The sequence below is a fragment of the Eurosta solidaginis genome, chromosome 4 (assembly GCF_040869045.1).
Source record: "Eurosta solidaginis isolate ZX-2024a chromosome 4, ASM4086904v1, whole genome shotgun sequence".
In the NCBI taxonomy this organism is placed as follows: domain Eukaryota; kingdom Metazoa; phylum Arthropoda; class Insecta; order Diptera; family Tephritidae; genus Eurosta; species Eurosta solidaginis.
The window spans coordinates 88710496-88924142 of NC_090322.1; the positions used below are offsets into that span (position 1 = coordinate 88710496).

The 213647-nt window shown below is 38.6% G+C and overlaps 1 protein-coding gene, 1 long non-coding RNA gene and 2 pseudogenes across 9 annotated transcripts; 3 read left to right on the top strand and 1 right to left on the bottom strand.

Moving 5' to 3' along the window:
* The first annotated feature begins 38044 nt into the window (after positions 1-38044).
* On the top strand, positions 38045-40525 carry LOC137248601 (T-complex protein 1 subunit eta-like; annotated as a pseudogene).
* An 8404-nt stretch (positions 40526-48929) lies between these two features.
* On the top strand, positions 48930-203102 carry LOC137248602 (cysteine desulfurase, mitochondrial-like; annotated as a pseudogene).
* Positions 52082-52618, top strand: LOC137248053 (uncharacterized). Its single transcript, XR_010952031.1, has 3 exons — positions 52082-52223; positions 52298-52426; positions 52491-52618. It is a non-coding gene; the product is annotated as an uncharacterized lncRNA (long non-coding RNA).
* Positions 156557-174764, bottom strand: LOC137248054 (succinate--CoA ligase [ADP/GDP-forming] subunit alpha, mitochondrial-like). 8 transcript variants are annotated; one of them, XR_010952034.1, is made up of 6 exons: positions 174089-174375; positions 173620-173809; positions 173317-173543; positions 164427-164695; positions 164124-164354; positions 156557-156949 (listed from the first exon to the last, which is right to left on the bottom strand). XR_010952034.1 is itself a non-coding variant. In XM_067778932.1 (6 exons), exons 1-3 carry the CDS (start codon positions 174727-174729, stop codon positions 173404-173406), a joined length of 372 nt encoding a protein of 123 aa, XP_067635033.1. In that variant the 5' UTR covers positions 174730-174764; the 3' UTR covers positions 156557-156949; positions 164124-164354; positions 164427-164695; positions 173317-173403. The 8 variants fall into 8 exon arrangements, 2 of the variants coding, with proteins under 2 accessions (XP_067635033.1, XP_067635034.1); XR_010952032.1 differs by having other exon boundaries at positions 173317-173547; XR_010952037.1 differs by having other exon boundaries at positions 173317-173547; positions 173620-173821.
* Positions 203103-213647: the final 10545 nt, after the last annotated feature.

Sequence of the window (213647 nt, forward strand, 5' to 3'; positions counted from 1 at the left end):
AATTTATTAGGGTAGGCATTTTTGCATAAAATATTTTTAATTTTTCGGTTATTTTCAGTTATGAACTCCTGATCACTTAAGTCGCGTACTTTCTTTATAAAGTTGATTGCCGTGTTTCTTTTTTGTATACATGGTTGATTAGAATGATAGTTAATCATTCGTGACGATGCTACAACTTTTGCATACCAATTCGTTTTCAACTTTTAATCCGATTTTATTATTTCCATATCTAGGAAGGCCAATTTATTTTCTTTCTCTTTTTCTACCGTGAATTGGATTTTTGGGTGTTGGGCGTTAAAAGTTTTTAAAATTTCTTCCACGTCCTTTGTTTTAATTATTGCAAATATATCGTCTACATACTTATTTATGTATTTGATATATATGTCCCTGGATTTGAGCTCGGTGATGCTGTCGTCAAGTATTTTGTCTAGCACTATATCTGCTACTGTAGGTGATAGGGGTTTCCCATGAGCATTCCGTATACTTGTTGGTAGAATTTGCCATCGTATGTAAAATAATTGTTGTCCCTCAAGCAGAATTCGAGGCAAGTTTGAAACTGTTTATTTGATAAAGTAGTGTGTTCTTTTAGTTTTTCCCATTTTCTAATTATTGTTCGAATGGCTTTTTCAAACATATGAAATTTAAGTACGATGAGAGCACGAACTTATCATCAAGCAATACAATAATAACAACAAAAAACTTACGAAGCAACAACAAAGACTAAAATTTTTACTCCGATGTAAAAATTTCGGAATTATGCCTGCACACTTAAAGGGTAAAACAAGCAAAATTGTTAATGGGTTTAAATTGGACAAGACAAGGAAAGAAATGGAGAAAATACAAAAACAATTTATATGGAAAATTTTAAATCTAGAAATAAAGGAAGCAAACATCCAAATAAAGATTGTAAGTACAGACATTTGGCACATTAGGGAGGACCTCAAAAAGAGATTAGAAAAAGAAGATTTTAGTTCGGTATTGGCGAACCAAAAACAGCTCACAGAAAAAATAGCCATCAGCACAGAGGAACAGCTCAGTTCAAAATTACTAAATCATGTTAAGAAAAATTTTGAAATGTTCGGCTTACGAACCAATGAGGACTAACTGGTAAACAAAACCAACATAATAGTACCCCCAGAGAGCCGTTGGTTATTGTCAAGGGGAAAAAATTCGCACTGCCAGTTTCTAGGAAAACGTTTTCACCCATACACCTGATCGCTGATATTGAACAAGGCATTCAAAGGATTGAAGATGAGAGACAAAAAGACGCACTGCGATGCACTGTGACTACAAAAATAAATACCTACAAGAACAAACTCCATAACACACCGAAAGATAAACTTATATTGAAGGTTTTTGAGGACACTAAGAACTTCGTGAAACAACATAAAGACAATATAATAATTACAACCGCAGACAAAGGACACAAAACCGTATTAACGTACAAGGTAGACTATAAACAAAAAATGGAATAACTACTAAGCGACAAAAACACATACAAAACAATAAGAACTGATCTTACACAACAATTAGTACGAAAAAACAACAACATCATAAATGACATTTACAAGCAGAGAAACATATCTTTTGAATTTAAGAAGCAACTTACTTGCACTGCGGCTACAGCGCCAAGATTGTATGGACTACCCAAGATCCATAAAGAACAAACTCCACTTAGACCGATTTCATCTTAAAAAACATAATATGTGGTACCCTCAATATCAAAAATTCCCTCCAACTAAAACACAACCTCCAAGAAGTTAACATAGCGGAAGATGAAATTCTAATATCGTTTGATGTAGTTTCCCTCTTCACAAATATTCCCATACTATTAGCCATTCGAACAATAATGAGAAAATGGGAAAAACTAAAAGAACACACTACTTTATCAAATAAACAGTTTCAAACTTGCCTCGAATTCTGCTTGAGGGACAACAATTATTTTACATACGATGGCAAATTCTACCAGCAAGTATACGGAATGCCTATGGGAAACCCCCTATCACCTACAGTAGCAGATATAGTGCTAGACAAAATACTTGACGACAGCATCACCGAGCTCAAATCCAGGGACATATATATCAAATACATAAATAAGTATGCAGACGATATATTTGCAATAATTAAAACAAAGGACGTGGAAGAAACTTTAAAAACTTTTAACGCACAACACCCAAAAATCCAATTCACGGTAGAAAAAGAGAAAGAATATAAATTGGTCTTCCTAGATATGGAAATAATAAAATCGGATAAAAAGTTGAAAACGAATTGGTATGCAAAACCTGTAGCATCGTCGCGAATGATTAACTACCATTCTAATCAACCATGGATACAAAAAAGAAACACGGCAATCAACTTTATAAAGAAAGTACGCGACTTAAGTGATCAGGAGTTCATAACTGAAAATAACCGAAAAATTAAAAATATTTTATACAAAAATGCCTACCCTAATAAATTAATAGACACATGGCTGGCAACAACAAAAACAATCAGCACTAACAATGTAACCAACATTGCAAATTTGAATAATGAAAACAATAAGAGACTATATACAGGTGTAACATACATACAAGGACTAACGGACAACAAATCAATGGAAAATTTTATGCGAAACAACAACATAACATTAGCACATAAACCAAACCAAACACTAAATATTTACACAAACAAAAGACAAAATTAACAAGGAACAACAACACGATGTACTCTACGAAATAAAATGCAACGGAAAGGAAGGAGAAGTGTGCGAAAAAGTTTATATTGGTACAACGAAGAGATCATTGGGCATCCGAATTAGTGAGCACAAATCAGATGCGAAAAATATGAAAACGACTGCTGCTATTGCTGAGCACCTAACCAGCAAATGCCATACAGCGGACTTCGATAATATTAAGATTTTAGATATAGAGAGGAGAGAGAGGACGCGACTAACACTCGAAGGGTTACGCATACAACAAAAAATAGAGAAGACGGTAAACTTCAATGCAATGGACGAGGCAATGGACGCAGTCGAAAATTTTAGTTGTGCTAGTTTGTATATGTAGGTATGTTGTTGAATGAACGTTTTTGTTAATAAATGTTACATGTAAAAAGCAAACATTTTATGTTAAAAGTAAACGTTTTATGTTAAATGTTACGTCTAAGGACAAAATTGCAGTTCAAATGTTATTGTAATATGTTAAATTTAAGTGAACTGTTTGAAAATATGTTGTTGCTTGATGTTAGTTATTAATAACTTTTTAATGTTTGTTTTTTCGTTTTATGTTTTATTAGAATAAACCAGACTCCCTGACGAAGATGTTATAAAAAACATTGAAACGCGTAGGAAAATAAGAAAAACTAAAGTTTTTGTCTTTTTATTTATCGGCCGAAAAAACTCCTTTTGGAAAAATTAATAAAAATGTATTTTTATTTATAAATGTTTAGTTCAACACTCAGTTTTCGTTTTTGTTCTTAGTACAACTGTGTTTTTTTGCAATTTTATAAAACTATTAGTTTCTAGTTAGGTTTACACACTTTTTAGTTAACTTTACAAACTCTTTTTAATTTCTAGTTAACTGTACACAAAATATTTTAGTTTATCGGTTTTGCGTGCGCACTTTTTATTTTTAGCGTGATTTCAAGTTGCCGGTTTTCTTCAAACTTACTCGAATGAAAAATTGACGCTTCGAAAGCAGCCCTTCCGCTATGCAAAAGCGCATAGCGGTTAAATCGCATGATGAAGTCGAAAAACGGGAGATTCAGCCAATCAGAAATTCTCCGCGTTATTCGACTTCAACATTTTTAGTGATGCATGGTTGCATCTTGCATTTGGATGTGAGGGGGAGTTGCCAGTTTTAATTTAATTTAATGCAGTGATTTACTATGGCACTACTTCACCCCCCTTTAGAAAAGAAGAATTTGGTAAGATTCGAAATTAATCTTGCCACATTCTTCTTTAGGCTCTAGTAATTTGTTGTAATGTTATGAACGATTGAGTTGCCTAGCATTAGGGTATTCTAACTCGGGACTCATTCGTTCATCTCAGTGCAACTTCTAAAAAGAGGATTAAATATGAAAAGAAAATTTTAAATAAAATGAAATATATAAAAGTTCGTTTGAAATATTTGATTTACAGTTTGAAGTAAACCGTTTTTTTTCTTATTGTAGAATCTACTTAATTAAATGTATATTTATTTGTTACATTCTTTTTAGCCTTCATTGGCGGATTTTTAAAATATATTTATGTCTAAAGATTATTAGTAATAGACTATTAATTTAATTAATTTTTTGTACTCGATTTTTATGTACAATTTTTTCAATATTATCAATTTCATCATCCATCAATATTTTTTACAATGTAGGGACCTTGATATATATTTTTATGTTTATTTCTGTTTCTACTAACACTCTATCATTAACTTTAATGTTTAAAGGCTTAGCCGTTTTATCGTATAAATCTTTATTTCTAATCTTATGTTTATCAATCAAGTTTTTTGCCACTTTATGCGATGTTTGCATTCTAAACTTAAGCTCTTTTGTGTAATTTTCTACATTATAGATCGGATCAATTTCTTCTTCTTGCAATTCATGTGGCATTGTAGTTTTCCTGCCAAATATTAATTCAAACGGAGCAAATTTATTATCAAAACCCGAACTACTTGTAGTATTGTGTAAATATGTAAAGTATTTTAAATATGTATCCCAATCTGAATACCTTTCATTTAGATATGCATGCAAGTATTCGTTAAAGACTCTATGATTTCTTTCAACAGTACCAATAGTTTCGTGGTGGTAAGCTGTTGAGAAATCATGATCAATCTTTAAAAGTTTTGTCAATTCAGATAATAATTCGTTTTTATATTCCGTTCCTAAATCGGATCTAATAGCTTTCATTGTACCATATGTTAATATAAAGGTTTCAAAAATAGCACAAGCAATAGGTTGCGGCGGCCACCGTGGTGTGATGGTAGCGTGCTCCGCCTATCACACCGTATGCCCTGGGTTCAACTCCCGGGCAAAGCAACATCAACAATTTTAGAAATAAGATTTTTCAATTAGAAGAAAATTTTTCTAAGCGGGGTCGCCCCTCGGCAGTGTCTGGCAAGCGCTCCGATTGTATTTCTGCCATGAAAAGCTCTCAGTGAAAACTCATCTGCCTTGCAGATGCCGTTCGGAGTCGGCATAAAACATGTAGGTCCCGTCCGGCCAATTTGTAGGGAAAAATCAAGAGGAGCACGACGCAAATTGGAAGAGAAGTTCGGCCTTAGATCTCTTCGGAGGTTATCGCGCCTTACATTTATTTTTTTAATAGGTTTTGCTGATTTATCTGGTACAGCTACTGTTACCAGGTATTTAGAAAAGTCACAAATCATAGTAACAGCGAACTTGTTACCATATTTGGATTCCGGAAGTGGACCTGTTGTATCGACAATTACTATGTCAAAGGGTTTGCAGGGTGTTTGAGTCAACACAAGATTTTCCTTTGTTTTTGGTTTTACTTTATTCAAAAGGCATTTATTGCAATTTTTGACAAATTTAGCTATGTCACGAGTCATATTTTTCTAATAGTATTTTGTTCTTAATTTGGAATATAATCGTTTTGTATCGCAATGACCGCCTAACAAAGTGTCCTCATGATAAATTGTCATAAGTTTTTGTTTTTGCTCTGTTTCTGTTACAGTTCCTACAGGGTCTGTTAGTATTATTTGTAATGATTTTAAAATTTTATTACCGCTAATTTTAAAATTCGTAATTGAAAAATTATTGAAAAATGTATCATTTTTTGGCCATTCTAACTGCTTAATATTGCCGGGTGCTTTTTCAAGCCCCCAAAATAACTCATATAAATTTGTTTTTCCGTTAACATTCACAAAATTAAGTAGGTTTAGTTTTTTATATTTTATCTCATTATTTTTATTAAATTGTATAGTCGACTTTATTCGCGGTATCTTTTTTGAAAAATCGTATGAAAATATGTCATAAACTTGTACTTTAGGCGTTTCGCAAAAAGTTTCAATAAAATTATCGTCTTTATTTTGTAATTCCTTTTGTTTGATTTGTGATCGCGTTTGGACTGCTAAAACATGCTTTTTAGATTCTGTTATTTCGTCTATACTAATGCGTGAAAGAGCATCAGCCACAACCTTAGATTTTCCTTTTATATATTCAATCGTAAATTTATATATTTATATTCTGACAGTTAATCGAATTCTAGAAAGTTTAGACGAAGGGTCTTTCATATTAAAAAGATAAACTAGTGGTCTATGATCGGAACTTACTAGGAAAGTTGTAACGTAAACATATGAACGAAAATGCTTTATAGCGAAATGTATTGCTAGGAGTTCTAATTCGATAATTGCTTTGTTCTGTTCTGCTTTATTAAAAGATTTTTACGCGAAACCAATTGGTAAATCGTTATCACCATGCTTTTGGCTTAATATAGCACCACAGCCATTCTTAGAAGCATATACTCTAATTATGAATTCTTTTGTGAAGTCAGGGTATTGTAGAAGTTGAGGAGATATTAATGCAAGTTTTAGTTTTTCGAAAGCGTTTTCGCACGCTTCCTCCCAAACAAATTCAACTTTTTTCCAATTTAAACGATTTAAAGGCGCTGCCAGAGACGCAAAATTCGGTATAAATCGCCTGTAGTAATTTGCAAACGCGACAAATCGCCTAACCGCATCTTTGTCTTTTGGCTTAGCATACCTTTTAATAGCGTCTATTTTCGAATCATCTGGCAGCAAACCTTTTGACGTGCATTTATAGCCTAGAAAAGTTACTTCGGAACGAAGGAAATTGCAATTGTTTGGATTCAGCTTTAAATTAAACTTTCTACAGGTTTCGAAAACTTTTTCTAAATTTTTAAGGTGGTGTGTCCCACTACAACCAATGACGATAACGTCGTCAATATACATAAAAGCCTGATTTGGCGAAATGACTGAAAATGCTATTGACATCATACGAGAAAACGAGTTTGGTGCTATATTTAACCCGAAAGGTAAAACTTTCCAACGAAAAGCTCCTCGATCTGTACTGAAAAAACAAAAGGTCTCTAGATTCAGGGCGAAGGGGTGTTTGGTGAGAACCAGAAAAAAGATCTAAAGTTGAAAAGTATTTGGCTCTGCCAAGATTGTCGAGTATGTCATCAACGCGTGCTAGTGGAAATTTGTCGGCTACAAGCTTTTTATTGACTGCACATACGATACGACTTTTTGCCTGTTGGATCTTTTTTCGGTACCAAAATTAAAGGCCTGTTATAATTTGAAAAACTAGGTTCGATTAAATCATTATGTAATAGGTTTTCGATTTGTTTATTTATTTCTTTGCGTTGTGTGTATGGCAAACGGTAATTTTTAATATAGACAGGCTTTTGGTCTGTTAATCTAAGTTTTTGTTCGTAGAAATTATTAAGCGTCATTAAGTTTGTGTATAATGCAAAAATATCAGAATATTTCAAACATAAATCAAGTAATTTTTTTTTTGCATAAGAAGGCATTTGTTTTGCTAAAATTGATTTAAGCTTTCTATGCGTTTTGAATCGATAGGTGTATCATTTATGCGATATACATTGAAGTTTTTAATGTCTTCAGTATGAATATTGAAATCTTTTACGTACTTGACCTCGTCGGTGGTGTTGATAACTTTTATTATTGGGTTTTTTTGTATCAACGATACATTTTGCTGTGAAAACACCGTTACAGAGTTCATGAGAATCTATAAAAACTGGAATTGTCGAATTTTTCAACTAAAAACATGAAAAACTTCGCATCTTGGTGGAATTACAAGAGTATTTGTCGAAGTGCTATGCAAAATTGAAATATTTACCTTTTCTGTCCCTTGTCCGAATGTAATTGCGTCATTAGCATAATTGATTATGCATTTGTTCGTTTTTAAAAAGTCTCCCTATTATACCGTCCGAAGGAATATTAAAGTTGTCATTGACAACGTGAAGAGTCAGAGGAAAAAATGTATTTGATGCAATTATACTTGTATTAACTGTTCCTAGTGTTGTTACCGTGTCTGTTGTTACGCCTGTTATATTTATTACGTTGCTGTCGTCTACTATTACATCGTTTGCCAAACTGGAAATTTTTATTAATAAAATCTCTGCCTGTGAATCTACTAGAAAAGAACATATTTCATGGGAATCGCTACAAGCGACTTCGATGAAATCGGAAAAATTTAAATTTAGACAATAATTGACTGAGAAGTATTTAGTCGAATTTGCTCCTGCTCCCTTAGTGTTCGCGCCTGAGGGGTTTCGGCATTTAGAGAACGAACATTGGCTGAATTCTAGAATTTGAACCCTGATTATTGGAATTTCTGTTATTTACGGACCGATTATTATTATTGTTGGAATTGCTATTCCCTCTATTGTAATTGCGATTATTGCCTCTGTTATAATTGTTATTTCGGAAATCTATATATTAATACGCTAACAAAATTTCCATACAATCAATTGACAGGCTGTTTCGCATACTTAGCGTACGTAAAATCATATAAAGGTTATATGAATCGATTCGTATTGATCAGCCGCAGTGCATAGGCGTATTTTTGTTAAAAAATATTACTCTATTTGTTTATAATTAATAGAACAAGTTTTTTGTAAATTCGAACAATTCATACAAATATCGTAATTCATTATCGTGCACAAGCGCGCCATCTTTGGAAAGAATTATCTAAGTTTTCTAATGCGAATTTCAAAGACCTAAACCTTTATGCACAAGCGCGCCGTCTTTGGGAACAATTATCTAAGTGTTTAATGTGAATTTCAAATTTTATGTATCCCCGCTAAATTCGAAGGCACAAATGTTTCACCTACATACAAATATGGTTTCCCATTGTTGCCACTTACCTATAATAGCCTCTACCAAAATCCTAAAAAATTGTTCCAAAATAATTTATAGCGTACCAAAAACCTTAAATAGAATTAATTTTTGACCGGCCCATTTTTTGTGGCAAATTTTACGTACACGTAAATACATAAGTCTTTATTTAACAGATTCTTTGTTTTTTATTTTAGTTGTTTTCAAAAAAAACATGAAATCACAAATAATGAGTTAACTTTTGTTGAAACTAACTATTTTATTTATAACAATTAATGGCAAATTTGCTCGAAAATGTTGTTGCATTTGCAGATTTAATCCTCATTTTAGATAAAGTACGTCTTATACTGAACAAAGAAGAAAAATTTACAAAAATATAACATTACATTTTTTATATTGCCTTTTATGCCAATTACGAAACAAAAAAACGTCCCAAAAACTTTTTTGATTTTAGGTCAGAGCGGCAACCGGCATCATAGCGGCCGTCTTGCATAGGCAGTATATTACCCACTATCTATATATTAATACGCTAACAAAATTTCCATACAATCAATTGTAAGCTGTTTCGCATACTTAGCATACGTAAAATCATATAAAAGTTATATGAATCGATTCGTATTGATCAGCCGCAGTGCATAGGCCTATTTTTGTTAAAAAATATTACTCTATTTGTTTATAATTAATAGAAAAAGTTTTATGTAAATTCGAACAATTCATACAAATATCGAAATTCATTATCGTGCACAAGCCCGCCATCTTTGGGAACAATTATCTAAGTTGTCTAATGCGAATTTCAAAGACCTAAACCTTTATGCACAAGCGCGCCGTCTTTGGGAACAATTATCTAAGTGTTTAATGTGAATTTAAAATTTTATGTATCCCCGCTAAATTCGAAGGCACAAATGTTTCACCTGCATACAAATATGGTTTCCCATTGTTGCCTCTTACCTATAATAGCCTCTACCAAAATCCTAAAAAATTGTTCCAAAATAATTTATAGCGTACCAAAAATCGTAAATAGAGTTAATTTATGACCGGCCCATTTTTTGTGGCAAATTTTACCTACACGTAAATACATAAGTCTTTATTTAACAGATTCTTTGTTTTTTATTTTAGTTCTTTTCAAAAAAACATGAAATCACAAATAATGAGTTAACTTTTGTTGAAACTAACTAATTTATTTATAACAATTAATGGCAAATTTGCTCGAAAATGTTGTTGCATTTGCAGATTTAATCCTCTTTTTAGAGAAAGTACGTCTTATACTGAACAAAAAAAAAAAAAGTTACAAAAATATAACATTACATTTTTTATATTGCCTTTTATGCTAATCACCAAACAAAAAAACGACCCAAAAACTTTTTTGATTTTAGGTCAGAGCGGAAACCGGCATCATAGCGGCCGTCTTGCATAGGCAGTATATTACCCACTATCTATATATTAATACGCTAACAAAATGTCCATACAATAAAAAATTGTTCCAAAATAATTTATAGCGTACCAAAAATCTTAAAAAGAATTAATTTTTGACCGGCCCATTTTTTGTGGCAAATTTTACCTACACTTAAATACATAAGTCTTTATTTAACAGATTCTTTGTTTTTTATTTTAGTTGTTTTCAAAAAAACATGAAATCACATATAATGAGTTAAGTTTTGTTGAAACTAACTAATTTATTTATAACAATTAATGGCAAATTTGCTCGAAAATGTTGTTGCATTTGCAGATTTAATCCTCATTTTAGATAAAGTACGTCTTTACTGAACAAAAAAGAAAAAGTTACAAAAATATAACATTACATTTTTTATATTGCCTTTTATGCTAATTACGAAACAAAAAAACGTCCCAAAAACTGTTTTGATTATAGGTCAGAGCGGCAACCGGCATCATAGCGGCCGTCTTGCATAGGCAGTATATTACCCACTATCTATATATTAATAACAAAATTTCCATACAATCAATTGACAGGCTGTTTCGCATACTTAGCATACATAAAATCATATAAAAGTTATATGAATCGATTCGTATTGATCAGCCGCAGTGCATAGGCCTATTTTTGTTAACAAATATTACTCTATTTGTTTATAATTAATAGAAAAAGTTTTTTGTAAATTCGAACAATTCATATGAATATCGTTATTCATTATCGTGCACAAGCGTGCCATCTTTGGGAACAATTATCTAAGTGTTTAATGTGAATTTCAAATTTTATGTATCCCCGCTAAATTCGAAGGCACAAATGTTTCACCTGCATACAAATATGGTTTCCCATTGTTGCCGCTTACCTATAATAGCCTCTACCAAAATCCTAAAAAAATGTTCCAAAATAATTTATAGCGTACCAAAAATCTTAAATAGAATTAATTTTTGACCGGCCCATTTTTTGTGGGAAATTTTACCTACACGTAAATACATAAGTCTTTATTTAACAGATTCTTTGTTTTTTATTTTAGTTGTTTTCAAAAAAACATGAAATCACAAATAATGAGTTAACTTTTGTTGAAACTAACTAATTTATTTATAACAATTAATGGCAAATTTATTCGAAAATGTTGTTGAATTTGCAGATTTAATCCTCATTTTAGATAAAATACGTCTTATACTGATCAAAAAAAAAGAAGTTACAAAAATATAACATTACATTTTTTATATTGCCTTTTATGCTAATTACGAAACAAAAAAACGTCCCAAAAACTTTTTTGATTTTAGGTCAGAGCGGCAACCGGCATCATAGCGGCCGTCTTGCATAGGCAGTATATTACCCACTATATTTATTATTAGGATAACTTTGTTGGATTATATATCCATTAATCGGATGCTTAGATCCCAAAACCCTAATTGATTTATGTCGCTTAAAGTTATGAAATCAATTTTTTTTTAGTAAATATGATTGCGTGAATAATTTCAATGTTTTTTTTGTTTTTCCTTTCTTCCTAATTTATTCTGCTCTGTTATATCTTAGTATTATATTGTTCACAGACGATATTTTATGGCAGATATGGTCATATATATTCATGAAATGGAGTGTTTACAAATTTAACACAAATTAATTACGTACATAGATCTCAATGGGATCCCAACATTAAATATCCGACTATTAGAATCTTCATATTTCCACAATGATCACATTAAAACCCGGAAAAAAGTATAAGTGCACTTATTGCGTTTTTTGTTCACTTCACTTAATTTTTCGCAATTTAAGTACTTTATTTTTTTTCTTTAATTAAACATTTTTTAGTAAACTCTGCCTTCTTTCTCATTACATAATTTTTTTATATTTCTATTTTATTTTTTATGAAGGTATCCTCTATTTTACTCGAAATTTTTGTTTTGTGTCACACTTACATATTAGATATGTATTTATACGAACTTAAACGGGTGGCGTGAAATAGGCTAAATTCCTTTAGCAAATTTCTTAATTTTTAACTAAAAGTTCGTGTTTTTTGAATTATGACACTATTGACGTAAATGGGCGATATGTGTATATGGGTGATATAGTGAAAAGTGTTTAATTAAAAAAAAAAAACATTAATCTTCTTTATTAAATAATTGCTTTCTCTTTTATAGTAATTTACTTAACCTATACATTCATAATAATCTTAATACTAATAAACTAAAAATATGTACATTGGTAATAGGGTATGCATATATGTAAGTTTGCATACAGTCTTTGTATACATGTAGAATTGTATGCATGACTCCATACATGTAAGTTTGTATACATTGTTAGCAACGTCAGCAGATCAATGCAAGTACTTTGGTTAATGTTAGGCATACATGTAAGTTTGTATGCCTGTCTCACAACGTCTGGTGAATGCTATGCATATATGTAAGTTTGTCTCGCAACCTAAACAGATCAATGCGGGAATTTGGTTAGTTCCCATAATTGGTTGCATGTAAATAATAAGCAAAATTTATTAGCTGTGAACGGACACGGGTTTCATATTCGGCATTCCATTGATGTTAGTTAACCGTCTGGGTTAGTTCAATAATTTATGTTGTATAATATTGTAATATGATTGCTATTAAAATATATTTGGCATGGAGGTTCATGATGCGTAATGCCGCAAGTGTATTACATAGATGGGTATGACGCATAATGCTACACCATCCGCATTAGAAAAAGAGTGTTATATAATTGTTTTGTGAACAATTGTATAAGACTCTTTGTCGTATTTTTAATGATTTTGGTATTTTACTGTTACTTGATATTGTAGTGATAGAGTTTGTTTGATTTGCTTCTGATTTGCTGACCTTGATATTTTCACATTTTATGCATATCCCCTTTTTTTTCAAAAATGTTTACATTTTACATATACTTTGTTTGGTTTTTTTTTTTTGTGTATAATTTCTTTTTCAAAAAAAATTCTAAATTTTCACATATAGAAAATTTTTTATTTTTTTATTTTACTTATTCTACTTATTTTATTTATTTTATTTTTTTATTTTTTTTTTATTTTTATTTATTTTATTTCCGGATTTTAAATGTGTCGACCCATCTAAAATCCGCTTGTTTTTAGAAGTTTTTATAAATTAATGGGGTAAATTGGAATGATTATTTGGTAAGTTAACAAAAGATATTTTAAATGGGTTTAAGTCTATTTTTATGGACTATTATTTCCTGTGTTTTGTTTGTACTATCTCTATTTCTTATACTATTTGTTATTAACTTATAATTATTATTTTTGTCTATACTTTTTACTTTATAACTTCCTTTGTATTTATTATCTAGCTTATGGCTAGCTTCTTCTCTTACTAATACTAAATCTCCTAATTTTATTTCCTTACTGGTGCTACTTTTGTCGTAAGTGACTTTTTGTTTTTCTTTAGCTTCTTGCACTAATTTTCTAGCTCTTTGTTGTGCTATTTGAAGTCTATATTTAATTTCTTTATCATATGCCTCGTGATTATATACTGGGCTTATTTTATTCTCGTTTAAGAATTCGTACATCGGGGGATTTTTCGCAAATATAAGCTCGTTAGGGCAATAGTTGTGTACGGTCGATGGGGTCGTGTTGTAGCAGTACGCGAAATATTTTAGGTATTCATCCCAATCATCTTTGTCACTGGATATGTATGAACGTACATATTCATTAAACGTTCTATGACTACGCTCTACAGTGCCCAAAGTTTGATGATGGTATGGTGTTGAGTTTTTGTGCTCAACTTTTAGTAATTTGCACAGCTCTTCGAATAAATTATTTTTGTATTCGGATCCCATATCTGTTAGGATTGTTTTCATGGGACCATAAATCAAAATGAATTGCTCGAATATTGCTTTAGCAACTATTAGCGCATGTTTGCTCGGGACTGGGATTGCTACCAAGTATTTTGTGAGATCGCATATAATGGTAACTGCGTATTCGTTTCCGTTTATTGACCTTGGAAATGGTCCGACCGTATCGATCTGTACTATATCGAATGTTCTCGGAGGTGTCTCCGTTATTGTCATTGGCTCTTTTATATGCTTATTTGTTTTATTCTTCTTGCAGTGGATGCAGTTATTTACGTATTTCTTTATGTAACCTCGCATATTTTTCCAGCAATAGCTTTGTTTGATTTTCTTTATCATGCGATTTATTCCTGGGTGGCCACCACTAATAGGATCGTCATGATATTTCTGCAGAATTTCTCTAATTTTCCCGGGACTAGTCACGTACACAACCTCTGGGGTTAGTGCAATTGTTAATTTTTTGAGAACCCTATTTCCTAATTCAATAAATTTGTCTACTCGAGTATAATTACTTTTAAACAATTTGTCCCCTAAGGACAACTGTATCTTTTCAAGTCCTAAATTGGCGGCTTCTTTTTCGAGCCTGATAAAGAATTGTCCTAAGTCAATTTTATCATCTACAATTAGGTTGCTTGTATTTATAGTGATACAAATTTTCTTTCCCTTTTTGAAATATAATTTCGGGGGATTGAAAACGAGCTTGACATGTCTTTTTACTTCAAATTTATTTAGCGCTACGTATATTTTGGGGTTCTCTGTGTGACTTTCTTCAATTTTAATGTTATTTTTTATATTTTTAGCTGTTGATCTAGTTGTGACTTTAATTATTTTGCATGCTTCCACTGACATTTCTTTTAAATTTTTATGTTAATGCGAGACAATGCGTCCGCGATGTGATTTTCTTTTCCAGCAATGTACTCCACTTCGAAATCGTACTCTTCTAAATCGAGTCTTACTCGTGTTAACTTAGATGAAGTATTCTTCATTGAAAAAAGGTATGTTAAAGGCGATGGTCGGTTTTAATTTTGAATTTTCTACCATAAACGTATGGTCTGAAGAAGGTTATGGCCCAATGGATTGCTGCTAGTTCTTTTTCTATTGTAGCTTTGTTTGTTTCACCTTTTGTGAAAGATCTAGAAGCGTAAGCAATGGGTAACTGTTTGCCATCGTGTTCTTGGCTAAGGACTGCTCCGAAAGCAATCCCATTGGCGTCTGTTTTTATGCAGAATTCTTTATTGAAGTCGGGGTATTGCAAAGGTTTTGGGCTGATTAATGCTTCCTTTAAATAGACAAAAGCTTTTTGACATTCTTCTGTCCAGTCGAAGGAAACATTCTTTTTGCAAAGCCTAGTTAATTTTCTTGAGTATTCTGCGAAATTCGGTACAAATCTTCTGTAATAATTGCAGAGCGCTACGAATCTTCTAACTTCATCTGCTGTTTTTGGTGTTGGGTAATTTTGAACTGTCTCAAATTTGCTTGGATTGGGTAGTATTCCCTCGCTTGTGCATTTATGTCCTAAATAAGTTACCTCTTCGCTGAAGAATAGGCATTTGTCTGGATGTAATTTTAAGTTGTATTTCCTACAAGTAGCAAAAACATCTCTTAAGTTTTTCAGCATGTGTTTTTCTGAACACCCTAGTACAACCAAATCATCCATATATAGAAACGCTTGGGATGGTTTGAGGCCTGCAAATGCCAGTGTCATCATTCTTTGGAATGAGTTTGGTGCTACTTTTAATCCATAGGCTAGTCTTTTAAATCTATATGTACCATTTTCTGCTGTGAAAGAGGTTATATCTCTAGAATCTTGGTGTAATTCTATTTGGTGAAAACCTGACATAAGGTCAAGGCATGAAAAATATTTTGCTCTTCCAAGTTGGTCTAAAATATCATCAATTCTTGGAAGTGGAAATTTATCCGCTGCTAGTTTTTTGTTTACTTGTCTGTAGTCAACTACCAGTCTCCATCTTTTTTCAGTATTACCTGGTAGTGATTTTTTAGGTACCAGTAAAATTGGGCTGTTGTACTCTGATATTGAGGGTTCTATAATGTCATCTTCGATCAATTTATTAACCTGTTTGCTTATTGCCCCTTTTTGTTTCTCGGGCAATCTATAGTTTTTTATGTATACTGGTGTGTCATCTTTCATGTGTAATTTTTGCTTATAAAAATTATTAGAGGAAATTGGTTCTGTTTCCAGTGCAAATATGTCTATGAATTCTGTGGTTCTGAGGTTAGTTGTGAATTGACAAATTTCGGGAAATTGTTTGTTAATCTTTTTAATTTTTCTGTGTTATTATTCTGTTTAGTGTGTGTGTTTGTTTTAATTAAATTGTAGTCATCTAAATTTTCAGTATGTATTTTGTAATTTTGAATAGTTGTGTTTTTATGTGTGGTGTTTATAATTCTGACAAAATTTTCTTCTTTATTTGTGATTGTGTTTGCTATGAAAATGCCTTCAGATAATTGTTGATGGGGTATGAAGATGGTTCTATTATCAGTGTTTACTGTTATTTGTCTAATGACTTCAGATCTAGCAGAGATCGTAATTGTGTTAGCAGAAAGGTAATTTGTTAGGTACATTGTGATTGTTTGGGGAAAATCATATGGTCTTAGGATTAGCTTATCCTCTGTTTTGCCATAATCTAGAATACAATTATATTTCTTTATAAAGTCCAAACCTATTATTCCATCGCACGGTATCGGAAAGTTGTCTTCTACGACGTGAAATTTATGATAAATCAGCTTTAATTGTGCCTAATGTACTGGTTATACCCTGACCAATGCCCTTTAGGTCTGTTATTTGTTCTGTATTAATTTTTGTATGATTAAGTATTTGATTCTTTTTAATTATGGAGATATCTGCTCCTGTGTCTACTAAAAAATTTGAAATCGAGTTATTTAATGATGTTTTTGTAGATATATAACTATTTAAGTGTAGATTTAGTACACATATTTTCCTATCTACTGATTTTCAAGTGGAGATTCTTGGTTTTCCTGCTGGGTACAATTTCGAACGTTACGGGTCTGATTGTACTGTCTGTTGTCATTTTGGGTTTGTGCTCCTCTTTGGGCATTATAATTTGTTCTTGAGTTATTACTGTATCTCGGCTGTGGTCTAAATCTTCTGCCTCGGTAATTCCCATAGTTGTTACTTCGGTAACCTCCACGGAAATTACTTCGATATTGATTCTGTTGCCGTACATTTAGAATTGTGTTGGAGCTGCCTGTGACTTCCGTGCAGCTGTTTGTGAATTTTGAAATTGCGTCGTTCATTGTTGCGAACGGTCCCGCTTGCATAATCATTTTCACTTTATCATTGGAGCAGTTCTTGCAAATAGCTTTGACTGCTGCTTGAGTAGCATATCTTGTTGCCAGCTCTGGGTTTAATCCGTCCGAGATATAGGCTCCCTCCAATGATTTATTTATCTTTTCTATCTCTTCAGTGTATTGATTTGCAGTTTTGCTACGCTGTTGGATATTCAGGAGTTTTGCTGTCAAAACTTCTACTGATTCGCCTTTGATTGCAGTTTTTAATCTTAGTTTTATTTGTGTGATTGTATTCTCATTACTTATGAAGTTTCTGGCCGTGCCTTTTAGCTTAGTCTTTATCATTGTTATAGCTATGGCTTCATGATTTTCTTTGATTTGGTCGAGGATATCGAGGGCATCTAAGAAACTATGCAAATTTTCAGGTTTGCCGTCAAACTCTGGCAGTACTGATGAGGCGGTTTTGATGAATTCTACTACGGTTTGTGGCATTGTGATATTTATGGGTGGGAATTCTAGTGGTTTGTTTTCTTCTACTGACGAAGTGTGACTCAATGCTGGTGATGGAGTGCGAATTTGGGACAATTCAGTTAGAACTGAATTAAAGTCAATTTGGATTTTTTCTTCTACTGTAGTGGGTATAGTTATTTCTATGTTGTATCTAGCTAAAGAACATACTATGTGTCGTACGTGGGAGAAGAATTGGTATGCTTCTGCTTGGTGTTCTTTGGTGAGTATATTACTTACCCTATTTATTACCTGCCCTATATTGTTTATGGCTTCTACGATTGTGTTTAGATGTTTCACTATAGTTTCCGGTTTTATCGTGGTGTTTTTATTTATGCACTTGTAGGCTTTTTCTGCCTTAAGTTTTTCTTCAGATAGTGCTTCAAAGATTTGTTCCCATTTGTTCATTTCTATCTTGGCGGAGCATGAGTGGGGAAAAAAATTCTAAATTTGGGTTTTTATAAGGGTGACCTAATCATTCCAATTTACTGAGAAAATGTTTACGTTCATTTGATTATTTATTTTTTATTTCCTAATTCTTTAATTTTTTCTTTTAATTTTATTCTATCTTCCTTATTGGTTGTAATGTTTAATAATTTAAAAGTTTCAGCTATTTCCTTCTTTTTTTAAAATTCTTTACCTCCCCGTTTTCTTTTTCTTATTATTGTCGGGGAAGGTATTCTAGGAATTTCTTCCTTCTGGTTAAGTTTGTTCCGTCGCCGATATTCCTCTATTGTAATCGGTGTTGGACCTTGCTTAGTGGTTTTATTTAATATAACTTCTTCTGCGATTTTTATAAATTCTCTAATAGTGTCTTCGCACTTTTTAAAGATTTTATGAAAATCTTCCTCAGTTTTTATTTCTTGCATACTAAAGGAGATAGCTGAGCTTTTTCTTTTTTTTCGTTTCTTCGACTTTTAACAAATTAATTTAATATATATCTATTTTATTAAAAAAATTTTCAACTAATTTTCTTTAATTATTTTAATTCCAATTTTAAAGAAGAGAGAAAAAAAAATTCCTAAGCAAAAACTTTCGTTTTTGCTAATGGTTTAGCGTCCATAAAGGCCGCTCAATTGATTCTAGAATTTTGTATACTTATATTAGTTGCTTCTGGGGTTACGCCTTCGATCTTGTTTTTTTTATCCTTTGGATGCTCCTTCAGAATATTGCTGTTTGTAACTTGTCACTTGAGTCCGCATATTCCACTTCGCCTTATGCTCGTAGTAAATTTGTACGACTTCACGATTTTGTTTTGATATCTAAATTTTTAGTAGAATGTGCTCATCTAATCTTCTCTAGCCTTCAATTCGTTTTCCAAGATCATTGATGTGTTTGTTTTAATCCCTTTTTATCCTTTGATCCATTTATAAAATGTACCACCTTTTTCTCAGGACTGTTTTCTGTTGGTTATTTATACTTTTTACTATTTCAGGATCTGCCAGATCTTTAGCAGGCTCTGGCGAGATTTAGTTAATTTTAATTTCAGCAAAAATTAAAACTTGGCAGGATATCTGTCCAGCAATATCTTAGCGAATTTTGCTTAATGAGCAAATTTTCAGCTAATTTGAGATCAGGCTGGCAGGATCGCCATGAAAAGTGTTTAAGTTACAGGCGAATCCTGCTTTGTTTATTATTTCAAATTTATTTCAAATTTATTAAACAGGCTCTTCTGACCAGCTAGATCTTTTAGCAGGTGGGCTAATTTTCGACCTCCTGGTAGGATCGCCATGAAAAGTGTTTGATTTTAAAAATGAAAGAAGCTAAGACGTTCGTAGTCAAAACATGAATCTTCTTTATTAAATAATTGCTTTCTCTTTTATAGTAATTTACTTAACCTATACATTCATAATAATCTTAATACTAATAAACTAAAAATATGTACATTGGTAATAGGGTATGCATATATGTAAGTTTGTATGCCTGTCTCGCAACCTAAACAGATCAATGCGGGAATTTGGTTAGTTCCCATAATTGGTTGTATGTAAATAATAAGCAAAATTTATTAGCTGTGAACGGACACGGGTTTCATATTCGGCATTCCATTGATGTTAGTTAACCGTCTGGGTTAGTTCAATAATTTATGTTGTATAATATTGTAATTTGATTGCTATTAAAATATATTTGGCATGGAGGTTCATGATGCGTAATGCCGCAAGTGTATTACAGATGGGTATGACGCGTAATGCTACAATAGGCCTACTGGGGAGCCGAGCTCCCAAAACTAACTTCGGTAGCGCGCCAACGGAGACCTTCCGGGTGGTGTGGAAAAACCTATTTTTCAATTCAATTTCAAGTAATTTCACCATAATTCTATGTCAATTTCATATGATTTTACATAATTTTTATATTTTTGTTTAAGGAGCTCCATACCAAAACGTTATAATTACATGTGAAAAGTTTGTAGAAAATTTAAGAAAATACAATCAAAAATTACAAATCTTAGATCAAATTCAAAATTTTAAAGAAAAAGTTAAGTAAGTTAGACCAGTTTGCTATATTTCCAACACTTGATGCATAGACTGAGTTGAAAAATATACACGTTGGTTGAATTTCGACCACAGGCGATACTAGTTTGTATTATTGTGTTGCCTATTTGCGTTATTGTTAAATCGAAAATCTGAAATTACTGTTGCCTCTGGAATTTCCACGGAAATTACTATAGCCGTGTTTTTTAACACGCGTATATCCGTTTACGCTTAAACTTTATATTGACTGCTAAGAGACAAACTATAAATACACCTCTGAAATTGCTGCGCATAAATTTTGTCCTACTAAATTTCAATACGCATTATACTCAGATGTAACTGAAATATGTGTCTTTGTTTCACCCTGTACACTAATTCTATGTATTATATGTGTGTCCCCAATTCATCGCAACTGATTCAGCTATATGTTATACCCTATGGCCATCAGAGCGTTGCGTCTCCGCTTTTCGGTACACCCTGTTGCTGTAGCTAGTTGTTTTACCACAGCCGCTAGATGGGTCTCCTAAGCATTATCTAAGCGAAGATAGGCGTTTTTTAACACGCGCAAACGAAACGTATACGCGCGTGTTAAAAAACACGGCTTATATCTTATCGGACGTGACCGAAAAGCTAGAACTTGCCGCTCTTTAACTTCCTGTTCTCGCTCTATAATCATTTTCGCTACAACGTCCTTTGAATATTTGAAGGTTGTTGACGCAAGGATTGATTTCACCATATCTGACCTACTATTTAATCTACAAACGCTAATGGTTTGTTCAACCACCATCTCATGGGCTTTTGCCTGCGTCATACCTTCAATGATTAGACAGCGTTCTAACAAATTAGAAAGCTCTTCTACCTGCTTGGAAAATTCTGAAAAATTGTTATTTGTTACTCTTAAGGCTGCAATTTTTCCCCCGCGACAACTTTCGAGTTGTCTGGCCTAATTTTACTACATAGCGTTTCTTTAATTTGGCTGACTGATTTGATATGCGTTGGTAGGGCTTCGCGCGCTTTGCCTTCGAGCTTGAATTTTAAAAATGCAATGAAAGTAGGAGTTAAAGTTCCATTAGAGAATACTTCCATTAGTTCAACTTTATTTATAAATGAGCCAAGGGCTAACGGGTCTCCACTGTAGTTTTCTCGCATAATCGAGGCACACGTACTAATCAACGGTTTTTTCTCCTCGATTCTGGCCATGGTTGTACGTTAAGAATCGGAGTTAGAATAGAGAAACCAGAATTTGGAATTACAGGTTGATCAGCAAATCCTAAAAAGTCTGCACTCAGGGATAATTTATAATGTTCACTTGTTAAAGTATCAGTTGAAGATGCAATTGAAGCTGAATCGGAATCTGAATTATTGGAATCTAAATCATGCTCTGAATTTTTGGAATCTAAGTCTTGCTCTGAATTTGAACCTGGATGTGAATTTTTAGAAACTACCTTCCCGTTTCTTAGGTCCATACGTGTTGAAAGGAACAGACGAAATATTAAAATGTTATTGGAGCAGGATATGTAGAATTTGTTTATTAAGATTGAATAGAAATTGAATTTAAAGGAAATTAAATTTGACGAGAGAATTATTCGAAAATGGATTGTGCTGGATTAGAAAAGTTATGCAGAATTGAAAGAAAAGTGGGATTTGAGAGAGTAAAACTGAAAGAATTATCCGGTAATTTAACGAAAATCTGAATTTTGATTATAGAACTGATTTAAGTTGAGCTCAAAAGAACATTACGAAAGTACTTTTAAAGGAAATTTATGAAAATATTTTAAAAAGAAATTTATGAAAGTATGTATTTTTGAAAGCTTTTAGATTTTATAAATATACGATTGGTTAGCGAATACTTATTGCAAAAAAAACTTTAGTTAGTGAATTTTATTGAAATACTAAAGTTACTGATTAGTTAATGAAAAGAAAGATTCAAAAATATTTACTTTACGCTTCTGTTGTCCGCAAATCCAAACTCAATGATTGGAATTAGCTGAACATTTTTCAGGCAAATCGGGTAGTGGGAATTGGAATTCACATGCAATTTAAAAGATGTTGAATATTGTTTACGAATATATTTATTGAAATGTAAGAATTTTTAATTGTGCAGAATTTGAGAAGGAAAAAAGTTTGAATTTGAAATTTATGGCAATATGGAATATATAATTTTTAATTGAATTTTTATTATCTAAATGCAAAAATTAAAGATTGGCAAATAATTTTATATAAGGCCTGAAATGGACGCACCGCTTTTATCAAAATTTTATGGTTTAATTTTTATAGATACGGGCGCATCGCATCTTTTCAAACTTGTAATATAAATGTCCTCGGACGCACCGGGATTAAAAAAATGTATGTCATGTTTATACACGGACGCACCGCTTTAAAGGAAATTTGTAATCATAATTTTACGCGGACGCACCGCTTAAGAAAAGTAAAAAATTTGTATTCTAATTTTTTTGATGGAGCCCACTGTAGGGCAGAGTGGGACTGAAACTAATGAAAACTTTTATTGAAAATTTGCTGAATCACAATTATTTTAATAACGAAAAGAACGAATGAGGTTTTAATGCAGTTTTTGTCCGACTCTCTCCCACAGTGCCTACCTGTTAGGTTACCCATATACTTATATGTATGTGCAGTTTGAATATAATGTAATGCAAAAATATAAATTTTTGAAAAGTAACTTTTGAGAATTGCAGAAAAATGAATATAATATAAAATATATTTACATTATTTTAATAAGTATGTAACGTGAATGTCGCAAAGTTAAAAAGTTTATATTTATTTATTTATTGTATTTTCATTTTAATAAGCATGAAAGATAAATGTTGAAAAGTGAAAAAAAAGTTAATATAGTATGAAATGTATGTATTATAAATTATATATTTGCACACAGTGTGCCATACCGACTGCCGCTACTGTACCACCGTTTAACTGTTTGCTGCTCTGCTGCTAATGCGCAATTTCCGCTATCTTCTCTTCTGTTTGTGGTCCCGTTATGGAAACGGCGTGACTAGTGCCGTTTTTTTTTATGAACAATTTTGTTGTAGTTTTCTGTATCGTCTAATGGTGCCGTTATGGAAGTGGCGTTTCCACCAAAATTTATAATTTTTGATGATTTTTCGTAAATTTTAATGTATAGAATTTTGTAATTTTTGCATAGTTATTTTGGATGTAATTTTTCTTAAATAAATTTTGTATGTTTCAGTAATTCAAGTTTTTTTAAAATGTTTTGCACTGGTGGTTCCACCATGATTATAAACTTTTAAACGTTAAGTGTCTTTTTGTTTTTTTTTTTTTTTTGATATTTTTCAGTTTTTGGATTTTTTTGTAATTTTATTTTTGAGTAAAAATTTTTTGAATTGTTTTTGATTTTATACTTTTTTTGTAGGAATTTTTAAACTTTTTGAATTTTTTTTGTAGATTTTTAAATTTTTTTTTGTAGGGTTTTTGTAAAGTTTGCATTTTTTTGTAGATTTTTTCAAATTTTTATATTTTTTTGTAATGGTTTTTAATGTTTTATACTTTTTTGTAATTTTCTCATTTTAAACTTTTTTTGTAATATTTTTTTTTTTTGATTTTATAAATTTTGTAAAAAATATATATTTTTTTTAATTTTTGTTAAAAGTTCATTTTAGGAACTGCACTCCAGTTTCCACGCCTGTTGGGAGGCTCTCGTCACTCTCCGATTTTACAGGGCTTCGGCCCACGGTCGCCATTTAATATATCCATTTACGGATCTATAAAAAAGTTCTGCACGCACCCAACTATGCGAAAACCCGCACTCACTCACTTGGTTATTTAAAGTTTTCCAAATAAATAAACTGATTTTCTTTTTTGTACTATCAATACGAATTTTTGTTTATAAATGTTTAGTTCAATACTCAGTTTTCGTTTTTGTTCATAGTACAACTGTGTTTTTTTGCAATTTTATAAAACTATTTAGTTTCTAGTTAGGTTTACACACTTTTTAGTTAACTTTACAAACTCTTTTTAATTCCTAGTTAATGTACAAAAAATATTTTAGTTTATCGGTTTTGCGTGCACACTTTTATTTTTAGCGTGATTTCAAGTTTCCGGTTTTCTTCAAACTAACTCGAATGAAAAATTGAAGCTTCGAAAGCAGCCCTGCCGCTATGCAAAAGCGCATAATGGTTAAATCGCATGATGAAGTCGAATAACGGGAGATTCAGTTAATTAGAAATTCTCCGCGTTATTCGACTTCAACATTTTTAGTGATACCAAGTGCATCTGATGCATGGTTGTGAGGGGGAGTTGCCAGTTTTAATTTAATTTAATGCAGTGATTTACTATTGCACTTCATTGACGTGAACGTTCCAGCTTGCATTACGATCTTTACCTTTTCGTTTGAGGAGTTTTTACACGTAGCCTTGATTGCCGCTTGTGTTGAATATCTGGTGGCTAAGTCTGGGTTTAGTCCATCCGAGATATCTGGTAATTACCTCTAGTGATCTGGTAATTTTTTCTATTTCCGCTGTGTACTGACTGGCGGTTTTACTACGCTGCTGTATATTCAGGAGCTTTGCCGTCAAAAGTTCTACTGATTCGCCTTTTATTGCCGTCCTTAACTTTAATTTTATTTGTGCGATTGTAGTTTGGTTGCTAATGTGGTTTCTAGCTGTACCTTTCAAATTAGTTTTTATCATGGCTATTGCCACAGCTTTATGACTATCTTTCATTTGTTCTAAGATGTCAAGGGTGTCTAAAAAGCTGTGCAAATTCTCTGGCTTACCATCAAACTCTGGTAGTACTGATGAAGTTTTCTTGATAAATTCTACTACTGTTTGTACCATTTTTACATCTGTTTTTACCGATTCTGTTGGTATTGTACCTGGGGTTTGGGTCTGTGAGGTCTCTGTTAACTCAACTGGTTTATTTTCCTCAGTCAAAGAGGGCTCAGTTAAAATAGTGTTAAAATCAATCTGAAGATTGCCTTCAATCGTAGTGGGTACTGAAATGTTTCTAAAGAAACTAAGAACGCCAATGGTTAGCGTGTAAAACAGAATTCACTTTATTGAAGAAATTCATTTCTATTTATACAAAAGTTCTTAACCTACACATACATACTTACATTAATGCTTACATATGAAAGTACATGATTTCATAATGGATCATAATGAATAATGGTTTGTCAGCATATTATTGTATTGCCCTACATCCGCACATAAGTTGGTTGGTGTAGCTGACCGATAAATTGGACAGTTTGGCAAATGTAAATGAACTCTGGGTCAGTAAAATATGAACGTTTGTTTGTATGTATATTAGTGTTATTAAAAGCATTTGAAGTGAGGTGCATTCCAAGCAATGCTGAAATGCTACACCATCCACCTTAGAAAAAGAGTCGTATATAATTGCGGACAATTGTATATGACTCTTAAAGAGACTTAATTGCCCACTTAAGGTTAAGGTGATTTTGTGCTGTCTTTTTTAAATATAACATGCTTTTTTTTCTTTTGCTCATGTGCACACTTTTTATATGCTTTTAAGGGAGGAACGTATATACTTTGGCGCCTAACTACATACGGTCATCCCATTGTCATAAAAGTGTGCCATGCTGTTTCATTTTACTGTTGATGATTTGAAATACTGACTATGTTTGTCTATGTGTTCCTTGTTTTTTATTTATTTACATTTGCTTTAAATTTAAATTGTTATGCTGACTTTGGTTTCTTTTTTTTGTGTTTGTATATATTGTGTGTATACTTATAATTATGAGTAAATTGGAATGCTTATAGTAAATCTTAATGATCTTTTGTGGCTCCTTGCTGTTCCCGCCGAAGGGCGCCCGTAGTCTGCACCTTAGCGCCCATCACTACCCTCTGGCAGCCACTGCTACAACAACAACAACCCTCTAGCAGCCCCGCTGCTCAGCAAGCCACAACAAGTACCCGTTTCTGCTCGCACCCCACGGCAGCTTGTAACAGCCACCTAATACACAATAATAATGTCACCCTGTTTCCAGATTGATGAAACACTGTTGCCTATTGTGAATGGACAACAGGTGTTGAAACAATCTGGAAACAGAGCAATTCGGCTCGGCAAAAAGGACCGGCCATTATTGTAATTTGGGAAATTGAAAAAACGTGAACTAAATGCGCAGACTAAAACTAAAATATTTAATTGTATAACCTAAAATAACTAAGTCTAGTGTAAAGTGTTTAAAAACATTTAATACATAAAGAATAAATAATTAAAGAAACGAAAACTAAACTAAAAATACTTTGTTTGGGGTTGAGTATACGTGCGCGTAGTAGAGTGTGTGCGTGCAGAACATTTTTCAGAAACCCGAAAATGGAACTTCACATGGCGACCGTGAGACAGCTTGCAAAATCGGATACAGGATGCAGCACCAGGTCACCTAAAAAATGCCACTAATTGGGCATGTCACCAATATATGGAAAAATTTAAATTTTTACTAAAACAAAATGCAAAAAACTACAAAAATAGAAAATAAAATAAAAATATAAAACAAAAAATCTACAAAAGTATATAAAATACAAAAACCGACAAAAACATATAAAACGCAAAAATCAAAAAAAAAATTTTTTCAACACTACAAAAATATTAACTTATAACATCAAAAATAAACGGTACCACGTCATAACGGGATAAAGCACATCAAAAAATAGCAACAGCACAAGGAAGCTGAACTAAGGAAAATTAGCAGCAGCGAAGTGATGACGGCAGCAGCAGAACAGTAGCAGCGGCGACAGCGTATGGTGAGGCGTAGCTTGCAGTATTTATGTATGTATGAAATGTAATATGTAATTGCTTTCGCAATGTGTACATATAATTTTTTCTTATTCGTTCTTTCTTATTAAATATTCGTTGTTTCATCAATTTTGCCAATTTTCATGGTATTTTCATCCACAATAGATTTAAATTTTCATACTTAAAGGAATTTAGATTTGCAACAATACAGTGTATACCTTGAAATATAATCAGCCTAAATCAAATTTTTATATGTATAACTCGCAAATTTATTTGTCAACTAATTTAGTTACTAACATTCTAGCAAATTATACTTATAAACATTGTTCAGGAAAATTGAACTGATATTCTCGAATTTATTTGTTAATTAAAGTAATGTCTGATATTCTCATAAACATAATAGACGTGCATGACATGAAATTGATAAACATGCATTTTGGTTTTTTTTCATCAATTTAAATTATGTACTAATATTTTCAAAAATTTTGATACAAATAGAAAAAGTGAAATTGGTGATACATATATATTTTCTATTAGTAAGGATCGTAGGCTAGTTAGACCTAATTATGTTTGGTGCAAATAAACGCTTTATTTCACCTTCTTGCCTAACGTTTCGCTGATTATTCCAGCATCATCAAGGGCTACACTATTTATTTTTCATAAAAGATAACAAACATTATTGTATATGTATAAACATTCATGACATTTAACATGTAGAACAACCAATTTGACTTACAATAACAATAAACAATATGAACACTTAAAGATTAATCATCCGTACCACCTTGCGTGGTAGTTTTGTCATTACTAAAATTATTACTTAAACATAACATGTATGCAGCGCCTACGCAGTCGTAGTCTTCTTTTTTGTTGATCGTTTTTTCTCTATTTCTCAATATGTGCAAGCTTTCCAATCTGTATCTGGTCAATTCTCTTTTTTTCCTTATCAATAATTTTGGTGTTGTTAAAATCAGCTGTATGGCCACTGCTTATTATGTGTTGGGAGAGCGCAGTGCTTGGCTTTTGTTTTTTCAAGTCTGCTTTGTGTTCGGCTATTCGTATACCAAGCTCTCGTTTTGTAGTTCCGATATAATGTGAAAATTCAATACTATCAATAAGGCAAAAGTTGAGTTCAGCAATTAAAGGTGAATCTGTAGAGGTTTTGACAGCAAAACTCTTAAACGTCCAACAGCGCAGTAAAACAGCTAACCAGTACACTGCAGAAATCGAAAAATTAACAAAATCGTTGGAGGGTGCTTAAATATCTGATGGTATTCCACTTGATTTGGCAACCAAATATGCCACACAATCAGCTGTAAAGGCTATGTTTAAGAACTCGGCTACCGAAAGATTTAAATTGATAATGCATGGAAGAACGTTCACATCTATGAACGAGGCTATTTCAAAATTTACGAATAGCTGTACTGAAGTCACTGGTAACTCAAATACAGTGTTACGTTAGACGCGCTCACAAGGTAATTATCGGGGTAACTTCCGAAGAACAATTTTGAACAATTTTAAATTTATTTGGGTCTGGTAAAATTCCAGTACTTGTGCATTTATGTCCAAGGTAAGTAACTTCTTGACTGAAGAATAAACATTTATCGGGATGTAATTTTAAATTATATTTTCTACAAGTTGAAAAGACATTTCTTAAATTTTGTATCATATGTTTTTCGGAGCAGCCCAATACGACTAAATCGCCCATGTATAAAAATGCTTGTGATGGTTATAGACCTGCGAATGCTAATATCATCATCCTATGGAATGAGTTTGGAGGTACTCCCTTTTATGACGATAAGTACCGTTATTTGGTATTTTGACGTCTATGCAGAAGATATCACGCTTAGTTACATTCACAATACTTCTATCTGCTTGTTGCATTTATATGAAAAATTATTTATCTGGCAGAGGATCTTTGCTACGGGATGATGACTTATGTAACGTATACAAATATGAGTATACTTTTTCGGTTTTTTGTTAATATCTTGGAAATACTCAATTTTTTCCGCCTTCGAATTATTAATACTGAGGTTAGGACGAGTCGTTTTACACCTATGCCGCTATTTTTGGATACGTATTAGCTGTTGTTGTTGTAGCAGTGCTTCGCCCCATCCAGTAGGTGCGACCAATCACAAATTGTCATCAATGTCCTCTAACGGGAGTCCAAGGAATCTTGCTGTTTCAACAGGTGTGGACCAAATTGAGAGGGATGTTAGAGGCGTTGATTCCACATTACAATTAAAGAGATGGTTGATGTCATGTGGGGACACATTGCAAGCGGGGCATATATTTTGTATATCGGGGTTGATTCTGGATAGGTAAGAGTTTAACCTGTTACAGTATCCAGATAGAAATTGAGCTACAGTGACTCGCGTTTCCTTGGGGAGTATGCGTCCCTCTTCCGAAAGTTTTGGGTACTGTTCTTTGAGTACTGGATTCACTGGGCAATTCCTGGAATAAAGGTCCGACGCCTGTTTGTGGAGTTCGCTGCTTGTGTTTTTCGCTTCATACGGCTGAGTTCTCAATTGCCGTATTTCCTAATAATGCTTAAGGAGATGACCCCTTAAGCCCCTGGGCGGTGTTTGCTCATCTTTCAGATGTCTGTTCGGATGCCCAGGTTTCTGGGCATTCAACAGGAAATGTATGGTTAGCATCTCGTTTTCTCCCTGATGGGGAGTATTCTCGCCTCATTATGTAGATGGTGTTCTGGGGACGTAAGAAGACAACCCATGGCGGTTCTGAGGGCAGTAGATATTTTGGCAGGCCTGTAGCTTCTTCCAATGCGTGCTCTTTAGGCTTGGCGACCATATCGGGGACGCGTAGCATGCAATCGGCTGGCCAATTGCTTTGTAAGTGGTAATGAGCGTTCCTTTATCTTTTCCCCAAGTACTGAAAGCAAGAGATTTGAGGATTTTATTACGGCTCTGGATTCTTGGTACAATTGCGGCTGCATGCTCACCAAAATGTAGATCCTGATCAAACGTCACACCCCATATTTTGGGCTGTAGGACAGTCGGCAGCGTAGTCCCATCGACGTGGATGCTCAAAATGGTCGATATTTGGGACGTCCATGTTTTAAGTAAGGTCGAGACGGATTTAGTCGGTGACAATTCCAGGTTTCGCGAGGCGAAAAAACTAGGGAGATCAGGGAGGGAGCCGTTTATTCTGTTGCAAAGCCCATCGATCTGTAGGTCTGGGCCTGTAGCAATTATAGTGCAGTCATCGGCGTCGGAAACGATAGTAACTCCTTCTGGTGGCAAAGGTAGCTTTGATATGTAAAATTTAACAAAAGTGGGGATAGGACACCACCCTGTGACACCCCTTGTTTAATTCTTCTTGGTTTGTATGACTCATTTCTAAATTGCACCGATGCCTGCCGACCACCCAGATAATTTGCGGTCCACCTTTTAAGACAGGGGGGAAGGGTAGACCCTTCCAGGTCTTGCAGTAACGTGCCATGGTTGACCGTATCAAAAGCTTTTGATAGGTCTAGGGCAACGAGTACTGTTCTATGGTGGGGGTTTTGATTTAAACCGCAATTTATCTGGGTGCTAATGGCATTTAGCGCGGTGGTGGTGCTATGGAGTTTTCTAAAGCCATGCTGATGACAGGCTAGCTGCAAATTTGCTTTGAAGTAGGGGAGCAAAATGGCTTCAAGCGTTTTGGCTACTGGCGATATGACTCTCCTATGTTAGCTGGTTTCCCAGGCTTTAGTAGCGGGACCACCTTGGCCATTCTCCATTTTTCGGGAATGACAAAGGTCGAAAGAGACAGGTTGAAGACATGTGCTAAATATTTGAAACCGTCTTTCCCTAGGCTTTTAAGCATCTGCATGGTTATGCCGTCTGGGCCAATGCTATGGATGGTTTAGCATGTCACCGGTGGCGTCCTCAATCTCTTTGGCGGTGATGGTAATTGGAGACGCGCTGAATTTATGTTTATGTGCATTTCTGTTGGCCCTCCGCCTATCTTTTTCGACCGTAGAATGCGTTATATATTGTCGGCAGAAAGCGCTCGCGCATTTTTCGCATCCGACAGCACTTTATCGCCAAAGGCGATGGAAATTTTGTGATTGTGCTTAGGCGGATTCGATAGGAACTTTACTGTGGACCAAAGCTTACCTACACCGGCAGAGAGGTTACGACCGCTCAGGTGCTCCTCCCATTTCGCCCGCTTGTGTTCATCCACAAGCAATCTGATGCGTTGGTTTATATCCCTTATTTGGGGGTCGTCGGGATAGAGCTGTCTTACAAAGTAACATTCTCTCGCTAAATTTGCGGCCTCCGCCGGAAATTGAGGCCGAATTTCGGGAATTCTACTGGCGGGAATGGAGCGAGCCGAGGCGGATTCAATGACTTTGCGGAAAGCACGCTCCTCTTGCCGAGCATCATTCGGAATAAAAAGGGCAGCAAAGCGGTTGTCTGTAAAGGATTTGTAATCGTCCCTCTTTCCTTTTTTGAAGTTTATGAAAGAGCAATTTTCTGTGGCGATGAAGTTGGCGGTACGCTCGAATGAAATTAGTTTAGGCAAGTGGTCGAATGCCAAAGAACGCACACTCCGCAGGGAAACGCGAGTCACTCTAGCTCAACTTCGATCTGGATACTGTAAAAGATAAAACTCTTACCTATCCAGAATCAACCCCGACATACAATTGTATGCCCTGCTTGCAATGTGTCCCCACATGACACCAACCATCTCTTTAGTTGTAATGTGGAACCAACGCCTCTAACGCCCCTCACATTATGGTCCACCCCTGTTGAAACAGCAAGTTTCCTTGGACTTCTGTTAGAGGATATTGATGATTATTTGTGATCGGTCGCACCTATTGGGTGGGGCGAAGCACTGCTACAACAACAACAAGAGCTAAACGCTCGAATCCATCAAAGTCGGCATGTTCAATCGCCATTACCCCTGCATCGGTGAAGAATTGTTCGGAATAGTTTATAAATACATTCCAGTTATGATTCAGGATTTTTTTGACTTTGTCTTTCATTTTTTCCTTTTCAAAGAGTTCAAGGTCGGCTATCTTGGCAAGTGAGTCAACGTTGAATATGCTCCAAATACTTTAACCTTTTCTGTGTTCATGGGTGTATTTGCAATAAGAACTTTCGCCTTTTCAATCTTAGTGTTAAAGTCATTAAATAGTTACACCAAATCGATGAAAGGCTCCTCCAAACTTGTATCCTTTTTATGGTGCTAAATTTTTGAAAAGAAACCTATATGTAAACACTTAGTTCAAGCGTTTTATTTGTATTGTACTTGCTGTTAATATTAAGCTCTATGGATTTTATTAGTATTTCTACACTTTCTTGTGACTATTATTATTTATTAGATTGCAAATTTAATAAAATCGTGAAAAAATTCTCGCAACCACCGAAAATGTAAGAACTGTCACAATTTGGTTTTGTGCCTATGTGAAGTTTCACATGCAATGCACATGTACGCAATGCACATGTATGCAATGCACTGCTATGTAACTATAATTAGACCTTTATGTTCATTCATAAGGTTATAATCAGAATGATTGACCCCCTTGACCTAATAAAAAAATAAAAAAAAATAAATGTAAGGCGCGATAACCTCCGAAGAGATCTAAGGCCGAGCTTCTCTTCCAATTTGCGTCGTGCTCCTCTTGATTTTCCCTTCAAATTGTCCAGATGGGACCTACATGTTTTATGCCGAGAAACTTTACAAAAACACATCTGCATACACACAAATTAATAGAGGCAGAATGTCTCAGTTGTGTTGTTATTGTAGAAATAAGATAAACTGAATTAAGCAAGGAGACAAACACAAGCAGGATATCCTAGTGGTTAAGGCAACTGCAGTTTCACCGTGTGATTCGCGGTTCAAATCTAGGTGAAACCTTTGATAACATTACGAAATTGCCTGACGATGAATTTTTGGCGATTTTCGAAATGGTACCATCGCAATATGCCAGTAAATATTTCTTCCTTTCTTTTCAGTTTCCCTTAAAAAAACATAATAATTGAATATTCAATTATTATAAGCCGGTGTTAAGCTCATGAATTCTTAATAATAAGTATAAATTGAACACACCATTAAAACAAACAAACATAAACATGTAAAACTGAGCCCGAGTTTACAAAGCTTCTCATTCGCAACGAAAAAGAAACTTTACAAAAACAAATCTGCATACACATAAATTAATAGAGGCAGAATGCACAGTTGTGTTGTTAGTGTAGAAATAAGATAAACTGAAATAAGCCAGGAGATAAATACAAGCAGGATAGCCTAGTGGTTAAGGCAGCAGCAGTTTCACCGTGTGATTCGTGGTTCGAACCTCAGTGAAACCTTTGATAACATTACGAAATTGCCTGACGAAGAATTTGTGGCGATTTTCGAAATGGTACCATCGCAATATGCCAGTAAATGTTTCTTCCTTTCTTTTCAGTTTTACTTAGAAAAACATAATAATTGAATATTCAATTATTAATTGAATATTCAATTATTATAAGCCGGTGTTAAGCTCATGAATTCTTAATAATAAGATTTTAATAGTAATTTGCCAGTGGATGCCAGTTTGAAACTTAGTATGGAATCTCTGGGACCCTTTCCCACCAACTGTACTCTACCAACGCATTTCACAAGCTCTAGATTTATTCTTCGTGAATGATCTTCAGAGAGGGCTTCACCTCACCAAGCTATCCGCCTCTAGCTTCTCTAAACACGACTTAATATTCTTAATATACGACTTTCAAACATCAAGAAAACCATGTTAGTTTATTTATCGGGATTTTAGAAACATTGATTATTGTTCCCTTGTCGAATCAGTTCAGTCGGTCCAGTGGGACACTATTCGTACCTTGACATCGGTTGATGATCAGACAGAGTTCTTCCAAGACAACATAAATAGGCTATTTTATGATCATGTTCCAGTAATACTGAAAGTATGTAAACATAAAAATAGACTCTGGTTTAATGCCACCTTAAAACCTCTAATAAACTAACGGAACCATGCCTACTCTCGCTGGAAAAGGTACAGAACTGCAGAAACGCTTACCTTCTTCAAAAAACTCGCCTTACTGTCAATAAAGCTATAAGGTCGGCCAAGGCAAATTATTATATTCAGAATTATTATAGGCTTGTATGGTCAGATATTTGAACAGTGCAAGATTAAACTTCACTTATAAACCCGACGTTTCGCCCAGCTTATGATTTGAACTTAGTTTTGACAAATATACCAAACATGCATGGTATTATATACTCCTATGAGTTTTGTGATACTTTATTTTAATTATTATTTCATGTGAGTTTCTTTTTTTCCGCATTTAATGTTTGTGTCATGATTTTACAATGTTTATGTTCCAACTTGTTTTTACAAATTTGTCTTTGTTATTGTTATTGTTTTCAAATAAAGATGCCCAGCCCCTGAGGATGCCAAGGAGCTTGGCGAAACGTCGGGTTTATAAGTGAAGTTTAATCTTGCACTGTTCAAATATCTGACCATAAAAGCCTATAATAATTCTGAATTTAATAAAATCAAATTGGTCAGCAAAAATCGATCGGAAATTATTATAAGTATAAACTCATTGCTGCCTTGAGTACCAGAGAAACATGGAGCCACATCAAGAAAATCGGGATCGTTAAGTCCATAGGAGAACTGTCAGATCTTTCTGACGTTAACATTAACGAACTAAATGCTAGCTTCGTAAGACTACCAATTCCAGCCGCTAATATCTGTACAGATAGCTACCCTGAGTGTGTTAATATTGATTCCAGTCCCTTTGCGTTTATGTGTGTCGATGACTGTGATGTACTGCAAGCTCTACTTTCTGTGAAGTCGAATGCCATGAGGTTTGATGGTATAAATGCAAAATTCTTAAAGATAATTCTACCCATATTCCTTCCCCATTTAACGTATTTCGTTAACTCTATCCTGACCACTGCTATTTTTCCTAAATGCCGGAAAGCTGCTAAGGTTATGCCGATTCGCAAGCAAAATAAAGAGTATCGGCCCATAGCCATACTTCCTTTTCTTTCAAAGTTCGTTGAACTAATTTTGCATGGGCAGATTACGAGGTATGTTAATGACAATAAGCTCATTACTGTCTGTCAGTCCGGTTTCCGGTCAAAGAGAAACTGTACATCGGCACTTCTATCTGTGATAGAAGACATTCGAGAGCGAGTTGATGATAATCATATTATTTTTCTGACTCTTCTTGACCACTCTAAAGGCTTTGACTCTGTCGACCACGCCCTACTCTGTAAGAAGCTGAAAAGTTTATTTAATTTCTCGAGTCATTCAACTTCACTTTTTAGATCGTATCTTGGCGACAGGACTCAGGCGATTTGTTTAGACAGTAGAAAGTCTGACTTCCTACATGTTTTCAGAGGCGTTCCACAAGGCTCTATTCTGGGCCCTCTGCTATTTGTTCTGTACATCAATGACTTGCCAAATGTGCTTAAGTTTTGTAACGTCCATATTTATGCTAATGATGTGCAATTGTACACATGTTGTCCCCGTGATGGTACCGCTTTGTGTGTAAATAACTTGAATTATGATTTGAGTCAAATTGGTATGTGGGCTTCTAAGAACGGCCTATGTATTAAACCCAAAAATTCGAAATGCATCGTTATTAATAGAAAGTCGGTCTCTACTCATGCTTTGGAAAACATAGTATTGACAATTCTGTCATCGAATACCTTGACGCTGAAAAAACCTAGGAGTAGTTTTTAATAAGACCTTAACATGGAAAGACCACATTTTTATCACGGTATGGAGTGCTTCGTACACTGTGTCTAACTCAGTACTTCACTCCCCTACATATTAGACTACTTCTAGCGAAAACGTACCTAATACCTACACTCGTTTATGGATGTGAGATTTACTCAAATTGTGACTATGTGTGCATGAATAAACTTAATGTTGCTTACAATAACATTGCTAGATATGTATTTGGATTGAAAAGACTTGATCACGTTTCACATCACGTTGAAAGGTTGCTAAACATTTCTTTTCACAATCTTTTAAAAGTTAAAACACTGACTATCCTTCACAGAATTATATATACAAAGGAAACTGATTATTTATATCGGAGGCTTACGTTTCTCAATTCATCGATATCTGTAGTTCTTCTCACGCACATAAGATACCGTTTTCTAACCTCTGGACGGCGGTTCTTCATTACTTCCATATGCCTTTTGAACGCTCTTCCCGCAAGAATTAGACAAATAGGAAATGCTCGGCACTTCAAAAATGACCTATTTACTTTTTACAATGATTTGTAAGCCGAAACTATTTTTTTATTCTTGCTAATGAAATTGTATTTTCTGGTCATCTTGTTTCCTTTTTTCTTTTTTCCTATTGTCTAATAATAATATTCGTATAAATATTATTTTTATCTTTACTAATATTATTGTTTTATTGTTTATTACTTGTTAATTCTATTGTCATTAATTAATTTTAAATTTAACCAAGCGTGGAACTAATTTATTATATATGATTTATTTAATCGGGGATTGCCCGTGACAACGTGACATCAGGACGGACAAGGCGACAGCTGTTTCGATTATACCTTGTAAATCTCTTAAAAGCCTTTTCTCCCGGGAGTGGGAGTCGATCCCGCACTCCTAATATAGTTGAAAAGGTTACAAACGCATTCAACAACTAAGGCATGACGTAACTGAATGCGTTTGTAACCATTTCAACTATCGTAGGAGTGCGGGTTCGATTCCCACTCCCGGGAGAAAAGGCTTTGAAGAGATTTACAAAGTATAATCGAAACAGCTGTCGCATTGTCGTCCTGATGTCAGGTTGTTTAAATTTTTCCCAAATTATTAAACTAATTTATTATAATTATTAAATTAAGTACAATTATAAAACTGAACAAGAAATACCAAAGAAGTGTTAATAATACTTGCAAAATAAGGATCTTAATACCTTGGTAAGTGCGTGGAAAACTAAACAAAAAAATTAATGAATGGATGTGTAGCGATATGGGAAAATCCATTTTCTGTCACTAGATATTTGCTGGGATGGTCCTCCAGGTATGCCGCCTGCATCTACTGGACCAGGTGGGGCAATGACACCACATCCAGTTATGCCAAGGTATATACCACAACAGCAACCGGGTTGTGCAATGCCACGAGAGCAGCAGCTACAACCTATCTGCCAATGCCAAAACAGTCGGGCTATCCACCAGAACCTGTTCCACCTGGTTGTCCTCCATAACCTCAACAGCCAGGTTATCCTCTACAACAACCAGGTGCACCAGGTGGTTACATGGATCAGATGATGCCACCAACACAACCTGGACAGACGCCAATGCCCAGTCAGCCACCCAAGCCGGGTCAACCCCCAATATCCGCACGTCCTGGTTATATAATAATAATAATTATTTATTTATTTACGGTCTTTAAGAACTAGTTCAAGATATGCTAATACTACTGATATATTTCAAATATTGATGATGATTATTTTTGTATTATTTTCTTTAGCAACCACCTGCACCTGGTACTGGTATATATCAACAGCCGCAACAGTAGCCCAACGCCGTTTAGATCCCGATTATATGCCAAAGCCGATAAGCGTTATCATTGAAAATCAGCGCTGGTGGCGCTTTTATTACTAATAAACAAGGTTTATTGCCACCATTGGTGACCACAAAATATGTTGTACAAGATCAGGGTAACTCCTCGCCACGTTACGTTAGGTATTGATATTTGAAATTAATGTTTTGTTTGGCAATTACATTGATCTTTCTCGTTTGCAGGTCCGCTTTGTATTGCATACCTGCAACAGCTGATTTATTAAAAACAACAACTTTGTCCATTACACCACTTACCGTCTCACCAATGGCACGCACGGTTGAAGGTGATTATTAGCCCCCATTGTAAATGTTGGCGAAATGGGTCCAATTAGATGTAATCGTTGCAAGGCTAATATGCAATTTGTAGCTGCTGGTCGTCGTTTCCAATGACTAATGAATAAAGTAACAACAGATGGTAAAACAAAATCTTTCACTTTTACTTGTGTTCATTGATCCATATTTTTCTCAACAATGCGAACTGAATATTTCCAACATTTGGGCCACACCGGACAGCGTGTCGATAAATATGAACGTCCTGAACTTGTATTGGGTACTTGGGTTTTTGTGTAAAAAATGTATGGGTACCGATAGCTCTCAAGGTAAACCACAGCTCATATCCAACATCAATGCCTCACATTCAATTGTGGACGCTGTACGCAGTACATTGGGTTCACGCAGCATGGACAAGCATATTGTTGATGCCAGTGGTAGGGCCACAATTGGAAATGATGGTGAAACCATTATGAAACTGTTGGATATTATGCATCCAGCCCTAAAACTCTAGGTGACCACGCCAAATCTCAAGATGCTGAGGTAAGTTTTTTGTTATATTAGAATGTGTAGAATAAAAATATTTCTCTTATCAGGTCGGCGATGCCACCACTTCAGTAGTACTTTAAGCATGTGAAATCTTAAAACAAGTTTAGCCATATGTTGATGAAGGCGTGCATGTGCTATATGTAAAGCATTACAATTATGCATGACCAAAAATGACATGGCTGTACATGTCGAAGCGCCAATTAAAGGAACAACAACGTGCTTTATTGGATAAATGCGCTGCCACAGCAATGACCTCCAAACTTATTCATCTACAAAAAGATTTCTTTTCTAGAATGGTTGTGGACGCTGTACTTTTCTTTGATGGACTCAACGTCATACAAAAAATATAAAATTACATTATTAAATATAGAATTAGCATTCAAGGCTGAGCGTGATAGTGCTGAAGTACGTGTTGATAATGTTCAAAAGTATCAGAAAATTGTTGATGCTGAATGGCGCATTCTGTACAATAAACTAGCTAAGTAAGGCGACAATTTTGTGTTATCTAAACTACCAATTGGTGATGTTGGTACACAGTATTTTGCAGATCGTGATATGTTCTGTGCTGTTCATGTACCAGAAGAAGATTGGAAACGTACAATGAAAGCTTGTGGTGGTGCTGTTATGACTACAGCTAATGATATTAATTCAAGTGTTTGGGTCAATGTGATTACTTTGAAGAAAGTCAAGTTGGTGGTGAACGTTTCAGCATTTTCCAAGGTTTGATAGTGGGTTTGACATTAATTTTATTTTTATAGTTAATAATTATTTAAAGGTTGCGTTAATGCTAGAACATGTACATTGATTTTACGTGGCAGTGCCGAACAATTTTTGGAAGAAACTGAGCTTCGTTTCATGCTGCTAAAATGATTGTGCGGCGTACAATTAAACATGATTCTGTTGTTGCTGGTAAGTTAAAATACAACTTGAAAAAAATGTCTAATCTTTAACTGTTAAGTAATATTATGAAAATATTGTGCCCAACTACGGAAGAAAAAACTATAAAATTTGTGTCAGTGAAATGATAATTATTGCTTTTGGTTGTTACTTTTGAGGCATCGTCTTCGAGTGCCTTCTGATGTTGTTGTAGCAGTGCTTCGCCCCATCTAATAGGCCTGACCAATCACAAATTGTCATCAATGTCCTCTAACGGAAGTCCGAGGAAACTTTCTGTTTCAACAGGGGTGGACCATAAAAAGAGGGGTGTTAGAGGAGTTGGTTCCACATTACAATTGAAGAGATGGTTGGTGTCATGTGGGAACACATTGCAAGCAGGGGCATTTTGTATGTCGGGGTAGATTCTGGATAGGTTAGAGTTTATTTAACCTGTTACAATGACTCTCGTTTCCCTAGGGAGCGTGCGTTCCTGTTCTGCAAGTTTAGGGTATTGTTATTTGAGTAATGAATTCACCGGGCAATTCCTGACATAGAGGTCCGACGCCTGTTTATGGAGTTCACCAAGGACCTGCTTGTGTTTTCTTGCTTCATATGGCTGAGTTCTCAGGTGCCGTATTTCCTCATAGTGCTTATGGAGGTGACTCCTTAAGACCCTGGGCGGTGTTGGCTCATCAATCAAATGTCTGTTAGGATGCCCAGGTTCCTGGGTATTCACAGAAACTGTTCGGTTAGCATTTCATTTCTTTCACTTATTGGGAGTATTCTCTCCTAATTATGTAGATGGGGTTCTGGGGACATAAGGAGACAACCCCTGGCGGTGAGGGCAATATTTTGGGAGGCCTGTAGCTTCTTCCAGTGGGTAATCTTTAGGCTTGGCGACCATATGGTGTAGAAAACAATAGTGACTCCTTCTGATGGTGAAGTTAGCTATTGATATGTAGAAGTTAAACAGAAGTAGGAATAGGAAAAAAAGCGTTGAGGATTTTTAATATCTTACGCGGTTCCTTCGTACATGTTTGTGAGAATGAAGAATAAGACCTATTCAAACTCAATTTTCACCAAGACAAGGCCGCTGAGACTTTGCTATACTTTAACATACAATACTTTACCCCTTTTTAGCACAACTATCATTTTTGATTTTATTAAATTTTAAAAAATGTTTCTTCCTCTACAGTTCAGCATATCTTTTGCAAACACAGTCAATTCCCACCAATGGATATTGCGGCGCGCGATTGACCAACAAGACGATTCCACGACACCTTTGAGTATTCTTGATCTGAAAATTAATATGCAACGAATTTGTACAACAAACGAACAACACACACTGAAATAATCTTGATTAAAAAGTATCTAATAATTCTAAGCTTTTTTCTACGTTCCTATTCTAAGCTTTTTATGCTCTATTTAAAAAATATTCAACCATCGCTTAAAGTTCGCAAAGATTTTTGTCAAACATTTTTAAGAAAACCTTATAAACTAGATGCATAACAAAAAAATATTTTGAATATAAATATTTGCTGATGAATTTAACTGACAGTACCAATACCATCAACTTAATGTTCCTTACAAATATTGTAATCACATAATTTAAAACAAAATATTACTATGAGTACCTACGTTTATTATTGCAAAATCACGAAAAAAAGAAAATTGCATGAAGTACCCTCAATGTAAAATTATTCCACTGAATGTCTATATCGCATTCTAAACAAAAAAATGATAAACTGAAAAAATTGTAAATCGGTATTTAAATGTAAATCGATCCATGAAAGCATCGTAAAATAACTTATGTTTTTTTGGTAGTCAACATTATCGTTTAGCTTGGTTTTGTTAAGAATTTTGTTATTTTTGGGGTTAAGATACTTGGCTTGGATATCATACGTGGTTCCAGGCTCTGGATCAGGGACTGGTATCAGTCTTAGACCGGCCATAGTGACGAATTGTCACACGTGATTGGTTGTCACGTCCTGCACGAGGTGCCCCTGCTTCTACTGATAATGGCGGATCTAGAGAGGACAACTCGATAAAACCCGCACCCCTGAGTCATTGTGCCGAGCTCAGGGGAGGGAGGACCCTGTTAAGGGTCAAGATCGGTACTCAACGGTGACGAACCGGATTGTTAGGGACTTGATTTTGACTATGGATAGGAATTGATGACTTTGGGCTGGTAGGTGCAGTATTCTGCCACCTTAGTAGGTCGGGGTGAAACCCTATCGAAATGGCTGGTAGGCTAATGCTGCACCTGCCCACGTCCCGTTAAAACCGTGGCGGGCCTCAAGGTACGTTCCGGCTCCGTCGCCGTTAAGTTGGTGGTGTAGGTGCGGTTGAAGATTTTCCCGCTTTGCGTCCGGTCTGGCTCTGAACGCATTACTCATAAGGTAATGCGTCAACCCTCGCGTGGCCTCCCTGCGCAGCATAGATAACCACGGGACCGTTGAAGGGCGACTACACAATCGGCTCCGGATAGCGGCATTGAGGGGGGACTTCTTAGAATGGACACGAAGACGAATAAAAAGGAGGGTAGGAGTGACGGCGAAAGTCGTCATGGTGCGGGGGACGCGACAGGTGCGGAGAGTGCTCCGAAGCAGGTCGCCGCCAGCCGGGAAAGCTCCCGGCGGGTCAAAAGGGCTGATCAGACGGATCAGCGCAGGGGTTTGGTTTCAAACCCCGTAGGTACGGGTAGTTCGGGTAGTGGAGGGGTGTCGAAACCGACACCCAATGTAGGCCCATATGGGGCTGTGACAGGGAAAGGCAGAGGTCCGACGAATGCGACGGAGCAGCCCAGTACTAGTAAGGAAGCCCTGTCGCGAGGAGCCGGGAAAGGTAGGCGATCGACGCCGCGTAGGAAAGCTCTGGGTGATCGGCGCTTAGCTGAGAAGATCTTGGAGCGCTACGGCGGAAGGGATGCAGCTCAGATGTCTGAGAAGCATTCCCGGACGCTGGAGTGGGCCAGGAGCGTCGTAGCTTGCGACGACCACACACCGGTGTCGAACGACGCGGGTGAGCAGCAGGGTTTGGGGGCTATGAAGCGGCAAAGGTCGGATGAGCGGAATGCCTCAACGACAAAAAGGGCCCGAGGAGGTGGGGACGCAATTTCGTTTAGCGAAATCGCTAAACGTGCAGGCTCCATCACCCTCGGGGTCCTGGATAGGAGTAGGGAGGATGGTGCCATCTCCCGAGAGGAGTGGCCGTGGGTCGCCAGCGCCATATCAGCGGCCTATATGACCGCTGTTATGGAGAGCCCAGGTACGCGGCCATGCTTCGAATACTCGGGGTGGTATCATGGTTTTAGACTGATTACTTGTGCTGACGAGCGGTCGGCCTGTATTTTTAAGAAAATAATTTCTTTGGTAGGGGAGGTCTGGAGGGGGGCCAGACTCGAGGCCGTGGAACGGAGGGATCTCCCCCTTCGACCGAGGGCTCGGGTGTGGTTGCCTGCCGGGCCATCTCAGCCGGAGAAAATACTCGAACTAATGCGTTACTGCAACCCGAACCTTCCGACGCATAACTGGAGGGTCCTCAGAGTAGAGGAGGCTGTTGGGCCACGTCGGCAAGTGCTGATTCTGCTAAACGCAGAGTCCACCGGTCCTCTCTCTGACACGAGGGGGGTTATCTCCTATGGCCTCGAGCGTATGGTTCTTAAAATCTACCACGCCGATTCCAGGGGGGATGGTTCCTCTCCCACAGAGACTGTTCGGGAGGTGGAGGCGTCCGCAGGGGAGCCAGTACCCATGGTTGTGGATGCTGACTCCGCTAATTTGGACAGCGAAAGCACTGTTGACGTCCCGTCAATAGCGGGATCTGTCATCAGTGCTAGTCGTCTCGCTGATAGGGCCGAGGAGGAGCTCCTGGCCTCCGAGGGCGAATCATCGATGGCGGGATCCGTCATCAGTGTAAGTCGTCTGTTGGGGGAGGAGGAGGATCTCCTAGTCTCCGAGGGCGAAGCCGCCAAGGATGGGGTGCAGAAGAAGAAGAGTGGTGTTGATGGAAATCCGTCAAATCAATCTTCAGCATTCTAAGGCGGCTTCCGCAAACTTGTTGCTCTGTCTTGAGAAAGGCGGAGTGGATATTGTCCTTGTCCAGGAGCCGTGGCTGAGTAGTAACGGCGGAAAAATTTCTGGATTAAGGACGGGAAAATTCAACACCTTGGTGCATGGGGAGGCAGGTAGGCCTAGATCCTGTGTGCTTATTAAAAAGGAATTTAAAGCTTTTATTCTCTCTAATTTCAGCAATGCTGACGTAACCACGGTCTACCTCGAGCGAGGCAGTAGCGAATTGTGGGTGGTCTCAGCGTATATGCCCCATGGGGACGTAACGGGACCACCGCCTGTGATACTGGGCGAAATCACCGCTGAAGCAAGGCGGAGAGGTGTTGGCGTAATCATAGGTGCCGATGCTAATGCACACCATAGCATATGGGGGAGCTCGGATACGAACACCAGAGGTGAGTCTTTATTTACTTTTATTGTAGATGAGGGACTTTGTATATGTAATAGGGGGAATGACCCGACTTTTATTACTGCGGTAAGGGAGGAGGTCTTGGACCTCACCCTGGTTAGCAGAGAACTGGAAGATCGGATATCTGGATGGAGGGTTCTCAACGAGCACTCTTTCTCTGATCACCGATATATTCAGTTCTCGGTGAATGAAGAACGTCCCGGTAAAATATCTTTTAGGAACCCTAAAAGTACCAACTGGGACTTGTATTGTAGGAAGTTGGGAGAGCTATTGCCTGAGGCGCCTATCGCTGGTTCGGACCTGTCCGAATCTGAAATAGACGATCTGGTGGAAAACTTCACCTTGGCAAGATATAGCGCCTTTCAACAGTCCTGCCCACTGAAAACTTACAGGGGGAAGGGCAAGCCGCCCTGGTGGTCTGATTCCCTTGACGACCTAAGAGCGTCCAGTAGGCGGCTCTTTAATAGAGCCAGGAGGAGTAAACTACCCTCGAACTGGGAGCTCTATAAGGTGAGTCTGGGTATTTATAAATATGAAATAAGGTTAGCCAAGCGGGATTCATGGCGAAGCTTCTGCGAAAACGTAGAGGGCTGCAATGAATCCGCGAGGCTTAGAAAAATACTCTCTAGGAATCCCGCCCCTCGGGGGTATCTGAGAGATGATGGTGGGGACTGGTCGATGAGTAGCGAGGAGTCCCTGAGACTTTTACTGGACAATCATTTTCCCGATGTCCCAGTTGCGCAGGGATCTTCGCTTGCGTGGTCGGCGGTTGCTGGCCATGCAGAAATGCCTGCCATCCCACTACGGGAAAGTCAAATATCCTGGGCTATAAATTCGTTCAAGCCCTATAAGTCACCCGGTCCGGATGGCATCATTCCTGCGCAACTTCAAAGGTCTTTAGGGATTTCCTGCCGCTGGTTGGCCATCATCTACACTAACTGCCTCAGGCTTAACTATATCCCTAGGTCGTGGCACACGGTTAGGGTCATCTTCATTCCGAAGGCCGGCAGGGGCTCTCATGTGTCACCTAAGGATTTCAGGCCAATCAGTCTCTCGTCGTTTCTTCTTAAGACGCTTGAGCGGCTGATTGACCTGTACCTACGAGAAAGGATACCTGGGGGGTTACTGTCGGCTTCACAGCATGCGTACTGCGAAGGCAGATCGACGGAAACGGCTCTCCATTCGATTGTAAAGCAAATAGAGGGGTCTATAGAACATAAAGAGTATGCTCTGGGTGCCTTTCTAGACATCGAGGGGGCTTTTAACAATGTTCTACCGGGGGCAATCGAAAGAGCTCTGGTGGGTTTAGGAGTCGAAGCGGCTCTGGTTGAATTTATTAGCAAACTTCTATGCGGCAGAATTGTCGCAGCGGAGTAGGGAGGAGCCATAATAAGGAGGAAGGTGTGCAGGGGCACGCCACAGGGAGGTGTCCTATCTCCTCTGCTCTGGGTTGTGGTAGTCAACGAGCTTCTTGTGGAGCTGGAAGCCAATGGCTGTCGGGTGGTTGCCTATGCAGATGACCTCGCTATCCTAGTCAGGGGCAAATTTCTGGGCACCCTGCGCGATGTTTTGCAGGGATACCTGGATACTGTGGCTAGGTGGGCTGAATCATGTGGAGTGGCGGTCAACCCGGGAAAAACAGAATTGGTTCTTTTTACAAGGAGATATAAGATATCCGACTTCAGAACTCCTTCGATTGGAGGGGTACCGTTGGTACTTACTGACAGGGTTAAATATTTGGGAATTGTTCTGGACAAGAAGCTGTCCTGGAGGCCCAATGTGGAAGATAGGGCCAGGAAGGCCGCGGTTGCCTTGTACTGCTGCAGGGGGGCTATCGGAAAGAGATGGGGGCTCTCGCCAGGAGTAGTACACTGGCTTTATGAGATGGTGGTTAAACCGATTCTGCTATATAGGGTGCTGGTCTGGTGGAAAGCACTGGACACGGCGAGCACCTCCAAAATGCTAGTGTCAGTGCAACGGACGGCGCTTATCGGCATCAGTGGCGCTATGAGAACAACACCTACCTTGGCACTGAATGTCATGCTGAATATACATCCAGTAGATATTGCGGGAAAGGCAGCCGCGGCCCGGTCGTTGGTCAGGCTTCGTGATATGGGTTATATGCTTTCTGATTTCGGACACTCTAGCCTTCTTACTAGTTTCGACTTTATCCCGGACAGGACGGACTATTGCATGCCGGTGGCCGCTCCCTATACAACCTTCACCCCAGTCATTCCCCCGAGGGAGGAGTGGAGAAGAGGAATTATCTGGGGCATGGGACCGGTTAACTTGTTCACGGATGGGTCGAAGTTGGACGGAAAGGTTGGCGGGGGGGTCTTTTGTCAAGAGCTAAATGTAAGCCGCAAGTTTAAGTTGGCTGATCACTGCAGTGTATTCCAAGCCGAAGTTGCTGCGATTAAGGATGCGGTGGATGAAATGCTATCCAGCGCTACTACGGTTAGGGAATTTAACATCTACTCTGATAGCCAAGCGGCTATAAAGGCCTTGAGCTCAACTACAGTGCGATCGAGGGTGGTCTGGGAGTGCCTGACCACACTTGCGATTGCATCGAATTATTTTACAATTAAGATTATCTGGGTCCCGGGCCATAGTGATATTCCGGGTAACTGTCAAGCGGATCTCTTAGCCCGAATCGGTACAACTGAACCGGATGAAGATGGCTGTAGGGATTTCGGGATTCCGCTAGCCACCTGTGGATTGCTCTTCCATAGCTGGGCCTCGAGTCAGCTCAGCAAACGTTGGGCGGACACTACGTCTTGTAGGATATCAAGATCTTTCTGGCCGAAAGTGGATGGCAGGAGGTCTGCTGAAATAATTGGGTTCACTAAGGCTCACCTATCAATGGTCATTGGGGTTTTGACAGGGCACTGTCCCATGGGTATCCATGCGGTACGTCTCAATATATTGGAAACTCCATCCTGCTGCAGCTGTATGGAGGATGATGAGGTGGAATCACCAAATCACTTTATGCTTGACTGCCCAGCTTTTGCCAGAACTAGGCGAAAGTATTTTGGTCGTGACTCACTTGGATCTCCCGAGGAGCTATCCAAGGTTGAGATCGGGATCATTCGGAACTTTATCGTTGCTACCCAACGATTCTCTAAGTAGTTATATCTACGTCACCGTTAGTTTAGTTTATTATATGTGGTATCACAACGGACCGTCATGTTGTCCAAGTGAGCTTCCTCTCATCAGGGAAGCTACCACCCAACCTACCTGTTATTTTTGTGGTATAAATCAATATTCAACACAAAGTTACTCTGATTATGAGTTGAAATACTTTTTGGTTTAGGTTGCGATATGTAAAATTACATATTTTTGTACACAGTTCTAAAATGTAAAGGGAAAAAATTTATATTTGTCTATTAATGAAATTATTAAAAAATATTGTTATATTAATGATATACAGAAGCGCCAACACGAATGCAAGTGGTTTCAAACCTCTGGTAGGCAATTCACCACTTTGGCTGTCAGAAAAAATTTAGAATTGTCCATTTTATGTAAAAAAATTTTGAAAGTTGCAATTGAAGTTAAAAAAAAAACAATTGAAGTTCACAATTTTCAATAGAAGTTCAGTAAATTATAATTGAAGCTCAGGAATTTCAACTGCAGTTCAGCAAATTACAACTGAAGTTCAGAAAATTACAATTTAAGTTCAATTATAAATTTTTGAACTTCAATTGTAACTTTCGAACCTCAATTGCAGCTTTCTGAACTAAAGTAAAAAAGGTATAGCATTAAAATTGGCGAATTACAAGTCAACTTACTCAAATTGTGAATTGTCTACTCGCGATTTGATGGTTTACTGCAACCAATATTTCTGTTAGTTCTTCTCTTTTGTTTCTATATCATTAATTTATTTATTTAAGTTTCTCTTAACTTTGTATGCATACAATCGCATACAATAAAATTTGTATTTATGGCTCATCAACAAGACTGAAAAACTATTCCTTCCTTATGACTTATAGTTAAGAATTTACAACTATTATAAATAATCTAATATGTTATAAAAATGTTGAATAAAAGAAATGTTAATGGATTTGTATTAAAGAAATGTTTTATTTATATATCAATTTCAGATATAATCCAAGTAAAAAAACGGTCGTAATACTAGTCAAAAGGCGGTCATATTAACGTAAAAATACTCGTAAAGTTACAGGTATATAACTTAAAAAATGACTGCCATTTGACAGTTAACGTGAATGTAAGAACAGTACAGCATTATAGTTTGTTTACATTTCGATAACCTAATACCGTATATGTGTGAGCAGTGTGGACAATCACATAAACAGGTACGACGGAATGGATTGGACACAAAACTTAACGCCGCCCAGTCAAAGAGGATAAATACAATAAGAGCCGTCACTCGTTATTTTTTTGGCATTTACTCGATGTATACTGAGAGGTAGTCGCTACTTTTTTTTTGGGCGAGATGTTTATAAATGTCTTCTATACATTTTCGTGGGGTATTTGTGTTTATTTTTCGACTGTATTTAATTAATTTATTTAATTCTCTTTCCAAAAATCACAGTTGCACAAGGGGCCTACACGGCATGGATAAATGAGAGACAATTAAAAATGTCCCTCTCATAAAACATTCGGCATCAATTTTTTCAATTTCCAGCGAGATACTCGCCACAAAATAACGAGTGACGGCTCTTATTGTATTTATCCTCTTTGGCCCAGTACAAATGCTACTTAAAAATTTACGTGTTCCATAGACACAGATTTTAGTTATTTTACTAACCAATTTACGGGTACATTTTTGCTGGGTTATTACAGATGAACGATATGCCCCTGCGACTAGCTGATGATAACTAATAAGAACAGAGCGAAATGGCGGATTGCACTTGTATATATAGAAGATCACATCATTGGAAGGCAACTGCAATGAGTGTTCATTGGAAGTAATAGATAGCAACTCCTGTCAACTTCACCTGCAGGGTTGTATGAGCGCAAGTCATACAACTGGTTATGTGACCGAAAGTCACTTACGGAACGCATAGTGACCTACGGAACGGATTATTATTTAAGTGAGCACAACTTACTTACACATGGCAGCCCTTGCACTTGTGCAAGGCTAAACCATGGTACAATTACCAGGTAGAAGCATTAGCAAAAATGCAACCCTCCCGTGTATTTTGTTGTTGCCGCTGGAACATAAACTGTCAATCGGTCTTTCAATTTTTGCTGTCAAAAGTGATGGAAGAAGAAATGTCATTTGTAATTTTTGTCAACAAACCGAAAACTAAAACAGAAAATTAACTGGTAAAAGTTGGTTTTCTGCCCATAGATGAATCTTTGCCGCTCACGAAATATATTCTTTCACACCGACGCAGCACACGCAGTTGGCAAAATTCCAATTAATACAATTAACATTGATTTAATGTCAATATTTGGCCATAAATTATATGGTCCAAAGGGTATTTGGGCACTTTATATACAGAGTGGATCTGGACAAGAGCGTGGTATACGTAGTGGTAATGTACCTGTACTGATTTGGTGCTGCATGTAAGCTATTTGCCTTAACAATTTGTAGTTATCTTTCTGATATTTGTTTTGGTTTTTAAGGAAAACGTGACCTACAGGCCGAATTGTATTCGGATTTAAGCCCAAAATATATTGGATTTACAACACCGCCAACAGGAACTGGTGCTGCATATAACGGTAGCGAGTGATGGGCGACTTCAAAAAAGAAGTACACGGCGCCGCGAATTGCTTATACATACTACAAGTCCAGATATAGGCGGTAGCGATAGTGAGCTTTTGACTGATGCAACGACTACGAGACGTACACGTTGTTGTTGTTGTTGTAGCAATGCTCGCCCCACCTAAATAGCCGCGACCGATCACAAATTGTCATCAATATCCTCTAACGGGAGTCCAAGGAAACTTGCCGTTTCAACAGGGGTGGACCATAACGAAAGGGGTGTTAGAGGCGTTGGTTCCACATTACAATTAAAGAGATGGTTGGTGTCATGTGGGGACACATTGCAAGCAGGGCATACATTTTGTATGTCGGGGTTGATTCTGGATAGGTAAGAGTTTAACCTGTTACAGTATCCAGAACGAAGTTGAGCAAGAGTGACACGCGTTTCCCTGGGGAGTATGCGTTCCTCTTCTGCGAGTTCTGGATATTTTTCTTCAAGTACTGGATTCACCGGGCAATTCCCGACATAAAGGTCCGACGCCTGTCTATGGAGTTCACCAAGGACCTGCTTGTGTTTTTCCGCTTCATACGGCTGGGTTCTCAGGTGCCGTATTTCCTCAAAATGCTTACGGAGATGACTCCTTAGGCCCCTAGGCGGTGCTGGTTTGTCAATCAGATGTCTGTTGGGATGCCCAGGTTTCTGGGTATTCAACAGAAACTGTTTGGTCAGCATCTCATTTCTCTCCCTGATGGGGAGTATTCTCGCCTCATTATGCAGATGGTGTTCTGGGGACATAAGAAGACAGCCCATGGCGATTCTGAGAGCAGTATTTTGGCAGGCCTGTAGTTTCTTCCAGTGGGTGGTTTTTAGGCTTGGCGACCATATGGGTGACGCGTAGCACGTAATCGGCTGGCTAATTGCTTTGTATGTGGTCAAGAGCGTTTCTTTATCTTTTCCCCAGGTACTGCCAGCAAGGGATTTGAGGATTTTATTACGGCTCTGAATTCTTGGAACAATTGCGGTTGCGTGCGCACCAAAATGTAGATCCTGATCAAACGTCACACCCAAGATTTTGGGGTGTAGGACAGTCGGTAGCGTAGTGCCATCGACGTGGATGTTCAATATGGTCGACATTTGGGGCGTCCATGTTGTAAATAAGGTCGCGGAAGATTTAGTCGGTGACAATGCCAGGTTTCGCGAGGCGAAAAAACTGGAGAGATCAGGGAGATAGCCGTTTATTTTATTGCATAGCTCATCGATCTTTGGGCCTGGGCCTGTGGCCATTATTGTGCAGTCATCGGCGTAGGAAACGATTGTGACTCCTTCCGGTGGTGAAGGTAGCTTAGATATGTAGAAATTAAACAAAAGCGGGGATAGGACACCACCCTGTGGCACCCCTTGTTTAATTCTCCTTTGTTTTGATGTTTCGTTTCTGAATTGCACCGATGCCTGCCGACCACCCAGATAATTTGCGGTCCACTTTTTAAGACATGGGGGAAGGGTGGACCCTTCCAGGTCTTGCAGTAACGAGCCATGGTTGACCGTATCAAAAGCTTTTGATAGGTCTAACGCTACGAGTACTGTTCTATGGTGGGGATATTGATTCAAACCGCAATTTATCTGGGTGCTAATGACATTTAGCGCGGAGGTAGTGCTATGGAGTTTTCTGAAGCCATGCTGATGAGGGGCTAGCTGCAAATGTGCTTGGAAATAAGGGAGCAAAATGGCTTCAAGCGTCTTTGCCACTGGCGATAGGAGAGATATCGGACGATATGACTCACCTACGTTAGCTGGTTTCCCAGGCTTTAGTAGCGGGACCACCTTGGCCATTTTCCATTTCTCGGGTATGACAAAGGTGGAAAGAGACAGGTTGAAGACATGCGCTAAATATTTGAAACCCTCTTTCCCTAGGTTTTTAAGCATCTGCATGGCTATGCCGTCTGGGCCCACTGCTTTGGATGGTTTAGCGCGACCAATGGCGTCCTCAACCTCTCTAGCGGTGATGGTAATTGGTGACGCGCTGAGTTTGTGTTTATGTGCGTGTCTATTGGCTCTCCGTCTATCTTTGTCGACCGTAGGATGCATTATATATTGTCGGCAGAAAGCGCTCGCGCATTTTTTCGCATCCGACAGCACCTTATCGCCAAAGGCGATGGAAACTTTGTCTTTGTGCTTAGTCGGATTCGATAGGGACTTTACGGTGGACCAAAGTTTACCCACACCGGTAGAGAGGTTACAACCTCTTAGGTGCTCTTCCCATTTCGCCCGCTTGTGTTCGTCCACAAGCAATCTGATGCGTTGGTTTATATCCCTTATTTGGGGGTCGCCTGGATCAAGCTGTCTTATGAGGTCGCGTTCCCTCGCTAAGCTCGCGGCCTCCGCCGGGAAGTGGGGCCGGATTTCGGGAATTCTCCCGGCGGGAATGAAATGTGCCGAGGCGGATTCAATGACCTTACGGAAGGCACGCTCCCCTTGGCGGGCATCAGTCGGGATAGGGAGGGCAGCAAAGCTGCTGTCTGTTGCAGAATTATATTCTTCCCACTTTCCTTTTTTGAAGTTTATGAAAGTGCGTTTTTCGGTGACGATGAAGTCGGCGGTACGCTCGAACGAAATAAGTATGGGCAGGTGGTCGGATGCCAATGTTACCATCGGTAACATCGCCTTCACCGACTACATTAGCTGTAGCAAGTAAAAAGTTTATAAGTCCTATTGAGAAATTACTTGTGCGAAATTGTGAGACACAAAAGTAGTCCGTAAATGGATTAAATCGCATTGGACTTTTTGCTATAAAAGATATACCAGCGGTAAGAGCGCTTATCTCTAGCTTCAAATATATATTAAGAGTGTTAAAAGTTATTGTTTAAAATTTATTTTGTAGGACACAGAGCTTAACTTCAATTATCATTGGGATGATCTGTTGGGTAATGAGATAAAAGTTTGTTTATGTGGTGCTGTTAAATGCGCTGGTGAAATTGGTGGCAAAACAAAAGAAGAAAGACCTTTTAAAGTGAGTTGTAACACAAAATTGCATAAATAATAAAAAAAAGATAATATTCATTTTGGTTTTACAGGAGCATTCCACTATAACGGACGTCAGTAAGACAAAATCAGTTCATGAACGTAAAAGAAAACCCCTAAAAAGGCTGCGAAATCGCGTTGGGGAAGATAGGGAAAAAGATAATAAAAAACGTTCGGTAATTGTGCAGTTTAGGGGCCCCACCCTAAAATTTGTCCTTTTTTTTTAGTGAGGTATCAAAAGACGCGTATTCACGTCTAGATCAATAATCCGAAAGCGGACTTTAACTTTTTTTACCGGTTCAAAAGATAATAACGAAAAACCGCCACGGTGATGCACAATTTTTTTTGTGGGTACAACAGAACAACAACCATATGCAAATCGCCAACTTCAACTGCAAATATCTCCGGACAGAGATACAATTTTTCTTTGGCGCCCAATCTTGGCCCAACTTTAGGGTTGGGCCCCCAAACTGAACTACTACCAAACGTTGTTTGGTTAACGTGAAGATGGCTGAAGAAGTTCCAAATGCAACTAATACAAGCAGTGAAACGACAAATTTGGAAAAGCAAATTGAGGACAACACTACTGAAACCCCTACCGCTCATGACGAAAGGAATTATAATGCTGGTGTAAAGCCATAAAGTTGCTGATGCGATGGAAAACATGAAATTGTACCTAGTATGAAGATTAATGAAAATGCAAGCTTACTATGTAGTAGGGCATGTTTTTCTTTCATTTATTTTTTGTTTGTGTAATTAATTCGAAGCTTCCTCACAAAATGTTTTTCTGAGACTAAAACTCATTTCCGTGTAAACATTAAATTGATATTTGTTATTAATATGTTTACATACTTTTTGATTTCACAATAAATTTAAAATATCACAATTTCATTTCACAGAAAGAATTTTTAATGTATTAATTCGTAAAATATTTGAAAAAACTGCGAAATATGAAATTTTCACAACAAATTAAATTCGTCTTTGCTCTAACAACCAGGAGGCTTTTGTATCAATTTCGGTTTTAGGCCGGATCTGGTATCGTTACCTGCTATGGCAAAAGTTCGGTTTGGAGTGTTTGCGTATCGGTTATACTCCGGTTTTGGTTTCTTGTCATTCCCTTTTTTCTATGTATTTCCTTGAAAATAACCATAATTTTAATAATATAATAATAAGGATATAAATAATCCAAAAGTAAATTTATCTAATATATAAAATTCTTCTGTCACGGTTTTAGAGGCTTAACTCCTCCGAAACGGCTGAACCGATTCTCATGAAATTTTGTGATCGTATTGGGTAGGTCTGAGAATCGGCCAACGTCTACCTTTTTTTCGCTACGTGCCTAGGGTCTTGAGAACAAAACGTGGACCCGGGTACCCCTAGAATGTGTTTATACAATAGGGATATCAAATGAAAGCTGTTGATGAGTGCTATAGTACAGGATAATTTTCATACCCCTGGGTGACTAGGCTTTCGAGATATAGGCCAAAACGTGGACCCGGGTACCCCTAAAATGTGTATGTATTATGGATATCAAATGAAAGCTGTTGCTGAGAGCTCTAAAGTTCATTGTTATATTCGGAGTCGCATCAACCTGGCAGAACTGATAAATATGCATGAGAAGCCGAAATAAAGACAAGAATTAATAATACCCACATACCTATTTACATACGTTCTATTCTATTTGCCTGAAATTTCGTATATACATTTGCCTATATTAGTATTTACGATGCTTTTTTCCGGGAAGTATACCAGGGACTGGGATTAGGACTAGGACTGGGACTGAGACTGAGACTCGGAGTGGGACTGGGACTGAGACTCGGAATGGAACTGGAACAAAATACATACCACCCTCTGGGACTGGCAATAAGAGATGAAGGAGAAGGAGAAAAACTTGAGAAAAGAGAAAAGATAGGAGACTGAGAAAGAGATAGAATGAGTCGAAGATGGAGATAAAGCGAAAAAGACGGAGGGAGGAGTGAATAAAAAGATTAGGAAAAAGTGTAGAGGGGTAGGGCAGAGTTAGGCGGAAAAAGCTTATTAAAATGTATGCAGATAGGCCAAATTTAGGGCAGAAAAACGTCTGCCGGGTCCGCTAGTAATATGTAAAACATAATTGTCTATCAAATTTTTCTCTTGATGGCCCTGATAAGGGCCGTTTTGCGTAGGTATAATTGATTCGCAATTTTTTCTCTTTGGTGGTTAATGGTAGCCCTGATAAGGGCCGTTTTTCGTATCGTCAGGGTTGTGCTGAAATAAAGATATAATTTTTATTTGAGTAAAATAATTTTAAATCTTTCTTTTACCAGATTATAGGGTTACTTTACTCATCTTTTTGTTTCGCATTACTCGCGACTTTGCTTTCTCTACCTTTAAGCGGTTATTCAAATGCCGTATTCGGAAAAAAATGCGGCACTTGAAAAAAAATCTTTTTACATTTTCTGGAAGGTCCATATGTGCTCTGGTCAACCAAGTACTGTTTCAAATTTTTGAAACATGCGATTTCAGTTGAGTTCACGTTGTCAAATACAGCCTCTAAACTCTTTATGCCATTCATGAAGTGAAACGAAGGGTTCTTCAAAAGACCCTTTGATACAAGATCGGTATAAGGATATACCGTGGCATTTGTATCTTCATATTCGTTGAGATTCTGCCTTAGGATTATATAACCCGCAAAGTACGCTAATGCGTCTTCTTGCAGAACGCCAATATCGCAGTGTATATTAATACCGCTTAGCGCGTCATCAACTTCATGGTCTTCACCTTCCGCTTCATTAGGCTCGTTAGGGTTTGGCTCAATCGGGAGAAAATCGTCAGGGTTCGAAGTATTGAGCCATTCTGTTGAGCCTTGCTGTACATTTCCAGTGTTATCTAAATTTTTAGTATTTCTTGCTGTAAGAATATTTAAGTAGTGAAAATTAAATATGGATCAACACGAACTATTACCCAGTATATATTTACGAAGCCTATATCGGAAATCTTTCGGTGTAGGATGATCATTAAGACCCCCATTACTACGAATGGTCCCGAAAAAGTGTTCAAGTAAATCTTGATTTAGACGGCGAGTCGGAATATATTTAAAATTATACTTTGACTGTAGATATTCGTACGACATTGGCAGAGCTCTAGTCGTCATCAACACACCCTTCTGAAATATTTCTATGTCCGTTTTTTCAGTTTGTGCCTTTCCTTCTTTGGGAATTACCGGTATTACCACTTCTGACATAAATTTATCCATCCTTTGTAGGATTTCTTTCTGCTGCTGGAGGTTGAGGCCAAATGGCTCCTTTAAGAAAAACTTTTTGTATACGGTTGTAATATATTTATTAAATACTTTACTTTTCCCGGATAGTGGTGGTTCTCTACATATGAGTTAAGCACATCGAACCAATCATTTACTAGCTGGCTTAAATCCGCTGTATCAACCGCATTGCAAACGTCCATACCTAGCTGGTGGCAGCGCCGTATGGCGTTTGCGGTAGTGCTGGAGAATAACTCTGCCGCTAGCTTTACTTTTTGTTTGCCTAATTTATATAAAGGAAAAATTTAAATACTAAATGCCTTCCCAATAAACTTGCTCTGGCCCCTTCGTCCGGAAAACTCAGTACAAAAATTTAAGGTATTTTTAATAATTTAAGAAATTTCTGTACGTGTTTTTTTCTTCATATGCCAATTTTTTTCATTATAATTCATTCTGGAACCCAAAAAAAAAATTCCGGACGAATAACCACTTCGACTACAGCACACTTACTTATGCCTTTCACTGCTAGGTGGTCCTCTTTCAATTTGTATGCTATAGACACATCATTTTGAGAGGTATGCTTCATCACATCTACTATGGTACGAGTGTTAATAATTTTTCCGTTCCATTTCAGGCCGGTTTGGATATAATGATTCCTTATTAGTTTTAATAAATGTGGAGCGTCAGCAAAGGTGAAAATTTTTTCTTCTGCGTACTCTGGATTAGGAAACCATGGTCGATCTATAAATGTTATGATGTAGCAGGAAGGAACTTTAAATTTTTGGCACGCGACTTTTACCTATAGTAGGACCAAGGTTCCTCCACAAACTTTGGTTTGACGTTCCCATATCACAAACTGTTGCAACGACGGGAAAGCCAGCGCCATGTACCGATAATATTATATTTTTGAGCACTTTAGCATCGATCTTGCAATCGAAATCATAAAAGACTGGTTGTTTCCAGCTCTTATACAACCCCCTTGCCATTACCACTTGGACAAGCTTCGCTGGTTGCCGCACGAAGTCTCCATTGGATTCGTACTCACACACTTCAGCCACTTTCATCTCATCGAATGCCAATACTCACACTTTTTCTTGTGCCGAAAGTTCACTTATGTTGCGCATAAGGTCTAATGAGATATGCAATATACCTTCACATACAGGCACTTTTCGACACCATCTTTGCAGAGTGCTAACATGTGGAAGTGGAAACCCATTTTGGTATAAATGCCTATAAGCTCTGGGTCCAGATGCGTGAAGACATATTGCCTTCGATATGTCATTCCACTTCCATCTTACGGTTTTGTCTAACAAACAAAAAAGCGCATATTGAGATAAAAGAGTTGAACAAAGGTAGTAATAAAAAAATATTCCCAATCTATTTTCCCCACATTTTCTCCTCTTTTGGAAACTTAACCTGTGGTGGCTTATTCTAACCTTTGAACCGAGGGAGGGGACTTCGAAAACCTACAGCTGAGTATATAATGTTCGTTTGCAACCGAACATTCACTCTTTTATTTATATGCAAATGAATAACAATACTTCACATAAAATAAGCAAAAATTTTTGGAAGTTCTGCATTCGGTCAGGAATTAGATCCCAAATAGAATTCGTGAGTAGCTCAAACGATTAATCTATGTAAGCTTATCCCTCGAGTCTACAAACCTATTTTTTTCTTTTTATAGAGATATACATACGCAAAGTAAAACACGGCTATGTGAGCGAGCTAACAGATTACTGTCTTAGGACTCGTGAAGCTACTACAACTAAATAATTACACTATTCAAGTTAAAGAAGAGGTGTTTGCCGTGAGCATATGCACCGAAAACTATATGTTGTTTGGGCACCGGTAACCCACTCAGCATTTAGGTGATTCAATTTTGAATTTCTCTAGATATCAATACAATTTGATTACTCTTTCTGACTAAATAATGAGTTATCATACAATTGAACAAAAGAAATAATCAAATATGAATACCTTTGATGATCAAAAACTGAATATAGTTTTTCAATCACATTTTGGAATCATATTTGAATCAAATGTGTCTACTTTAGGTGATCAAAAATTTATGATAATTTTTCATTCTGCTTTCTGAATCTTGTATGAATATGTATGTTGACTGAATAATGAATTTTATACTTGTTGAAATTTTACTTTTCATTAAAAATCTTTTTTTTTTTTCGCATACACATATTTTTTCATGAAGCTAAAAAAAAATATATAAAATTTTTATTATTTATGAAGAAGATATTCATATGGCAGTGTTAGCAATATTTCCTTTCAATTTTTCATTCTCCTCACGTAGCTTAAGATTTTCCACCCTCAAGCGGGTAATTTCTGATTCCATTGCACACTGGAGTAATATTTCACTAAATAAATTAAATTTATATGAGGTATTAGAAAGACTAAAATGTAAAGTGAATAAACTACGGGAACTTACTGCGTCTGGGTTTCACAGCTTATTTGTTGAACATCATGTATATCCGTTTGTGTGCTGCAGTTTTTCCATGCCAAGTATTGGCTTTTCGCTCCAAACGTGTCACTTAAACAAAAAAAACCAAACATGTAGAAGGGACTTTATCAAATAACTTGCATATATTATCTTACTTTTCTTTCATATTAGAGATGAAAGGTTCACTTTGTAGCGGCGAAAGTATTGTCCGAAATTTTGGTAGATCACCGTAGGAATTACGGTTGGGGACGACGAGACAACTTTCGTTTTTAACAAACTCTTGATTAGTACTCCTAAGTCATAAATAAAATTATATTTCATTTTTTATCTTGCACCAATCGGGAAACTGAATACTTACATAAAAGCCGGTAAATATAGCGACGGAGTGGAGTTGGGCATCAAATTTACTCTTTGCGCTCCCACAATTAGGTCAGAGGCTTGAAAATGGAGCGAGCAAATGAAGCCGTTTTGCGGAAACTTAACGCCACAAGCCTTTTCCCAATTTTTTCTCTTCCTTGGATCTTGCGGGACTGTGAAAAGCTTCACACCCGCTTTCTCCCTTCTAATATTGCACAAACAACACTTTCCCATATTTAAATATGCACAAAACACAAGTAAATTCTATTTTCTTTCTTTACAAAAATTTGCAAAACATTTAAAAACTACTGCGTATTAAGAAATTTTCACATCAAAAGTAAATAAACGAAAAATGTAAACATAAACAAAGTTTGACATTTTAAGACCACCTTCGAATGAAAAAACATGTAAAATGCAACTCTGATGCTTTTACCAGGTAATTGTACCATGGGCTAAACCTTTGAAAACTGTATTCTAATCGAGGGTTGGGTTGAAGGTAGTTTTCGGTATGTGGTGATATGATAGTTTGTAGGAATTATTTCATGTCACCATGAAGGATTCGTCCGTTTTATTTATTTATTAATTATTTATTCAGTCTAAAAAGTACAGAAAAGAGTTCAAGCTTAAACTTATATAAGCTATTATTAAAATTAAGAACACTGCTATATCGATTTGATAGATGTATAGTCTTGGATATAGGCTCATTCATATCATAGTTCGTTCCATGGTTCAATTATGTACAGGTTGGCTCATCTCATCAGCTGATTTTATTTATGTCATTGCATGGTCGAAGGGATTGTCAAAAGGAGATGGCAAACTCAAAATGAAACCAACACATTGGCAACATTTTACCTACAAATACAAAAACTGCTAAGTTTTATGTTTCCATTCCATACCATTCGCACCAACACCAATACACAGATTTTGACAATTTGAACAGTAATATTTTGTTGCTTTACAGATGAACCAACCTGTATATAGTTGAACCATGGTTCGTTCTATGAGTTGCTTCGATAAATAGTCTATTATTCCATAGATAACGCAGAGGAACATACGGAATGAATAAGTTGGATACGTCGGAACAACTGATGTGACTTGAAAAGGAAAGTTTAGGATCAAAAATCACACCCAGATCTTTAATCTCATGACAGCGGTTCAGAGATCTGTCATTTAGTTTATAATTAAAATATGTCGTGGTTGTCTTTTTAGAATATGAAATCACACAACATTTATTTGTTTTTAGGAGCAAGTTATTGTTTGAGCACCATTCGGCAAAAAAATTGAGGTCGGATTGTAAGTTAAAGTGGTCGGAAGTATAACGGACTCTTAGAAAAAGCTTTACGTCGTCTGCAAACATTAGACATTTAGCAAACTTGAATTGCTGAGGCAGATCATTGATAAAAATTAGGAATAGTAAAGGACAGCAATGGGTACCCTGAGGGATTCCTAACCAGGCGTTGATAAGCAAGGATGACCTATCGGCTCCAATTGACACATATAGCATCCTGTTTTCCAAAAAAATTGAGGAGAATTTAACAGGTTACCATTGATACCATACATCGCAAGCTTGTGTAGCAGTATAGAATGATCGACCTTGTCAAACGCTTTAGAGAAATCCGTATAAATAACATCAAGTTGCTCTTGGCTCTCAAAAGCACCGACAATTTGATTGGTGACTAAAGCTAAATTAGTGGAAGTGGACCTTCCAGGGAGGGTGGAGCCGTGTGTAGAAGTCCACGAAATTTGGGAAAGCTTCTGACCGCCATACACCTCGGAATTGAGCGATTCTTTTGCATGCGGTTCAAGCAGCTCACTACTGCCGGTCGCTTGCGGCCAAGTATCCTCTGGGTAGCCGCTAAAATCCGTTTAGCGGTGAGCTAATGTGAGAAGGCGACAATCTGGCTAGGCCACTCTGACATAATCGGCTTAAGGCATAGCCGTGGGAGATCTCATTGGCAGCGTCTGTACACCTCTAGGTGCGGCTGCAAGCGGGCGTCTGTCTTGGAGCAAGCGGCTCGCTGTATAAACATGCAAGTAATATTTTCACCCCCGCTGAGCGGGTTGTGCGCTGGGCTTGGGATCCGCCAGGTAAAATCATACTCCAATGAAATATAACAACAAGCCCCGGATAAATACACTCTCTATTGATGACGACCATGGCAAACGTTTGAAGGACAATGAATTGAGTCAAAAGCTAAATCTGACATCACCGCCATCCAAGAAATGCGTTGGACGAAGCAAGGAAGAAAGAAGATCAAAAATTGTGACATCTATTGGAGTGGCCATACGAATAAGCGCAGTTTCGGCGTCGGATTCGTGGTGGGAGAGAGACTTTGTCGCCAAGTGCTGGCGTTCACGCCTGTGGACAAGCGTCTTGCCGCTATCCAAATAAAAGCAAACTTTTTTAGCATATCATTCATCTGCGCCCATGCGCCGACAGAGGTGAAAGACAGCGCTGCCCCCGTCATGATATAAAAGTCGTGCTTGGCGAATTTAACGCCAGGGTGGGCAAAGAAGTTGTTTTTGGCCCTACAGTCGGAAAGTTCAGCCTACACAATGAAACTTCTCCTAACGGACTGAGGCTGATTGACTTTGCCGGTGCTCGAAACATGGTCATATCCAGCACGAGGTTCATGCATAAAAAGATACATCAAGCTACATTGCTGTCTCCTGATCGAAATACTCGCAATCAGATCGATCACGTTGTGATAGATGGACGGCATTATGTAAAAGGTTTGAAATAAAATAGACTGCGTTGTGAGTGATCAAAGCTTAATGCTTAATTGCTCTTTTATCCAAATGTTGTCAGCTTATTTATACAAAATTATTCTAAAATATTCTTACATACATATTTACATTTAAGCATACATACTTACATACATATTTACATTAAGCATACATACTTACATACCTACATACAACTTGATACAAAATATGTACCTACACACCTGAGTTGAGTTGTGACTTCTGTGGGAAATGCAACGTTCGCAAATTTGCTGGAACGAAAATTTGTTTGGTTGTGTGTTGTACATACACCTGTATTAAATCGTGTGAATGGCTATGTCAGTAAGAATTGAAAATGCTTTTTATGTGTTCATGAACATTTAGACTATTTTTGTTACAGGGTAGCTGATTTAAATATTTGGCCTTAAATTGTTGGCTGTTTACACTACATCTCCCTTTTTTTTTAGAATGGTTATGCAATGGGAGAATGCATGAGCATTCTAGTATAAATTAATTCTGTATTTTGTATTTTATGTTTGTAGGTTGAAAATTTACTTATTCTATTAATTTAAGTCTATTTTTGTGAATTATTATTTTCTTATTATTTATGATATTGCTATTCTACTGTTATGGGAAATTTTTGCTTATCCTCATTTCCTATTCTAGATGGGATTAAAGTGTCATTATTTTTACTATCGATATTTTCTACTTTATATGGAATTAGAGTAAAATTATTGTTTCTGTAGATCTTTTCTACTCTAAAGGGCCCTTTATATCTATTATCTAACTTATGTCCTGATTCATTTTTTACTTACACACTACATCTCCTATATTTAGTTCCTTATAGTGAATATTTTTATCATAACTAATCTTTTGTTTTTCTTTAGCCTGTTTTACTAATTTATATGCTCTATCTTGCGCTATTTGTAACCTATACTTAAATTCTTTGTCGTAAGCCTTATAATTGTATAATGGGCTTACTGTGTTTTCTCTTAAAAATTCGTAAGTCTGGGGGTTTTAGGCAAATACTAATTGGTATGGACAATAATTATGAACCGTAGATGGGGTAGTATTGTAACAATACGCAAAATATTTAAGATATTCATCCCAATCATTTTTGTCAATGGATATGTAGGAACGTACGTATTCATTGAATGTTCTATGACTACGTTCAACTGTGCCTAAAGTTTGATGGTGGTAAGGTGTTGACGTTTTATGGTTTATTTTTAGAAGTTTGCATAATTCTTCAAATAAGCTATTTTTATATTCGCTTCCCATATCTGTTATAATTGTCTTCATGCAACCATAAACTAGGATACAATTTTCAAATATCGCTTTGGCTATTGTTTTTGCGTGTTTGCTGGGTATTGGTATTGCAACTAAATACTTAGTTAAGTCACATACTATAGTAACTGCATATTCATTTTCATTTTCCGACCTGGGAAGAGGGCCTCCCTTCAAAAAACGCGAGTACTCTATAAATAATGTAAGGAATACTCCTTTGGGAGTATAGGACTGCTCCAAATCTAATCTGTATTCATACAAAAAATGTGCTCCAATTAACATTGCGATGCCCTAGGAGAGGAGTAGGTGATCCCACTCTCGCTTTGTTTGTGAGTATTCCATAGAGTACATACGTGAGAGTACTTTCCAAAGTACTTTCACTGTAGTACTCCATGGAGCACCCACAGAGGATCATATGCCAAAGTACTAAAGGAAGAGGAATTGTGTCAGAAAGAATTATTGAAGTGAATTTAATTTAAAATGAAAGTAAATGAAGATGGGCAATACAACTTTTATATTTTATACTACGAATATTCTTATGTTATTTAGCATTTGCGTGAATAAAGGAACTAATATTTCTCGTAATCCAACAATTTTTGCAGGGCTATCGTATCTACTAGTACTGTGTTGTTGTTGTTGTTGTTGTAGCAATGCTCGCCCCACCTAATAGCCGCGACCGATCACAAATTGTCATCAATATCCTCTAACGGGAGTCCAAGGAAACTTGCCGTTTCAACAGGGGTGGACCATAAGGAAAGGGGTGTTAGAGGCGTTGGTTCCACATTACAATTAAAGAGATGGTTGGTGTCATGTGGGGACACATTGCAAGCGGGTCATACATTTTGTATGTCGGGGTTGATTCTGGATAGGTAAGAGTTTAACCTGTTACAGTATCCAGAACGAAGTTGAGCAAGAGTGACACGCGTTTCCCTGGGGAGTATGCGTTCCTCTTCTGTGAGTTCTGGATATTTTTCTGCAAGTACTGGATTCACCGGGCAATTCCCGACATAAAGGTCCGACGCCTGTCTATGGAGTTCACCAAGGACCTGCTTGTGTTTTTTCGCTTCATACGGCTGGGTTCTCAGGTGCCGTATTTCCTCAAAATGCTTACGGAGATGACTCCTTAGGCCCCTAGGCGGTGCTGGTTCGTCAATCAGATGTCTGTTGGGATGCCCAGGTTTCTGGGTATTCAACAGAAACTGTTTGGTCAGCATCTCATTTCTCTCCCTGATGGGGAGTATTCTCGCCTCATTATGCAGATGGTGTTCTGGGGACATAAGAAGACAGCCCGTGGCGATTCTGAGAGCAATATTTTGGCAGGCCTGTAGTTTCTTCCAGTGGGTGGTTTTTAGGCTTGGCGACCATATGGGTGACGCGTAGCACGTAATCGGCTGGCTAATTACTTTGTATGTGGTCAAGAGCGTTTCTTTATCTTTTCCCCAGGTACTGCCAGCAAGGGATTTGAGGATTTTATTACGGCTCTGAATTCTTGGAACAATTGCGGTTGCGTGCGCACCAAAATGTAGATCCTGATCAAACGTCACACCCAAGATTTTGGGGTGTAGGACAGTCGGTAGCGTAGTGCCATCGACGTGGATGTTCAATATGGTCGACATCTGGGGCGTCCATGTTGTAAATAAGGTCGCGGAAGATTTAGTCGGTGACAATGCCAGGTTTCTCGAGGCGAAAAAACTGGAGAGATCAGGGAGATAGCCGTTTATTTTATTGCATAGCTCATCGATCTCTGGGCCTGGGCCTGTGGCCATTATTGTGCAGTCATCGGCGTATGAAACGATTGTAACTCCTTCCGGTGGTGAAGGTAGCTTAGATATGTAGAAATTAAACAAAAGCGGGGATAGAACACCACCCTGTGGCACCCCTTGTTTAATTCTCCTTTGTTTTGATGTTTCGTTTCTGAATTGCACCGATGCCTGCCAACCACCCAGATAATTTGCGGTCCACCTTTTAAGACATGGGGGAAGGGTAGACCCTTCCAGGTCTTGCAGTAACGAGCCATGGTTAACCGTATCAAAAGCTTTTGATAGGTCTAACGCTACGAGTACTGTTCTATGGTGGGGATATTGATTCAAACCGCAATTTATCTGGGTGCTAATGACATTTAGCGCGGAGGTAGTGCTATGGAGTTTTCTGAAGCCATGCTGATGAGGGGCTAGCTGCAAATGTGCTTGGAAATAAGGGAGCAAAATGGCTTCAAGCGTCTTTGCCACTGGCGATAGGAGAGATATCGGACGATATGACTCACCTACGTTAGCTGGTTTCCCAGGCTTTAGTAGCGGGACCACCTTGGCCATTTTCCATTTCTCGGGTATGACAAAGGTGGAAAGAGACAGGTTGAAGACATGCGCCAAATATTTGAAACCCTCTTTCCCTAGGTTTTTAAGCATCGGCATGGCTATGCCGTCTGGGCCCACTGCTTTGGATGGTTTAACGCGACCAATGGCGTCCTCAACCTCTCTAGCGGTGATGGTAATTGGTGACGCGCTGAGTTTGTGTTTATGTGCGTGTCTATTGGCTCTCCGTCTATCTTTGTCGACCGTAGGATGCATTATATATTGTCGGCAGAAAGCGCTCGCGCATTTTTTCGCATCCGACAGCACCTTATCGCCAAAGGCGATGGAAACTTTGTCTTTGTGCTTAGTCGGATTCGATAGGGACTTTACGGTGGACCAAAGTTTACCTACACCGGTAGAGAGGTTACAACCTCTTAGGTGCTCTTCCCATTTCGCCCGCTTGTGTTCGTCCACAAGCAATCTGATGCGTTGGTTTATATCCCTTATTTGGGGGTCGCCTGGATCAAGCTGTCTTATAAGGTCACGTTCCCTCGCTAAGCTCGCGGCCTCCGCCGGGAAGTGGGCCGGATTTCGGGAATTCTCCCGGCGGGAATGAAATGTGCCGAGGCGGATTCAATGACCTTACGGAAGGCACGCTCCCCTTGGCGGGCATCAGTCGGGATAGGGAGGGCAGCAAAGCTGCTGTCTGTTGCAGATTTATATTCTTCCCACTTTCCTTTTTTGAAGTTTATGAAAGTGCGTTTTTCGGTGACGATGAAGTCGGCGGTACGCTCGAACGAAATAAGTATGGGCAGGTGGTCGGATGCCAATGTTACCATCGGCTGCCAGTTGACGCAGTTTACGAGTTCTGCGCTCACGATTGAGATATCTGGCGAGCTATGACAGCTTCCTACCATACGTGTGGGGGCGTCTCCGTTTATTGTGCAGAACGTCGTTTCGTCTATTTGATCCGCCAACATCTCACACCTACTGTCCGCCCGCAAGTTTGAATGCCATAGGTCGTGATGGGCATTGAAATCGCCTAAGATAATGCGATTGTTGCCAGTGAGTTAGGCCTCGATATTAGGGCGGTATCCACTGGGGCAACAGGTGACAGGAGGGATGTAGATGTTGATGATTTCTAGATTTGCATCGCCTGACCGGACAGATAGGCCTTGACGTTCTAAGACATTGTCCCTGCGGTCGATGCCAGGATCAAATATATAATATTGCACAGAGTGGTGTATAATAAACGCGAGGCCGCCTCCATTTCCGCTCTCGCGGTCTTTCCTGTGGACATTATAACCAGAGCAGGTCTGCAATGCAGATCTTGCTGTGAGTTTAGTCTCTTGAATCGCAGCAATGCGGATGTTGTGCCGCTTCATGAAATCGACTATCTCCGTAATCTTCCCAGTTAGTCCATTACAGTTGAACTGCAGAATTCTGAAGTGCATGAGGGGTGACGCCGCCACTCTAGGGGTAAGTGGCGGGTGACTGCGCCTAGGTAGTGGAAGGCCAGGATGCAATTGCTGTTGTGGCCTTGGGACTGGTCGCCCTTGGGCAAGCATTGGGGTACCCGGATGATTTGGGTTTGCGACCTGGCAACATGGCGCGATGAAACCCGTCGAGGGGTTGCCGTCGCGGAGACCAGAACATCTAGGAAAGTGGCACCACCCAAGGCAGGAGCTGCATAGAGCGGATGTCGCAAACCTATATATTCTGTGCTGGCAGACGGTGCAAACGGAGGCAGGGACTAAGAGTCTGTTTCCCTGACCTGCACGATTGCTGCCAGAAAAGAGGGGGGGGAGAAGAAGACGGGGGCAGGGGCTGATGCTCAGCATTGCTACCAGCTCTACTACGAAGGTAGTAGTTATGAGTGGTATCAGCTGTTTGAGTTGTTGGCGCCGTGGGGCGCGAGCAGCAGCGGGTACTTGTTGTGGCTTGCTGAGCAGCGAAGCTGCTGGAAGGTAGTGGGGATACGTTTAGGCGTAGACTACGGGACGCCCTTGGGCGTGAGCAGCAAGGAGCCACAAAAGATTTATAAAAGTTACGTGGACGTCGGGTTTTGGGATCAAGCCCAGAACAACCTGTCCGATGCAACCATCCCTTGCACGAGACACACTGAACAGAGTATGACCGTCCTAAAAAGATTCTTCTCTGGCATATGCAGCAAAACCATTTCTCAGGACCGGGGTCAGGAGACGGACCCGGATTGGGTTCGATACCTTCCCGGAGTAAGAGAATATGTAGCAGTCCTGCTACAAGGAGCTGCTGGGAGGATGACAATTTGTGGGAGGGACGAAACAAATTAAATGGGGTCACACTGAAATGACAGTCCTTGGTCGGGAAAAATCCCGAGTCGCTCCAGTACATAGAACCGACTGCCTTGGGAAGCGGTAGTACTGTGTCGAACGCTTTTGTGGGCGTTTCGGTTATAATCATAGGTTCGTTCAAGATTTTTATTATTTTATTTTTATTGCAAGGAGTGCATTTTTTGATATATTTTCTGATGTCGTTTTTCATTCCTTTCCAATAGTATTTTTGTTTTATTTTATTTGTCATGCGATTTATTCCTGGGTGGCCACCAAAAACAGGATCGTCATGAAATTTGTGAAGAATTTCTTTAATTTTTTCATTATTAGTCACGCGCATAACGTCTGGAGTTAATGCTATAATTAGATTTTTGAGAACTTTGGTACCAATTTCTTTAAATGTGTCTACCCGGGCATAATTATCTTTAAACAATTTGTCTCCTAAGGACAACTGTATTTTTCTAATTCCTAAATTGCCGGCTTCTTTTATAAGCCTGGCAAAGAATTGACCTAAGTCAATCTTCGCCTCAATAATTAGATTTTTTATATTAATTTCGCTACAAATTTTTTTCCTTTTTTGAAACGTAATTTCGGAGGATCGAAAACGAGCTGGACTAGTCTCTTTACTTCACATTTATTTAGCGCTTCAAATATTACTGGGTTCTCTTTGTGACTTTTTATTTCTTCATTTTTACTACTGGAATCTTTATTGTTATAATTTTTCTTAGTTTCCGATCTAGTCGTAACTTTTAATATTTTACACGCTTCTACCGATATTTGTTTTAGCTCTTTAATATCTATGCGTGATAATGCGTCGGCTACATAATTTTCTTTACCTGCGATATACTCCACCTCGAAATCATATTCTTCCAGATCTTATCTGATTCGAGTTAAATTTGATGACGGATTTTTCATCGAAAATAGGAATGTTAGGGGTCTGTGGTCTGTTTTGACCAACAATTTTCTACCGTAAACGTATGGTCTAAAATATGTTATGACCCAATGAATGGATGCTAATTCTTTCTCAATTGTTGCTTTATTAATTTCTCCTTTAGTAAATGATATTGATGCATAGGCAATTGGTAATTGTTTTCCTTCATACTCTTGGCTTAATACTGCTCCGCAAGCATATCCACTTGCGTCAGTTGTTATACAAAATTATTTATTGAAATCGGGATATTGTAGGATATTAGGGCTTATTAACGCAGCTTTCAAATAGTCAAAGGATATTTTGCAATCCTCTGTCCAGTCGAAAACTACATTTTTCTTGCAAAGTCTTGTTATTATTCTAGAATATTCTGGAAAATTTGGGATAAATCTTCTGTAATAATTGCAAAATGCGACGAATCTTTTCGCCTCATCCGCATTTTTAGGTGTTGGGAAATTTTTAACCATTTCGAATTTATTGGGGTGTGCCAAAATTCCTTTGCTTGGGCATTTATGACCAAGGTAAGTTACTTCTTGGTTGAAAAATAAGCATTTATCCGGATGTAATTTTAAATAATATTTTCTACAAGTTGCGAAAACATCTAGTAAATTTTTAATCATATGATGTTCGGAGCATCCTAATACGACTAAATCGTCCATGTATAGCAATGCTTGTGAAGGTTTTAAGCCTGCAAATGCCAATGTCATCATTCTTTGGAATGAGTTCGGTGCTACTTTAAGGCCATACGGTAGTCTTTTTTAACGATATGTACCATTATCCGCTGTAAAGGATGTGATATCTCTTGACTCTTCGCTGAGTTTAATCTGGTGAAATCCAGACATTAAATCTAAGCATGAAAAATATTTATGTCATCAATACTTGGTAAAGGGAATTTATCTGCGGTTAATTTTTTATTTACCTGTCTGTAATCTACAAACCTTCTCCATCTTTTTCCTTGGTTATTCCGTAGTGATTTTTTCGGTACTAATAAAATTGGACTATTGAATTCTGAAATTGAAGGTTCTATTATGTCATCTTTAACTAATTTGTTTACTTGTTTATTAATTTCACTCTTATGAGCTTCTGTTATTCTATAATTTTTTATGTAGACTGGGTTGTTGTCTTTCATATGAAGTTTTTGTTTGTAAAAATTATTAGTAGTAATTGGTTCTGTTTCCAATGAAAAAATGTCAATGAATTCTGCACATAACGCATTAAGTGATTTATTTGCAAATTTTGGAAAATTTTTATTTAATCTTTCTAATTTTTCCTTATTGTCGGCCTCATTTTCGAGTTTTTTATTTTCAATTATGGTATAATCATTCAAGTTTTCTGTACGTATATTAAAATCTTGCAGTGTTGCATTTTTATATGTTGTATTTATAATTCTAACAAATGTTTGTTGTGAATTTGCTTGTGTGTTTGCAATAAAAATACCTTCAGACAATTCTTGTTGTGGGATTAATAAATCTGAATTTTTATTTTCTATGTGAATTTGTCGAACTACTTCTGATCGTGCGGGAATTAAAATACTGTTGATTGTTGGTTTGTTAGTCATCTGAATTATTATGTTTTCTGAGTAGTCATATGGTCTCAGTATTAGAGTGTCACCTTCTGTTTGATAATCCAAAATGCAATTATATTTTTAATGAAATCTAATCCTAATATTCCATCAATTGGGATTGGGAAAGTGTCTTGTACTACGTGAAATTTGTGTCTGATTAATTGGTAATCATCTTTTAAATCTGTTTTAACCGTGCCAACAGTGCTTGTTATTCCTTGACTAATTCCTCTTAGATCTGTTTTTTTGAGAATTATTTATCGTGACATTACTGTCAATCTGCCCCTTTTTTATTATTGATATATCCGCTCCCGTATCGATTAGGAGGGCTGATATGGAATCATTCAGAGTTTTTCTGGAAGATATGTAGTTATTAAGATCTAAATTGAAAATATATAATTTGTTATTTATTGAGGTGGAGTCTGTTGGTTTTCCTGTTGTGTAACATTTCGGCCATTTCTGGTGTTATTGTGGGTATTTCTTCTATAATTATTGTTTTGGTAACTCCTGCGGAAGTTTCCTCGGAAATTGGAATTTTGTTGGCGAATATGTATTAGTGAATTTGCATTTCCAGTTACTTCTGTTCACCTGTTAGTAAATTTTGATATGGCTTCGTGCATTGTTGTGAACGTTCCAGCTTGCATAATTGTTTTTACTTTATCGTTGGAGCAGTTTTTACACATAGCTTTCACAGCTGAATGTGTGGCATACTTGGTTGCTATCTCTGGTGTTAGTCCATCGGATATGTATGCTCCAACGATTTTGTGAGCTTTTCAATTTCAGCAGTGTATTGATTTGCAGTTTTACTGGGCTGTTGGATATTAAGGAGTTTTGCTGTCAAAACTTCAACTGATTCACCTTTAATTAAATAAATAAAAAAAATAAATGTAAAGCGCGCGGTAAACTCCGAAGTGATCTAAGGCCGAGCTTCTCTTCCAATTTGCGTCGTGCTCCTCTTGATTTTCCCTACAAATTGGCCGGACGGGACCTACATGATTTTATGCCGACTCCGAACGGCATCTGCAAGGCCGATGAGTTTTCACTGAGAGTTTTTCATGGCAGAAATACGCCCGGAGCGCTTGCCAAACACTGCCGAGGGGCGACCACGCTTAGAAAAATTTTCTTCTAATTGAAAAACCTTATTTCTAAAATTTTTTTTGATGTTGCTTTGCCCGGGGTTTGAACCCAGGGCATTCGTTGTAGTAGGCAGAACACGCTACCATCACACCACGGTAGCCGTCACCTTTAATTGCGGTTTTTAATCTTTGTCTTATTTCTTCGATTGTGCTTTCAGTGTTTATTAGGTTTCTGGCTGTTCCTTTCAGCTTGGTTTTTATCATTGAAACCGCTATAGCTTCATGGGTATTCTTAATTTGTTCTAAGATATCTAAAGCATCCACAAAGCTATTCAAGTTTTCAGCTTTACCATCGAATTCTGGCAAAACTGATGAAGCAGTCTTTAAAAATCCGACTATTGTTTGTGACATTTTGTTGATTTCAGTTTGTGAGTTTGATGTCTCTCTTAAAATTTCCTGTTTTTCTTCTTCTACGTTTTGTTCTATTTCTGGTTCCTCTTCTAAATCGGAGGCTGACTTCAGAAGGAATGTGCTAAAGTCTATTTCTATTTCCTTCTTGAAACTCGTTGGTACTTTGAATTCTATATAATATCTTGCCAGTGAGGACACCAATTTGTCTCTAACGCTGGAAAAAATGTGATATGCTTGGTCCTTTCGATTGCCGTCTAGTTTACCATTCAACTGTTGAAGTGTTTTTCCTATTTTGTTAAATACTTCAACTATTATTTTAAGACGCTTTACTACTGTTTCTGCCTTTGCTTTTGTATTTTTATTAATACATTTGTAAGATTCTTCTCCTATCGTTTTTTCTTCTATAAGTAGTTTAACGATATCTTCCCATTTGCCCATTGGGGATGGTAGTTAAAATTTAGTTAAACCTTATCTAAACCGTCTGCGCGGCTGGTATATCGCTTTTTAGGAATTTATTATGGGTTGAGTAGAGTTTCAGAAACAAACTGATGCAACTGACTACGCAGATTATTAGAAGCATGGTTTTGATATTATCTAGTGCCTCAGTATGATCTACTACTTGGACTGAGTTTACAACGTTTGCCGTTGGTTTTTCTATTTTGATTCTTGGCTTCCCATCGTAAAGTATATGAAGACAAAAAACATTTTTTTTTTCTTTTACTAAAAAATGTATCTTTATTTTCAATATATTAATCTGTTCTTCCCATAAGTTTGACTTCGTACCTATATAATTCTTCTTGTGTTGTTGCTGGTGGGTTTCTCACATTCCATATTGTTGGTTCCCCCGGGCATATCAATAAGTTTCCACCATTTTTCAACCATACTAGAGTTTTTTCCTCATCTACAATTTTAATTTCATTTTTAAGGGCCTCAAGTGGGCCTTTTACATAACTTTTAATTTTTCTTAATCTTTCTTTTAATTAATCTTAATCTTTCCATAATCTTAAAATCAATAGTTTTACAAAATTGTATTTTATTTTTATTTTTTTTTTCAACACCCTAATGTTTACATTGCTGGGTTTGGTTTTTATTTTGATAATTATTTTTCCTTAATTCCTTTATTTCTTGTTTTAGTTTAATTTTTTCTGCCTGATTCGTGCTTAAATTAATTTTTTCATAAATCTTGGCTATTGTTTTTCGAATGGCAAATTGATTTCCTTTTCCCTTTCCTTTTCCCTTTCCTTTTTCTTTTCAATTTTATCGGTTTTGCAACTTTAGGTTCCTCAATTTTTTGAATCTTATTTCTCTGTCTACATTCCTCGATTGTTATTGGCTTAGGGCCTTTCTTGGGTATTTCAGGTGCTTTGTTTTCACCTTCTTGGAACTTCAGATTTAGTTTAACTAATCTTTCAAAAATTTGATCAAATTGGCTTTGATTTTGTATGTCCTCTTCTTGGAACATATCTCAAAATTTAGCGAAAAAAAAGGTTTTTACAGCAGAAATTTGAATTTGTGCTTGTCAATAGGCAGCCGTTAGGTTGCCCGAATATTTTTCCTGCTTAGAAATTATGTCTAAAATGTTAAAGCTATTTCAAAATTAAGGTAATTATATTTATTATATTTATACTTATTATGCTGCCAATCTTGTAGCTTATTCCGAATGTGGTTCTTTTGTTCCTTCCAAGGTAATATCAATATTTTTACTGGTCATATCCACTGCTTCCGCATCATTTTGATTATAAAGCCCGTAAATTATCATAAAAATTGCTAAATGGCGTCATTTTTGAGTGCTCCAAATTGGCCATATCCATTACTCCTGCATCATTTCGATTATAAAGCCCCTAAATTATCATAAAAATTGCTAAATGGCGTCATTTTTGAGTGCTCCAAATTTATTCAAATTAGTTTTCAGTATATTTCGTTTGATCAGCTCCTTTTTGCTCTTCTTCTTCCAGGATAAAATTTAGAGTAAAAAACTAGTTTTATAGCTTCACTCTTTGTTCCTTTTATAAAGCTTAGGCTGTAATCAGCCAGTAAAGTCCTTGCCAGCTATGAAATTAGGCTGAAAACCCAGCCAGAAGAATCATAGGCAGGATAGCCATACAAAAGGTTTGAAATAAAATAGACTGCGTTGTGAGTGATCAAAGCTCAATGCTTAATTACTCTTTTATTCAAATGTTGTCAGCTTATTTATAAAAAATTATTCTAACATATTCTTACATACATATTTACATTTAAGCATCCATACTTACATACATATTTACCTTAACCATACATTCTTACATACCTACATACAACTTGATACAAAATATGTACCTACACACCTGTGTTGAGTTGTGACTTCTGTGGGAAATGCAACGTTCGCAAATTTGCTTGAATGCAAATTTGTTTGGTTGTGTGTTGTACACACACCTGTATTAAATCTTGTGAATGGCTATGTCAGCAATAATTGAAAATGCTTTTTTATGTGTTGATGAACATTTAGACTATTTTTGTTACAGGGTACCTGATTTAAATATTTGGCCTTAAATTGTTGGCTGTTTACACTACAATGCCTCCAGTGTTTTGGATGTGCGCACGGACCGAGGACCTAACATCGACTCGGACCATTATCTCGTTGCAGCCAAAATACGCACCCGCCTTAACGCGGCTAAAACCAAGGAACAAAAAACACAAGGAAAGTTAGAGGGCGAAAAGCTTCAATCACAACAAACTGCCAACGATTTCGCAACTCGACTCTCACACCTGCTATCTGAGAGCACAACTCATCCTGAAGGAATACAGAAGCAGTGGTAGCATATCTCCAAAGCACTTCGTACTGCCGCCGAGGAAAAAATTGGTTACCGGCGGCCACGAAAAAACAACAGGTACTATGAAGAATGCGTCGTTGCAACCGAAAGAAAAGACGCTGCCTACGGGGCTACGTTAAAAGCGAGCGCGACAAGAGGAGTGTGTGAACGCTACCGTGAGTTGAAAAAGGAAGCGAGACGCCTTTTCAGGAAGAAAAAAGCAGAAGCAGTAAGGCGTGAGTGCGAGGAGCTTGAGCTGGTAGCCACCAGGAATAACGCCCAAAAATTTTACCAAAAAATACCGCGACAGACGAAAGGTTTTAAGACCGGGGCAAACTCCTGTAGGAACGAAAACGGCGACTTTGTAACTGATGTCCGGAGAGTGCTTAGATTATGGAAGGACCACTTCTCTTCTCTCCTAAATGGAGGCACCAACTCACGGCGCAGAGATGAAGGATCCGATCCCGCAATCGATGATGATGGACCTTATCAGTGCGGCTTCAGACCTGGTAAATCTACCATCGACCAGATTTTCACAATGCGCCAAATCTTGGAAAAAATTCGTGAAAATAGAATCGACACACATCACCTCTTCGTCGACTTTAAAGCCGCCTTCAACAGCACGAAAAGGAGCTGCCTATATGCCGCTATGTCTGAATTTGGTTTCCCCGAAAAACTTATACGGCTGTGCAAAATGACGTTGAGCAACACCATCAGCTCAGTCAGAATTGGGAAGGACCTCTCCGAGCCGTTCGAAACTAAACGAGGTTTTAGACATGGTGACCCCTATCGTGCGATTTCTTTAATTTGATGCTGGAGAAAATTATACTAGCTGCAGAACTTAACCGCCCTGGAACAATATACTATAAAAGCGTGCAATTAGTGGCATATGCTGATGACATTGATATTATCGGCCTAAACACCCGCGTGTTAGTTCTGCTTACTCAAAACTGGAAAAAGAAGCGGTAAAGATGGGTTTGATGGTGAATGAGGACAAAACGAAGTACCTGCTTTCATCGAGCAAAGAGTCAGCGCATACGCGCCTTGGCAACCACGCTACTGTTGGCAGCCATAATTTCGAAATAGCAAAAGACTTCGTTTATTGGGGACCCAGCATCAACATCAGCACTGAAATCCAGCGAAGAATCAATCTTGCCAATAAATGCTACTTTGGACTAGGTAGGCAATTGAAAAGTAACTTATCGTACCCGTCCTGCTATAAGGGGCAGAAGCATGGACCATGAGAACAGCAGATGAAGCGGCTTTGGGAGTGTTCGAGAGAAGTTTTTCGAAAGATTTATGGACCTCTACGCGTTGGCGATGGCGAGTACCGAAGAAGATTTAATGATGAGCTGTACGAGCTATACGCAGACATCAACATAGTCCAGCGAATTAAAATGCAGCGGCTGCGCTGGCTAGGCCATGTTATGCGAATGAAAGATGATGCTCCGGCGAAGAAAGTGTTTCTATCGGAACCCGCCTATGGAAGCAGAGGTAGAGCGCGGCCCCCACTCCGTTGGAAGGACCAGGTGGAAAACGATTTAAACTCCCTTGGTGTGACCAATTGGCGCCGTTTGGCGGAGCGAAGGAGCGACTGGCGCGCCCTGTTGGACATCCATAACCGTTTAGACGGTTAAGCGCCAATTAAGTAAGTAAGTAAGTAAGGATCTTCCAGGAAAGAATCCATGCTATCACTCAACTATAGCATTACCGATTTAATCGAATAGTTTACCATGCAATATATGATCGAATACTTTTTCCAAAGTACTCTGATTAACAATCGGTCTGTAGTTGCATATATCATTGCGGCTTCCAGATTTATATACGGCATTTATGGAGCATAATTTCCATGGGTCTAAAAAACTTCCATTGCTCAGGCATTCTTGAAAGGAAGCGCCAGATGCTCTGCAATGTTGTTCGAACATATTTTAAAGAATAACGGAGAAAATCCCTCAATATCTGATTTTGTGCTACGTGGCAGCTTAGAGATCGACAGAAGAACATCATCTGCAGTAATGTCAAAAGAAGAAATTTGAGATTGGTATCCAGAATGAAATACCGGAATCGGTGAATAGGTAAACTTTGAATATACCTTCTGAAATAATTTGGCAAACAAGTTACACGTATCTTGCGTATTGCTGGAGACTTCGTCATCATACTCCATGGTCATGGGGAAGCCATTAGTCTGTCTCTCGGAATTTATAACCGACCAAAAACAAATCCGTCTATTGTTTTCAATTTCGATTCAAGTTTAATCATATATTGCTTGAATAAAAACTTATTAAGACAATCAAATTGCCTTTTAAGTTTAATGTAATTAAGTCGATAAGTTTCATTAGAGCTATTTCTATACCTTTTGAAGGCGCTATTTTTTTCTCTTACTATGACGTTTTAAAGGTACGAAACTCGAAATTGCTGATAAAAGTATTTCCTTGAAAATTCCATAAGAAGACTGTGGTTCATTGGAGGAGTTCAAGAAAGTCCAATCTGTGGCTAAGAAAAACTGATGTATAGCCACGCGGTCGGCCTTAAAATAGTTATACTCCAACGTAGATTTAGCCTGTTTTTTATCAAAATTATAAAGCTCGAAATGTATAGCCAAGGCACTGTGGTGTATGCTATTTTCCAAAATTGGAAATAGATATTCTCCATATGATATTTTTAGGTCTGCAGATCCAAATATTAGATCAAGAAATTTGCCATTCCTACTAAGATTAGAATTGTATTGTTTTAGCCCATATGAGAACAAGGTGCTTACAACTAGCATATCGATATCGGATCTAATATTTGTGGGTAAAGTATTGCAATCACTTGATTAAGAAATATTACTTAAATTAAGTATATAATTTCATCAGATGAATTACAGTTATTGATAACACAATTTAAATTATTTATATGCTTCTGATAGATAGCTAAGTCACTACTTGGTGGAATATAGGACAACAAAAAAATGGTATTTTTATTACCAGTGTACTTAACACTTATACAAATTTGTTCCACGTCACCATTATTATAATCAATAACAATTTGCTTACTACATAAGTCAGCCCTGACAACAATGAAAACACCGCCTGTCCTTTCGAGACCAATGGCGTTTGGACAACGATCCTTGCGAAATATATAGCAATAATTATCGAAAAATTCGCTGGATGAAAAATTTTCGGCTTGCCAGGTCTCTGGTAATTCAATTATATCGTATTCATGTCATATTATATTACGATATAATTGTGATGATTTCGTACGCATACCACTGACATTATGATAATAGAGCACATAATTTGCTCTTGAATCATTAATAGAATTAATATTAACGTTAGGTTCTAGACCTAAGACTTCAGGGAAACTACTTTCCGGCGGAGCCGAAAAGGGCAAACAGTCACCCCAGCAGGCCAAAGTTCAGGTTTGAGCATTTTACTACACCAAGATACTGGAACACCAAGTTTGAATGTAATTCGCCTTAGTGATTCAATGGCAGTACCTTTTTAACAAGCCCGTTGGCAAAAATGATGCAATATTTAGCCACTTAATCTTGGCAACACTTGGCTCAGAATTTTCATTTGAGCCAACAATACGCAAGTGTTTGTTGTTACCATTTTTCCTTGAAGCAGTGTCTCTCTGACGATTGGGTATATCAATGTTATTGTTGTTGTTAGTATTAACACCAGCATCAGTACAAGACTCAGCTGATTCTTCAGATGCAGAAGGTAGCCATGTGTTGTTATTGCTCGCTCCCTGCTCAATATTTCCATCACATATGGTGCTTTGTTGATGTTTAAGGGGGTGTGGTTAATGAAAAATTTACTTGCTTTTCCTGGCGGGATGTAGCTGTGGTGGATGCGGCGACGATGGCGATGATGTGGTGGTGAAATGGCGAGGGTGATGGTGCTTTGATGATGGCAATTGCGTTAGTCACGGTGGCGGTAGCGACGTATGACCCTTAATTGGACAACAATTGTGGCACACAAGGGTGAAGCGAACGCGCGAGATGGTGAAACTCGCAACCAAATAGCGCTGCCGAACGGGGAAACGTATGATATTCCGAACCGAAACTTTCTATATAGAAAAATACACTCTCAAATTGCTTACGTCCTTCGATACAAAGGGTTTATTTAAAATTTATATTCACAAACTTTTTTGAGTCATACACTCGGGATGGTTAAAAAATTCGAATGATAATACAAAAGCAAATTTCAAAACCAATCATATGTCTGTATGTATGTACACACCAACCCGTTCTGTCAACTTACGGATGGGGTTGCCAGAGCGGCGAAGTGTGAACTGTTATACTATAATAGATATAAGTATAGATATAATTCATGGATTTGACAATTCACGAGTCTTAAATATAATAGCTATACATCAAATGGTAATGTATAAAAAGGTTCAATGTACATATTTATATATATGCAACTTAGTTACAGTAGTTATAAATAAGGTACATGTTCAAATTCAATATAAAATTCCGTTAAAATTCAGGTTTAGGTTTTTAATTAGCTATAAAATATGTTGATGCAGTTGGCTGTTGATAAATGTGTAATAGTCGCTCAGCCATCGTCCCCGCCCTAGATGCGTTCAGCGGCTAGAGCCTCTTGAAGTTCCTTAAGGGTCCGCAACGCATCTCGCACGAGGATTTCGGACACTTTTCCTCTAGCGTTGGCGGTCTGCAGCCCTTGCGCGGTGCATCGAATGGTGCGTCGGGCGATGCTAGGTGCTGCTGAGGGAATGTTGTTTCCCGGGCGAGAACGGTGGCGGCAGGGGGTGCCGGAACGGCTGATCGACCAGGCTGGGATACCTGGTCGGCGCGTGCGGGTGCCGGAATTGGTACGGCGGATCTGCCAGGCCGGGGTGCCTGGATGGCGCGTTGGGCGCTTGGGTAAGCGTCTCGCCGATGGAGTATGGAGTGATGTCGCGCTAAACAGATCCGGCATCTGTCGTACGACTTGCACTCGCTGGTGACGTGGGATAATGCGAAGCAATTTAGGCAGAACTTAGAGGCTCGTGCAAAAATCCACATCTGGGGTGACTTCATTTTTTTGAAGATGATACAATTTCGAAGAGCGTGCTGACGTGCGCAGATCCGGCACTGTCGGTAATCAATTAAAAGCGTCGAGCTGCGTGATTAATTGGCGCGATTGGGAGCAACGATCTCCGACCGCACTCGTCTTCGTGATGACGACTGAGTTGCACGATCCATAGCGATCTGTAATTACAGTTGTAAAGGTATTTTAGTGGAAATAAATACTGATACAGGGGGTTTCAGCTGACATTATGTTGCGAAATACGACATTGTAGTGACGGTAATGTGGTAGGAGTGGGCAGGAACAGAGCTTGACAAGTGGTCGCGTAAGGGTGCCGGTTTGCGTACGAACGTCGACAACACACATATGGCCGTCAGGGCCTGGATATATGTTTTCAATGCGTCAAAGGCGCCATTCAGTCGGGGGAAGTGAGTCGTTGCGAATGCAGACACATTCACCGACCTTGGGTTCGGGTTGTGGATTTTTCCACTTCTGCCTTTCCTTCCACCTTTTGCTGAATTGATGATGTAAGCTTTTTACCCTGTCCCATCGGTTTATAAGAGATAAATCCGCGTGATCTACTTCAGAGATAGCGAGGAGGTGACCACCTCTGAGAAAGTGGCCGGGGGTCAGCGCGGTAAATTCGTTGGGATCTTGGGATAAAGGTGAGATAGGACGAGAGTTCAACACGACTTCTATTCTTACCAAGAGGGTGGTAAATTCTTCAAATGTGAACTTGTGTGCTCCTGCAATCTTCTTGAAGTGCAGTTTGAAACTCTTCACTGCAGACTCCCACAAGCCGCCCATGTGGGGAGCTCCGGGCGGAATGAATTTCCAATTGATGCCCTGGGGAGAGTATTTGCGATTACTTCTTGAGAGGCAGTTTTCATGAAGTCAACGAACTCCTTTTCGGTCGCTCTTTTAGCTCCAATAAACGTCTTGCCGTTGTCACTCATCATTGTGGCAGGATATCCACGACGTCCGACGAAGCGAGCTGCGAGAAAGACATTGGTTGTTAAGTGGTGGATAGCTTTTGTCACGAAACAGATAAAAACGGCCACGTAGCCTTTCAGTAAGGTGTGAGACCTTGGCAAGGAGGATTTTATTTGAAAAGGCACCGCAAAGTCGACACCGGTAGTGGTAAAAGGCGGAGCGTATGTGCATCATTCCGGGGGCAATGCCGCCATGATTTGCGATCGCATTTGCTGCTTGTAGAGGGTACAAGTTTTGCACTGATATATGCATCTCTTTATGAGGGACTTGAGTCGTCGAATATAGAGATCCTGTCTGAGGCATTGCTGCATGAGACGTATTTCGTCGTGAAGAAGAAGTTCATGGAGGTGCTGTATATAGAGGACAGCGAATCTAGATTTTTCTGGGATAATAACGGAATGTTTTTCGTTGTACGTCAACGTCGAATGAACTAATCTACCATGAACCCTGGGGAACCCGTTTTCATCGAGGTATATGGGTTAAAGGTTAGTAGAGAGCTTCTTTTATCAATTGGTTTTGCATTTTCCAAGTATGCTCATGCGTTAACGTCACAAGTTTATTTCGTTTTGCGGAGATCTTCATGAGACAGAGCGGGAGTTTAAGCGGGTTTAATACCTCGAATTCGGTCCTTGAGATTATTAAGGAACCTAAAGGCATATGCCATGACCCTGAGGGCGCGAGGAAAAGAGGAAAATCGATCAAATACATCGGGGTCATATTCAGCTGAGTGTAGCGCTTCGACTTTGCGCAATTTCGGCGGGTTGGTGCTGCGGGTAGATGGTTTTGGCCAGGCTTCGGGGCTGGGTCAGCCACGCAGGACCATTCCACCACAGCGAAGAATTTGCCAAGTCCATGGATTTGCATCCTCTTGTGCCCATATCGGCTGGATTGTCGCGACTGCCTACATGCTTCCAGGAGGCGCTTCCGACAAGATCCATAATTTCAGCTGTTCGATTGGATACGAAGGTTTTCCAAGCGTGGGGAGGCTTTTCGAGCCACGCTAAAACAATCTCCGAGTCAGACCACATGTAAAGGTTTTTAATAGAGAGTTCGAGATGATACTGTACGACGGCGATTAGTCGGGCAAGGAGTAGAGCTGCACATAGTTCCAGTCTTGGAAGACTGGTAGTGCGAAGGGGGGCAAATTTGCCTCTAGCGACAAGAAGGTGGGACAACGTGGTGGCATCGTGGCTTTTGCGCAGATATATAATGGCGCAGTATGCCTTTTCTGATGCATCGCAGAAACCATGCAGTTCAACCTGCTGGTTCGGGATGTAGTCAACCCATCGAGGTATCTTTATATTTGTAATGTTGGGTAAATTTTTTGCGAACTGCGTATAGCGAGGTAGAGGGACAGTTTACGCCAAAGGTGACTGTTTTAAGCCGGTATTCCTTTACGGGATCGCGTGGAGAGGACCGAAAGATGATCGGCTGATAGTCTCTGTCGTCCTCATGCATGAGAATTTGACGGTACATTTTCTCTATGTCTCCGTTGAAAACAAATTGGTATGTACACCACTTGAGAATCAGAAGCATCAGATCGGGTTGGAGGGGTATAAAGAACGTCGTTGAGCGCATGTCCCGATGCCGACTTCTTTGAGGCGTTAAACACGACCCGCACCTTTGATGTATTTTTCTCGGGCTTAATAACTGCATGATGGGGAAGATAAAATGAGACGCATTTACCTCCGTCACATTTTTCATAGCAGCCGGTTTCCTCCATATGATCGAGGGTGAGGTATTCTTCTAGGACACTGTCATATTGAGCCAAGAAACTGGCTTAGAGCTGAAGACCGAGAGTTGGATAGTGAGATTGGATCTGGGAAGCTGGGTTTAAACGGCAGCCTGACGATGTAACGACCGTTATCATCGCGTGAGGTTGTGGCTGCGTAGAAATTCTCGCAAAACTCGTCTTCTGGGGTTATTTGGGGTTTGGTGGGAACTTCCTCCAATTCCCAGAATTTTCACAATAGAGAGTTAAGATCTTCGTTCGTCACTTCTGACACTTGCATGCAGAAAGAGTTGACCATTACAGGGGCTCTACCGCTCAGAATCCAGGACAGATTTATTTGCGAGGGGGAGTGACAGTTCGAGTCTGCGAGGTTGAGGTGTGCCCATTTTGCTTGGAGCTCGCTAGTGAGATTAAGTGAGGGGAGCATTTTAGTTAGCCGGCGTAATACTATTGCCTCTGCACTTATTCTGGTTCTGGTCGGGGGATACCAAAGTCAGAGAGCACAATTTGTTTGAGGTCTGAACTACCTTGTCGCCCATCCCTGATATTTCAAATCTAGAGGGTTTGAATGGGAGTTTGAGTCTATCTTGGGCTCTGGTAGAGATAAAGCTTCGTTCAGATCCCTGATCTTATTCGAAGAATTCATCCCCTCGGTATGCCAGCAAAAAATGTGTGAATTTTACCTTTTACAAAGTAATAAATCTCTCGTATAAAAGTAAATAGTTTCTTTACCACTCCAAAGTGCCCCGCTTTATTTATTTTGAGGACTTCTAATTTCGGTTCGGAGTTATATATTTGGAATCTCGTTTCCTCGGTCAACAGTGCCACATTAAGTACTTTTGTCAGCGTAAAAACCTGAACGCCACTATACCACCACCACATCATCACCACATCAACACCGCAGCAGCCGTGTCCATCAGTTACATCCCACAGCAGAAAAAGGTTAAAAAATTGTATCCTGCCAACCCCGAGAACATGTGCTTGCGTTTTTTATTAATTCAATTGAGGATAAATAAGAAAACTGCGAGGTTTATGCTATGATAATCAGCAAGGGAAGACACTGTATCGATTTAAAAGAGATTAAATATTTTTAGAGCGGTATACACATGTAATGCCGAAAAAATATTTGAGATGTAAAATCGATATACGTGCCCACTGTATCTAGCTTAGTTTTTCTTATTATATATTTAATTGAGGACAAGAGATATTTTATAATTTATTTAATAATTTGGGAAAAATTTAAACAACGTGACATCAGGACGGACAAGGGACAGCTGTTTGGAATATACCTTGTAAATATCTTCAAAGCTTTTCTCCCGGGAGTGGGAGTCGAACCCGCACTCCTACTATAGTTGAAATGGTTGAAAACGCATTCAGCTACGTCATGCCTTAGTTGTTGTAAAGTTTTTCCCAATTGCCTTTTTTCGCATATATTATCTTCTACACATCACATACTTCGTATGTAATTATGTGTTGAAGTTATGCATGTTTGTAAGGCGGTTTTCAGAGAAACTTGGCATTGTTACTGTTTTTGTTCTATTTGTAGAACTACAACGAATTAATGCAATGTTGTCTACTTATATGAGTTAACCGGGAATTGCCGTGTCGCTTTAAATCTATGAAACCATTTATTTCAAGCAATTTTTAATTTTATAATTTATTTAATAATTTGGGAAAAATTTAAACAACGTGACATCAGGACGGACAAGGCGACAGCTGTTTCGATTAAACCTTGTAAATCTCTTCAAAGCGTTTTCTCCGGAGAGTTTGAGTCGAACCCGCACTCCTACGATAGTTGAAATGGTTACGAACGCATTCAGCTACGTCATGCCTTAGTTGTTGTTAAGTTTTTCCCAATTGCCTTCTTTCGCATGTGTCATCTTCTACACATCAATATTTCGTATGTAGTTATGTGTTGAAGTTATGCATGTTTGTAAGGCGGTTTTCAGAGAAACTTGGCATTGTTGCTGTTTTTGTTCTATTTATAGAACTACAACGAATTAACCAAATGTTGTCTGCTTATATGAGTTAACCGGAGATTGCCCGTATCGCTTTAAATGTATGAAAACATTTATTTCAAGCAATTTTTAATTTTATATTTTATTTAATAATTTGGGAAAAATTTAAACAACGTAACATCAGGATGGACAAGGCGACAGCTGTTTCGATTATACCTTGTAAATCTCTTCAAAGCCTTTTCTCCCGGGAGTGGGAGTCGAACGCGCACTCCTACGATAGTTGAAATGGTTACAAACGCATTCAGCTACGTCATGCCTTAGTTGTTGGAAAGATTTTCCCTATTGCCTTCTTTCGCATATATTATCTTCTACACATCACATACTTCGTATGTAATTATGTGTTGAAGTTATGCATGTTTGTAAGGCGGTTTTCAGAGAAACTTGGCATTGTTGCTGTTTTTGTTCTATTTATAGAACTACAACGAATTAACCAAATGTTGTCTGCTTATATGAGTTAACCGGAGATTGCCCGTATCGCTTTAAATGTATGAAAACATTTATTTCAAGCAATTTTTAATTCTATAATTTATTTAATAATTTGGGAAAAATTTAAACAACGTGACATCAGGACGGACAAGGCGACAGCTGTTTCGATTATACCTTGTAAATCTCTTCAAAGCCTTTTCTCCCGGGAGTGGGAGTCGAACCCGCACTCCTACGATAGTTGAAATGGTTACAAACGCATTCAGCTACGTCATGCTTTAGTTGTTGTAAAGTTCATTTTAGTTGAGAACATTTTAAAATATGTGGAGACTTGTCGCAATAAAATTTGGGGGTTAGTTTTATCAAGCGTGCCCACTGTAGCTCTAATCGAGTTTTTCTTCTTATGCTTTGCACATATACCGTACCGAGTTTTGCAATATGGGGTTATTGCTATATATGTATATATATATATATATATATATATATATATATATGTATATATACGAAATGGTATGGGCAAGTTTTGGCGGGAAATTGAGAAAATTTGGCGGGAAATTCTAATCCTCGAAAATGAAAATTGCCTTGATTTTTCGTTTCTATGTACGTATTTTCCGTGATGGGGATGTACTAGCTTTCATTTAATACTCACGGTTTACAAAAAATGGCTAGCTACTTGCGTTTTTCTTGCGCTGGTTTTCTTAGTGGCGTCGAAGGACCACTGTTTAAGGGGTGTGGCACAATTTATCTGCTTTTCCTGGCGGGATAGAGCTGTGGTGGGTGCGGCGACGATGGCGATGATGTGGTGGTGATATGGCGAGGGTGGTGGTGCTTTGATGATGGCAATCGGGTTAGTCGACGTGGCGGTAGCAATGTATGATCCTTAATTGGACAACAATTGTGGCACACAAGGGTGAAGCGAATGCGCGATATGGTGAAACTCGCAACTAAATAGCGCTGCCGAACGGGAAACGTATGATATTCCGCACCGAAACTTTCTACATAGAAAAAGACACTTTCAAATTGCTTACGTGCTTCGATACAAAGGGTTTATTTAAAATTTATATTCACAAACTTTTTGGAGTCACACACTCGGGATGGTTAAAAAATTCGAATGATAATACAAAAGCAAATGTCAAAACAAATCATATGTCTATATGTATGTACACACCAACACGATCTGTGAACTTGTGACGAACTAATTCCTGCTGAGGTATGCCCAGTCCGTCCAGGGTTCCTATATTTGGTGGGGGAACCTATTCCGATGAAAATAAATAGACAAAGGAGTTCTGAAAAACGTTATAAAGTTTATTTAAAAAGGGATCGATATCCTTAAGAGATACTCCTATTCTTTGTCCCTGTCTAAATAAGAGTAGCTGAGGTAGAACCCCTCTGCTAGCTCTCCGTCAGTTGGAGTAGAAACCTCCTACTGAATATAAAATAATTCACGAAATGAAGTAGAAACCTTCAGGTCGTGTTGGTCAGTGGTAGAAGCCCACTGACTCGTATGCCTATCTCCTAGCTTCTGATCTTACAAGCTAATTTGCCGCCCTTATATACGATTTTGTACGCCGGTGGACAGTTATTTCCTAAAAACAATTCATTGTAATAATTCCTCAGTTATAAAATTATGTAGGACTGCACGCATGCAGTCAGTAATTTTACAATAACAATTATAAAAGTTGGAAATGCAAGAATCGATTTCTAGTTTAACGCTACTTTCGCTGTATTCTATTGGTACATACATACGCTTACATGCTAACATGCGTTTTCCCTCTTTCCATTATCATACATATGGTGGTACATCGGTGTATATACATATATGCATATTTTCGATCATGTATGACGATCCGCTATCCCGGCATTTCATATCCCAATTTTAGGGAGCCCTAATATACATAGCGAACAATGTGCCAAATCTCGTACGTACGCTTGTTGTATGCCTGCCGTGTTTTCCTGTCTTTGCTTTACCTATCGAATTCAATCATTTGTGTTTATGCGTATGTTCGCTGTCACTTGGTTTTGATGGTGCGTTGGCCTCGTTTGATGCTTTCGGCTTCTGCTTAGCGCGTGCGTTGGTGTGTCGTAAGTATGTAGAGAAAAGTCCCAATTAGTAGCAGCGCTTAGTTTGGCGACTTTTACTGCTGATCTTTGTTTATCCAAATTATTATGTATGTTGTATTTGTGGCTGAGTGCATTGGATGCGCAAAGGGTTGGTTGACCGGCATAATTTTATGTTTTTGTGCATTTCCATTTTCCTTCCAAATGTTTTAGTGTATGTTAGGGTGACCTATATTTGAAACTTATGTGGGCGAAAAATGTAAATATTGTGCTTGCGTGCAAAAGTGCGCAAGTCTGGTTTATCCTTCAATTTAGTAAATAATAATTCAATATGCAACCGCATGTATGTGTTTTGACGTGTAATTCATAAAGATATAATTCATGTTATAAAAATGTACAAATGTTAAATTCGGAGTTAAGTTCAATCATTGTATAACATGTAAAAAATGAGAAAATAGATATATGTTGTGAGAGTACGAAACCCTCGGTTTTGGGGTCCTCACACTCCCCCCTCACCTGCCGCAGCGAAGCTTACGGTCACCGTGCCGGTGCGTGTGATCCGTACTCGGAAGAAGTGTTCGCTCATACTGCCTTCGTCGTCGCTGTCGTTATGGTTGTTGTTGTCGTTGAGGCTGCCGTTGACCTTACTGTCCATACGGCTTAATATTTCGCTGTCGTCGTTGTGTTTGTTGAGGCTGCGGTTGACCTCGCTGGCCATACGGCTTAATACTTCGCTGTCGTTGCTCGTTGTTGGCGTTTTGCTTCCCTTCCCATCGGCGGTGTGTGACTCCAGTCTATACTGTAAATAAGAAACTGGTGGATTTTCCTTAGGGTGCTCTCACCGTATATGGTGGATTTAAAAAAAATGTGGTATATCATGAGCCTAGTTACAGGGTATATTTATGTGACTATGTAATTGTGGTTAGAGTTTACCGCGCTTCAGTGGTTGATCCGAAGTTCGGGTACTTCTTGAAATGAAATTTCTTCGTGTATGATTTGATACTGTTGCGGTTGGGCGTGTACGTTACTACCGATTTGATTCGAGTTGCAGTAGAATCTCACGTAATAATCCGTTATTCCGGAGATGTCTCTGGGTGTGTCTTCATTTAGGGCTGCTATAGCAAACTGTCTTCCTATGTGTAATCTTGCTCCAGGTATCGGTCCTCTGGCGATCTGTACTTGGGTTCCTCGAGCGACCCTTACCTGATTCTCCGTATTGTTTTGCACTTGAGTGTCTCTGTATACTATCAGTTGTTGGTTTGTACTTTGGTTCTCTCCTCGTTGCCTCCCGGTCTCTTCGCTGACTCGTGTGATCGTACCACAGATGGCTACCTCGCTGTTCTCTCTCTGTTGTTGTACCTCGGGGATATTGTTTGTTGTTCGATTGGACGATGTTGACGGGATTTGATCTTCACTAGCGTTCTTCTTGTTACCCTGTTCATTCCTTTGCTTTATGGATTCATTATTGTCGGCGGCGTCTGTTGCGTGGTATGCTTTCAGCTCACTTAAGTGGGCTGTCCTCCTCGTTCCTCTGAAAACTTTGTCTAGCTCTACGATCAGTGGTGATACAAAGTCCGTTATCCGATGGGGTCCACTGTACCTGGGCGCTAGTTTGGCTGCAAAGTTATCCACCGCTTTTGACAGCTGATGCTCCTTTACCAGCACTAGGTCGCCTACAGCCGGTCGCCATTGCCTTTTTCTTAAATTATAATGCTTTGCTTGCTCCGCTGATGCTCGCTCTTGCTTCCGTCGTACCATCTCGAATATCTCCTTCATCTTCATTGATTTCTCGGCTGGATTAGCTACTCTCTCACCTGTACCGAATGTATGCTCGTCGTAAAGGCTATTGGGAATCCTTGGTTCTCTGCCTTGTACTACATACGCTGGACTGTACCCTGTCGATTCGCATACGCTTGTGTTTAATGCGAGTGTTATCTCTGGTATCAGCTCGTCCCATGTTCTCTGCTCATTCCCTGAAAACTGTGCTATCATCCTCTTGATGTTGCGGTTCGCTCTTTCTGTCGGATTCTCCTGCGGTGTGTATGGTGCTGTCAGCTGGTGTTTTACGCCAAGCTCCTCCAAATACTTCTTAAAACGTTTGCTCACGAACTGCGCTCCGTTGTCTGTGATTAATACCTTTGGAATGCCAAATCGTGCCAAAATTCTCTCTCTAAATCCTCGTACTACGCTTTCTGTTGTTGCCTTTCTAATTGCCATTATCTCCACCCATTTTGAAAATCTGTCAACGAAAACTAATGCCATTGTATTACCATGTTTTGAGCGTGGCATTGGACCAACAAAGTCTGCACACACTGTTGCCCACGGTTCTTCTGGAATTTTAGTTAACATCTTACCCGCGGCCTGTTGTTGACTAGGTTTGTATACCTGACATCCATGACATTGTTGTACGTACTTCCTTACGTCTCTGAACATTCCGGGCCAGTAATATCGTGTCGTCGCTCGTGCAATAGATTTTCGAACGCCCATGTGTCCTGCGCTTGGTGTGTCATGAATTTCCGCCAGCACTCTGCGTCTCTGTGGGGTCGGTACACATAGCTTCCACGGTACTGCGTCTTCACCATCAACTTGACTTTCTATTCTCCTGTAGAGCTTTCCGTCCTCGATCACATAGTCTGGGAATTTCTCCGGAGCCTTTCTTACATCTGCAATCTTCGCTTTTAGCCACTTGCACTCGTCTTTGCCTTGCTCTACTGTCAACGTTGTTAGTTGCTCGTCCATCGGCTGTCTCGAAAGTGCATCTGCCACAACGTTTAGCTTTCCTTTCCGGTACTGTACGTCGAATGAGTATTGTTGTAGTTCTAGTGCCCATCTAGCAATCCGTCCCGTCGGACTGTCTATTGCGTTTAACCATTTTAGAGCTAGGTGGTCTGTGATTACCGTGAACGTGTATCCCTCTAGGTAGGGTCTCATCTTCCTTATCGCCCACACTATTGCCAAACATTCTTTCTCTGTCGGGGAATAATTTGTTTCTGCCATGTTAAGTCGGCGACTCGCATAAGCAATCACTCGTTCTTCGCTGCCTGATCCTTGGGTGAGCACTGCTCCGAGGCCAAAATCGCTTGCATCCGTCTGTAGGCAAAACTTCTTCGAAAAATCTGGACAAGCTAGTACAGGTGCTTGGGTGAGTGCGGCTTTTAATGCTTCGAATGCCGACTGCTGCTCTTCCGACCACTTCCACTTCCTTCCTTTCTTTAGCATTGACGTCAACGGGTGTGAAACTTGTGAAAAGTCTGAGACGAATCTCCTGTACCACGATACCACTCCTAGGAATCTTCGTAGTTCGCGTAAATTGTTTGGCGGTGTCAACTCTTTGATGGCTGCTATCTTGTCTGGGTCCGTGTGAATGCCTTCCTCGCTAACGACATGACCTAGATACTTTAAACGTTTCTTAAAAAACTCGCATTTTTCCGGGTTTATCTTAAGGTTTGCTCTTCGCAGCCGTTGAAATACTTCCGCCAGGTGTATTATGTGTTCTTCCAATGTTTTGCTCGTAATGATGATGTCATCTAGATATGCGAATGCGTAAGGTTCCAACTCTGGTCCTATAATGTGATCGAGTGCCCTCTGGAAAGTTGCTGGGGCTGAGTGCAGACCGAACGGCATTACTTTCCATTGATATAGCCCACGTCCGGGTACAGTGAATGCGGTGTATTGTTTGCTGTTTTCTTCCATGGGGATTTGCCAATATCCGTTTTTTAAATCGAGGCTGCTGATAAACCGAGCACTTCTCAATCTATCCAGGATGTGTTGGATACGAGGTAACGGGTATGCGTCTGGTACTGACCTTGCGTTTAGGTAATCTACGCACAGTCTCCATTTACCATTTTTCTTCCTTGCCAAAACTATTGGTGCGCTGTGCGGGCTTCTAGAAGGTTCGATGCAACCTTTCTCGATAAGCTCATCGATTTCCTTATTAATAATCTCTTGCATCTTGGGATTCTTCGGGTAATATCTTTGTTTTATGGGGCGGTCGTCTTTCATCACTATCTTGTGCGTGGCCACGTTGGATACACCTGACATTTCCTGGATTATCTGTAATTCTTTGTTGAGAAATTTACTCACCGACTCGTCTGTGTTCGCAACTTTTAGGCTGTTATCTTTGTGACTACTTTCATTTCTACTTTCGACCATTGTTGTACAAGTGACCGCATCCTCCTCCTGATTGTTTGTGTTCAAGGTTAGCGTTTGTTCTCCGCATCTCATCTCCATGTTCACCTTCGCTAGGTAATCCGTTCCAAGCACCACTTCGTCGACTAGTCCTGGTAGGATTAGCATTTCATTTCGCAGCACTTGGTTACTCATTCTCACTTCTACATCTACCGCTTCTATGATCGTCTTAGGTTTGCCATCTCCCAGTATCACTCGTGTTTCTATTGCCTTGAATATACCTGCCTTCAGCCTTCTTGCCAATGTTCCACTCACAAAGCTTCGCGTCGCCCCTGTGTCGATTGCTGCTACTACCTCTTCGCCATTCACCGTAATATTCGCCAAGATCCGGCCCTTTGTATGTCTTAACGTGTTTAGTTTTCCCGAGGTTGCGTTTTGGGGAGACCCCACTCCTCGGTGCCAATGAGGTCTCTAGCCGTTTCCCTGCGTTCGTCTACAACAATTTCGTGTGAGTGTGCCTACTTTTCCGCATGACCAGCATAATTCGATGCGAGCGCTACGGCAACCGTATGCGACATGGCCGCCTCCTCCGCATCGTCTGCACGCCGTGTTTGTATCGATGTATCTTGGTGCCGGGTCTGATTTCTGGGATGGTTGTTTCTCTGTCTGCTCTTCCCGCTCCTCTGCCTGTATATATTGGTAACGTTCTTCTGGGCGCCTTGGTACAAATGGTCTTGCCGTTGGTCGCATCGGATCTCTGTCAGGGGTAATATTTTCATAATCTTCTACCAAACTTACCAATTCTTCCAGGCTGCTGACCTCGCCTCTTTTAACATACAGCTGGATTTCTCTGCGGGAGTTCCTGTATATGCGGTTTAGCTTTTGGTCTTCGGTGTAGGCGGCATGTCGCATCAGCCCTTGTAGTGCTAGCACATAATCCTTAAACTTCTCTCCTGGTCTTTGCATGCGTGCCCGTATCTCGTCGTCCAACTGTTCAAAATATCTGGAGCTGAGGAAAAATTTTAGGAAATCTTTCTTGAATGAGTCCCACTCGTTCCAACTCCGGTTGTTATTTCGGTACCAAACCAACGCTTTGTCTTTGAGTAGCTCCGGCAATGCTCGTGGTATCGAGTTGACGTTTATTTCGTATCATTCTGCCAGTTCTTCCACGCGTTCTATGAACCCTAGAGGATCCTTGCCCCCGTCGTATTTTAAACCCCATTTTCTTACCCGGTCCATAGTGGTTGCGTATGTGCCTGGCTGTTGCATCGCATATAGTGGTGGTTGTGGGACCTCGTGTTGGATGGGTGCGCTGGTTGTATTCTCGTCATCCGTTCTCGTAGCGCTTGGAGATGTCGAACGACTACTTGCCTGTGGTTTGTTTAGATTAGATGTCGTCTTTGCATGTTGTAGAGCTAGTTCTGTAAGCCGATCACGCCATTTCTCGTTGTCCTTTTCTGCCTGTACGAACGCCGCCAATCGCTTCCTTAGTTCGTCTACCGTTCCCGTATCATCCAGCTCGAACTCCGAGTGGTAACTTACCAGCTCCTCTCGGGTCAGATAATATACCCATGATACCTTTACCATTTTCTTATTTGCGTATCCTTTCCTTGTTAGTTTGTGTGCTTAGCCTTCGTTGTTTTGACTTGATTTCCGCATATCCTTATTACCTTCCTTTATGTAAAGCCTTGATGATTTCCTTGATTTTATTTAAGTCTGCTTGGGTGCCAAATGTGTTTTTATTTATAAGCCTGCTCGGGCGCCATATGTGACGGACTAATTCCTGCTGAGGTATGCCCAGTCCGTCCAGGCTTCCTATATTTGGTGGGGGAACCTATTCCGATGAAAATAAATAGACAAAGGAGTTCTGAAAAACGTTATAAAGTTTATTTAAAAAGGGATCGATATCCTTAAGAGCTACTCCTATTCTTTGTCCCCGTCTAAATAAGAGTAGCTGAGGTAGAACCCCTCTGCTAGCTCTCCGTCAGTTGGAGTAGAAACCTCCTACTGAATATAAAATAATTCACGAAATGAAGTAAAAACCTTCAGGTCGTGTTGGTCAGTGGTAGAAGCCCACTGACTCGTATGCCTATCTCCTAGCTTCTGATCTTACAAGCTAATTTGCCGCCCTTATATACGATTTTGTACGCCGGTGGACAGTTATTTCCTAAAAACAATTCATTGTAATAATTCCTCAGTTATAAAATTATGTAGGACTGCACGCAGGCAGTCAGTAATTTTACAATAACAATTATAAAAGTTGGAAATGCAAGAATCGATAGTTTAACGCTACTTTCGCTGTATTCTATTGGTACATACATACGCTTACATGCTAACATGCGTTTTCCCTCTTTCCATTATCATACATATGGTGGTACATCGGTGTATATACATATATGCATATTTTCGATCATGTATGACGATCCGCTATCCCGGCATTTCATATCCCAATTTTAGGGAGCCCTAATATACATAGCGAACAATGTGCCAAATCTCGTACGTACGCTTGTTGTATGCCTGCCGTGTTTTCCAGTCTTTGCTTTACCTATCGAATTCGATCATTTGTGTTTATGCGTATGTTCGCTGTCACTTGGTTTTGATGGTGCGTTGGCCTCGTTTGATGCTTTCGGCTTCTGCTTAGCGCGTGCGTTGGTGTGTCGTAAGTATGTAGAGAAAAGTCCCAATTAGTAGCAGCGCTTAGTTTGGCGACTTTTACTGCTGATCTTTGTTTATCCAAATTATTATGTATGTTGTATTTGTGGCTGAGTGCATTGGATGCGCAAAGGGTTGGTTGACCGGCATAATTTTATGTTTTTGTGCATTTCCATTTTCCTTCCAAATGTTTTAGTGTATGTTAGGGTGACCTATATTTGAAACTTATGTGGGCGAAAAATGTAAATATTGTGCTTGCGTGCAAAAGTGCGCAAGTCTGGTTTATCCTTCAATTTAGTAAATAATAATTCAATATGCAACCGCATGTATGTGTTTTGACGTGTAATTCATAAAGATATAATTCATGTTATAAAAATGTACAAATGTTAAATTCGAGTTAAGTTCAATCATTGTATAACATGTAAAAAATGAGAAAATAGATATATGTTGTGAGAGTACGAAACCCTCGGTTTTGGGGTCCTCACAAACTCACGAATGGGGTTTCCAGAGCGGCGAAGTGTGAACTGTTATACTATAATAGATATAAATATAGATATAATTCATGGGTTTAACGTAATTCATGAGTCTTAAAATTAATAGCTATACATCAAATGGTAATGTATAAAAAGGTTCAATGTATATATTTATATATATATGTAACTTAGTTACAGTAGTTATAAATAAGGTACATGTTCAAATTCAATATAAAATTCCGTTAAAATTCAGGTTTAGGTTTTTAATTAGCTATAAAATATGTTGATGCAGTTGGTTGTTGATGACTGTGTAATAGTCGCTCAGCCAGTTGATTTTTAGCAATTTTCTTTCTCTTCACAACCTCTCCCCCTCATTATTATTTTCAATGTCAGTAACATTATAATTGTTACCGAAATGGACAATAGTGACACCAGCATCACATACATTAGCTGGTTCATAAATGGGGAGGGGGGAGATGTTGTTGTTGTCAGTGAGAGTGGGAATTGGTAAAGTGCGATCAATTGCAATATTAGAATTGCGAGTTTTGGATTCCACATAAGAAGGCAAACGTTTAGCTGGAGTACCAGGCGAGAGCTCAGCTTCAGTGACAGAACGTTTAGCAGTTACTTCATCATACGAAGCAGTAGATGACGAATTTGATGATAACGCAGCAGCAGCCTCACTAGACTCAGTAGAAGTAGCGACGCCAGCAGCAGCACCTTGTGTTTGTTGAGTAGACTTCGTACTTTTGTTTGTATCTTGCATATTAGGCGAATTATCAGGCGAGTCCAATGAACTTCCCACGAGATCGAGTTATGATTTTATTGCATTTGTTTTCACTAGTTTGCCTTTTTATCGAAGACGTATGATTATTGTTGACACTAACAAGTATTTGTTGCATTTCTGCTAACGATGTACATAATTTATTAAAATCTGACCAACGTATAGATATAGTGCAGCTTATGCAATTGTCACATCTGAACATAATGTTCGAGTTCGATTTAAGTAGATTGAGAGCCACATTATTTAGTTTAGCACATTTTATATGGATTTTATGTCCATTTTATGAGATGGAATCTTCTCTCACAAATTCAGTAAAACAGCTTATGCATTTAGGCATCGCGAAATAAGTCTTTTTTGTGATGCGTATAATTCGATGATATCATATATATTGGCTTGATTTCCTTGCCAGCTGATTTGGTTTGGTATGCTTTCTCTGAATGATGAAAACTGATGCTTTTGACGCAAGATTGTAATCCTGTAAATAAGATTAGCTTTAGAAGATGATTTTTAAAGCCATAGTTTTCGGATAATAAATTATGTTGGAATGAAAAATGGAGTCAGAACCGTCTTATGGTATGACCATATGATGGAATTCCTTATAGATGTTTTTTTACTTGTTTTTGATGCGATGTTGTTTAAAGATTTATGATCTTCAATTTGAATGAGTTTCGTTAACCATATATAGGTCGATGTTTTTCTTTCGAGCATGTACCACAGCTATGTAAAATGATGTGTTATGGAAACGCATTTACAAGTGGAAGCAATAAGGAAGGCGGTCGGCATGATGTTGTGGTGCACAGTGGCTAGTCATTGTCGGCTGGGGCGGGTCCTTGCCAACCTTACTGTTCCTGCGCCATAATCAGAGAAAATGGTCATATCATGCCTATCAAAACTAGCAGCTGTCAAATTCAAAAACAAACTGACAGAAGCGCAGAGACCGACTCAAAACGCTTAAAATTCAATTTAAAACAACATCCGGTCGAACCGGATGCCACGGACAGACCGTTAAACATTCAACAATTTAAAATTCAAAAAAAAGAAACTTCAAAAACTAAACACAAAAAACAACTTACCGAAACGGAAACGACCGGTTACCAAACTCTAAATCAAAAATCAAAAAAAAAAACTGCTGAAATTAAAATAAAAGAACCAAAAGGGAAATAAACATAAAGGGCCGAATATACAGAGGGGCGCCGCGGGTGGTGTTGCGACGCCGGTGCTTAGTCCCACCCTCAAATAACCATGGCCACCGACGCACCTATAATTCGGTGGCCCCTTACCTGCCTTACCTACGTGCCCTCTAAATGAATACGAAAATCAGCACTCCCATTTTAGAATACAAATTTTTTTATTTACATTTCATGTTTATAAAGGATTTCCGTGAAAATTTATTCGTAATGTAACAAGATATAGATCTAACCAATACCAGGTAAACCTTTGAAGATTAAAACTGCTAATGGTCAATCTTCCAAAATCAAGATCCAAACCTGTTTCATCATTGGCAGTTAATTTGATTCTATATCTTCCTTATAGCCTCTGTTAAGAAGAAAAAAATTGTTTAAATCTGTTTGGATATTGATTTTGTAAGACGATATTCCTTACAACCATTCATTGTCACCAATAAGGCTGCCCTTATATTAGAAACTTATTTCAAATATTCAGTTGTTAAAGACCTAATAGATGATTCTAATAAACAAATCTAACGATCCCAACCGGCTTAGCGCGTTTATTACTATGTACATATACTCGTTACTTTTGGTCTTAATCTTTATAAAAAAAACTGTGTATTTATATACATATATATATATAGGCTACATCATATATGCAAAAAAAATACTTATGCTATTATGTTATATTTAGGTGCGTATGCCCTTGTAATAACTAGTAACATACACTCTATTTACTTCAAACTAAAACCTTCATTTTGCTATTATGTATGTAAGTCATTCTTATTACATTCCAAGGTGTAATTTCTTTTTTTTTTTGTTAATTACCTCTCCTGTTTACGTCTAATGGTTCACTTCATTAGCACGGGTACAAATGATATACATATGTAGCATGTATGTATTCGCAAATACATTTATGTGTGTGGGTATTATGTAGCCCTTTTAAATATTTGGTATTTGGTTTTCATTTATTTAATAGGACTGCATACATACGTTCTTTTGGATGACTTTATAACTATGGTTGTATGAAATTACTTTGTAACAACGCCCCCTTTTTTGGCAAATATTTATGTTGTCATGTATTTTGTATCTTGCAGTTAGCACATTTAATAAAAATGTATTATATTTTTCCAAAATTTGTAAATTTAACTCGAACTTGTCATCCGTTCTTAAAACTTCAATAAATATTTCTCGTTTTCATCTATCGATGTATGCATAAAAAAAGTCATCAAACATTTAATTTAGAAAAAATCCATAAAAACCTTTTTCGAATTTTACATGCAAATATTCATTGCAATTTTCAAATAAGAAAAAAAATATGTTTTAACTTTTATTTTATTTTTTTTTTCTTGTTCGACCTCCATTACTAAATAAATAAAATATATGGATATAGAATAAATTAGTTCACTGTAGATTTTGTTTACTAACTTTTACCATTTAAAAAAATACATAATTAAATCATATTATATAGTTTAAGCTCACTTACATACACTATCAGCTGAAATGTATGTCGAAATTCAAAATGTTCGTACCAACTAATTGGCATTTAATAGTAAACAAAAATTGATTTTTAAATTAGAAAGTAAACAAAAGAAAAACATTTATAAGCAAAATGTGTCATAAACTAACTTTTAAATTTTCAAAAAAGCATTTCCTTTTCACATTTCCTAAGAGTAGGATTAGGCTAATTTACATAACAAAAAATAGCAGTATAATTGATTTGAAAATTTTATTAGATATTTTCTTCCTTTTGTTTCGAAAAAATTTAAATTGAAATTAAAAATCATTATGAATGATTTCCTTATATTTAAATCTTTCATTTTCAGTGTTATATAAATTTAAGAAAATTTTCGTGAATATCTTTGAAAATTTCCGATTTTTTGGCAAGCATTTTCGAGATCATTTTACATTGTTGATTTGTACAGCAATATAGCATACTCGAAAATATTCTTAAAATGTTAAACCCATTTTGCGAATATTTCGTGAATATGTATATTAAAGCGTTTCCGGAATTTTCATTGCATAGTTTTCAAAATGCAATATAACTAATAAAATTTGCAAATTCCTGTTGCTGCCATTTTTTTTTTCGCAGGGGTATATATGATTTTCGGTATATAATGTATTTTGTATAGTTTTCTCGCAACTATGTTTTGAGTTTTAAGTTTTATTTAAAACAAAAGATATAAATATGTTTGTTTGACGTAAATTAGTTTTTTTTAATTATTCTATAGCGCCAATTGTTATCAAACCCCATTTTTGCAAGAAAAAAAACCAAATATATCAATTTATCAATTTTACTTATGCGGAGATAAGGGCAATTGAAATTTCATGATTACCAAAAAAAACTACTTACATTAAGCTAGGTGTCTACAAGGTAGTACTATTATTACGTTGTCCGTATTACGGAACAAACTCACCGCGTTTTATGTAGTTATTGTTGTAGTTGGTGGTTGTAGCAGGCCCTTGCTCGGCGCTCTGCTGTTGTGTTGATGGCCGGCGTTGTTGCGTCCGGCTTAACTCGTTGGGCCTATAGGAAGCGGCCTTTGCTGTTGCTGTTGGTGGCCGGCGGTTGTTGCGCCCGGCTTAATTCGTTGGGCCTATAGGAAACGGCCTTTGCTGTTGCTGTTGTAGCTATTATTGGAATATGTGTTGCTGTTGGTGGTGCTGCCAATTGAGCCGTTGTTGGACCATATAAATTGGTTGTGGCTAACATTGTCGTTTCAACGGGCACATGAGCATATAAAGTGTTTGCCACAGGTGGTTGTAACTTTACTGCATCCACATTCATGTACACATAACCGCCTGCAAATGTTTGAACAAATTTTTCCAATTGAAATGAGACTCCTCGCTGTTTTTAATGCGTTCAGCAAAATTCGTATATTTTATACTTAGTAAAAGATGATTGATTGAACATAAAATGGAAGAAGTTCTGCTTTTTCTTTTTTTTAGTTAATAGTAAAGAAGTATGTTATAAAACTATTTCCAAATGTTGTCTTTTTAGATCACATTTATTTTTCTGCAGATTGATTGATAACGTTGCCGATATCTTTCTTGTAACTTCTGCAATATTTTTACTTCATTTGCAAAGATATAGCCAATATCACTTTTCTGGTGTACAAACATTTTCGGAGTTTAGTCCAAGCCTTCACAATTCATTAGACTTTAATTTATGTTTGTGGATATAAATTTTGTTGCACAATTATCGTCAAAGAATGTATGCGGATTGAAACACATTGCTTAACACGTCCACATATGTGTATACTTATTGCCGTATTCGGAAATTCTACTTCGAATATTTCCCAAGAAAAAAATAAAACCTTTGCTGACGCGTGCCATCCACTTAATAAATGTTTTTCCTCCCTCACAAAATGGCCACACACGCCATGGTCTTTTTGGAAAAATTTTTTTCTCTCCTTATTGCAACTGCGCAATGGAACGATACCGTAAAATCGCGTGATTTAACTGTGATCGCCATGGTGGAACCATACTAGGTGGTAGTCGCGGTGACAATACTGCAGCCATCATTAAAAGTTCGATATATTTCGTTTTGATGAATCGATGGACTAATGTCAAAATCGTACTGCGCTGAAAGTTTATGTGTCAATTCGTATGAAACTACAAGTCAGCTGTCCCCTTGTATAGTTACGCCATGGAGGTTGTCGTTATTGGGAATTTTCCCACACCATTGGATTATTTAGCGATGCCACCTTATTTCCCTATCCTAGCCCTTAGGGCGTTCGCACGTCGACTCTCTCAAGTAGACCGTAACAGCAGACCATAACCGTAGACCGTAACAGATGGATGGTTATCGGAAGTGAACTGTATATGATTAGGTTTGAATACGGTATTTAACGCGATTTTTATTGTACTTATTGCGAAAGATTCGACAAAACGATATTAAAATGTATAGATGATATTTGTCATTAAAATGGCGGAGTGTTGACTCATGCGATAAAAGTTGATTTATTTAGCTGTGTTAAAACTGCTGTGTTAAAACTTGAATATTATGTTTATGTCACAGATCTGTAATAGCTTTCGAAAGTGGACTGTACACGCAATAAAAAGGCGGAAGCTGGATGAGAACTTTCTTACAATAGCACTTTTTATTTTTATAACAAATAAGACATTAGGAATAGCAATTACAAATTATAATAGTGACATTTACCCCAGTTCTCGCTGCGTGTTCCAACGTATAAGATAATAAAAAAAATTTATAGATTTAATAATAACGGAACAGGCAAACAAAGAAGCAAAGCGAGATGAAAAAAGGTTGCAATACCTTTAGTTTTAATTGACAAGTAGTGGGTTGCATACATTCACAAATAACAAATATTATGCCATGGCCACACTAAACGATATTAGAACTAATATTTTACATCCCCGCCCCTGTGGATTGACTCAGATTCACCACCAATTACGTCCATTTTCGCCAGCTTGGATGCAGGAAGACGAAGCATTCGAGTGGAGGTTAAAACATCTGCCCGCCGAACTTGCCCATTTTTGCCAGGAAACATCCTTGCTATCCGCCCGCGCCGCCACTCCTTCCAAGGTTGTTTCGTACGAAGTCGCCTTTCTCTCACGGCTTTGTTGGCCAACACCACTTCACTCGACGCTTCAGCGTTGGTAAATACTCCTCCACCCACCTCTTCCAAAACCTATCTCACATCTGCCTAGCTATGTGCCACTGCTTACGTAACAAGACCATTTTCTCGGAAGAATCGTTGCAATTTGGCGTCTGTGCTATATTTGCCCCACCTACCAGAAAGTAATTCGGCGTAAGATGTTCTTCTTGATCTGGTGTCACGGTTAGATGAGTCAACGGACGCGAGTTTCCAAAATTTTCAGCCTCAACCAGCAAACTGTAAAACGTGTGTTCTTTGGGCTTATCCCTTTCATCGTGTGATTAAATACTTTCTTCACACATTTCACCATTCGTTCCCAGACACCTCCTTCCGAGGGATTCTCCGGACAGTTGAAAATCCATTCCACGCCCTTTCTTGATAACTCGTTTTGCAATTCGCCTCAACTCCCCAGCCCCACCAAAGAAGTTCTTTCCGTTATCCGACCGAATCCTCTTTGGTACACCCCTTCGATTCATGAAATTCCTCTTAGCTACGATGCATGCATCCGTCGAAAGATCGTAGGCAAGCTCTAAGTGGATAGCCCTTGTAGTTAAGCACGTAATAGCGCTACCCATCGCTTTTCTGTTCGACGTCCAATCGCCACGTTTACCGGGCCGAAATAATCCAGTCCAATATACGTGAATGGCCGGACATATGGTGTCGCACGGTCTTCTGGCAAGAGCCCCATTTTTGGCACAACAGGTCGCGAATTTCTTATTTTGCAAATGCTGCAGGTGCTGGTAATGCTGCGTAACACCTTCCTCAGGTTGGGAATACAGTACCTTTGGCGAATCATGCTAATCCTAGCCTCATTGTTTTTGTTGTTTTCTTTATTTTTTATTTTTTATAGCCTAGTTGTTCTGGTGCGCCATACGGTTGTGCTCGTGCATTACCAGGAGCCTTGTGAATGTATGTGATGATGGTAAGATGATTAGGCGCTTCGTATCATATGGTAGCCAACTGATAGCATCCAGACGACCACTAGCACGGAGAATTCCTTCATCATCAACGAACGGTGTTAGCTTGTGCAACGGACTACCTCTTTGCAATGCGAGCCCTTGATCTAGTCTATTCATATCGGCGCCGAATCTTACCAGTTGAACGTAGCGATAAAGTGAGCGTTCGGCAGAGTTGTTTTCACCAGCCGTGACCTACAATTATTTGCGAAACGCAAGGCCCAGGCAACCACTCTGCAAACCTTTTTAAATGATGAAGATCTGGCAAAGTTGATTAAAGATGGTTTATTTGCTAAAAGCGCGTATTTTGGGCGAAGCTCCTCTTGATTACAACTCAAATCATTTAAGTCTGGTGTATTATCAGTTAACCAAATTTATTCACTTGAGTATAAAAATTCGGGACCTGTAAACCAGCGAGATGTTGGACCTAGATTCACATCCCTGTTAGCTCGAGTTGCTTCGTCCGCAATATTCAACTTCGTTGGCACCCATCTCCAATCCGCCGACTTAGAGACACTGAGGATTTCAGCAATTCTGTGCGCATCAAATGGCTTGAAGCGACAATGCTCACTCGAAATCCACTTTAGCACCGTTCTCGAGTTGCTCCAAAATATACATCGGTCGAATCTTACGGTATGTTCTTCAGCTATGGTCGTCGCCATTCGCGAAACCAGCAATGCGGCTTGTAGTTCTAATCGAGGAATCGTGAGTAGCTTAAGTGGCGCGCTTCTTGTTTTCGCAAACATAAATGAGACGTCTACATTACCGAACGTGTTCTCTGATCTCCAGTACGTTACTGCCCCAAATGTATCTTCGCTGGCATCGACGAATATATGTAATTGCAAAGACGCTGGTTTTCCCAAGCGAAAGTAATGCCGAGGTATTTTACATTCTCCCACGTTGTGCAGCTGCTTCCGAAATCGATCCCACATTGCGTTGGTTTCGCTTGTAACCGGCTCGTCCCAATCAAGGTTCAATTTCCAAATTTCGCGCATTATTAACTTCGCTGCCATTGTGAAATGACACAGGTATCCCAAGGGGTCAAAGATAGACATAACGACACTTAATAATATTCGTTTTGTGTGTACGCGTTCACCACTCATAATAGACCCGCCAACTTTATAAAACTCTAGGCGGTAGGTAAAGTGAGCATCTGACGGCACCCACATCATTCCTAAAACTTTCCCGGATTCCTTAATCTCCTTCGACTTAAATGGCAGCATAGTTGTCTCTCCGTCCAATGTGGTAACTACTTCGGGAGCGCTCGATCTAAATTTCCGAAGCTGGAAACCTGCGTCGCTGTCAATGTCTTTCACATGCTGCAATATCCTTATGGTTTCGGAAGCCGACGGGAAGCTATCCACATAATCGTCGACGTAATGGTAATCAGTGATGGCTCGTATTGCTCGAGGACCGCAGTCCGTATGTTCCACCGCATTTTGCACTTTGACATAGTGAGCTGAACACGGCGAGCATGCTGCTCCAAAGGTCATGGCGAGCATTTCATATACGTCAGGCGGCTCCTTGCTGGCGTGATCGCGCCACAAAAACTTTGGGCACATCGATCTTCTGGCTGGAGGTTAATTTGGTGAAACATTTCCTGGATATCTGCACACACTGCCACGGCGTTTTGTCGAAAATGAAATAAAATGGATAATAACGGTCAATATTGTTGCGGGCCCTTAAGAAGTTGGGAATTCAATTATATTCCGTGTGACATTGCTGCAGCGTCAAACACGAGTCTGAACTTATCTGGTTTGTGTGGATTCGAAACTGCAAAGTGAGGCAGATACCAGGTCCTTTGATTGCTTTTAAAGATTTGGCTCGGCAATAGCTTGCGCGCATATTTTTTATCGACGTAGCTATTTATGTTGTTTCGGTAAGCTTCGGCAAACCCCGGTGCCGGACCCTCCACCTTTCGATGTTTATCAAACGTTTTAGAGCCATATTATATCTTTCAGGTAACTCTACCATTTTCCATAATAAGCCGGTTTAAAAACGCTCGCATATCCTCACTGTTGTAGACTCAAAGATGCATTTAACGCGTACGTCAGCTGAGCTTTCAGAAGGTGGCGCGGCTTTCACACCGAATGAAGTAATCCTCTATCATATCACGCATCTGATGCTCATATATGTTGACGTGCAGACACAATGGCTTTATAGGTGGCATGTTATATGAAGGTTCGAACACCACACAACCCAAATCCGTGAAAGCACCAAATGGTCCGTTGTGTTTAACTACAACGGTGCGAAATCCCAAGTGACAGTGGTATAGCCCGATGAGAAGTTTCGGAGTGACATTTTCGTACGGCTGCAAAGGTATCTTTCCGTCAAAGGTGCTGGCGTTGAATATCTCTCTTGCACTGAGACTTTGTGTAGGAAAATTCAAACCAGTTACACCGTGTACGCTACGGAGTAAATGGCGCTTCTCCATACCTAGACCACTGACGCTGAGATTAACGATTGCCACCGTTTCATTAACCGCCTTTCCCCCGAACCACTGTATTCCTACCTAGCGTTGCTGACCCTTAAGTCATAATGCCCGCACGAGTGAATCATCCATCATCGTAATTGATGAGCCCTCATCCAAGTGCACATACGTATCAATATGCTTATTTGGGCCGTATAGGGTAACAGGAACTAACAGCAGGTTTCCATGGGTTTGAGTGGAACAGTTGAGGACAGAACTCAACCCACGTGTTACGGAGGCAGAAGTACATGGGACCGAAAGACCTACCTCAGAATTGGTTGGAACAGGCAAACCTTCTTCAGCATAATGCAGCAAACGATTATGATAACGTAAGCACCCTTCAACTTAACAGACTTTACGACGGCGGCATATTTGGGTGGCGTGCCCAGGTTGAAGACAACTGAAGCATAACCGTAGAAGCTTGACGGTTTTCCATCGATCGGTACAGTGTCATCCAGTAGGCGGCGACATTCCGGAACCCTATGATCATTGTGGCATATGATGCATTTCAATACGTTTTGGTTGCCCGCTGCAAGTAACACAGCCCGACGTTTTGTATCCCTACCTTCGTGATCTTGAACCATTTCAACAAAGCGTGCGACCTCTGACAACCAGTTGCTAAAATCAACTATAGTTGGATATGGGCGTATCGAAGCGGAATATTTTGCCCAATCCAACCGTTTACTAAAGGGCAATTTCGTTACTAGTTCCTCTAACAATGTGGGATTAGTTAAAGGTTTGTCCTCGCCTATTGATTGCAAAAATATGGTTAAATTTTTTGTAATTGTAGCAAAAGAAATAAGTTTATAGGTGTTGGCCTTCGAAATACTTGGAATCTCGCCCACCGTGTTAAGCTGGCTACGGACTAGCTGTTCTGGCCGACCAAACCTACAACATAACTTATATATACTTGCACCGACATTATTAGGATGTATCAGCAGGCACTTAACAGCTTCTCTTGCCTCACCCTTCAGACATTTGTTCAATCGCTGATTATTTTCGAAATTCGAGTAATTGTATACAGCAGTCGATTCGACGTACGACGCGTAAAATATAGGCCATTCCTCTGGCTGTCCAGAGAACTGTGGCAGATCTAGCATTTTTCGAGGGGTTTGGAAAGAATTAATTGATACTGCAGGACTTCACATTGTAGTTGTTGGTCCATTGGTCCGCCGACCGATTAGACCTGTGGCGGCGGTTAATACGTTGCTATGCTGATAGGCTTGTGACCATGTTGACTATCCATAATTTTGTCGACCAATTTGCGAAGTAATGGGTGGATTATTATTCACATGATAATTAGGTACGGAAGAATAATTGTACGTTGAGTTAGTAGCGAGGGATGTTGGCTGCCCATTACGTGACCTGTTATACAACATGTCACTCTCATACATTGACCCAATATCGGAACATGCTTGCGGTATACTCTGGGCAGAATTATTTGTCGAAGTTGACTGAAACGGCGCTGCATAAGGCAACGTCGGAACTATGCTTAAACATTGGCGCTCACTTTCGGCAATTTTGGCATGAGCATCTCTTAACTGAAATTCTAACCTAGGAATTTGTTGTTGCATATCCAGAAGCAAATTTATATTGTGTCACCAGTAGATGCCCTCGAAGAAATGGCGGTTGGCGTGGCAAAGCCAACTGAGGTGGAGTTGGCGATATCGGCGTTGACAGAGGCGTAAGTTGCGTCGACGTTGGCTGAGGAGTAGGCATCGGCGGCACTGCCAGAGGCATCTAAAATCTCAGCGGTGGCAGAGGCATTGGCTGAGGTGGCGCCAATAGTGGCGGTGGTTTCATGACTGATTGGGGTGGTGTTGGCAGAAACTAGTATCCCCGGATCAGCTGTAGCAAGGGCACTTGTATGTGTTGTATAAATATCGCTTACCCGATGGGGTTGGCTGACTGTGTTATGTTCTGCAATAGTTGGTAATGACAAAGCAGAGCTAATTGTTGTGCCGGCGCCGGCGTTAGTAGTAGCAGAACGGGTGATGGCAATTCCAGTGTTGAGTTGGACTGTTGGCGGTAGTCCACTAGGCGTTTTGTTGGCATTTTGCTTCATTGACGCTGATTTTGTTGTTGTTTGAGTGGCGGGCGTTGCAAGTTCTGGCTGTAATCGTTGGCTTCGACGTACCGGCGAACGTTTTATTTTATACGACAGTGGTTGGAAAATTCACTATTGCATGCGTCCCACCAAAATGGGAAATAAAATTTGTACACGCAATAAAAAGACGGAAGCTGGATGAGAACTTGCTTACAATAGCACTGTTAATTTCTTTAATAAATAAGACATTAGGAATAGCAATTACAAATTATAATAGTGACACTTACCCCAGTTTTCGCTCCCGCTCGCAATGCGTGTTCCAACGTATAAAATAAAAAATGGCTCCCGAATTCTTGCAAATTGGGATTTTATAGATTTAATAATAACGGAACAGACAAACAAAGAAGCAAAGCGAGATGAAAGAAGGGTTGCAATACATTTAGTTTTAATTGGCAAGTAGTGAGTTGCCATACATTCACAAATAACAAATAAAGTGGTGAGACTTGGTGACTGTGATGTTTTTCGTGACTCTCGAAATAATATTAGATACACACATTTCTCTTATATCTGGAAGGCTTTTCCTTTCGCGAGAGTACAATTTCTATTTTTCCGATACGAAGATTATTTAAAAGTTGTTTGATAATGCTAGCCATGAGAAGGATACTGCACAGTTCCAGCATAAAATAGCTGGCTGCCTACAGTATTTTAAAATTAGGTTTTGGGAAGATATGATGCCAAATAAAATACAGTAATAAGAAAATTATCTTGATATGATGGCTTATTGGCGACAGCAACCTTGCGGGGCCAAGAAAATTATTCCGTTTTTGAGGTTAAGGCACCAATAATCGATGGCAATCGATGAGTATGGTTATGACTAAAGGGCCGTTCCATTGGTTTATCGATCTCTGGCTCTGGCTCAAATCTCATTGGAACGATCTGGATCAACTTTATGAGAGCTGGCAGCACTAATAAAAAACATCTGAACGTACACAAAATTTTAAGATACTGATAGAATTATTAACATTTAAATAGTTTTGCACGTAAGCAAACTATTTATTTTCCTTACATCATCTTCAAGTTGTTTACACTGTCATTGTTTTTGCTTTTAAATATGGCGAAATCTTGTATGTATACACAAATGTACACATATTTAGTTCATGCTACAATGGCTCAACTATATGGTTCGATCATCTTACCAGCTGATTTTATTTTTTTCATTTCACTGGAGTAGGGATTGTCAGAAGGAGATGCAAACTTAAAATGAAACCAACGAATTTACAACATTTTCTTACTACATACAAATGCTGCTAAGTTTTATGTTTTCACTCCATTCCATTCGTCTAACACCTACATGCTGATTTTGGCAATGTGAACAAAGGTGTGTTGTTGCTGTAGAGATGAGCCAACCATATAGTTGAGCCATGAGTGCTACCAACTCAAAAGTGGTTAGCTGTCAAAAAATCTACTACAGAAAACGAAACGAACAGAACTGCTATACGGATCAGAAATCGAACCAGATAAATATGAGGATCACAACGTTGTTGTTGCATTTGCATGTTAAATTTCTATCCGTATCTTGCTCAAGTCTCAATGGAACGTAACTTATACTGTTTTCACACAGAAACTTAATGATCTCATTTCACCTGCTAATGAAATCGTAAATTTTTTGCTTTCTCACAGAAGTAACTGCTCGATTAGTATGAAGGATGAGACAGACAATCATGGCGGAACAATACAAGGTGGGAGCATGGTGCCATACCTACAAACAAACAAAATTCCATGTACTTGTAAATTCGATGGACAAATGTCAAAATCGTACTGCGCCGGCAGTTGATGTATCAAATCAAATAAAAAAGGTTATAATCAGCTGTTCGATGCGGCCACCTTGTATCGTTCCGCCATGCAGACAATGACATTTGCTTTGAAAACTAAGAAGCGGAAACGGAAGCGGAACGCTGCCAACAGAGTTGCATTGTGCTTTTGACTTCATTAGGCATTCGATTAGCTACTAATGAAATAATAATAGATTCGAATTTTGTAGGGAAGATTGAGCTCAATAAGCGTCTTAATGTAGAAAATTGCCTTTATTATTCAATAAGCCGTCTGTGTGAAATTAGTATTAAGGCGTTATGACTATGGTATTTCTGACTTGGGCTTTAAATATTTCGGTAGGGATGTGTGTAAAACGCCGGAGGAAATATCGGTGATAGATGTTTGCCTTCTACGGAAGGATATGGTTGGTACGCGAATCACTTTATAATCAGAAATCACTCTCGGGGTTAAATAATATGGTATCACAGCGGATATGGTATGGCGGCCACCGTGGTGTGATGGTAGCGTGCTCCGCCTATCACACCGTATGCCCTGGGTTCAACTCCCGGGCAAAGCAACATCAAAATTTTAGAAATAAGATTTTTCAATTAGAAGAAAATTTTTCTAAGCGGGGTCGCCCCTCGGCAGTGTCTGGCAAGCGCTCCGATTGTATTTCTGCCATGAAAAGCTCTCAGTGAAAACTCATCTGCCTTGCAGATGCCGTTCGGAGTCGGCATAAAACATGTAGGTCCCGTCCGGCCAATTTGTAGGGAAAAATCAAGAGGAGCACGACGCAAATTGGAAGAGAAGCTCGGCCTTAGATCTCTTCGGAGGTTATCGCGCCTTACATTTATTTTTTTTTTTTTTTTTTTTTATCACAGCGGACCGTAAAAGTTTCCATATAAGCTATTTCCAGTTGAAGCAGCAGACACCCAACTTAATCTATAGTCTCGGTAAAGTGTCATCCTTTTCTATGTAATTATGGGCATTTGTTCGGGCTTATTTCTGAATTGTGGTTATCATCATTTCGGGACTATTGCAGATTTATTTTAAGGACTATCTACGTATTAATTTGGGAATACATTTCAGGATTGTTTTTGAAATTATACCTCCGCCTCGGAACAGTTTCTTCAAATTTGTATATCTCTGAACCGGTTCGCACTACACCAATCATCTTCAGTATGAAGTCCCTATAAGAGGCGCTGCACCACCCAGTAATAACCAAAATATTTTTTATCTTTGTGCGGACGAAGCCGCTGAACATTTAAGATGTAAAGAAACTTAAAATTGTTTGAAGTTTGTTTTTTCCTCGTTGATCTGTGTGTTGCTCGTCACCACGTGCTTCTGCTAGAGCAACGGTTTCATGGCTTAAGTTGTCATAAATCATGTTATCGTTTGATGCAGTTTCATCAGCTAATCGTGCAAAATTGCATAATGTTACGAAACAAGTAAAAACTTCACATACCTTTTTTGGCTCCAGCCGAAGATGGTTGAGGCAAGGAAACTTCTTTCAATACACGAATTGCGTTTTCGATTAATCTTCTAGTGGATTTGTGAGCAACCAAAAATCGCTTGTTCGGTTCGTCGTCTACATTTGTCAAAATTGGAGGGATTAACCAGTCTTTAAGTGGATACGCGGAGTCGCCAAGAAGAATACCGTTTTGAACTGGTCGCCAATCGCTTTCCATTCTACGGAAAAGATTACTATTCCTCAAAACTTGCGCATCATGTGTGCTTCCAAGCCAACTTGCATACGAGTAATAAAAATGTAATAAAAATGCAGGTCAGGCCCACATACAACCATACAATTGATGGAATGATCGCCATGACGATCTACATAAGCCTATTTATATTCTTTTTTAACATCAATCTTTATAAGGGTGCCATCGACGCAGCCGCAGACGATTGATATTCTTTTTATGGAATAAAAACCTTCTACTACACTTTGAGATTTAGCTGGAAACTTCGCATATATAGGACGCATTTTGTCATTCACGGCAGTCACCACATTCTTAACAGCTCTGCAAATGCTTGTTTTCGAGATTCCATGTATATCTCCAATGGCATGGTATTGAGCTCCTGTACCCATCCAGTGAAGGGCTACTTGCAACTGCAATTTCGGCGACAGGGCAGAGCTTCGATTGGTGTTTCTTTGGAGTTGGCCACCTATCATATTTATTATGCACTCCATCTTCTGTGCGCTAAGACGAAATCTTTCATTGAATTCGTAGGATATTTCAAAATGTCCATAGTCAATTCGCTGCCTAAATATTTTACTTCTTCTAAAAATAATAACATCTTCATCGCCAGAGTCACTTGAGGACATGGTTTAGGAACACGCTGAAATGTAAATTTATAGTTTATAGTTTATTAAATGCAAAATAATTAATTAATTAATAATTTCACTTACGTTTAAAGTTTTTAGGGGTGATCAATGACTGCTAGAAATTGTAAACAATTTTACAAATAAAAAATGTCACATGCTGAATTTAAGAAACAAAATAACTGCTACAAGTTCTAAATTCAATTGTACAGTGTAGGTTTGGACTTGTGACTTGTATTTTACAAGAAACCCTTGGAGAAACACAAACTTGTGAAAATTTTGATTTTTACATGAAATTCGCTTATATTACAAGACTTGTACTTTTGAGAAATAGGCCCCAGATGTACATACATATGTATGTACATATACTTATATGGATATACGAATTTGCCTTTGAATAGTTAATAAAGTAGATGAGATAATTTGTTTGAGATTTTTAGAAAAAAATAAGTTATTTTGTTATTGTAAGTAGCACGGTGGCTTGTGCTGCGATTTTGCAACTAGGTATACAGACTGTCAAAAGCAGATCGGCTGCTGTCGCTGCCAGCGCAATTTGCGAACGAAACAGCAGAAGAGAAAATGGATCACTCTATTTGAAAAATAGCGGAATGGAATAATTTTAATATATATATATGTATGTATGTCTGTCCATATATGAAAATATAAAGGCGCCGTTAAACATAACGGCCGATGTATGTATATATGGAAAAATGATTATAGATAAAAACTTAGTTTAATATTCTGAAAATTGCCATGATTTGAACAAGCAGGAGTCCCTCTCAAAACTTGTTACCTTTACGTTTTTCTATACTAAAATGCCTGCCGAATTCCTTTTATTAACGCTGGTATCCCAATAATTTTTTTTTTTTTTATCCCAATAAGGATGCTTCGTTGTTTTTGCACGTACGTTAGGTAGCTCAACACAATTTTCGATCTTGAGTTAAGATTGATAGCAACTCACTTTAAATAATTTTTGTTTTTAGTTAAAGATATCGTTTTTCTTTCTCATTTTCACTAATTTTCAGCTTAAAACAACTTATAGGATATATAAAAATGTATGCCAAACTTTTGTGCACACATTCGCGTGAGGAGCAAAATTCGAATGAAGAAGTATAGAGATGACAAAAGAAAACTGTGCTAACGATGCTGTGCCTTTGTTTTTGCGTTGCCACTGTTTCAAATTTGGCTCGCAAGGACCAATGTTAAAGTTAGTTAAATTTATAATCAATTATTATTCATTTATTGAATATTTACACTTAAAACTAACAGTAGAAATTTAAGTATTGAAGGTAGATTTAGACAAATGATATTTGAAAGGATTAATCAAAGATTTATAAAATGAGTCTTATTAAATAAATGATGCGATTAAGGCCTTCTTCCGCAATGGCACGTATATATGTTCCGATGACTATCGCGCAAGGATATTGGCACATTTACACGCAAGATGGACAAAGGGTTCACCGCAAGTACGTGATTTGATTAATATAAATTGACAAACTTGGGATACTGTTTGGAAATACTTCCTGGGTGGATTTGATTGGTGATAAGCTGAATGGATTGAATCTGCTTGAAGATGGTTGTATTTCGTTGGTAGACTTCGACTTTCTAGGTGATGCTTGATTACAGATGAACGATATGCCCCTGCGACTAGCTGATGATAACGAATAAGAAGGGAGCGAAATGATGGATTGCGCTTGTATATATAGAAGATCATGTCATTGGAAGGCAACTCCAATGAGTGTTCATTGAAAGTAATGGATAGCAACTCCTGTCAACTGCACCTGCAGGGTTGTTGGAGCGCAAGTCATACAACTGGATAAGTGACCGAAAGTCACTTACGGATTGCATAGTGACCTAAGGAACGGAATATTACTTAAGTGAGCACAACTCACTTAAACAATAACAAAGTCAAAAATGTATGGACTAATGATATTGCTTTATAAATTATTTTTTTATTAAAATTGTCCTCTTATAACAAAGCCAAAGATGTAAGAACTAATGCACATATTTTGTGTGTTTTCGATACTTATAGAGCTCGAACTACATTATAAATATTTTTTAAAGAGTTATTTGTTAAACATATTTTGATGTTTTTATTAGAAAAGAGTATCTTATGACGGCAAAAATGCGTTGATATTTTTTGCTTTTTAAACATATGTAGTAATTTTAAAAAAAGTTAGTCTGTAAATACATTTAAGCACCTAATATTTCAAGTGTTAACAGAAATTTATTATAAAAAGTGATATTTGTAATACATAGAGATAACTTAGTAAAAGTACTATGATAATAGTTTTATTTTGTGTGTTAAAGTTTTTTGCAACAAGTGAATTCTGGAGCTTTTATTTCATTATATTTTTTAAATACAGCTGGATAAACGAGCAAGTTAGAAATCAAAGCACTCGATTTTTTTTCTTTAACAAAAAACATAAAATAAAACTTAATCTGACAATAACAACGGTCAGGCACACGTCGTCTTGGGGCACATTTTATGATATCACCAACACGTAATATCATTTCTGCAACTTCTGATGCAGACAATAGCACTTGACGTTTCACTGCAAAGGACTCAGTAGTAATACAAAGCTCTTTCATATCACCCATTTTTCCATTTTCCATATCCAAAGCAGTTGTGAATTTACCTTGGGCATGTGCAGCACGTAACTCTGAAACTAATTCCACTCAGTCATAGCCAGCATTATCAGCAATAGCTGTGGGTAAAGATAGTAAAGCTCTTGCAAAAGATTTTTAATAAACAGTTATTGGAAACAAATTTATTAATTTAACATGTATTTACTAGCAAATGCTTCCATAGCCATAGCTTCTTTGCTTGCTGTCTCGCCTGCCTTTTTCAATACAGCATTAGCCATAAGAGCTTCTGAACAGCCACTACCATAAACAATTTGTGATTCCTTAACAGTTGCTGCTAATACGCATAGGGCGTAGTTTAAAGATCGATCGGCTTCATCTATTATTTGTTATGTGGCACCACGAAAAACTAACATACATGCTTCACTCAATTTTGCACCACTGAAACCTAAAAGTGTGTCCTCGCCAATCATAACTTATTGAATGACATCACATTCGCCCAATTTAACTAGTGATGGTACATATTGTATTTATATTTATTCATTTGTACCAATTCTCTGTCATACCATTTGTTCATTAACTTGATATGCACTTCTTTCTCGTAGGTTAAACTTTCCATAGCCTGAATCATTATATTATTAATTAATTCGACTTTTACATCAATTGATAAGTTTATAGTAAAGTTTAAGTTAAATGATCTAAGGATGCTTATTAAAATATCACTATTATATTTGTCCCATGCTATGATTTTCTTGGTCAGTCTCATCTTGTATACTTTGGACGTTTTAATATTAAATTTTATAGTTTCATTCAGATATTTTGTATTCCTGCAAATTATTACAGAGAATTTCATCCGAGTTTGAAAATAATAGATCAATTTTCGATTCACTTGTATCTGTGATTCGCGTATTAAATTCTATTTTTTGGCTCATCCCCATCACAGCAAATATCTCATTTAATTTAGTACCATATGTTGGAATGCAGTTCATGTTAATATTAAAATCACCGACTACTATATTATGGTTACTTTTTTTCATATTCATCAATTAGAATTTCATTTAGGTATTCAACAAAAGCTGCATCACTAGTGCTCGGCGAGTGGTACAGAACTCCAATCTGCCACTTTTTATCAACCTTCTTCAGTTTTATTACAATGCACCAAACGTTTTCATTTATGTTATCATTATAGATTACTTTAACCTCAATTGTACTATGTACATAAACTAACACACCTCCTGTGTGCCTGCTATGGGAATCACATCTTATCATTTTATAGGTTGCTATTTTTAATTCATTGTCTAGAATATCTTTGGTTGTACATGTTTCAGAGCACAGTATGATGTGTAATGGGCTGCCTATAAAAATTAAAGAGCAGCACTAGTTTTTTTTAAATATCTCACTTTTTCGGACTTTGTAAACTTTTGATTAGATCTACTACCATTTACCATTTTTTTATTAATGGAGAGATAAAGATAACAGCTGATACAAGGTTGACAGATAACTGAACTAACAGGAAAGGGTTTTTTTCTTGTCACTTCCGGAAAGCAAAAAAAAAAAACAAAGACTGGTGAATCTCGAGGAAGCTGGATGTAGTGTGCTCTGGCTTCTCTCTAAAAGAAAGATAAAAAGTGGAAGTGATTTTCTTTCCAGCGCTAAGTATTTAAACTGATTGTTATTTCTACATGGCAATAAGCAAGTAATCCAGTGTGGGAGTTTCAACGTGTGATCGAGTTTCAACGTGGACAGAGAACTGAAAGCTGGAGTCTTATTGAGATATATTGGCCAGCGGTGGAGTATCAGGCGTAGCCGGAGAGTAACTGGTTCCCTCAAAAATATCGTATCCTTTTTTTGTTTAAACACGCCGTAGGTGTAGAAATTGGTTTCTGCAATTATTCCTTTAAGTTCATTCTTGCGTTATATACATATATACGTATATAATCTTACTTATCGAAGCAAAATTCTACACATGTACAAAGAAAAAAAAAAATAAAATTAGTCTATACTAAATGGGCCCAAGAGCTGAATTTGTAAAACAATTACCTAGAGAGAATTTCCAAGTCATAACCTGTTTAGAGAATAGCCAGTCCTAAGCGAAACTGAGTTTATTTAGTTGCTATAGTATCACGGCCACGCGCGTTTTAAAGTTATAAGAAAAAAATATATATATAAAAAAAATATATATATACATAAAAATAATAATATTACGTGATTTGAATGGAAAATTATTATTAATGCGAAATTCAATATAGATTCCCGAAATCATATTTGTTAAGCGAAAAAAAAAAGAAATATAAGGTATAGATATGTATTCGTAAGAAAACATAAAGAAAAGGAAAATATGATACTTATATATATATGCATAGTTAGAAGTTAAATAAAGGTCAAATAAGTGAAGTGAAGTGGCGGCCACCGTGGTGTGATGGTAGCGTGCTCCGCCTATCACACCGTATGCCCTGGGTTCAACTCCCGGGCAAAGCAACATCAAAATTTTAGAAATAAGATTTTTCAATTAGAAGAAAATTTTTCTAAGCGGGGTCGCCCCTCGGCAGTATCTGGCAAGCGCTCCGATTGTATTTCTGCCATGAAAACCTCTCAGTGAAAACTCATCTGCCTTGCAGATGCCGTTCGGAGTCGGCATAAAAACATGTAGGTCCCGTCCGGCCAATTTGTAGGGAAAAATCAAGAGGAGCACGACGCAAATTGGAAGAGAAGCTCGGCCTTAGATCTCTTCGGAGGTTATCGCGCCTTACATTTACAAGTGAAGTGAAGTAGGAAGAATGAAATGAAAATTTAAAACCCAGACAAAATAAATAAATAGAAATAGAGTGAGAAGTGTTTCATACAAAAAAAAAAAAAAAACTAAGAAAGAAATTAATACTTTATTTTATATTTGCACATATTTAGTATAGGCGCGTCAATTCGCATACTTATTTAAATATATCTGTCTCTCCACGTCACCTGTAGCAGCAACGAGGGAAGCGCTTCGCCACGTCACTGTACCAAAAAAAAAATGGTGAGTAGAGAAAATATATACTTTTAATTCTATTTAACATACGCATTTTATTAAAAGTAATATCCATAAAATATACAGATGTATATGGATGTTGGAGAATATATGCATATACATTATGTAGTGAACACTTAGCGGGAAATATAAATATAGTTTATTTAGAGAAAGCTATTGTTCTCTTTAAAATAATATGTATGTACATAATCATTTGCACACATGTTGAAATAATACCCATATAAAGTTGATATATATGTGTATACAAATCTATCTCGTACACTCTTTTTTTCAAGAACAACGATCACTAATCTTTAAAGAGAGAGAGCGAATTTAAGTTAAACCGCGATTTTATTTTTTGATTCTCCGTCGCTTCACTCTCTTTAGTTTTGATCTTTTATTTCATTTCACTTAAATTGTTTTTTTTTTTCACATTGCAATAATTAAGTAGACATAAGGCATAAGAGAAACTTTGTTAATAAATGAGTTTTGTTAAATGAAGTGAGAATGGAGTGTTAAAGAATTCAATATGTCCGAAAGCAAAGGCTAGTTATTGCTGGGTAAGTGCGAGGCTACCAATTCAAATTGTCATCATATTAGGTAGCCATGGTTAGGGTGGGCATGAATCAGTTAGTAAGCCATACGATGTAACTGCCAATAATAAAACACCAGGGAGACATTTCTTTCTAATTTCTATTATTTTTTTTGTTGCTATCTGTCTTTGAGTGTGCACTTACTTTCTTTTCTGTTAGGTGAAAGTGGTATGATGAGTTCTGAATGTTGCTTTTTATAGTAAGATCCCACGGCATTGGCTGAATCTCCGGGCTGGATAGCAAGCAAGGTGCACACGAGGCAACATAAGAACGAAAATTCAATAATGGAGCTTTACCTCAATGATTTTTTTGTTGCTTTCTCACCCAAGTAGTTACCATCATCCTTCCCTTAGGTACCACAACAGAAAATGGCGCCCAACGTGGGGCCCACTAAGCGTGAAAGCCCCCTTCAATTCTTCTAACGAAAAGTTGTTTGTACGGAAAGTGATTGAAATTGCTACATGCGTATTCAATCTCCCGTGCAACAGACTGATACTGTTTGTTTAAGTTATTTTTTTTTTGACGTTGCTGTTTTCAAATCTGGATTGCAGTGAGATAAAAAGTGCTGCTAAATGCTCGCTTTACTGACCGATTGAGAAGGAGCAATGATCTTCTTATTATAGAATTTTGCAGCTTATAATGAATGTGTGTAGCTGAAGGAATTGTTCCTGATGTTTAAACAATGGGTTCAACCAAGTCATATTTGTTACATAAATCTTTAGTTTAGTAAAGTTTCCAATGTTTCGGAATACCCTGGTGTCTATAGTTGTTTTTGCATTACCGTCAATAATAAAGCCTTTGGAAGTAGGACATACATATCTAATTATCCTTTTATCTATTTATCGCCTTAAATTGTTTTTGGTTAAGTAGCTAACGAAACACATCAGACAGAGTTCATATAATAAGCACAGTAGACATTTTTTTTTTTAAATATGTCATTGAGACATAGTAATGAGAATTCGCGTAGGCAGTCAGGCCAAGTTTGTATTATATGTGAGGATTATTTTGCTAAAAACCAGGACATACTAAGTACGGCTTGTAATCACACTTTCCATCGCAACTGCTTGTTGACTTGGCTAAAACAACATCGAACGTGCCCAGAGTGTCGAGCTACTTGCAGCTCAAAACAATTTCAAATCGCTCAGGCTCCTGGAGACCAAACACGGTCCCAGACTATGCCTCAAACTGGCACCCCTAACCGTTCTCAGAAACCTACTACATCTCAGGCCGCCATTATGTCACAACAACAGCCACAAAATCAGCAACAGCAACCTGTTGCACAGGCACAAACATTAACTGTGGACGCACAAGCAGCAAACAGTAATTCATTTGCTGCAAAAGCTGACGCAGCCATAAATAATGAAGAGTTTAACGAAAGCCGAATAAGAAGCATCGTAACGGCCGTAGTATCAGCAAGGCAAGCTTCCACTTTAGAAGATCTCGAAACCAGAGTATCACAGCTTATTGAAAGCAAAATTGAAAGTACTCTGAATGCTGTTCTTCACCGAGTACATATAAATGACAACCCAATTAATAACGCCCAGGCTAGTAGCTCTGTACGAAATATAGATAACCAGCCATGGCCACAAGATATGCCCAGTTTCAGTAACCAGCACCATCTTTGAGAAATGAAAATTTTCGCCCTAGCGAAATGTCCAGTGTGACAAACGGCGGAAAAATTTCGCGTTTAATATCTAGCTGGGACATTAAGTTCGACGGGTCTAAACGACTTTCAGTAGAGAATTTCATATATCGTATAGAGTCGCAAGTAGTGGATACTCTGGCAGGTAATTTCAATCTACTTTGCGAACATGCGCAGTGTCTTTTTACCAATGAAGCAAAAGACTGGTACTGGCGTTTTCGCAGGTCGGTCCAACGCGTTACTTGCCCAGCACTATGTGAAGCGTTGAGAACAAACTTTGAAGAACATAGGACTGACACCGACATTAAAGAAGCTTTAAGAGCAAGAAAACAAGGCCCTACGGAATCATTTGATGAATATAGGAACGCATAATTGAAAATTGCTGAAAACTTGCACAATCCCGTACCGGAAGGTGAACTTGTCGAAATAATGCAAAGAGGTTTACGTCCGCGGGTAAGGCAGCAGCTTTTGTATGTACCCATTAACTCACTAGCACAGTTACGAAAGTTTTGCTTAAAAGGCGAAACCCTATTGATGGAAATTTCCAAAACAACCGCTCTTAACTCTTCCGTTACCAATAATAGAAACTATCCCATTAAAAAGCAAATTAACGAAATAGAAGACGAACTAGAAGCCCAGCCTAGTGCCCTAATACCTTATGCAGCTGACACTGACGAAGTGGCCGCTATTAAAAAGGCAGAGCTTAAGCTTGTCTGCTGGAACTGTAGACAAGAAGGTCACCGTTATGTAGATTGTATTGCAGCTCGTACCATATTCTGCTACGGTTGTGGACTTGTAGGTATTTATAAGCCGAACTGTAATAACTGCCATTCGAAAAACTCGAACAGCTGCGAAGGCTCGAAAACGAACCTTCGCAGAGATTGAGTCGTGATGATACTCATTTGTTAATCCAAAATTCCAAATTACCTGTCGAATCTAAAGAGAATCAGACTTTTCTTTTTAGAATAATCCCTTATGAAGAACGTTTAAAACAGTATCACGAAACGCGAAACAGAATTTTTAGTAGTAACAATAAGCCAAACTCACTGAAATTATCTAGATCTACGCTGCGTATGAGGAAGTTTTGGGGGAAAGTTAAGAATGAGCAAAAACAAATCCAAGATGTTGTTTGTTCGATTACAAATAAGGAAAATGACTTGAGACCTTATGCTGAGGTAGTTATTGCTGACCAAAGACACCTTGGTCTTTTAGATAGTGGTGCACAAGTATCGTGCATAGGAGGCAACTTTGCCAAAGAAATCTGCACCCAAAATAAATTGTTCACCAACAGCACTTCCGTAACTACCGCAGACGGCCGTCAGCAAATAGTTTATGGAACTATTAGCATGCCAGTCACATTCAAGAATAAGACCTCACCCATAAACTTTTACGTCGTTCAGAGCCTTTCTCAAAATCTTATCCTTGGAATTGACTTCTGGAAAACATTCGAAATTTCACCGAATTTAATCGCCCAGATAAATATCAATACTGCGGGAGAAGACTTAGACGACACAAATAAACACATCCTAACTGATGAACAAAAATCTTCATTAGAAAGGATAAAGAACTTGTTTCCGGCTTATGAAAAGGAAGGTCTTGGTAGAACTTCTATCATTGAACATTCGATTGAGTTAGAGCCCAACGTCAAGCCAATAAAGCAAAGGTATTTTCCGATATCACCTGCCATTGAAAAACTAGTGCATAAGGAAATCGACGATATGATAAAGCTAAGAGTTATCGAGGAAGCACCTAACAGCCCATGGGCAAGCCTTATAGTACTGGTCCGAAAACCGAACAAAGTTCGATTATGCCTTGACGCTAGGAAGGTTAATAGCATGACTGTAAAAGACGCTTACCCTCTACCTCATATAGAGGGAATATTAAGTCGTCTGCCGAAAGCCGAATATATTTCGTCCCTTGACTTACGAAGAGCGTTTTGGCAAATCCCTTTGGCTGAAAACTCTCGAGACCTGACGTGCTTTACTGTGCCAAATCGACCACTGTACAGGTACTGTGTTATGCCATTTGGACTCTGTAATGCCCCACAGGCTCTTTGCCGGCTTATGGATCACGTAATCCCAGCTAATTTAAAAGACGAGGTATTTGTTTACCTCGACGACTTATTGATAATATCTAGTTCTTTCGAAAGACATATGTCTGTTTTAGGTGATGTGGCTTATCAACTAAGGAAAGCGGGTCTAACTGTTAATGTAGAAAAGAGCAGATTCTGCATACGAGAGGTGAAATACTTGGGATTTGTAGTAGGCAACGGCACCCTGTGTACAGACTCCGACAAGGTATCTTCGATGTTAAATTTTCCTCCACCTACCACAGTGAAGCAATTGAGAAGGTTTTTAGGAATGGTTGGGTGGTACCGACGATTTGTGGACAATTTTGCTACCCTTACCGTACCTCTAACCAATCTCCTAAGGAAAGGTCGAGGTTTTCATTGGAACGAAGAGGCGCAGGCTGCCTTTGACAACCTGAAGCAAAAGCTTGTAACTGCGCCAGTATTAATAAACCCAGACTACAAAAAGCCGTTCTTGATACAATGCGATGCAAGCAAATTGGGCGTTGGTGCCGTGTTAGCGCAGTTCAATGATAATGGTGAAGAAATGCCCATTGCATACGTTTCAAAAAAATTGAACAAATCCCAATCAAACTATAGTGTTACGGAGCTCGAATGCTTAGCGGCGATTTTGGCTATAAAAAAATTTCGCGCGTATGTAGAAGGCCAAGGGTTTTCGGTAATTACTGACCACGCTAGCCTTAAGTGGCTTATGCGACAACCAGACCTTAGCGGTAGACTCGCGAGATGGTCGCTGAAATTACAAGGCTATAAATTCAATATTAGGCATCGTCGCGGAACACAAAGCATAGTTCCAGATTGCTTATCCCGACAGAACTTTGGAGAGATAAGTGAACTGCAATTGCAACCAATAATTGACTTAGATTCCCCAGAATTTGAGTCCGGGGCGTATCAAAAACTTAGAAGTTATATACAGGAACATCAATCACGCTTGCCTGATGTGCAAATAGAGGGTAATAAAGTTTACAAACGGACCGAACACCCCGACGGGAATAATGAAAACGAAAGATTTAATTGGAAGCTATGGACTAGTTCAAACAGCCATTGAAGATGCTCATAACCCTCCTAACAAATGTCATGGTGGCATTGCCAAGACTTTGCAGCGCCTGCGGTTAAACTTGTATTGGCCAGGAATGATCGTGGATGTCAAAAGAGTAGTTTCTAGCTGCGATATTTGCCAACAGACAAAATCTTCCAATAGCGTTCTGCGTCCTCCGATGACAAAGAAGTTCGTGGTGCATCGTCCATTTCAACAATTATATATTGATTTATTAGGTCCCTAACCTAGATCAAACGAGGGCAATATTGGTATGTTGATCGTTGTTGACCACATGACCAAATTTCCGCTGCTGAAGCCATTGAAAAAACTAACATCGGATGTAATTATAAGTTATCTACGAGAACATGTGATTACTATTTTCGGTACCCCAGAGTCAGTTATAAGTGACAATGGAAAACAATTCAAATGTTCCAAGTTCAATAAGTTCCTTGCTGAAAGAAGTATCAACCACATTTATACAGCAGTTTACAGTCCTCAGGCTAATGCTAGTGAGAGGGTAAACCGATCAATTATATCAGCGATTCGCACCTACGTCTCTAAAGAACAAACTAATTGGGATAGGTACATACCTGAGATCGCTGAATTTTTACGGAGCTCTTACCACCAGACAATCGGTTTTAGTCCGTATTATTCCCTTTTTGGGCAACAAATGGTAACCCATGCTCAAGACTATGGATTAATCAAAAAGTTGCAGTCTTTCGAAGGTGAGGTTCTAAACACGAACGACAAGTTAAAGCTTATCCGAGAGTCTATTGGCAACAACATCACAAAGGCATTCGAAAACTCAGCAAAACGATACAACTTGCGTAGCACAAACACTACTTTTGACGTTGGCGACATAGTATATCGTCGCAATTTTGCGCTGAGTGATGCGTCCAAGAAATTCTGCACGAAATTCGCACCGAAATTTCTCAAGTGCAAAGTCATAGACAAGATGGGAAACAATATATATCACTTAGAGGATGTAGATACCCATTGAAAAGAACATTATCATAAAAAAGATCTTAAGAAGCAAATAGTTTAACTTGCAACCCTCTCTCAAACCTTGCCACCGAGCAGCAATGTTTGTCCTGTAATGGGCTGCCTATAAAAATTAAAGAGCAGCACTAGTTTTTTTTTAAATATCTCACTTTTTCGGACTCTGTAAACTTTTGATTAGATCTACTACCATTTACCATTTTTTATTAATGGAGAGATAAAGATAACAGCTGATACAAGGTTGACAGATAACTGAACTAACAGGAAAGAGTTTTTTTCTTGTCACTTCCGGAAAGAAAAAAAAAAAAAAGACTGGTGAATCACGAGGAAGCTGGATGTAGTGTGCTCTGGCTCCTCTAAAAGAAAGATAAAAAGTGGAAGTGATTTTCTTTCCAGCGCTAAGTAGAAAACTGATTGTTATTTCTACATGGCAATAAGCAAGTAATCCAGTGTGGGAGTTTCAACGTGTGATCGAGTTTCAACGTGGACAGAGAACTGAAAGCTGGAGTCTTATTGGGATATATTGGCCAGCGGTGGAGTATCAGGCGTAGCTGGAGAGTAACTGGTTCCCTCAAAAATATCGTATCCTGTTTTTGTTTAAACACGCCGTAGGTGTAGAAATTGGTTTCTGCAATTATCCCTTTAAGTTCATTCTTGCGTTATATACATATACGTATATAATTTTACTTATCGAAGCAAAATTCTACACATGTACAAAGAAAAAAAAAAATTAAATTAGTCTATACTAAATGAGCCCAAGAGCTGAATTTGTAAAACAATTACCTAGAGAGAATTTCCAAGTCATAACCTGTTTAGAGAATAGCCAGTCCTAAGCGAAACTGAGTTTATTTAGTTGCCATAGTATCACGGCCACGCGCGTTTTAAAGTTATAAGAAAAAAATATATATATAAAAAAAAATATATATACATAAAAATAATAATATTACTTGATTTGGATAGAAAATTATTATTAATGCGAAATTCAATATAGATTTCCGAAATCATATTTGTTAAGCGAAAAAAAAAGAAATATAAGGTAGAGATATGTATTTATAAGAAAACATAAAGAAAAGGAAAATATGATACTTATATATATATATGCATAGTTAGAAGCTAAATAAAGGTCAAATAAGTGAAGTGAAGTAGGAAGAATGAAATGAAAATTTAAAACCCAAACAAAATAAATAAATAGAAATAGAGTGAGAAGTGTTTCATAAAAAAAAAAAACTAAGAAAGAAATTAATACTTTATTTTATATTTGCACATATTGAGTATAGGCGCGTCAATTCGCCTACTTATTTAAATATATGTCTCTCCACGTCACCTGTAGCAGCAACGAGGGAAGCGCTTCGCCACGTCACTGTACCAAAAAAAAAAAAATGGTGAGTAGAGAAAATATATACTTTTAATTCTATTTAACATACGCATTTTATTAAAAGTAATATCCATAAAATATACAGATGTATATGGATGTTGGAGAATATATGCATATGCATTATGTAGTGAACACTTAGCGGGAAATATAAATATAGTTTATTTAGAGAAAGCTATTGTTCTCTTTAAAATAATATGTACATAATCATTTGCACACATGTTGAAATAATACCCATATAAAGTTGATATATATGTATATACAAATCTATCTCGTACACTCTTTTTTTCAAGAACAACGATCACTAATCTTTAAAGAGAGAGAGAGCGAATTTAAGTTAAACCGCGATTTTATTTTTTGATTCTCCGTCGCTTCACTCTCTTTAGTTTTGATCTTTTATTTCATTTCACTTAAATTGTTTTTTTTTTTCACATTGCAATAATTAAGTAGACATAAGGCATAAGAGAAACTTGATTCTCCGTCGCTTCACTCTCTTTAGTTTTGATCTTTTATTTCATTTCACTTAAATTGTTTTTTTTTTCACATTGCAATAATTAAGTAGACATAAGGCATAAGAGAAACTTAAAATGAGTTTTGTTAAATGAAGATGAGAATGGAGTGTTAAAGAATTCAATATGTCCGAAAGCAAAGGCTAGTTATTGCTGGGTAAGTGCGAGGCTACCAATTCAAATTGTCATCATATTAGGTAGCCATGGTTAGGGTGGGCATCAGGCATGCTTAACCAACGAAACGATATCATTTCGTTACGATGACTTCGTTTCGTTTATTAACGTTAAGATCGTCAAATTAACGAAATGATTTCGTTTCGTTTTCTGCCATATCAAAACGAAATCAAATCGTTTATGTTGATTATTAATTTCAAACTATGCTGGCAAAGCTGATTGATGGCGGAGTCATTAAAGGTGAAAGCATTATCCAAGCTGATTGCAACTTTTCTCATGAATTTTGACAGTACGAACATTTCTCAGAGTATTTTTGACATTACCACCAACGAATTACACAAACAAATTACATAGAGTTTGTGTGTGTATGTGCGCTCGTTGTTGCCACCTTACGGCTTCACCATGGCTATAGCATTGCCAGCATAATTCAAACATAAAGTATCACGTTAAAAGTATCGGTTAAAAACGAGATACAATTTATCTTGATAATTTCTTTATCGATAATATTTCGAAGTGTTTCAACGGAAACGGTGGAAATTTTTTGATAAACGATTAGCTTAACGTTAAGGTGCATCCCTGGTGGGCATGAATCAGTTAGTAAACCATACGATATAACTGCCAATAATAAAACACCAGGGAGACATTTCTTTCTAATTTCTATTATTTTTTTTTTTGCTATCTGTTTTTGAGTGTGCACTTACTTTCTTTTCTGTTAGGTGGAAGTGGTATAATGAGTTCTGAATGTTGCTTTTTATAGTAAGATCCCACGGCTTTGGCTGAATCTCCGGGCTGGATAGCAAGCAATGTGCACACGAGGCAACATAAGAACGAAAATTCAATAATGGAGCTTTACCTCTATGGTTTTTTTGTTGTTTTCTCACCCAAGTAGTTACCATCATCCTTCCCTTAGGTACCACAACAGATGCGTGGTCTATGAACTTCCGCCAACACTTCCAACTCTGATTTGTTAGCTACTAGGCTATTTATGTTTAAATAGATGCATTTAAAGTCATTGTTGATGTCCTTTGTGGATATTTTTTGGTACTTTGATACTCTAGGTTGCATAACAATTGCATGGTCCTGGTGATCCAGTGGCCTGATTGTTAGTTGCTAGTATCCTAGCCTTTGTTTTTTTACATTTAAGTGTTTTAAGTAGACAGGGCAATGTCTGCTATTGCAAGGGTGATTGGTGTCAAGCCCTAGATTTAATTTCTCATTAACTCTAATACAATTTATGCACATGTTTTTTGGTTGTTCCTTGCACTCCATGGGTTTATGTTTACCCAAGCATTTGCTACAAACATCTTCATTTTTGCATTCACTAGCTTTATGGTTGTATCCTTTACATTTAAAACACATTGTTATATCAACACCATCGTATACTTTGCACCTTTCCCATCCTATATTCAGTTTATCTAATTTTAACGCTTCAGTGAATATTTCCACATCCACCTCAACTATTGCATTATAATATTTTTGTGACTAACTTTAACATTATATTGCTTAATAATTTTTACTTCACCCTGTTCAAAGCATTTATTTTGTTTTCGTAGACATTCAGTTAATTCATCACCATTCTTTTCAAATTGCATACCTGTTATAAATAGTCTTGGTTTATATTCACGAGGTATCTTTATCTCATATTCATTGCTAATTTCTTTGTCCATTATTTCTTTTATTTTGTCTCTTTCATTTTCATCAACACTATCGATCACCATAATACCATTATTACCAGCTTTAATATCTGTTATCTTTAGTTCCTTAGGATTAATTTTATTGTTTAAATGTTTCTTGGTTTTTCACACGATTGTTTTACTTTCGGTTTAACAATAATAGGAGTACGTTTCTTTAATTCAGGCACTGTAGTAACTTTGCTTTTGGTTTTCATCTTTTTTATTATTATTTTTCATTACTTCTGCATATGACAGCCCTTTTTCCTTATTATTACTACTAATTTTCTTTATTTCGTTACATACCTTTTCATTGTCTTTACCGATTATTTCAGTTTTATTTTTGACTTCTTCTATCATTTCATATAAGCTTTTTATCTCACCAATTTTTTTTCAAACAGCTTTTGTGATCTTTCCATAGTTGCTACTCTTTGAGTATATCGACCCTCTACAGCTTCCAATAAAGCCTTTATTTCATTTTGGCTTTTCTTCATCACCTCTTCAAACTCATATTTATACTCATTTAATATTGTATTGTTTTTTTCACACTCATTTGCATTTCTTGTAGCACCAAGTCTACATTCTGAATATATGTAACACATTCATTACACATAAATCGTGCCATAGGTTTTTCCTCAAACATTTTAACACAATATTTATCAACACCTGCACATGCAAGGCTTAAATGGTACACTTTATTACACACACCCTCGTATCGTATACCTGTCTCTCCTCTTATAGAGTGATTGCATTTCGCGCACATAACCATTTTGCTTTTGCCTTATTTCGATTTACTTCACCGTTTATTAGTATATGTATGTGTTTAAATTTGTTTATTAAATAAATTTATTTGAGTCTTTTTTCTCAAGGTTAACTCCTATTATATTAGGAATTCAATACCGTATTATTACATTATTTGTTACATTTTGTGAAGCGCGAACAAAACACTTTATTTTGCACAACTTTTTATAAATTTTTTAAAATGTTTTACCACAATTTTCCTGCTCGAAAAATGTGCACAAGGTTTTCACGTCTGCTCGCTATCGTATACCATAGCGGTCAATAAAGCGTCAATAGATAATTTACCCTGTTAGGTGGCGGACTGAGAAGCTGAAAAAGATGTAAATATACGTGAGGGGCATAGTTAGGGCGAGCAAGCACAAGTGGAGAAAAATGATGAAGGCCTGTCCTGCCAGGTAGAATTTTCCCACGCTCTTCAGCGCAACTTGCGCTGAACCATCGGCGCTGAGCTGCCTCCTATTTCCTTACAGCGCCCCAAATCCTGACGCTAGTCTGTCCGTCTTTCACTCGGTAATTTTTCCCTACAACTCACCTTCAACCAACCTTGCCACGCGCAAGCGCAGCACCAACACCAAAATTTTAACTTAGCCCTGCATTAGTAAAAATCAATGTTTTCATCCATACATAATACAATTTTATTAACAATTTTATTTGGCTTAGATCTATACCCTTAATCTATCTATCCTATAGAATGCAAAGCCGAGATTATTGAAACAATAAAAAAATCGATTATAATTAAGTTTCAAAACATAAACAAAATAATAACCTACGAATTCAATTCAATTCAATCCAATACAATTATTTGTAAATAATAACACAGAAAATGAAAAAAGGGAACACAAGAGGTGAAGTTCCTCATACTAGAAAATAAAAAATTTACGAGCCACCCTAATGTCTTATCCTACCAACTCCTATCTTAAAATCTACAGATATAAAAAAATACAATAAAGGGGCAACCAAAAAAATCCAAGAAGCCTTATCCCTGACCGCAAACGCACAATAAAATCCAAAATCAATTTTGTACAAAGCAAAAGTAGGTCATCAAAGAAAAGAAATTTATGTGTATATCAAAAAAAGGTATGTAAGTGAAATTTTATGTTTGTAAAATTTTAATGTATGTACATATATTATTCTGATTTTTTTCATCGCCAATTCTTCTTCTAATTTTGAAATTGCCTGGCAATATATGTACATACGTGCATATATACATCTCTAAATGTTAAACATTATCACTCACCGTGTCACTTACTCCGTTGGAGGCGCCTGCGTGAAGTTGAGTCCGCGAGCTAAGAGAAAAACGCCCAAAGCGTATATGCTCAATTCACAAACATTTATCCAGCACTCTATAAGGAAAAATAATCATATGTTATAATGTAGTTTATGTGCGTGGAGCTTTAGTTGTATTTGACAGGCGTGGGAAGCTGGCAACGCGCATGTCAAAAACAACTACGGTCCACGTAATGCAATTGAAAATAGGATACAGACAATATAATTGTTCACACTTTTATGGTCGGACGTGTTTCTTCTGCAATTCGTAAAAATAAAGATTCTTTACAAAAGTTGACCGAGTTGGTGCTTTTATTTTAATGGTAGTGTGGCGGTGACGACCGCCACGTAAATCGTTATTTCTAACAAGTAAGGAAGGTTAAGTTCGGGTGTAACCGAACATTACATACTCAGTTGAGAGCTATGGTGACAACATAAGGGAAAATAACTATGTAGGAAAATGAACCGAGGGAAACCCTGGAATATGTTTGTATGACATGTGTATCAAATGAAAGGCATTAAAGAGTATTTTATGAGGGAGTGGGCCATAGTTCTATAGGTGGGCGCCATTTAGGGATATAGCCATAAAGGTGGATCAGGGTTGACTCTAGAATGCGTTTGTACGATATGGGTATCAAATGAAAGGTGTTAATGAGTATTTTAAAAGGGAGTAATCCTTAGTTCCATAGGTGGACGCCGTTTCGAGATATCGCCACAGAGGTGGACCAGGGGTGACTCTAGAATGTGTTTGTACGATATGGGTATCAAATTATAGGTATTAATGAGGGTTTTAAAAGGGAGTGGTGGTTGTTGTATAGGTGGTCGCCTTTTCGAGATATCGCCATAAAGGTGGACCAGGGGTGACTCTAGAAAGCGTTTGTACGATATGGGTATCAAATGAAAGGTGTTAATGAGTATTTTAAAAGGGAGTAATCCTTAGTTCCATAGGTGGACGCCGTTTCGAGATATCGCCATAAAGGTGGACCAGGGGTGACCCTAGAATTTGTTTGTTCAATATGGGCATCAAACGAATGATGTTAATGAGTATTTTAAAAGGGAGTGGGCCTTAGTTCTATAGGTGGATGCCGTTTCGAAATATCGCCATAAAGGTGGGCCAGGGGTGACTCTAGAATGTGTTTGTACAATATGGGTATCAAAAGAAAGGTGTTAATGAGTATTTTAAAAGGGAGTAATCCTTAGTTCCATAGGTGGACGCCGTTTCGAGATATCGCCATTAAGGTGGACCAGGGCTGACCCGAGAATTTGTTTGTACAATATGGGTATCAAAAGAAAGGTGTTAATGAGTATTTTAAAAGGGAGTAATCCTTAGTTCCATAGGTGGACGCCGTTTCGAGATATCGCCATAAAGAAGGACCAGGGGTGACCCTAGAATTTGTTTGTACAATATGGGTATCAAAAGAAAGGTGTTAATGAGTATTTTAAAAGGGAGTAATCCTTAGTTCCATAGGTGGACGCAGTTTCGAGATATCGCCATAAAGGTGGACCAGGGGTGACCCGAGAATTTGTTTGTACAATATGGGTATCAAAAGAAAGGTGTTAATGAGTATTTTAAAAGGGAGTAATCCTTAGTTCCATAGGTGGACGCCGTTTCGAGATATCGCCATAAAGGTGGACCAGGGGTGACCCGAGAATTTGTTTGTACAATATGGGTATCAAAAGAAAGGTGTTAATGAGTATTTTAAAAGGGAGTAATCCTTAGTTCCATAGGTGGACGCCGTTTCGAGATATCGCCATAAAGGTGGACCAGGGGTGACCCGAGAATTTGTTTGTACAATATGGGTATCAAAAGAAAGGTGTTAATGAGTATTTTAAAAGGGAGTAATCCTTAGTTCCATAGGTGGACGCCGTTTCGAGATATCGCCGTAAAGGTGGACCAGGGGTGACCCGAGAATTTGTTTGTACAATATGGGTATCAAAAGAAAGGTGTTAATGAGTATTTTAAAAGGGAGTAATCCTTAGTTCCATAGGTGGACGCCGTTTCGAGATATCGCTATAAAGAAGGACCAGGGGTGACTCTAGAATGCGTTTGTACGATATGGGTATCAAATGAAAGGTGGTAATGAGTATTTTAAAAGGGAGTAATCCTTAGTTCCATAGGTGGACGCCGTTTCGAGATATCGCCATAAAGAAGGACCAGGGGTGACCCTAGAATTTGTTTGTACAATATGGGTATCAAAAGAAAGGTGTTAATGAGTATTTTAAAAGGGAGTAATCCTTAGTTCCATAGGTGGACGCCGTTTCGAGATATCGCCATAAAGGTGGACCAGGGGTGACCCGAGAATTTGTTTGTACAATATGGGTATCAAAAGAAAGGTGTTAATGAGTATTTTAAAAGGGAGTAATCCTTAGTTCCATAGGTGGACGCCGTTTCGAGATATCGCCATAAAGAAGGACCAGGGGTGACTCTAGAATGCGTTTGTACGATATGGGTATCAAATGAAAGGTGTTAATGAGTATTTTAAAAGGGAGTAATCCTTAGTTCCATAGGTGGACGCCGTTTCAAGAAATCGCCATAAAGGTGGACCAGGGGTGACCCGAGAATTTGTTTGTACAATATGGGTATCAAAAGAAAGGTGTTAATGAGTATTTTAAAATGGAGTAATCCTTAGTTCCATAGGTGGACGCCGTTTCGAGATATCGCCATAAATAAGGACCAGGGGTGACCCTAGAATTTGTTTGTACAATATGGGTATCAAAAGAAAGGTGTTAATGAGTATTTTAAAAGGTAGTAATCCTTAGTTCCATAGGTGGACGCCGTTTCGAGATATCGCCATAAAGGTGGACCAGGGGTGACTTTAGAATATGTTTGTACGATTTGGGTATCAAATGAAAGGTGTTAATGAGTATTTTAAAAGGGCGTGGGACTTAGTTCTATAGGTGGACGCCTTTTCGAGATATCGCCATAAAGGTGGACCAGGGGTGACTCTAGAATAAGTTTGTACGATATGGGTATCAAATTAAAGGTATTAATGAGAGTTTTAAAAGGGAGTGGTGGTAGTTGTATATGTGAAGGCATTTTCCAGATATCGACCAAAATGTGGACCAGGGTGACCCAGAACATCATCTGTTGGATACCGCTAATGTATTTATATATGTAGTACCTGCCAAGATTTTAAGGGTTTTTTATTTCGCCCTGCAGAACTTTTTTCATTTTCTTCTACTTAATATGGTAGGTGTCACAACCATTTTATAAAGTTTTTTCTAAAGTTATATTTCGCGTCAATAAAACAATCCAATTACCTTACCATGTTTCATCCCTTTTTTCGTATTTGGTAAAGAATTATGGCATTTTTTTCATTTTTCGTAATTTTCGATATCGAAAAAGTGGGCGTGGTCATAGTCGGATTTCGTTCATTTTTCATACCAAGATAAAGTGAGTTCAAGTAAGCACGTGAACTAAGTTCATTAAAGATATGCCGATTTTTGCTCAAGTTATCGTGTTAACGGCCATGCGGAAGGACAGACGGACGACTGTGTATAAAAACTGGGTGTGGCATCAAGCGATTTCGCCCATTTTCACAGAAAACAGTTAATGTCATAAAATCTATGCCCCTACCAAATCTCAAAAGGATTGGTTAATTTTTGTTCGAATTATGGCGTTAAAAGTATCCTAGACAAATTAAATGAAAAACGGCGGAGCCACGCCCATTTTGAAATTTTCTTTTATTTTTGTATTTTGTTGCACCATATCATTACTGGAGTTGAATGTTGACATAATTTACTTATATACTGTAAAGATATTAAATTTTTTGTTAAAATTTTACTTTAAAAAAATTTTTTTTTAAAAGTAGGCGTGGTCCTTCTCCGATTTTGCTAATTTTTATTAAGCGTACATATAGTAATACCAGTAACGTTCCTGCCAAAGTTCATCATGATATCTTCAACGACTGCCAAATTACAGCTTCCAAAACTTCTAAATTACCTTCTTTATAAGTGGGCGGTGCCACGCCCATTGTCCAAAATTTTACTAATTTTCTATTCTGCGTCATAAGTTCCACTCATCTACCAAGTTTCGTCGCTTTATCTGTCTTTCGTAATGAATTATCGCACTTTTTCGGTTTTTCGAAATTTTCGATATCGAAAAAGTGAACGTGGTTATAGTCCGATATCGTTCATTTTAAATAGCGATCTGAGATGAGTGCTCAGGAATCTACATACCAAATTTCATCAAGATACCTCAAAATTTACTCAAGTTATCGTGTTAACGGACGGACGGACGGACGGACATGGCTCAATCAATTTTTTTTTCGATCCTGATTATTTTGATATATGGAAGTCTATATCTATCTCGATTCCTTTATATATGTACAACCAACCGTTATCCAATCAAACTTAATATACTCTGTGAGCTCTGCTCAACTGAGTATAATTACTAGAAAGGCCGGCTAAAAACCTTGGGCTGAACCTTCCAAGAGGGCGCCGGCTTATAATAGACACTACAGAAACCCCAATGGGGGTAGTGCTAGCTAAGTTCAGAAGTCAGTACCAGACTGCCAAACGGTCTCATCTCAGTAGGCAGCCTAGGAATAATGTACAAAAAAACTCCGCTTGGATCTCTGCACGGGAAAAATGGCGTTAAAAAATCCACAAATCCATCGGGAACCGCTCAGACGACAATAATTTGGCCTGCATGGCCTCAACAACCTTTTCGGCCACCTGTGCAGCAGTAGGACAAAACCCCTTGGGGGCAAGTCCAACCTTAAGCAACCCGTCGTCCACTTAACTTTTACAAATATTTTGTGGCACCTTGCTGTTCACGCCCAAGGGCGTTCCGTAGTCTGCAAATCCAGTTCCTGTCTTGGACGGTGCCGCTTTAATAAATGTTCAGGTCTCAGCGACGGCAACGTATTTCATCACGACATATTGCCAGGCCGCAAACCCAACTACACCGGGGACGCCTAACACAGGGCCACTACAGCACTAACGACCTGGCCTTCCTCCACTCAGGTGCAGTCCGCCGTCACAACCAAAGTGACGACATCTTCACCGTTCCACTTTAGAATACTGCTGTTAAACTGTAATGGGTTAACTGGGAAGATCACGGAGATAGTCGATTTTAGAAGCGGCACACCATCCGCCTTGCTGCTGCCCAAGAGACCAAACTCACTGCAAGATCTGCATTGTAGACCTGCTCTGGATATAACGCCCACAGGAAATATCATGAGAGTAGAAATGGAGGCGGACTCGCATTTATCATCCACCACTCAGTGCAAGGGACAGTATCCTGGAACGTCAAGGCATATCTGTCCGGTCAGGCGGTGCAAATTTAGTAAGGCCTTGGGGAGTGTTATCGAGGTTGCTGTTTCTTTGTCACATAGACGCCACGCATTCCAAGACTGAAAAAAATGAGATCTAAGATTCTGCCTAGCATGCATTTTGTACAGAGGCCACAATATATAGTTTTTCATGTGTGGAAGAGCCTTTCAGACAAACACATATTTGAGCTAGTAGAGCGTCATCGTGTTTAAGTGTAACTAAATATCCTCGATATTTTCTTTGAACAGCGATAAGAACCTCTCCTCCTTTTTCAGAACTTTGTATAGCTCTTGTTAGAATTTTTTTTTTTCAAATCAAAACAATTTGGTGTAGATAAAATTTTAAGAACATTGAATGATTTTAGGCTGGATGTTAAAACTTTGAGGTGCTTAATAATAGATAATGCTAGCGTAATAATAAGCAGAAATCGGAATAGTAACTTTATTATAGCAACATCAACTTTATAGCGATTTAGTACCGTGTATTCACCATTCGATTCAATAGGCGGTTACATATGCTCCAAAACTGATTCCGAGCAAAATTTAAATCCACGGAAACTTCCCCCTCTCTTATCGGCGAGGAGGTATTCCTACGCAGGATCCGGGCAGCCCAGCGTTTGTCCTGGTGACAGGGCTTTTTAACTCCCTTGACCTTAGTGCCGGCCACCCTCACACCTCTGGAGCCCCCAGAGCCAAACCGCCAGACGCTTTACGCCGAGTGGCAGCCGTGCTGGTGGCTACGAGATGGGCGGCAGCCGCCCCAAAGGCCTCCCGGTCGGTGGCCCCTCCCCGAGAGGTACCGGCCTTTGGAATACCCGGCCTGGATTTTCCCTCAGCCCTTTCCTGCCTAAATTGGAGGAGCAATCTACAGGTGGCCAGCGGGATCCCGAAAATTGTAAAATAATTCGATGCAATCGCAAGCGAGGTCAGGTACTGCCAGACCACCCTCGATCGCACTGTAGTCGAGATCAAGGCCTTGATAGCCGCTTGGCTATCAGAATAGATGTTAAATTCCCTAACCGTGGTAGCACTGGATAGCATTCCATCCACCACATCCTTAATCGCAGCAATTTCCGCTTGGAATACACTGCAGTTATCAGTCAACTTAAACTTGCGGCTTAAATTTAGCTCTTGACAAAAGACCCCCCCCCCCCCCACCCACCTTTCTATCCAGCTTTGACCCATCCGTTAACCGGTCCCAATCCTCTCTCTCTGGAATAACTGGGGTGAAGGTTGTATAGGGAGCAGTTGTCGGCATACAGTAGTCCGTTCTGTCCGCGATAAAGTCGAAACTGGTAAGAAGGCTACAGTGTCCGCGGTCAGAAAGTCTATATCCCATATCACGAAGCCTGACCAACGACCTTGCCGCGGCCGCCTTTCCCGCAATATCTACTGGGTATATGTTCAGCATGACGTTCAGTGCCAAGGTAGGTGTTGCTCTGAGCGCGCCACTGATACCGATCAGCGCCGTCCGTTGCACTGACACTAACATTTTGGAGGTGCTCGCCGTGTCCAGTGCTTTCCACCAGACCAGCACCCCATATAGCAGAATCGGTTTGACCACCATCTCATAAAGTCAGTGTACTATTCTTGGCGAGAGTCCCCATCTCTTTCCGATAGCTCCTCTGCAGCAGTACAAGGCAATGGCGGCCTTCCTGGCCCGATATTCCACATTGGGTCTCCAGGACAGTTTCTTGTCCAAAACAATCCCCAAATATTTAACCCTATGAGAAAGTACCGACGGTACCCCTCCAATCGAGGGAGTTCTGAAATCGGGCATCTTATATCTCCTTGTGAAAAGGACTAATTCCGTTTTTCCCGGGTTGACCGCCAATCCACATGATTCAGCCCACCAAGCCACAATATCCAGGTAGCCCTGCAGAACATCGCGCAGGGTGCCCAGAAATTTGCCTCCTCATAGGCAACCACCCGACAACCATTGGCTTCCAGCTCCCCAAGAAGCTCGTTGACTACCACAACCCAGAGGAGAGGAGATAGGACACCCCCTGTGGCGTGGCTCCCTCGAGTCCCAGAGCATACTCTTTGTGTTCTAGGGACCCCTCTATTTGCTTTACAATCGAATGGAGAGCCGTTTCCGTCGATCTGCCCTTGCAGTACGCATGCTGTGAAGCCGACAGTAACTCCCGAGGTATCCTTTCCCGTAGGTACAGGTCAATCAACCGCTCAAACGTCTTAAGAAGAAACGACGAGAGACTGATTGGCCTGAAATCATTAGGTGATACGTGACAGCTTCTGCCGGCCTTCGGAATGAAAATAACCCTAACCGTGTGTCAAGACTTCGGGATATAGTTAAGCCTGAGGCAGTTAGTATAGATGATGGCCAACCAGCGGCAGGAAATCCCCAAAGACCTTTGAAGTTGCGCAGGAAAGATTCCATCTGGGCCCGGAGACTTATAGGGCTTGAACGACCCTATAGCACAGGTTATTTGACTTTCCCGTATTGGAATGGCAGGCACTTCTGCATGACCAACGACCGCCGACCATGCAGGCGAAGATCCCTGCGCAACTGGGTCATCGGGAAAATGATTGTCCAGTAAAAGCTTTAGGGGCTCCTCGCTACTCATAGACCAGTCCCCACCATCATCTCTCAGATACCCCAGAGGAGCGGGATTCCTAGAGAGTATTTTTCTAAACCTCGCGGATTCATTGCAGCCTTCTACGTTTTCGCAGAAGCTTCGCCATGCATCTCGCTTGGCTATCCTTATTTCATATTTATAAATCCCCAGACTCACCTTATAGAGCTCCCAGTCCGAGGGTAATTTACTCCTCCTGGCTCTGTTGAAGAGCCGCCGACTGGACGCTTTTAGGTCGTCAAGAGAAACCGACCACCAGGGCGGCTTGCCCTTCCCCCTGTAAGTTTTCAATGGGCAGGAGAGCTGAAAGGCGCTATTGCTTGCCGAGGTGAAGTTTTCCACCAGAACGTCTATCTCAGATTTGGACAGGCCCGAACTAATGATAGGCACCGTAGGCAATAGCTCTCCCAGCTTCCTACAATACAAGTCCCAGTTAGTACTTTTAGGGTTCCTAAAAGATATTTTACCGGGACGTTCTTCGTTCACTGAGAACTGAATATATCGGTGATCAGAGAAGGAGTGCTCGTTGAGAACCCTCCATCCAGATATCCGACCTTCCAGTTCTCTACTAACCAGGGTGAGTATCAGGACCTCCTCCCTTACCGCAGTAATAAAAGTCGGGTCATTCCCCCTATTACATATACAAAGTCCCTCATCTACAATAAAAGTAAATAAAGACTCCCCTCTAGTGTTGGTACCCGAGCTTCCCCAAATGCTATGATGGGCATTAGCATCGGCACCGATGATCACACCAACACCTCTCCGCCTTGCTTCAGCGGTGATTTCACCCAGTATCGCAAGTGGTGGTCCCGCTACGTCCCCGTGGGGCATGTACGCTGAGACCACCCACCTTTCATTACTTCCTCGCTCGAGGCAGACCGTAGTTACGTTAGCATTGCTGAAATTAGAGAGAATAAAAGCTTTAATCTCTTTTTTAACAAGCGCACAGGATCTAGGCCTACTTGCCTCCCCATGCACCAAGGTGTTGAATTTTCCAGTCCTTAATCCAGAAATCTTACTGCCGTTACTACTCAGCCACGGCTCCTGGACAAGGACTATATCCACCCCGCCTTTTTCAAGGCAGAGCACCAAATTTGCGGAAGCCGCCTTAGAGTGCTGAAGATTGATTTGACGGATTTCCTTAAAGCGCTCTTCTTCCGCACTCCATCCTTGGCGGATTCGTATTAGTCTTGTCCATTCTAAAAAAAAGTCCCCCCTCAAGGCCGCTATCCGGAGCCGATTGTGTAGTCGCCCTTGAACGGTCGCGTGGTTATCTATGCTACGTAGGGAGGCAACGCGAGGGTTGACGCATTACCTTATGAGTAAAGCGTTCAGAGCCAGACCGGACGCGAAGCGGGAAAATCTTCAACCGCACCTACACCACCAACTTAACGGCGACGAAGCCGGAACGTACCTTGAGGCCCGCCACGGATTTAACGGGACGTGGGCAGGTGCAGCATTAGCCAACCAGCCATTTAGGTAGGGTTTCACCCCGACCTACTAAAGTGGCAGAATACCGCACCTACCAGCCCAAAGTCATCAAGTCAAAATGTAATGTCAAATCAAAGCCCTAAACAATCCAGTTCGTCACCATTGTCCCCTGAGCTCGGCACAATGACTCAGGGGTGCGGGTTTTATCGAGTTGTCCTCTCGAGATCCGCCATTATCAGTAGAAGCAGGGGCACCTCGTGCAGGACGTGATAACTAATCACGCGTGACATTCGTCACTATGGCCGGTCTAAGACTGATATCAGTCCCTGATCCAGAGCCTGAAACCATTTATGATATCCAAGCCAAGTATCTTAGCCCCCGTAAGGGATGGTTGCATCGGACAGGTTGTTCTGGGCTTGATCCCAAAACCCGACGTCCACGTAACTTTTATAAATCTTTTGTGGCTCCTTACTGTTCACGCCCAAGGGCGTCCCGTAGTCTACGCCTAAGCGCCCCCACTACCTTCTAGCAGCCCCGCTGCTCAGCAAGCCACAACAAGTACCCGCTGCTACCACTCATAACTACTAAATTCGTAGTAGAGTCGGTAGCAATGCTGAGCATCAGCCCTGCCCCCGTCTTCTCCCCCCTCCTTTCCGGCAGCAATCGTGTAGGTCAGGAAAACAGACTCTTAGTCCCTACCTCCGTTTGCACCGTTTGCCAGCACAGAATATATATGTTTGCGACATCCGCCCAATGCAGCTCCTGCCTTGGGTGGTGCCACTTTCCGAGATGTTCTGGTCTCCGCGACGGCAGCCCCCCGACGGTTTTCATCGCGCCATGTTGCCAGGTCGCAAACCCAAATCACCCGGGTACCCCAATGCTTGCCCAAGGACGCCCAGTCCCAGGGCCACAACAGCAATTGCGTCCTGGCCTTCCACAACCCAGGCGTAGTCACCCGTCACTTACCCCCAGAGTGGCGGCGTCTCCCCTTATGCACTTCAGAATTCTGCAGTTAAACTGTAATGGACTAACTGGGAAGATTACGGAGATAGTCGATTTCATGAAGCGGCACAACATCCGCATTTCTGCGATTCAAGAGACTAAAATCACAGCAATATCTGCATTGCAGACCTGTTCTAGGTATAATGTCCACAGGAAAGACCGCGAGAGCGGAAATGGAGGCGGCCTCGCGTTTATTATACACCACTCTGTGCAATATTATATATTTGATCCTGGCATCGACCACAGGGGCAATGTCTTAGAACGTCAAGGCCTATCTGTCCAGTCAGGCGATGCAAACCTAGAAATCATCAACATCTACATCCCTCCTGCCACCTGTTGCCCTGGTGGATACCGCCCTAATATCAGATCCTTACTCACTGGCAACAATCGCATTATCATAGGCGATTTCAATGCCCATCACGATCTATGGCACTCAAATTTGCGGGCGGACAGTAGGGGTGAGATGTTGGCGAATCAAATAGAAGAAACGACGTTCTGCACAATAAACGGAGACGCCCCCACACGTATGGTAGGAAGCTGTCACAGTTCGCCAGATATCTCAATCGTGAGCGCAGAATTCGTAAACTGCGTCAACTGGCAGCCGATGGTAACATTGGCATCCGACCACCTGCCTATACTTCTTTCGCTCGAGCGTACCGCCGACTTCATCGTCACTGAAAAACGCGCTTTCATAAACTTCAAAAAAGGAAAGTGGTAAGAATATAAATCTTTTACAGACAACCTCTTTGCTGCCCTCCCTATCCCGACTGATGCCCGCCAAGGGGAGCGTGCCTTCCGTAATGTCATTGAATCCGCCTCGGCACGTTTCATTCCCGCCGGGAGAATTCCCCAAATCCGGCCCACTTCCCGGCGGAGGCCGCAAAATTAGCGAGAGAACGTGACCTTATAAGACAGCTTGATCCAGGCGACCCCCAAATAAGGGATATAAACGAACGCATCAGATTGCTTGTGGACGAACAAAAGCGGGCGAAATAGGAGGAGCACCTAAGAGGTTGTAACCTCTCTACCGGTGTGGGTAAACTTAACAAAAAAAAATGTAAGGCGCGATAACCTCCGAAGAGATCTAAGGCCGAGCTTCTCTTCCAATTTGCGTCGTGCTCCTCTCGGTTTTTCCCTACAAATTGGCCCGACGGGACCTACATGTTTTATGCCGATTCCGAACGGCATCTGCAAGGCAGATGAGTTTTCACTGAGAGCTTTTCATGGCAGAAATACAATCGGAGCGCTTGCCAGACACTGCCGAGGGGCGACCCCGCTTAGAAAAATTTTCTTCTAATTGAAAAATCTTATTTCTAAAATTTTGATGTTGCTTTGCCCAGGAGTTGAACCCAGGGCATACGGCGTGATAGGCGGAGCACGCTACCATCACACCACGGTGGGTAAACTTTGGCCCCCCGTAAAGTCCCTATCGAATCCGACTAAGCACAAAGACAAAGTTTCCATATGGGGTCACACTCAGAATCGCCACGGGCTGTCTTCTTATGTCCCCAGAATACCATCTGCATAATGAGGCGAGAATACTCCCCATCAGGGAGAGAAATAAGATGCTGACCAAACAGTTCCTGTTGAATACCCAGAAACCTGGGCATCCCAACAGACATCTGATTGATGAACCTGCACCGCCTAGGGGCTTAAGGAGTCATCTCCTTAACCATTTTGAGGAAATACGGCACCTGAGAACCCAGCCGTATGAAGTGAAAAAACACAAGCAGGTCCTTGGTGAACTCCATAAACAGGCGTCGTACCTTTATGCCGGGAATTGCCTGGTGAATCCACAACTTAAAGAAAAGTATCCAAAACGCGCGTCACTCTTGCTCAACTTCGTTCTGGATACTGTAAAAGGTTAAAATCTTACCTAACCAGAATCAACCCCGACATACAAAATGTATGCCCCGCTTGCAATGTGTCCCCACATGACACCAACCATCTCTTTAATTGTAATGTGGAACCAACGCCTCTAACACCCTTTCCTTATGGTCCACCCCAGTTAAAACAGCAAGTTTCCTTGGACTCGCGTTAGAGGATATTGATGACAATTTGTGATCGGTCGCGGCTGTTAGGTGGGGCGAAGCATTACTACAACAACAACAACGAGGGGAAAGGTCCACCCGGACAGAGATTCGCGATGTCCGGGTAAGGTTTAATAGCATCGAAGATCGCCCGATATTCGATGCACACCGTTACAGACTAGGATATTTATGGGCCCCCAGCCAGGCTGATCCTCGGCATGCGTCGTATAACACCTTGATCTAGCCCATTAAGGAGGAAGGGAGAGAAAAGGGAAGAGAAAAAAGAAAGGAAGGTAGGGTTAAGGGGGTGGGAAAAAAGGTCGCCGTTAGAATTAGCCGCCGAAGCGTTACCAGGTGCCACCAGGAGGAGGCTTCGCCTCTACACCTACGAGTCGGCGATTTGGGGGGACGCCGGTGAGTGCAAGGCGCAACACCCCCATGAAAGGCACCCTACGGCCGATGTTGAGATCAAATAGATTATATTCCACTGAGTGGTGGATGATAAATGCGAGTCCGCCTCCATTTCTACTCTCACGATATTTTCTCAGAGCAGGTCTGTAAAGCAGACCTTGCAGTGAGTTTAGTCTCTTGGGCAGCAGCAATGCGGATGTTATTTCGCAAAATCGACTATCTCCAGTATGATTTTTTTTTTTAATTTCGAACTTCGGAAAAATTCGACTTTTAGCAGAAATTTTTTCTCCTTTTCAGAAACATCAGAGAAGGGAAGAAAAATAAAGAAAAGGGAAGAGAAGAGGAGAAAATAAGGAAAAGAAGGAGGAGAAGAGAAGACAAGGAAAGAGAAGAGAAGACTACTCCTAAGACCATGCTTGCACATGCCTTAATCCACAATAAATCGTCAATAGATAATCTACCCTGTTACGTGGCTGACTGTTTGGGATGGTGAGGAACGGCGGGAAGCAGGTATGCTTGCATCCCAGGCTACCTCTTTCATACCTGCAGCGAAAGCCAGCAGCAGCATTAACACCAGCAGCAGCAGTGAAGCAGCAACATAAGTATACCATATGTATTAATATATATGTACGTATTAATAATATTTTTCCTACGGTTTTTTTTTTTCAATTACATATATGTATACTAAAAAATTAAATTTTTAATTAAATGCTGTGCGTCCACATTAAATATTATAAATTTTTTGATTTTTGATTACAACGGTGCGTCCGCTAGTATAAACATTTTGGATTTTTTTGATACCAACGGTGCGTCGGTTTGTATAAAACATTTTGGGTCTTTTTGATTACAACGGTGCGTCCGTCTAAATTTAACCACTAATACTACATTAGTTTTCAACAATTTAAAAAGTTTCGAACCATTCTGTAAATTTCAACATCTTCAGATCTTAATTTTTTTTTCCAAGTTTGAATTCATTTTACATATTTACAATTTCTTCAAATTTTGCATATTTTCAAACTTCTAATTTAAAAAATTCTCAATTCATTTTACAAATTCTCATATTATCAAGCTTCCATTTTTCAAATTTTCAATTCATTTCACAAATCTTCTATTTGAAATTTCACATTTCTGAATTTTCATTTTCAGTCTTATAGAATGAACTAGATAAGCAAGTTGCATGTAACCAGTAAATTTTGGATTTTTTTGATATAAAACGGTGGTTCCGTGAAAAACCAATTAAGATTTTTTTTGAATAAATTGGTGCGTCCGCGATTACCACATTTCTGAGATTTTTGCCGATTCATACTTATATGCTTTTGAACCAAATTTAAATTAAATTACTTCTTACAGGTTGTTCATATCAATATTTCAGTTTCAATTAAATTTTCCAGTAAATTTGTAAATATATCGTTAGCGAAAATTCACTGCAGATCAGTTCCCTTTTCCAAAATTTGTTTTCTCAACATTTCAGCTTCAATTAAAAATTCCAACATTCAATTAAGTGCTTCATTAATTTCATAGTAGTTTAAACAAATTCTTTTGCTCTTCTTATAACTACATATGTACAACTTTGGAACTAAGCAAGTTCACAAAACTTCAGATTCAGAACCAGATACCGATAAATTAGCTTAAAGCTCCGAAAGGTTAACTTCATCTTCAACCGAAACAGTCACAAACCAGGAAAATAGACCATCTTTGTCGACAGATTTCCCAGGCTTCGAAGTTTCTTCTAGCCAAAATTTAACTTCTTCTAAATAGATTCAAGCCTTAACGATTCAAATAATGTAAAATTAACTTCCACTTATTCTAATTTAATTTCAAATCTAAACGATTCAAATAGTGCAAACGTTGCTTCACCTTCTTCTAATTCAGCTTCAGATCTTAACGATCAAATCATGGCAACACTTGAGCAAAAGAAATCTTTCATCACCATGTGTGCTACTACTATTAGAGAAAACTACAGCGGTGATCCTCTAGCACTTGAGACCTTTATAGACAAAATTAGATTACTTGTGAAGAGTTTGCCGATGAAAATTTAACTGGAACTTTTATAGCATTTTTGAAATCAAAACTTGAGGGTAAAGCCAGTGAAGCAATACCAACGCAAGTAACTTCAGTTAATGAAATTAAAGTAGCTCTACGTAGTAGGATCAAACCAAACAACTCGAAAGTTGTAGCAGGGAAAATAGCAGCGTTGCACGTTAACAATAACAATTATACAGATTTTGTCACAAAAGTTGAAGATTTAGCTGACTCACTTGAGCGGTCTCTTATTATTGAAGGGGTCACTCAAGTGAAAGCTCATGAAATGGCAGTTGAACAAACGGTTAACGTGTGTCGCTTAACCGCAAACGGTAGTTATCGTGGCTTTTACCCAAATCGCAGCTATACTGGTTATAGAAATAATAGTTCATTTTGATACAACGGAAACCGTAAAGGTAACAATACTCAGAAATAGATACCAAAATAGTAACAATAGTAATACACGTTCAAATTTAAATTCAAATAATAGTAACAATAGAGGTAACAATTCAAGATCGTCAAACCGTAGAGGTATAAATGCAAACGTACGCGCTTTAAACGCGAGTGTCCTCAGGAGCGAACACTGTGGGAGGACGAACTAAGCGAGTAAGTGAGTTTCCCCCACCAATAGGCATCTATTTTTTAAATTTAAATTTTTCAGATTTCATAGAATTACAACTTAACGAGTCACAAAAATTTTGTTCTTTCTTAGCAGATAATCAAGCAGACATTTCCTTAGTAAAAATATCATGTATAGACAGAAATATTTGCTAAAATATAAACGACATTATTAACATTACCGGCGTCACTTCCAAATAAGTTTCTACTTTAGGTAAAATTACCGTAAATTTAAATTTTTCAAACTTTTCTCTTAAACATTCTTTACATGTAGTAAATGAAGACTTTAATATTCCATCCGATGGCATACTGGCTAAAGATTAAAAGTAAATTAATTGACCTTTGCGTAGATTATGCCGACATTTTCGCTCTTGACACGGACAAAATTACTTTAAACCACTTCTACGAGCAAAAATTAAAATTGACAGACAACGAGCCGGTATATGTTAAAAACTATCGATTGCCATACTCTCAACGCGAAGAAATAAACCGCCAAGTAAATAAACTGTTAGACAACGATTTGATTGAACCTAGTTACTCTAATTCCAATAGTCCTTTGATTGTGGTCCCAAAGAAGGATGCTAATGGTCAAAAAGCTTATCGTATGTGCGTAGATTTTCGCGTAGTAAACAAAAAACTCTTTGCTGATAAATTCCCACTAGCAAGAGTTCACGATATTTTAGATAATCTAGGTAGGGCAAAGTACTTTTCGACTTTAGACCTTTTTTCGGGATTTCATCAAATCCCCTTGCATCCTGACTCACGTGACATTACTTCCTTCAGCGCCGACCTATGTGCATTTAGATGGAAAGTTCTTCGATTCGGCTTAAATATACCACCAAATTCATTCTCACGAATGATGACCATCACTTTTTCGGGTATACCACCCAATGTCGCATTTTTGTACGTCGACGATATTATCGTCATAGGTTGTAGTGAAACACACCATATTAAAAATCTTTAAAAAGTTTTAAATACTTGTAGGTCTTTCAATCTCAAACTTAACCCAAATAAATGCAACTTTTTACGACCAGAAATTTCTTTTTTAGGGTACAAATGTTCAGTCAAAAGTTTGTTGCCAGACGACTCTAAAATAAACGCAATTAAAAAGTATACAAAACCGACTGATAAAGACGCGGTACGACGATTCGTCGCGTTTGCAAACTATTACAGAAGGTTTATACCAAATTTTGCATCTCTGGCAACGCCACTAAACCGATTAAGCAGAAAAAGAGTTGAATTTGTTTGGGTTGTTGAGTGCGAAAGGGCTCTTTTATCTTTGAAAGCAGCATTACTTCCACCAAAATTACTACAATATCCAGATTTTACAAAACAATTCATTATTACCGTCGATGCTTCAACAACAAGTGTGGCACTATTTTGGGTCAAGAACAGCAAGGCAGTGATTTACCAATTTGTTTCGCTTCTAAAGCATTTAACAAGCAGAGCAGAAAAAACCAGTTATAAAATTTGAACTCTTAGCTATTTACTTCGCAATAAAGCAATTTCGACCATATGCATATGGCACCCATTTTATTGTAAAGTCAGATCATAGACCTCTAGTATACCTTTTCAATATGAAAGACCCATTCTCAAAACTTTCCAGAATAAGAATAGAACTAGCTGATATAATTTCACTATTGTATATTTTAAGGGTAAATCAAACGTTGGCGCTGATGCACTATCGCGCATTACAATCGATGAGATTAAGGAATCGAACAAACATATTTTAACAGTACAGACAAGATCAAAGGCAAAGCGACAAAACGATGAAAACCTTCATAGGAAAACTGACAAAAACGACGAAAAACAACTTACTTTACATGTTTACGGCAAATTTTCATTTAATTTTTCAAAAAAAGTTCCACGGATAAGATCTGAAATTACTTACGATAAATAATAAATCAAAAAGTTTAAGAATTATTGCGCATATAAAACATAAAAAACTCGAGTTACTTAGCTTTGAGTTTGTTAACGAAATAATGACTCTAGAGAAACTATTTTCGAGACTAGAATTAGAAGCCAGCAAACGCAAAGTTAAACAAATTGAATGGCCTAAAAACGATACCTTTTTCAAAAATTTTACTATTACAAATTTAAAAGATATCGGAAATAAAATTTTAAAATCATCAGAAATTATTCTAACAGATCCAGTGGAGACAGTAACAGACGAAGACACAAAACTAAAACTAATAAAAATTGACCGTAACGACCCCATTTCAGGTGGACATTGCGGAATGAAAAATCTTTACTCAAAACTACGAACAAAATTTTATTGGAAGAACATGACTCGTGATATATCGAAATATATTAAAAGTTGTAATGATTGTCTTTTAAACAAGGTTAAACCAAAGAGGATAAATACAATAAGAGCCGTCACTCGTTATTTTGTGGCGAGTATCTCGCTGGAAATTGAAAAATTGATGCCGAATATTTTCTGAGAGGGACATTTTTAATTGCCTCGCATTTATCCATGCCGTGTAAGCCCCTTGTGCAACTGTGATTTTTGGAAAGAGAATTAAATAAATTAATTAAATACAGTCGAAAAATAAACACAAATACCCCACGAAAATGTATAGAAGACATTTATAAACATTCGCCCAAAAAAAAAGTAGCGACTACCTCTCAGTATACATCGAGTAAATGCCAAAAAAATAACGAGTGACGGCTCTTATCGTATTTATCCTCTTTGGTTAAACCAAAAACAAAAGAAAAGCTCGTTTTAACACCAACACCTTGTAAACCATTTGATGTACTACCCTACAAGACAGGTACCCGTTACCTAATCGATTACTTAATCGTTACCAATAACTTGGTCACCAATTATCGTCTTAATGACTTTTACATTGCTGTCGGGAAAAAGGTAACGCATGCGCTCTCTCAAAATAGTGTACGTGTGACTCGCTTTCTCGCTCTTACCTATTGTGTTTTCGACATTCCTTCTCGCTCGATGTTATTTACATTTTTAAGTTACTTCATTAGGTATGTTTTCGTTATCGCTAACCAAAACATATGCAACAACAACAACACGGGTAACTGGCCTATCGGTTACCCGTACCGGTTACCTTCTGTCAATACGCTTTTTATATGAATGAAACGCGTCCCTTTTGTTTAAATAATATTTAATTATGAATAAATTATGTATACAATGGTTTTTACAAATAAATTCCTTAATTTTATAGTAAACCTTACTTATGTGCATATTTATATGTACAAACCACATATGTAAAGACATAAACTCATTCGTAGTCGTACCCTTTCTGAAACAATTTTGAGTTTCGAAGCTCACACTGATGATGCTCAATTTTTCCTGCGCGGGTGGTGTTGTTAGTATCAGTTTGCATAGATATGAGTGTTGTAGATATAATACCGGAATATATGCAGCCCCATTTCGTGCTATCAAAGTCGATTTGCAGGTGATGTTGAGCCTTTGAACTTGACCCTTTCCCATAATATGCGTGGTAGGGCCTTATATGTGATATTAAAAAGGCCGAGGGACAATTGTCGCAGTTTTCTTATAGTTTGAGCAAATGTACGTTCTTCTTACAGCCACAGCTGGAATATTGCTATGCCCATATCGTCAAATCGAATTACCTAGAATGAAAAAGAAACGAATATCAGTAAGGATAGATATTAAGTTTTTAATATAACCGGAAGTGCTTAATAAATACAAGATACTCAAGGGGATTTCAGATAACCAGAATCAGGACCTGTAAAATAAATGCAAGTGAACCTCCACCATGCCAAGGCATCTTCCGGTACCGGGGGTACCCGAAGATTATAACAAGGGATAATTTATAGATGTTGGGGTAATAGATAGTAAATTAGGCGTGCTACAAAAACAAAAACCAATAAATGCAGATGACTGTTTAATCCATTATGCGAAGTTCTTTGAATGGATGTGCAAATTGAAACGGGCAAAGTACTGCTAAAACTGCTTTCCCCGAGTAACCCGGGAACGAATTGATATGACTACGTCTATCCTTCTTTAGCAGCAGTGCCGAGCACCAATTCCCTTTTAGACAGGAAAGTAAACATTTGGTTGTCTGCAAGTTTATCATATGCCAGTACAGAACATACTCGTTTGCTGGATCTGAGCAGTACATCTAATTTTCCGATGTTCTGGGCTCAGCGAGGGTATCCTCCTGAATGGTGCATGTGTACCCTGCTGCCTTGCCTGGCCGCTCACCCAACAACACAAGACACGACGGAACTTGCCTTGCGACACCCAAAGTGCACTCACGCTTCTCATGGCTACAGCGGGTTAGTGGGCTTAGAGTATACCCGTGGTAGCTATGCCTGTCGTAAGAGGCGACTAAAATACCAAATTGATTCAAGGGGTTTTGTAGCGCAATCCTTTCAATGGGTTGCCAGCGCAATATATAGCATCTCCAACCCAATTGTCAACGTCACCTACCCGTGGCGAATCCTGTTTCTTTAACAGCCGAGGCTCTGGCGACCTCATGTTCCTTATGGATCTACATTTGAAGACGCTTAGTTAGCTGACATCGCTTACTTAACCAGTAGATTCTAAAGTAAAAATCAAAACACAAAATATAGGTTAGGTTGAAGTGGCCGGTTCGTGAGGATCTCACATAGACTGAATGAGTCCGTAGTGTTACCAGAAGTTTGTTTTAACGACCAAGCTGAAAACCCTCTCAAGAATCAGGACCTATGTTATAAAAAAACTTCGTCCTCTTGACAAATACTAGAAGCTTCCTAGGACTTAAGCCACTTGCTGCTTCTAGATCTGACAGCTTATCACTCCTAATAGCTGGAGCCTTAGCCTGGCAAGCGCAGGGCACGATATTTCTCAGGGGGCCCGGTATTTCTCGGGGGGCCCGCGATTTAGAGGTACTAAGACATTTTTTTTAATTCAGGAGAGTCTTTAGTTCTTCCATTTGGAAATTTTAAGCCGAATTTCAAAAGCAACGAATATTGATAATGATTTTTTACCTGGTCCCTCGAACAGTAAGGAGACAATAAAAACATCAAACAAAAATATATGTTTACATGAATCCGAAATCGTAAAGTTTTCGTGGTAACACTGATGAAGGTTCGTCTTCAAAAAGCCTTCCAACAATACCACCAACTCTGTATCAAAGCCTAGATTATTTAAACGACTTCGATATCGGTACCGTGAATAATGAGTTTTTGCGATCTGAAGATGTTAACGAAATAATTCGTCGAGGTCATCAAAAGTGCCCTGTTATTTTTCCACGTGATTGTCATGACGAGGCATTTCCTACCTCGTTGTTAAACAGAATCTTGCCAAATGGAGAGAAAGTGGAGCGCCACTGGTTGGTGTGGAGTGCCAGTAGCAATGCTTTTTATTGCCTACCATGTCGTCTGTTAAGCACCAATACTTTAAATCGACCTAAAATTTGTTGTCCTGGCCAATATTCGAAATTCCAGGTATGGAAGAAGCTATACGCTAAACTGCCATCACACGAAAATACTGAAGATCACATTAAATGTTATATTCAATGGCGATCTTTACAAAACCTAATTCGAAAGGAAGCTACAATTGATACACTTATCAATGAACAGCTAATCACTGAAACTCAAAAGTGGAAAGAAATTTTATATAGAATTTTGGACACTATTTTTTTTTCAAAAAGCGAAAGGATGGACATTTTTTGGGCATCTAAGATCTCATAAGCCATTATGATCCGATACTTAGAGATCATTTGGAGAAAGTTAGGATTTCACAATAGCAGCACAAACGTTTACAAGTTCACTATCTTTCCTCAGACATTCAGAACGAGTTTATAGAAATTTGTGCAAAGCATGTGAGGGAAACTATATTAGATCAAGGCAAGAAAGCTAAGTATTTTGCTATTATCGTTGATGCTGTGCTTGATGCTAGTCACGTTGACTACGTTCATTTTGCGCTCACTCCATTTCAATTCGAAAGCAACAAATTTACAATTCCAGAACAGATTTCGGCTTTCGTGAATTGTAACCAAAAAACTGCTCAGAAAATCCCTGATCTAATTTGCCATACATGATTGAAGATTGTCGTGCACAAGGGTACGATAACGGCGCCAATATGAAAGATGCTTACAACGGAGCACTACGTCACATTCTCGACAAAAACTCGAATGATGATTACTCGCCTTGTGCAACCCGCAGCTATGATAGCGTTTTCTTTTCTGGATAAAGTGTTACGCAAGCGTTGTTGTTCTATTCTAAAAAGCAGGCAACGCCTTTACGGGGTATTTCGTTCTTTTGTGAAAATTCTTGCCTGCTCGCAACGCAAAAGCGTTACTTTTTTACCCTGTATAAAATGGCGGTGTGGCAGTGCAACTTTGTGAAACTCTCAATTCGCTCTTAAGTTCCACATATACTCTGTTGATATGAGTGAATTTGGTGAGTTGAAATGTTCTTTGTATGCACTATAAATGTTGACCATTTTCTGAGGTAGGAGTAACTCTATTGTTGTTGTTGTTGTTGTTGTAGCGATAAGGTTGCTCCCCGAAGGCTTTGAGGAGTATTATCGATGTGATGGTCCTTTGCCGGATACAGATCCGGTACGCTCCGGTACCACAGCACCATTAAGGTGCTAGCCCGACCATCTCGGGAACGATTTATGTGACAACATTAAACCTTCAGGCCATCCCCTCCCTCCCCATCCCAAGTTCCATGAGGAGCTTGGGGTCGCCAGAGCCGCGTCTGTTAGTAAAACAGGATTCGCCGCGGATAGGTGAGGTTGACAATTAGGTTTGGGGAAGCTATATATTGCGCTGGCAACCTACAGGGTTGCGCTACACAGCCCCTGGAATCTGATATTTTAGTCCCCGCTAACGCATAAGACAGGCATACCTACAGCGGGTATATTCTGACCCCCTAACCCGATGGGGTAGAGTATTACCATTTACTTAGGCAACAATTTATTTCAGAAAAGAAAACGCTATCAATTTATGTGGTGTTGATGCTGCAGAATGTTGTACGGCTGCAATTATTTTCTTCGGCAGCACTCCACAACGATGTGACATCCTCAAAAAAAATGTACCTAGCTCTCTTCATAGTCTTTCAGCCAAAAGCCAAATTTGACTGCGCAAGCATACGGCGATGTTACCGGCATTCTCAAGTACATCAACAAGTTCGAATGTATCTTGCTGTCCTCAATTTGGTTCAAACCCCTACCATTAATGAAAGAAGCGTGGTCCTCCAAGCGAGAGACGCCACCACAGATGTTGAGGTCCGACATCTAGATGCCTTATTAGCTGATTTGAACCTGATCAGGAACCAATGGGAAACAATTTTAAACAAATGCAAAACAGTTGCTATTCAATTGAACATCTCGCCAAAGTTTCCGGACATTCGAAAGAGAAAACCCAAAAGGCGTTCTGAAGATAATTTAAATTAGATGATTACGGATGATTCAGAGTCTGATTTCAAAAACAATACATTCTTGGTGATCGTTGATTCGGTAATCACTGGCATTACTGAACGATTTGCAGCTATGAGAAATTTGAACGAAAAGTTTTCCTTTTTGTGGCAATTTAAGACATGGATGAAACTACGGTTCAGGCGAGCGCAGTAAAATTTGTCGAAAAATACAAGTAGGATATTTCTCAAAGCTTAGAATGTGAAACAGTTCACTTGAAACATATTTACGAAGCAAATTTTAATAAAGGTCTGTCACCATTGGTATTGCTAAATGCCGTCTATTTTCAAAATATGTATACAATTTTAGTGCAGAACGTTCCTTCAGCGTCCTTTCAAGAATGAAAGACTTTCATAGATCGTGTTCATCTAAAGAGCGAGTTTTAGGACTTGCCACGCTTTGTGTTGCATCCGTTTTGGCAAGACAGTTAAATTTTGATATTATTATAAAAAATTTTGCAGCGAAAAAAGCAAGTAAAGCCACTCTTTGATATCCGAACATTCTATATTGAATAATTAAAATTTATAATCATCATTAAATTTATCAGAAATGTATGAAAATGTTACCAAATAACTAGAAAAGATTATTTGAAATAATATGTGGCTGTTAAAAGAGAATTTTATTTCTACGTTACAATAAAATAACACAAATAGTAAATATTCTATGTTAATTTTATTGTCAGCTCTTAGCCAAAAATCATTTAGTTGATGTGGCAAAAATTTTTTTGATGTAATCCATCAATAATGATTTATGAATGAAACGTCATTAATTCACGTTAATGTTGTTGTTGTTGTTGTAGCAATGCTCGCCCACCCAATAGGCGCGACCGATCACAAATTGTCATCAATATCCTCTAACGGGAGTCCAAGGAAACTTGCCGTTTCAACAGGGGTGGACATTAATTCGACTTTTAGCAGAAATTTTTTCTCCTTTTCAGAAACATCAGAGAAGGGAAGAAAAATAAAGAAAAGGGAAGAGAAGAGGAGAAAATAAGGAAAAGAAGGAGGAGAAGAGAAGACAAGGAAAGAGAAGAGAAGACTACTCCTAAGACCATGCTTGCACATGCCTTAATCCACAATAAATCGTCAATAGATAATCTACCCTGTTACGTGGCTGACTGTTTGGGATGGTGAGGAACGGCGGGAAGCAGGTATGCTTGCATCCCAGGCTACCTCTTTCATACCTGCAGCGAAAGCCAGCAGCAGCATTAACACCAGCAGCAGCAGTGAAGCAGCAACATAAGTATACCATATGTATTAATATATATGTACGTATTAATAATATTTTTCCTACGGTTTTTTTTTTTCAATTACATATATGTATACTAAAAAATTAAATTTTTAATTAAATGCTGTGCGTCCACATTAAATATTATAAATTTTTTGATTTTTGATTACAACGGTGCGTCCGCTAGTATAAACATTTTGGATTTTTTTGATACCAACGGTGCGTCGGTTTGTATAAAACATTTTGGGTCTTTTTGATTACAACGGTGCGTCCGTCTAAATTTAACCACTAATACTACATTAGTTTTCAACAATTTAAAAAGTTTCGAACCATTCTGTAAATTTCAACATCTTCAGATCTTAATTTTTTTTTCCAAGTTTGAATTCATTTTACATATTTACAATTTCTTCAAATTTTGCATATTTTCAAACTTCTAATTTAAAAAATTCTCAATTCATTTTACAAATTCTCATATTATCAAGCTTCCATTTTTCAAATTTTCAATTCATTTCACAAATCTTCTATTTGAAATTTCACATTTCTGAATTTTCATTTTCAGTCTTATAGAATGAACTAGATAAGCAAGTTGCATGTAACCAGTAAATTTTGGATTTTTTTGATATAAAACGGTGGTTCCGTGAAAAACCAATTAAGATTTTTTTTGAATAAATTGGTGCGTCCGCGATTACCACATTTCTGAGATTTTTGCCGATTCATACTTATATGCTTTTGAACCAAATTTAAATTAAATTACTTCTTACAGGTTGTTCATATCAATATTTCAGTTTCAATTAAATTTTCCAGTAAATTTGTAAATATATCGTTAGCGAAAATTCACTGCAGATCAGTTCCCTTTTCCAAAATTTGTTTTCTCAACATTTCAGCTTCAATTAAAAATTCCAACATTCAATTAAGTGCTTCATTAATTTCATAGTAGTTTAAACAAATTCTTTTGCTCTTCTTATAACTACATATGTACAACTTTAGAACTAAGCAAGTTCACAAAACTTCAGATTCAGAACCAGATACCGATAAATTAGCTTAAAGCTCCGAAAGGTTAACTTCATCTTCAACCGAAACAGTCACAAACCAGGAAAATAGACCATCTTTGTCGACAGATTTCCCAGGCTTCGAAGTTTCTTCTAGCCAAAATTTAACTTCTTCTAAATAGATTCAAGCCTTAACGATTCAAATAATGTAAAATTAACTTCCACTTATTCTAATTTAATTTCAAATCTAAACGATTCAAATAGTGCAAACGTTGCTTCACCTTCTTCTAATTCAGCTTCAGATCTTAACGATCAAATCATGGCAACACTTGAGCAAAAGAAATCTTTCATCACCATGTGTGCTACTACTATTAGAGAAAACTACAGCGGTGATCCTCTAGCACTTGAGACCTTTATAGACAAAATTAGATTACTTGTGAAGAGTTTGCCGATGAAAATTTAACTGGAACTTTTATAGCATTTTTGAAATCAAAACTTGAGGGTAAGGCCAGTGAAGCAATACCAACGCAAGTAACTTCAGTTAATGAAATTAAAGTAGCTCTACGTAGTAGGATCAAACCAAACAACTCGAAAGTTGTAGCAGGGAAAATAGCAGCGTTGCACGTTAACAATAACAATTATACAGATTTTGTCACAAAAGTTGAAGATTTAGCTGACTCACTTGAGCGGTCTCTTATTATTGAAGGGGTCACTCAAGTGAAAGCTCATGAAATGGCAGTTGAACAAACGGTTAACGTGTGTCGCTTAACCGCAAACGGTAGTTATCGTGGCTTTTACCCAAATCGCAGCTATACTGGTTATAGAAATAATAGTTCATTTTCATACAACGGAAACCGTAACGGTAACAATACTCAGCGATATCGATACGATAACAGAAATAGATACCAAAATAGTAACAATAGTAATACACGTTCAAATTTAAATTCAAATAATAGTAACAATAGAGGTAACAATTCAAGATCGTCAAACCGTAGAGGTATAAATGCAAACGTACGCGCTTTAAACGCGAGTGTCCTCAGGAGCGAACACTGTGGGAGGACGAACTAAGCGAGTAAGTGAGTTTCCCCCACCAATAGGCATCTATTTTTTAAATTAAAATTTTTCAGATTTCATAGAATTACAACTTAACGAGTCACAAAAATTTTGTTCTTTCTTAGCAGATAATCAAGCAGACATTTCCTTAGTAAAAATATCATGTATAGACAGAAATATTTGCTAAAATATAAACGACATTATTAACATTACCGGTGTCACTTCCAAATAAGTTTCTACTTTAGGTAAAATTACCGTAAATTTAAATTTTTCAAACTTTTCTCTTAAACATTCTTTACATGTAGTAAATGAAGACTTTAATATTCCATCCGATGGCATACTGGCTAAAGATTAAAAGTAAATTAATTGACCTTTGCGTAGATTATGCCGACATTTTCGCTCTTGACACGGACAAAATTACTTTAAACCACTTCTACGAGCAAAATTAAAATTGACAGACAACGAGCCGGTATATGTTAAAAACTATCGATTGCCATACTCTCAACGCGAAGAAATAAACCGCCAAGTAAATAAACTGTTAGACAACGATTTGATTGAACCTAGTTACTCTAATTCCAATAGTCCTTTGATTGTGGTCCCAAAGAAGGATGCTAATGGTCAAAAAGCTTATCGTATGTGCGTAGATTTTCGCGTAGTAAACAAAAAACTCTTTGCTGATAAATTCCCACTAGCAAGAGTTCACGATATTTTAGATAATCTAGGTAGGGCAAAGTACTTTTCGACTTTAGACCTTTTTTCGGGATTTCATCAAATCCCCTTGCATCCTGACTCACGTGACATTACTTCCTTCAGCGCCGACCTATGTGCATTTAGATGGAAAGTTCTTCGATTCGGCTTAAATATACCACCAAATTCATTCTCACGAATGATGACCATCACTTTTTCGGGTATACCACCCAATGTCGCATTTTTGTACGTCGACGATATTATCGTCATAGGTTGTAGTGAAACACACCATATTAAAAATCTTTAAAAAGTTTTAAATACTTGTAGGTCTTTCAATCTCAAACTTAACCCAAATAAATGCAACTTTTTACGACCAGAAATTTCTTTTTTAGGGTACAAATGTTCAGTCAAAAGTTTGTTGCCAGACGACTCTAAAATAAACGCAATTAAAAAGTATACAAAACCGACTGATAAAGACGCGGTACGACGATTCGTCGCGTTTGCAAACTATTACAGAAGGTTTATACCAAATTTTGCATCTCTGGCAACGCCACTAAACCGATTAAGCAGAAAAAGAGTTGAATTTGTTTGGGTTGTTGAGTGCGAAAGGGCTCTTTTATCTTTGAAAGCAGCATTACTTCCACCAAAATTACTACAATATCCAGATTTTACAAAACAATTCATTATTACCGTCGATGCTTCAACAACAAGTGTGGCACTATTTTGGGTCAAGAACAGCAAGGCAGTGATTTACCAATTTGTTTCGCTTCTAAAGCATTTAACAAGCAGAGCAGAAAAAACCAGTTATAAAATTTGAACTCTTAGCTATTTACTTCGCAATAAAGCAATTTCGACCATATGCATATGGCACCCATTTTATTGTAAAGTCAGATCATAGACCTCTAGTATACCTTTTCAATATGAAAGACCCATTCTCAAAACTTTCCAGAATAAGGATAGAACTAGCTGATATAATTTCACTATTGTATATTTTAAGGGTAAATCAAACGTTGGCGCTGATGCACTATCGCGCATTACAATCGATGAGATTAAGGAATCGAACAAACATATTTTAACAGTACAGACAAGATCAAAGGCAAAGCGACAAAACGATGAAAACCTTCATAGGAAAACTGACAAAAACGACGAAAAACAACTTACTTTACATGTTTACGGCAAATTTTCATTTAATTTTTCAAAAAAAGTTCCACGGATAAGATCTGAAATTACTTACGATAAATAATATATCAAAAAGTTTAAGAATTATTGCGCATATAAAACATAAAAAACTCGAGTTACTTAGCTTTGAGTTTGTTAACGAAATAATGACTCTAGAGAAACTATTTTCGAGACTAGAATTAGAAGCCAGCAAACGCAAAGTTAAACAAATTGAATGGCCTAAAAACGATTCCTTTTTCAAAAATTTTACTATTACAAATTTAAAAGATATCGGAAATAAAATTTTAAAATCATCAGAAATTATTCTAACAGATCCAGTGGAGACAGTAACAGACGAAGACACAAAACTAAAACTAATAAAAATTGACCGTAACGACCCCATTTCAGGTGGACATTGCGGAATGAAAAATCTTTACTCAAAACTACGAACAAAATTTTATTGGAAGAACATGACTCGTGATATATCGAAATATATTAAAAGTTGTAATGATTGTCTTTTAAACAAGGTTAAACCAAAGAGGATAAATACAATAAGAGCCGTCACTCGTTATTTTGTGGCGAGTATCTCGCTGGAAATTGAAAAAATTGATGCCGAATATTTTCTGAGAGGGACATTTTTAATTGCCTCGCATTTATCCATGCCGTGTAAGCCCCTTGTGCAACTGTGATTTTTGGAAAGAGAATTAAATAAATTAATTAAATACAGTCGAAAATAAACACAAATACCCCACGAAAATGTATAGAAGACATTTATAAACATTCGCCCAAAAAAAAAGTAGCGACTACCTCTCAGTATACATCGAGTAAATGCCAAAAAAATAACGAGTGACGGCTCTTATCGTATTTATCCTCTTTGGTTAAACCAAAAACAAAAGAAAAGCTCGTTTTAACACCAACACCTTGTAAACCATTTGATGTACTACCCTACAAGACAGGTACCCGTTACCTAATCGATTACTTAATCGTTACCAATAACTTGGTCACCAATTATCGTCTTAATGACTTTTACATTGCTGTCGGGAAAAAGGTAACGCATGCGCTCTCTCAAAATAGTGTACGTGTGACTCGCTTTCTCGCTCTTACCTATTGTGTTTTCGACATTCCTTCTCGCTCGATGTTATTTACATTTTTAAGTTACTTCATTAGGTATGTTTTCGTTATCGCTAACCAAAACATATGCAACAACAACAACACGGGTAACTGGCCTATCGGTTACCCGTACCGGTTACCTTCTGTCAATACGCTTTTTATATGAATGAAACGCGTCCCTTTTGTTTAAATAATATTTAATTATGAATAAATTATGTATACAATGGTTTTTACAAATAAATTCCTTAATTTTATAGTAAACCTTACTTATGTGCATATTTATATGTACAAACCACATATGTAAAGACATAAACTCATTCGTAGTCGTACCCTTTCTGAAACAATTTTGAGTTTCGAAGCTCACACTGATGATGCTCAATTTTTCCTGCGCGGGTGGTGTTGTTAGTATCAGTTTGCATAGATATGAGTGTTGTAGATATAATACCGGAATATATGCAGCCCCATTTCGTGCTATCAAAGTCGATTTGCAGGTGATGTTGAGCCTTTGAACTTGACCCTTTCCCATAATATGCGTGGTAGGGCCTTATATGTGATATTAAAAAGGCCGAGGGACAATTGTCGCAGTTTTCTTATAGTTTGAGCAAATGTACGTTCTTCTTACAGCCACAGCTGGAATATTGCTATGCCCATATCGTCAAATCGAATTACCTAGAATGAAAAAGAAACGAATATCAGTAAGGATAGATATTAAGTTTTTAATATAACCGGAAGTGCTTAATAAATACAAGATACTCAAGGGGATTTCAGATAACCAGAATCAGGACCTGTAAAATAAATGCAAGTGAACCTCCACCATGCCAAGGCATCTTCCGGTACCGGGGGTACCCGAAGATTATAACAAGGGATAATTTATAGATGTTGGGGTAATAGATAGTAAATTAGGCGTGCTACAAAAACAAAAACCAATAAATGCAGATGACTGTTTAATCCATTATGCGAAGTTCTTTGAATGGATGTGCAAATTGAAACGGGCAAAGTACTGCTAAAACTGCTTTCCCCGAGTAACCCGGGAACGAATTGATATGACTACGTCTATCCTTCTTTAGCAGCAGTGCCGAGCACCAATTCCCTTTTAGACAGGAAAGTAAACATTTGGTTGTCTGCAAGTTTATCATATGCCAGTACAGAACATACTCGTTTGCTGGATCTGAGCAGTACATCTAATTTTCCGATGTTCTGGGCTCAGCGAGGGTATCCTCCTGAATGGTGCATGTGTACCCTGCTGCCTTGCCTGGCCGCTCACCCAACAACACAAGACACGACGGAACTTGCCTTGCGACACCCAAAGTGCACTCACGCTTCTCATGGCTACAGCGGGTTAGTGGGCTTAGAGTATACCCGTGGTAGCTATGCCTGTCGTAAGAGGCGACTAAAATACCAAATTGATTCAAGGGGTTTTGTAGCGCAATCCTTTCAATGGGTTGCCAGCGCAATATATTGCATCTCCAACCCAATTGTCAACGTCACCTACCCGTGGCGAATCCTGTTTCTTTAACAGCCGAGGCTCTGGCGACCTCATGTTCCTTATGGATCTACATTTGAAGACGCTTAGTTAGCTGACATCGCTTACTTAACCAGTAGATTCTAAAGTAAAAATCAAAACACAAAATATAGGTTAGGTTGAAGTGGCCGGTTCGTGAGGATCTCACATAGACTGAATGAGTCCGTAGTGTTACCAGAAGTTTGTTTTAACGACCAAGCTGAAAACCCTCTCAAGAACCAGGACCTATGTTATAAAAAAACTTCGTCCTCTTGACAAATACTAGAAGCTTCCTAGGACTTAAGCCACTTGCTGCTTCTAGATCTGACAGCTTATCACTCCTAATAGCTGGAGCCTTAGCCTGGCAAGCGCAGGGCACGATATTTCTCAGGGGGCCCGGTATTTCTCGGGGGGCCCGCGATTTAGAGGTACTAAGACATTTTTTTTAATTCAGGAGAGTCTTTAGTTCTTCCATTTGGAAATTTTAAGCCGAATTTCAAAAGCAACGAATATTGATAATGATTTTTTACCTGGTCCCTCGAACAGTAAGGAGACAATAAAAACATCAAACAAAAATATATGTTTACATGAATCCGAAATCGTAAAGTTTTCGTGGTAACACTGATGAAGGTTCGTCTTCAAAAAGCCTTCCAACAATACCACCAACTCTGTATCAAAGCCTAGATTATTTAAACGACTTCGATATCGGTACCGTGAATAATGAGTTTTTGCGATCTGAAGATGTTAACGAAATAATTCGTCGAGGTCATCAAAAGTGCCCTGTTATTTTTCCACGTAATTGTCATGACGAGGCATTTCCTACCTCGTTGTTAAACAGAATCTTGCCAAATGGAGAGAAAGTGGAGCGCCACTGGTTGGTGTGGAGTGCCAGTAGCAATGCTTTTTATTGCCTACCATGTCGTCTGTTAAGCACCAATACTTTAAATCGACCTAAAATTTGTTGTCCTGGCCAATATTCGAAATTCCAGGTATGGAAGAAGCTATACGCTAAACTGCCATCACACGAAAATACTGAAGATCACATTAAATGTTATATTCAATGGCGATCTTTACAAAACCTAATTCGAAAGGAAGCTACAATTGATACACTTATCAATGAACAGCTAATCACTGAAACTCAAAAGTGGAAAGAAATTTTATATAGAATTTTGGACACTATTTTTTTTTCAAAAAGCGAAAGGATGGACATTTTTTGGGCATCTAAGATCTCATAAGCCATTATGATCCGATACTTAGAGATCATTTGGAGAAAGTTAGGATTTCACAATAGCAGCACAAACGTTTACAAGTTCACTATCTTTCCTCAGACATTCAGAACGAGTTTATAGAAATTTGTGCAAAGCATGTGAGGGAAACTATATTAGATCAAGGCAAGAAAGCTAAGTATTTTGCTATTATCGTTGATGCTGTGCTTGATGCTAGTCACGTTGACTACGTTCATTTTGCGCTCACTCCATTTCAATTCGAAAGCAACAAATTTACAATTCCAGAACAGATTTCGGCTTTCGTGAATTGTAACCAAAAAACTGCTCAGAAAATCCCTGATCTAATTTGCCATACATGATTGAAGATTGTCGTGCACAAGGGTACGATAACGGCGCCAATATGAAAGATGCTTACAACGGAGCACTACGTCACATTCTCGACAAAAACTCGAATGATGATTACTCGCCTTGTGCAACCCGCAGCTATGATAGCGTTTTCTTTTCTGGATAAAGTGTTACGCAAGCGTTTTTGTTCTATTCTAAAAAGCAGGCAACGCCTTTACGGGGTATTTCGTTCTTTTGTGAAAATTCTTGCCTGCTCGCAACGCAAAAGCGTTACTTTTTTACCCTGTATAAAATGGCGGTGTGGCAGTGCAACTTTGTGAAACTCTCAATTCGCTCTTAAGTTCCACATATACTCTGTTGATATGAGTGAATTTGGTGAGTTGAAATGTTCTTTGTATGCACTATAAATGTTGACCATTTTCTGAGGTAGGAGTAACTCTATTGTTGTTGTTGTTGTTGTTGTAGCGATAAGGTTGCTCCCCGAAGGCTTTGAGGAGTATTATCGATGTGATGGTCCTTTGCCGGATACAGATCCGGTACGCTCCGGTACCACAGCACCATTAAGGTGCTAGCCCGACCATCTCGGGAACGATTTATGTGACAACATTAAACCTTCAGGCCATCCCCTCCCTCCCCATCCCAAGTTCCATGAGGAGCTTGGGGTCGCCAGAGCCGCGTCTGTTAGTAAAACAGGATTCGCCGCGGATAGGTGAGGTTGACAATTAGGTTTGGGGAAGCTATATATTGCGCTAAATTTGTCGAAAAATACAAGTAGGATATTTCTCAAAGCTTAGAATGTGAAATAGTTCACTTGAAACATATTTACGAAGCAAATTTTGATAAAGGTCTGTCACCATTGGTATTGCTAAATGCCGTCTATTTTCAAAATATGTATACAATTTTAGTGCAGAACGTTCCTTCAGCGTCCTTTCAAGAATGAAAGACTTTCATAGATCGTGTTCATCTAAAGAGCGAGTTTTAGGACTTGCCACGCTTTGTGTTGCATCCGTTTTGGCAAGACAGTTAAATTTTGATATTATTATAAAAAAATTTGCAGCGAAAAAAGCAAGTAAAGCCACTCTTTGATATCCGAACATTCTATATTGAATAATTAAAATTTATAATCATCATTAAATTTATCAGAAATGTATGAAAATGTTACCAAATAACTAGAAAAGATTATTTGAAATAATATGTGGCTGTTAAAAGAGAATTTTATTTCTACGTTACAATAAAATAACACAAATAGTAAATATTCTATGTTAATTTTATTGTCAGCTCTTAGCCAAAAATCATTTAGTTGATGTGGCAAAAATTTTTTTGATGTAATCCATCAATAATGATTTATGAATGAAACGTCATTAATTCACGTTAATGTTGTTGTTGTTGTTGTAGCAATGCTCGCCCCACCCAATAGGCGCGACCGATCACAAATTGTCATCAATATCCTCTAACGGGAGTCCAAGGAAACTTGCCGTTTCAACAGGGGTGGACCATAAGGAAAGGGGTGTTAGAGGCGTTGGTTCCACATTACAATTAAAGAGATGGTTGGTGTCATGTGGGGACACATTGCAAGCAGGGCATACATTTTGTATGTCGGGGTTGATTCTGGATAGGTAAGAGTTTAACCTGTTACAGTATCCAGAACGAAGTTGAGCAAGAGTGACACGCGTTTCCCTGGGGAGTATGCGTTCCTCTTCTGCGAGTTCTGGATATTTTTCTTCAAGTACTGGATTCACCGGGCAATTCCCGACATAAAGGTCCGACGCCTGTCTATGGAGTTCACCAAGGACCTGCTTGTGTTTTTCCGCTTCATACGGCTGGGTTCTCAGGTGCCGTATTTCCTCAAAATGCTTACGGAGATGACTCCTTAGGCCCCTAGGCGGTGCTGGTTCGTCAATCAGATGTCTGTTGGGATGCCCAGGTTTCTGGGTATTCAACAGAAACTGTTTAGTCAGCATCTCATTTCTCTCCCTGATGGGGAGTATTCTCGCCTCATTATGCAGATGGTGTTCTGGGGACATAAGAAGACAGCCCGTGGCGATTCTGAGAGCAGTATTTTGGCAGGCCTGTAGTTTCTTCCAGTGGGTGGTTTTTAGGCTTGGCGACCATATGGGTGACGCGTAGCACGTAATCGGCTGGCTAATTGCTTTGTATGTGGTCAAGAGCGTTTCTTTATCTTTTCCCCAGGTACTGCCAGCAAGGGATTTGAGGATTTTATTACGGCTCTGAATTCTTGGAACAATTGCGGTTGCGTGCGCACCAAAATGTAGATCCTGATCAAACGTCACACCCAAGATTTTGGGGTGTAGGACAGTCGGTAGCGTAGTGCCATCGACGTGGATGTTCAATATGGTCGACATTTGGGGCGTCCATGTTGTAAATAAGGTCGCGGAAGATTTAGTCGGTGACAATGCCAGGTTTCGCGAGGCGAAAAAACTGGAGAGATCAGGCGCTTCCCAAGGCAGTCGGTTCTATGTACCGGAGCGACTCGGGATTTTTCCCGACCAAGGACTGTCAGTTCAGTGTGACCCCATTTTAATTCACGTTAATCAAATGTATTAGTGTATTTTTTATAGGGGGCCCGTAAATTTTTTTAATCCCGGGCCCGGATTTTCTCTCTACGGCCCTGGTTCGAAGACGGCAGAGGGGATTGAAGGCAGAGTCTCCGGACCCAGAGCCAAAATATCAGTACCTCTAAAAGCACATACGAGCAGCTTTCAGGCGGAAGTATTCGCCATATGTTGGTGCGCTAAGCTGAACCTTCAGCGCTGATACTTCAATGAAACCATTGCCATACTCAGTCAGACAGTCAGGCCCCACTAAAGGCAATTGTGGCGTTCGAAATAAAGTCAGCACTGGTCCTTGGGTGCACAACGTAGTACTGTTGCACTGGGTACCAGGCCACAGGGGAGTACATGGTAATGAGCAGGCGGACTCTAGTGTTTAGTTTGTTGCGTCCCTCCCACAAATTATCATCCTCCCAGAAGATCCATGCAGCGGGTCTGCGCCATATTCTCCTCCTCCGGGAAGGTATCGAACCCAATCCGTGTCCTTCTCCTGACCCCGGTCATGAGAAATGGTTTTGCTGCGTTTGCCGGAAAAGAATCTTTTTAGGACGGTCATACTCTTGTCAGTGTGTCACGTGCAAGGGATGGTTGCATCGGACAGGTTGCTCTGGGTTTGATCCCAAAACCCGACGTCCTCGTAACTTTTACAAATCTTTTGTGGCTTCTTGTTGTTCACGCCCTCATTACATTATGAGAAAATACGGCACCTGAGAACACAGCCGCATGAAGCTGAAAAATGCAAGCAGGTCCTGAGTGAACTCCACAAACAGGCGTCGGACCTCTATGCCAGGAATTGCCCGGTGAATCCTGTAGTCAAACAAAAAACTAGCAGAGTAGGAACGCACTCTCCCTAAGGAAACGGGAGTCACTCTAGCCCAACCTCGATCTGGATACTGGAACAGGTTAAACTCTTACCTATCCAGAATCAACTCCGACATACAAAACATATGTCCTGCTTATAATGTGTCCCCACATGACATCAACCATCTCTTTAGCTGTATTGTGGAATCAACGCCTCTAACACTCCTCTCATTATGGTCCACCCCTGTTGAAAATTTCTGTTTCCTTGGACTCCCGTTAGAGGACATTGATGACAATTTGTGATCTGTCGCACCTATTGGATGGGGCGAAGCACTGCTACAACAAGAGCAGGCAGACAACCCGGAAAGAGAGGCAGGAACTGCATGACCCATCGATCCCGAGCCGTTCCTGTCAGTTGGCTCACAGGGGCATTTATTAGGAGAAGGGGGGAAAAGAGAGAAGAACACTGGAGCAATACGCCACCTTTGAGACAATCTAAGTTACTGTTAGGAAGTTATAGCACAAGTCGCTACAGGGCAATAATAGACCTATCGAAAGATAACCGAAGAATCCCAAGAGCTTTCTTACAGGGCATTATAGACTGAGCAGCTGTATGCAGAAAGTGGGCATACTATCGAATAACACATGCCGATTTTGTGATCGATCAGCAGACGGCGGACCATATCCTCCAAGAATACGAAGCAATCTCAAAACGTAGGGCTAAGTTTATGGGCCCACCATGGCCAGTGCATTCCCACATTTAATCCCTCAAGACAAGAACTCTGCTAGGGTTCATCAAAGAAGTCGGCTACGATGAAGTGCTGTGAAGGAGATGTGCAAGTTACTGTGCAATCCTCAACAAATTATCTATCTACGTTCCGGTAACAAGCACCATTGAGGTACTAACCCGACCATCTCCGGACCTATTGATATGACTACATTGAACCTTCTAGGGATTGAATATTAATAATGACCGCAATGCGAAAGTCGGCTAAAATTTACCATTCTCCATGGAATGCTACATATATAACTTCCCACGTTTTGAATCAGTAATGAAAAGAGCAAAATTTACTAAAATTTTAACTGGTTGTGGGTAAGGTGTTGATGTCCTCTCTTAACGCAATGTAATGGCAACGGCGACGCAGCGAAAATAATAAAAATCCTATAAATCTACTGATCATAATTAATTAATCCCTCCCTTTCTATGCAGTTGTATGCATACATACATATGGGTTTTGTTCTCCAAACGCTATTTAAAGAAATCAATTGATATTTACATGAACTTTGAACTCTTTGGTATTTGCCTCCTTCAGTTGATTATCAACAAAAGCATGACAAATTATCACTAACAAATTCATACATGTTGTTTATATATTTAATATGGTAGGCAATTTACTTACCCTTTCTGGTGCGATGTACCTGGACAATCGGGCCTGACTAGACGAAATTTATTTTGCTTTAACATAGTGTGCTTAATACGAACCATATCATGTGAGGGCACAATTTCGATTATGCAACCAATCAAAGAAATGTCGTGCTAGTAAGACTGCTATGATAGTAGCAGCAGCTCCCGGTGTCGGCACATAAACAACAGTAGCATGCGGATCAGTTGCATTTTTTGCTTCGGCTACCTATTCAATTTTAATTCACATTACATTATCTACTATTGCAATTTTTAATCAATACAAATCAATATAAATTACCGAAGCAAATACTGGCAAACCAAGATGCGTAGTTCCACCCTTTTTTGGGAAAATACATCCAACCAATTTTGTACCGTATTCCAAAGCATGTTGGCAAAGCAAGATGCGTAGTTCCACCCTTTTTTGGGAAAATACATCCAACCAATTTTGTACCGTATTCCAAAGCATGTTGGTTGTGGAAAGTACCTTGTTTACCGGTAAATCCTTGGCAAATAACACGTGAATCTGCATTTAATTGTAGGTTTCTTGTTGTTTTGGCATATCCTGAGCTGAATCGCACCCCGGCAGAGATGATATATATTAGAATAATATTACATTTCTTTTATTATTTAAAAATACACATACGTATGAATGAAAAGCAGAGAGTAAATAATGTTGCTTTGGTTGTAGCGATAAGGACCCTCCCCGGGAGCGATTTAGTATGACCACCTGAAACCTTCTAGGCCATCCCGTCGATTCTATACAACTTTCAGATTCTAAAAACGGATCTCGACACGCGTCTTTTGATACCACCTTTGTTTAGGTTGTGAACTGTCTTGAAAACGTTACCTTTTTTAGTTTTGGAAATCGAATCTTCCAATTCCAATTGGTGGCAAGAGGACTTGGCTGCCTCTAGTTAATGCGCCAGGTTAATTTAGAAGTGCCTAAACAGCTAACACACGTCACACCTAAGAGCCCGTAGCACAAGCACTTTTTTAGTTTTTTAGTTTAATTACCACAATTATAGTTTTTCATCGTTTTAAAATGTTTCCCGGAATAATTAATAAATTGTCGTATTAAGATGACACTGTCATTTCGATGACAGCAAGAAACGGCGATGTGTTAGTGGAGAGCGAAAAAAGCTTTGAATGTGTGAGTGAACTGGTTACCTCCGTCTTGTAGGGTAGTCATGATACAATAGGAACTCTTCCTGAGTTCAAAAACCGTAACAAGTTCGCAGTTACCATGATTTGCGACATGACCAAATATCTGGTAACAGTTGCTATACCAAACAAATCAGCAAAAACAATTGCTTCAGCAATTTTCGAAAAATTTAGTTTAACCACGGCGTAATGAACGCCATAAAATCAGATTTAGGCACAGAATTCAAAATTGAATTATTTGAGGAATTAACTAAACTTTTAAATAGTAAACATAATTTTTTAACTGCATACCATCACGAACCTGTTGTTACAATTGAATGTAATCATAGAGTTTTTAATGAATATTTACGTGCATATTAAACACAACTTTTTATGATTGGGTTATTTATTTAGAATACTTTACTTTCCTACACAATACAAAACTAGCACAGTTTTCGACAATAATTTTCTCCCTTCGAATTGCAAAAGGAAAAAAATGACCCACTTTATAACGCCGAAAACTATGCTAAAGAGATTAAATTTAGAATGCAAAAAACACATGAAATGGCAAAAAATTTAACAATTAAAAATAAAATACAAAGCAAAACTTTTTATGATAAAACGGCTCGTCCGTTAACTATTAAAATAGGCGATAAAGTTCTTTTGCAAAAAGAACCACGCCACAAACATGAAAATATATACCAAGGTCCGTTCGTTTTAATCAAAATTAATGACCCTAATGTTATAATTTTTGATGAGGTAACAAGAAAAAAAAACTGTACACAAAACAAGAATAAATAAAATTGAATAATAACTATTAGTTTATATTAAATTCATGATGTACATAAAATATTATACAAACAGCCAAGCGAAACTATTTTCTAATAAATACGTATACATATATTTGTTAAGATAAATGTAGAAGAAGAAACTTCATATACCAACTTATTTATATATTTATATAAAAGAGAAGGAAAACAAAACATAAAATGGAAAATACAAAAATCACTAATGTAATATTAATACGTATACAAGCTCACCTGCGGATGCCAGCATAGTTACATAGGACAAACAGGACGGCAAATAAGAACAAGGTTCAGAGAACATATTAGAGATTACAACAAAAAAATACGGAATCCAAACATTATACCCGAGTCTAACTTCGCGAATCACATGGTCGAGAATGAATGTTCCCCAGCAAACATCAATAAAACAGTTAGGGTTCTTCACATACAGGAAAAGGGCCGACGTCTCAACGTACTCGAAAACATGGAAATCTACAAACAGAAAACATTCGACGGTAGAATAATAAACGAACAGATAAACACAATTTCTGACACAATATTTGAGCCTTTAAAACTTGTTTACAGGAAACAACTTAATCACACAGGTACAGCAGACAAACACACAACAACAAATAAACACAAAACAATTAACACACCAAAACAAAAAATCGACAAAGAAGGTCAAACGACTAAAATCACAGATTTCTACCTACCCCAGTCAGCCACACAAATCGATTAGTAAACCACCCTCGGTTCTAAATGAACACACAGCACATACAAATAACTAAATATACACAAACATCAATTTGACAATACCTGCTCATATACCTACGAACTATAAATACAGGACAAACGACAACAACAGATCAGAACGAAAATCGACACTGACGATGGCACAACGCCGAAACCGGTTTGTCTCAAAACCAAATTTGACAAGGGATGACGGAAAATCGTTCCAATATACATCATTAACGACTTTAAGTATAGGTAACAAAAAAAAATGTAAAATTGCTTCGAATGAACGAATTTCAAAAAAGGTAGGCGCACCTAATATATTCGTTCGTTCCAGCCAATTCATAAATGCAAAAGAGGAATGTGGCAAAGGTGATCCTTTAGGCAAATTCCTCTTTTTCAAAGCAAGGGCGATATAAGGAAAAATAATCATATGTTATAATGTAGTTTATGTGCGTGGAGCTTTAGTTGTATTTGACAGGCGCGGGCAGTTGGCAACATTAATGCTGCTGATCTGCCGACCCTTGGCAATTTCGGCGAAAGACCGTGTCCAGCCTCCCTGCGTCCTGGCCCTTTTCGGTGCCATGGGGTTGGATTTATCCACGGGCCGCTGGCGTTTCGAGGTTTCATCACTCTCGACTAAAACTTTTAAAATTACTTGAACTAAAAAATTAAAAATAAATAATAATTTGAAAAAACTAAAAAAACACGCTTTTATGGAAAAACCGAACTAAAAAATAGAAAATAATTTTCAATTAAAAAGAGTTTATATAACGGTAGTAGGAGGTGAAACAATCGTTTATAGTTAATCATCTAAAAATAAAATTATAATAAAATTTAAGTTATTAACAGAATAATTTAATTCACAGTAAAAAGGCCTTTATTAAAGTACTTCAGAGTAACACTACTATTTCTCGCCAGATAGCGTCTTAAATCAAACTGATTGGCGTGCCTCTACTGTTGCTGCCTTTTATACTCTGTGATTTCTCGTTCGCATACTCCTCGGCGCTTCCATTTCTATAATTTACTAGTTGGTTATCAGCTGTACAATTACTACGTTTATAGCTTCTCATAGGCGCGTGTATATGTGAGCACAATTATAATTGCATACTTTTGGGAGCATCTCAGATAAGATATCTTCACGTGTTTGTGCGTCTCTTCTCCGCTGCGTGTACTTACATATGAGTAGACATAATGATTGATTTATTAATGTGCATACAATTCACTACTTAGCACCGGCTTAGAGATGATAGTATCCCTTAGTGTTGCTAATATTCGTCGCACTGCCCTCCACCTAAGCCTGATCGTTCCGATCAGACGAATCTCTCGATCTAAACGCTGCCAGCCTTTCTAAATGAACCAATTTCAGTTTGGCTCGTGGTTTGCCAATGTTAACGAAATAATTCGTCGAGGTCATCAAAAGTGCCCTGTTATTTTTCCACGTGATTGTCATGACGAGGCATTTCCTACCTCGTTGTTAAACAGAATCTTGCCAAATGGAGAGAAAGTGGAGAGCCACTGGTTGGTGTGGAGTGCCAGTAGCAATGCTTTTTATTGCCTACCATGCCGTCTGTTAGGCACCAATACTTTAAATCGACCTAAAATTTGTTGTCCTGGCCAATATTCGAAATTCCAGGTACGCTAAACTGCCATCACACGAAAATACTGAAGATCACATTAAATGTTATATTCAATGGCGATCTTTACAAAACCTAATTCGAAAGGAAGCTACAATTGATACACTTATCAATGAACAGCTAATCACTGAAACTCAAAAGTGGAAAGAAATTTTATATAGAATTTTGGACACTATTTTTTTTTTCAAAAAGCGAAAGGATGGACATTTTTTGGGCATCTAAGATCTCATAAGCCATTATGATCCGATACTTAGAGATCATTTGGAGAAAGTTAGGATTTCACAATAGCAGCACAAATGTTTACAAGTTCACTATCTTTCCTCAGACATTCAGAACGAGTTTATAGAAATTTGTGCAAAGCATGTGAGGGAAACTATATTAGATCAAGGCAAGAAAGCTAAGTATTTTGCTATTATCGTTGATGATGTGCTTGATGCTAGTCACGTTGACTACGTTCATTTTGCGCTCACTCCATTTCAATTCGAAAGCAACAAATTTACAATTCTAGAACAGATTTTGGCTTTCGTGAATTGTAACCAAAAAACTGCTCAGAAAATCCCTGATCTAATTTGCCATACATGATTGAAGATTGTCGTGCACAAAGGTACGATAACGGCGCCAATATGAAAGATGCTTACAACGGAGCACTACGTCACATTCTCGACAAAAACTCGAATGCTGATTACTCGCCTTGTGCAACCCGCAGCTATGATAGCGTTTTCTTTTCTGGATAAAGTGTTACGCAAGCGTTGTTGTTCTATTCTAAAAAACAGGCAACGCCTTTACGGGGTATTTCGTTCTTTTGTGAAAATTCTTGCCTGCTCGCAACGCAAAAGCGTTACTTTTTTACCCTGTATAAAATGGCGGTGTGGCAGTGCAACTTTGTGAAACTCTCAATTCGCTCTTAAGTTCCACATATACTCTGTTGATATGAGTGAATTTGGTGAGTTGAAATGTTCTTTGTATGCACTATAAATGTTGACCATTTTCTGGGGTAGGAGTAACTCTATTGTTGTTGTTGTTGTTGTAGCGATAAGGTTGCTCCCCGAAGGCTTTGAGGAGTATTATCGATGTGATGGTCCTTTGCCGGATACAGATCCGGTACGCTCCGGTACCACAGCACCATTAAGGTGCTAGCCCGACCATCTCGGGAACGATTTATGTGACCACATTAAACCTTCAGGCCATCCCCTCCCTCCCTATCCCAAGTTCCATGAGGAGCTTGGGTCGTCATAGCCGCGTCTATTAGTAAAACAGGATTCGCCGCGGATAGGTGAGATTGACAATTAGGTTTGGGGAAGCTATATATTGCGCTGGCAACCTGCAGGGTTGCGCTACACAGCCCCTGGAATCTGATATTTTAGTCCCCGCTAACGCATAAGACAGGCATACCTACAGCGGGTATATTCTGACCCCCTAACCCGATGGGGTAGAGTATTACCATTTACTTAGGCAACAATTTATTTCAGAAAAGAAAACGCTATCAATTTATGTGGTGTTGATGCTGCAGAATGTTGTACGGCTGCAATTATTTTCTTCGGCAGCACTCCACAACGATGTGACATCCTCAAAAAAAATGTACCTAGCTCTCTTCATAGTCTTTCAGCCAAAAGCCAAATTTGACTACGCAAGCATACGGCGATGTTACCGGCATTCTCAAGTACATCAACAAGTTCGAATGTATCTTGCTGTCCTCAATTTGGTTCAAACCCCTACCATTAATGAAAGAAGCGTGGTCCTCCAAGCGAGAGACGCCACCACAGATGTTGAGGTCCGACATCTAGATGTCTTATTAGCTGATTTGAAGCTGATCAGGAACCAATGGGAAACAATTTTAAACAAATGCAAAACAGTTGCTATTCAATTGAACATCTCGCCAAAGTTTCCGGACATTCGAAAGAGAAAACCCAAAAGGCGTTCTGAAGATAATTTAAATTAGATGATTACGGATGATTCAGAGTCTGATTTCAAAAACAATACATTCTTAGTGATCGTTGATTCGGTAATCACTGGCATTACTGAACGATTTGCAGCTATGAGAAATTTGAACGAAAAGTTTTCCTTTTTGTGGCAATTTAAGACATGGATGAAACTACGGTTCGGGCGAGCGCAGTAAAATTTGTCGAAAAATACAAGTAGGATATTTCTCAAAGCTTAGAATGTGAAATAGTTCACTTGAAACATATTTACGAAGCAAATTTTGATAAAGGTCTGTCACCATTGGTATTGCTAAATGCCGTCTATTTTCAAAATATGTATACAATTTTAGTGCAGAACGTTCTTCAGCGTCCTTTCAAGAATGAACGCTTTGTGTTGCATCCGTTTTGGCAAGACAGTTAAATTTTGATATTATTATAAAAAATTTTGCAGCGAAAAAAGCAAGTAAAGCCACTCTTTGATATCCGAACATTCTATATTGAATAATTAAAATTTATAATCATCATTAAATTTATCAGAAATGTATGAAAATGTTACCAAATAACTAGAAAAGATTATTTGAAATAATATGTGGCTGTTAAAAGAGAATTTTATTTCTAAAAATAACACAAATAGTAAATATTCTATGTTAATTTTATTGTCAGCTCTTAGCCAAAAATCATTTAGTTGATGTGGCAAAAATTTTTTTTATGTAATCCATCAATAATGATTTATGAATGAAACGTCATTAATTCACGTTAATCAAATGTATTAGTGGATTTTTTATAGGGGGCCCGTAAATTTTTTTAATCCCGGGCCCGGATTTTCTCTCTACGGCCCTGGTTCGAAGACGCCAGAGGGGATTGAAGGCAAAGTCTCCGGACCCAGAGCCAAAATATCAGTACCTCTAAAAGCACATACGAGCAGCTTTCAGGCGGAAGTATTCGCCATATGTTGGTGCGCTAAGCTGAACATTCAGCGCTGATACTCCAATGAAACAATTGCCATACTCAGTCAGACAGTCAGGCCCAACTAAAGGCAATTGTGGCGTTCGAAATAAAGTCAGCACTGGTCCTTGGGTGCACAACGTAGTACTGTTGCACTGGGTACCAGGCCACAGGGGAGTACATGGTAATGAGCAGGCGGACTCTAGTGTTTAGTTTGTTGCGTCCCTCCCACAAATTATCATCCTCCCACAAGATCCATGCAGCGGGTCTGCGCCATACTCTCCTCCTCCGGGAAGGTATCGAACCCAATCCGTGTCCTTCTCCTGACCCCGGTCATGAGAAATGGTTTTGCTGCGTTTGCCGGAAAAGAATCTATTTAGGACGGTCATACTCTTGTCAGTGTGTCACGTGCAAGGGATGGTTGCATCGGACAGGTTGCTCTGGGCTTGATCCCAAAACCCGACGTCCTCGTAACTTTTACAAATCTTTTGTGGCTTCTTGTTCACGCCCTCATTACATTATGAGAAAATACGGCACCTGAGAACACAGCCGCATGAAGCTGAAAAATGCAAGCAGGTCCTGAGTGAACTCCACAAACAGGCGTCGGATCTCTATGCCAGGAATTTCCCGGTGAATCCTGTACTCAAAGAAAAAAACTAGCAGAGTAGGAACGCACTCTCCCTAAGGAAACGGGAGTCACTCTAGCCCAACCTCGATCTGGATACTGGAACAGGTTAAACTCTTACCTATCCAGAATCAACCCCGACATACAAAACATATGTCCTGCTTATAATGTGTCCCCACATGACATCAACCATCTCTTTAGCTGTATTGTGGAATCAACGCCTCTAACACTCCTCTCATTATGGTCCACCCCTGTTGAAAATGTCTGTTTCCTTGGACTCCCGTTAGAGGACATTGATGACAATTTGTGATCTGTCGCACCTATTGGGTGGGCCGAAGCACTGCTACAACAAGAGCAGGCAGACAACCGGAAAGAGAGGCAGGAACTGCATGACCCATCGATCCCGATCCGTTCCTGTCAGTTGGCTCACAGGGGCATTTATTAGGAGAAGGGGGGAAAGAGACAAGAACACTGGAGCAATACGCCACCTTTGAGACAATCTAAGTTACTGTTAGGAAGTTATAGCACAAGTCGCTACAGGGCAATAATAGACCTATCGAAAGATAACCGAAGAATCCCAAGAGCTTTCTTACAGGGCATTATAGACTGAGCAGCTGTATGCAGAAAGTGGGCATACTATCGAATAACACATGCCGATTTTGTGATCGATCAGCAGACGGCGGACCATATCCTCCAAGAATACGAAGCAATCTCAAAACGTAGGGCTAAGTTTATGGGCCCACCATGGCCAGTGCATTCCCACATTTAATCCCTCAAGCCAAGAACTCTGCTAGGGTTCATCAAAGAAGTCGGCTACGATGAAGTGCTGTGAAGGAGATGTGCAAGTTACTGTGCAATCCTCAATAAATTATCTATCTACGTTCCGGTAACAAGCACCATTGAGGTACTAACCCGACCATCTCCGGACCTATTGATATGACTACATTGAACCTTCTAGGGATTGAATATTAATAATGACCGCAATGCGAAAGTCGGCTAAAATTTACCATTCTCCATGGAATGCTACATATATAACTTCCCACGTTTTGAATCAGTAATGAAAAGAGCAAAATTTACTAAAATTTTAACTGGTTGTGGGTAAGGTGTTGATGTCCTCTCTTAACGCAATGTAATGGCAACGGCGACGCAGCGAAAATAATAAAAATCCTATAAATCTACTGATCATAATTAATTAATCCCTCCCTTTCTATGCAGTTGTATGCATACATACATATGGGTTTTGTTCTCCAAACGCTATTTAAAGAAATCAATTGATATTTACATGAACTTTGAACTCTTTGGTATTTGCCTCCTTCAGTTGATTATCAACAAAAGCATGACAAATTATCACTAACAAATTCATACATGTTGTTTATATATTTAATATGGTAGGCAATTTACTTACCCTTTCTGGTGCGATGTACCTGGACAATCGGGCCTGACTAGACGAAATTTATTTTGCTTTAACATAGCGTGCTTAATACGAACCATATCATGTGAGGGCACAATTTCGATTATGCAACCAATCAAAGAAATGTCGTGCTAGTAAGACTGCTATGATAGTAGCAGCAGCTCCCGGTGTCGGCACATAAACAACAGTAGCATGCGGATCAGTTGCATTTTTTGCTTCGGCTACCTATTCAATTTTAATTCACATTACATTATCTACTATTGCAATTTTTAATCAATACAAATCAATATAAATTACCGAAGCAAATACTGGCAAACCAAGATGCGTAGTTCCACCCTTTTTTGGGAAAATACATCCAACCAATTTTGTACCGTATTCCAAAGCATGTTGGTTGTGGAAAGTACCTTGTTTACCGGTAAATCCTTGGCAAATGACACGTGAATCTGCATTTAATTGTAGGTTTCTTGTTGTTTTGGCATATCCTGAGCTGAATCGCACCCTGGCAGAGATGATATATATTAGAATAATATAACATTTTTTTATTATTTAAAAATACACATACGTATGAATGAAAAGCAGAGAGTAAATAATGTTGCTTTGGTTGTAGCGATAAGGACCCTCCCCGGGAGCGATTTAGTATGACCACCTGAAACCTTCTAGGCCATCCCGTCGATTCTATACAACTTTCAGATTCTAAAAACGGATCTCGACACGCGTCTTTTGATACCACCTTTGTTTAGGTTGTGAACTGTCTTGAAAACGTTACCTTTTTTAGTTTTGGAAATCGAATCTTCCAATTCCAATTGGTGGCAAGAGGACTTGGCTGCCTCTAGTTAATGCGCCAGGTTAATTTAGAAGTGCCTAAACAGCTAACACACGTCACACCTAAAAGCCCGTAGCACAAGCACTTTTTTAGTTTTTTAGTTTAATTACCACAATTATAGTTTTTCATCGTTTTAAAATGTTTCCCGGAATAATTAATAAATTGTCGTATTAAGATGACGCTGTCATTTCGATGACAGCAAGAAACGGCGATGTGTTAGTGGAGAGCGAAAAAAGCTTTGAATGTGTGAGTGAACTGGTTACCTCCGTCTTGTAGGGTAGTCATGATACAATAGGAACTCTTCCTGAGTTCAAAAACCGTAACAAGTTCGCAGTTACCATGATTTGCGACATGACCAAATATCTGGTAACAGTTGCTATACCAAACAAATCAGCAAAAACAATTGCTTCAGCAATTTTCGAAAAATTTATTTTAACCACGGCGTAATGAACGCCATAAAATCAGATTTAGGCACAGAATTTAAAATTGAATTATTTGAGGAATTAACTAAACTTTTAAATAGTAAACATAATTTTTTAACTGCATACAATCACGAACCTGTAGTTACAATTGAATGTAATCATAGAGTTTTTAATGAATATTTACGTGCATATTAAACACAACTTTTTATTATTGGGTTATTTATTTAGAATACTTTACTTTCCTACACAATACAAAACTAGCACAGTTTTCGACAATAATTTTCTCCCTTCGAATTGCAAAAGGAAAAAAATGACCCACTTTATAACGCCGAAAACTATGATAAAGAGATTAAATTTAGAATGCAAAAAACACATGAAATGGCAAAAAATTTAATAATTAAAAATAAAATACAAAGCAAAACTTTTTATGATTAAACGGCTCGTCCGTTAACTATTAAAATAGGCGATAAAGTTCTTTTGCAAAAAGAACCACGCCACAAACATGAAAATATATACCAAGGTCCGTTCGTTTTAATCAAAATTAATGACCCTAATGTTATAATTTTTGATGAGGTAACAAGAAAAAAAAAACTGTACACAAAACAAGAATAAATAAAATTGAATAATAACTATTAGTTTATATTAAATTCATGATGTACATAAAATATTATACAAACAGCCAAGCGAAACTATTTTCTAATAAATACGTATACATATATTTGTTAAGATAAATGTAGAAGAAGAAACTTCATATACCAACTTATTTATATATTTATATAAAAGAGAAGGAAAACAAAACATAAAATGGAAAATACAAAAATCACTAATGTAATATTAACGACTTTAAGTTTAGGTAACAAAAAAAAATGTAAAATTGCTTCGAATGAACGAATTTCAAAAAAGGTAGGCGCACCTAATATATTCGTTTGTTCCAGCCAATTCATAAATGCAAAAGAGGAATGTGGCAAAGGTGATCCTTTAGGCAAATTCCTCTTTTTCAAAGCAAGGGCGATATAAGGAAAAATAATCATATGTTATAATGTAGTTTATGTGCGTGGAGCTTTAGTTGTATTTGACAGGCGCGGGCAGTTGGCAACATTAATGCTGCTGATCTGCCGACCCTTGGCAATTTCGGCGAAAGACCGTGTCCAGCCTCCCTGCGTCTTGGCCCTTTTCGGTGCCATGGGGTTGGATTTATCCACGGACCGCTGGCGTTTCGAGGTTTCATCACTCTCGACTAAAACTTTTAAAATTACTTGAACTAAAAAATTAAAAATAAATAATAATTTGAAAAAAACTAAAAAAACACGCTTTTATAGCAAACCGAACTAAAAAATTGAAAATAATTTTCAATTAAAAAGAGTTTATATAACGGTAGTAGGAGGTCAAACAATCGTTTATAGTTAATCATCTAAAAATAAAATTATAATAAAATTTAAGTTATTAACAGAATAATTTAATTCACAGTAAAAAGGCCTTTATTAAAGTACTTCAGAGTAACACTACAATTTCTCGCCAGATAGCGTCTTAAATCAAACTTATTGGCGTGCCTCTACTGTTGCTGCCTTTTATACTCTGTGATTTCTCGTTCGCATACTCCTCGGCGCTTCCATTTCTATAATTTACTAGTTGGTTATCAGCTGTACAATTACTACGTTTATAGCTTCTCATAGGCGCGTGTATATGTGAGCACAATTATAAATGCATACTTTTGGGAGCATCTCAGATAAGATATCTTCACGTGTTTGTGCGTCTCTTCTCCGCTGCGTGTACTTACATATGAGTAGACATAATGATTGATTTATTAATGTGCATACAAGTCACTACTTAGCACCGGCTTAGAGATGATAGTATCCCTTAGTGTTGCTAATATTCGTCGCACTGCCCTCCACCTAAGCCTGATCGTTCCGATCAGACGAATCTCTCGATCTAAACGCTGCCAGCCTTTCCAAATGAACCAATTTCAGTTTGGCTCGTGGTTTGCCAATGGTTTGTATGCGGTACACTAAATTGTTGATCCATTTTACAACTTTGTATGGGCCTTCCCAATTACACTGCAATTTCGGGTGTCTACCCAATCTGGTCTTTCCACTTCCACACGATGAGCTTTGTATGATGGATTACTCAACAGTGAGGCAGTTTCCTGAGTCAATGCATGTGATACAAATGTTGGCTTTGGGTTTGCGTATGTGGCTCGCTTCGTTTCGACGTCCCTTATGCCATTTATAAAGCTCTGAATTTTTACCCTTTCGGTGTATTCCGCGGGTGCGTCGACATTCGCCAAATGTGCAAGCTTTTCGACATCTGACGCAAACTCCTGCAAAGTCTCATTAGCTTTTTGGTAGCGGTTTTACAACTCTATTTGGTATATCTGCTTCCTGTGTTCGCTTCCATATCGCCTCTCTAGAGCGCTCATCAATATTTCGTAGTTGTTCCGCTCTCCCTCGGGAATTGTCTGTAGGATTTCAGCAGCAGATCCTTTCAATGCCACGAATAGTGCAGTAACTTTATCTTAGCACTCCAGTTGTTCAAACTGAATTTTAAACACCTGGAAAGGAACAGAGCCGTCAAAAGATGGAGTTTTTACCTTCGTATTGCTTGTTGAAATAATTGGGCGATTTAGTTGCAGCTTCTGTATACGACCTTTTAAAGCATCTACCTCATCCTCGATTTTGTTCTAAAACTGCATTATTTTTTCGTCCATACGGGCTTCCAGTTGTGCAGAGTTCTGCGGTGATACCTGTGCTGAAATTTGTGCCGAAATTTCTTATATACGTGCCTCTTGTGCTTCAATTTTAGAGGTTATTTCTGACGACATCTCTGAGATAATTTTCTCCCGTGATTCCAGTTGGGATGATATTTGCGACGACATTTCTGAAATACGCGTTTCTTGTGCTTCAATCTTGGATGTTATACGTGTCTCCTGGGATTCCAGATGGGATACCATATCCGTCTTCTGTTCTTCCAGTTGAGATGACATATATGTCTTTTGTTCTGCCAGTTGAGATGACACTGTCGATGTTTGAGCAGATATTGCAGCCAAAATCGTGTTCAAGTCTCTGCTCGTAACTGTCTGCGATGTTTAATTTTTCTCTTCAATTTTTGCTGTTTCCTAACCATCAAGAGGAAAGACATACTCTTCCACGTAAATTCCCTCTAATTCCATTGCCTTTCGTAGTAGTGCCTGAAGTCCCAGTTTATTGCCGGTTGTATTCAATCCACGGCTCTCCAACTCCTTCTTCAGTTGCTGGATCTTCAATTCACTCCACTTTGCCATGTCCAAGTTGTATTCAAAGTCTTAGGAATTTATTCAGCAATTCTTCTTATGACACCAATTGTAACGAATTTACTGCAATTCCTCTTATTTGCAACCTTCTGCTAACGTTCGAATCACTAAACTGTTGAATAAACAACTCCACTATTCAATAATGCAAAATGGCCTTTATTAAAGTACTTCAGAATAACACTAATATTGCTCGCCAGATAGCGTCTTAAATCAAACTGATTGGCATGCCTCTACTGGTGCTGCCTTTTATACTCTGTAATTTCTCGTTCGCATACTCCTAGGCGCTTCCATTTCTAAAATTTACTAGTTGGTTATCAGCTATACAATTACTACGTTTATAGCTTCTCATATGCGCGTGTATATGTGAGCACAATTATAATTGCATACCTTTGGGAGCATCTCAGATAAGATATATGCTTGTATTTGTGCGCCTCTTCTCCGCTGTGTGTACTTACATATGAGTAGACATAATGATTGAATTACTGGTACAAGTCACTGCTTAGCATCGGCTTAGAGATGATAGTATCTCTTAGTGTTGCTTATACTTCGTCACAGTATGTTCTGTTGATTTTTCGTCCCATTTATGTTTGTTGGAAAAGATTTCCCCGAGCCGAAAACATCAAAGCAGCTCCGACGGTTTCTAGGGATGTCACGCTGGTACCATCGTTTTATCCAAGAGTACGCAACCATTCCAGCTCCGCTGCACGACTATCTTACTAAAGACAAAATCAAAAAGTTTGCGCTGACAGACCAGGCGAGAGAGTCGCTTGAGCGACTATAACAAAGCCTAGTTTCTGCTCCCGTACTGGTACACCCTGACTTTGACAGACGATTTTATATCCAGTGTGATGCTTCGACAGACGGTGTGGGCGGGGTACTCTTCCAGTTAGATGACTAGAACAACGAAAGACCGATAACTTACGTTTCCGCAAGATTGAACAAAGTACAACGAAACTATAGCATAACCGAGCTGGAGTGCTGCGCAGCAGTGATCAGTGTGAAGAGATTTAGGCCGTACGTCGAAGGCTTGCCGTTCACAATTATCACCGATCACGCGAGTCTCAAATGGTTGATGAACCAGAAAGGTCTTTCTGGGAGACTCGCGCGATGGAGTTTGAAGTTGCAGGCATACAATTTTGAAATAGAGCGTAGGAAAGGAGCACTTAACGTCGTCCCAGATACACTGTCGCGAGCACACATAGACGAAATTAAGCTATCTGACAGACTAATGGACATCGACTTGGACTCACCATACTTTAAAATGGAAGAGTATGACGAACTCAAGAAAACTGTGACAGAGAATCAAGACCGACTACCAGAGTTGTGCGTGTCGGACGGGCATGTTTATAGACAGACTCAGTTAACAGGGGGACGATCTTCAGCAGGACCAAGCCTGGAAACTCTGGGTGCCGTCGGAATTGCGTGCAGGATTGGTGGAAGCCTCCCACAACTCACCTTCTTCTTGGCACGGAGGCATCTATAAAACATTAGCCCGAATACGCGAAAAATACTACTGGCCTGGTAAGGTAACAGATGTTCAAAATTATGTTAGGGAATGCGAAGTCTGTAAGGGAAATAAAACCCAAAACTCTTTTCACAAACCACTCATGGGGAAGCAACAGGTAACTGAGATAATGGCAAGCAGTTCGTACTAGAATTGTTTGCAACATTTTTAGAAAAGTATGGCACAAGACATATCCGGACTGCATTCTACTCTCCACAAGGGAATGCAGCGGAGAGGGTGAATCGCTCAGTTCTACAGATAGTAAGATCATTCATTAAAGAGAACCAAAAGAGTTGGGATAGGTGCATCAGCGATGCGGATGATGCAACATGACGCGTCCTATGAAGTATGCCGCAAATTAGGCACCGTGAAAGATACTGATATACAGATAGAAGCGCGAGCAGATAAATTGCAAGGAGTTAGGGACTCGATAATGAAGGAGCTTAAGTTAGCACATGAGCGAAGTCAGAAAGTTTGTAGCACCCGATCCAAAGATGTGAAATTCCAAATCGGACAAGTGGTATATCGCCGAAATTTCAAAAAGAGTACATAAATAAACAACTATAATGCTAAATTGCCCCAAAGCAAGTAAAGTGTGTCGTTGTTAAAGCGATCGGCAACTCGATGTATGAACTCGGCGATAGCAGTGGCAAGAAAGTTGGCGTATATCACGCTAAGGATATTTTTGTTACTTAATTATATGTTGAATGTTAGTTTTGGTGACCTATGTGCAACGTTTTCTAGCTTAAGTTTTAGCTTGACCATTAGAGTAATTATTTATGCAATTATTTATTTTTATTATTTATTTATTTATTTATTTATTATTCTTTTATTATTTATTTAATATTTATTTATTTATTATTTTCCATTTTTTATTATTTTATAGATTCTGTGATATTTTTTTTACTAACGTGCTAAAACTGTGATATAGATTTAGGTAGATATCTGCGATATAGGCTTAGATACTTACAAATGATATAACTTTAGATTTAACCCGCATGCCATTCTAGTCATTAATATAAGTAGATATCTGTGATATTAGTGTTAGGAGTAGAAAAGTGAATAATTCCGCGTCTGCGTTTAGACGAGTTTCACCTATACACAAATTATCGAAAGAATAGGGGATAGCCCGGGTTTAGGTCGTGGGTCGAGGCCACACGTTAGGCGACTGGGAGTAATGTTAGGACAGACTGCGCTTTAAGTTTTTTTACGCCCATGCCTGTTGCATGCAACATCGGCGGTTGCGAGCCTGTAGCGGCAGCCTGTGGGTTAATGCATGGTAATGATGTTCAAACATCTACGTATTTATCTTTGTGCATATGCCAGCATACCTACGTTCACATGTGTTAGTAACTGGTAGAAGGCAAACACATGTATAGATGTTCGAACATGTATCTGTTAGTATGCGTGAATTTAGTTCGTGAAAGTTTATGTCTGTCGTTTCCCGCCAAAATAGGATTGTATGTATTGGTGTCTTTCGTTCTTGAGTGAAAGTGGCGAGAAAGGAATGCTTTCGATCTATGGGGTACGATCGCCAAACGATGGCAGGGCAAGTACCAGATGTAATGTTCATGCAAGTGAGTGCGGAAGCTGTTCGAGAATTTTGAAAGTGCGAATTTTGTTTTTGAAGAAAAAAAAGTTTCGGTTTGCGGTTATTGATAACTGCATGATTGATCCGTTAACCACCGGCACATGAGAAAAATCGGTGTCCTGTACCCTATCCAGGTGAGTCGGTGAAACCTCTTCCTCTTGTCTAAGGTGTATGTGAATTAATCACACGATACATAAAAATGTTAAAATGCAAATTAAATGAAAAAAAATTAAATAAATTAAAATTAAATACCTAAAATTAATAAAATTGTATAAAATAATAAAATTAAATACAAGATAAAATTAATTAATAAAATTAAATAAAATAATGAAAGTTAAAAATAAAATAAAATAAAATTAAAATAAATAAACTAAAATTATAAAATAAAATAAAATTATAAAACTAATCAAAATAAATAAAATTACATAAATAAATAGAGTCGGATATTTAATTAAAATCTAATAGATAACTTTCAACATATATAGTAAGTAAATAAAATTTGCACAATTAAATAAAATGAATAAAACTAAAAACTACGCCAATAACAAAAAAATTCCATACACCCTAATGTATCCTTTCATTGCCGGTGTTAGAAATAACTAATTTTAACAGCACTGCTGCTCTATACAAATTAAACTATTTTACGTTAATGATATAAGCAAGCGAAACACTTCAAAAAACTTAGTTTTATTTCAATTTAAGCACGCGTTCTTGTCAGTTAGTACAATGAAATTTTAAATTCAGAAAATTTGAGATCATACTTGTTACACGCAACAATGTTGCATTATCGATTAACATATTGAATTTGATGGCCTTGCCACATTCACCCCCCCCCCCCCCCCCGGTATTAGGACGGTAGGGAGGAAATACCTTCATCTAGGCGACATTGTCAGTGATACATTGTTGAATGTCCAATATAGCCAATTTTGCTGCTGGTCGGTGATACTCGCCGGTCGACGTACGGACAATTGCACTCCTCACCTGCCCATCCTGTCCAGGGTACATCTTAGTTACGATAACTTTGGCCAAACATGACGAGGAAGATTAGGATCAACGATTATCACCCCGTCACCCTCTGAGATTTATTTTGTGTGGCCAAACCATTTTGACCTTCTAGTCAGCGTTGGGAGTACCACGGCCACCCATCGTTTCCGAAACATGTCGGCCAGGTACTGTGAGTGTCGCCAGGAACTTTTAACATACGCATCTGTCGATTCGAATTTACTTGGTGGTTTATTGCCAGAAGAGCTTCCCATTATAAAATTGGTTTGAAGTAAGAGCTTCCTGGGCAACTGTATCCAGCGATAAATAAGTAAGCGGGCGACCGCTGACACTACTTTCCACTTCCAACAGCAGGTTATGAAGTTTCTCATCTGTGAGCTTTGTGTTTGGTGTAACGTTGTGGTATAGTACGTTCTTTACTGAACTTATCATGCGCTCCCAGGCGTTTTCAGCCGTTTTTAGTTTTGCCTGCAGAGTGTTGAATTCTATGTCATTGTAGGCCTTGCATAGCTCTTTCTCAGCAGCAATAAAGTTAGTACCATTGTCGCTAAATATTTATATTGGTTGCCTTCTTCTACTAACGAAATTTCTTATCGCCATTACACAGGAATTCGTATTGAGCGAGTGTGCCACCTCATTGTGTATGGCGCGGCAAGTCATGCAAGTAAATAATACGCCGTATCTCTTTTCCGTACGCCTTCCTATAGTTACGAAGAACGGGCCGAAGAAGTCAATGCCTACATACGAAAAGGGTCTTGTATATGGCGCCAGACGTCCCTTAGGTAGTAGTCCATTTCAGGAGGAGTTGGGTTTGCTTTTCGCAACTTGCAGGTTATACAGTTATTGCGTACTGTCCGAAGGGCTTGGCGAAGTTTAGGAATATAAAATCTTTGGAACATATCATTGATGACCGTGTCGTGGTGTACGTGATGGTATTTTCGGTGATACCAATAAATTATTAGTTACGTAATCTTATGAGTTCTTGGTAAAATAATTGGGGTTTTTGCTACATCTTCTATCGGGGCATTTTCTATACGATTGCGCATTCGAACGACATGATTATCGGCGACGACTGGCGATAGTTTTCTAAGGGGGCTAATTTTGGGTAACATGCATAGAGGGTCTTTTCGTAGACAGGCGATCTCGTTCCGGTAGGCATCGGTTTGAGCAAAACGGTAGAGCACATGACGACTCCAGAGAAGCTCGTCGGCGGTCAGGTTGGTTGGTTTGCCGGACGGGCTAGATTGTGTTCTTTTTCTGCTTTTGCAATTTTCGATGAAACGCTTTACGTAAGCCATGCATCTCTCAAGGCGTTCCCATTTGGATAATCTACTAATGTCAATGACTGGTTGCACTTCAGCTTGTTATGCGCATTGTAAATATTGATTGTCTTCTTCCCTTACAGGAATTGTATTTATTTTAGCTATTTCGGAAATCGGCCACCTTTCCTGTGGCAGACATAAAAATTCAGGACCGGTGAACCAAACATTATTCGGGGCGAATTCTTTAGTAGTGTACCGTTTTTTAGCGGCATCAGCTACATGGGTCAGAGCGCAACCATGTCAACACCGTTTTTGAGTCGGTATAAAAATGAGTGTCATTTATTTTGTTGTCATGGCCCTTGAAAATTGCACAGGCTAGGCGTGATCCTAGAATCGCAGCAGTTAGTTCTATTCTTGGTATTGATATTGGGCGCAAAGGAGCAACTTTTGTTTTGGAGCTAACAAGGGCAACACGGAATTTGTCGTTGTTTACAATTCTGAAATAGGCTGCAGCCGCGCTTGCTAACTCGCTTGCATCAACGAATACATGCAGTTCGACTCTGCAAATTTGTCTGTTGAATTTACCAAAATAACATCTCGGAATTTGGACCTCACCAACGTGTTTTAAGTTTGAGAGCCATTGTTGCCAAGGAATTGCAAACTCTTCAGGTATAATATCATCCCAGTTGATACCACTTCGCCATATGTCTTGTAGCAACATTTTTATACGCACTGTGAAAAACGCGAGAAAGCCTTGTGGGTCGTATATCGACATTAGTAACCGGAGTAGTTCTCTTTTTGTCGGTAACTTTTCGTTATGTAAAATGGCGCTGCTGGCCTTGGTAAACTTTATGTTGAATGTAAACGCGTCGTTGCTTGTTTGCCACCACAATCCGAGCACCTTTTCCGGCTCTATTACTTGATCAATTACTTTTCCAGCCTTGCAAAAATCACTCACAGTATCTGAATCATTTAACGCTTGAACCAGCTGTTCGCAGTTAGAAACCCATCCTCTGATGTGAAAGTTTCCGCGTTTATGGACTTCCTTTACGTCTTTGGTCAGCTGAATAGCTTCTGCGGGACTATCAGCGCAATCCAACATATCATCCACGTAATGTCTTTCAACTATAGACTTTACGGCTCTTGGAAAATCTTTTTTAAACTCTTCGGCATTTTTATTTCTGGTATGCTGCGCAATTGACGGCGAGCAACTGGCCCCGAACGACATCACCCTTAAAACGTAGACATGTGGATTTCTTTCGTCGTTGAAATCGCGCCAAAGGAATCTTTGTGAGTGTTGATCTTCAACATCTACGCTAATCCGGTGAAACATCTCACAGATATCGGCGCAAATACCAATATTACCAATTCTAAAGTTATACATTTGTGAGTGGTCTTAATAAATCAGGGCCTTTCTCCAAGCACCCATTAAGTGAGAGTCCGTTATATGCCGCAGCAGCGTCCCAAACTAATCTTGTCTTATTTGGCTTGTTTGGATTTTTTACCGTAAATATTGGTAAGTACCACTTTCGCTGATAGTATGCGTCGACCTCGCCTTGATCAAGCTTTCGAATATATTGCTTTTTTCCATATCCTGTATATGTGCGCTTACCTTACGTTTTAGCACAGGGTCTTTCATGTCTCATGCTTTCTATTAAAACTTTTTTAAGTGCTATGTCGTCGTCACATTCACAATTGTGTAGTTGTAAATTCTCGTTTAGGCTTTGCTTCAGAACACCGTAAATTGTCCATTCCAGACGTGTTTTCGTTGCAGCTGGCTCGTCACTCTTGCCTTCCCTAAACTTCATGGGCATTGCTACATGTTTATTGTGAATGGTAATCGGCAAGATTCGATACAAAACATTTGATGTCTGCTGTATATGAATTCCCACTGCATTTTCCGAAGAGTCTTTGCTTTCTTGCTCTGGCTTATGCAAACATAAAATGATGTTTTGCCGTACAATTGTTTTCGCCGCATTCACGTCGTTCCTTGCAAAACTTGGGATCGTGAGCCTTAAGGCACGACCGACATAACTTCATGTGATTTACTATACTCCATTTGGCATTATATGACATTACCTTAAACTTGCCACAGTTTACGATAAAATGATTTTCATTACACGCCGAGCACTTACGCGAATCTTGCTGACGCTGTTCACTTGCCACGTCACATTTTCCTCATGAAATCCAAAACGATGTGCTTTACGCCTTTCTTCGTGTTGATATCCGCCAACGGGTATTGTTATAATAGTGGTAGCAGCGTTGGCTCGGGTAGACAACCATTCGATAAAGACTAACAAATTTATATTTGAATATGCACCTGAATGCATAGCCCAATCTAAGCGCATTTGCGAAGGGAGTTTTTGAATCAAATCTCTTAAAAGCATAGGGTTATTGAAATGTGACGTGAGTCCTGAAGCAACAATTGTCGCGGTCAAGTTCTTTACTTCAAGTGAAAAGGTTATAAGCGTTTCTAGTTTGTTGACATTTACATCCGCAATTATTCGGACTTTTTCTAAAAGACTATTGATTATATGTTCAGGTCTTCCGAATATTGTTCGTAGTGTTGAAATAACGTCAGGTACTAATGTTGGTATCAACAGTTGGCTCCGCACATAGTCAAGTGCTTTACCTTTCAAAGCGCGCTGGAGTCGAAATAAGTTTTCATCATCGGAGAAACCGCATATGCGAGTCGAATTTTCATAACTACTTATAAACATTGGCCACTCTTCTGGCTTGCCACTAAACTGTGGCAACTCCTTTGGTAAGGTCTGTCTTACTTGTATTTGCATCGTTGTCAAATTGTGGCTCGCTTGCTGCCGCCCTGTGCCTTAACCGTTTCCCATGAAACTGCCCTGGAAGCCACCATACCCACCACCGTCATGCTCTTGCCTGAAAAGGTTATTATTCAAATTATAATTAGTGTCAATATATGCACCCATATTTGGCTGTCCCTGAAATGAGATGTTCTTATTGACCGTGGTCAGCTTATGCGTGGATGGTAAACTCAAATTTCTTTGCATGCTTGCATAGCCTTGTGCGCCCGAGGTCGGCGTATTGACTGTGTCATATACGCCTGTGATTGGCGCATGGAAGTAGCTTTGTGGCCTCATGCCTTCGTACAGTGCACTTGTATTACCTTGTGCGCCCGTAGTCAGCGTATTACCTGTGTCATATACGCTCGTGATTGGCGCATGGAAATTGCTTTGTGCCCTCATGCATTCGTACCGTGCACTTGTGTTACCTTGTGCGCCCGTGGTCAGTGTATTACCTGTGTCATATACGCTCGTGATTGGCGCATGGAAATTGCTTTGTGCCCTCATGCGTTCGTACCGTGCACTTGTGTTACTTTGTGCGCCCGTGGTCAGCGTATTGACTGTGTCATATATGCTCGTGATTGGCGCGGTGGTAACCTCAGCTGCTCTTATATTTTCGGCACTCTGTCGACATTGCAAGATTTCGTTTTCCTTTTGTAGTTGGCACAATTGCTTTTTCAACTCCATCAACTCATTTCTGAAACTAATTAAATCATCGCATTTACCTGTATTTTCATTTTGCATATTTTCGTTCGTGACCTCAGTACCATCACCTTTCTCTTGCGCATTTATGATTGTCTTCTTTGTAGCACACCCATTGCATTCCCAGTCCCTAGATTCAATGCCATCAGACACGTTGGCGCAGATGAAATGGAACCACTTATCGCAGCTATCGCATTGCACCATATCACCTTCCTCGGATGTTTTGCAGACAGGACATTCAGCCTTTTCATCAGAAGCTTCGCTCATAGTTCATTAAGTATTCAACAGTATTTCACCAAGAAAGCTGTTCTTACTCGCGGAATTTAATGAAGTTAAGTTTTTTGAAGATTGTTAGAAATAACTAATTTTAACAGCACTGCTGCTCTATACAAATTAAACTATTTTACTTTAATGGTATAAGCAAGCAAAACGCTTCAAAAAACTTAGTTTGATTTCAATTTAAGCACGCGTTCTTGTCAGTTAGTATAATGAAATTTTTAATTCAGAAAATTTGAGATCATACTTGTTACACGCAACAAATGTTGCATTATCGATTAACATATCGACTTTGATGGCCTTGCCACAGCCGGTATGACCCTAGTCCCTAATATTATTCCTGTTATGTATCTAGATTGCTGCGCAAAATTTTTAGAGTTGCCACCATCACAGTCCCAAACACAAAAAAGAAAAAAAACAGAGGGGTCGTACAAAGCTTCACGGAACTTGCCACACTATTCACCATCACCGTCACAAATACACAAAAAAAAAATCGGGGTAGTACTGAATAGCAAGAAAAGGTGAACCATACAGACAGTGCCAGGCTGAACAGCAAAAGTAGAGGGGCATCTTGGCGCTCCTGTCCTGGCACCGCAATCATAATTGGAGCATAGCGGCAGATACAACCACTAATTGGAGGAGAAAAGCAGCCGAGGAGAGAGGCCAAAGAGGGAACATAATTATCCGTGCGCCGCTGCCGGAATTTATATTTGTTTTTTTATTGCATTTTTCAATTTTTTTGTCGAACTCATTCGAGATTTTTTGTTAATTTTAAGCACCATTTCTTTGCATTGAACTTGTTTAATTTGAATTGTTAAGTTTAGTTTTGTTAAGGTTTAATTTAAATCAATTCTAGTTTTTCTCCGATTTCCTTGTGAGTCTTTTTTTTCTTTATGAATTTATTTTCTTGTAAGCTCTATAATTGTTAACATTTCTGCTGTTACGTTTCGTTTCCTTACTTCTGCCTACCTTTTTTCCACTTTCTCAATATTACACTTGTTATTTACTTATTAGTTCCTTAACCTTCTTTTTTTCTATTTCTCCACATTTAATCTTTTTCTCGTATCCTGCTTCTTCTTTTAAATTCCTAATCTTTGAGCCGGTAGTTTCTCCCTTAGTTCTTCACTTTTTGCATTTCCTTTTTTTTGCAAGTAAAGAGTGCCAATTTTTTTCCACCTGTCTAACATTTTTATTTGTTCGGCTTTGTCTGCTTTTTTTGCACGTTTTACGTTTTTTTATTCCCCATTAGCGCATTTTCCTATATTATTTTCCTCTTTTTGTTGCTTTACGTTTTCTTTTGCGCTTTTATTTTTCTTACCTAAAGTTACTAGAATTTCTGAATTTACTCTCAATTTCATTTTTGCACATTAATTAGTAAACTTCCGATTAACTTTCAAATTATTCTGTAGCACTATTTAATTTCATAACCATTCATATTCGTTGATAGAATTTTTATTTTTTAATTTTTGTTTTTTATATTTTTTATTAATTTTGCTTCGCTCTAACCACGCGTAAAGGCTTTGATTCGGGCCGCAGCCGCATGCCCGAATAACTTTATAATTCTTCATTGTCACCTCCTATAGCAGGCTGGAACACTTCCCAGCATAGGTTTGTAGGTATCTGTATCTCTTCGACGCAGGCGCCTCCGTCGCGGGGTTGATCGGTAAGTGTAAGAGTTATAAGTTATTAACATTACCTAAAACATACGTATATATCCATTTTTTAAACAAACCTACTGGAAGCCAGCAGAGGCTGGGGAGTTGTTGGGCTACAGTGGCGGTCCGATTATTGAATCCACCTATTCAATCGAACTTTTAATTAAATTTTTATGTCAACCGCATTTTTGATATTCACATTTTTTCTTCCTATTTACTAGTTTTAAATGCATTTGCATTTCCAATATCTTTTACTTAATAAAAAAATAAATAAATGTAAGGCGCGATAACCTCCGAAGAGATCTAAGGCCGAGCTTCTCTTCCAATTTGCGTCGTGCTCCTATTGATTTTCCCTACAAATCGGCCGGACGGGACCTACATGTTTTATGCCGACTCCGAACGGCATCTGCAAGGCAGATGAGTTTTCACTGAGAGCTTTTCATGGCAGAAACACACCCGGAGCGCTTGCCAAACACTGCCGAGGGGCGTCCCCGCTTAGAAAAATTTTCTTCTAATTGAAAAACCTTATTTCTAAAATTTTGATGTTGCTTTGCCCGAGGTGTGAACCCAGGGCATACGGTGTGGTAGGCGGAGCACGCTACCATCACACCACGGTACTTAGTAAACTTAATTAATGACCGCTAGTAATTTTCAATTTTAAGTTTCTCTTTCCTATTTAATAATTTTGAAGTAACTTTTTGCATTTCCAATTCCCTTTTTTACGCTAAAGTCCTTTTCATTTATCATTTATAGTTCTCAATTCCAAGTTTTTGCATTTCTGATTTTCCTTTGGTTTTTTTTTAAGTTTTTTTTCATTCACAATCTTGCCTATTATCTATCTTTGTATTGTATTGTCTCGTATAATCTTTATTTTCTCGTAAATATTAACAATTTCTAGAGTATTACAATATGAAATAAAAATACAAATAATAAAATAGATAATAACATTATATGCTCATTTAAAAAGCAGAGGAAATGCCATTTCATTCGTTTAGTATTAAAAATGCTTGTGGAGCGCATAATATTAACAAATTTTAACTAATTGCTTACAATTGTTGTATTACGTGATACGATGGTGTAGAAGTTACGAAAAAGTGTGGTGCGAAGCTAGGGACTTTTGTTTGAGATAACGTCTTATTTCTCAGATTGTAAAGGTTGTATATTGGGCTTTGCGTATACCCGCTCCTTATAAAAATTTTAAAACTCTAAAATAGTATAAGTGCCGCACAGGAAGAATATTTAATTTTTTGAATAGCTCCATAGAGTGTGTTAAACGACCAGCTTTACATATTCTTCGGATTAGATACTTCTGTAGGATTAAAAGCGGATGGATCTTACTAGCGTAGGCACCACCCCAACAACTGACTCCGTATTGTAATTTTGAATGGATTAGTCCATGATGCACCAATAACAATATTCTATTGGAACACAGTTTTCTAAAGTTATAGAAGGAACGAAAAGCTGATAACATATAAGATTTCATTGCAGAAATATGCGATGACCAACTTAGATTTTGATCGATTATAACACCCAAATATTTGAAATTAGAGGCGACTTCGATCTCAAAACAATTACTGTCACAACTTATTTTCTCATCAAAACTGACAGTTTTGTTATTTTGAGTACAAGTAGTTGAACACAAACGATGCCGCATACATATAGAACTATGAAAGACAACCTCGTTTTTAGGTATTTCCTTCCCGCAAAGGTTGAAATACATCAACTTCGTTTTGCTGCTTACCACGAGCTTATGCCTTGCGAACCAAGATATTAAAAGGTAAACATCGTGATTAATATCAGAAAAAAGATTAAATTCATTTTTCGATCCATATGCGATGGCAATGTCATCAGCAAAGGATGTTACTTTACCAATAAAAGGCAAAGAGAATATTGAATTAATGTATATTAAAAATAAGATTGGTCCAAGAAACGAACCCTGTGGAACCCCTAGGGTTATAGGCCTGGGTTCACTTAGATTATTTTCAACTTTAACTCACTGAACTCTATTCTCTAGATATGACGTAAACCAATTAATAATGTTACCACGAAAACCTGCGTAGCTAAGCTTGCTTATTAGAATACTATGATCAACCATATCAAATGCCTTTTTTATGTCTACAAAGAGACTTGCACAACATTTTTTATCATCAATTGACTTATAAATAAAGGAAGAAAAATCTAGAAGAGCATCTTCAGTAGAAAGCCCGGAAATAAAACCAAATTGCTTAGGGCTAAAAAATTTAACTTTGATTAAATACGACAGCACCCTATTTTTTACAGCTTTCTCAAAAATTTTTGAAACTGAAAATAAAAGAGATATGGGCCTGTAGTTATTTTTTCATATAGCAACTTTTATCCCCATCTTTATTATTTTAATTACACATATAGATATATTAGATAGAGTTAGTCTCAACTAATTAATCTTAAGGAAATATCAATATAATTGAAGTTTTTTGAATTTATTTGATCATTCATTTTATGATAAATATTTAAGAAAGAATTTTTATAACGTTTTACAAAGAAATTCAGACTTATCATCGTTATTACTTTAATGGGTTGAGCCTATCTCAGAATGAGCGGCAAAAACTTTAAATTGGTGTGGATGTTGCACGAGTGCAATATATGAGACGTGGATGTTAGGCGACTATGACAGACTAGACAGGCTAGGGACATGGAACATTAACGTACAGACAAATGTCAGGCTAAAGGGCGTTGCTAAAGTTTCGGAGTCAGTGCAACGCCCAAGGCTGCGTCGAGGTTGTACGCAGAAGAGGAGGGATGACTCCACCTGACACGGACAGACCTTTTCTTTCCGCTTTTCTTTGTAAATGTACATTTCAGGCATGAACTCTCTTTTTGTTTATATAACTGTAGGTAAGGCTGGTGGGTAAAAACTCAATCCACCCGACCGGCTAGCTGGGGCTTGCCAGCATGCCACATGCCACCTCCGCCTTACCCCAACAGTCAGTTATACAACAATGCACAGTACATACTTCGAATGTAATCATGTGTTAAAGTTATGCGTTGGTAAGGCGCTTTCAAAGAAACTGGTATTGTTGCCTTTGGTTCTATTTAGAGAATAACAACGTATTAACGAATGTTGTCTATTTGTATGAGTTAAGCGGGGATTGCCCTTATTCCTTTTTTAAATGTATGAAAACATTTATTTGAAGCTATTTTTTATTTTATTATTTATTTAATAATTTGGGAAAAATTGAAACAACGTGACATCAGGACGGACAAGGCGACAGCTGTTTGGATTATACCTTGTAAATCTCTTCAAAGCCTTTTCTCCCGGTAGTGGGATTTGAACCCGCACTCAGCCACGTCATGACTTAGTTGTTGTAAACTTTATCCCAATTGCCTTCTGTTCATATTTTCTTCTTTATGCACAGTACATACTTCGTATGTAATCATGTGTTAAAGTTATGCGTTGGAAAGGCGGTCGCAAAGAAACTGTTATTTTTGCTTTTGTTCTATTTATAGAACTACAACAAATTAACCAATGTTGTATATTTGTATGAGTTAAGCGGGGATTGCCCTTGCTGCTATTTAAATGTATGGAAACATTTATTTAAAGCCAGTTTTTATATTAACATTTATTCAATAATTTGGGAACAATTTAAACAACGTAACATCAGGACGGACAAGGCGACAGCTGTTTCGATTATACCTTGTAAATCTCTTCAAAGCCTTTTCTCCCGGGAGTGGGATTTGAACCGCACTCCTACCACGGTTGAAGTGTTATAAACGCATGAAGAGATTTACAAGGTATAATCGAAACAGCTGTCGCCGTTTCTATCCTAATGACACGTTGTTTAAATTTACCCCAAATTATTAAATAAATTATGAAATAAAAAATGGCTCCAAATAAATATTTTCACACATTTAAAAAATCAATAAGGGCAATACCCGCTTAACTCATACAAATAGACAATATTAGTTAATTCGCTGTAGTTCTATAAATAGAACAAAAGCAACAATACCACTTTATTTGAAAACGCCTTAAAAACGCATAACTTTAACTCATGATTACATAGGAAGTATGTACTGTGCGTAAAAAAGAAAATAGGGGGACTCATGTAACCGTATAAATGCCCTATAAAGTGTGTATACGTATAAATTTATCTAGTGCGTAAACGAGCTGTCAAATTTTGTATGAAAAATCATTTACACATTTTGGATAAATTTACGCGCACATTTCATTGTGTAAACGCGGTAAACTCAAAGGAATGCAACCTTGCAGACATTACAGCCGGCATTTTAATCAGAAATCTTCAACATCAGCAAGTAAAGGCGTTTTAGTTTTGATTTTTCACTTAATCTTGGTATTTTTTAATTTGTATAACAATCAAAAAAATTATTTTGGCAATAATACAGCTGAAAAACAATCAAGTTTATCAAGAGAATTACTAGGTGCGCTCATATAAATGGATATAATTTTACATCTTATAAGTTTATATGCTATCATGAGTCCCCCTAATATGTTATTGGGATAAGGTTAACAACAACTAAGGCATGACGTGGCTGAATGCGTTTGTAACACTTCAACCATCGTAGGAGTGCGGGTTCAAATCCCACTCCCGGGAGAAAAGGCTTTGAAGAGATTTACAAGGTATACTCCAAACAGCTGTCGCCTTGTCCGTCCTGATGTCACGTTGTTTAAATTTTCCCAAATTATTAAATAAACTATAAAATAAAAAATGGCTTCAAATAAATGTTTTCATATATTTTAAAAAGCAATAAGCGCAATCCCCGCTTAACTCATACAAACAGACAACATTGGTTAATTCGTTGTTGTTCTATAAATAGAACAAAAGCAAAAATAACACTTTGAAACCGCCTAACCAACGCATAATTTTAACACATCATTACATACGAAGTATGTACTGTGCATAAAGAAGAAAATATGCAAAGAAAGCAATTGGGTTAAGGTTAACAACAACTAAGGCATGACGGGGCTGAATGCGTTTGTAACACTTCAACCATCGTATGAGTGCGGGTTCAAATCCCACTCCCGGGAGAAAAGGCCTTGAAGGGATTTATAACGCTCATTACCACTTATAAAGCAGAAACCTGAGCATTGCAACAAACATCTGATTAATCAGCCAACACCGCCCAGGGGCTTAAGGAGTCATCTCCGTAAGCATTATGAGGAAATACGTCACCTGAGAACAGAGCCGTATGAGGCCAAAAAACACAAGCAGGTCCTCAGTGAACTCCAAAAACAGGCCTAGGACCTGCTCAACTTCGTTCTGGATACTGTAACAGGTTAAACTCTTACCGATCCAGAATCAACCCCGACATACAAATTGTATGCCCCGCTTGCAATGTGTCCCCAAATGACACCAACCATATCTTTAGTTGTAATGTGGAACCAACGCCTCTAACACCCCTTTCATTATGGTCTACCCCTGTTGAAACAGTAAGTTTCCTTGGACTCCCGTTAGAGGATATTGATGACAATTTGTGATCGGTCGCGGCTGTTAGGTGGGGCGTAGCACTGCTACAAAAACAACAAAAACAGGCCTCGGACCTTTATGCCAGGAATTGTCCGGTAAATCCTGTACTCAAAGAACAATACGCTAAACTTTCAGAAGACGAACGCACACTCCCTAAGGAAACGCGAGTCACTCTAGCTCAACTTCAATCTGGATACTGTAACAGTTTAAACTCTTACCTATCCAGAATCAACCCCGACATACAAAACATATGTCCTGATTGTAACGTGTCCCCACATGACACCAACCATCTCTTCAACTGTATTGTGGAACCAACGCCTGTAACACCCCTCTCCTTAAAGTCCACCCTGTTGAAATAGCAAGCTTCCTTGGACTCCCGTTAAAGGATATTGATGACAATTTGTGATCGGTCGCACCTATTGGATGTGGCGAAGCACTGCTACATCAACAACAAGAGATTTACAGGATATAATCCAACAGCTGTCGCCTTGTCCGTTTTTATGTCACGTTGTTTAAATTTTCCCAAATTAGTAAATAAATTATAAAATAAAAAAATGGCTTAAAATAAATGTTTCCAAACATTCAAAAAAGCAATAAGGGCAATTTCCGCTTAACTCATACAAATAGACAACATTGGTCAATTCGTTATAGTTCTATAAATAGAACAAAAGCAACAATACCAGTTTCTTTGAAACCGCCTTACCAACGCATAACTTTAACACATGATTACATACGAAGTATGTACTGTGCATAAAGAAGAAATTATGCAAAGAAAGCAATTGGAATAAGGTTTAAGGCATGACGTGGCAGAATACGTTTGTAACACTTCAACCATCGTATGAGTGTGGGTTCAAATCCCACTCCCGAGAGAAAAGGCTTTGAATAGATTTACAAGGCAAAATCGAAACAGCTACCGCCTTGTCCATCCTGATGACACGTTGTTCAAAATTTTTCCAAATTATTAAATAAATTATAAAATAAAAAATGGCTTCAAATAAATGTTTTCAGACATTTAAAAAAGCAATAGGGGCAATACCTGCTTAACTCATACAAATATACAACATTGGTTAATTCCTTGTAGTTCTATAAATGGAAAAAAGCAACAATACAAGTTTCTTTGAAACCGCCTTACCAACGCATAACTTTAACACATGATTACATACGAAGTATGTACTGTGCATAAAGAAGAAAATATGCAAAGAAGGCAATTGAGATAAGGTTTACAACAACTATACATTACGTGGCTGAACGCGTTTGTAACACTTCAACCATCGCAGGAGTGCGGGTTCAAATCCCACTTCTGGAAAAAAGGTTTTGAAGAGATTTACAAGTTGTAATTGAAACAGCTGTCGCCTTGTCCGTCCTGATGTCACGTTGTTTAAATTTTTCCCAAGTTATTAAATAAATTATAAAATAAAAATGTCTTCAAATAAATGTTTTCATACATTTAAAAAAGGAATAAGGGCAATCCCCGCTTAACTCATACAAATAGACAACATTCGTTAATACGTTGTTATTCTATAAATAGAACCAAAGGCAACAATACCAGTTTCTTTGAAAGCGCCTTACCAACGCATAACTTTAACACATGATTACATTCGAAATATGTACTGTGCATAAAGAAGAAAATATGCAAAGAAGGCAATTGGGATAAGGTTTATAACAACTAAGGTATGACGTGGTTGAATGCGTTTGTAAGACTTCACCATCGTAGGAGTGCGGGTTCAAATCCCACTCAAAGGAGAAAAGGCTTTGAAGAGATTTACAAGGTATAATCGAAACGCAATTGGGATAAGGTTTATAACAACTAAGATATGACGTGGTTGAATGCGTTTGTAACACTTCACCATCGTGGGAGTGAGGGTTCAAATCCCACTCAAAGGAGAAAAGGCTTTAAAGAGATTTACAAGGTATAATCGAAACAACTGTCGCCTTGTCCATCCTGATGACACGTTGTTTAAATTTTTCCCAAATTACTAAGTAAATTATAAAATAAAAGATGGCTTCCAATAAATGTTTTTAGACATTTAAAACAGCAATAAGGGCAGTCCCGCTTAACTCATACAAATAGACAACATTGGTTAATTCGTTGTAGTTCTATAAATGGAACAAAAGCAACAATACCAGTTTCTTTGAAGCCGCCTTACCAACGCATAACTTTAACACATAATTACATACGAAGTATGTACTGTGCATAAAGAATAAAATATGCAAAGAAGGCTTTTGGGATAAGGTTTACAATAACTAAGGCATGACGTGGCTGAATGCGTTTGTGACACTTCCATTATCGATGGCTTTGAAGAGATTTAAAACGTATAAGCAAAACAGCTGTCGCCTTGTTCGTCCTGATGTCACGTTGTTTAAATTTTACCGAAATTATTAAATAAATTATAAAATAAAAAAGCTTCAAATAAATGTTTTCATACATTTAAAAATGCTATAAGGGAAACCCCCGCTTAACTCAAACAAATATACAACATTGAATAATTTGTTGTAGTTCTATAAATAGAACAAAAGCAAAAATACCAGATTCTTTGAAACCGCCTTACCAACTCATGACTTTAACACATGATTACATACAATATTACAGCCAAAAAACGGTATGATGAACACAGTAATAACAACACAAAGGTAATTGCTGATCTGTCCCGTCTTCTCATTAATTATCAAAATGTTCGTGGTTTACGATCAAAACTTGTTCCATTCTTCCTTAATTCTTTCAACTTTTCTGCACAAGTTGTAGCTTTTACGGAGACCTGGCTAAAGCCTGATAATTACAATTCTGAGGTTTTTTCAAATAAATATGCTGTTTATCGGCGTGATCGCATCTCTAGAGCGGGAGGTGCCCTTATTGCTGTTGAATCTAACCTATCGTCTGAGTTGATTTCGCTGGACAATATCTCTCATATCGAACTCATAGCAGTTAGGCTTTCATTCGGTAGCTATAGCGTAATTGTTTGCTGTTCGTATATATCACCTCGTTCGGATATGGATGTTTATGCTAGTCATAGCTCCGCCATCTGTGATTTGCATTCGCAGTTGGGAGATAACGATCGACTTGTTGTTGTTGGTGACTTTAACTTACCAACAGTTAGTTGGGTTAATATAAGTGATTCAAACTTTTTAACTCCCACTGCTCAACATGAGTTTCTCAATTGCTTGTTAGACTCATCTCTTTTACAGATTAACAATGTTCCAAATAGTGGAAACAAAATGCTGGATTTGGTATTTGTGGATGGCTCGGTGGGTACTGCCCTTACGCAAATACCACCTTTATCCCTTCCAGAAGACCCTCTTCACCCTACGCTAGAGATATCACTTGATATCAGCCTACCCCGTAGGATTCAAGTACAGTCTCGTCCCCGATCTAGATGCTTCTACAAAACGAATTTCATTATGCTCAATGATCTGTTGGCTTCCCATGATTGGTCGGATCTCTATGCTTGCACTGATGTCGATTCGGCTATCTCTATATTTTACAGTACGCTTGATAGCTTCTTTGATACCTGCATTCCTACTCGCTATACCCTATGTTCGAATAAGCCCCCTTTGGTTTTCAAGGCAACTTATCAGACTTAAGAACATCAAATCTAGGCTTTATAAGAGGTTGAAGAAATCTGGAGCATCTGCAGACCTCTCTAAATATCTAATAGCTCGTTCTAAATCTCAATCGTCTTAATCAGCTTTGTTATAAAAATTACTTGAGTTGTTGTAAAGCCCAATTTTTTAGAAATCCAAAAAAGTTTTACAGTTTCGTAAATTCAAAGCGGAAAACTTCTGGGTATCCTTCCTCATTAACCTTTGGAGGTAAAAAAGCTTGCACTGATGACGACGTTGCTGAACTATTTTCTGAGTTCTTTAAGTCCACGTATTCATCCAGTGGTTTTCATTCTGGTCAATATCCCTATCGCTTAGATAGCTCGAATTACATTAGGAATCCTGCTATTGATGGTAATATTGTTCTTCAGAGTCTTCAATCTTTGAAGCCCACCTTTTCTCCGGGACCGGACGGTGTTCCTAGTTGCGTGCTTAGGTACTGCGCCGAAAACATGTATGAGCCTATTTTAAAATTATTTGAGCTATCTCTGGGATCTGCGTCATTCCCGGCACTTTGGAAACAGTCTTTTATTATACCCCTGCATAAAAAAGGTAGTAGGTCAAAAGTTGAAAACTACAGGGGTATTGCTAAACTTTCAGTCATTCCTAAAGTCTTTGCACAGATTGTCACCAATCAACTGCAATATCAGTGTTCTAGTCTTTTATCTCCATGCCAACACCGTTTTATTCGTCAAAGGTCAACCACTACAAATTTGCTTGTATTCACCTCTATAGTTATGGAAGGATTTTTAGCGAACAAGCAAACGGATGTCATCTACACGGACTTCACCAAAGCATTTGATACCGTCAACCACGAGTTGCTTATTCATAAGCTTGATTTACTGGGCTTTCCGTTTCACCTATTAATGTGGCTGAAAAGCTATCTTTCTAACCGGACCCAAAAAGTCCTGTTCAAGTGCAATCTGTCGGAATCGTTCGGAGTTTCCTCCGGCGTACCCCAGGGAAGTCATCTAGGCCCTTTGCTCTTTGTCCTTTTCATTAATGACTTGCCACAGACAATATTATATTCCCATACTATAATGTATGCGGATGATGTAAAACTTTGCTACACTTACTGTCCTACCGATTTGAGTTCCTTGGATCTTCTTCAGGCCGACTTGGACTCGTTCCAATGTTGGTGCACAACAAATTTATTAGCTTTAAATTGCTCTAAATGTAAGCATATGACATTTCACCGAGAGAAGCCAGCATTGAAATCTTATGTAATAGATGATACGCCTTTGGAGCGTATATCTATTGCAAATGATCTAGGTGTCCTTTTTGATCCGAAATTGAATTTTAACATGCATATTTCATCTATAGCCAACAAAGCGTTGGGTTTACTTGGATTTGTTAAAAGATGGGCTAAAGAGTTCGATGATCCGTACCTCACTAAGGTTCTTTACACATCGCTGGTTCGTCCAATACTCGAGTATTGCTCATGCGTTTGGTCCCCTGTTTCTCAAAAGCATATAAAGCGTTTTGAGTCAGTTCAAAAGCAATTTTTGATATTTGCATTGCGCGGGCTTAATTGGGACTCAAGTCTCCACCTTCCTCCATACAGAAGTAGACTTCTTCTTATTAACTTACCCACTCTGGAAAATCGGAGAATATTACTGGGGGTATTGTTCATCCATAAGCTCATTATTGGAGAAATTGATTCCGCGGACCTCCTCAGCCGCTTGTTTTTTGCGGTTCCCCGTAGAGTATCCAGACACTACGTTCCTTTCTATTTACCCCTTTGTCGACGAAACTTTGCTAAAAATAATCCTTTTCTTATCTGGTGCGCGCACTACAATGACTTCTATAGCTGCATCAGTCTTGAATGTACTTTTGCCACTATACGTAATGCAATACTTGCCTATCTAATTTAAGAGATACAAGCTAATTTAATTTTCCGGCATTTTATTCCTTCGATAAAAAACAGGAACTATCTCGCTTAAGGATGGAGGAACATTTATCAACATGTATCATTAAGAAGGAACAAGACAGTACTGTGTTGATTGGAATCTGGTGCGTTCCAACAACGTAAAAAACATGCTTTTTCATGAGTCACTGAACGGAATCGTATGCATTCCGGCAGTATAATCTTATGGGTCAGGCATCGAGCTGATTGGAATCCGGTGCATTCCAACAACACAGGTCATGTTACTTTTTTATGCCTTGTGGTGGCGTATCCTCATTACACTACTCTTAGTACTGCCGTATTCCCATGACATGCTGATTGGAATCTTGTTGCATTCCAACAGGGAGATTGGAATCCACTGCATTCCGAAATCATGCTGAGCGGAATCTGATGCATTCCGCCAGTATAAGATTTCGGCATAAGATCTTATTTCTGCTCATATTTCTTATTATTATTATATTCTGAAATTAAATAGTAATGTTCATTAATATTTCTTTGTTTGTAATATAACATTGTTGAAAGCTCGATATATCTTAAATTTTATCATTTGAGTTGTATATTTATATATCTTTTATATTATGCAGTCGACCAGAGTTTGTCGTCGACTTTAAATAATAAATAAATAAATAAATACGAAATATGTACTGTGCATAAAGAAAAAAATATGCAAAGAAGGCAATTGGGATACGGTTTACAACAACTAAGGCATGACGTGGCTGAATGCGTCTGTAACACTTCAAATCCCTCTCTCGGGAGAAACGCTTTGAAGAGATTTACAAGGTATAATCGAAACAGCTGTCGCCTTGTCCGTCCTGATGTCACGTTGTTTAAATTTTACCGAAATTATTAAATAAATTATAAAATAAAAAATGGCTTCAAATAAATGTTTTCATACATTTAAAAAAGCTATAAGGGCAACCCTCGCTTAACTCAAACAAATATACAACATTGAATAATTTGTTGTAGTTCTATAAATAGAACAAAAGCAAAAATACCAGTTTCTTTGAAACCGCCTTAACAACTCATAACTTTAACACATGATTACATACGAAATATGTACTGTGCATAAAGAAGAAACTATGCAAAGAAGGCAGTTGGGATAAGGTTTACAACAACTAAGGCATGACGTGGCTGAATGCGTCTGTAACACTTCAACCATCGTAGGAGTGCGGGTTCAAATCCCTCTCTCGGGAGAAAACTCTTTGAAAAGATTTACAAGGTATAATCGAAACAGCTGTCGCCTTGTCCGTCCTGATGTAACGTTGTTTAAATTTTTCCCAAATTATTAAATAAGTTATAAAATAAAAAATGGCTTCAAATAAATGTTTTCAGACATTTAAAAAAGCAATAAAGGCAGTCCCCGCTTAACTCATACAAATAGACAACTTTGGTGAATTCGTTGTAGTTCTATAAATAAAACAAAAGCAACAATACAAGTTTCTTTGAAACCGCCTTACCAACGCATGAGTTTAACATATGGTCACATACGAAGTATGTACTGTGCATAAAGAAGAAAATGTTCAAAGATGGAAATTGAGATAAGGTTTACAACAACTATGGCATGACGTGGTTGAATGCGTTTGTAACACTTCAACCATCGTAGGAGTGTCGCTTCAAAAATAAAATCAAAAATGGCTTTAAATAAATGTTTTCATATAAAAAAGAAATAAGGGCAATCCCCGCTTAACTCACTCTAAAATTTTTCAAAATTGTCACAATTTTTCACACAGTAACAATCTACATTCTTGAATTCAAACTACATGAAATAAGCTGTGAGCCACTGTACGTAATGTATGTCCTGTATGCCCTCACATGACACCAACACTAATCTTCCCATGGTCCGCCCCTGTGTTAGCTGCCAGTTTCCTTGGACTTCCGTGAGAGGGCATTGAATGTGGCGATGCACTATTAGCACAACAAGAACAACAGGTCTTAATCTAGACTTTAATACGCGTCTTATGATACCCCACTCGAAAACTTTGGCCAAAAATTCGATGGGTGGCATAAACTGTGCTATAATAGTGCAAAGCCCTTTCTAGCTGATCCTGAAAAATACTGGGATCTCGCGTTTGCAAAACATTTTCGGGTTTCGATGCTTTAAGGTCTAATTAAACTTCCTTAACCCTAACGCCATAGTCGTAACCATGATACAATTACCAGGTAGAAGCGTAAGTGAAAATACAACCCTCCTGTGTATTTTGTTGTTGCCGATCGAACATAAACTGTCAATCGGTCTTTCAATTTCTTCCGTCAAAAGTGATGGAAGAAGAAAAATGTCACATATAATTTTCGTCAACAAAGCCAAAACAAAAAAGAAAAAGTTGGTTTGCTCATAAATCTGAAGGAAAAACGCATTTTTAACAGAAAATGAAGGTAATTAGCTGACTTTTAAATGGTATTTATTTAATTTACTGTTATTATTTATTTACATATAGCAGCTGAATCATTTCTTCAACGTTTGCAGCACATCAACTCTTGGTAATTCTATACGACAGCATCACACTGATAATACGCTTCCAAAAATATCGAGAGAGGTGTTTAAAGACGCATATTGACCTCGACAACAATAACCTGAAGGCGGAAGGTTAAATGTTTTGTGTCTGTCAAGAGATATTTGCAAAAGAAATTGAAAATTTTCATGTGGTTATTTGATTTTGATGATTTTGTGTTACCCACAAAAAAAATTGTGAACATAAGTGTTTTGCGCGGATATAGTTTTGGTCTCCAAGTCGGTGTTGGACCCAGCAAGGTTAATTTTTTACAAGCGCGGCCGAAGACCGCCAATGCAGAAAGGTATTATGAGCAAAAATAATATGGATCCCACCCCGGTTTCGAAGCACTCCGGGGTCATTTTTCGGTTTTTTCATAATATCTTTTGAACGAGCTAAGGTTTTTCTTTTCCGCCTTCGACTATTGTTATTGCATTTGGTGCTGCATGTGATCTTGCACTCAAAGAAATGGAATATGATAAGAAATATATAGATTTTTTTTCTTGAAACCTTTATATGATCACATCACTTCAAGATTATCACATGGTATATGTAATGGTGATCCAGAGCAAACGTATAGTGGTTTATTAAATTTATCATTAATGATGGCCTTAAAGGATGTGGCATTGTCTAGTGGCTCAGCATGTACTTCAGCATAATTGGAACCTTTGTACGTACTATGTGCGATTGGAACTGATGAGGATTTGGCACATACGGTATGCAAGCTTACCGTACTGAGTGTAGTTAATTTGAAAGTAATTTATTGTTTAATTTTTATAGGTTTGGTATTGGTCGTTTTACCACCATTGAAGTGGTTGATTATATTGCCGATAAATGCATCAAACTTGTCGAACGTTTACGTAAAATTTCTCCATTATGGCGATGGTGCAAGAGCCAATTGATTTGAAAAATATTAAATGGTCGCCACATAAATTTTGTTTATTATATATAAATAAGGGACCGTTTTGTATTGTATGCATCTTTTAATGTATGTATTATGTATTTATATTTCAAAGCAGTTAAATGTAAAGTGAGATACAACTTTTTAGGAAGTATATAGTTCTTACTTTATCTGCCTAATGTCGTTATATTGTAGTATTAAAATGATATTGGGAAATGCTATCGCTATTGCTAAATGTTTTTTTTAGTGGACCTTATTTTCAATACATGTATGTATGAGTGCTAACGTCACTGTCTTCAAGAGATTTTGAAAGTTTAGGATGAGATTGTATATAAAATGCTGAGTTAATAGTATGTTCATGAATAGGTACTGATTTATTTTAAAATTTCATGTATTTTTGTAAGGAAAAAATTTATTAATTTAGTAAACTAATAAATATCGAAGATACATATATACATAATAACGTTTAACGTTGGAAACTCATCGTGGCTGCATTTGAGGTGCAAATTTCTTTGAAGGATATGTACTCCATGTCTTGAGATGTAATCTTCTTTAATTAAAAAAAGCACGGGTCTGTTTAAAATTTGAAATTGAGCCGCTATACCACAGAACAAAACTTCATTTTCGAGTTCAGCGCAATTACACGGTTGTTTTGATCAAATTTTGCTTTTGCCCCCTCTCTTCGGAACCGATTTTGCTATCGGTTAAATTTTGGATACTAGTTCGGTTGTGGTACTGACTTCAATTACGGTGCCGGGTTTTCCTTCTGGCTCCAGCCAGGAGGATTTTATACCAAGTTCGGTTTGGAATATTTCCGTTTTCAGCTCCAGTATCGGTCATACTCCAGCTTTTTTCTTGTCATCATATGGATGATATAAATAATCCAAAAGTAAATCTATAATATGTACAACATAATTGTCTAGCAAATTTTTCTCTTCGTAAACTGTTTTTTTTTTTATTGTTTAGCAAATTCTTTCTCTTTGTTGACTAGTGGTGGCCCTGATAAGAACCGTTTTGCGTATACTTGAATACCATATTTTTGCTCTTTGTAAAATAATGGTGACCCTGAAACTAGGGGAACTTACCTCGTCTGGGTTTCATAGCTTATTTGTGGTACATCATGCATATCCGTTTGTGTGCTGCAATTGTTCCGTGCCAAGTATTGGCCTTTCGCTTCAACGCTGTCACTTAAACAAAAAAAAACAAACATGTAGAATGGACTTAATCAAATAGCATATATTATCTTACCTTTCCTTCATGCTAAAGATGAAAGGTTCACGTTGTAGCGGCGAAAGTATTGTCCGAAATTTGGTAGATAACTATAGGAATGGCGGTTGGGGACAATGAGACAACTTTCGTTTTTTACAAACTCTTGATTAGCACTGCTAAGTCATACGTAAAATTATATTTAATTTTTTATCTTACAACATCCGGGAAACTGAATATTTACATGAAAGACGGTAAAAATAGCGATGGAGTGGAGTTGGGCATCAAATTTACTCTCTGCGCTCCCACCATAAGGCCGCGGGCCTGAAAATGGAGTGAAAAATTAAGCCATTTTGGGGAAGTTGAACGCTACAAAGTTTTTTCCAATTTTCTCCTCTTCCTTGATCTTGCGGGCTAATTCTTTATTTTAGCTCACAACTGCAAAAAATCGTCCAAAAATATCGGAAGAGGTACCAAAAGATGCGCTTTGGACTCAAGACGACGAATTCAAAAGCGAAAATTAAAAATTTTATTTCGGTCAAAAAATATTCCCAAAAAACTGAAAAATGGCCCCGGAGCGCTCCGAAACCGGGGGTGGAATCCATAGTATATTTGCGCAGAACAGCTTTCTACATTGGGGGCTTTCTACATTGGGGGTTTCTACATTCGGGCGCTTATAAGAAATTACCCTGGGAGACCAAATCTATATCCGCGCAAAACACTTTTACCCACAGGTTTTTTTTTTTTTTTGGGTAATCAAAACCCTCAAAATTACACCAAGCACATGAAGATTTTCAATTTTGTTTGTTTAATATATCTGGAAAGAAATAAAATTTTCAATTTCGGATTCGTGGTCCTGGGTCCAAAACATGTCTTTTGGCACCTCTCCCGATATTTTTGGACGAGTTTTAATAGTTGTGAGCTAAAGTAAAGAATTACTTCTTGCAGGACTTTGAAAAGCTTTACACCCGCTTTCTCCCTTCTAACGTTGCACAAACAACACTTTCCAATTTTTTAATAGACACAAAACATAAGAAAAATTTTTTTTTTTTTACAAAAATTTGCAAAACATCTAAAAAACTGCGTAGTAATAATCTTTCATATCAAAAGTAAATAAATAACAAATGTAAACATAGGCCCCTATTATGAGCATTATTCGATCTTCGATCTTCGCTGGCTATCCAACATCGAAAATCGAATTTGAAATTGGTATTATGACAACTCATCTCTGTCGAAATTTTCGTTGTGTATCTAATTTTCAAGCGAACAGAAATTTGTTTTCGACGCTGTATCGAATAGAAAAAGAATTGTTTAAAATGTAAGTTTTTTGTATTTATGTTCTACTTTTTTACTACCTAGTAGTAATTTTAAACTATTTGAATTAATTTTATATATATCCAAGGTCGTGAGTACAAAACAACAGCTTGAAAGACTGATTTCAATTATGGAACAAAATCCCCATATAGAAAAAGAACTTGCACATTATAGAAATGCAACTTTGCTTGCTGCAGTTCAGCCTCCTCGTAATTCAATTTTATCCATCTTTCACAAATAAAATTTTCCAAAACATTCAATACCTCTGATAGTACCACAGACACAGTCGGCTGGGCAAGTCCGAGTGCATTTTCGTTTCCAGTGCTCAGTTGGTAGGATCCCTGAGCACAAAATCGGAAAACCGTTACCAAAATTAAAAAATATTAGGAAGAGAATTGGCTCTTGTGAATTGCTGCAGCAGTTCATCTGTACTGGACAATAAGTCCATGAATGCTTCTTTGGACAGTCTGAAATTTTGAACAAATCTATAAACAAAACTTATAATTTCAACAATTTAACAACTTATTTCGAAAGCTACACTTATGTACGTGGTGGAATTCATTTCCAAAGGATTTGAAGCATTTCACCCGTCTTCTACTTCTGGCTAGCTCCAGTAAGCTTTCCTTTTCATCTGACGAATCATCAAACCATAATTCCGTTGTAGTCATACTTTTATTTTTAATATTTGCATTTAATCTAGTTCTGTTTTTGTTTATTTATTTTATTTTATTTGACAGAGTATTGGAAATGTGCTATTGTGAACTTTTGAATTTATCGAAATTCACAATAACGCCTGCCTTCATCGAACGCGCGTCATAATACCGAATGAAAATTCGTTCGATCAGCTCTTTCGACCACAGTCGAAGATCGATTTTGTCTCATAGGCCCCTATTATGAGCATTATTCCATCTTCGATCTTCGCTGGCTATCGAACATCGAAAATCGAATTTGAAATTGGTATTATGACAACTCATCTCTGTCGAAATTTTCGCTGTGTATCTAATTTTCAAGCGAATAGAAATTTGTTGTCGATGCTGTATCGAATAGAAAAAGAATTGTTTAAAATGTTAGTTTTTTGTATTTATGTTCTACTTTTTTACTACGTACTAGTAATTTTAAACTATTTGAATTAATTTTATAGAGGTTCAAGGTCGTGAGTACAAAACAACATTTCGAAAGACTGGTGTCAATTATGGAACAAAATCCCCATATAGCAAAGGAACTTCCACATTATAGAAATGCAAATTTGCTTAATGCAGCTCAGCCTCCTCGTAATTCAATTTTATCCATCTTTCACAAATAAAATTTTCCAAGACATTTAACACCTCTGATAGTACCACAGACACAGTCGGCTGGGCAAGTCCGAGTGCATTTGTAGGTAGTTGGTAGGATCCCTGAGCACAAAATCGGAGAACTGTTGCCAAAATTAAAACATATTAGGAATAGACTTGGCTCTTGTGCATTGCTGCAGCAGTTCATCTGTACTGGACAACAAGTCCATGAACGCTTCTTTGGACAGTCTGAAATTTTGAATAAATTTATAACAAAACTTATAATTTCAACAATGTATCAACTTATTTAGAAAGCTACACTTACGTGGTGGAATTCATTTCCAAAGGATTTGAAGCATCTCCCCCGTCTTCTACTTCTGGCTAGCTCCAGTAAGCTTTCCTCTTCATCTGACGAATCATCAAACCACAATTCCGTTGTAGTCATACTTTTATTTTTAATATTTGCATTTAATAACTTGTTCTGCTTTTGTTTATTTATTTTATTTTATTTGACAGAGTATTGGAAATGTGCTATTGTGAACTTTTGAATTTATCGAAATTCACAATAACGCTTGCCTTCATCGAACGCGCGTCGTAATACCGAATGAAAATTCGTTCGATCAGCTCTTTCGACCAAAGTCGAAGATCGAATTTGTCTCATAATAGGGGCCATAAACAAGGTTTGACATTTTATAACCAGCTTCGAATGAAAAACATGTAAAATGCAATTCTGGTGCTTTTACCTGGTAAATGTACCATGGTCGTAACCATTCCCATATCCAAAACCATCTCCAATACCATGCAAAATTGTCGGATTACTTCATGTTGGATTACTCTAACAATACTCCTTTGCAATGCGTTTGCGGACCACCATCAGCCGATCGTTGCTCGTATTTTAACGGCCGTGATCACGACACGATGACCATCGAACAGAGTTGCCAAAAGTAAAATATTGCATACAAATAACTGATAATCAAATTTTACTATGGCAACTTTGATAAAATGCAACCGCGCACTGGTTTTATGTATACATACTTTGTTATAGAGAAATATCAGTTTCTTTATTCACGCAAATGCTAAATAACATAAGAATATTCGTAGTATAAAATATAAAAGTTGTTTTGCCCCTCTTCAGTTATTTTCATTTTAAATTAAATTTGCTCCGATAATTCTTTCCGACACAATTACTCTTTAGTACTTTGGTATATGATCCTCTGTGGGTGCTCCATGGAGTACTACAGTGAAAGTACTTTGGAAAGTACTCTCACGTATGTACTCTATGGATTACTCACAAACAAAGCGAGTGTGGGATCACCTACTCCTCTCCTAGGGCATCGCAATGTTAATTGGAGCACATTTTTTGTATGAATACAGATTAGTTTTGAAACACTCCTATACTCCTAAAGGAGTATTCCTTACACTATATATGGAGTACTCGCGTTTTTTGAAGGGTATGATCGCATAATGGTACCTTAAACTTAAAATCGCGAAAATTTCATAAAAATGAAGAAAACACAAAAAATCACTAACATATTCAAAAAAAGTCTCTTAGTCGTAACGCATCCAAAAAAATGAATACAATCTACAAAAATTTAACCCTAGGAATTATACCCATGTACAGGTGTGGCCAGTAGCTACTTTGGAGTGATGTAGCTCCTAAATTTAATATTTTTGATCTAGGAAAACGAAGTAAATCTACGTCGATTGGTGTCTTATTTGCTATGCTAGGTCCATGCATTGATGAGATATAAGCTTTCAAAGTTGACACCTACGACTTCTTATACCCGGGTACAGGTGTGGCCAGTAGCTTTTTTTCTCGTTTTTTCTCATTTTTTGAAGAAATTTTTATTTATTATTTCCTTTATAAAATATTATTTTATTGATTATTTCTTATAACTAAATATGCAAACAAATTTAAATTATTCAATTGTCTTCATTATTTTCAGTAGATTTAGGGATGTAAAAAAATTGTCCATCGTTATATTTCGGCCGGTTCCATGAAAGCGACTTACCACGCGTTCACCCTGGTTAGTTTCCCGTCCCGTAGGTGCTTGGCCAGTATATATTTGTCCATGCAGTGGATATGCGTTTTTGGCATCACATACCCACCACACTTTGATGCCATGTTTTGCCGGTTTCGATGGGATGTATTGCGTGAAACGGGTGCAGCCACGATATGGAAAGAGCTGCTCGTCTACCGTTAGATATTCACTTGGCTTATATGCTCAAAGTTGTAGTTCATCATGGTCCACAGCTCGGATATTGGTGCAGCTTTGTCAGTCACCAAACGTTGTTCCCGTGTGTTGCCATCGTCAAACCTTATAAACCACAGTATGGCCTGAAAGCGGTTAATGCCCATTGACGCACGATATAATGGACAATTTTCCACCTACCACAAGTCCGGCGCACATTCGGCTTTGCTGCGGTTAGCGCCAGTCATAATAAGCACTCCAATGAACGCATACATTTCGCTCAAAGTAACCTTCTTTTATGTTTTTGGTTCCGCCTCTGGAAGTTTTTGCGTTTAATTCCGCATATGTAGCTTCAGCTTTTTTGTTGGTTTAGCGTACTATAATATCCACCATTTCCGGAGTCATAAAACATTTATATGTATTGACTATTGACTTCATAGCAGTTGATCTTGCGGGCCCACTTCGCTGTCGCAAAATATTTTGTTGCCTAGTTTGGCGTGCAAGTCGTGGCTGTGAGCTCCATATGGTACTATCACGTGCTACGAATTCAGCTGCATGCAAATTAATCTCCTCAGAATCATCTGCAGCATCGGATTCATTGTCAGATTCTTCGTTATCAGCCTCATCTACCTGGGCATTGTCAATAATAGCCGCGACCGATCACAAATTCTCATCAATATCCTCTAACGGGAGTCCAAGGAAACTTGCCGTTTCAACAGGGGTAGCCGCGACCGATCACAAATTCTCATCAATATCCTCTAACGGGAGTCCAAGGAAACTTGCCGTTTCAACAGAGGCGTTGGTTCCACATTACAATTAAAGAGATGGTTGGTGTCATGTGGGGACACATTGCAAGCGGGGCATACATTTTGTATGTCGGGGTTGATTCTGGATAGTAAGAGTTTAACCTGTTACAGTATCCAGAACGAAGTTGAGCAAGAGTGACACGCGTTTCCTTGGGGAGTATGCGTTCCTCTTCCGTGAGTTTTGGATACTTTTCTTTAAGTACTGGATTCACCGGGCAATTCTCGGCATAAAGGTCCGACGCCTGTTTATGGAGTTCACCAAGGACCTGTTTGTGTTTTGTCGCTTCATACGGCTGGGTTCTCAGGTGCCGTATTTCCTCAAAATGCTTACGGAAATTACTCGTTAAGCCCCTAGGCGGTGCTGGTTCATCAATCAGATGTCTGTTGGGATGCCCAGGTTTCTGGGTGTTCAACAGGAACTGTTTGGTCAGCATCTCATTTCTCTCCCTGATGGGGAGTATTCTCGCCTCATTATGTAGATGGTGTTCTGGGGACATAAGAAGACAGCCCGTGGCGATTCTGAGAGCAGTATTTTGGCATGCCTGTAGTTTCTTCCAGTGGGTAATCTTTAGGCTTGGCGACCATATGGGTGACGCGTAGCACGTAATCGGCTGGCTAATTGCTTTGTATGTAGTCATAAGCGTTTCTTTATCTTTTCCCCAGGTACTGCCAGCGAGGGATTTGAGGATTTTGTTACGGCTCTGAATTCTCGGAACAATTGCGGCTGCGTGCTCACCCAAATGTAGATCCTGATCAAACGTCACACCCAAGATTTTGGGGTGTAGGACAGTCGGTAGCGTAGTGCCATCGACGTGGATGTTCAAAATGGTCGACATTTGGGACGTCCATGTTGTAAATAAGGTCGCGGAAGATTTAGTCGGTGATAATGCCAGGTTTCGCGAGGCGAAAAAACTGGAGAGATCAGGGAGGTAGTCGTTTATTTTATTGCATAGTGCATCGATCTTTGGGCCTGGGCCTGTGGCCATTATTGTGCAGTCATCGGCGTAGGAAACGATTGTGACTCCTTCCGGTGGTGAGGGTAGCTTAGATATGTAGAAATTAAACAAAAGTTGGGATAGGACACCACCCTGTGGCACCCATTGTTTAATTCTCCATGGTTTTGATGTTTCGTTTCTAAATTGCACCGATGCCTGCCGACCACCCAGATAATTTACGGTCCACTTTTTAAGACATGGTGGAAGGGTAGACCCTTCCAGGTCTTGCAGTAACGAACCATGGTTGACCGTATCAAAAGCTTTTGATAGGTCCAGCGCTACGCGTACTGTTCCTGGGGGGGGTATTGATTTAAACCACAGTTTATCTGGGTGCTAATGGCATTTAGCGCGGTGGTAGTGCTATGGAGTTTTCTGAAGCCATGCTGATGAGGGGCTAGCTGCAAATTTGCTTGGAAATAAGGGAGCACGATGGCTTCAAGCGTCTTTGCCACTGGCGATAGGAGAGATATCGGACGATATGACTCACCTATGTTAGCTGGTTTCCCAGGCTTTAGTAGCGAGACCACCTTGGCCATTTTCCATTTCTCGGGTATGACAAAGGTGGAAAGAGACAGGTTGAAGACATGCGCTAAAAATTTGAAACCCTCTTTCCCTAGGCTTTTAAGCATCGGCATGGCTATGCCGTCTGGGCCCACTGCTTTGGATGGTTTAGCGCGACCAATGGCGTCCTCAACCTCTTTAGCGGTGATGGTGATTAGTGACGCGCTGAATTTGTGTTTATGTGCGTGTCTATTGGCTCTCCGTCTATATTTGTCGACCGTAGGATGCATTATATATTGTCGGCAGAAAGCGCTCGCGCATTTTTTCGCATCCGACAGCACTTTGTCGCCAAAGGCGATGGAAACTTTGTCTTTGTGCTTAGCCGGATTCGATAGGGACTTTACGGTGGACCAAAGTTTACCCACACCGGTAGAGAGGTTACAACCTCTTAGGTGCTCCTCCCATTTCCCCCGCTTGTGTTCGTCTACAAGCAATCTGATGCGTTCGTTTATATCCCTTATTTTGAGGGTCGCCTGGAAAAAGCTGTCTTATAAGGTCACGTTCTCTCGCTAAGTTTGCGGCCTCCGCCGTAAAGTGGGGCCGGATTTCGGGAATTCTCCCGGCGGGAATGAAACGTGCCGACGCGGATTCAATGACCTTACGGAAGGCACGCTCCCCTTGGCGGGATAGGGAGGGTAGCAAAGCGGTTGTCTGTAAAAGATTTATATTCTTCCCACTTTCCCTTTTTGAAGTTTATGAAAGTGCGTTTTTCGGTGACAATGAAGTTGGCGGTACGCTCGAGCGAAATAAGTATGGGCAGGTGGTCGGATGCCAATGTTACCATCGGCTGCCAGTTGACGCAGTTTACGAGTTCTGCGCTCACGATTGAGATATCTGGCGAGCTGCGACAGCTTCCTACCATACGTGTGGCGGTGTCTCCGTTTATTGTGCAGAACATCGTTTCTTCTATTTGATCTGCCAACATCTCACCCCTACTGTCCGCCCGCAAGTTTGAATGCCATAGATCATGATGGGCATTGAAATCGCCTAAGATAATGCGATTGTTGCCAGTGAGTAAGGCCCTGATATTAGGGCGGTATCCACTGGAGCAACAGGTGGCAGGAGGGATGTAGATGTTGATGATTTCTAGGTTTGCATCGCCTGACCGGACAGATAGGCCTTGACGTTCTAAGTCATTGTCCCTGCGGTCGATGCCAAGATCAAATATATAATATTGCACAGAGTGGTGTATGATAAACGCGAGGCCGCCTCCATTTCCGCTCTCGCGGTCTTTCCTGTGGACATTATACCCAGAGCAGGTCTGCAATGCAGATCTTGCTGTGAGTTTAGTCTCTTGAACCGCAGCAATGCGGATGTTGTGCCGCTTCATTAAATCGACTATCTCCGTAATTTTCCCAGTTAGTCCATTACAATTTAACTGCAGAATTCTGAAGTACATAAGGGGAGACGCCGCCACTCTGGGGGTAAGTGACGGGTGACTACGCCTGGGTTGTGGAAGGACACAATTGCTATTGTGGCCCTTTAACTGGGCGTCGTTGGGCAAGCATTGGGATAACCGGATGATTTGGGTTTGCGACCTGGCAACATGGCGCGATGAAACCCGTCGGGGGTTGCCGCAGGCAGGAGCTGCATTGGGCGGATGTCGCAAACCTATATATTCTGTGCTGGCAGACGGTGCAAACGGAGGTAGGGACCAAGAGTCTGTTTCCCTGACCTGTACGATTGCTGCCGGAAAAGAGGGGGGCAGGGGCTGATGCTCAGCATTGCTACCAACTCTACTACGAAGGTAGTAGTTATGAGTGGTATCAGCTGTTTGAGTTGTTGGCGCCGTGGGGCGCGAGCAGCAGCGGGTAATTGTTGTGGCTTGCTGAGCAGCGGGGCTGCTGGTAGGTAGTGGGGGGGGGGGGCGATTAGGCGTAGACTACGGGACGCCCTTGGGCGTCAACAGCAAGGAGCCACAAAAGATTTATAAAAGTTACGTGGACGTCGGGTTTTGGGATCAAGCCCTGAACAACCTGTCCGATGCAACCATCCCTTGCACGAGACACACTGAACAGAGTATGACCGTCCTAAAAAGATTCTTTTACGGCAAATGCAGCAAAACCATTTCTCAGGACCGGGGTCAGGAGACGGACCCGGATTGGATTCGATGCCTTCCCGGAGTAAGAGAGTATGGAGCAGTTCTGCTGCAAGGAGCTGCTGGGAGGATGACAATTTGCGGGAGGGACGCAACAAATTAAATGGGGTCACACTGAAATGACAGTCCTTGGTCGGGAAAAATCCCGAGTCGCTCCGGTACATAGAACCGACTGCCTTGGGAAGCAC

Excerpts from the sequence above, each read along its gene's own strand:
- LOC137248054 (XM_067778933.1), bottom strand. The coding sequence starts at position 174,729 with ATGATTACATTCAATTGTAACTACAG. Across the intron at positions 173,822-174,703 it reads ACATTCAATTGTAACTACAG|GGTGCGATTCAGCTCAGGAT; the intron begins GTTCGTGATTGT and ends CATCTCTGCCAG. Across the intron at positions 173,548-173,619 it reads GTTTGCCAGTATTTGCTTCG|GTAGCCGAAGCAAAAAATGC; the intron begins GTAATTTATATT and ends AAAATTGAATAG.